Genomic DNA, 288,358 nt, shown 5'->3' with positions numbered 1-288,358 from the left:
CTTTTTTTTGTTTGTTTGTTTTTTTTTGGTTTTTTTTTGGTTTTTATTCTACAAACTGCCAGACTGTTTGCCAAACTGGTTGAGAGTTACATTTGCTCCACATTTTTGCCAACATTTGATATGGTCATTCCTTAAAATTTAGATATTCTAATAGGTGTATGATTTTAACTTGAATTTTCCTAATAACTAATGATACTTAGGCTTTGCATTTTCCTAATAACTAATGATAGTTTAGGCTTCATTAATTATCATTAGTGACTAATGATAGTTTGGTTTTCAACTAAAGATAGTTGAACATCTTTTTATGTCCTTATTTGCCATCTGTATATCTTCTTTGCTAAGTGCCTATTAAAATCTTTTGCTCATTTTCTTTTTCATTGTGCTTTTTATTGAGTATTGAAAGATCTTTATTTTGGATACATGTCCTTTATTAGATATATGATTATAAATAAGTTCTCCTCATCTGTAGCTTGACTTTTCATTCCCTTAACAGTATCTTTCAAAGACCAGAAGCTTTTAATTTTGACAAAATCAAACTTATCTTTTTTTTTTTTTTTTAATGGATCATGCTTTTGGTGTCTTATACAAAAAATCTTTGCCAATCCAATATCACAGAGGTTTTTCACCTATGTTTTCTTTTAGGAATTTTATTGATAGGTTCCACATTTAGTTGTACAATCTATTTTGAGTTAATTTTTTTAATATGATGTGAGGTATGGATTGAAGTTCAATTTTTTTCTCTATAAATATTCCAGCACCATTTGTTGAATAGTCTATATTCTCTCTATTGAATTGCATTTAAACCATTTTTTAAAAATCAGCTGTGTGTGTGTGGATCTATTTATAGATTCTTTATTCTGTTTCATTGATCTATTTGTCTGTATTGATGCTAATATCACACTGTCTTGATTAATGTAGCCTTATGATGAGTCGTGAAATCAGATAGTGTTAGTCCTCCAACTTCGCTCTTCTGAAAGGCTTTCCTTCCCTCTCATCAGAAAACTTAGCTAGAGGGTGTGCGGAGAGTTCTGGTTCTTGTTCTGTGCCTGGTCAATGATTTAAGAGAATCTCACACTTACCCCTTGTTCTTCCTCATCCTCTAGTCACAGGTTAATATCAGCAAGGCTTCTTCTAGATATATTGGAGTCCCGGCTTTGTACTTTCCCTTTCTAAATGCTCATTGTACTGGTCAATAGTTCATCAATGTTGTCTTACTTTCCAGATGGGAAAGGAACCCTGTCTTTATTGTTCAACTTCTTAATTCCTGGAGCTGAGCACTCGCAACATAGAAGACATTTAGTGAATGTGTGAATGAATGAATCAATGATGTAAGGTATCTAGCATAGCAAATTATACCTAGGAGAAGCTCAGGGTATGCTCAGGGAAGGAAGGAAAAATGAAAGGAAGGAGGGAAGGAAGGAAAGAAGGAAGAAAGGCAGGCTTCTGTACTCTCTGGCTTTGGGAGCTCTAAGACTCAAAATAATGATATGGCCACAGAGATACCACCCACTGCCTTCCATGTCCTTCACTAAACTCTCATCCCAAACATCACTGAGTCGTGAACTTGGCTGTGCATCCCAATCACTTAGCGATTTAAGTACAAATTCCCAGGTCCTACTTCTGGTCTATGATAATCAGAATATATGAGATTGGAGTGACCTTGGAAATTTGGATTTAAAAAAATCCCATCCAAGCCATTCTGATGCAGCCCACCTTTAGAGGGCTTTTGAGAACTTCACATTTATAGTAACCTAGGTGTATATAGTCCTTGGGAAGCAATAGCCGTATGTGGCCAGTGATTTCCATATTGGACAGTATAGACCTTCTCTCTCCAACAGCTATACTGTCTAATACAATAGCCACTAGCTACATGTGAATATCTGCATTAATTTAAATCTACATTAATCAAAATTAAATAAAGTAAAAAAATTGGTTTTCTAATCACACTAGACACATTTCAAGTGCCAAATAGCCACATGTGGTTAATGGCTGCCATACTGGGCAACATAGATAGAAGTATTTTCATCACCCAAGAAATTCCTATTGGACAGTGTCACTCTAGAGGGAATGACTCCTCTTCTCATTCTTAGTTCACATGCTTTGGTGGAATTGACTCTACCCATAGCTCCATGGATGAACATGTGACCAAGAACTGGCCAATCACGGTATTGCATGTGACTCCAGTCATAATCAGAACAAAGGTTGGGACTTTTATTTAAATGACCACCAATGGCATTCTCTTTCCCACTGATGTGAACCTGAGTCTAGAGTAGTTTCGGCTGGAGCTGCTGGCAGCCATTTTGTTCTGCCATAGAACCAGAGACTGAAGCCAACAGAGAGGGAAGCAGAGCTGAAAAATCAGGTCTTGATGATACTTTTTGAATTGTTAGACAGAAGTTGTGCTTGAAGAGAGAGTTTTCAATTCAGTGAACCAAAAAATTCCCTTTTTCTGTTTAAGCCATTTTTTTTTCTACTAGCAGTAAAAGAATTCAATATACAGAATGACCATCGGAAGTCACTTCTCTAGCCCTCAGTTTCCCCATCTGTAATGTTGAAATGATTAGTTCAGTTTAATTCTCCAAACACTCCGAGTGTTTGTGCTTAGTACGGAATGATGATTTAGATCCAGTCCTTCCCCTGCAAGAAATCACAAGTATAAACCTAACTATAATGCACTCTCAGAAGGACTTATTATTGATTTGGACCCAGTGCTCTGGGGCCACAGAGGATGTGCTTGATTTGGCCCCAGAGAAGAGTTCACTGAGGAGGTGACATAGAGACTGGTTCTTGAAAAATGAATAGGGTTTTCCTATCAGAACAATCATAAGAGAACATTTTTCTTAAAAAGAAAAGAACGAGGAGGAGGAGGACGAAGAGGAGGAGGAGGAGGAGGAGGAGGAGAGGAAGGAGAATATGAGCAAAACTCACAGTTAAGAAAGCTCATGACGCCCAGAGCTTCAAATATAGGAGAAGGGAGGGGTTACGGATTGGGAAAGGCGGCGGGGACTGCCCTGGCCGTGAACACCACACTAGGGATTTGGGCTTTCTCTTACAGGAGAAATAAAAGCAGGAGGCTAGCTCACACCTGTGAGCAAGGAAGACAGATTGCTGAGGGGAAGGTACCAGAGGCAGAGGGAGCAGTTGGGAAGTTATTGCAATTGTGGAGGTGAAAAATGATGAGGCTAAACCATACACTCAAGAGTAATTTGCAAAGTGTTGTGTGCTGGATATACTGAATTGGTATATGGTAGGTGCTCAAAAGTTGTTTGTGGAATGAACTTTGCTGAGTGATGGGGGCATATTGGAGAGGATGGACTGACTGATCATCTAAAAGTTATGAGTCAAGTGATGGTGAAAGAGGGTAAAGAAGAGAGTTGGTGGAAGTATCAAAAACTACAGAGAGGCCAAATTATGACACCAGAGGCCTTTGCAAGAGCAATCTCAGTAGAGTGGCAGGTTGAAAACCGAATTACAGTGTTTGCGTAGTGAAGACAGCAAATACATAATTACTTCTCAAAGGAGACGAGGAGCTGAGAAAAGGAGAGACAGCAGAAGCTGGCAGAGGGGAAAGTGGAATAATGGAACTATTTGCTGTCTTGCAAGCTTCTGTTGCCCCACTTCTTGCTCCCTAACAGAACCCAATTTTGTTAAGGTTTCCACCGCACCCTGATAAAACCCCTTGACTCAGAGTCCCCCGGACGAGCACTGATTCATCTAAACCAATCATGGTTATCCCATTCCTTTTTGCCGTTGATTGGCTCCAGAACATAAACTGAAGTCCAACAGTGCAGGGCATTCCCTTGGCAATGGTTATTTATCGTCCAGAGATGGGCACTTGACTGTATGGCCCAATCAGTCTGTTTAAGGTATAGCCATGGCTGCTACTGGCAATCATATACCCACCCTGAGAGAAGTCATTCTAAAGGCAGAGAGCTGAACCCTGATTGTAATGGCACCTGGGCTATACATCCAGCTTCTCATAAACGTGAGCTAATACATTTAATGGTTGTTTAAACCATTTTAGTTAGGTTTTCTGTTACATGCAGCTAAAAGCATCATTGATGGAACTCAGTGGATTTTATCTTATTTTAGAGATGGAGGATATGCAAGCTTAAGAGGGAAAGTGTAGAGAAGAGAAAGAAATTAAAGACACAAGACAAAGAGAGTTGATGGATCAAATTCCCAGGTGAAGTAGGAATAATTGTGTTCAAAACCATTGGTGGAAGAGTTGGCTTGGAAAGAAATAAGTAAACTTCTTCATGTGCAGAAGGGCAAGAGGTATGAGAAAACAAGTAAATTTGGAGGTGAAGGCAAACTGACAGAGTGACCTGTAAGGATGCTTAGAACTCGCCTGCCTGCAACTGCTTCTTCTGTAGTCAAGGAAGTGAGTGGCATCAACTGTTAAAATCAAATGCGCTGGGTGGTAGGTGCAGAGAGGGACCACTTCCTCCTGGAGTAATCAGAGTGGAGGAGAAATCTGAGTCAGCCTGGATTTAGTTGGGATAGAGGGTAGAGAAGTATAGTGTAGGCACCATACTTCTATTTCTACCATCTCATTTAAATGCCACCTCCCTGAGAAATGTACTGAAAAGGACAGGGAGAGAGACCAGTTGGGCTGTAATAGTGAGTTGAAGACAGGGAAAATCAGGTTGGGATTAGATCCTAGAGTACCCCTGTGCCAGGCTGGGATTATTAACTTTCAGGAGTCTTGGATCGGTATTTTATTTACTCACACTTGAGTAAATAAAAATTCTTGCTAGCACCCAGTTTTAACTTAAAATTATTATTGATAGAATAACACCTAAATATAAACAGACATAAAACTAAGTGTACACTCCTTATGCTTATATCTCTTACGTGAACCACAAAACCAAACCCAATTAAACACAAAAAGTCATAAACCTAATAAAATTCCACATTAAGTTTGTGGACTAGACGATGATGTTTGCTGAAACGGAATTGCCACTCACAAGGCAAATACAGCATTGACTGTTACTGAGAGTGATCGACTGATAAATTGGCTCTCCAGGAAAAAAGAAAGCCTGTTCCACCGTGTTTGTGGATTTCCATGGTGTAAATATTCTTATCATGGCTCCCATCATAATTGTGTTTAACAACTGGCTCTCAAAATACCTGAAAATTTAACAATCGGTGCTCACAAGCCAGAACAGGTTGGCTCCAGCACACTGTAGCTTTGAAGGTTCTTTTGAACTCATTGTTCCTATTTTTCTATGTGTGCCGTAATAACTCAGTTGTCCCATCCCTTTCCTATCCCAGTTTCTATGAAGTTTATGTTTATTTGGGAATAGTGCAGAACCATGATTTGATCTTTACTTAGATGAACGCATTATTTACATATTAAATTAGTTACTGTTCTTTCTTCATCCACCCAAGACAAAATGCAGCATTCCCAAATCTACACAGTTTCCAAATCCAGGTAGTGAAGTTTTATAGAGTAAGGGGTACTGACTTATCCAAAGCTAGTTGGTTCCTGTGTTTTTGGATAAGAAAGAGTTCATATAGCAAGGGATATTAGCCCTATTGAAAAGTTTTTTTTGGATTTTCAATTCCTGAGTTCAAGATAACAAGTATTTGGATAGCAAAGAATATCTGTAGTACTGTTTGACACCAAAACAATTGTTTTACTGGAATAAGAAATTCCAATGATGAGCCCAAGTCAGATGTCCTGCATTGGAGAACCACTGTTCTTTTTTGAATGGATTTCCCGCTGTGCAGCTCAGCAGCTAGAGGCCACAGAGCCGTAGGCTTGTGGTGGACTCTGCCACAGCATGTGATGGCCTGAGAAAAAGGAGCTCCTGGGGACACTGTGGGTGTACCTGGTTACTTGGAATTAGGGGCAGCGGAAATCTCATTGGCTCAAGGAGTTAGGAAACCTGGTTCTAGAAGAAGTCCTAGATAAGTCACTTTACCTTGTCGGAGCTAAGTGACCTTGCATAGGGGCTGATACCCAAAAGATGCTCAGTAATTCTGGCAAAAGCTCACTGATCTGTAAATTCATGCCTATCCTGATTATCGCCTCAATTTTCCCCACAACAATATATGTGGAAATATGGTTAGCATTAAAACACACTTTAGACTCTCAAGGTATTATCATAGTCATAGCAGAGGCAGACGGAAGGACTTTTCCTGGGGTCTGCTGTGAGCCTGGCACCACACCAGGCATCTGCACACAGCCTCTCTCTGAATTCTTACAGCAGCTAGAATTCCAACTCAGGAATATTATTCCAACTCAGGAATCTTATTCCCATTCTTGTAGATGGGTTCACAGCGTCTCAGAGAGGTAAAATAACTCTCCCCAAATCTTATATCCTGTGAGGGGCTGAGCTGGGGTGTCAGTCATTCTGCCTTAGGAAAAGCAGTTGTTTCTAAGAGCCTGGCCTCAGGAGGGAGAGGATGTGTAATGTACATCAGGGAGAGCTAACACCAGAATAGGGCTGCCAAGAATTCTGAAGCTGGGGAGGCTAAGAAGGAGCTGGTTAGGCCCTGGAAAAGTATGGGGACGGGTTCTGATTAAATGAGCTGGACACAAACACTGAACATGTCCCCCAAAGCAATTTCTCCAAGCCACCTTCCCCTCCCCCAGCCGACGGCTGGACCAGCCCGGCCTGAGCCAGCGGCTGGCTCCCTGACCTCTTCATCTCGGGACTGACCACCTTTTCTTGGTGCTTTTGATGCCTCCTCTTGCTTTTACTTCTCCTGCCCGAATTCTGTCATTTAAACATCCCTAATTTAATAGGTTTGTCTCATTATTTTGATTAATCATATTAACTCATGTTAATTAAGAGAGAGATTTAAGCAATGACAGAGGTTAATGGAATCAGCCTGTGTTCTTGTCTGGCTTTTGTTGGGGGCCCTGACAGACATGGGGGAAGAAGAGGGAAAAATGGGAAATGGAACATCAGCCGGGCCAAGCCTGGGACAAGCCAGGGAGCCTGCAAAGAGAGAGGGGAGAGAAAGGTATCGAGGAAACCATCAGTTACCAATCAGAGTTTCCTGCTAATTGAATGTCTGATTTTATTAATGATGGAATTTATAAAGGTCCTTAAGAAAAGAAAAGAATTTAGTCAGTTCAGCAGTTAACTGAAAATTAATGCAGAGGATATAAGTTCAAATGACCATTTTATTTGTCTTCCTTTTTCCCCCCTAGTGGTGGGGATGCAATAGGGCACATCGCCTCAATGGTCTTTTCCATTTCTGGGCTCTTTATTTGGCGCAGACCAATGGGCCCAGTGCCTTCCCCTGACTCTCTCAGGAACAGTACATGTACCTACTTTATTCCAGACTCTGTGCTAAGCAATGAAAATGCACCTTTCGCCGGCCCTGTGGCTCAGGCAGTTGGAGCTCCATGTTCTTAACTCCGAAGGCTGCCGGTTCGATTCCCACATGGGCCAGTGGGCTCTCAACCACAAGGTTGCTGGTTCAACTCCTTGAGTACCGCAAGGGATCGTGGGCTCTGCCCCCTGCAACTAAGATTGAACACAGCACCTTGAGCTGAGCTGCCGCTGAGCTCCCGGATGGCTCAGTTGGTTGGAGTGCGTCCTCTCAACCACAAGGTTGCAGGTTGGACTCCCGCAAGAGATGGTGGGCTCCACCCCCTGCAACTAGCAACGGTAACTGGACCTGGAGCTGAGCTGCACCGTCCACAACTAAGACTGAGAGGCCAACAACTTGAAGCTGAACGACACCCTCCACAACTAAGATTGAAAGGACAACAACTTGACTTGGAAAAAAGTCCTGGAAGTACACACTGTTCCTCAGTAAAGTCCTGTTTCCCTTCCCCAATAAAATCTTTAAAAAAAAAAGAAAATGCCTCTTTCCATTTATTACTTGTAACAACACTGTGAAGTCCCCTTTTATAGAGGAGAAAACTGAGGCTCAGAGATGTTCAGTACTTTGTCCAAAGTTTCACAGCTTGAGAGCCGTGGATCTAGGATTCTGACCAGGCCACTGACCCCCATGCCAGTGATGTTCGGAGGGAGCATGCGCTGGTTTCCTCACAATCTAATTGTACAGCTGCAGGGAGACAGCTTTGAGAGCAGGAGTCGCCTCTGTCTCATCATGGTGCCTTCAGTTCTAGGGAAGAGCGGTGACCTCCTGGCACAGGCCCCAGGGGAAAGGATCTTCATGTGGAGAAAACAGAAGGGGGGAGAGGCAGGTGGAGGGAGCACGGTTCTGGGCAGGTTGAGGTTTCCCCAGATGTCTTCACCTCAGCTGAAAAGCACTTCTCTCCTTGTCTTCCAAGATGTTGCAGGGCCGAGGAGGCCTGATGTTATGGCTTGAAGTGTGTCCACCAGAAAGTTAAGTTGAAGTCCCAACCCCTGGAAGCTGTGACTACAACCTCATTTGGAGAGAAGGTCTTTGTGGATGTAATCAAGTTGTGGTCGTGCTGAATTAGGGTGATCCTAATCCAATATGCCCGGTGTCCTTATCAGAAGAGAAGGGGCACAGACACAGATGGACAGGGAACAAGGTCATGTGAAGCTGGAGGCAGATGGGAGTGATGCTGCCACAGGCCAGGAAATGCCTGGGGCTACAAAAAGCTGGAGGGGACAAGGTGGGACCCTCCCCTAGAGGTTTCAGAGGGAGCACGGTCCTGCTGACATCTTGATTTTGAACTTCTGGACTTCAGAACCGTGAGAGAATCAACTGTTAATATTTTAAGCCACTCAATTTATGGTGATTTGGTATGGCAGCCCTAGGAAACTAATATGCCTGCAAAAGCTTCACTGGCTCTGGACTTCTCTTACTTGCTGGCTGATGCTCCCTCAGCTTAAGATTTTGATCCGTGTTAAAATGCAGAAAATATTTTGTAGGCTGCTATCTGTCCTTTACAGATCACTGGAAGGAGAATGTGATGCGTGGCACTTCTTGGGGTCACACAGGGCAAATGTAGCTGATGTTGAATGTAACCTTGATTCAAGCCTGCCAAGGGCAGCCCTCATCACCACTGCCAGAGCAGCTGGCTCCCAAACCCAAGTCTCTTCCTGGAAGGAAGTCCAGGGTACCTGTCCTGTGGGCTTTCTCTGAGACTCTTGGGATATACTACACAAGCTCTTCATGGTTTGTAAACTAATTCTTACTAGGGTGTCTGCGGCACCCTGAGTTTCCCATTATGTGTAAGAAGCTGCAGATTCTGCTGTAGGCATTTCAGTTCTTGCCCCTCAACATAACGCCCTTATCTAACCTCCTGACTTCCCAAAGCTGCTCAAAGTGAGCCCTGCATCTTCTCCAGCTCCACCTCTTGAAGGAGTAGAAGTGAGAGAGAACAATATGGCAGACGTCCCTGTAATTTTCGTGAGGATCTGAGAAAGCCTAGCTTGAGGATATGCTGCAGGAATGTCTCTCCAACTTCCCCAGGGCCCACACAGCTTTAGTTGACAAGAGATTACACAGCCCGTCTGAATACTTTATCCGTATTTCCAGTTCCTGCTAAAGGAGCTTAAAAGGAGAGATGAAAAGGGCACTGTTTGCCATGAAGTGTCACGTTATCATCCAGTCTAGAAGCAGAACTATAGGTGCTGCACTTTGTCCTTGCTACTCTAGGGGACCAGCTTATTGGAAAGGCCCTCCTGGGTCACCCACAAGACAGTCTTGGAGAATTATCGCTCTGTATGGTGTGTTCTGGGGCCCAGATCCAGTGTCTTCCTTCCACCATAGTGCCTGACCCCAAGTAAAGGCTTGGAAAATAAATGCATATTGAATTGCTTTCTACATCTCTCCTAAAGGTCTCACTCTTGTGTAATTCTTGACTGTGTTCTAAAATTTTCCCCCAAATCATAGCCTTTAATGGAGTGTATGGGGCGGCTGGTTGGCTCAGGGGTTGGAGCGCAGTGCTTGTAACACCAAGGTCGCCGGTTCGATTCCCACATGGGCCAGTGAACTACACCCCCTCCCTCCCCACAACTAGATTGAAAACAACGACTTGACATGGAGTTGATGGGTCCTGGAAACACACACGGTTCCCAAATATTCCCCCACACACACAAAAAATTGACTGTACGGGAACTTTTCCATAGTTTGGGAAGGGGGAGTGGGGAACCAGCATCAATGCACCGTGACAAGCACGTGAACAGATGAGGCTGAGGAAAGGGGCTGACGACATTTTCAGTGACGTCAGCAGTGCCCACTAAGCTAAGATTGTGGCCAGGTGTTGCAGCCTGGTTTAATGGGTAGAAATATGAACCAGGAGGAGCGCTGAAGGCCTTTCGGCCCCAAGAGGTCTTATTGTCATTGCTCAAGATGCTCTCCATTTTCCCTTCACAGCACTTCTCAGTTGGTGATGGTAGCAGGATGGTGTTCTCTGCCTCTTTTACTCTCTTCATCCCTGCCCATCCTCATCTGCCAGGATTAGCCAGGAAAAGGCTTTTCCCTCTGACAGCTGCTTCACCCTGAGGACTCTAAAAGGTGAATTGATGTCCTTCTGGGAGGATCCACTTTAGTCTCCCAGGATGGAGCCAGGAAGTTAGGGTAGGTAAGAGAAGGGAGCCAAGACACAAGCCAGGAATCAGAAACTCCCAGGGGCCTTTCTAGGGCAGACTTTGTGTGGGAGGAAAGGAAAGCTAATGGAGAAAATGAAGAAATGTTGGGCAGTAGTAGCCTCTGGGTCCGTATGTGTTTGGGGTTGGCGGAATCAGTACTTCTCTGCCCTGATTATACATTAAATTCACCTGTATAGCTTTTATGAAATACCGATGCCCCCATCTATTCTGATTTATGGCCTGAGATGGCGCCTGTGCATCAATAGTTTATAAAGCACCCCAGGTGATTCTAAGTGTAGCCACCGCCGAGAACCACTACACTAAAGAGTAATGTGGTTTTCTTTTTGTCACTGTGCATTCTGAAAATCAGCCACAACTGAACCCTACTGACAAAATGTGGGTTCTTGAGTGGAGCAGAGTGACTTACAAATCAAGAATGAGTGGAGAGAAGGCATCTTTATGGCTGGTCCTCCGAGAAGAACTCCATCCTCCTGGGTTTGCATTCTTGCCAACAGCTGAGCACGAGGGGACTTGGGTTGAAGTCTCAGCTTTTTCACTTGTCAGCTGTGTAGCCTGGTCAAGTCACTTAATCTCTCTAAGGCTTCTTTTCAGCATCAAACAAAGGATCATTGCAATTGGCTAGCCCAATAGGTGAGAGGATGTGTGGATCCTGGAGCCAGGTTGTTTTGCCACTTACAAGTCATGTAACCCTTTGCCACTCTGAGACCTGGTTTTCACATCTGTAAACTGGGGATGATAAAACCCAAAGGGTTGTTGCGAGAATTAAGTAGATTCTAAACGTAAAACAGAATAATAACTGAGTGTTAGACAGTCAGTCATAATTCCCCTCATTCCTGTTAAAATTGCCTGGATACATCTCCCTCCCTCCACATCCCAACATGCTTGGATAAAAAGCATTTCCTTTCTCTGGGCTCCAATCTTTTATGTGCCCAAATAGGCAATAAATATATATTTACAAACAAAAATTTATGGGTAAGGAAATGCTTGCTCAGTTGGCCTTGGAAGATGACATGGGCTCAGAATATTGGTCTTTTTGCCTTGACAGTGAAGTGGTAAATGAACAGCCTGCAAGCTGAGGCATGGGCGCTGCCAGTCCTGGAGGTGTTTCAGAGGTGTTCCCCTTGGCTTCCCAATCAACACACCTTTTCATTTCTTCTTTTATGTACGTGATGTTGGAGAAGGCTCCAATGGGGAACAAAAGCAGGAATTACCTAAAAGAGAATGCCAGGGAGGTTGCTCAGGTTGGGGTTTAGGGGCTCTCATGAGCTCCGTGTTATAAAGGATGAGTCCACGAGGGACCCAGGAGGGCATGGTCACAGGATCAGTTGCCTTTGTCTCCCCTGCAAACTTGCTCTGTTCTTCCTCCAGTAACAGCATCTGATTTTCCTCTGGGAAACCACCCCTCCCCATTCCAGCTCCAGTGGAGGAGAGCTGAATGAATCACAATTGGCTCACAGATGGGCATGTGAGCCAAGAGACTCGTTTTGGTTTGGTTTGGTTTGTAGGAACCTCTTAAAAAAAAAAAAAAAAAGCACTTGTCTTGTGTTCTGAATGTTATCTCCTTTAGTTAGTCTTCATAGCAATTTTGTCGTGTATGATTATTTCCGTTATATAGATTATTGAGGTGAGGTTTGTATGCCTTGGAAGGTGGCTTCTGTATGAAGGAAGTAGTTATTTAGGGTTTTAAACATTAATGTGCAACAAACTAAAATTATACATTAAAAGCCCCAATTCCTTCATAGGCTTCCCCCCACCATTGTTTTTTATTGTGATAAAAATAACACACAACGTAAGATCTACTCTCTTAACCATTTTAAAGTACACAGTTCATTAATGTGAAGTACATTGACATTGTTGTAAAACACATCGCCAGACGTTTTCACCGTGCAAATCTCAAACTCCATACCCATTAAATAACTCCCCTTTCCCACCCCCTACCCCCTGGCCCCTGGCAACTGCCGTTCTTCTTCTTGCTTCTATGAATTTGACTGCTCTAGGTATGTTATACTATAAGAGGAATCATACAATTTTTGCCTTTTTGGGATTGGTTTCTTTTACTTAACATAATGCCCTCATGCTTCATCCATGTGGTAGCATGTGTCAGGGTTTCTCCCTAGGCTTGTAAGGTCAGCGTACACATCTTATTATCCTATTTATAAGTCAGTTTACAAATCTCATTATTCTTATTTTAGCAATCATTTTAAGGAGCCCTTGACTTCTATTTTGCCCCATTTTAAAACCTAGTTCATTAAACACTTTTGAGTATTTCATACTGTATTTGTAAATGTTGATATATTTCTTTCTTAAATGACTTCCATTTCTTGACTTCACAATAAAACTTTCCCAAGTACTCAAATAATTCTCAAAAACCTATGAAATTAAACTGTTAATGTGAGTATGAGTTTCTCTTAAATGTTCCAACACCGTACAATGTGAAATCCCAGGTCTTAAATCAATTATGTAATTATACATTTTAAATTGGACTAGAAAGTTGTTATTCTAAAGGCCAAAATCCCTTCAAATTTGCAAGTGTATATAGGATGTCAAATTATTACAGATTCCCTAATTCAAAAATATTAAAATATAGTTTTGATTTCCTGAAATGTTTCTCAATTATCAATTTTCTCAGAGTTGAACAATGAATGTCCCTTGGGAAGTAATGATATCCAGTTAGCCGAGGTTACTGATGATTGAGATTTCTCCAGGATTTACCTGGATTCCAGTCCATGCCCCTTTGGGGACAGACTAAATCTTATTTATGGCTGCTATACTGTTGATGGCTCCACAGATCTGGCACCCATGTATTCACGGTACATGCATTCCAGAAGCCAGCAACACCCAATTAGGTGTTACAGGATTATGTCTTTCTTTTTTTGCCCTTCTCTCAAATTTTCTATATGTCTTCTTTTCTAGGCAAAAACTTAATGAAATTCTGCATTCCTTTTTTATCCTTCCTATCTCTTGAATGAACATACAGCTGTTATGGGTTTTAATATAATATTGGATTGAATGTTGGGTATTTGGGGTATCTCCCTTGGTTTTGTTTGCCTTGCAGTTACATTATGTGAGGTCATTGTATTGACACAGATGAGGAAACCGAGGCACACAAAGCTTAAATGAGCGCTTCTAGATCTCACTATGAATCAGGGACATGGCCAGGGCTGGGTCTGTGGACTAAGACGCTAGTGGTCTCTCTCCTGCCAGGTTGCAAATGACTTTCAGTTAGACATTCACAAGTTAGGCTAGAGAGTTTATATGACTCCTTGTAAAATAATTACACTATCAGTCAATCAACAAATATTTACTAAGCCTGTGCTATGAGCCAGGCTCTTGCCGTGGCGGTGCTTATAGCCTGGAGGAAACCCATGTCAGCTGTTGGCAAAACGTAAGGAAGGGCGCTCTGGGAAGTCATAGCAAGGTGACTTCACCTAGTCCAAGGGGTTAAGAGGGTTTCTCAGAGTGGACCTGAACGAAGGTGAAAATTCACTCGGGCAAAGTGTGGGGGTTAAAGCATCCCTGGAATAGAGGGGAAGTCTGTGGAAGCTTTGTTCTCAACGACACTTTTCTACTTTTTAGGTAATGTGTTGGTATGACAATCAAGATCATGAAAGAGAAATGTTAGAAGAAAGGGTGTGAACACCAAAGACACAGAGAGAAGCTAGTCAAATGGGGAGTCCTTGTTACTGTGTCCATTCCACAGCCAAAGACTGACCGGGTCCTGCCCCCCACCCCTCTTCACTCCATCTGCAGGTTAACCTTCCTAGATGTTAAAATACTAAACTCCATTTCCTGCCTCTGGTTGGCAGGTGCAGGCACACTTCTCTACAGAGGAAAAGCAAAATATCATTCCTGCCTCCCTTTTCTCCCTCTGTCTTCTCTCTTGGGCATCTCCTTTCTTGAGCTTCTGCTAAGTGCCAGGAACTAGGCTAGAGGCTGGATGACAATGGTGAGCAAAACCACAATTGGTCTTTGTTCGCCAGGAGCCCATGGCCAGACCTCGATGAGGTGATTGTTCAAATGTCCCTACAAAAGGTTTCAGTGCCAGGGTTTCTTGCTTGTTTTGTTGTGTATTCTCCTAGTGAACTTCAATATGTATAAAACTTGTACCTCTTTCCTGCATCAAATATGAATCTTTGACCTAAAAAGACTCCTTAAGAAGTTTCTTCTTATAAAGTTCCCATGTGTTATACCTTCAGATTTTAAGGCCTCATTCGTCAGATAGATAAACACACGCCCGGGAGCATGCATGTGTATTAAAAAGGCCTCTGCATGGAAAATAAATGAGGAAGAAATGTCAAGAGAGCCTTATCAATCGGGGTATCTGAGTATCTATAGAGAGAATCCCAACCACTGACTGCAGCGAGATAAGGGAAGAGAGAAGCAATGATAAAATAGGAAACCTTGTAATATTTTACTCTGTGGAAAGCCGGGCGGTGAGTATGCGTCTACACTACTTTCTGGGGTGGAATTCCTTTTTCCCACTTAACAAGCCCTCCCCGCCGTGACACGTGTGTACCCACGTGTACCCAGCATTGTGTGTGGCTGTCCTTGGTCCCTGGCAAGCGCATGGCCAGGCCTGTGGGCATGCAGCCTACTGTCGATGTGGCAGCATCCGCGGTCTGCAGCCGCGGTCTTCCGAGCCCATCTATATGCATGGGTGTCTGTATCCCAGCAGCGGTCGGCATCATTCATTTCCAAAACCAGCATGCATTCATTTTCATAACTTTTTGTTCCATTACAATATTAATGGGACTATCAATGGGAAAGGACAAGAGAAGCATTTTTAATGTTTATCTGACAGTTGCAAATTTCACTTGAGGTTGTTTACTGGGATCTGATTGTTGGCAGAGAGGAGCAGGAGAGGCGGCAAGATTAATGGGATCACAGGAAGAGGAGATGTATTTATGGGCCTTCCGAACACCATCTAAGAGTAATAAAAAGTCCGGCTGCACCCTTCCCCAAGTGAGACTTGAGAAGTTCTAAACGCTGAGAAATGAGGGATTGTTTTAATTAACTTCCATCTAATCCAGGTGGCCTGTTCAAAGTGAATCATGTTGCATTTATGTCTCAGTCTATTAAAAATTAGATGGCCCTCTCCCATCCCCCACCTCTCATTTCTCTCCTCTCTCTCTCTGCCCCCATCCCCCCGCCCCCACCCTCTGGCCCTGGCTTGCTGTCACTCTGGCTTGCCATATTTATTTCCTTTCTCAAACTCCTGTGCAGTCTCAAGGACAGAGACGACCTGATGGGGTCGTTAGCCAGGAGGATGGGAGAAAGAAGGAGAAGATACCAGAGGTTGCTAAGGGAAGGGAGGTGGATACTTGGCTGTGGACTGGACAGAAGGGCTCCCTGCTTTCCCCTGAGCTTTTGTCTTTGCTTCTTGGGGCCTATAGCAGTGGGCCCCAAGGTCCCCTGAGAACCTTGTGAAAATCACCTTTCACGAATGGACTGAGATGCATAGAAGAATCCACTCCTGAGCCTTTCAGGAAGAGATCTGGCTGTGGGAAGAGCCCTTCCCAGGAACAGGCCCCAGGGACACTGGCCTCTTCCAGGGCCTGCCGTGACCTCTGCCTGGCTGAGCTCTCCTTCTTCCTACAGTCCTCAGTGGGATTGCCAGTTGAAATAGAGAACGCCCAGTTAAATTAGAATTTCAGGTAAACAATGGGTAGTTTTGTACCTGAAGTTCAAATTTAACTAGTGCCCTGTATTTCTATTTGCTAAGTTTGGTGACTGTCAGGGAGAGAATCCCAACCCAGTGGAGCTGGGATGATCCCAGATTCTGCATCGCCTACATTCAGAATTGAATTGCTACTCACTTTGTCGCTCTAACCTCAGTTTTTTCATCTATTAAACGAGGACAGCAATATTACCTGTTTCTAGGAATATATAAGGGTTATATTAAATTAAGTGTGCCAAGTACTTAGAACAGTGGTCAGCACACTTTTTCTGAGAAGGGCCAGATCATAAATATTTTAGGCTCTGTGGGCCAGACAGTCTATCACAGCTACTCAACTCTGCCAATGTGGAGGGAAGGCAGTTCATACACAAATGAGAGTGGCTGGGTTCCAGTAAAACTGGAGTTACAAAAACAGGTGGCGGGCTCCATTTGCCGGTGAGCTGCAGCTGACTGAGCCTTGCTTCGCACAGTGACTGGCAGATAGGAAATGCTTCTTTAAGTGCTAACCATTGTTATACGGGTCTCCTGGTCAGGGCTGTTCAGTAGTGTGAATTAAGCATCGCCAAAAAGCTCTCCTTGCCTCTTTTAAAAGATTTTTGATTTTTCAATTAGTTTACATTTTATATTATTTTAAATTAGTTTTGGGTATACAGCATAGTGGTTGGACATTTATATAATTTGCAAAGTGATTCCCCCTGACTAGTCTAGTACCCAACTGGCACCCCACATAGTTATTACAATATTATTGACTATATTTCCTATGCCGTACTTTCCAACCCTGTGACCATTTTGTAACTACTGATTTGTACTTCCTACTCCCTTTACTTTTTTTACCCGACCCCCCAAACTCCCTCCCATCTGGCAACCATCAGTTTGTTCTCTGTATCTTTGAGTCTGTTTCTGTTTTGTTTGTTCATTTGTTTTGTTCTTTACAGTCCACATGTAAGTGAGATCATGTTATCTGTTTTTCACTGTCTGACTTATTTCCCTTAGCACAATACCCTTTAGATCCATCCATACTCTCACAAATATAAAATTTCATTCTTTTTATGGCCAAGTAATATTCCATTGTATATAGGTACCACATCTTCTTGTATATAGGTCCAATCATCTATTGAGGAACATTTCAGTTATTTCCATATCTTGGCTGTTGAAAATAACACTGCAGTGAACATAGGGGTGCATATACCTTTTTGGGTTAGGCTTTTGGAGTTCTTCAGATCAATACCCAGAAGTGGAATTGCTGGATCATAAAATAGTTCTATTTTTCATTTTTTGAGGAAACTCCGTAATGTGTGACATAGTGGCTGCATCGATTTGCAATCCCACCAATAGCGCATGAGGGCTCCCCTTTCTCCACATCCTCGCCAACAATTGTTTGTTGATTATTGATGATGGCCATTCTGACAGGTGTGAGTCGATACCACATTATAGTTTTAATTTGCATTTCTCTGATGATTAGTGATGTTGAGCATCTTTTCGTTTGTCTGTTGGCCATCTGTATGTCCTCTTTGGAGCAATGTCTATTCAGGTCCTCTGCCCATTTTTTAATTGGGTTGTTGATTTCTTTGGTGTTACTCTCCTTGCCTCTTACTTGCCGGCCTACTGATGCCTGAAATGCCACAGTGGAGTACCTACCGCTTTTTGGTCTAAAGGACTCTGGAAGGAGTCACTCCTTAGGGTTCTCCCCTCAGTGTGAGGGCTCTTCCTCGCCCTGAGCAGCATTTAGAGGCACTGAGCCTCTGCCAGCCCTGGGCAAGCCGGTGACGACGTCTATGTCATTCACTCTCACACGCACAGAGCAAAGCGTGTTATCTGCGTTTCATACCTAGCTAGTTACAGCTTGAGAGTGTGTGTAACTCATCCCGGGTCACACAGCCAGTGTCCTTATAAAAGGGACCCCAGAGAGGGATGTCAGCTGTGGCTCCTGCCCACAGTTCCTGCGCTGGGGCATAGCCCCAGGCAGGACCCAAACCCCATCATTGTACCAATGTGGAGATTAATGCTCATTATTTCCCAGGCCAGGGCTGAGATGGCTAGAGTAAGACAAACCTGAGGTTGGCAGAAAGGGATGAGAGAGATAGGGCCAGAGAAAGAAAATGGGCCTAGAGATGGGGATAGAGAAATTGGAGGAAAATATTCAGAAAACTCAGTTTTACCCGGAGCTATGCTATTTGCCAGCCTGTTTCTTGAGTTGAGTGGCACCCAGAGCAATTGTCTCATCACTTACCTTCCACCCTCCAAGCACTGTCTGGAGGGCGCAGGCCAGCAGAGGGTACGCTGCCAGGTTTTCCTCAAGTCCACACCACTGGATGGGGGCACGTGCACCCAGGTATTCCGCTTCCTCCTGCTCACCCCTCCCCACATCACACTGGTCTCAAACAGAGTGCTCCATGTGAAACAGGGAGAACACACTGAGGTTGCAGGTGTACAAAAGAGCTCTGCCAGCTTACCACCCACGCAGCCCTCACTGTGGAACCTGCAGAAGGAGCCCTGGTGCCACGGAGGACACAGGCTGCAAAGTCAGACCCAGCTGCCAGTGCCCAAACCAGCTGTGAGCCTCCCCCCGCCTCGGGGTCTTCCCTTGTCATTGGGAGTGAACGTATATAATTCTGGAGCTATTAAGTGAGCAGTAAGCGCCTAACCCACTGAGCGCAGAGCAAGAGCTATGGGGCTGGTTCCACGCCCTTCCCTGTCTCACGTTAGATGCCGTCAGGGCAGTGACCTTGTAGGAGGCATCTCCAAGCTTTCCTGCCAGATGCCTGATCACACTGGGCATAACCCCCACCCAGCAACGCAATGGAACGGGAAAAGAGGAGTCAAAAATCTTGTAGGTGGTTCTCTTCTCTGTCACTGACTAGCTGTGTGGGAGTAAGTCAGTCACTCAGCTTGGGTCTCAGCTTCTTTATCTATCAAATGGAAATTTGAATATGTTCTCATTTTACAATGATCCTCCAGAGCCATGGGGGTTCCAACAAGCACAGAGCAGGTTCTACAGGCAGATCCCCAAGTCACAGGCAGCACCACCTCCAACCACCCTGTGTGCTCCAATAGCCTCTGCTGCAAAGTGGTTGTAAGAAAAACCCTGAACTGTCAGGCTGTGGCAAGGGTGACGGGTTTAGACTGGTGTCCTAGAACAAGCTGGTGTCCTATGTTAGCTGTTATCGTTATTGCATTCGTCCAATAACTATTTGTGGGGGACTGACCACGTGCCAGGCTGTGGGCTGTGTGCATGGTAGTGAGCAAAACCAGTTGTGTCCTGGAGAGGCCCCGTTGTGATGGTGCTCAGATCAGCCGTCTTCTCTCCATTGCCACCACACCAGCTGCCCCTGCTGGCCCTTGTTACAGCTTCCATGCTTCTGTCCTTTCCTATTCAGCTCTCTCCTGTACGCGACAGCAGGAATCACCTTCTTTAAGACCCAGCCCCTTTTCTCAAAATACCCTTTTGGTGGCTAGTGGATCAAGACCCCTGGAATTGAAAGCCTGTTCAGGAGTGTGAGGGACCCTTAGCTAGGGATTTTCCTAAACATTGCATGCCTCCACCTTGGCAAACCGTCTTCATTCCTAATGTCGGTGAGGAGATCTGCATGCTACTTTTCCTGCAGACTGCCTCCATCTGCAGTACTTCCCAGACCCCCTCTTGAAATCTTCATCCCTCTAGTCTTGGCCAAGATCCAGCTCAGATATTGGGATGTTGGGGGCACATTGACTCTTCCCTTACATTTCTGTGCATTCAATGTCACGCAATAGGCATGCAATTAGGTTTACAATCAAACTTTCAGCTTACATGTAAACAAACATTTGATCAATATGTTTTGGGGGATATTTAGCTCCAAATATGCATAGGACCCAAAAAGCCTAGAGTTGGAAAGGACATTTAGGGTAGATTTTGTGTATTCTGTGCACTAGACAAATGAAGAAATTGAGGCCCAGGAAATTAGTCTCATAGTGCCCAGTCTTCATTCCAGGACTTCTTCCAACTTCTAGACCATTAGTCCATGTACACCCCTCCACTCCCCACCCCACCCCACTCCCACACACAAGCAGAGTACAACGTATGTGTTACTCACCGGTGTTTACTTCAATGGCTATTTTGACTGGTCACTTGTCCTGACTCATCATTAGATGGTAATATGCGCTGGGGCAAGGCCTGGCCATTGACTCTCCCGAGGCACCTAGTCCGGGGATTTTCAGAGACTAGGTGCTTATTGACCCTCTGACTGGTGTCTAGATGGTCTAAAGGGGCCTTTTCCAAACCCCAGAGCCCTGCCTCTCAGCTGGCAATTGGCCACAATGTCCACTCAATGTTTGATATTGGTCCGCTAAGCTCTTTCAATAAGCTAAGAAAGTATGGATGTTTCCTATGGAAGAAAAATAGGTCAAGCTGGGCCACTTTCTTGGATAACCTTTGGAATCAGGAATAACATTTATAATATGAGCTTTTGCATGTGATACTCCCTTTGTTTTCATCAGAAATTTTTTCCTATGAAATGTGTCATACCTATAAAAGTGTTTAAAGAATGATACTAAAATGAATACCCGTTGCACTCATCTTAAGAAATAAAATCACTATTATCTTTGTAACTCCCACGTGTGTATGAAATTCCCAATGCCATCTGAGCACCCCCATTCTCTTAGCCCATTCTGGCTGCTGTAACAAAACACCATAGACTGGGTGGCTGATAAACGACAAAAATTTATTTCTCACCGTTCTGGAGTCCAAGATCAAGGTGTTGGCAAATTCAGTGTTGTGTGACATCTCATTTCTTGGTTCTCTGTGTCTTCACCTGGCAGAGGAACTAGGTCGGGCTCTCTCTGGGGTCCCTTTTATAAGGACATGAATTGCCTTCAGCAGGGCTCCACCCTCATGACGCAATCACCTCCCATATGCCCCGCCTCCTAACACCTTCATCTTGGGAGTTAGGATTTCAACATACGATTTGAGGGGAGATGTAAACATTCAGTCCACAGCACCCACCCTATGGAAGTTTGCGTTACTCATTGCTTGCCTTTATTTACAGTGTTACCACATATGTATGGATCCCTGAGCAATGTATTTAGTTGTGCATGTTTTTGAACTTTATATGAAGAGAGCTATCGTCAATGTATTCTTCCGCAATTGGTTGTTTTCACTCAACATTAAGCTTTTGAATTTTATCCACGTAGAGGTGTGTGGCTATTGTTTGTCTGGTTTCACAGTTGTGTGGTTTTCCATTGTGTGATTATACCAACATGTATGTATCCATGTTGCTATCGATGAACATTTGGGTTGTTTCCAGTTTTCGCTATTGCGGTCCATGGAAGATGCTTATTACACAACTCTCTGGGGCAAAGGCCAGGTTTCTCTACAGTATTGACCTCGCGTGGAGTGTTGGGTGGTAGAGTGTGTATGTGTTCAGCCTTAGTGGTTATCACTGCGTGGCTTTTCCAAAGTGGTTGTACTGATCCCATACCCACCAACTTCAATCTCCTCATAACACTTAATTTCAGACTTAAGTTTTTGCCAGTTTAGTGGATGCGAAATGGTGTCCATTCTGTTTATAATTTTCATTTTGCTGATTAAAGTGACTTACATTTTTTCTCTTATGCTTATGGACTATTTCTTCTTTCCTTTAGTGTGGATTTCCTTTTCACATTCTTTGCCCAATTGTTTATTGCGTTGTTTTTTCCTATTGACTTATACACCTTCTTTATGTTTTCTAGATATGAATCCTCTATTAGTTACCTGTGTTACAAATACCTCCTGGTTTGTTGCTTGTCTTTTCTTTCTCATGATGGTATCTTTTGGTGAACAAAAGATCCCGATTGTAATGTAGGCAAATATAACAATAATTTCCTTTATCGTTTATGCTCCTGTGTTTTCAGAAATCCCTACATTGGGGGCATATAGACACTCTCTTATTTCCTCCACTTTCTTCACTCAGGATGCCATCTTCTTGTGGGAAGACGTCCCCGAGGCCTCTGCCAGGGGTTCTCTCCCATCTCAAGCTGAACATCCCCCCTTCACAGCTTTTATCATTCTCTATTGGATGATCCGTTACTTGCATCCACCCTACTGGGCTATGACCAGAGATGTTATATCACTGAGTCCTAACTGCGACTCTTGCAATGCCTGGAACACTAGTCTCTCTTCTCTATGGCGTCTTCATTTCTTGCCTTCGTACCTCTTTTTTCCTTTGACTGCAACAATGGGTTCTCAACCATACCTGCACCTTGCCAGGTTCCTGCCCAATCTTTCTGATTTAATCGTTCTGGCATTAATGTTTTCTAAAAAGCTCTTCAGATGATCTCATGTGCTATCAGGGTTTGAGACCATTGCTCTGTAGTTTTATGAAAAAGGCAGGCCCCAGCATCTGCCCACTGTGAAGCAGACCCACTTTTCACCCTCTTCTGGCCTCGTACCTCAGCCCCAGGCCCAAATAACAATCCAGAAGGGAACATGGAATACTGAACTGCAGGTGTTCAAAGTCCCCAGAAGGTGGCCTGCCAAGAGCCCACCCGGTCTCTACCTATCAAGGCCACCATATTTGTGGTTTCAGTTGTCATTGATGGGAAAGGGATGAATGGGAGGGTATGAGGAGATTTGGAAGCCGGGAGAGGCTAGAAGTACCATCTGCGAGAAAGGCAGAGGGACAGAGAGAGAAGCAAAAGAAACACATTTTTGAAAGCACCAAAGTTTTGACAGGAATCTGCCTCCTTTCCCCCTCCCTTTCCCATCTGTTTTGGAGAAATGTAAATGTGCCCGTGTTCCCAGGTGACTGGCCGGCGGGTAGCCTCTTTGGAATTCTATGAACTGGCCATCTGTCGTCCTGTAATAAATGATAGCTATAAAAGAAAGTGATTATGGTGCCGATAGGGGGAGAGGCATTTGTTTATATTCTTATAATATGTATCAGATTGAATAGAAATTATCACTTAAAATTGACAAATGGAGAGCAGGGTTCCTTGGAGAGGGAGTCAGGGACATAGCAGCAGTGATGGGACCACGGGCAAACTTTATTTGACCAAATATCAGGGAGCAGCTCAGCCCGAGAGGTTCCCAGAATTCATGAACCCTCCGAGGGTAAGGATCCAGCTTCCAACCCGCTCTGGAGGTTCTGGGTGTGCGTTTGGTGAAGGTGAGTCGGCTGGCACATACGAGGATCAGCGGTCCCCTGCTGCTAGTGAAAGAGGAGCAGTGTCTCTTTGAGACAGGCACCAAGCTAGATTTGGCTCCTCTGTGCCTGTGAGGCTGCTTGTGCTTCCTATGTGTGCCCCCCAACAAATGACTACCCTCCTGTTTGCTTTTCCCTTCCATCCAAGCTTTTCCAGCCTCTGGCCTGAACCTGCCAGCTGGGTCTCCATCTTTCCGACTTTGCCTTGCTCGCGTCCTCCTTGGCCCCCTGCTTGCCTTGATTCCTGTCCTGCCAGAGCAGCTCGTTTCCTTGGAGGTTCCTGGGGGGCTGACTTCCCTAACATGTCACCCCACATTTCTGGTGCGCCCCCTTTCCCTCCTCCTCCAGCCCAGCCCAAGGAGCATCCAGGCCTCACCTCTTCCAGAGAGAATCAAAGGCTTGAGTAGCTGCTGCATCCCCACCTCCTCCTGCTCGCACACCTTGGTTAAACCCTCCAGCCCCCTCAGCTCTAAAACGGGCTGTTCTTTCCAAATCCCAGAATAATAACATTTGATGTTTATAGATTGCCAACCGCATTTTCATACCCTATAGGATAGGCAAGGAACGTTCTATACCTTCCACCCCCATCTTCCAGTTGGGAGAACTGAGTCACGTGGCCAAGGGCACGTGTTAGGGAAGGCAGGGCCATTCTTTGCAACAGCCTTTTACTCCTGACCAAGACCTGTAAGGCAATCAGAAAGCTTATTTCAGTTTTCAAATACTCTTCCTGCCCCCTTTTTATGATAATCTAACTGTATTTATATATTTACATAAACATAAAAATACATTGATATATTAAGCATATGTTTGTAGATACTAAATATGTTTATATATTTAACACTCACCTCCAGCATTAGTCAGTGTTACTCTAATCATGTTGATTCTTAGTTCAGTTTTAGTAGATTCCTTAGGAGGAGTTCATGGGGCTTTCTTGGCTGTTCAGAAGTTTGTCTGCAGCCTTTATACCTGACTCTCAGTTTGTATGCACATAACATCCTGCACTCTTACTTTCCTGAAATAGCTTTAAAATATTGATCTATTTAACTTTTTTTTCCTTTGGCACAAAGCATTGCTGTTGAAAAATCTGGTGACAATTTGATTTTCTTTCCCTTATATCAGACTTGGCCTTTGTGGGGGAGGAGGGGGACAGGAGCTGGCATGTGACTGTAGTCCTTTACCCTTGCTCTTACTTAAGGGAAATATGAGTTTCCGGACTGTTAGGAAGGAAATGTGGGCAAGACAGCTTTCTTAGCTCCCTGCTCCAGACCTTACTCTTTTATTGTTTTGTTGAAGTGAGAAACACATGACGCTTTCTTTCTGAGACCTCTGCTTCCCTCCCCCACTGTTATTTGTATGACGATGGAAATGTTCTATGTCTGTACCGTCCAATACAGTAGCCATAGAGTGGAAACCACTAACCACATGTGACCGTAAAGAATCTGGAATGCGGTGAATGCAGCAAAAGAACTAAAGGATGAAATTTAATTTTCATTCGCTTCAATGTCAAAAGCCGCATGTGGTTAGAAGCTTCCGTAGTGGACGGTGCAGAATTCTACGTCTTCTCTCTCCCAGTCATCCTCAGTTTGAAGTCACCAACCAGGAGTCCCTCCTCTGTGTGGGGTTCTGCTCTGAAAGGGAGCACTCATTGGTTGGTTTCAGCAGTTATCGGGTCTAGACTACTACAGCCTGCCGTCACTTGCAATTCAGGGCCTGCTGAGAGACCGTCCAGCTTCGCTGCTCTTTTCACATGGGCCTGTTGCGCCTTTAGGCCAGCACCGACTGGTGGCTCGGAGGGTCTCTGGTTCTTGCAGCCATCAGAAGCAACTTGGCCTGGTCTCTGCTTCCTCTGGCACAGTTGCCGATATGCAAGCATTACTGCTGTTGGGTACTTGTCCTCACCCACTCATATTGGGGGTTCATGGGATTTCTCCTCACCCATTTTGTTGTAGATGTCGCCTACAGACTTTTTGTATTTCTATGCTTCTTCCTTCATCTACTTCCTGGGAGAGTTCAGGGAGCTTTGAACCTATGCTGACACAGGTGCCATCATTCTGTTTTTATTTGGAAGAACTTGCCTGTGTATGTATCTCAGAAGTATAGCCATTTTTAGGAATTTTCTGGTGCTTACCTCCCAGCAAGAAAAGCCACATTATAGGGAAGTGCTTGGTATGTGGGAAGCACTTTTTAAAAATGTATTCAATGAATGCAGGCTCTTGACAACGTCAGATCAACTTTAGACACTCGAGCAGTTCCTAAGAATGTAGCAGAAATTCTGGGACCCTGAGTAAAACAGACAGAAATAGACCTCTTGTGTGATGACCACTTAGAGGCCAGGCTTGGGTCACATCTGTGACTTTGAAGCCAGGCAAGAGGGCTGACCCTAGCCGGCTCTGTGCTGCCTCTGGGCTCCCTGCCTGCAGATCAACAAGCACGAGAGCAGTATTCCCCAGCAAGCTGATTAAGGGACCCCCAGCAATGAGAGGGAGGCAGTGAATTTAGAATTGAGCACTGGAGGAACGTGAACGAGGTGACTTAGACTGAAAGGTTTATTATGTGCAAGGCACAGCCAATATGTCGCGAACAGCATACGTGAATGACTACATGAGTGAACGGAAGACTCAGTCCAGGAGGCAAACCTCAGTGTGCTGGCGTGGCTCTAGCCACCTGGTCCTGTAGTTCTCAGGTTGCTCTTCTGTGCAGAGATAGCCTCACAGGGGCTCTTCTGGGCACTGCCCACTCCCCACCCCCACCCCCCAAACCTATGCTTCTGAGGACAGTTGGTCTGTAACTTTGTCCTGAGCCTGCTTGGTTTTGGTCCCTCCTCGGTGCTCTCTGCAGAGATTATACCATCTTTGTTTCGCCATTATATGAGAGGCTCCAGGTTCTGGGAGCTGGGGTTCGCCCTCTTCCCTTAGCTCTGGGGTTCCACCCTGCTCCTGGTCAAAGGTCCCACTAGTGAATCAGATACTTATTCTGCATTTGCACACACCCTTGACACAATGTCATCCATGAAATTCACTTAAGAGAAAGTATGCTCATGGAGCAGACACCTGCAGAAGGCCGCAGCCCCACAAGTTCTCCATGGACATTCCCAGGAGCCCAGAACTCCACTGTCCTGGTGTGTGGGGGCCTTCCTGCTGTGTCCACCCTTGCCTCTCGGCCTCAGGCCCCAGTTTGTCACCTCAGTGCTACCTTCTTTCCAATCTGCTGTCCTTCCTTCAAACCCACGGCCACACACAGGCGGAAAAGGATGAGCTTGCCAGAAGTCAGTCTCTTTGAAATAGATGTCCTGAGTGCCCCGCACAAAGAGTCCTCTAACAGCTCCTGTCTGTCCCAACTACGAGGGAAGCTGGGGAATGTGGCTTCTTAGCTGGGCACCTCGCCATCCTCAACACACAAGGAGTTTGTTAGTAAAGGACTACGTGACAACCCCTAGCCCTTACTGAGCACTTATTTGATGCTGGTTCTAAGTACTTTACATACATTGCCTCGTTGAATACTCTTAACTCCATAAGACGGTAACTATTATTATTATTGTTTTCCATAAGAGGAAACGGAGGCATGACGATTTGAGTAACTTTTTCAAATGGCAGAGCCAGGATTTGGACCCAGACAGGAAGGCTCTGGAGTCAGAGCCCCTCCCCTCTAGGCAACGCTGTACCTCAGGGAAGCAGGGAGGCAGCCCCGTTCCATGAAGAGTGGCAGGTGCCACCACACGATCAAAGAGAACCTTCTGAGGATGTTTGATCAGGGACAATCGTAGTGACACTAGGCACGAGTTCTCCCCCACTGGGCCCCTTGGCCCCCAGTGGGTGAGTTTGACCCTGCTTTATTTCAGGTCCCCAGGAGCCCCCCAACCCCCACCTCCATAATCTCCTAGTCACAGCCTGTGGCCCAGCTGGAAGAGCTTGGCCTTTGCAGTCAGAGAGGAAATGCAAAGCCGTTTCTGAGACCTGAGTGAGTCCTCCCACTTCTGATGCTCACCGCCCCTCCTTATCCGTCCGGCCTTGTTCACTCCCGGTTCCCTATCCTGTCCCCTCCTGCCCTTCCCGGTCCCTCTTTCTATTGTTTTGTTATCCTCTCTTTTTCGGCTCTCCCTCTGTTTTGCTCAAACAGCTCCCCTTAGTCTTTTTTTTTTTTTTAAATAAAAGAAACACTTTTTCATCCAGGACCTAGTTTTCATATACTCTCCCTGTCCTCCTCCCTTCCCCACCTTTCTCCTCCCTGCTGCTCTCCCCTGATTCCTCCCTTGGATGCTGCCTCCCCCGACCCCCTACCTGGCACCCAGCCACTCCCTGAGTTCACCACAGGGAGCAGGCCCAGAGCCCGGCCAAGCCAGGGCCATAAACATAATGGAGCTGGCACGGCCCCCTCCCCAGGGCTCCCACGTAGTCAGTCACTGCCAATAACAGGCCCCAGTCCCCAGCTCCCTTTACGGGGCTTGGGAGGAGAGAGCCCGGAGTGAAGGGGACTTTGATTTTCCTCCAGGGAGCTTTGCCTTCCTCGTTCCTGCTGCAATCCCTCCTGCCTTGTTCCAGGCCCACTGGCAGCTTGAAAGAGTTTTTGGCCCAGATGGGTCTCTCTCCATCACTCGGCAAACACTAATCAATTAACAAGAATAATCAATAGCACCAATGAAGAGTTTGCGAGGCTGGTCTGGGGAGTGGAGATGCATTTTGGGAATGGAAGGCGGCATATTCTAGAATGGGTGGGCTGGAGCCCCAGGGTGGGTCTCCTGTCCCCCCCCCCCCCCCCCCCCCCCCCCGCATCTCCTTCAACTCCAAGGCTGTGATTTCTGGGTAAAAGTAACCTGCTCTGATACCAAACAGATTTACACGGTTTAATTAATCCTAAAAGGAACCCCGCATCAGAGGAGGAAGTGCCTGCGTTCAAACAGCAGTGAGAGCCACGCTCCTAACACCAGGCTGCTCTGATTTATGCAGACGTCTGCTTGTTTCAACAGAACCAGGGAGGACAGCAGAGGCCACAGCCACACACAGGACCGTGCTAAGCCCAGTTCTTGCATACAAAGCTGTGTGACCTGGTGTGGCAGATGCTACTGCCGGGCTACCCAAAGCCCCCTCTCTCTCCTGTCTCTCTCGATACAGGATAGAAAGCTGCATACTCACTTTCTCAGTGTCTTTTGCAGCTAGAGGTGGCCATGTAATTCAGGACCCACCAGTACAAGTGAAGAGAAGTTTGTAGAAAGCGCCAGGGAAGGTTTGTTGTCCTGAACAAAAAGGGAGGGCTTTTCTGCCTAGTCTCTTCTTTCCTGCTTTGCATGGTGGTATAAGGATATAACGTTGGGAGCGGAGGCAGCCATTTTGTGGGCATGAGGTGGCAAGTTTAAGAACCAAAGTCAACATACTGAAAGATGTAAAGAGCCTGAGTCATAGAGCACTATCCCCAAACCCCAGCTCCCACCGCCAGACTGCTTATTACGGGAGAAAAATGGACTTCTGTTTGCTTACGTTGTTACCACAGAATATTGTCCCTCACACCCAAAGACATTCATGTCTTAATCCTCAGAACCTGTGAATACGTTAGGTTATAGGCAACAGGAAATAAAGGTAGCAAATGGAATTAAGGTTGCTCACCAGCTGACTGTAAAATAGAGAGGTTGTCCTGGATTCTCTGGGTGGATGCAGTGTAACTGTATTAGTCAGGATTCTTCAGAGAAACAGAACCATGGAGGATATATTTAAGAAATTGGCTCACGGGATTGTGGGGGCTGGCAAGTTTGGAATGTATAGAGCAGGCCAGCAGCCTGGAAATTCAGGGAAGAGTAGACATTGCAGTCTTAAGCCTGAAATCTGCAGGTTGGGGATGCAGGAAGGGTTCCCTGTTGCAGCCTTGAGGCAGAATTGCTTTTTTAAGAAACCTCAGTCTTTGTTCTTAAGGCCTTCAACTGATTGGATGAGGCCCACCGACGTAACTGAGAGTAATCTGCTTTATTTGGTCTGCTGATTTAAATGTTAATCACATCTAAAAAGTACCTTTGCAGCAACATCTACACTGGTGTTTGAACCAAAACTAGGCATCATAGTCTGGCCAAGTTGACACATCAAATTCCTCATTACAGTAATCATGAGTTTCCTGACATTGCAGGTAAGAGAAGCAGAAGAGCGAGTGTCAGAGTGATTCCTTGTGATAAAGAGTCGACTGACCATTGTTGGCTTTGAAAGTGGAAGGGGGCCTTGAGCCCTTCCAAAGAATGTGCTAAAAAACGAGGACACCTTCTAGAAGCTGAAAAATGCAATAAGATGGACTCTTTTCTAGGACCCCTTGGAAGCAACACAGCCTTGCTGACACCATGATTTTAGCCTGATAAGACCCATTTGGGACTTCTGACCTCCAAAACTGTAAAAGGATAAATCTGAGTTGTTTTCAGCCACTAAACTCGTGGCGGTTTGTTGGGTCAGTAATAGGAAATGAGCACAGTCACTGTTAGTTCAGGTGTTTTTCAGGTACTTGCAGCCAAAAGCACACGTAAGTTTCGCTTGGGAAGGTTGCTTTACTCCTCCGGACTTTTGTTCCTCTCTGGTAATGGGGGGGACGGAGGGAGTGCTGCAGACCTGAGCACCCCAGGCCTGTTCTAGTCCCGCCCATCTTGGGTTCTAGGCCTACGCCACTCACGGGTGGTCCATCACTCCCTTGAGAAGTTCTTCCTCTACAGGACTGTGCACCTGCCACTCTAGGGGGTTGGTCCTGTTCACTGACTGCTGCCTTTGAGTCTCCCCAGCCACATGCTCAGCTCTTCAAGGAAAGGTGCCATGTCTTCTCTTTTCCTTACATCTTCCCCTAGCACCCCCTGCATGAATCAGCTTTGCTAGCATTCTCCTGTTCCCAGCTGTGTGGCCTTAAACAACTTACATAACTTCTCTGAGCCTCGGGTTATTTGTTCATTTTTTTTGCTCTTTCTCTGTGACTAAATTGTTAGTTTGTTTGAATTTCTCAGCACCTGGCCTAGTGCCTTGATCACGTGTGTCTAGTAAGACTGCTTTTAGATGCAAGTAACAGGAAGAACAACTATCAGTGTTTTAGACAAATAAAGGGTTATTTCCCCCCAAAACAAGGAGTCTGGGATGGATAGATAACTCTGGCATGGTTTATGGCTCACAGTGTCATGAGCAGCATGTCTGCACGTCTCCTGGCTTTTCCCTCATGCTCAAAAAGCAACTGCCACAGCTCCAAACAGAAGAAAAAGAACAGCGTCACCAGCAATATCTGTCCCTTTATTCGTGCTCCCCCCCTTAAATCTATTGGCTACAACAGTGTCACATGACCATTCTTAGCTGCAGAGGAGGTTGGGAATCTAAGTATTTCCTTTTTCAGCCTCTGAGGTGGAGGCAGGCTAGGAGTAAGGGAGCCGTGGATGGGCATTGTATTAGACAGCCAGCCACCAGTGTCTGTGACACCATCCATGAATGAATGAATGAATGAATGAATGAATGAATGAATGAATGAATGAATCTAAGAGAGGGTTCCTACCTGGACAAGTCTGGGAAAGAAAGGAACCCAGGGATCTGGTTTTCAGAGCCCTGTGTGGTCACTGGGTTCGGGCCTGATGAGACTTTACTCCCAACTTTCCCTCAAGCCTATCTCTCCTCCCTCCTTTCCCCAGCCCCCTTGCAGGCTCCCATCAGTTGTGGGACCCCAATACAGCTCTTCACGGTCAGGAGAAACAGGCAGGGGTCTGTCCCTTCTGCTGGTCCCTGCCCCCCATCCTGTCCATACAAGATTGATAATGAAACCAATACCTTTCACCAGCGTAATTTTCATATTTAATGAGCGTGACTCAAAAACTATCACATTAATTAGTCAAATCCCACAAACCGTTAATGGTGCACGCAGTAATTAATATCATATTCAATTAAAAAATGACCTGTTTCGGGGGTTGGGGGCGTGGGGGGCTGGGGGTGTTTGCAGACATGCTGGTGGAAGCCCTGTGCTTGCTTGCGGCTGCTTTTCGTCTCCTCTTTCCCCAGTGCTCCATGGAAGGAGAAGGCGCCAGGAGAGCACGGGCCTCCCTGCCTAGGCCTGGCCAGCAGCTTAGTCCCCCGCTGTTTGGCTGCTCTCGCCCTCGTCCCCTTCCCCCCTGCCAAACCGACAGCCTACTTGCTGTGATTTATGGGAGGGCCTGGCACAAGGCTCACAGACTGGAAAATTTCCAGTTTACACAAGAATTCCCTGAAAAATGAGCTTGGTTAATTTATTTCTTTCATTAACGAGTTTGAACTGTGAGATAATCTTTCTGAGTGCTCCCCCTCTGCCCGCCCGGCATTGTTCACACATCCTGACAAGCTGTGCCCTCGCCTCCCTCCTGCCTAGCCAGGGCCCCTCGTGCCTCTCTGCCCATAGGCCCATCCTCTGGGGCTGGGGGGCCTGTGGCCAACAGGGGATTCCCTTGTCTCCCACACTGTTAATGACCAGGATTGAAGCTCAGGGCTAAATCAGCTGGAACCTTGGCTTCTTGTTGGTTCAATGCACTTGCAGAAAGCACTGCCCCTTGCTTAGACCCTGGGCACCTGCAGCCAAGAGGAGGTTCAGTCAAAGTGCTCCTCAAACAGGAACTCAGACATAAGTGTCGAGATAGGACCTATGGGCAGGACACAGCTGGAGGGCAAGGCCTGAGACCAAGCCTACCCCTCGCTGTGTGGGCTGGAACAAGAGGGTAGCGGGCCCCCAAATTGCGACTCTCCCATTTCTCTTCCCATAGGACACCCCAACCCCCACTCCAAGCTTTGACTCTCTGTGCCACACAGCTATCTCTTGACCATTAATCAGGCCTGGGGTCAACATGTTTGTGGCTTGACCCACCTCCCAAAGGTTGACCCAGGAAGGATGTCCACATAGATGCTGGACGCCACTGGGGACCACGTGGACAGGGAATCCTGAGGATGCTCCAGAGCTCCTTGTCTCATGGGGAGGAGGAGAGTGACAGTGGGGCAGGGCGGGGGCCTTGTTGTCTGTGTGTAAGGGCAATTCTTACAAGATTATGGTCACAACACAATTTGAAACCAGATGAGTATATAGGGTGAATCCAAGGAGGTAGCAGGGTCTGTAGATGGGGTCCCTGAGCTTTGAAGCAGGACCACCTGGTGGGAATCCTTACTCTACCACTTTCTGGCTGTGCAACTATGGGCAAGTTACTTAACTTCTCTGGTCTCGGTGTCTTGGTTTTAGGATGGGGGTAAAATTGTTTTCTCATAGGACTGTTAAGAATGAGATAACCTGTGTAATGCACAGAGCCCACTCTCTGACATATAGTAGGGATTCAATTGGTGAAAGTGGTTATTATTGTATTAGTGGCAGTATTATTAGAAGACCTATTGACTGTGCTTTAGAAACATCCAGCCTCTGGAGGCAGACTCTGGAAGCACCTGCCTCTGCCACTTACTTGCTGTGGGATTGCAAGTTAAACCATATAACCTGCCTATGCCTTGGTTTCCTCATGTGCAAAATAGAGGCTATAAAAACCACCTAAGATGTTACGCAGATTAAGTGGAACCATGCCTGTTAAGGGTTTAGCGCAGGTTGAGCACTTAGACGGAGTCCATTACTATTATCTGCTAAACATCTCTTTATCACCCCATGCCAATATCTGGGATTCAGCGTTATCAGCCTCCTCCTCCTAAGCGCTATGGGATGGGGCTGTCAGTGCCCACAAATCCTCAGGGATCTTGCTGAAAACGAGTTTCTGACTGGGCCGGTCTGAGGAGGACCTGAGATACCTCATCTGTACCCACCTGCCAGGTGATACCCGTGCTGCTGGGCCATGGACCACACTTTGAGGCACAAGGGTTTATGTGACCTACACACCTGATGTGGACGTGGAATTTCAAAAAGGTCTTGCTTCACGTGCCAGTTGACTAAGACTAAACGACAAAACTATGGCTCCACACTAAGGCATTATGACTCTGGAGGACCCCAAAAAAACGTGTTTGGGATCTGAAAGTGTCAATAAATTAAAGCTTGGTAGTGGAGCTCCAAGTCATGCCTGAGGTACTAACCCTGCTTGGCCTTTGTTTCAGCTGCTGTGGCCCAGTGGGGGTTCCAGACCTCAGGTAGCTCCCCGAAACCAGCCCCCATGGACACATGTCAGAGTCCTGGGAACAGTAGGCTAATAAGTAATTAATGCTACATACTTTAAACGCGTTATCTCACTAGCTGCTTAGTCTCTCTTTGCCTCAGTTCTCAGCTCTATAAAATGGGTATAATAACATTTCTTATGGCCTAGGCTTGTGTGAGGATAAAATGAGTCATTTCAAGCAAAGCACAGAACAGGGCTCTGCTCTGTGAAGGACAGCGCGGCACAGAGATGAAGCTCATGCCTCCGGAACTCCAGGGCCTCGTTCAAATGCTGGATCTGCCATTTGTCAGCTGTGTGGCCTCTGGCAAGTGAAGTTAGAAGTGAGTTACTGTGTGCCTTAGTTCCCCAGCTGCCAAAAGGGAGGTATTACGGTTACAGTCATTGTGAGGATGAAATCTCTGAGAATAGTTCTTGTTTCATAGTAAGTGCTATTGAAGTCTTATTATTATCATTCATCTTCACAAGAAACCAATGAGATAGTTACTATTATCTTACCGTGCTACTGATGTGGAAACTGAGGCATGGAGACTTAAGTTTCTCACCCAAGGACACACGTAAATGGCAGATCTGGAATGTGACAGCAGGCATTCTGACTCTAATACCCCCCCCCACACACACACACCCCTTGCCCCATAGCTGTTTTTACTCTGAAGTTCTTTAAACAGTTGGAAGCACAAGCCAGCACTATTGGACGGGAGGGGGGTCAGGGGAGAGGCTAAGAGAGCAATTCTCCCTCCTTTTCTGTGCAGGAGAGGTGGCTCCAGCAAGCGGGAATGTCCAGGGCACAGTGTGTCAGATGCGCTCACGACAGGAGGGCGCTTCTGGTGTAGGATGTTGGCAATAGCAGTGGTAGGGAGGTCCTGGGGTGGGAAGGGTGCTGGGTGCTGTGGAAGGCCTGGATGGTGCCCGCTACCAATGCCAGCCTCTGTAAACGTGGATTCTGCCCAAGGCAGCAATATTGGCATCTGTGCCCATGTGGCACCCTCCCATCAGCCACAGGGGGCAATGGTGGTGAGGGCGAGTGCCCTCAGTACTACCTGGGCTGCACCCAGCCAGGGGAGTGGAAAGGTGTTGCCACCTGCTGGCTTCAGGGCTTATTAAGGAGACCACAGGACCTATCCATGGGGAACTCCCAGAACCCACCAGGATGAACTTTGGCTGATAACAGGTGGAGGGAGATCCAGAGACGTACTGCTCTTTGCTGTTAATACTACTGTATTTTTATCCCCAGATCCTGGGGGCAGGAGGGATCTGAACACCCCGCCTAGGCTGTGAGTTCCTGGAGGAAAGGAACCATATTTTATTAATTTCTGTGCTCTCCACAGGAAGTACCAGGCTGTCTTTAAATTAATGTGGCTCCTCAGTTTGTTGACTTAATCTAAACCGGTGTTATGGACTGAATATTTGTGTCCTCCCCCAAATTCATGTTGAAGCCCCAACCCCCTGGTGTGATGTGTTGGAGGTGGGCCTTTGGGAGGTAATTAAATTTAGAGGAGTTCATGAGGGTGGGGCCCCCATGATGGAATTAGTGTCCTCATAAGAAGAGAAGACCTATGTTCTCTCTCTCTCTATCTGTCTCTCTCTCTCTGTCTCTGTCTCTGTCTCTCTCTCTCTCTGTCTCTGTCTGTCTCTCTCTCTCTGTCTCTCTCTCTCTCTCTGTCTCTCTCACCCTCCCCTCCTGCCGCTCCATGTGAGGATACAGTGAGAAGGTAGCCATCGACAAACCAGGAAACAGACCATCATCAGAACCCAAACTGACATCAGAACCCAAGTCTGAATTTCCAACTGTAGGTGGCATTAACCCTGTCCCTTCTTCAGCCCTACCTCTCTCTTCTGCCAAATGTCTTAGTGTTGCTTTTGCCACTCTAAAGTGAAATACAGAAATAGTATGCATAATTTAAAATAATATTACAGGTCCTAAGTATACCGTGTTTCCCCGAAAATAAGACTGGGTCTTATATTAAGTTTTGCTCCAAAAGATGCATTAGGGCTTATGTTCAGGGGATGTCATCCTAAAAAATCATGCGAGGGCTTATTTTCCAGTTAGGTCTTATTTTCGGGGAAACATGGTACTAGAAGGAAGAAGCAAAACAAAAGTAATTTATTTAAAAATCATGTGACTTTAAGTATACTATAAGAGGCAAGGAATTTCTAACAAGACCCAGTTGTATTTTAATCTACTAGTGGTCAGGCACAATAACACGAGAAGTCATAAAGAGTCCGTTGGTAAGAATCTGAATGAGGTCTGTAGTCTAGCCAATTGTATTGGGCCACTCAATTTTCTGATTTTGATAATGACCTATAGTTATGTAAGATGTTTTCATTGGGGGAAGCTGGGTGATGGGTACATGGCACCTCTGTGTACTGTTTTTGCAGCTTCTTGTGCGTCTATAATTACTTCAAAATAACAGTTAAAACATTTTTAGAGGAGTTGGAAGCTTGACTAATGTAGGCTCATTGTGAATTTGACAGCTACAAATACAGCCTGAGACATACCGCCAAATGAACGAAACACTATGAGGAGTATCCCTATTTTGTGATTTTGTTTTCTGAAATAGTGAGCAATTCCTAAATAAAACCAAGTCCAGTTTCACTTTGATTTACAGAGCTTCCTTGCTGGAAAATTGGGTGATAGTAAAACTTTGCAAAAAGATGCTTCGTGTGTATATGTAAAAACTTGTTAGGTCCAGACTCAGAACGCTCAAATCAGGTTTTCACGTACACGAAGGTACAGTGGAATGTTTGAAATTCCCACGCGACAGGAGATGACGTCTGCGGTGCAGGATTATCCTCTGTGTTTCTGGATGCCAGGCTTCCGGGACACACCGACTAAATGCCAGAGAGGAAACTGAATTGTTGGACTAGCCAACTCCTCTGCCAACACACTGAGGGTGTTATCAGAACTGTGTTCCCAACACTGGCGGGACTCATTTAACACTGATTGTCTTGAATTTGGGCTATCATGCCAGGCTTCCCTGTTCCCTGCCTCTCCAGGGAATGGTTCTCATCTCCTCTCCCTGCACAGCCTTCCTCAGCTCTGCATTTTTCCTTTAGCCTCGTCCACGTCACCATCAGCCTTGCGAGTGAACTTTCTGAAGCCAGGTGCCAGCGTGGAATTCCTGGGTACAACTTCAGTCCTCCTGAGACAGCAATCGTCCTCTCAGCTGGGTGCAGAAAGAGAGAGGAGGCCTAGCCACCATCCAAAGACCTTCCCTCCCTGCAGCCCAGCCCCATGCCTGAACCCAAGTCCTGGGCCACATAGCTGCTCTCCAGCCTGCTCTCTGGAATTTGCAACCTGGGTAGGAGTTCCTGCCATCCTATTCCTCAGATGCTAATACATCCTCAAAGAATGAACTTCCCAATCAGCCTTCACATTTTCCTATGAATAAAAGGAAAATGTAGAGCTGGGAAAGAAATGTGACCCTTAGCAAAATGAATCTCAAACAGAAATAAAAATGCTTATGAGCTATGTGACCCTGAGCAAGTCACTTAACCTCTCTGAGTTTTTATGTCCTCAAATTATGTAAGGATTACATGAAATAGTCTCTATGAAACAGCTCTGTAAACTCTAATAAGTTATATTAATATGATAAATTGCTCTCACTGTCATTTGTCATTTGAGCCAGTCCAATGACCCACTTACATATGCCAGTGAGTAAAAGAGAAGTGTGTGCGAGTTCGGACTTTCAGAACCTACACACACTCTTCATATCCATCATCTAGACCAGGGGTTAACAAACCATAGTCTGTGGGAAAGCCTGGCCCACAGCCTGCTTTCGTAAATAAAGTTTTATTGGAACAGAGCCATGCCCATTTGGGGACATATTGTCTCAGCTGTTTTTGCACTACGATGGTGGAGGTGAGCAGTTGTGACAGAGACCAGGTAGCCAGCAAGGCTAGAAATATTTATTATCTGGTCCTTTACAGAAAACGTTTGCGAACCCCTGGTCTATACACAGTCAACAGAAGGATCTGTCTAAAGGGCATAGCCATGTCCCTACCCGCCCCTCCCATGGTTCCTGTTGGTGACAGATTAAAATCTTTCCCATGGAAGGCAAGGCCCCGATGGCCTGGCTTCTTCAGCCTCTTCAGTCAGCCCCCTCCTTCTGCTCCAAACTGCATGCTGTAGAAAACAAGCCTCTTTCTTGCAGTTCCCTTTCCTCAGTGCTGTTTCTGACCCCATGCTTTTCCCAAGGACACAGGCTGGCTTGGAATGCGTCTCTGGCAGCTTGGGACCTGAACTCCTTTCCCAGCTGACATTTGGACCTCTTAGCCTCATCCCTGGAGGCTTCTTCCTTCTGTCCTTCAAACAGGGGGTGCCCCTCTCAGCCTGGGAAGGCTCCGAAGGAGTGAGCATCACTTAGGAACTTGGCTCTGGGGTCTGTAAAACCCCAGCTCCATGCCTGTTACCCAGGAAGAAGCAACAAATAGCTGCTATGATTACTTTTTACCCCCTGTGGGCTCTGCCAAGGCCCAGAACACTCCAACTTTCATGAGCCATGAGGGTACAAGGGACAGGTACCTACCTGCCGCTGCATCCTTCCTCCCCTCTCTGGGAGATGACAGGGATTTTTCTGTAGCAGGTAAGACTATAATTTCAAGTGCTCTGTAATGATTTCTTAGTTACACAGCCACTTAATGGAATTTTCTGAGAAATAGCCTGAGTCCACAGTCATCTCAGACCTCCTACTGATGCGAGTGCAATTGCTGCTAATAGACAAAGAGGTAATTACTGTGTAACCTGTCTTCTGGTTTCAAAGCAAACAATCACACGTGCTGTGCTTTTGGGGGATCTGCCGAGTGTTACTGTTGTGCCCAAATGTGCCCCAAGTCTCTCCCCTGCTCAAAAAGACCCAATGATCCAATCAATTATAGGACCACAAAATCTCTCGCTGGGAAGGGATGTTGAGGTCCTGTGGTTAGCAGAACAATGGCCCCCAAAGATGTCTACGCCCAAATCCGCTGGAACTGGGGATATGCTACATGACTTGGCAAAAGGGAATTAAAGTTGTAGGTGGAATGAAGGCTACTAATCAGCTGGAGATTGTCCTGGCTTCCCTGAATCAGCCCAATATAATCACAAGTGTCCTTCAGTGTGGAAAGTGGAGGCAGAAGAGGAGGTCAGAGTGATGTGATGGGAGAAGGACTCAGCCCACTGCTGCTGGCTTTGGAGATGTGGAAAGGGACCCACGCTCCACGGAATGTGGGTGGCCTCTAGAAGTGGAAGAGGGCGAGGGAACAGATTCTCCTCCAGCCTCCAGAAAGGAACGCAACCCTGCTGACGTCTGGATGTGAGTCCAGTGAAATTTATGTTGGGCTTCTAGCCTACAGAGCTATAAAACAATACATCTGCGTTGTTTTAAGGCACTAAGTCTGTGGTCATTTGTTACAGCAGCCACAGTTAACTAACGCAGGTCCCTTGTGTACTCCAGCTTCTCACCCGATGTAGACACCTCCACAGGAAGCCCGCTCCAGGACTTCTGGTGACCAAATGCTCGCTCCTTAGGACGTAGCCTATCTGATACTGGTCAGCTGTCATGGTTGGGAAAAACTTCCTCTGTGGGCTCAAAACCTCATCCCCCATAACTGTCTGCTTCTCCTTGGGAAACACCTTTTCCTGCTCTTCCGTCCTCTGGGCTGACAAAGCATGCTATCCCTACTTCCACCTCTGGCCACAGTGATTGGTTCAGGCTGGCATGTGAGTCAAGCCAGGAAAACAGGACCACTGAGACCCAATTCTTGAACTTTGGTAGGAGGACAACCGTTGGGAAAGAGGCGCTCTGCTCATGGGAGACCCAGGGATCTGAATTTCAAAGCAGCCCCCCAGCTTATTGTACTATATGTTCCACTGGTCACACTTTGAGAAACACTGCACAGGTGTTGTTTGTCTAGAATCTCAATCTGAACCCCACAAACGTGAACTCAAATACCAATCCCCAAGGTGGCTTTCAACTCAGAATCTTGTGAAGACAAGAAAAAGATCATTTGAGACTTGAATCTACGTGACAATAAACGGTGGTTAGTTTTGTTAAAATTGGAAATATATGGTTAATTAAAAATATTATGGAGTCATCCCAACTTTTTCCAATTTGCTTTCTCAGTTGAGGTCAGCTCGCTTAATAGTCAAGTCAGACGTTCTCTCTGTCTCTTTGTCTCTGTCTCTGACACACTCTCTCTCTCCATATCTGTCTCTCAGCTTCTCATGCAGACAGATACCCAAGTTACGGAGAACAAAGAGGGGAGCCCAGTTCAAGAACCCCTCCATTGCTCCCCTTAACACCCCAGCTTCAAAATAATGGAAGGTGTCATTATTCCCATGGATGATCAGGGCCAAGGAGCTCTTGGGAGCCCCTGTAGGGACACCTATCCTGTCCTCAGTGGGAACCTGTGTGTGAGCGTAGGCCTTTGGAATTCCCCAGGCTTCTCTGCCTTTTGAAGTGGCCCCGCTCCTCCCTGTGGATCTAGGCCCAATCCAGGTGCCAGCCATTCTCTCCTGTTCTGAAGGGCAAATGGGAAGCTGTCACCAGAGGTCTGAGCAGCATTTGTGGCGTGGGGCCACTCAGTGGTCATCTGGAACCTATAGCTGGGAGTTACCAGTGCTGCCCAGGACCCCACACAGTTGGTCCTCAGAAATATTTGTTGAATAAATGAATGGATGAGAGGAGAGAGAGAGAGAGAGAGAGAGAGAGAGAGAGAGAGAGAGAGAGAGAATGAAAAGGGGACGGGGAAGACTGAGAGAGAGAAATGTCTTTTCATTTACTCCTTTCTTACCTTTGGAAGTGAGGATGTGAGAGAAGTCTTCTATTTCGTGTATTCCACACAATAGCTGTTGCAAATGTCCACTTGGAATACAAAGAACCATAGTAATGGTTCTTTCAATTTCCACTTGGCTAGAATAAATAGCTACTTTAACAAACTTCCTATCAAAATTACATTTCATGCACAATAACTGAAAGGTGGAAACAACTCAAATGTCCATCAAAGAATATTGGACAAACAAAATGTGGTATATCCATATAGTGGAATATTATTTAGCCATAAAAAGAAATGACGTACTGATGCATGTTACAACGTGGATGAACCTCAAAATGCTAAGGGAAAGAAGCCAAACACAAAATGTTACCTATTTTATAATTCCATTTATATGCCATATCCAGAATAGGCAAATCCATACAGATAGAAAGCAGATTAGTGGTTGCCGGAGGAGGAGGGTGGAAGCAATGACGTGTGACTTCTTAATGGGTGTGGAGTCTCCTTTGGGAGTAATAAAAATATTTGGAACAAGAAAGAGGGGATGGTTGCACAAATACTAAAAGCAACTGAATTTTATACTTTCAAATGGATAGTTTTATGTTATGTGACTTTCAATTCAATTTTTAAAAAGATCACATTGTATGATATATGAATCTTGTCAAAGTGCCATGTGGCAGCCTCTCTGCACCCCATCTTCCATCTGTGAGGACTATTACATTCTCAAGGGCTTGCTTCACAATTTGGGGATAACCCGATCTTCACCCTCACTTAACTTTCCCCTCGACTTCTCACCTGGCCGTAGGTATTGCTATAATAGAATTCTGCCTCTTGGGCTTTCTCTCATGAGGGCTTTCTCCATCAGTCTCTCTAATTCCCTGTTCCCTGGTACCCACTCCTACCTTTCCAGTGGCCAAGCCTCAGCGACCCCCCTTTCCTTCCCCTGGAGCCAGTCTCCATCCAGTGCAGCTGAGTATGAAGCCAGAAGGTTCAGGGGTTAACAACCTGTCCTGCTAGGGTTTTGGTGACACCTGTAGCCAGGAGAGGCTAGAATCATATTTGTTTTTCATTTCCTCCTATGCCTCTGCCATCCAGTTCTACTTCAAGTTGGGCCATGGCCGCTGCAGTTCCCTGAGTTCTGGTACGGTGGGTCATTTGCTCTAAAGACTGGTAGCTATTCTCAGAGTGCCTTCAGCCCCTGCCTCTGCAGCTCCCATCACGGTCTCTCAGACGCAGCCTCTGCCTTTGCCTCTGGACTCTGTGGATGCCTCAGGTTGCCATTCAGGCTCCTCCTTTTGCAATGCTGCAGATGTGAGCGAGATGGGCAGGCTGGTGGGAGCTCCTGAGCATGCGCGTGAGCTCTTCTGTGCAGCCTTCCAGCAGCAGCTGCGCACCAGGCTGTGGTGGACCTCGCTGCCTCAGGTAGCGGAGTGTGGTCCCAAGGGCTCTACTCCTTGACTCCAAAAGATGTCTCTGCATGTCAAACACAAGCTTGTCTGATAACAAAACACATGCTTTTCCAACACTCTACCTCTATTTATGGGTTGAATTGTGTCCCCTAAAAAGATACAGTGAGGTCCTAAACCGCACACCTGGGAATGTGGCTTTTTACTGCAGATGTAATCAAATTAAGATGAGGTCGTTAGGGTGGGCCCTAACTCCAATATGACTGGTGTCCTTATAAAAGAGGGACATTTGGACACAGATGCAGAGAGCCGGCCATGTGAAGAGGGAGAGAATTTGGATTTCGTTTGACACAAGTCAAGAAATGCCTGGGGCTCCTGGAAGCTGGGAGAAGCAAGGAAGGATCCTCCCCTAGGGCCATCGGTGGGAGGAAGGCCCTGCCCACATCTTGATTGCAGACTTCTGGCCTCCAAAGCTATGAGGGAAGAAATTTCTGTTGTTTCTACCACCTAGTTTGTGGTACGTTGTTACAGCAGCCCTAGCACACTAATACACTCTTCCGCTCTACATCTCATAAAGAGAGAGATCATAGACATATTTTGAAAATGGAAACTCTCTCCACACATGGGAGAGTGTGTTTCACAGAACTGGTGAGGATCAGGAAGGTTCCCCGTGAATGAAAGAGGTTTGGAAAGTGCTAAGCACCAATCACATATATGATTATGAAATACCTCTTCCATTATTGTGAAAGCAGGTCCACTTCTGATCATGGGCCCCCTTTCTCCCTGGCACACACCTCTGATAACTTCTTAACCATTTGCATTCCTCTTTCTGTCAGTTCCCCTCTCCCTTCTTCCCCTTTAATGCCCTGCAAACTAGAAGAAGCAATCATCCCTGACAGCCCAGTTAGGAATACAGGCTGGGTTAGCCCAGCTCGCAGGCTTGCCTCACACAGTTAACTTTCCCCGCAGGGGCTGGGAACCCCTGTCTCCCTCCAGGCTGCGCGTGTGCACTCATGTGTGCCCCCGGAACACAGGGGGAGAATCCAGTGATATTTCACACAAATGAGAAATGTTATTCTGCAGATGAAAGCCTCGCCGAGCCTGGTTTTGTCTTTATTTATGCTTTTCCATTTCCCTCTGCGCTGACATGGGTGCCCACGCTGGGGAGCACCGGAGGACGTAATTGGCGTGGTGAAGGATTGTTGAGCGCCCCAGACGCTCCCTCGCTGGGCTACCCCCCTTCTCTCTCCCATCTGTCACCATCTAATGTGACAAAGTTTTTATCGGGCATTGAGGCACAGGAGATTAAAAGTAAATACTGCAATCAGGAGGCAGCTGGGGAGAAAATGCAACGCATTTCACAGTAAGCTGCACAGCTCATCAGGGCAGCCTTGTGGCTCCAGGAGGCAAGGGTGATGGGGGCTGGAGAACTCCAGGTTGGGTGGTGGGGGGGTGTTAGTGGGGGTGGGGGGGAGACACAGGCCCAGGCAGCCACGCTTTCACACTTTTGTCAGCAGTCCATATAGCAAGTGCCTCCTATGTGCCAGGCATTTTGACCAGGGGGTTTTGTGACTTTTTCCAATTTCATCCTCAGGATAAGCAGGTAAAGTCAGAATAGGCTTCTCCTTTAAAAGAACCGGAAAGCCAGAGAGGTTACAAAGTTGCCTGAGGTCACAGTGCTGAGGGCTCAGGATTCCCTCCCTCCTCCCATCCCTTCCCGTCCTCTTCTTCAATGAATAAATATTGGAGTTTGTCTTTGCAAGATGAAGAGGCACGGGAGAAATTTGGTTTTGTTGCATCTTCATTATCATGTTGCCTTAAACCATAAGCTTCCACCATTAATTTAATCATGTATTTTTTTTTCTCTTAGAATGTAAGCTCTATGTTGTATTTTTTGTTTGTTGTTGGTTTTTTAATTTGGTATCGCCAGCATTTAGAACATGGTCTGGTATAATGTAGGTGCTCAATAAGCATTTGTTGCATGGTTGAATGAATGAACAAATATTAGTCCAGTGCAATATGGTAGAATATTGGCTACTAAAGTGTGGTTCCAAGGCCAGCAGCAGCGGCGTCATCTGGGAGCTCGTTAGGAAGGCAGATTCTCAGGCACCACCCCAGACCTTCAGAATCAGAAACTGCATTTCAGCGAGCTCCACAGCGGATTCACGTGCAGGCTGAAGTTTGAGAGACATTGCGTGTATCTATAAGACCCGTTGTCTTGACGGCCCAGGTTTTCCTGCTTTGTCATCGTGGGTGAAGGTGACTGCGCTTCACACCTACTCCTGTGAGAGAACTTTCTGCCGGCATCGTTAAATCCCATTGTTAAATCACCACCATCAGATGGTCTTTTGGGGTGGTCCAAATCAGCCACGGATGGGCACTCGCAAACCCTCTCTCCCTTTGTCTCACTGCCCCTTTCCTTTTTCTCCCTCTGTCCTCCCTACTGGCCCCAGCCATACAGTCCTTGCCAATAGTGAATCCTTGAGACCTTCAGATGAGGCCCTGTCCTTAGCCACCACTCTCTCTGTTAAAAAGTTGATCCCCTGTCATGGGGAGGAACAGAGGGGGTGCAGAAGAAAAAGAACTCCATTCTACCAAACTTTGAGCCAAATAAGCCTTTACTTGTTGTGGTCCTTTGGAAAATAGAGTCCTATTCCTTCATTTCCATTTTACAGCTAGGGAAACTGAGGCCCAGGAGGGAGGAGAAGCCCCCTGTAGGCCGATGACAGCAACCCTGAGGCATATTGGGTTCTTGACAGGAAGATGCAGCGCTGGGCCAGATAACGCCTACACGCGACGGAAGCAACGTCCTTTATTGAGGCTTCGTGTTGTTCTTCTCTTTCCGCTTCTGTCTCGCGGGCTCCAAGGCCTTGGGGGAAACATGCGTGGCTGTGACACTAGTCTCATGCTCCAGCCTCTAACATGACCAGTCTCTAGCTGTCAGCCTTCAGGTGATCTAGGATTTAGAGTCATAAACATCAAGGCAGCTACTCAGCAACACCCATTATCACATTACCACAAATAACTTTATCAGGTACTATCAGTTTAATGTGGTTTTCTCATTTTAATATTTCCCAAATCAGAGTGCAACTTACAATAGATAAGTACATTTGATAGATTGCTTTATTTAAAAATTTTTTTTTCATTGAATTGATGGTGTGTGTTACAATGGATGGCATCTTAGAATTGAGAGAATACGTTATTAAGCCTCTATTAGAGTGGAGCACAGCACAGGTACATTTTGATAGATGATAAGGAGCTTAGGAATTGTGGAAATGAGGATAAATTAATAATCATTGAATAATCGTAATTAATACTACTTATGGAGTGTTTATTTTATGCCAATTAGACATTTTTCTAATTCTTAAATGATCCCACAGGAACATGATGTGACTTTAATGATTTTCAACATACATGCTCATGTATTATGGTCCCCATCCTGTGGTCTTTTTCTTCAATAACAACTTTATTGACATATAATTCACATGCCATAAAATCCATCCTGTTAAATACAATTCAGTGAATTTTAGTTATTCACAGAACCTTTTTCCTGAATTTCTTGAGAATCTTATCTTCTATCTCTCATATCTGCCTACTTTCACTTGTAGTGGATTACTTCCTCATATGTAGTTTTGGATTGTGAGCTCATCTTCAGTGAGGCTTTTTGTGTGGAAATCCTACATTGATTAGATAGAGGATGTGTCCCTCCGGAGGGGAACCTGACCTACAGGGTCCAGTGAGAGAACTGGTGACTTCCCTGCCTGGGCCTCAGCGCCCCCCCACCCCACGGAGTTATTGGTTATCAATAACCACATCTGCTACATGTGGTTATTGAAGGACCCCAAAGACCGTAAAGCCCTGAGCAGATGTACATATGAGTATGTTTGTATTGTAGCAGGACCAACACCACCCCCACATAGGGTACAATCTCCCCAAGGCTTTATCTTACTTTCTTCACTACCACTCCCCTTGTGTCTACGTCGGAGCCAGCCATGGTGGGTGCCCAGTAAATAGCTGTTAGAGGAATTAGTCATCCCCTGGGGATGAGGACATGGACATCTTTGGGGTGCTATTATTCAGCCTACCACAGAAGGAATCTTATAAATAATCTTTTCAGTTCTCTTAACATTATAGAAAAAGAAACAGATCCAAAGGGGTCTGGCATGCATCCTCATGCTCTTTCCATCCTACCTGCCACCCCCACTTGCTTAAGTGCTCAAGGTATGCTAGCAAATGAGTAACTCGGGTTCACCCGAGGAGCCATCCTGAAAAAGGTGAGATGTGAGTGGAGCCTGGAAGGAGAAGAAGGGCAGTGCTTGGCGGCAGCAGAGTTCGAGCAAGAGGAGCAGTTGGGAAATGTCAATTCAGTGAGGAGTTTTTAATCGTCTAGATCTGGATACCTAAGCCAAGGATGGAAGGAGTGACAGTTCTGTTCAATTTACAAGCATTTATTGAGTGTTTATTGTGTTGTGCTGAGCTCAGCTACAAAAGGAATAAGACCCCCCACTCACCCAGAGGAGAGACTCTTGGAAGGGGCTCATCATATGATGGAAAAGAGGCACAAGCTTTGGAATAGGACCGGCCTGAGTTTGAATCCATTTCTTCTACTTACTGACTATACGACCCTGGGAAAATAATCTCTGTCATAATGTCTTCATTCATAAAATAGTCATTGCTGTTAATTCTCTATATTCCATGGTGAACATAAAAAAAAGTGTGCTTTAATTTTTCTCTAGTCCTGGAACTAGGACCTTATTGTGTACCTGGAACTGACAGGCTTCCTGAGTCTCAGTTGACTTACCTTTGTAATAGGGATAATATTGTCCACCTTGGAGACTAATGGAATGCTTGCTAAGCACTTTTATGCTTAGCTCTGGTCACTTTTGCAAGAGCTCAGGAAGAAGCTGTAAGTAGCCAGAGGCCAGTGGGCCCTGGGGCGCTCCCAGGCCGTATCTGGCTACCTCACGTGTGAAAAGAATCCACTGTGTGTAATCCATTTGTGCCCCTGACACACAAATTGGAAACTTTTGCCTTGGAAGTTTGTCAGGAGGACTAAATTACATGACCCATAGCAGTGTTTCTCCAACCCTCCACTACTGACATTTTAAGCTAGATAATTCTTTGTTGTGGGTATTGTTCTGTACTTTGTAGAATGTAGCAGCAGCTCTGGCCTCTACCCACTAGATACCAGTAGCAATGCCGAGTTGTGACAACCCAAAAAAGTTTCCAGACATTGCCAAATGTCCTTCAGGGGACAAAATTGCCCTGGTGGAGATCTATGGGAAAGCACTCTGTTAGCCTAAGTGTGTAAGATATCATTCTTGTCATGAATTATTATTATTAGATTGCCAAATGCTGACGGTATGTTACCTCTGAGGCAGCTTATGTCCATTTTAATCAGAGCCCTACAGAGACAATCTGAGATCAAGTTTAAATGGAGATTTTGAGAAAGCCTGAGCAAACAGGTGAGGAAAGAGCTTTTGAGTAGACAGACAATACGCAGTCCTGGCTCACAGCTGCAGACTGGGCGGGAAGAGGCCAAAGACCCGGCTGTGGTCTCAGCGGCTTCAGGACCTGCTGGACGACCCCAGGCAGGTCCCCCTCTTCTTTGAGCCTCTGCTTCCTCACTAGATGGACGCTGAAGTCCTTCGATATGTCTGTCAGCTCTAAGTATCAAAGCAGCCTTGGAAGGGGATCCTGGGCTTGGGGCCATACGGCCCATCAACCACTCTCTACAGCACCAGGAGCTGGACAGATGGCCCCCCTCTCTGTGGCAGTTGGGAACTGGCAGGATTTTGAGCCAAGGCAGTGGGTCCATCTAAATAGTCACTAAAGCTAATTAAAGGTCAGTCATGGCCCCATACACCATGGGCAGAAGCACGGCCTTTCCAGGCGTGGTGATTTTAAAAAATGCTACTTAAAAACCCAAAGAAAATGTAACTGTTTCTGCTTTCTCAGGAGGAAAGAATAACTCAAACCGGTAGGAAATCTATTGGTTTCTTCCCCTAGCTAAGACTTGTGAGAGAGGGAAAGGGGAAAGACAGAAAGGTCCAAATGTCTCCCACAATTTCTGTTTCTAAAGGATGAGTCCTGTAGTAACTGGTCTTGCAGAGCTTTGGAAGGTCAGGTGAGCCCAGAGGGGAGGACGACATAGGGCCTCGACTGTGGTGCATAACAAGGTGAGGAAGTTTTATGTCTGGGAGAAGGTGGAGGAAAGACAGATTGGAGAAAAGCGCAGCAGAGTGTTATAAGGTCGCAGGTTGCTGATGTGACCAAATAAAACTCCTCCAAACTTAATAATGTGTGTCACACACACAAATGCCTGTGTCTGTTTCTTGCAAGGGTGGGTACTAAGGAAATGGAGTTGTATGGAACAAGGGCAGCCCAAGTGTCAGATTCCTAGGGCTGCTAGAGGTCCGAGATCTAGATGTCAGCAGGGCCATGCTCCCTCTGCAGGCTCTAGGGCAGAATCTTTCCTTGCTTCTTCCTGGAAGAGGTGGTCTAGGTTGAGAAGTTGAGGCCCCCGCATTGGAGCACCAGCAGGGGAGGAGTGTGTAGCCAGAGCCCCCTCTACCCTGCTCCGCTGGACACCAGAGGCTGGCTCTGAGCCACTGCTGTCCTGGCTCTTGAACGTGAGTCCCTGGTCTCGTTCATCTGAAATAAGCTGTTTAGAGAAAGGGACTGGGTCTGCCTTGTGCACCACTGAGGAAAAGGCTGCTGGAATAGCTCCCCCCCTCTGTACAGACCTCTCCTCTGCACTCACATCCTCTCTGCACTTCACCCCTCCCTCTGCATTTACCCCTCTGCTCTGCACCTCCCATGCATTTACCCTGCAAGTACCCCTGACTCTGAACTTGACTGGCTGGGGAAGCTGCTTGATGAGCACAGGGGTAGGCTGGAAGTAGCAAGAAGCTGAGGCCCCTGGGAGCAACCTTCTGCCCTCGCTGAGGACCAGTGGGAGCTGAGGGTAAATACCCCAGCTCTGCCTCCACATGGGTAGGACAACTCTGAGACTGGCTATAGACACTCTCGCCAAGCCCCCAATATGATGGAACCCCAGTCGCCCACAGTGGCGACTCCCTCATTCACCTCCTGCATTACCTTTCTTTCCTTCCCAGTTTCACTCTCCCACTCCCCTCTAGGGGCTTCCTGGGGCCATGGCCTAACAAACTGCCTCATTCACATCCAACCTCAGGCTCTGCTTCGGGAAGATTCAAGCTTAGGACAACCACTGAGGGCCCAGAATCATACCTGGCTCATAGCCAAAAAAGGACTTGTTGAAGGAATTACCGTGTTTCCCGGAAAATAAGACCTAACCGGAAAATAAGCCCTAGCATGATTTTTCAGGATGACATCCCCTGAACATAAGCCCTAATGTGTCTTTTGGAGCAAAAATTAATATAATACCGGTCTTATTTGCGGGGAAACACGGTAATGGATTCATGCATCTGCTCTCCCTGGCACAAAGAGGCAGCATAATGAACTTTGGTTGGAAGGAGAACCTGGATCTATACACACACTCAGAGTCTCTGCCACGGTCACCACCCAATTCCCCCCCACCCCTCAGGTCAAAGGGAGCCAACTGCGGACCCCAGGTCCCCACAGCCCACCTTTGCGCTGGGCCCAGCAGCAGGAGCTGGCACTGGGAAGCAGAACTTTTGTGTTCTTGGTAGTGGCCTGCGGGCCCATCCCATGTCCCATGTCCACAGGGGCTTCATCGTCTTACGGGGGCTCCCAAAATATGGGCAGCCCTAGCAGCATGACCTCCCTGCTGTCTCTGTGCTAGTGAACTAGGGCTAATCAACTGAGTGTGTGTGTATTTGTGTGCCTGGGCATGTGTGTGAGTGTTTAGCTTCCGTGTGTGTGTGTGTGTGTGTGTGTGTGAGAGAGAGAGAGAGAAAGAGAGAGAGAGAGAGAGAGAGAGAGAGAGAGAGAGAGAGAGAGAGAGAGAACCTGTGTTTTTTTGCTTCCATGTGTATTTGTGTGTGCACAGTGGCTGCTGTCATTATACCGCTAATGGAAATACTGCCACGGATCGCAACTCTCAATTAGCTCCCGGGGCGATCGCTGTGACAGCCAGTTACCAAACAGCAAGGCCTAAAGGAATGAATTAATTTGTAGTACACGGCAGTTAGAGTCACCGTGTTAGCAACGGATCTGCCAGCCAGAGACCCTGATTAAAGGAGCTGGGACCACTGGGCATCAGTGGGCACCTGTGAGGGGTCTCCCCCGGGGGCCTGGCCTGGGAAGGGGATCAGAGGAACACTGGGGACCTTTGCTGAACCCAGGACCATGCAGCCTGTCAACCACTGTCTAGGGCTGCACCACTTACCCCAGGGGAGGATGGCCCTGGCTGGAACACAGCCAGACCAGAGGCCTAGGGTGCCAGGGGCTGGGAGAGAATGGTGAGGCCTTGTTTTCTCTCTCTGCAAACAGGACCTTCTATTGGCTCATTTTGGCTGGAGTGGGGCCGAGGCTCCTCAAGGATGTGGTCTTCCCAGGTCAGTCGGGGAATCCTAGGACAGCAAGGGAGGCGAGAAGCCCCCTCCTCCCTCCATGCATTAGTAAGGATTCTTTTTTTCTTTTTAATTGGGGTGAAATTCATATACCGTACAATTGACCATTTTAAAGTGTGCACACTAGTGACAAGTAGTGCCTTCACAGTGTTGTGCCACCACCACCTCTCTCCAGTTTCAAAACTTTTCATCACTCCAGAAGCACATCCCGAATCGTTTAGGTAACCATTCCCCATTCTACTCCAGCCCCAACAAGCCCCGATTCATGGCCGCCCAGAGCCCACCACTGTTAGGGTGGGTAATTCCTGGGAAAGAGAGATTGTTGGCTGGTCAAATACACAAAGGCGGTCCCTTGAACTGCCCCATGATGGAAAAGAGCAGAAAGGAGAAGCCATCAAGGAAATGACTGCTTGTGTCCTGGGAAGCCCAGCCTCTACCAGGCTTATTGTCCAGAGTAAGCCAACATGTCAGAGGCTCTGGGGCTGGGCCATGGCTGGGGAAGACACGGAGATGGAGATGTCCCCATACCAGGACACAGGGAGACCCTGTGGGGAGCAGCAAGATGCACTAGGGGATGGTGAGAGAGCAGAAGCCTCAAACAGCCTATCTTGGGCTCATTCTTTCTTGGGGTGCAGTTGATGGCTGGCTATTCTCTGTGCTACCTACCTTTCCTGTGCCTTAGTTTGTTTATCTGAAAATGGGGCAAATAGAAGCTGCTCTCTTCTGACCTTGCTTGGAGCTCTGCAAACCAACAAGATCACCTATTGTGCAATACAGGCCTTGCCTCACTTTCCCTCACTTTCCCTCCTCATCAGCCCTTAAAGTCACACGGGAACTGAGAGTACAGGAGACAAGATAAGATTCCAGCAGACAATATATTCCCGCCAGTCCTCTGCACCCTTCCCCTCTTCAGCACTTTTCTCTCAACTCTGCTTCCCATCGAACTGCCCCAAACCTCTACCTCCCCAAACTTTTACCTCCCTCCCCCAAATCCTTCCAACCCTCTACTATCCCTACCATGCCCCACATTTTGGCAAAAGGTGTTAGCACCTCCAGAGCTAAAGAAAATCTGCAGAGGGCTATGGGCAGTGCCACACACACACACACACACACACACACACACACACACACACACACAATGCACTCTGCCATTTTCTATTCTATTCCCTTTCATTAAAAAGGTGTGGGTCAGCCACCCCCTGAATTGATTTCGTGGTCCACACATGGGCTGTGACCACCCTCCACCCCCCGCATCTCTTCCTGACCCTTTTTATTTCTTCCCCCTAACAAGTGTGTCTTAGTCTGCAGGGGCTATTAGAGCAAAGCCGCATAGGCTGGGGGCTTAAACAACAAACACCTACTTCTCACAGCTCTGGAAGCTGGAAGTCCACAATCAAGGTGTCAGCAGGTTCAGCACCTGGTGAGAACCCTCTTCCTGGTTTGCAAACGGCTACCTTGCTGTGTCCTCACATGATGGAGAGAGAGCACTCTGGACTCTTCCTCTTCTTATAAGGGCATTAATCCCATGATGAGGGCTCTACCCTCATGACCTCATCTAAACCTAATTACCTCCCAAAGGTCCCACCTCCAAATACCATTGCACTAGAGATTAGGGCTTCAGCATAGGAGTTTTGGGGGGGATACAAACATTCAGTCCACAGCACAAGTCCACTTGCTCCCACAGCCTCAAAGAGCTCCTCGAGGCAGATGCCTCTATCTGTGTCCATCTATCCCTAGTTCCAGACTTACAAAACTATGTGTTGCACTATGAGTAGAACACTCGTTACCTCCCACCCTGTTCTTGCAAAAATCTCTCCAACTCTGGGTTCTGCTCCTTCTAATCCAACCTAAACAGGCAGCCAGAAGGTCAGCTCTACGTCAGTTTCCTGCTCACCAGCTCTCAGTCGCTTCCCTTTTCCCCCTGAACAAAAATGAATGCTCCTTACTATGGCTTTTAAGGTCTCTTGTAATCTGACCATAAATACCTTTTCAGTCTTGTTTTTATCACTACTGATTTGCTACAACTTTGACATATTTTAAACTGCAAAGCACTTGGATATTTTAACTCTGTAAGTTTGCTCATTTTTTTTCTTCTACCTGCAATATCTTCCCAAACTTAAAAAAAATGTCTTTTTTTTCTCATTATAAAACATATAAAAAATTATAATAAGTGGACAACAAGATCTATGGGGGTCTATTAATCCAAGACATGATATTAGCTAGAAAATGCTCCCACGTCCACAGATAACATTATTTTAGACTTAAACCTTATGAGGAGTTTGATTTTTAAAGCCCAAGTTTGGCTTATGAGTTATCTCTTCATATTCTTGTAATAATCCTAAATACTTTTGTGTTTTTTCTTAGTACAAAGACATTCTCTTGCATAAGCTTAGTAAAATTATCAAAATCAGATAACGTAATAATTATCAAATCATTTAACATTGATATGATAACCATTCTTGTTTTTCTTTTTTTAAAGATTTTATGGGGAAGGGGAACAGGACTTTATTGGGGAACAGTGTGTACTTTCAGGACTTTTCTCCAAGTCAAGTTGTCCTTTCAATCTTAGTTGTGGAGGGTGCCGTTCATCTTCAAGTTGTTGTCCTTTCAGTCTTAGTTGTGGAGGGCGCAGCTCAGCTCCAGGTCCAGTTGATGTTTTTCTAGTTGCAGGGGGCACAGCCCACCATCGCTTGCAGGAGTCGAACCGGCAACCTTGTGGTTGAGAGGACGCGCTCCAACCAACTGAGCCATCTGGGAGTTCAGTGGCAGCTCAGCTCAAGGTGCCATGTTCAATCTTAGTTGCAGGGGCGGAGCCCACCATCCCTTGCAGGACTCGAGGAATTGAACTGGCAACCTTGTGGTTGAGAGCCCACTGGCCCATGTGGGAATCGAACCTGCACCCTTTGGAGTTAGGAGCATGGAGCTCTAACCGCCTGAGCCACCAGGCCGTCCCCGATAACCATTCTTTAATCCACAGTTTATATTAAAGTTTCATCAATGATCCCTTTAGTATTTTTCATAGCTATTTTTCCTCCTCAATCCAGGACCCAACCCTGATTACACAGTTCATTCAGTTGTCATGTTCCTTTTGATCTCCTTTGATCGGGGATACTTCTTCAGCCTTTTTTTGCATTTCTTGATCTTCACATTCCTTTTTCAAGAGAGCAGGCCAGTTATTTTGTAGTACATCCATCAATTTGGGTTGGTCTGATTTTTCTCATGATTAGATTCGTTGATGAATTTGGACCAGTATTTCACAGAAGTGATGTGTTCTTCTCAGTGCATCGTATCAGGAGGCTCACGGTGCTGAGCTGCCCAATATTCGTGACACTAACTTGAATCCCTTGGTGAAGTGATGCCCATGAGGCTTCTCCATTGTAAAGAGACTTTGATTCCCTGCGTAATGAGTAAGGAACTAGTGGGAAGCTGCTTTGAGGCTATGAAAACATCCCATTAAATTTCCTCACTAAACTCTCACCCACTGTTTTTAACATACGTTGATGACTTTCTCACTCCCTATCCCTGCTGTCTGGAAGAATTATTCCTTCTTCATCATTTACTTGTTCATATGTTTATTTAAATAGGTATGGATTTGGGAATTCTTATTTTATTATATTGAGCTATAATGTGTTACTATTATTATTTATTTTGATGCTCCAATTGTCCCAGATTCGGCCAGAGGGATGCCCTCAAGTTGGTTCCTGTGTCCCCATTACTCTTGGGGCACAGCTTACTATCTGGCACAACCAGATATTTGGGGCTCCTCCTGTACTTTCCTTATTCCACACCTGGAATCAGCTTTTTCTGCAAGGAGCTTTCCTGGCCCAATCTGACCTCACTTATCTGGAGAGCAGCGGAGGGCGTCAAAAGGAGAGCTGCCATGTATATGTTCTTGTCATAGGGGTCCAGTCAGCATCTGTTTTATTAAGTTCTCTCAGAGCATTTTTGCTTTCATGATTTATAGTAATAATAATCTTACTTATTATCCACATTATTTTCATTTTCAACTCTTGTATTTACTTCTTTTTCACTGAAGTTTTAACAACATGCACGCATGCAGTTATATGAAATATAAACTACAGACCATACTAAAAGAATAGACATTAAAGGATGAACAAAGGCTTTCTCCAGAGAACCAGATGAAGACGTGAGCTAGACCAGGGGTCAGCAAACCACAGCCTTCCCCTGTTATTGTAAATAAAGTTTTATTGGAACACAGCCACACACATCAGTTTACCTATCACCTGTGGCTGCTTTTGCCCTGCTCCACAGAGCAGTCACAGCACATGCCACGTGGCCTCAAAGCCTAAAATATTTACTATCTGGACTTTTACAGAAAAGTTTGCCATCCCGTAGTCTAGTTGAAAAGATGCTGAGAACCCAAACTAATAAGGGGAGCTCTACATTACTAAAAGAAATGAGAAACTCGATGCCTATTAATTTAGGTTTCTATAAGTGATTGCTCAGAATGGCCTTGCATCTTACATGGGAAGTCAACATGGAAAGCAAAAATCCACACAATCAATTTTATCCTGGAATGTCTCCTGAAAATTGCCATGTTGGAGACTAATAATTCTATTTCTCACTGAGTCCAGCCAGTTTGACCAGCCTCTACAAATCTATGTTGAGCACTTTGTGAACGGACGCGTGCAAGGTGCATGGAGCAGGCCCACGGGCCCTGAGACCAGCACGCTCAAATCTGCAGTGTAATCTGTGCAATTCTCAAACCAGATCACATATGGGCTGGCAATGTTTACAGGGAATAAATGATTAAAATCCCTAGAACAGCACTCCGTAGAAGCTCTCTCATTTGGAAAATTGCAAAAGGAAATTGAAGAGAAGTGGGAAAGGTTGGACCAAAATGAAAGCAAGAAAAAAATCCCTCTTAAACATACGTGTATGTTGAAAGAGACTTTATATTTTATATCTATATCCTTGTAAATTACCAATGCAAAAATACCATCTAACTATGAGTGATTAAAAAGCTGATTTGAAAGACCATTCTAAATATGTTTGCAGTGCTATATTGTAATTAATACAGCAGTGGGACACTATTTCACACCCACTGGATTGGCAAAATGTAAGTTGGATTACACCAAGCGATGACCAGAATGTGGGGAGTGGAGAATGCTTAAACATTGCTGGTGGGAGTAAAATTAATAAACCCACTTTGAGGAGAGATGGGAGTGACTAGTAAGGTAAGATGCATACACTCAACCACTCTACAATTTGGCTTCTGGTTAGATATCCTAGTGCAGTAGTTCTCGAAGTGTGGTCCCATATCCTTCGGGATCCTTGAGGTGCTTCCAGGGCACCTGCAAGGCCAAAACTATTTTCAGAATAATAGTAAGATGTCATGTGTCTTTTCTGCTGTGTTGACATTCGCACGGATAGTGCAAAAGCGACAGTGGATACGACCGCTGGTACATAAGCGCGAATCAAGGTGGTGATCTCAGACTGTACCTGTCATCATTGTATTCTGCACTGCCATGCACTTTGGAGGGAGGAAAAAAGGTTCCTGAAGAATATTCTTGATAGGGGAGTATAATTTTAAATTTTTGCAAATCTCGACCCCAGAGCCCTTCTCTTTTTAGTACTCTGTGTGATGAAATGGGGGCTGTACACACAGCCCTTCTGCTGAATACTCAGGACAATTGTCTCCAGGGAAAGCACACATGTGACTGTTGGAGGTGAAAGGTGAACTAGCCACTTTTTCATGGGACATTATTTTTCCTGGAAAGAACAACTATACAATCTATGGTTATTTGGGTTTGGGTATATAGCAGATATTTTCCCCAAGAAAGAAGTGAGCCTGTCACATCAAGGAAAACAAAATTTGAACTTTCAAATTTTAGGAAACCTGTAGCTGCCACCATGAGCGTGACAGCCTCCCAATACTTAAAGACTTTTCTGATAAGATCAGAGGTGATATTAACAAGCGCAGATTTCTGATATTGTATAACAAAGCGTGCTAACATCTGGAAGACTACAGGACTTGGTGAACCAATGTTTTCAAATGATCAGAGTATGATATTACAAAAGTCATAAGTAAAAGGTCCATTCAAAGTACAAGATAAACTGACGCATTTTAATGCAAGAGTATAGAAGGTTTCACTGATAGGGTTTCAGATTTCACATTGCAGTTGATCTTTAAGAAACTAGGATTTACTGAGTTTTGGTGTATTATCAGAGAATAGCTACAGTTATCTGAAAATTACTCCTCCCTTTCCAACTATGTATCTATCTAGGTGAGGCAATGTTGTTCCCCAGGGGACATTCAGCAATGTTCGGAGACGTTTTTGAGGGTTACAACCGGAGGAGGTAGAGGTTGCTGAGGCATTTAGTGGCTAGGACTAGGGATGCTGTGACCCATGCCACCGTACACAGGACAACCCCTGCAGCAGAGAATTTGCTCAAAACATCAATAGTAATGAAGTTGAGAAACGCTGGAATAGAATGATCCTTAATGTCTCTTCCTGCCCTGAAAATTACTGGGGACTTCTGGAGGGACTCATTGTCTGGAGGGCTGGAGGAAAGGACCTCACCCCCCACGGGGAGCCCTTGTGGAGGACGGGCCACAGCACAGGGGGTCAACTGCTCTGACTCCTCCAATCACGGGAGATGTTTGTTAAATGTTTGCCTCCAGTAGGTTCAAGGTGGGGCCCAGGAATCTGTGCCCGTAAACAGTGCTGCAGGTGAGTCTAATGCAAACCCAGGTTAGCGCCCTCATTCCCACCTGCCCGAACTTCAGAATTCCCTGGTGGCTTTCTAAGCAAGCTTTGGGGTGGGGTCCCAGAATCTGGGTGGTGTGGTTGTTTGTTGTGAGTTCCAGAAGTAATGCTGATCAGCTTTGAGGGATCTCTGTGGGAGTTACCTGGGCACTCATTCATTCTTTAATTCATTCATTCATATTCATAGTGTTAGGATTAAAGAGATGCCTTCACACAGCGTCTTCAAGGGCTTAAGTCCTACGTAGTAAGGAAATCGGAGCTCTTAGCATCTCCTTAACAATTTAACTGCCTGTGACAAAGGTAGAACAAAATTCTTTGAGAGAACAGAGGAGGGAGGCACTCAGGTGCCTGAGGGCTTCTTGGGGGAGGCTCACTTTTGAAGTGGGTCTTAAAGGATGAGAATGAAACTGTAGGGAGGAAACCTTGCATTCTTGACTGCAGAAACTAGAAGGAGGCACCTTGGCAGAGAAAAGAGGCAGTAAGCCCCAAAAGAAAATAGGAGGGACCCTGCTCTCTTTTGACTCAATATTCAACACAGCTTCATAGCGCAGCTCTATTTTCAAGCAAATCTGAAACTGAAACAATACAAACAATATGAACAAGTCTCACTTGTCCAAAATGTGAAATAATGTGGATCCTGCTTTATAGCTATTTCGATGGGAAAATTAGTCTTGAATTCTATCAGTTTGAAATTAGGAGCGGTTTCCAGGAATACAGTTCTCACATAAAAACTGGCTTGCCTGGAACCGAGCACCTACAGCAGGCACTTACCTGTGCTCTGGGTTCAGAGAGGCCTCAACCTGGAGGAGCTCACAGCCAGGTGCACACCCCTTCCCCACTCCCCACCCTGTGGCCACCTTTGACCTGAGTCAGGCTGGTGGAGGGGGCAGCTAGAGGAAGGGGCCATGAGACTAGCAAAGAGAGACAGGGCAGTGGGTTTCCTGGAGACCCACACTGGCATTTTAAAGAGGCTCCTCAGGGCCAAGAAGAGACAACGGGCAGAAGAGTGGAGTAGCTGGTTGCTGGAGGCCATTGTTTCTCCCCTTCCCACTGCACAGCAATACCACTGCCTCTGAGCAGGACCTTTGGTCCCTAATTCATCCATAAATATTTACTGAGCACCCCCTGTGTGTGCACCAGGGCCATAGTGGTGAACATACAGACCCAAATTCCTGCCCTCAGGGAGCTTACATTACTAGGAAGAGACAGGTCATCAGCAAAATAAACAGGCAATTTGCATAGTGTAGCAGAAGGTGATTAGTACACTGGGGGAAAATACTGCATAGAAAGGGGCGATAAACGTTGCCTAACCTCCTGTAACTGTCTCAAGCCACATTCACATGTACATGTCTGCAGGAGTAAGTACTTTGCCAGCAAAGTTATAACTCCTCCAGGCCAGATACCATCATGCTTCTCTCTAACACTATCCACAGAGCCTAGCACAGAGCTGGGCCTCTTAGAGAGATTCAAAAATATTGTTTGGATGAATGAATAAAAAGGATATGAATAAATCGACACAAATGGAATGAATAAGTGAAAAAGAGTTCTGCTTTCCCACCATCTTTAGTTTGGGCAGCTACTTCAGGTGTTATGGAATCCCTGCGGCCTTGGCCCAGCCGGCCAGAGACCCTCCCTCTTATGGCAGGAAGAGTAGGATGTGACTTGGGGAGGGGAAAGCCCAGGGTGGGGTGGGGAAGGGTGGGCTGGGACGGGAGGGTGAGGTGGGATGGGGTAGAGTGAGGCGAAGGGGGTGGAGAGGAGACAGAAGAGCAAGAAGAACAGGAGGGGAGAAAACAAAAGATCAATGACAGTCAGGAGGTGACAGCAGCGAGACGGGGAGCGGGCCTCCCTTGATTAGAATTCATGAACTCCCCTCTTACATTAAGTCTTTATATGACACCTGGCCTTTAATGCAAAGCTGGCTGCGAACATTAAAAATTAAAAGCCGAAGGTAGGCTACATCCATCTCTGATAGCGCAGCTCCCCTCCTATCTGAGGTCTGCACAAAGCTATTACACATTGATAAATTATTTTGGGTAATAGCCGAGATATTACATTGTTTCTGAGTGAAGGTAAAATCTCTCCCTGACACGGGCATTTATCAGGAGTGCCTTTCATCCTATTTATTATGGGCCAGGTGAGCATGGGGCTGTGGCCGCTGGGGTGTTGGGCTGAGCCTCCTTCCCCTCCCCCTCCCCTGGTCCCTTGCCCTCTGTCACTCCCTTGGTGGGCTTGTGACAAGTTAATTACTAACTAAAGATATGCAATTCCCCTTAAAAGCGGCAGGGGCTCCAGGGAAAGAGGGAAGTTTGGTTATTGAACAATCACAGCCAGGACCCCTGACCCCACCTGGTAAACCTGAACCCAACTCTACACCCATTCCCATCAGGCTTGACCTAGGAAGAAGTCCCCTGAACTAGTGCCCCCCCTCCTTCTTGCCACACCCCCACACCCTCGCCACCCATTTGCGAACCGGCAGCCAATCAGAGTTGCTGAATGTTTGTTCTGCAAAGGAATGAGGGTTTGGAGGTGGTTACCTTGCTGCCCCTCCCAACACACACACACACACACACACACACACACACACACACACACACTCACACACTCTGAAGGCACATTGCCTCCTGCTGTGGAGTTCCAAAACGGGAAGTATCTGCGCCTCCTGCTGCCCTTCCCTCTCCCTTTCCAACCTCCACCTCCAAACTCCTTGATAGTGTAATGTCCCCTGTGCTGACAGTTCAAGGAAAAGGCACAGGCTTTGGAACCTGGGTTTCATTGCAGCAAGTCGTGTAAACTTTGTCTTGATTTCCTCAACCATATTAGGAATGTAATAATAATAATGCCAGCCTCTTGGGGTCGCTGTAATAAAAGGTCCCCTTGGGCTGACGGGGCATTGGTAGAGAGACTCGTGGGTGGTGTGTGAGCGTGTGGACTGACGTGTGCGTGTGTGCGTGGGTGCAATGCCATGGAGAGGAACAGCTGCCCATATGGGCTGTTTGGTTTGGGGCACTCGGGGGTCACCTACGCACAAGCCCTTTCGGAAGAACCATCCCTTATAGAAATGTTTCCTGAGTGCTTTCTATTTTCCAGGCACTGTGCTGAGTAGACAATAACGAACATAACAGACTCGGTTCTGCTCTCCAGCTGCTCATATCTAACAGAATTGGCTGACCGTCTCCAGAGGGGAGAAGCAAGTGCTCTGGATGATTTTCATCCCTGAGGGTAGGTTAGCTCACTGGCCTTGGATCTGAGTCAGCTCCAACTCCCATCACGGGCTTGGCACAGAATCTGTGCTCAGTAACTCTCCTTGGAATGGATGAATGGACGGCTGAAGTGGCTTTTGTTGAGTGTTGCAGGTGGACAGGTGTAAGCCTGCTGAGTCTCACGGGCCTCGGGTACAGTCAGTCCTGGTTTCTAGCAAAGAGAAGCTTCCAGCTCAGCTCAGGGGAAACTACCCATCTCTGGGCCCCAGGCAGGTAAGATGACCCCCAGCAAAAAGGAAAGTGCCCATTTTTGCTGGGTTTTTGCCCATTTTTGTCACTGAAGTCCTCACTGCTGCCAGCAGAGCCAGAGTGACTGTCCTCTTTCTGGAATTTCTGCCTAATGACCAGACATCTGTGGAACTCACCAACTAGCTGTAGGAGAAGGGGAAGGTTGCCCAAGCACACACACTCCCTTGGGGCCCAGCTTCCCACTCAGCATGCAGGACAGGTGGGTGCTGGAGGAGGCCTGGGGTGAGGTGTATCATTGTAGCTACGCTCTGCAAGTCTGGCTGGCCCCTGTCCAGCCTCCACCTCTAAGGCCAGCCCTCATGAACTTCGGTGCGACCATCTGACGGCCTCTCAGGTCTGGCTTCAGCCTGCCTGCTGTGTTTCCAGTCTCCTGATTCCACTCTCTGCCAACCAGGAGCAGCCCTACCCCACCCTGCACCCAACTGTGCTTCCCAAAGCCCTGGAAGGATGCCTGGACCCTGGTGATAGATGAACTCGGGCATCTCCAAAAAAACCAACACTTGTTCAGCCACGTTGAGAATTCAGTTGTGCAGCTGAACCAGCTCGTTCTTGATGGGCATTTTCTCATTAGGGGAAGCACAAATCTAAAATCTCAGCCACTATTGTGGCTGTTTCTCTTCTTCCCCACGCAATTCTGATGTACCCTGCCGGCTGAACTGAGTGTCATTACTGTTTACTGTGGAGAGTATGTCTTATTCATCAAGTGTGATGAGGCAGAATAAAAGCTGAGACTCTGCTCTAAAAAAGTGATGTGTAAACCGAAACCAAAGGAAAAGCCTGAGATTAGCTCAATGATCAAGTGATAAATAATAATAAAAACAACAACATTGTCAGTAACACTGAGTGTTCACTACGTCCCAGGCACCATGATACGCATTTTATGTTTAGTGTCTCATTTAATCCTCATAACCCCACCGAGAGCTGGTATTACAGAGGCTCAGAGGCATCGACGGTGAGAAGCAGACATGGGATTTGACCCTGAGTCTGATTCTAGACCACACGCTTTTAACCATCACATTGGAAAGGATCTTCTTGACTAGCCACTCCTTCTCTTTATTTCTAGACCAGAAAACTAAGGCCCAGAGAGGGAAACCCATTGCCTAGAATCAGTGGCGGAGCTGGAACAGGACTCGAAGTATCCTAAATCCAAACCCAAAGCTTTTCTCTACTGGGCCTGCGGTTATGAGGAACACAGCTCTCCTGTCCTCTCCTTTGTCCCTCCACGGCCGAGGGACATCATAAAGGCAGAGAGGGAATCAAGAGCTAGGAGAGCTGGGGTCTGGATCCGGGGAAAAACATTGCCAAACAAATCACTAGGCATAGGCTTGAGCCCCGGGAGTTCCAGGAAGCTGGTTTTAAAGACAGAAGCGGGAGTCAGAAGCCAAAAGGTCAGCTGGAGGTATGGAGTATGCAACGACCTGAGGGTCCAAGTGGATCAGGGTTCAAGAAATCGGTGATTTCTTGGGGCCACTGACACAGAAGCTGGTAGAACCAGGTCTGCCGAGGCAGGAAAGGTCCCAACAGACTTGAGATAGAGCCACCAAAGGAATGCAAAAAAGTGCCAGCAACAGGCAAAGGCAGAGAGACCCAGTGGTGAAAAGAAGGTGAGTGTCCTAATTACTAACAGGAGAAAAAGGGGCAGCCAGGTTCAAGGGATGGGAGGCAGTAACAAGAAGTGAAGAGCTGTGTTACACCTGCTCGGGCATATATAGCAACCTGACCCAGAGCCACGCCATGCGGCTGGGGCTGGGAGGGCTTCTTGGTTTGGAGTTGATGCTTAGAGGAGGAAAAAGATGCCAAGAGCGTCTTAGAAGTTTTTTCTGTGCATCAGATAAATGTTTTCCCTTTGTTATTTTCCCAAGTAACTGCTCTAGATACTTAACTTGTATTAGTCATTTTTTTGGTAAGATTTTTTTTATTGTAATGGTAATTTAGGTTGAGACGGGGACTACGTGGGAGCTTGAATTTTTGACGGTTATACTTTTAGTCAAGAAAACATTTTTTCTAAAATACTAAAAGAATGTGATACTTGTACACCTGTGCCCAGACCCGTTCCCTTTCTGCACAGTATACATTTAGAACATTTTTTTCAATGTTGTAAGGACGGACGGACGGCACGGGACATCCTTTATCTTGAATTTACCTCTCATTAGGGCTGGCTAGGGTCTGCAAAGCCTTTTCCATCTCCAAAAGGAGTGCTACAGGCAGGTAGGAAGTGTGTTTTCTACTTCCTACCTTTAAGGATGCACAGACGGGCCTACAGAGAGCCTTCCCACATCAGATCGGCAAAGAATTTCAATCATTCAGGATGCATAAGCTGGCCAGTCTTGCATCTCAAGTCAAAGCTAGTTCTGCACATTCCTAATCTCTGCAATATTTCAAGCAGCCAGGTTTTTAGACTCGGCTATTTAGAGTTAATGTTGCTGCGGGGGTGGGGAGGGCAGGTAAGGAGGAGGGGTGAGGAGTTTCTACAAACCCAGTGCCTCTGCACCCAGAACCTGGTAAGGGGGCAGTGGTCAGAGGGAAACAGAGGGAGAAAAAGATATCAAGTGTAGTAATCAGAATGAAAAATGGAGCCGCGGTTACTTTAAACAAGAGCTAATTCATCACAAGAACGCGTGGATAAGTAGCTGAGTTTCAGGCGTTCAGTAAGTTCCCCGTTCTGCTCCAAAAATTATTCCACCCCTGTCTGCATGCTCCCATAAATCATCCCTTCCTCACATCAGCTCCGATTACCAATTACTCCTGCCTGTAACACGGTTTCCTTGCCCAGCGCCATCTGATGGGCCCTGCCTTTTAATTTTACAAATGCCTTTTTTTCCTCCACTTTTCTTTTTGCTCCCCCAGTCTCTCCCCTCCCCCAGCCTTTCATTCTCTCACTCTCTCCCCTTTCTCCCTCTCTGTCATCTCTTACTTGAACAAAGCCCCTCCCCTCCCCTAGGCCCCTGCCAACCTGGCCATCTGTAGTGGTCCCTTGGGAAGGGGAGGGAAATCTACCTTGGGTAGTGGTGGCACCCAGAAGGCCTGGGGAAGACGAGAGACAGGGGCATGTCTCATGTCTCTCAAACTTGCCCCCACAGGCATCCATCCCCAGCCTGCTTCTTGGCCTGCAGACCTGGGTAGAATTTCTGAGTCTAGGGTTCTAGCAACCTGTTGGAAAGAGCTATTGGTTGTCCCTAAGAGGAGAGCTTTGCACTCCCTCTCACCTGGCATGATGACAGTGGTCACTGTAAATATATGAGAATGTTGGCTCAATGACAGACCTCACAAATGGTGGTTTTATGCCACCAGCCTACGTAAGTAGTGGGCTGTACCATCTAGGTTTGTGTAAGTGCACTCCATAATGCTTGCACAACAACGAATTGCCTAACAACACATTTCTCAGGATGTATCCCCATCAGGAAGCTGCACGTGACTGCAGTTGTCATACTTACTGGCTGCTGGCATTGTTGGATGCACGGAGGTGGTGAGTCTCTTCCTGGTTCTAACAACCCCTTTAGAAGAAGCCCTGCCTTCCAGCCCAGCTTCTCCTCCTGACGTTGATCACCCTAACTGTGTCCCAAACTTCAGTCATTACAGCATTGTTATTACAGTAGCCGTCACATTTCAGCACGAAGGTATTAGGTTGGTGCAAAAGTAATTGCACTTTTTGCATTTTTTTAACCTTTTAAACCACAATTACCTTTGCACCAACTTTTGCGTCAATCTTTTCTTTAAATCAACTTTAAATTGGTTTGCCTTTCAAAACTCAACTCTGCAAGAAATTCATGAATTCATGTGTTTGAAGTGATAGTTATATTTTTACCAATACCTGTGAGAATAAATGCTTAGCTGCTATGCCAGTGAACTTGACTTTATACCAACCATCACTCACTACGCGCGTACCACCCTTTGGTTGGAGCATCACTCCCTCCTGGCCACTCAGAGATGTGGTGTGATGACTGACATGGGACCAGGACACACAAGTCAGAGAAGTTTGGACCTCTGAGAATCTCACTGCCCATCCCAGCACCCCCTCCAGAGACTGATTCAGGAGGTCTGGGGCACGGCCCAAGCCCAGAAATCGGGAGCTGAGCAAGTACCCCTGGTGGTCTCCAAGCCTGCTTTGAGAAAGACTGGGATAGCCTGTGCGTCCAACCTAATTTGCTTTATGACCTTAGGAAAATCACTCATTTCTCCATCTCTTAATTGCTTGAACTGGGAGAATCCTAACTGCTCCTGCTACCTTGTGGAGATCAGAGAAGATTTGAACTTGACAAGCTCAGCATGGGATGGATTTTGAAAGGTGTTCAGCTCTGTGCAGGTGGGAGGGGGAGGCCTGGCTTTCTTCAGAGTCTGTGTTTCTGTGTGGGGACAGGGACCCAGCCCAGCATGCCCAGTGGCTTTTGCATGCTGGCCTTGCATCCCCGCAGGCCATCTGTTTTGATTGGATTTGAAAACTGCAGATTTCCTATAGGTTTGAGAATCCCAGGAAGTGGGTTCCAAATCAGCTTCATGATGGTTATTTAAATACAATTGTATACAGGGTATAGAGATATAAAAAGTCATCCAGAAGCTCCTGGTGCAGACTAGGGTGCTCGTTTCTCTGGCCAACATTTAAGGAGACACTTCCTCTCAGTCACAGACCCTTCACCTGCACAATCCTGAGCGGGAGGGCCTCCTTAAATGCTGTCCTGTTTGCCTTTTCCAAGGCCTAGCTCTGTAGGGTTGCTGGGTCTAAATCCTTGCAAGGCAGGGTGAAGTCACGAGAAAGAACCAAGAGTTAACTGAGCATCCAAGGGAAAAGGCACTATGCCAGGGGTGTCCACACATGTCATATCCTCTAGTCTCTCAGGAAACCACAGTGGAGACATCATTCATTTCACATGACACCTGAGGACGTCAGGGCTTAGCGAGGTTAAGGAAACTGCCCAATAAAAAGAAAGAAAGGAAGGACCTGGTAGATCCGGAAAATGAACTCAGGACCGCCTGTATTCTTTTCACTTCAATATTGACATTTTCTTTCTCACTGAGTGTCAGTTAAAATAGAATTGATTCCACCTCACAGATGAGGCCAGTGAGACCCAGAGTCCTCGTGTTTTTTATGCATTTAAAAATCACTCATTGCCAAAGGAATTTTAGATCACTTGTATTCATTTAGAGCTCTCAGATCCATTCACTTATCAAACATGGCTGGGTCGGCATCCAGTCTGACACAGCAGCGCATGCAAACCTCCTTTGGGTGGATCTTAGAAGTCAGTGGGGAGACAAAATTAGCTAGTGGTCATGAATGATACCAAAGTAAGTAAAGAAAGGAGTGTCTCATGTACAATCGGGGGGAGAGAGACTTACACCAGAAAACTTAGGCTAAAGATGATTGTCAAAAATTCACCGAATGTAGCTCTGAGCTTCCCTGGTAAATATAGCAGCTGCTATTCACCAATAAAAACACCCCTGCTAATGGGAAGAGAGAAGCTTTCTCTACACCCAACTGGAAGCATAATTTGTTGCTGAGAATCTTTACATGAGGGGCGCCGGCAGGAGCAGAGCCAAGAAAAAAACATAGTAGTAACAATAAAAACAATCGCCACCATTGATTGAGTAGGCACTTGCAAATGTTACTGCATCGTCCTCACAGCCAGACAACAAGTCAAGTATTAATATAACCCTCCCTTTGCGGAGGGGGAGACATCCAGCAAGTGGGTCTTAATCCCAGTCGCAAGTGTCACATCTGATTGAGAGCAGGGTTTTCCTAAGTGGCTGTATCCCTTGGCTGCTCCATCTGTAAGACCAAAGCTGCTGGCCACGGGGTGAAAATCACCTCTCACCATGAGGGGACATGTATTAAATAAGTGACACAGGCGTCCAAGTTAATTAACTATCTTGCCCCCTGCCTTTTCATTTCATAATCAACCCTGTTGAGCTGAGGCCAAATTTCCTAATGTGTCCTATTTTATGAAAGCCCTGTCTTCCTGCAGGTACAAGGGAGGGGTGACACCGTAGGTGAGACAGAGTATCCAGGTGCCGCGGAACGTCTACACGATTGGGTGAGACTTGAGTAAGGCTTTCTAGAGAAGCGGTTCTCAAAGTGTGATCCAGCAGCAGCACCCGGGAGCTTATTATATAGTAACTAATTATCTAATAATTATCTAATGTAATTCTTGGGCCCCATCTCAGACCTACTGAATTGGAAACCCAGGGTAGGCCCAGCAGTTAGAGGTTTAACAAGCCCTCCCAGTGAGTCTGATATTATGCCAAGGCTTGGGGACCACTGGTTTAAGCTAGTAGCTTTTGATTGGCTGCACATTGGTGTCACCTGGGAAGCTGTAAGAACTATCAGTGCCTGTGTCCTACCTCAGAGATTCTGATTTAATGGGTCAGGAGGCTGAGCCCTTCACGGGGGAACTGCTTGTACTGGAGAAAAGAGTCAGATCTTTGACGTCTTCCAAGTGCTTAGAGGGAGGAGAGAAATATCAGGTAACACTTGTCACACGTTCTTGCCCCCTTCTTTCCATTCCCATTTCTGATGACCAAGTTCATCACTTCCTGAATGATCTGTTCAATAGCCTTCACAAGTATCATCTTCTTGTTATATATTTATGACGTCACTGCAAATCTGGTTCTGTTCTATTGGCTTTCATGTATTAACTTGCCTAAGCCTTATAATTCCCTTATGAGGTGGATACTGTTATTATGTCCATTTTATAGATGAGGAAACTGAGGCACAGAATGATTAAGTAACTTGCCCAGGTTTTCATAGTTAAGCAAAGCAGAGATTCAAATTCAGACTGCCAAGCTTTACAGCTTAATTTTTAAGCACTAAAGCTCTTTCAACCAGCTTTCATTTCCATTAGAAGCACCTTTCTGTAGCATGCTTGGAAGGGGGTGTTGCAGACACTAATAGCTGTCCATCTGGCATCTAGTCTTCATTTCTTCCTAACTAATAGAAGCTTGATTTTATTTAGGACCACGACTTATCCCATTAAAAACACACATTTCCCCAGACTCCTTTGCAGCTAGAGTCATCATGTGACCTGGTTCTAAGTAATGAGAAATAAGCTACAGCATAGGTCTCCAGGAAGACTATTTCTATCCAGGAAGATTTCCAGAGAGAGTCAGCCGGTACAAGCCTTTCTCGCTTGTTTTTCTCTCATTCTTTATGCCTGGCGCGTGGTAGAGACATCAGGAGGTGCAGCAGCCATCTTACAACCGTGCGATGAAAGTCACATGCTCAGGGAGTGAGAAAGAGCCTGGGGTTTGATGACTTCCTTGAGTAGTTGTGCTAGTCATGGACCACCCTCCTCTGCACGTCTTGTTACAAGAGGGAAATAAAACTGTAGTTGGTTAAGTGACTGCATTTGGGCTTCTATTACATGCAGACAAACATCATACCTAATACACAAAGGGGAGATGCGTCCTTAAAGACTTACCTTAATGGTCAGTTGTAACAGTTCACCATCACCAACAGCAGTGTCCTCAAACGGGGCAAGTGTGCGTCACAATCAGCGTGCACGCTTGTCCAAACATGGTTGTTGGTTCCCACCCTGAGAGTTTCTGATGCTGTAGGACTGGTACGTGGCCTGATAACTTGTATTTGCCTGTCAATACGCTCCCAGGTGACGCTGATACTGCAGGTGTAGCCACCGCACCGTGAGAACCACTACCTGCAGAATGGGGCTCCAACTACTACTTTCGGGCCCCAGACAGTCTGACCCCAACTGGTCTTCCAGCCCTGTCCCTGCTCCCCATCCCCCAGTCCCCCAACCACCCAATTCTCCAGTCACACGAAACTAGAGAATTCTCCAAACACCCCACACATGCTGACACCTCCAAGTCTTTTCCCAGGCTGGTCCCTCATCTTGCAATGCCCTTTCTTTTTGTTCTTCTGCAACCAAACTTCCCCTTGTCTTTAAAAGCTCAGCCTTGGGGCAGCCATATGGCTCAGTTAGTTAGAGTGTGAGCTCTGAACGACAGGGTTGCCTGTTCGATTCCCACATGGAACAGTGAGCTGCACCCTCCACAACTAGATTGAAAACAACAAGCTGCCGCTGAGCTTCTGGAGGGGCAGCCAGATGGCTCAGTTGGTTAGAGCGCGAGCTCTCAACAAAGTTGCTGGTTCAATTCCCACATGGGATGGTGGCTGCACCCCCTGCAACTAAAGATTGAAAACAGCAACTGGACTTGGAGCTGAGCTGCGCCCTCCACAACTAGATTGACGGAAAATGACTTAGAGCTGATGGGCCCTGGAGAAACACACTGTTCCCCAACAAAATGAAAAAATAATAATAATTAAAAAAAAAAAAAAGCTCAGCATTTTTCTCCCTGACCTGTGCTCCATCTCCTCCTGAGAGTGAAAGATTCTTTCCTCTGAGTTCCCCAGAACTTTGCTTTTTATCTGTTCGGGCATTTCTTTCATTCTGCCTGAAATCATAGGCAGCTGCTTGCCTGGTTGTCTCTCATTAGGACAGAGTGCCATGGGGCAAGTACCACATAATAATATTCAGCTCTATAACCATCTCCTCTTCAAACTGGCTCAAAGTTGTAAACATAGAAGGTGTTCAGAGAAGAATGAATTACATGAGGACACTTGGGTGGAGAAGTCTCTCCCCAAAAGCACACTTAGTGTTTCCGAAGCACTTGTTATGTGCCGGGCCTAGTCTGCTTGCACTGTCTCGCTGAGTCCCACCATGGGGTTTTAGAGCAGGTTCTATTATCACCCTTCTGTAGATGAGGGAACTAAGGCACAGGGAGATGAAGTAACATCATGCAACTGAAAAGTGGTGGAGGCAGGACTTGAACCGGAGCCCGTGCATTTCCCTAGGCATTTACCTGCCTCTTGAGTACAAACTCCAGACCTGTCAGGTCAGGGACAAAGAAATATTAGCAAGAAGGGTGATCCATTCCTGAATGACTAGGAGGTGAATGAAATTAATCAGGGTCCTTAAGTGGCTGAGAAATGAACTACCTATTAAAACCTGTCTTTAATAAGAAAAATAAAGTTAGGAAATGGGTGCAATTAGTAAGTCATAATAAAAAACAGGTAAAGGGTCACTTAGAAAATTAAATGCTATGGAGCTACATAAATCAGGGGGTCCCATGGCATGCAAACTGAAAGAGTCTGGCCAGAATTAGCTAATGAACTTAAGGAACTCTTGACATCTACTTTCAAAAAGTGAGGGTGAACCATGGGAGATGGCGTAGAGGGAAAAAAACGTGGGACTGGACTTGAAAAACAGGAAGAAACCGATTCCAGCAATTTTTCCCCAGGGAAGCCATAAGTTCCGTTTGCAGGCAAGCCATAGAACAAATTTTATGATTAAAAATTTACGATAAATTTTATGAGTAGAAAATCCAGTAAGCAGCTGGAGGGTAACAGAGGCCTGAGCCATAAACTGAACTGGCAGGTTTACGCAGAAGTCATGCCGGGAAACCATAACGCTTTTTTATTCTAACTAATTTGTAATATTAGTGGGAAGAGGGTCCACTGAAGATTGAGTGCTTTTTGATTTTTAGAAAAGCCTTTGATTCAGTGTGTCATGAAATCTGACTGGCAAAATTAATTTAAATTGGCATGGACAGGGACTGGCTCAGGGATGGAGCTCAGCTGAAAAGCTATAAACAAAGGTATGATGGATGGGAGTCGCCAACTAGAGGGGTGAAGGGGGCGGGTCCGGGCTGCTGCGCTCAGAGGTGAGTTGAGCAGAAGCAGGTACCTGATCACATCAACTGTCTCCATGGAGGTGAGGTTAACGACTGGTCAATTAAATCTACATGTGTAATTTAGCCAGAGTGACACAAGCGGGGGTTTGGGGAAGTAGAAAACCTGAGAGACATAAAAAGGACAGAATTATTCCCAGGAAACAGTGTGTGCTGTGTAGCAGGTACCTGAGACCGGAAGAACCAAGGTCCACCTGTCAGGAAAAATCTGAGTCCAGTTAAGTGTCTAGCAAGATCCCCAAGGGATGGGGACATATACAGGTGGTCAGAGTGGGAAGGGGATGCAAGTAACAGAAAAGCTGCCTTAAACACCAAAGAAATATCCCACGTGAGGGAATTACAGAGGTAGGGCTAACTCCAGACATGCACTGATCAGCGCTCTGGCTTAGTTCCTTTGCCATGTGTTGGCTCTGCCCTCTCCCACATGTCAGTGTTGTCTTCAGGCTGGCTTGTCTCAAGATTGCTAGATGGCTGTAGTGGAGTGAATGGTGGCTCCAAAAACAGATATCCATGCCCTGGAACCTATGAACACGACCTTATTTGCACAAAGGGTCTTTTCAGATGTCATTAAGTTAAGGTTCTTGAGATGAGATTATCCTGGATTGGCTGGGTGGTCCTTAACCCTAATGACAAGTGTTCTTATAAGAGACAGAAGAAAAGACATAGGCATAGAGGAGGAGCCCATGTGAAGACAGAGGCAGAGGCCAGAGTGATGCAGCCACAAGCCCACAAGTACCCCGAACCACCAGAAGATGGAAGAGGCAAGGAAGGCTTCTCCCCTGGAGCCTTCGGAGAGAAGGCCTTGATTTCAGACGGTTGGCCTTCAGACTGTAAGAGAATATATTTCTGTTCTTTTAAACCACCAGTTGGTGGTAACTTGTTACAGAAGCCTCAGGAAACGAACACAATGCCTGTTGGGAAGCGGTGTGCGTCCTTGCTGTGGAGCAGACTAGCTTTGTGTGGCTCTCTGGTGAGAATGAAGAAGCTGCTGTCCCATAAGCCCCCAGAGAGCCTCTCTTCACATCCCGTTGGCTAACATTAGCCCAGGCTTCCTGTCCCTGAGCCAGTCATGGAGAGGGGGCTGGGACCATATTGCATGGCTTCCACTCATCACCTGGGTGGAACGGGTGACAACCATGGCTACCTTCCTGATAGTGGAGCCTTGCAGCCTGTGTCTCCTCTCAGGGGGAGGTAGAGCAGAGACCTCCACGACGGACATGCAGTGTGAGTGAGAAAGGACCCTTTCCTTTGCACCTGAGTGCTACTCGTTACTGAGGCCTACCCGACTAATACAAAGGACACGATCCTGGAAGCCACCTGGAAGAACTGGCAGGATTTTGACAGGAAGACAGGTGAGAGAGTCCAGACAGGCAGAACTGCATGAGCAAGAGACACGGGGACGTTATATTCAGGGAAAGGCGGTGGCTGCTAATAAGGAAACCAATGCTAGAAAGAAAGAATGGGGCTCAGCAATGAAGGGACAAAGGCTCCCCTGTACAGAGTTTGGATGTAAGGAGAAGAATACAGGTGACAAGATCGATGTAGGAAGCTATTGCTGAAATCCAAGTACGAGTGATGAGGACCTGAGCCAAGGAGGAACGGTGGAAATAACGATAGTCGTAGCAGCAATAGTAAGTAGTACTATAGCTACCACTTATTAAAGCCTCATATGTGCCAGGAACTGTGCTGAGAGCTCTATCTTCAAATCCTAGTGGAAAGGAGGGTGACGGCTAAGGTAGAGGGGACCACGGCAGATGTCCTGAAAAGCCAGGCCCAGAGCCATGGTTGGAGTACCTCTGCTTTGCCTCTGTAGAGCTCCCATGGCAAGCCGAGGCCTGCAGAGAGTTGCCATGAACTCTGGGAGCATGTTCTCTAGGCTGGTGACCCACTGCCAGGGAGGTGGTTCTGGGGGCAGCAAGCCCATGGCCACAGGATCACAACCCAGGGAGGTCAGACCCCTGTGTCCTGATAGGAGCTGGACAGCTCAGAGGGGAGGAGGACGAGAGTGCTTCTGGCTCACAGGGCCTGGTGAGCCGCTTGCGGGTTTTGTGTACTAAGCCACCTTGGAAGCAGCAGACCTGGTGAGATAGTACAAGAAGAGCCTGGGTATCCTCCACAGGACTTCCATTGGGGTGGGAGTGTATGGTTCCGATGAGAGACACAAAGTTGTAAGCAAACTAAGGGCTTTATCGGTTCATGTTATTAAAAGGTCCATTGGTAGGTGTGGCTTCAGACTTAGCTAGAATCTGGGTGCTTTCGAGATGTTAGGAATCCAGCCCTCCTGCCCTCTCGTGGCCTTCTTGGCTTTGGTCTCTCTTTATTTGGTGGCCAGCTGACCTTGGTAGTTCCAGGCTTTCATGGTCTTTGTGGCCAGTGATCCCAGTGAAAAGGACGGCCTCTTTCCCGGTGGTTGCAGCGGCAATCCCAGGGAGACCCTCATTGGCACAGCTTGAGTCAGGTGCCCACCTCAGGGCTGGAGGTAAGATCAGCTTCACCTACAGTACGTGATCTAAGAATGGTGAGAGGGTGGTATCTTGGCTGAGTTCTCCCAAAGACAGACCCCGAGACAAAGACTTGAGTGCAAATAGTTTTGGGGAAGGTGATCCCAGAAATCATCATTGGAGACATAGGGAAGTGAGATAGGGAAGGGAAGAAATAACGAAGCATGTCTTCATGAGCAGGTTACATTGTTGGCAACTGGGGCTCAAGTCCACCCAGGCCCTCTGGGAGACTGTGGGAGCAGACTGTAGGAGCAGCCTGGGGTGTCCCGCCCGAGACCATGGAAGGGAGACATTACTCCACCAACGCACAATTTATTTTTGGTGGAGGGCTGCTCCTGGGGCCATTGACTCCCCAGCATGTCTTACCTGCTCCACGCATGTGGGCTGAGCATGCTTCTGTGGCCAGAGAGCCCTCCGGCAGGGGATCATAGCGAGAAATCACCAGCGTGTTCAGAAAGTGTGAGTGCTGAGGGAAAATGGGCAGGCCATTGACACTCTGCTATAGACGGTCCCCAAGGGAAAATAAAAAGCTATTAGCAAAAGCAGGAGACGGGAATATAGGGCAGGCATAAATTGCACTTGTCTACTGTAGCCAAGCTCCTGACAGAATGCACCCTGGATAAGACTGGGAAGCTGATTTTTGACACTCACCCCCTCCCTCCCCGCATGTGTGCATGTTTCTGAAAAGAACATCTAGAGATTTCATCAGACTCTCAAACAAGGTCTGATGTTAATTCCAGCGGTATTAAGAATCATTTATCTAAGGGATGAGCTGATAAAACTGAAGGTGTCATCCCTCCCGACGGATTCATACTAATAAAGGACGATGACAGACCCAAACAAGTAGATCACTAATGGTTGAGTTTCAGGTTCCACAAGAGTTGTTGGCAGGGGAGGGATTCTCGGGAAGAGGGACCATCACTAGCATTGATAGCCCACAGGGAGTCATCCTCTATGACTGATATACGATGATAAGACTACAGCTAGTAATAATCATTACTCATCTTATTTTATCTTCTCGTAATCTGTGAGGCAGGAAGAGTAAGCATTATCCCACTTTAGAGAAGAGAAAACTGAGGCTCAAAGAGGTCACACAGCAGAGCAAGACTCTATCTAACCTGACTTATCTAACTCCAGTCAGATTCCCCTGCTGCTGTCCCACAGGTGACAAAAGGCACTGGCAGGAAAGTTCTTGCTTGTGGGACTTTATCCCTCCAACGAGGAGCACATTCCTTGAAGACATTCCCTATGGTCCTAAGCCTTCCCCCATATCGAGACCCTACACGTAGGGGGCTGCTGTCAGAACAGCAAGGGGCAGAGTGGGAGGAAAGCCTGAGGCCTCCAGGAGCCGAGTGCAGAAGACTCAAAGAACCCTATATAATAATCATGGCAGCCCAGTCACTAGGGAGGCAGGAGAGCAAATGCCTCACAGAGTCTCTAAACGCGTCCAATTATTGATTTTGTAGTCATTTGCTTGAGCATTTCTGCCCTCCATGCCCTCTTCTATATGCACAAGATAAAGTTCCCACATGCCCCAGAAAACAGGATCTTTCTTGGTAACAGCTGCACCTCTGGGCACTCATGCCAGCACACCCGATCCCGTACCACCTAAATAGTTCAGTCAATTCTCCAACGTTGGTACTCAGACTATAGAGGCACCTCAGTTAGAGAAAAAAAGAAAACAAACCCTACCATACTTGTATATGCTCGTAAGGGATTGCCATCGTCTTGTGTGTGTTTGAGTGCTGTAGTGGAGAGCCGGTAAACGTGGTTCTGCAGCCGGACTATCTGAGTATGAATTATGACCCTGGCTCTTCCAAGTTATAGAATCTGGGGCACGATTCTTAACCTCCCTATGACGTTGTCTCCTTTTCTGTAAAAAGCAAATAATAACAGTATCTACCTCTTTGATCGTTTTGAGGATTAAATGAATGAGTACATATAAAGTGCTTAAAAGTACACATAGGACATATTCGATAAATGTTAGCCATTTGGATTTGTAATAAGTGAATGAGTATGTGAAAGGTGCCTGTCTCTACAAGAGAGCTGCTCTTTGCAGGAAGCGTGTCTCAGGAGGGTCCCTTAAGACTTCTCAGTTGTTTTCATTCCTGCACCATCTACATGGTGAGCTGGCTGCCATGAAGCATCATTTCGCTGCAGTTTTCCTGCCTGGTTGTGGCTCAGAGACGACAGACTGTGGAGTGTCTTGGGTAGAGTTTAGATCTGTTTAAATTTCACTCCTAAAAGGAAAGAGGGTGGGCAGCCGCCTTTACGCCTTTAGCCTTTAGTAGTGCAGCTGGGATCATTACAAGACAATGGCCAGCTGCTCCTCGTTAAGAGGAAACTGCCCTGGGCTGAGGTCAGGACTTAGGTCAGGAATGTGTTGAGGTCTCCTTCCTGGAGAGTCTTGAAGAGGAGCCTGGAGGCCACGGCTCTGCGCAGGGACATAGGCCGGTATTGCTGGGATCACCGCCCTTCCTAACTCTACACATCCTGTTTTCTTTCAGGGCAGAAGAATCTCACTATTTTATTTGATCTTCACACTGGACCTCAGGAGGTAGGGACAATTTTGTCTCTTTTCTAGAGTTAAAGAAACAGAAGCACAGAGAAGTTAAGTAACTTGCCCAAGGTCACACAGCTATTAAGTAGAAAAGTCAGGCTGCAAACCCGGCTCTGTGCATGTGACTCCACGACCACTGCTCTGAACTACTGCTAACCAGTAGCCAAAGAGCAGAATGTCGACAACTACCTTGGCGGCCTACGGTGACCTGCCCACCAGCAATCAGACCACGAGCAGCCTCATTTAGATACCTAACTCTTGGCTGCTCTGATTCTGCCCTCGCGTGGATTGCTATGCGGTACAACGTCCTGGGAGAGCGGGAGCTCCAAGGTTCCTGAGTTCTGTTAATGAGAGAAGAGATCAAAGAGGTTCCCCAAAGCATTCCCAGTTGGGTGACCCAGAGATGGTGGTGATGCCATGGAGGAGGGAATCAAATGCAGAAAGGCGAAGCCAGGGCAAGAAAAGCAAACTTCCCACAAACTCTCCGCTTGCCAAAGACTGGCTGCGCCTGGCACCGTCCTTCCTTCCCAGACCCCCTTCCCCAGCCACTCCAGCCCCCAGCCTTGATCAGGATGCAGCATCACAATGGGCTGTTTTTAATCCTTGCTGGATCTCTTTTATTTTTTTTCCCCTTTTGCTGGGCTTCCTGGGCTGTAATTTTTCCCTATGTGTCATCCATCACAGACACAACGTCGCTTGTGCAAATTAAAATGCACCTCAGAATAATAAAAAAGAGGCCTTCTTTCCTCCCCTCCCTTTCCTTCCCAGCAGCAACTCCTCAACACAAAACATTTGTCTCTGGGTAGGAACATTAACCCTGCGTGTGCCATCACCAGGCCCATGTGGTCCCTGCAGCCACGTGCAACCAGTGGGCAGGGCTGAGGGCCGCTGGAGTCCAACAGAGAAATGAGCCTGGAAGGAGCCTGGATCTCTCTGTGTGCTGATTGTGTGCCAAACACTTCCTAGTACGTTGCCTCTTCAGTCATCCCTGCACCCTGACGGGGCAGGAGCTGTTGTCTTCATTTTATAATTGCAGAGCCCGGGAGGGGTTAGATGACGTGCCCAGTTAGTCGGAGCTGGGATTTGAATGCTGTCTCACTCCAGCATCCGTACCTGATCCTTGCTACTCAAAATGTGGTCCGTGGACCAGGGGCATCACAAGTATCACCTGTGAGCTTGGGAGCTTGTTGGAAATGCAGAGTCTTGGGCTCTACCTCAGAGCTACTGAGTCAGAATCTGCATTAAAAAAAAATTTTTTTTATTGGGTAACAGTGTTTTTTTTCAGGACCCATCAGCTCCAAGTCAAGTCATCGTCCTTCAATCTAGTTGTGGAGGGCGCAGCTCCCTGGCCCATGTGGGAATCGAACCGGCGACCTTGTTGTTAAGAGCACATGCGCTAACCAGTTGAGCTGACCGGCCACCCCCAGAATCTGCGTTTTAACAAGATTCCTAGGGGACTCGTGTGCACATTACAGTTTAAGTATTGTTGCTCTAAACCACCAGTGAGAGCCACTCTCTTCTACTCCTCACTCCTGCCATCTTGATGTCCCTTTCTTGACCTGCCAGAAAAGGGCATTTTCTGGGGGTGGGTTAGGAACTCCAGCAGGCCCAGCTCAAGCATCTCCTGCTCTGTGAAGCCGCACCCCAGTAGGACCTGACCAAGCCTTTTTACCTGGGCCTGTTTCCATCGCAACAAGCATAACACATAAAATAAGTATAATTGCACTTATTTGCCGGTGTGTCGGCTTCACTTCTGCCTGCTGCGCTCCTTAAGGCTGCAGCTGTGCCTTATTTTATTGTGTCCCTGAAGTGCCCGGACAGTGCTTGGCATCGTCCCAAAGACGACAATGAGCCACCATGTGCCCGGATCTTAATGTTCCCAAACACACACACACACACACACACACACACACACACACACACTCACACTCACAATTTTTTCTTATTATAAAAGTTATACAGTAGGACTTCTGCTTCTGGGAAAATGGAACAGACATACATTTCCCTGTTCCACTAAGTGTAACTAAGTATAACCACGGTCATCACATATGAAACATAAAAAGACTGGAAAGTGGGAAGAAGGCAGGCCAGCTGGTGATGTCAAGAGCCATAGAATGACATAGTGGTGACTTCAGCATGTTTTCTTTCTGCCTCATATCCCCCAGTCTTGACGCTGAAGCAGCTGGTAACATGGAAACACAAATAAGCACAGATTTTTAAAAGCCCAAACATACACCTAAAATTTATGTAACGTTCTTAACCAATGTTATCTCAATAAATTTATTACAAAATAAAAGTCTGAAAAACTCGCTCTCTCCAGTCAAAGGATCAGGAAAGGGGTAGCAAGGTAGAAAGCTTTTAGACTGGAGTACTCAACTCCTGCCAAATACCACAGAAAACACTGAGCCTACACCCCCAAGCAGCAGAGACCAAGTAGGGAGCCTAGACTTCTATTCTTGCCAGGCTGTGATGAGGCACCCTAACCCCTCTACCAGGGTGTCAGAGGAGACTCATCCTCATCAGTCGGTAATGAGACCCCCTGACTCCGTAGGGTGGGTGGAGGATAGTGGAGAGCTGTAATGAGGCCCTCATCCCCCTCCCAATCAGGCAGTGTCAGTGGAGGCCAAATGGGATGCCACGCTTCCATTCCCAGTCGGAAGTAGAACAGAGCACGGTCTTCCTCCCACACCTGGCAGTGTAAGGCAGCATCCCCTGCTCCCCTGACAGAGAGGCGTCAGAAAAAACTAGCTGAAAGAGAAGGTTAAATAAGATCCAGAGTCTCATAATATAACACCAACAAGGTCCAGGTTTCAGTAAAAAGTTATCATTCCAAAATCCAGGAAGATTTCAAACTGAATGGAAAAAGACAAAAAATAGATGCCAATACCAAAATGACAGAGCTGTTCGAATTAGCTGACACAGATTTTAAAGGAGCCATCATAAAAAAACGCTTCATCAAGCAACTAACACGCTTGGAACAAATGAAAAGGAAAGGGAAGAAGGAAGGAAGGGGAGGAAGGGAGGGAATGAAGGAGGGAGGGAAAAAGGAAAGGTCGGAGAAAAGGAAAAGAAAAGAAAGTCTAGCAAAGTAATAAGGCTCTGACATATGACTTTGGGGGTGGTGGGACACAAATACTCAGTCCATAGCACCAACTATATGCCATCTACAAGAAATTCACTTTATATATAACAATATAGCTAAGTTAAAAGTAAAAAGATGGAAAAATATGTCTTGCAAATACTAATATGGAGAAAACTTATGTGTCTGTATTAATATCAGATAAAGTAATTTCAGAGCAAAGAAAATTACCAGACACAGAGGTACATTATATCATGATACAAGGGTCAGTCCACCAAGAAGACATAGCAATCCTAAACGTATATGTACCAAACAATAAAACTGTAAAATAAAGCAAAAGCTGATAAAACTGAAAGGAGGAATAGGGAAATCCATAATTATGGTTGGAGACTTCAATACCTCTCTCTCAATAATTAATAGAACTCAACAGAAAACCAACAAGGATATAAAAGAACTCAACACCATAAACGAACAGAATCTAATCAGCTTTTATAGAACACTCCAGAAAGCAGAATACACATTCTTTTCAAGTGCCCATGGAATATATACTCAGACAGACCATATTCTGGGCCATAAAATAAATTTCAACAAATTGAAAAGAGTTGGAATCATTCAGAGTGTGTTATCTGACAAAAAAATTGAATCAAACTAGAAATCAATACTAGAAATATAACAGGAAAATCTTCAACTATTTGGAAGCTAAATGACTACTTAATCCATGAGTCAAAGAAGAAAGTCTCAAGGGAAACAAAAAAAGAAATAAATCAAACTGAATGAAAATGAAAGTACAGCATATTAAAATCTTTGGTTTTGTAGCTAAAGCCATTCTGAGAGGGAAATTTGTAGCATTAAATGCTTTATCAGAAAAGAGGAAAAGTCTTAAATCAATAATATATAAGCTGCCACCTCAAGGATCTTAGAAAAATAAGAATGAATGCAAAACAAGCAGAAAGAAGGAAATAAGAAAGATAAGAACAGAAATCAGTGAAATTAAAAACGAAAAAAATGTTAAATCAATGGGGAAAGCACTGGTTCTTTGAATATATCAATAAAATACACAAGCCTCTAGCAAGACTGACAAAGTAAAAAAGAGAAAATGCAAATTACCAATATCAGGAATGAAACAAGAGATATCACTATAGATGCTGCAAATATCATAAGAATAATAAGAGATGCTACAAACAATTCTGCACACATAAATTTGACAGCTTAGATGAAATGAACCCATTCCTCAAAAAACATCAACTAGCACAACTCATCCAATAAAAAAATGATAATTTGAATAGCCTGTAACTTTTGAAGAAATTACATTTATTAACTTAAAAACTCCCCAAATAGAAATCTCCATGTCCAGATAGTTTCACTAGGGAATTCTACCAAATGTTTAAAGAAGAATTACCACCAATTCTACTAATCAAAACTGTGTGAAATTAGCAGATGAATAGACACACAGATCAATAAAACAGAATTAAAAACAAACAAACAAACAAACAAAAAACAGAAACAGACCTCCCATAAACATGCCCAACCTAAATTCCCCATTGTTACGCAACCCAAAACTTTCCAGGCTCCAAGAATTAAGACATGGACTATTATTCTGCCTACCACAAATATACGTAAAGAAATAAGATTTTAAAATAAGAACAAGAGGCCGGCCTGGTGGCTCAGGCAGTTAGAGCTCCATGCTCCTAACTCCGAAGGCTGCTGGTTCGATTCCCACATGGGCCAGTGGGCTCTCAACCATAAGGTTGCCAGTTCAATTCCTCGACTCCCGCAAGGGATGGTGGGCTCTGCCCCCTGCAACTAAGATTGAACACGGCACCTTGAGCTGAGCTGCCGCTGAGCTCCCAGATGGTTCAGTTGGTTGGAGCGCATCCTCTCAACCACAAGGTTGCCAGTTCAATTCCTCAAGTCCCGCAAGGGATGGTGGGCAGCACCCCCTGCAACTAAAATTGAACAGGGTACCTTGAGCTGAGCTGCCGCTGAGCTCCCAGATGGTTCAGTTGGTTGGAACACGTCCTCTCAACCACAAGGTCACCGGTTTGATTCCCGCAAGGGCTGGTGGGCTGCACCCCCTGCAACTAGAAACGGCAACTAGTAACGGCAACTAGTAATGGCAACTGGACCTGGAGCTGAGCTGCACCCTCCACAACTAAGACTGAAAGGACAACAACTTGAAGCTGAATGGCACCCTCCACAACTAAGATTGAAAGGACAACAACTTGACTTGGAAAAAAGTCCTGGGAGTACACATTGTTCCCCAATAAAGTTCTGTTCCCTTCCATCTCCCCCCAAAAAAAATTAGAACAAGGAACATGAGTATAAATAACATAAAAGATGGAAATAAAACAAATAGAACTTACAGAAATGGGGAACATAATAATTAAAGTTTAAGTCTCAATGGAAGGATTAAATAGAAGATTAGACACAAGTGAAGAGAAAGATACTAATGTTATATGAAAAATAGAGTTAAACATTTTCCAGAATTTAGCTCAAAGAGACAAAGACATAGAAAATATAAAAGAGATGTTAAAGAGGCATGTAGGATAGAGTGAGAAAGTCTACGAGAAGCCTAATTGGAGTCCCAAAAGGAGGACAGAGAATGGAGGCGAGCCAATATTTGAAGCGATCATGCCTAAGGATTTCCCAGACATCAGCCTTTACATCCTGAGTGTCCAACTAATTTTAAGTATAATAAACTAAAGGAAGTTCATTTCAAACACATCCATTAAAATTACAAACCATCAAAGAAAAAGAGATTTTTAAAACAGCCCAAGAGAAAAGACAGATCGCTTAAACAAACAAACAAACAAACAAACAAACAAAAACAAAAAAGGAAAACAAAAAATCAGCATTGGGTGATGGCTCACTTATCAGTAGTGATAAGGGAAACTAGAAGACAGTGATGGTATTATCTTCAATATGTCAACCTAAAATCTATACCCAAAGAAAGTATCTTTTAAGATCTAAAGTTAAGTAAAATACAATTTCATATGACTAAAGAATGAGTTTATTTCCCACTGATATTTTATTAAGTGGCTACTACCGTGTTTCCCCCAAAAATAAGACCTAGCTGGACAATCAACTCTAATGCGTCTTTTGGAGCAAAAATTAATATAAGACCGGGTCTTATATAATTAATATATAATATAATATAATATAATACCAGGTCTTATGTTAATCTTTGCGCCAAAAGATGCATTAGAGCTGATTGTCTGGCTGGGTCTTATTTTTGGGGAAACAGGGTATGTGCTAGGTACTCTATATGAACCATTGCAGTCTGATGAGGTCAGCATGATAATTCCCATTTTATATGTGGAAACTGAGACTCAAAGAGGCTGTGAGACTTGTACAGATCCTTCTGATCCACAGTCCTTGCTCTTAACCTGCACCTAGCAGGTGCATCTTAGATTGACAGTGGACTTTGCAGGATCCTTCTATTTCAAAACTGGAGTCAGGAAGGGTGTTTTGAAGACAGGAAACTACCTATTTGAGGAGAGGGAGCTTCAAACTCCCAGATCTTAAGCATTTATCACTTCTACCCAGCAATTCTGGGCAAGTCTGTGCAAACAAGTGATCAGGGCTTGGGAGGAAGAACTTTCAACACATGGCGATATCCTGTGTGAAGCCATGATGAGAGGGTTCTGGGAAGAACAGTCCAGTTTCGTTCTTCTTCTCCCTTTTTTCTCCTTTGCTTTGCCCTCTCAAACCCACCTTGCACATCCGATATTGTCTAGCTCGGACAGTCCTTCCGTGATTGTTATAGTATTATTTACCTTGCATGGTTGTCATGAAAACGGAGTGAGCAAACATCCAGGAGCGCTCCCTACAATGTGTACAAGGGTTATTCTCCTCCTCTTGGTCCTATCCCCATTCCTGTCAGCAACATTTGATACTATGTTCTGTAATTGGCACCGAGAAGCCACAGACAAAAATGTCAGAATGGGACGACCATTGCGGTCATTCCTAACCAACATCCTCCCAGTGCCCGGTGGAAGGAATCAAATAAAAAAGAAGCAAACATGTAGCTATTCTGCAGGAGTAGAGAAAAAGGAGTGGGGGGAGAGAGGGTAAGAGAAGTGGAAATCAGCATTAGTCTTAATCATTACATGGCGCATTAGAATAATATGATTATTCAGTGGCATTCTAATTAGGCTTAATGAAGAGTAATGGGTGTGAGAAGGCCTGGAACATATATCGTTTCCTATAGGGTCTGTAGCCCCTGGCAGGGAAGCGCAGGACCCCACATCAGGACCCTAGGACTTGGAGGCTAGAACAAGATCCGACGTAGGCCCGATGGTGTCCAACCACAACTCCTGCATGGGTGGTTGATACGATTGGTATCTGGGGAACCATGTTTACTCAACGTGTTAAAAACCAGACAGCCCTTGGTGGTGAGGGGTGAGGACAAGCAGAGGGACATTTTTTGAGCTGTGAGTGGTACGGACTCTTGTTGTGGAAAGAAAGCTGGTAAGTGGCACAGGTGTGACGTTGTGTGACTTGTGAGCGCCTCCCACCATGTATACCTGCCTGTGAAAGGTATCCCAGGAAGGATACATAGGAATTAGGAATGGGACAAAGGTCAGATTCATGGGAAATGCTCTGTGAGTTTTAAGGAACCCCCAACAACTAGCTACACAGAAGATGGAGAGGAAAACTACCCAGCTCTCCGTTTGCTCTCTGACAGAGGGCTTGTCTGTCTTCATGGTGGTGAACTCACCATGGACATCACAGTTCTTGAGGCCTTGTCTCCCTAGTGGCTGTTCAGCTGTATTCGGGGTTACTAGTATGATGGCCTTCCTTCCTTCCTTCCTTCCTTCCTTCCTTCCTTCCTTCCTTCCTTCCTTCCTTCCTTCCTTCTCTCCTTCCTTCCTTCTCTTCTTACCTGCTTCCCTCCTTCCTTCCTTCTTATTTCTGGGTGAGAGAAGCGGGCTGGTCAGACTGGGGTCGGCATGGGCAGTAAACAGGACCAGAATGAGGCTAGAATATAGTTTAGATTAAGTTCTTTAAGCTCTGTGGGTTATGTGGGGGTGTCAATTGGGACAGCTAGGTTATGCTGGATAAAAAAAAGAAAATCAGAAGCTTACTATAATAAAGGCTTATTCTCATTTATCCTCCATGTTATTCGCAGGTCAGCTGGGGGCCCTACTTAGTGTTGTCATCACTCCAGGACCCAGACTGCTGGAGAAGCTGCTGTCTGGATTACTGCAGGTTTTAAAGCAGAGGGAACGAGAGCTCTGGCAATGAAATGCTTTAGCTTAAACACGACAGTTGTTAATTCCGCGTATAACTCATGGACCGGACTGATCATATGGTCCCCACCCAAGCACAAGGGGACCCAGGAGTGCAATCCTCCTGTGTGCCAAGAAGGTGAGAAGTTAGAAATACTTGGTGAATAGCACTAATGAGTTTAAGAGGCACCATGGTCCCCAGCCCCTGTGTCATGAACTTTCCCAGGCCTGTGGCCATCAGCTACTCAAATGTCAAAGATGTGCCGAGGGCCTGCTTTCCATCCATCATTGGGCTGGATTCTGGGGATACAAAGATGAATAAGCCATGGCCCCTACCTTCAGAGACCTTAAGGACTTATGTGGCAGGCAGACAAGTAAACAAACAGCTGGTACTCATCATTGGAAGTGCTATGATAAATAAATACGGGTACTGTGGGAACATAAGAGCCAGACTGAGAGGTCCAGGTTGGCTTCCTGGAGGAGGCGATGCTTCACTGGATCCTGAGGATTAAAGAGTGAGGCAGAAGGAAAAAGGGAAGGGCATTTCAAGGAGAGGAAATGGTATGTGCAGCTGCTCTCAGGGAAAAATAAAACATGGTGGCATGTCTGGCATGGAGTACAGTTGGTAAGAGATGCTATCGGAGAGGTAGGCAGAGGCCATGTCACAAAAGGCTTACCTTGTTTGCCATTCTAAAGTCTGTGGACCTCATCCTATGAGCAGCAAGTCAAGATGCCATCAGGGGCTTGGGCTACATTTTGGGAACAATCCATTGGCTGTTGTGTGAAAAAAATCGCTTAGATGGGACAAGACCGAAGACAGAGACAGCAGTGAAGAGATGGTGGCAGACAGGATTTCAGGTGAGAGACATTGGTGATCTGGCCCAGGCAGTAGCAATGGGGCTGGATGACAACAGACAGAAGGGGGTGGTTTTAAGCTACTTATCCAGAGGACAGAAGAGGTTGACCAGTTGGACAGGGTAAGCACATTGCAGGAGGAGGACAGAACTTGTGCCATGCTTTGTTTCTGGGCAAGGCTGCTCTGTTGTCTGCTTTAATTATTTTCTAGAACAGGGCAGGGCGTAAAACCATCCTTCAGTCTGTCACTACTTCCTATGTGCTGCCTATACACTAGACACAGAGGATTCAACCTGAATGAAGCCCAGCCCACGCCTGGAGGAGCTCACAGTCTCAAGATAGGTTCTTAAAGGCACAGCTGGGGGGACCGGGCTGGCTGGCGGCGGAGGACACGGGCTCCCGACTTCTCTTACACAACTTCATTTCTTCCGGCTTCACCTTCACAAATGTACCAAGTCCGTATCCTGCTTACATTATTATCTACTCAATACCTTTCTTGAAACCCGCTCACTTGTTCAGCTTTATGTACCTACTCTATCTTCTTCCTAAGCAAAATATCTGTATACCATATATTTGGATATGTTAGTAAGATTTTCTCTAATATACATTAAAATGAACTAAAGCAACACAAAATTTAAAAATAAAATGGAAAAAATGACCAAATGCCATCAGAAAACATCTTGCCACTACACCTTGAGAAACACATTCTACAAGGAGGGATTAGGTAAGTCCAAAATTGTGTTCCTCTTCAGGTCTGCTCCCTAGTTGGCCAGATGACCTGCCTTCGTCATTTTTATACTCAAATCCATTTACCAAAGATGTAGCCCCTGACCTCCGCTTTTGCTCAAGTTCTTTTCTTTCCAGGTACCCAAAGTTTGAGACATTCAACAATACACTTGTTAAGGATTTATTAGGGGCAAGTCTTGCACTATAAGCCCATGGAAGGCATTTCCTTGCCGATTTGTTAAATGCCATTGGACAGTGTCGGGTGAAGGGCATTTGCTGAGGTTACGTGAACTGCTAATTACCTAGGCTCACCTGCTTGGCTGGGAAGCGTCATTCAGGTCATAGGTGTACCCATGACCTGGAGGAATTCACTTGGTGTGAAGTGCTAAGAATCACTGACATATATGGCGTGCTCTCAGGGGGCCTCGGAGTTCTCTCAGAATTCTCTAAGGGAGCCCCCGTTGCTGGGCAGGTGCCTTTTTCTCTCAGGAAGCAGGCATGGAAGCTCAGCCAAGTCACTCCCTGTTCCTCTATTAAAAGTCCCCCTAGCCAAGAGAGAGCTTCATGGACAAGCTGACCTGTGTCATCTACAATTGCTTTCTGATCCTGGATTCAGGATTCTAACAGGCTACCATCAAGGTCATTGATTGCAAGCACCAGACATCCCCTGGAGAAAAGAGGATTTTATTAGAACAACACTGGAGAGTTTGCAGACCTAAGTAGGAGGTGGACAATCCGACCTCAGAAAGGGCAGGAAACTGGCTGCCGGGTACCTGGAACCACAGCAGGTCCCTTAGGGAGCTGCCCTCATGTGGCCCTGTCCTACAGCCTGATTAACTAAGCTTAGCCCTCGGCCCTACCACTTGTTGGGGAGGGCAGTATAGTTGAAGCTTCTCTAGGACCATGTGGAAAGGGAACAGAGAAGAGGGGTGCTGTTATCATAAAGAGAGAAAGGGACGGTAGACTTGAGAAAACCAGATGTCCACTGCTGAGTTGCACGAGGAATAGCAGGGCAAGAGAAGTAAAAGATAACTTAGAGTTTATTTACTCAACCCAGCAAGTTAGGGATTAGGAAATCAAGACCTAGGGAGTTTAAGTAACTTACTTGGGGGTCCCTGGCTCTTCTGTGGCGAAGCTGGGCCCCCAATTCAGGTAGGGTCCCTGACGCTCAGAATAGGTCTTCTACTTCACACCTATCCATGGACAAAGGAAGAAAATATGTGATAGTTAAATCTGTGGGAGCTTCTCATCACTCCCAGCAGGTTTGTTTCCATTGTCTTATTCTTACAGCACTTTAATATTTTATGGAGCAGGATGAAACTCCATAAAAGAGGGTGGGACAAATGTCCTGCTACACAAATGGAAGCCAACACCATGTAGTTGACCCCAGGCATGGAAGGGACTGTAGGTCACAGGAGACCACGACTGCCCCAGGAAGGGGACAGCGAGGAACACAGCTGGCTCAAGTTGACTTTCCTCCCTCTCACCAACCCCAGGACACGTGTCTCCCCAGTTTCAGAAGACACCCCAAGGAAGACGAATTGGGCTGTTGACTGAGCAGAAGGGGACCGAGAGCCTATGCTTCTTCTGGAAGCAAGGTCCTGCCTGGTGCCCCCCCCCCCCCCTCTTGGAATGTGCTGGCTTCACAGGTCTGACAGCATGAAGGATGTTTGGTTTTGTTCCCAGCGCTGTTATCATTTATCATCCTCTTGTAGAAGCTGGCACCCTCCGCCTGTTCCCTCTCCCTTCTCACTCTCTCCCAACCCCCACCTCCAATCCAACTTCCTTCTTCTACCTGTCCCCCCACCCCCACCACTGAGGGGAGCACTTCATCTTTGCCCCAGAGGGAACTCTCCCACATTGGTTTCCCAAAGTGTAAGAGACACCCCAATAGAACCCAACTCATAAACATTTGCTGAACACACCCGCTGGACAAAGTTCTGTGCTTGGGCCTTTGGGTGGTAAACATTAAGGAAGACGAGCCCCTGACTTTAAGGACCTATAAAGTCCCCGGCAGCAAAACAAGCTCACAGACCGAGGGAGAAGAACCACACTTCGGAAAGTGGGACAGGCAGCACCGATGGCCTTTGGAAGAGAGAGCAGAGGCAGTTGGGAGGCGGATGGTGAAAGACAGAAGCCACGGGTAAAGAGAGCGTGGGAAGGTGACAATGAGAGCATGAAATAGCTTCAGAAAAAAAATGGCCAAGTGCACAAAGAGATGAAGTCATGGCTGGAAGAAGAGCTATCATTTTTGAGCTGGTTTAAAGGTGAAAGAACAGCCAGAGGGAGGCGAAGGCTGAAGGTACAAGAAAGAGGAAGTAATTGCTGGAGCAAAGGCCCAAAAGGGGCTGGTGAGGCAGTCAAGGCGGGACAGGGCTGGCTGTGGGAGAAATTCAGAACTCATCTTATTTCAAGAACAAAGGAAAGGAAGAAATGGGTGGGTGACCGTGGGGAGAAACTTGGTGATAAAAAGCTGTGTTGGTTCCATTTTCTTAGTGACTCAGGAGGTGAAGTCACCTGCTAAAGATGGAATTAGCTTGGGACCTTAAGAATACTGGAAGTTGGAATATCCACTGAGGAGAAAATAAAGATATGAATTAAAATATAAAATAAAAATTCTGAGAAATAAAACAGCTGTCTAACCTTAAGACCCCTGCTGAGATTCAACCTCAACCCAGGACCTTTGCACATGCTGTTTCCTCTATCTAGAACATACTGCCACCCGATATTTGCACAGTTAGTATTTTCTCATCCTTCAGATTTGGCTTAAATGTTACTGGCTCTCTCCAGTAATCCGATCTAAAGCAGGTTCTCTTCCCATCACATGATTCTTGTTCTAACCCAGCTAGTAAGCCCCAGGAGACCAGGGACCACACATGTCTTGCTTACAACTGTATCCTATGTCTAGCTATGTGTCAGCCACATAGCAGGAACTCAACAAATACTTGTGAAGTACCGGAATGAATATTAAAGAACATGTATTTATAGTGGAGCCAACAGTCGGGCTGAGCAGTTTCCCCAGGGTTGAGGCTAAGATGGCACTGAGAGTACAAGAAGAAATTATTGGTGGTGGGAGGTAGGGGGTAACCTGTGAAAGATAAAGCGAAGGAAGCAAAATTGTTGCATGTGGCCCAGAAGGCAGACCTAGGATGGGGGTGGGGTGCGTAGAACAGAAAGAAAGATAGAGGTGGGCTCAAACCACAACTGAGTGATTACATACGTGTATGTGCAAAAAAAAAAGGAACGAATTGTCCAGGATGTAGGGTTGCCAGATTTAGCAAATAGAAATACAGGACACCGGATTAAGTTCGACTTTCAGATAACCAACAAATAATCTCATGCAATATTTGGGACATGCTTATACTAAAACATTATTCCTTATTTATCTGAAATTCAAATTTAACTGGGCATCTTAGATTTTATCTGGAAATCCTATCCGGACGATAAGTTTTTGTCAGTGAAGCCAAGTCTGGAACACCACGTGGAGAGCTACGGAACAGTGACTAAGGTATCAGGCAACTGGCTGGAGTTTAAGAGCCCCCCCAGTACCCCCAACCAGGCATTCAGTTTCCCCAGTTTCCGTGGAGCAGTGTTCAGGCAAGGGGCATCCTGCCTGCTCCCCAGAAGGGCTTAATTCACTGTCCACGAGCGCAACAGTGGCAGCTCCTTGTTTAGAGCTGTCCTTAATGGCCTGCAGCAGCAGCCCACACCCTGCAGCCCACATCCAAGACCAACTAGCCTGGAAAGGGTAGGGAGTGCAGGGGGCTGAGCCCATCCCCACTTCTGGCACAGATGTGGACCCACCAACCCCCTCCCCCCACTGCCCCAGGGCTGGCTCCCTCCCCCACCGCCCCTGATCAAGCCCCTCTTCTGGGTAGCAAGCTGTCACCACCCCTGCACTGCTCCCTGCCCTGCCATCACCACACACACAGTCGATTAGGGGATCTGAGTGACTTTCAGGGGCTGCTCTTCCCCAGAGTCGGCATTTGCATAGGGTGATGGATGCAGAGATGTCATCTAAACACATCTGCACTTTGCATTTTAAACAAAGCAATTTCCAGAGGAAGCTGGGGGAGCTTTGTCTCCTTCCTGGAACATTTCCTCCGAGTCAAATCCTCTTTCTTTCTGGCCAGCACTTGCTGGGTCATCTGTCCCAGGTCTCTCTTCTCTACCAGCCTCCTGCTACCCCCACCCCTGACCCCACCCTAGTGAGGAGCAGGGCATTCCATGAAGAGAAAGGACACAGGTCCCTGGCCAGGGCTACATAGCCTCTCTTCTGTGCCTGACACGGGTACCCCTCCCTCTCCACCCTGCAGGAGACCTGTGACTAAGACAGGAACCTTATCCAGGACATGGTTTGAGGGACACAAAATACCTGCTGCAGACTTCCTCGTCCCCCTCCCCCTCCCAAGACCAGAGCCAAGGGCTGCCGGAAAGGTCCTCCATGTTTCGTCCGGACATAGGATTCCTTCTGTCTAAGCTAAACCTCTGATATCGTACAGCTGAGACTTTTGCTCTTAATGAGTCTAAGTCTTCCACCCCAGGGACCTTTTGGATGATGATAAAAAGTCACCATAATATTGGTCCATAATGATAAGGTGATTTTTTTTTTTTCCTCCAGAGGCAATTGGGAAGGAATAACGTAGGAAGTCCCCGGAATGTTGTCCCCAGTATGTGATCGAAGGCCAGCAGCATCATCCCAGCTCAGTTACTTACAAGAGGCAGGACTTGGGGTAAAATCACTTACCCACCAAACTGAAATAGCAGTTCTCCCTCCAGAGGCCCACTGATGTAACCTGTTAGCATCTCTACAGGGTATGATTAGCTTCACTGCACAAACGGGGAGGGATGTGCCTGGCCTGTGGCCGCATCATAGGTAAGGGCAGAGCAGGGATCCTGAGCTCAGGCCAGTGGGAACCCAAGCTCATGCCTCGCTCTGGTGGTCAGCCCATGGAGAGCAGAAAGCTTGACCCACCGTCTCTAGGTGGGAGAGGCGGGTCCAACCAGGTCCCTCTCCTGCTTAAAACTCGGTAAGCGTCCTCAACAAGGCTGACCAAGCCCTGTGCCATCTGGCCCCTCTGACTTCCGGGCTCTTCTCTTCTTCCCCTCTGCCACCAACCAACCAATCGTGATCTTCCAGTTTCTTTCGCAAGCCTGGAGCTCATCAGCCTACCTCTCTGTCTCTTCTCTCTTCCTGAAACGCCCTCCCCCAGCCTCACCTGGCTTCCTCCACTCCTACAAGTCTCAGCCTCCGTCTGCTTCAGGGTGGTTTCCTTGCATAACCCTTTCCTATGTAAAGGCCAGATTGGTTCCCCTGTTACACACTCCCATTTGTTGCTGAAAGTTTCCTGTTTAAGGTACCCCCATAAACCACTAGTTTGCTATCTATCTTCTCTGCTAAATCAGGAGCCCCCAGCACACCCCCAAATCTCGCCTCATGCTGGATCAGAAAAGATTTGCTTTTCCGGGTGTTTTCTGAAATAAGACTTGAAACAACTGCCAGCCTTTGACCTGGAGGTAGGTCCCCAGAAAGGCACGTCCTGGCTCTGTGAAACTACAGTCCCTTGGCATGGCAAAGTCTCAGGCCAGGTAAGGGGCAGCTCTCTGGGATTCCAGGTGGTATCTGTTCTTTGGGGGCAAAGAGAATTTACAACACAAGCAAAATAAAACATATATGTTGGTGAGGTTTCTTCCACTGCCCCGCCCCACTCCCTCTGCTAAAGAAGAGATTTTGCTTACGGGTTCAGCTTCTGGCTCTTTAGCTTGTGCAGAAAAGTAGAAAGAAGCTGAGAGGCTGAGTTGATCGAGATAATGAAGGGCTGAATCCAGGAGAATAAGACTGGGAAAGGGCGCCCAAGGAGGCTACATTAGGGAGAGCTGGGGGTGATACGAGATGCCCAGGGAAAGTTTTCAGGAGCAGCTGCTGTGTGGAAAAAAGGGATGATGGAGAAAGAGGTTTCTGATGAAGTGTTGCTGTGCATTCATGATTTAACATGCCCCTGGCGATACTGACAATGCTAAGGGTAAAGACTTGGGTCACTTTTAGTTCTTTGTGGTTTGCGGGACTCTGTTGTTTCTTTGGAAGTGACTGGCTGGGCATTGAATGTGGCATTGGGGCTTCATCCAGGACGTGTATGTAATGAGGGGCCTTGAGAATGGGCCCAGGTGGAAGTAGTCATGTAGCCCGTGGGTCATTCTTGAGTCTTCCTGGGCCAGCTGAGGAGCCTGGCTGGCCCCCCTTGTTTCTTTGAGCCCCTGTCTTCGCCTTGAGGCAAGCTTGCTCGTGGGGGGTTGTCATGACAGGAGGGGCGACAGGAGGCTCTGGTTGTCCCTCTTCTCCACAAGGGAAGTGAGAGAGACTCTTCAGGACCCAAGTGAGAGCCCCAGTGTCCTAGCTCTGCCTTGTGACAGCTGCCAAAGGGACCTTTGCACAGATGGGCTGCGCGTTTGGGCTGGCAAGAGCAGACTGTCTGCAGAAGTGAGACCAATTTTCTGGAAAAGTAAGTAAGAAAAACAGTCTCTAAAGACTCAACCTGCCACCCCCTCCGCCATGTCCTACACAGAAGAAGGCAGGTTTCTAACCATCAGACACTGGGGTTTGAAGGGCTAAGCCCAGGTTCCCTTGCTTATCCCAGGCTAGGGAGGGAAGTAATGAGGGAAAACCCACAGAGCAGAAATCATGTGAGTTACCTTTGCTCTTAGCTCCCTTAAACAAGGAGCACATAGGTCTGCTGAGGTGTCCCTAATTCCTCCAGACAGGAAGCCACCGGTGCTGTCTTCCTTCTTCAAACCAAAAGTTTACATGTGAAAGACCAGGTTTTGGCCTGACCGCAGGGGGCCGCAGGCCTGAGCACTTTCTTCTCAATGGCAAGGTTGAGTCTGAACAGGAACCAACCGTGCAGAGAATGGGGTGTTTGCCCTGGATGATTGGTCAGGGTCACAGCTAGACCAGGGGAGGTAGAGGTAGCACCTAGTAGTGGGAAGGGCTTGGTAATATGAGTTTCACACCCCTAAGTGTGGTTCCCTGGAACTCTGAGTGTTTTTTTCGTGCTAACGCCCAGAGTATGTGTAAATCAGGGTTTCTCACCTTCAGCACTGTTGACATTTTTGGTCTTTTGTTGTAGGGACTGTCCTATGAACTGTCTTATATGCTAGTAGCACTCCCAGTATGACAAAACATATGCCAGACAGTACCAAATGCGCCCTTGGGGCCACACCACCCCCATTGGAGAACTACTAGTTTAAATCAGGTCAGGCAGCTGTGCACTTCCCAGACCAACATCCCACACTGTTTCTGAGATTCAAGGGTGAGCTTATAGATTAGGCTCATTTCTCTATTCAATAATGACATAAAAAGGTGATTGCTAAGCCCCTTCTGCTCCCAAAACTGTGTTTCTAAGATGCATTTTACTTCACTGCCTTCGAGGCCAGCTAGAGAGCAATGGAAGGTGTTGGCTGTGTGGGAGCCGGAATGGGAGAGCTCACAGCTGGTGAGGATGGTCGCTGCCGACATCTATTGTGGAGGGAAGCTCATTCCCGTTCCTTATTTAGCTGACCCTCTGGCCTGCTGCCTTCTGGGCGTCCCCCGCCTGGACATTCAATGCCATCCCTATGCTTCTATTTGCTGGGGCCAAAACCAGGCTTCAGGAAACGTACAAACAGCTCATGAAAAGTTGACCTGGCCTTGAGCCCTCCAGGTGTGTTGATTTTGTGGGCATTGTGGTTGGCCGGTTGTCTCCCAGCCTTCCAACCTAACCCTTTTTGTGTAGCAGCTCGACTGTTGAGTGGCGCTGGTCCCTTCTCCAAGCTGGTCACAGTGATTCGTGAAGGGATAGACACAAAACCACTGGGGTTCAGAATGAAGCACAGATGTTTTCCATGCTTGTAGGAAGAGATTTCCACTCTCTCCCCGTGAGGTGAAACAAAAAGGTGGCAGCCTGCTTGCTACCGTGAAAGAATCTAGCTTGAGGACAAAGCAAACAGGCAGAAGAGGGCACAACTGAGAGAATCAGAGTAGAGCCTTAGCCCTGTTGCCTTTGTGAGCTTCTGGATCAAACCCTGCCTGATGTCTGTACCACATCTGGATTTCACATCTATCCCAGGCAATAAATCCAGTAAGGCAGTATAAGCTGGGGTGTTGTTTACTTGCAACAAAAGACAACCTGCATTTCAGTGTCCTATGGCAAGGAAGTTCTTAGTTCACATACATCCGATTCCATTTCTCTCACATCAATGAAAATAAGCGTGTCTCACCATTAATATCAGAAGCATAAAAAGCAGTAGAAGGGTTCCTCAGAACTGTATCATACTTCTCAAGCTGCATTTCTGTGTTGCTGCTGAACGCACTTTAATGCCCATTTGAATGCCCAGAGAACTCTGAGGCTGAGTTGGTTCTCCTGACGGCCTCTCCAAGCATCAGCCTGAGACCTAAGGGCAGTGCTGTCCAGCAGACAGCCAGCCTGAAAGCAGCTCGTCATGTGTGAAGAAACTCTCCAATAGGCTGTTCCTTATTTATTAGATTCCAGATACATGGGACCAGGACGGGAGAATCCTAGGGTGTTTAATTTACATGGGGGGGGGGGGGGTTGTCTTTGGGAGAACACATACAGAGGTGGAAATATGTACAGGTGGGTGATGCGATGAGGACTGCCATTTTAAAAAATATATACATCTTAAGAAGCCGTTCCAGCCACATTATTATTAGAAAATAAAACAATCTTTCCATAGTGCTTTTCTTTGGTGCTCTTCCGTGGGTAAGGGCCCTTCTGTCTTGTTACAAGTTTGTCACTTCCCTAGGCATCTTCCTCCAGCCCCCCGCCCCCATCTGCGGGGGGGGTGGGGAGGGGAGCCTGGTGGGAAGGGTGGCTGCTGACAAGGGAGCACGCAGATTCTGGCTCCTCTAAAGCCTTCTCATGCCTCCCAACCCACACCCCACTCTGGTTTTGAGAGCTTCCTATTTGGTTCTTAAATTGTGCCCTAGGAAATAACTGGTTTCCTGTATGTAAGAACCAGGGGCCACTATCAAGGTTCATATGTGACAAAACCAAGATGGAAGCTTCAGAAAGTGGGAACACAGGGACCAAACAAAACCCAGCCAATACCACCTTCTCCATGGTTGGATTTTTACATTTTATTTCTTGGTTCATTTCAATGACCTGTACCATGAGAATACAACTGAGAAGGGCTATTTCCTCTTTACAGATTTTCCAGGAACAGCAGATTTGGGGGTAAACTTGAGTTGTGTCCCGTTTGGGGGGCAGGGTGTCCTAAATTCTCCTCACTTCACCATCCCCCACTAAGCCAGGGCCACCCTCTTCCCAGGAAGGTCCCCAAGCTGGCGAGACTTCCAGCTAAGAAGTTGGCCCCTAAATTTGTCCTGTGAAGGTCAACGGACCCGACAAGTACACACCAGGGTCTCTCCCATTGAAAGGAGTTCCCACTGTGACTGATACATTTCCTGTCACTCTAAGAGTTAAGTGTAAAAGCAGCAGCGGTGCCTACCACACTGTCACCAAGCCATCAGCACCACTGCCCCCTCCCTCTCTGCTAGACAGGGGCTCTAATGCCAAGACATTGCAGAAGCACTCAGCCCAGCGAGGCAAGGCTGCCTTGTGTACAGAACACCCACCCGTCCCAAACCAGTTGTTGCCCGGTTAGCCACAGATGCTTTTCCTAGAAAAGATGGGCTGCCGGCACCCGTTGTGCACAACCATGCCGGATAGCCCGGGTCCTCATGCTTGAGCAGGAGGTGGCACTACATAGAACGGGGCGCCCATGTGACAAGATGCCACCCTCTGACCCACCTCCCAAGCACACAGCACAGTGAGAGGCTAGAGGAGGCCCCCACGGAGCAGACCCCAAGTTCTCTTGCTGGGAGGTCTCTCCAGTTCAGACCTCAGGACACAGCCCCTGGTGGTTAAGCTAGACTTGGGCTTTGGCCCTGGTTCCTTGATGAGGCGCCTACGCATACCCCAGTCAGGGACATCGGGGATGGAGCATCTTGAATTGTAATTCCAATGCTATCTGTCAAGTGACTGTGGCCTTGGATTCCCCACAGCCAGAGAGGTGGGGAGGGGAGCACATGTCACTGGTCTGTGACGTCTCTTAGAACCCTGGGCATTTCCTACGTGAGGACATCAGCCACTCTACAGCCGCTGGGTTTTAGGAGCCCTCGTGCCTGGAGGAGTGATGTCTGGGAGTGGAGAGACAGGAAAGTGGAACCAGCAATAGCTGCTTCCTTTAGAAAAACCATGAGGCTGTGGAAAAGGATATCTGGCCTCCTCGTGTCCTAATGAGGAGCAGGTGGGATCCGCCTGCCTCTCCAGGTGATGGGAGATTGGGTTAGAATGAGTGTGGATTCTCCAGAAAAAAGTCCCAGGTGAAATTGGCTCTGATGCCTGCTTTAGAAGGCAGCTGCTTGGGAGGACATCTCCCATCAAGCCTCGTACCCTTCCTTCCTTGGAGACCCACTCAGTGGCCCTCAGCAACCTGTGTGCACCAGACAGGGTGTTCAGGGCTGCACCCCAACCCTCAGATGGGCTATAACGGGCTTTCACAGCCACTCACAGAAATCAGGGGACCAACTCCCCATTCGCCCAGACTGAGGGGTTTCCTGGAACACAGGACTTTCAGTGCTAAAACCAGGAACATCCTGGGCAAACTGGGGTAGTTGGTCACCCCACACAGCAGCGAGGAGGACTGAGGTGGTTCCACCAGAAAGCTGGGGCCCCTCAGTGTACCCAAGGAGTATGCCACGCCTCCTTAGTCAAAGGGTGGCAGGAACACCCCTCCTGTGGCACTGATTCACCCAGCCCTTGACATTGCAGGGAGGGGGTGTGCTGGTGTCCCCTGCTTTGGTAACCAGGAAGGATCAGGGAGGCTGGTGACCTCCCCTGAGCTCCCTGTCTTCAGGGTTCCCCCACCTGTTTATCTCTACTTCTGGGCCTTTCTGTGCTCAGCGAAGGTTGGTTTGGGCCTCTCCCCATTCTGCCTCCATCCTCCAGTTTAGAATTGGAGTGCCCAGGGTGCCCTCAGGGGGGCTAGGCCACAGTACATCACCCACTTCCCAAAGACCACCTGCTCTGGACCTACCTTGAAGGTTGACAGAGATAGGGGGCAAAGCAAGGAGGAAGTGGGGTCTGAGGAGCTCGCTATGAGCCAGCACTTTTCCAGCTATGGGCCCTGAAGTCACGTTGGCCGGCTGAAGCATTTCTGAGCGAGCTCTGAGGTAGGGGCAGAAAGAAGCAGGGAGGACTCCTGGGGGAGGAGAGGAGGGTGGGAACAGGGAGGCGGGAGGGCACCTAGGGCTGGGGTGCCCCGGAACACGTGTGACGTCTCACAGCTACTCCCCTGATGCTGAGTCCCCGCTGGGAGCTGGGTGTGTGCCCCGCTGACAGGCAGGACGGAGGGAGGGAGCCCTCTGGCCTGTGGAAGGGGTGGGGCCTCTTGAGGGGCCCCAGAGAACCTCAGAGTAGGCAGGGCCTCTGGAAGAAAGTGCCGGCCCTCTGGGAAAGGAACACCTCTGGGTGGTACACAGCCTGTGTGTCCTGAGGCCTAGCACTGCCAACCCGAGCCAGGGGTTGGGGAGCACGGTGTGGGGGTGGGGCCAGGAAATGTCCGAGCTGCCTCTTGGTGGTTTGGTGGGGAGAGGGGGCCCTTCCTCGGTGGTCTCCAGTCTCAGGGGAGTCAGCCCTGGCCCAGGCCTCAGCACTGCCCATGGAGAAGGAAAAACATACCAAAGAAAAAGCCAGTTACAGATGAGCCCCACACCCTGCCCTCCCATCCCTGTTCCCCCGCCCCACGGCACCCAGGACTCTGCACACAGCCGGGAGGCAAGAAGCCTCTTCCTCTGGGACTGCTCATGGCCATGACACAGGGCTTGAAGGTCGAGGCTAGTGGCTGTGGAGGTCTCTGCATCGGGCCGTCCGTTTGTCTATCCACAGGCGGGAGTCAGTGTGTGCCGGGCCATCAGACCTTGGCCTCCAGCATCTCCAGGAAGAGTTTGTGCATGGGCACCTTGCCCTGCAGTTTGACGCTGTAGAAGTGCTGCACCGCCTTGGCGGCCGTCTGCCGCAGCAGGGGCAGCGTGAGCAGCAGCTTGCCCGTCCTCCGAGGCTCTTCGTGGCGCTGGCTCAGCTCGTAGTCCTGCAGCGCCTCATGCAGCAGGTCCTGCAGCTTCTGGACGGCCTCCAGATCCTCGATGTACATGGAATCTGTGGGCACAAAGGTGAACGTCAGGGGGCCTCAGTGGAGAGCGCCGCCCTGAGGGGTGGGGGCCACCACAGGGCCCTCATTGCAGAGAGAGGGAAAGCAAGGCTCAGAGAGGTTAAGCTGCCAGTCTGAGGTCTCAGAGACCAATGGCAGAGCTGGGGCTTGGACCCAGGGAGAGATCTCTGTCTATGGAGGATGTTTCTTGAGAAACCACCAAGTGATGGAAGCAGAGGCCCTGAGGGGCTTGAACGTGAGCATATCTGTCATTGCACTGCAGGTGTCAGTGGCCTCTGGAGCCAGACTGATGGAAGTGGAATCCTGCATCCCTCAATTGCTAGCTGTGTGGCTTTGGGCCAGTTATTTCACTTCTCTGTGACTCATTTTCCTCATTTGTGAAATGAGATAATAGTCATACTTACCTCAAGAGGTTAATACAGGTCAAGGGCTTAAAACAGTACAAACTACCCAGCTGGTGGTATCATGACCATCACCATCATTGTTGTCATCACCACCACCATCACCACCATCACCACCATCACCACCATCACCACCTCACCACCATCGTCATCATCACCACTATCACCATCATTGTTATCATCACCACCATCACCACCGTCACCATCGTCACCACCGTCACCACCATCATCATCATTACTACTAATATTGTGGCTGCAGCTGCCAGGTACCAGCTCAAGTCTTCAGTGCAATCAACACCTTACAAAATGCTGGTTACAGAATACAGACACAGATAAAGGGCTGAGCTCTGTGTCTGGGTGCCCTGTGGTGGGGGGGGAAGAGGGGGAACTGAGATAGCATGGCTGGACGCATGGGGAACGGTGATGGAGGAAGCTGGTGGGAGGGGCCCTTGCAATCTAAAATTCTGGGGAGGGTTTTGGATTCATGCCATGAATTGGGGGTTCAAATGAAATTTCCCTAAATCCTAGCAAGGCAGGGAGGTGTCCGCTGACAGCTGGGTTACAGTTGGGTCTGAGCTGAAGCAATAAGAATTTCCTGGAACCCATTCCCTGGCCTCGGGGAAAATAACCAGTCTTCTTCTGCCATTCCTTAAAGATCCTGGACCATTACCCTGAACTGCAGTGCCCAATGCCTGCCAAACGTGGGAGGGCGAAGCTCTGGGTAGGTCTCCAAGGAAGACTGGGCAAGCTATTGGAGTTCCTCAAAAGAGCCGGATGACTCTTGCATGTTGTGTTGGTTTAGATACCAGACTGCCAAGGGCAGCTGCACCAACAGGCTGACAGCAGTGACCACCCCCTGACCCTCTGGGTCCACAATCAGCCGTGTCTTCAAGGGTCCTGCCTCTTTCTCTTGGGAAGACAGCAGTAGAATGAGGTGGATAAGACTCCGGAGTCTTAAATGCTGTGTGACTTTGGCGAAGTTCCTTAGGCTCTCTGAGATCATTTCCTTGTCTGTCAAATGGAGCAAAGAAGAGTCCATACCTCACAGGGTGGTGGTGAGGGGTTAAATGAAATAGCACATTACCAGGCACTTAGTAAGCACCTAAGTGTTATTATTAATATTATTGTGAGGACTCAGGCCGGGGAGAGTGCCCTTGCAGGGCTGGGGCGTTACTGGCCCCATACCCAAGATGCCTCCACATTTTTCTGCTCCTTGTTACCAAGGCAATGAGGACTCCTTCTCTGCCAGTTGGTGAGGAGGATTGCTTCATTCCCAGTCTCCCAGCTGTTTACAGAGCATGCACTTAAGATATGCTAGTCCCTGCAAGGCTGGGACCTGGCCATCCAGACTCCCTGCCTCCTGCCAGCTTCTTCTCCCCATCCCCCACCCTCCCCAAGGAGGCCAAAATTGGCAGCTGCCTTCGACCAAAAATGAAATAAAATAACATTGCAAGATTAATTTCTTTGCAATCCATCAGCGCGTCTATATCGATGGCATTGATAAACTGTTAATTACAAAATCAATGTCTATGATTTTTTCTGCTGTCAGGGAGCCTTGGAGAGGGCCAGGAAGCAGGGAGAAAGACGGCCAGCAAGCTCCTGAGGGGCCATGGTTTGGGGCCACAGCCTGTCCCTGATGTGCTTCACTATTCTGCCCAGCATCAGGCCCCTGTCTGGTCCACACAACCTCAGCAGTGGCACAGACAGTGGCCCTTGGGGCTGCCACCAGGACCACTGCAGTGATCTCCTGGCCTCTGTCTCTCCTCTAGCTAACACACTCTGGCTGCCTGGGTTACTTTCCTGCCTTGCAGCTGGGGACAGGCCACTCCCTGCTAACTTGCCGGGCTCCCTATACTGACTGACCGATTGCAACCCAATCCCTTCATAGCCTGAGGTCTGACCTCAGACTGCTTTTCTAGTCGAATCCCCAAATCGGCCATTCTTTCCTTCCTGCCTGCTCTATTTTTTGATTGCTCTATTATGCAGGCAGGGTTCTGAGTGTCAGAATCCTTCTCTCCACCCTGAGTTTCTTGTAACTGCACATAAGCTACAGGATGGCGTGGTAGATGCCACTGGGGCAAGGAGTCCAGATTCCTGGAACTTCATTCCACACGACAAACTGTGTATTTAGGCAAAGTTTGATGCTAGCTGAAGCTCCTATGGGATCACAAGTGTGTGTGTATTTGTGTGTATGCATGTGTGAATATCGGTATGTGTGCATGCTGTCTGCATGTGTCTGTATGTGTTGAGCTCAAGGCAAGAGCAGTGAGCTGGGCTGAAGAGCCTTCTGGGAGCCCTTGCAGCATGGTATTGAGGCGCGGGATGGAGGCGACCGTTGAGTGGCCTCCCACCTCTTCACTCTCCCCTCCCGGCCTGGGTAAGCTTGAGCTCTAAGTCTGGTGTGACATGATCAGTAGGGTCCAAAATTGAGGACGTGCTTTCCAAGGCCTGCCAGCCTTCCTATGTCTTGCTGTGGTCATCCTATGTCCTTTGCTTTCACTGTGTCCCCTCTCCTCCCGTGCCCATCCAAACTCCCAGCCTCTCTGCAAGGCTGCTAAAGATGCTGCCCTCGGAAAAGGCGAGCACAGGGGACTGTGAGGGTGGTGAAACTACTCTGTCTGATGTGTATTGATGGAGATCTGTCAGAACCTATGGAACCATATAACACCAAGAGTAAACCCTGATGGCAACTATGGTTAATAAAAATGTATCAATATTGGCTCATTAACTATAACAAGTTACCACATTAATGCAAGATGTTAATAATAGGGAAACTGTATACAGGGGGTGGGATGGTAGATGGAAATCTGTATACCATCCACTTCATTATTCTGTCAATCTCAGGCTGTACTAAAAAACCCCAACAGCATTAGCATTCTCCAACAAAATATACATTACAGTTCTGGAATGTTAAGGTATAAATCGTCTCTATAGAAGCATGGAAAATTTTAATTCTTAATTTATTAATAAAAGGAATTTGAACTAAAAAACAAACAAACATGCTTTCCTCTCTGTATTAGGTCAGGTTCCCCAGAAGCAGAGCCTGAGATGGGTTTGGGTGCAAGGGGTGTATGGAGGGCGTGCTTTTAGGACAAAGGGAGGGGGACAGGACAGGGTGGAGCCTACAAGGTAAGGCTCCCGCTTGATCCCACCTTGCCAGGAGTCCAGCCCTTTGTTCCCTGTATGGGTTCTCCCATTGGCTGAGGGTGCCAGGGGGTGGGTGGTGGGTGGTATAGATAACCATCCTGGCAAAGCAGGTGAAGGTAAGTCTCTGTGAGGGGGCGGCTGTGAGCTGTTAGCAGTCAAACTCAGCAGACCCAGGAAAGGAGGTCTGACGGGCCATCAGCAGCGTCCCCTGTCTTCTCTATGAAGCCATTCGTTAGGGGGACCATCTGACCAGTTAGCCAAGCACTGAGGTTTCCTGGGATGTGGGACTTTCAGGAAAAGTGCGACAGTATCAAGCAAACCAGTTGGTTGCCCTATTTGTACTCTCTCCGTCTGGGACCCAGCTCTCCCTTTTCTGCATGCTGATACTTTGTTTCCTCTAATATAAATAATAATGGTGATTAATATTTATCGAACATGTCCTCCAGGCCAGGCACTGGGCTAAGTACTTTATCTTCAGTTGATCATTTCCTACAAAAGTACTTAGAGGAGGTGCAGGGATAGCCCCATTTTACATACAAGGACAGAGCTAAGGAAGGCTGCCAACTTGTCCAAGGTCACACTGCCACCAAGCATCAGAGCTAGAATTTGAACTTGGGTCCACCTGACACAGACTTGAGCAGTTAACTCTACCACACACCACCCTGCAGCAGAATTACATGTGTGTGGGCTGACACACTCTCTTTAGGACACGGGCCATGCCTTCTCTTCCTTCTGCCCCCCAGCACCTGGCATGGTACCCTGTGTAGGGTGGACACCAAGTGTGGACACAGATTACATGTGAGCTCCCTCACAGGCACTCCCCTAACCCAGCCCCGAAGGTCCAGCAGAAGCTGGTAGGAGCTAAAGAGATGGAGTGAGGCCTCTTTTTTAATACCAGACTAAACACCGCAGTTGGGAAGTCTTTCTGTCTTGTGCCTGAGCATTTGATGGCGAGATTCAAAGAACGGGCGTAAGCTCAGGTTGATTGTGGACTCAGAGGACCTGGGTTTGACTCCCAGCTCTGTGTGAGCCTGGGCAATTTCCTTCACCTTTCTAAGCTCCAGTTTCCACATCTGTTGTAAAATGGGGTTAAAATAAAGCTCATAGGGTTTGTAAGAACGAAGTAAGTCCATAGCTAATTTATTTAACAGGTGGGGCACCTATGAGCCAGATATATTGTAAGCGTAACATAATTATGTACAAACAAATCCCTTCCACAATCTTCTGGGGTAGGGACTAGTTATTGTTCCCATTTTACTGATGGAGAAACTGAAACACAGAGTGAAGCGACCTACCCAAGTGGCAGAAGCAGGATTTGATTTACTAATCTGGCTCCAGAATCTGTGTCCTTAACCAGGGTGCTGGCTTGGAGCTCAAGGACCCAGCACAGTGCCCTGCAAACCAAGGGCTGAGGAAATCCTCGACCAATGCCTTCATCACCATCCTTTGAACCCCAGGCCACCCCTTGCACCATCTTTTGGAACAAAGAGCTCCGGCATCTTCATGCCATCCCTGCCGCTTGCAGCAGAGCGGTGCTTCCCAGGCCTGAGAAGACCTCTGCCAGCTGCCCCGTGGGCCCCACCACTGCCCTTACCTGAGTTGGCCAGGGCCAGGGCTTTGAGCGTTACAAACTCCTCCTTTTCCACCTTGAGCTTCTTGTACCTGCGCACCAGCTGCAGGATGGCCCGGTACAGCTCCAGCAGCCCCGCGAGGCGGGACTGCTCCTCGTCCATGATGTAGTCCTCCGCGTACACGAGCTTGTCGTCGTAGGGCAGCGAGCGGTACACGATGCCCAGGATGAGGATCTCCATCCAGGCGCTCTGCAGCAGGCTCATCTGGTCCCCCAGGGAGAGGTTCGAGAAGCCTGTGGGAAGAGGGGGCAAGGAGGGTAGCACGTGGTCACGTGGGCGGCTGGGGCCTCCCGGGGGATGGCTGGACGGAGGGAAGGCGCAGGGGTCCAGGCACCCCCAGATCCTGCCCCTCCCTCTGTACCAGTGGGACTCACTGTCCCTCCCTTGGTGAATGAGTCAGACATGGAATTCCTGGAAAAGACTTACATAACAAGAGCTCAGTCAATGTTGACACTTGTTATTACCATTATTATTGGTATTCTTGGGTATTTTTCATACATCTGGAGAGGCTCTTTGATTCACTGAATGCATTTGTAATTTAAGGAGATAGCGAATTCATGGTGGAATCGGGACGTGGCAGCGCAGGGTCCCCTCCAGTCTGGGGAGTTTTCAGGCCCTCCTCTCTGCTCAAACCCGGTAGGTTTGCGTGTTTTAAAGTGACATCTTTGGTGCAGTCTCAGCTGTGCAGAGACCCAGGCGCCTAACCAGGAAAGGACTCAGCTGTTCCCGGCCAGTGACCTCCAGTGACCGCAGCCTAGGGCTGCAAAGAGCTCAGGAGCCTTCAGGGTCAGGGAGCATTTTGTCACAAGGCAGCCTGTCCTGCTAGGGGTCAGACCCCTGCTGCCCCGGCCATCACGCTCCACCTAAGGATGGCCCAGCAGTTCTATATCCTCTTTCTGAGCCTGGAATCATAGGAGTTCCCCCTCCCTCGTAGCACCGAGGCTGACTGCAGAGTAAAAGAAGGCTGGGGGTGGGGATGGCTCCAGAATTGTGACACTGTCTTGTCCTGTCCCATGTGTTCTGGAGATTGCCTGGGCTTGAGTCCTGACTCCCCATTACTAGCTGTAGGCTGACTTTGGGAAAGCCATGCAACTTCTCCAAACCTCAGCTTTCTCATCTGTGAAATGGATACAATAAGTGCCTGCTTCAGAGAGTCACTGTGAGGTCTAAATGAGACAACAGTTATAGAATATACAACATAGTTACAGAGCTCTTACCATTATTATTAATGAGGAGATAAAAGTCTTTGCAAAATGGGAATAATATACTGGAATTGCATTATATGTGCTGAACTTGTGCAAAGTCAATTAACATCTTGATTTATAAGAAAGAGAGAGAGAGGGAGGGAAGGAAGGAGGGAAGAAATTCATTTTCAAACAGCTGGCCACTAAACACAGGCAGTAACTTCAACTAGAAATTCAGTGATTGGTTCCAACACTGACCAAGCCAGATTTATTGAAAGAAGGAAAAGTATCCATAAAGCCATTTGTACCATTTGTCATGGTAACTGAAATTCAGGGATTTCCAGGGGTAATTTTGCTTATGTAGAACTTGTCACTTCATTTGCTGACCTAGAAGCTAACCCCGCCTGGATGCATCGGGTGCTGTGAGGATGAAAAAGACGGTGCATGGAAAGCACCGAGCATCACTCCCCACACCCAGTCAGTGCTCGGCAAACCTGAGCACGATGGTGATGGTTGTAGCTGTTGCTACTATTACTGTTGTTCTTGCTGTTGTTAACATTCTATTGGCACGAGTCTCTTCTCCCCTTTGGACTGGAGGCCTGGGGTGGTCCCGAGCTTTGCACTGGCCCATTGCTGTTGGTTTCCATGGAGTCTATTTCACCCTCATCTGCTGTCCTCTGTCTCTAAATACTATCCCTCCCGTTTTCCAACCAGTGCATGAGTGTACATCTGTAGGTGGCACTCCTGGGGCAGGGGCCCCCTTCGCGTGGCAGGCCACCCTCTTAGTCCAATCACTGAGGCTCCCTAGCCAGATGTGCACAGCCCGGGCACTGGATCACCACCTGGCTGCTGGCATCCGTGAGTGGCCGACAAAAGAGCCGGAGCAATTACACTGACGACGCGGGGCGAGCCTGGATTGATGGGCCTTCTCAGGGGAGAGGCTGTGGCATAGAGGGGTCAGGACCGTGTGTGTTGTTGGGATCCCAGCGTGGGAGATGGTGTGTGGCTGCCTGTGTTGGCAGGGAGAGCCAGGAGGTAATAAAAGATAGATAGAAATGGACATCCAATTTCTCTTATCAGACTTCTGAGCAAAAGAGGCCTTGGGCGACATTAATTAACAGATACCAATCAGCCAACCCATGAGGGTGTGTGCATGCAGGGAAGTGTGGGACTGCACTGCGGGGGAGGGGGGTCTGAAAGCAGACAGAAGGGGAGGAAAGATGTAGAAAGTAAATGGGGTGAAATTAACAGACAATTGAATTGGAAGGTGGCAGAGAGGGAGGGTGAGGTAAGAGCTAGGCTTCTGGAAAGGAAGGAGGAAAGACCCCTGTGAGGCTAATCACATAGGTACAATCACTAGAAGAATGCTTCTGCCCCTTCATTCATTCAACAAATATTTATTGAGCACCTACTAAGTGCCAGGCCCTGTGCAAGGCACTGGGGACAGAATGGAGAGCTCAAACCAAAATTGGTCCCTGCCTTCAGGAGCTCGCAGTCAAGAGGGAAAGATACACCTCAAGTACCACATGTCACCACAAAGTTATGACTTCAGAAGAGCTATGGCAAGATGGAGGGTTCTGAGAACACACAACTCAGGAATTTGGCCCAAATGAGAGATTCCGGGGAGGCTCTGCAGAAGAGGAGACTTGGGGGCTGAGCTCTGAAGGGTGAGGTAGAGCTCTGAAGGGGTGGCGAGGTCACCTCTGACACGCCTGCTGTAGTGTCTGCATGAGCTGCTGCCATGCTGTGTGCCAAGCTCCCGGGGGCACCAGTGCCAGGCTGCTCATCTTCCCACTTTCACTTCAGGCTCCTGTCCTGGTACAAAGAAGTTGCCTGACAAACGTTCAAGGTACGGAGGAGAGAATGGGCAAATGCCACTGGGCCTTGACTCCTAGGTGGCAATGTGCAAAAGAACTTGGTTAGCCCTTAGTCCTTCAGACAGAGCGTGGATTTCACTGCCTTTTAAGTCAAAGACAGGCCTGCCCTCTGGGAAGAGGGGCAGGGCAGGTGGCGGGAGGGAGGCAGGGAGACAGAGCCTTGGAGAGTTTTGTGCCCCCCTTGGAGGTTATATCTGTGAGGCCTGTGTCCAAATCTCCCTGCTAGGCTGTTCTCAGCACCCTGTTTCCCCGAAAATAAGACCTAGCCAGACAATCAGCTCTAATGAGTCTTTTGGAGCAAAAAATATAAGACCTGGTCTTTTATATTACGTTACATTACATTATATTATAAAGACCTGGTCTTATATTATAGTAAAATAAGACCAGGTCTTATATTAATTTTTGCTCCAAAAGATGCATGAGAGCTGATGGTCCAGCTTGGTCTTATTTTTGGGGAAACAGTAGTTGACTTGGCCCCTAATTGCTCTCTTCTCCTTGAGCATCTTCAAAAGGAGCTGGAAATAGCTTTGGAAATCCAAAGTGCTGGAGAGCATATATTGTGCAAGGAAGTGGGGAAACATTTAATCTTTTCTAATATTTGAGAAAGTTCAAATATCTTCTAATATTTGAAAAAAAGAAACACTAAAAGGAAAAAATGAGAAATAAAAACCTCTGGGAGGAAGGAGGGGGAGGGGACAGAGATGGCGATGAGATTTCCATGCATCCATTTTTTTGTCTTGTTTTGGCTTTTGAATCTGTCCATGTTTAAGATGTCCAAAAATAAACTTAAAATTAAATCACAAAATAAAAGGCATGCTCCCTTTAACCCAGTAATTTCACAGCTAGGAATTTCTCCTAAAAAGAAAACTATGCTTAAATATACAAAGATAAATGTGAAAAGAGAGTTTGTTAGATCAGTTTGAAATGACCCAAAGTAGGAAACAACTTAAATGTAACTAATGTAATACATACAATTATTATATAAATGTAATTAGTAGTTAAATGAATGACACATTAGAAGCCACTAGAACGAGGTAGAATGTGTGTGTGGATGTGGAAAGATACCCAAGAGCGTAAGGAGGGCGTAAGTGTAAAGTGTGCAGACACCAGAGCCAGACTGTCTGTTAGAATATTAGAATATAGGTTTACTGACCATGGCTGTGACCCTGGGCAAGTCCACTCCTTTGTGTCTCAGTTTCCTCTTTTGTGAAGTGGGAATAACAATAGTATTAACCTTATGGAGTTGTTTGAATTAAATGAGCTAACATGTGAAACACTTAGAACTCTGCTTAGCACATGGCAATTGCTACTATTGTATACAATTAAATGAAAGACGCATTGTCATAGTATGATCCATGGAGTGGAGGGACACACACACACACACACACACACACACACACATACACACACACAGAGCTCTCTGTACAGGAAATTCCCAGAGGGATACATAAGAAAGATGAGGGATTTAGAGCTCATAATTTCTACCCCTCTGTCACATCCAACAACTTTACTAGAAGCGCATATTCTTTCTTTTATTTAAACTCAAACAAAGGGGCTGAGCCATTCTTCCCTGCCCTTCAGCAAAGCACCTTTCACTTCTGCTTTTCTGGGCTGGGCTGGGTCTCCTCCTCCATCAGCCATCCTGGGCTGGGGCTGCTGGGAGAAGCTGGGTGTGGCCCGTGCCCCGGGGAGTGCAGCGCTCTCTGCCGGGCTGATGCCCACAGCACCGGCCCCTTGACCCTTGAGGTTCGGCCCTGCCCAAGCTGGCTGCCCACTGGCCCTCTCTCCCCAGGTTTGCATGCTTCAGCTCTGCTGCCCCTAGAAAGTTGCTTTATCTGCACCAACTGATCTAATGACATTCGGGCTCTTCCCAAGCCCCCCATCCCCCAGTGATTTGACAGCACGAGCTCCTAGAATTTAAAAAAAAAAAAAAAGAGCACATAATTTGTGGCAAGTGGAGTTCATAATCTGTTAATTTATTATCGTTTCTGTCGACCTGGAGGGCCATTAGTAGAGGTAATAAAGGGAGATGTAATTATAGGATCTGAGGCCACTCCAGACACAGCTGCTGTCACTCGGCGGCCCATATTTCATCGGCCGCTGGCATTCTTCTCTCCCCAGCGTGAGCCAGACTGTGGAGAGCTGGGAACAGGGCTGCTGAGGGACCCTCCATGAGGAGGCCTCTGGGGTCCCCTGCAGAGGCCATGCACATGTCAGCTGGGGCTGGGCAGGGCTGGTGGGGACTTCCACGGCTGGCAGAAGGTTCTCCTGGCTCTGCCTGGGCTGGGAGGAAAACCAGCTAATAACATGTGGAGGCTGCAATTCATCAAGTGATACCCCTGCCTATGCACGGCTGCTGGCTCTTCTAATGTCTCACTCACGGGGAACGAGAGGTGGGCACTGTCAAGACTTGGGCTTGTCCTCTGGCCAACCCAGTACTTGGGGGAGGGCAACTTCAGACTGACTCAAGCAAAAGAGTGGCTGCTATTCTAAGCAAATCCCAATTGGCCCAAGTTCCCCACAGGACTCACCCTGTGCAAGGGTCCTTCTGGACTTTTCCTCCACCGGCTCTGTCCATCCACCCTGAAGGCCTAACTTAGGTTCTGCTCTCTCCCCTCACAGGCTATGGTGTCCCTTCTGCCTTCAAACTCCATCCTGGCATTCCTCTAACTACCTGCCTTCTCAGGTATGAGGTGGGAAGTGGGTGAGTAGAGATGAGACGAGGCTGGCGGGGGTGATAACTGTTGAAGCAGGGTAATGACACATAAAAATTCATTATATTTGACCTACCATTGTTTGAAAATTTCCATGAAAACGATTTATTTGAATTATCCATCTTATTCCCAACTGGGATCCTCGGGACAGAAATTAGTCTCATCCTTTGTATCAGCCACAACTCCTATCAAGTGACCTTACATATAGTTAATGCTCAATAAATGCATGCAAATGCAACTGTGAAGCACCGTCTGTTTGCCAGGCTCTGGACTAGAGGCTAGAGACACCTGAGGCATGAGTTGTGGTTTCCTATGCTGACGAACAGAGCTATTCCTGAGCAGTCTTAAGGAGCCAGTCCTTCTGTCTGTCCAGGAACCAAGAGGGACAGGAGCAGACACATGTCCTAGGGTGGAAGCCAGGCTTGCATCCTCCCTACTCAACCTGCTCTCTCTCTCTCTCTCTCTCTCTTTCTCTCTTTCTCTAGTGAGCAGGTCTTCCAATGAGTATTCCATCTAATCTGAGATAGGATTAAGTAGATTAGTTTAAATATATCAGGCAATCTATGTGTCATCCCCCTTAATATGAGGTTTACATGCAGTGGCAGGAGACTCTATTAATTAATTTTACCTTAAACACTAGAAGGTCAGGCCCAAATAATTCAGCATGCAGATGTATGCAAAGTAGGCAAATTAGCGTTTGAGACAGACGAAGGAGCCCCTATGTTTATTTTATTTTGAATCAAAAAGCATTCAGTTTGGGACAAGGAGAAATGATGAAAGGAAAGGAGGCTTTTAACAGTCTCAGCAACAATGATGTCACAGCCTCTGCCGTTTATCCAGCACAGCACCCACTGCGTGCTGGGGCTGGGCTAAGTGCCATATCCTCCCAGCAACCCACTGAGGGGCTCTAGTATGAGTCCCATTTCACAGGTGAGGACGCGGAAGCTCAGGGAAATGAAATACCTTGCACAAGGCCACTAAGGACAGAGCTGGGATCAGAGCTCAGGTCTACCCGAAACCAGGATCTGTGCCCTTAGGAACCATTCTGCCTTGCCCACTGCCCTCTTCGTTGGGCAGACAGGAGATGGAGCTGGGAGGTGCGAAGACACGGGGCGGGGGGGAATGGGTACTACAGGGGAGACAGTGCCTCCTCGTTCTATTCTACCTGCTGGGAGGTGTTACAAGGGTGGGGTAGTAAGAGAGGTAAGCAGTGACCTGGGGATACCACCAGGAGCCACACCTGAGCCATTGCCAGGATGCAGTATCCGCTCAACTGGGAAGAGAGAGTGTGTGGGTGGGGAGGGGGGTGCCAGGGAGCTGTGCCCGATTTGGCCCTGGGTTAGTGGAGCAATCCAGGCTGAGGTGTCGTAAGCAGTGGCCTGACCCCACACCTGTGCTGAACCAGCACGGGGCAGATTCAGAAACTACTGAGTGTGTAATCCCAGAGGCTGAGCTCCTTAGGAAGGGCCCACATCCCCAAGGAGCCCACCCCTGAGTAAAAATGCCCAGAGGCCACCGAGGAGCCCCCGAAGACGGAACTCTAAGCTTCCCTCCAGCTAAGTGACACCAGTACCACCTCTGAGCCATGTGGGCTCTCTGCAAGCCCCGTCTGCAGGAAGGCTTCTCCCTGTAAGCTGCACAGGGACTTTCTCACGCATCCCAATCAACTGTGGGCCTTTCTCACGCATCCCAATCAACTGTGGGCCTGGCATCCAAAGCCTAGGACCCCTTTGCTACATAACCATGTATGCTGCATTCATCTTTCAGGGCCTGCAACAAACAAACAAACAAAAGGGATCTACAGACAAGAAGATAAAGTGTCCCATGTCACACAGCTAGTAAGAATCTGGGTCCATGGTGAGTTACTGCCAGAGGATAACTGGCTGTTGCCACCGAACTATGGAGCCAAGTTTGCTAGAACCTCAAAGGAATAAACTGTACAGACTTTAGAAATTCCCCCAAATATGTGTAATGTTACAATATGTGGGTACCGATTCCTACAAAAATGAAATAAAAAATCAACTCACACTGTTTAAGAAGAAAAACTGAAAGAGCGCTTTAGGGCCACACGCAAAGAAGAAGAGTCTGTATTGTCTGAGACACATTCATTATACCTACTTTCCATGCCAGAAATGATCATAAAATCACAGAATCCACAGAAGGAGACAGGCCTCCCTTAGAGATCAGGCAAGTGGAAATAGTGAGCTCGCAACTAATGTCAGCACATGACAAATGCCCACATTTCATCCTTACAGAGCAGCCCATGAAGGAGGTTATTCCCACAGAGAGGTGGATGGACCTGGACAGGGTGACACAGTGAGTAAGTGGCAGGCCCAGAATTTGAATCCCAGTCTGATTCCCAAGACGTGTTCTTCACTGTTTACTCCCCGCCACCCGCCTCTAATCATTGGAAGCAAAGGAGCCAATCCCTCTTCTGCCATGTTTCCCAGCAGACTTCCAATCAGGTCTACAAGAAAACCCTACTTTTGGGCCTGTAAGGATTCAAGTAACTTGCTCTTTGAATACCACCTATTATAGATGCAAGCACAGCCCCATTAGAATAACTGGGTCAGCCCCCAGCAGTTCAGGACCATGATGGGAGCTGCCAATCATCCCCTCCCCTCCAATCCCACAAGGAGAGAAAAGGAAAGCAGAGAAAAACGGACTTCCAAGATGCCCCAGGTTCCTGAGTGCCAGGCTCCCAGGCGTCCAAAGCACAGCCCTGGGGAGAGTGGCTGAGAGCCTCTGGCGACATGCTCTCCTTGGCCCTGTGGGACTCACCTGGGATGTGCTTGGCCCAGCCAATGATGACCACGAGCTCCCTGTCTGCCAGGTCACAGAGAGTGGTCAGGGCCTTGATGTCGCCCTCAGGCATGCCAGGGGGAGGCATGGCGTACAGCTTGTCCGGCTCCGCCACCAGCAGGTAAGAGACAATCTTGGTCACTGCAATGACCAAAGGGGAAAATAAGTGCCCGGGAAAGACAAAAGGGGCGGGGAGCCTGGGATGGGGCCCAGGAAGGTCTAATGTGGCTGTAACCTCCCCTCTCTTTCTGTCCACAAAGTAGCAGGCAGTGGTGACTCAGGCTGCTGAGAAAGATCCCTCCAAGGGAAGCTGCCTGGTGAATTCTCCCAAGAGGAACCTGCTTCGGGTGGATGGTGAGAGAGGGGCATGTTCTGTGAGGGGGGCCCAGGCCTTCTCAGGACCGTGCTTCATTTGGAACCACATTCTGTGACACCCCATGTGGAAAGGTCTTCTGGATGAAGTGTCATTCTGAAGTACCCAACACCACCAGGCCCTGATGCCACCTCCCCAAGATCCACATGGTCCTATAACCCAGCGGTGGGAAGATGGCATTGTCCCCAAGGGATGCCAGATGTCCCAGTACAGATGCTGGCAAAGGGGGCCTACACTGCCCTGGCACTCACATGGCTTTTTAGCAGGTGGGGAAATCTGCAAGCTCAGGTAGGGGCTGCTCTCCGAGTCCAGCCGCCGCTTGTATTTCTGGCGGCCTCCACGCACTCGATCAAGGCGCACACCTGTGGGGAGGAAAGGGAGAAAGTCTCAGGAGTCATTCAGCGTCACCAGGGTGTTAGCACGACTTGGGATTTCAACGCTGGCTAAGGTCTTCAGGGCCACGCTCAGATGGCCTCTTACAGCTGGCCCACGGCCAGCCTCAGGCCAGATGGTTGCACAATCCTAAAACAACTGTCGAACAGTAATGGCCCATCCCAGTTGGCCAGGGCCTGGTCCTGCCTCTCCAAATTCAGCATCCTCCTGAAACCCATCCCAAGCAACCTTCAGCTCTTGAGTCTTTCTGAAAAAGAAAGAGCAATGAAAGCACTGCTCTGAGTGTTAGGGAAAGAAGACATGTTACTTCAGACGTGCTACGGAAGTGGGCAGGGTTGAGTCAGCTTGCCAAGAGGGGAGAGGGATCCTTGCTATTGGCAGGCACCCCGAAAGAGTCACAACAAAGGTTTTCAAACTTTTCACTTAAGAAGCATCTGGGTAGGCGCTCATGGTAAATGACAGTGTCGGGATCCCACCCTCAGAGATTCTAGGGTAGGGTCCTAGACAAAGTCATCTGTACAAAGTCCCCACAGCATGGGGATGCAGGTAGCCCTGGTCACATCTGTAAAATCAGTGCCTGGAAGTATCTCAACAGCAGGTGCCACGCCACACTGACACCCATTTCCAAAAGCGAGGCCCAATCCTAGAGATCTGTATTGTCACTGGGTCCCTACTGACTTCAAGAGACTGCCCCACCCCCAACACCTGCTGTCTAGACAGACATGTGGCCACCATTTGACACCCCCACCAGCAGAGTGGACAAGACCCGGAGTGTGCTCCTCATCTAAGGGCACACAGCTCAGTCAGACTGGCCACCAACCTATCAAATTAGGTCCAAAGTATGAACTGACACAGGAAACACAACAGCTTTCCTTGTCTTGCCATGAAATGGGCTTTGACCAAAAGATGTAAGTCTGGAGACAGAGCCAGAGTCCGGAGAGGAAGAGAGGTCAGTGGTCTCCTCGGCATGGCGAGCTAAGGGCAACGTCTCTTCCTTTCCCCAAAGGGAGACACAGAGCCCCGGTCAGTTGATCTTCAGGGCCGTCTCTGCCCCCTACCCCACTTCTTCCTTCCAGCCCTGTGCTTCTTCCATCCTAGAGACAGGAGTAGTGGAAGCCAGTCCTATCAGTTGACGTCTTTCTTGGGGAGAGGGGAGAGGAAGGCAGGAATAATTGTAACTTAACAGAATGAGAATTTAGATCCTATTCAGGTCAGGGGTGATTTTCTGGCTGTTTTTAAGGATGTACAGCTACTAAATTCCCCAGGGATAGTAGAGGAAGTTTCCTAGAGTGATGAGAACAAACAGAAGTAAAATTATGGTTTACTGACTGGGCAGGGACCACCCGTTGGAATGCTCATGGCCCTAAAGGAACTTCTAATGCCAGTTCCCTGACACCATCCCCACATACTTCCAGGCAAGGGCTCAGACAACATCCTCAGCCTGGACGGCAAGCAGGATGCTGAGCGTACCAAGCCCAGAAGACTGCCCTAGGGGACTGTCTTCTGGGGGCCAGTCACTGCTTAGCTTTTTTACCTCACAACAGGAAACAGCACAACAGCAGGACCCTTTTTACCTCACAACCTGGAAACTCCGCATCACAGCCTGCTTCCTACTCAAAGGTAAATCCCCCCATGTGGTCATCTTGTTGGGGCCAGTGCCCATCTCCCACTATGGATACCTAAGGGATCCAGGACCTCTTTTCTCCACCCTCCTGAGGTCAAAGATGGACTGGTGACATAGGCAGCGCCAAATGACTTTGAATCAGGATCAAATGGCACAAAGATGGAGGGTGAGGATTGGTGAGGGCAGCAGTGCCCTTTGCAGCAGGGGTTTGGGCAGCCCTGGGCTAGACTCCCCTGGTCACTGCATCTCCTGCACTTGAGCTCTCCCCGGCTTCCCCTGGTCCTTGTCTGGCTTCTGAATGGGTTTCTTAGGCCTCCTGAGAGGCTTCCAGTGAATTCCCCTTCTGCTTTAAGGGTCAGAGTAGGTTGCAACTGACCACACCTATAGTTAGGTTATCCGGAAGCAGACCCTGAGACCAGGAAGTGCATGCAGGCGGATTATCTGGAAGGTGATCTCAGAATGAGTGTGTTCCCGAGTAGACTACTGCTGTGGGCAATGGAGGATCCTGGGAGACAGTGTAGAACATGCTTCAGCTAACCCCCTGCAGATGAGGGCCTGGGGCATTTAACAACCTCTCCCACGGTCACTGGCACTTCATAGGTCCAGGCTGAGCAGGTTCTAGTGGCCAGAGAAAGCCCTGGGCAGAGTTGCAGTCACAAGGTGGCAGGTCAGCGCAGCGGCACATGACCGAGTGCTGAAGAGATGTGGGCGGGACGCCAAAGGCTGCCTTTCTTCTCAAAGTGTGGTCCAGGGCCAGCAGCATCAGCATCATCTGGGCGCTTGTTACAAATGCAGAAGTCTCAGGCCTGGCCCCCAAGGCATCAGAGTCAGCAGTTTAACAAGGTGATTCCTGCGCACACGAGAGTTTGAGAAGTGCATCCAGCATCCTAGCAGATGCGGCTGTCTAATCAACTTCATCAGTCCCTGGGGCCTTGAGGGGACAGCTGAATCCCATCTGGCACCAAACCTAAGTGCATGTGCTGGTAGGACTTTGGCCCCCTCCCAGCCCCTTTAGTGAGGGCAGAAGAAGCAGGCATACAAATGCAGGGAGGACAGTTCCTCCCTCGAAGGTTTCTTGGGAGAAAGTTCCTTGTTTGGCAGAGTTTTCCTGACCCCCTCCTGTGACACAACCACAAAACACCTCCCCCTGCCCCTTACACCAGAGGGGAGCCAACCCTCCACCAAGCTCTGCTACCCTTTGGAGAGCTGGCAAGACCAAGAATGAAAATGCCAAGCTTCCTTCATGAAGGACGGTGAGGACTCCCATTTCCTGAGCACCTACTATGCACCAGGGTCTAATGTGGAGTCCAGGATAAGCTCCTTCACTGACTGTCTCTCCCAGAAGCCAATCTGCCTGAGCCCAGGCAGTTGTCAACAGGAATGGGAACCGCTCAACAAAAAATAAAAAGAGGTGCCCATCCCTTAGCAAGGCAAGAAGATGGGCCATGCCACCTGTTTCTGCCTCATCCGTTATGTTCTCTGTCCTCCAGAGAACAGCATCTAGCCCTCAGAGGATGTTCAAAAGAGTCTTGATGAATACAGCAATGGATGTGCCTCCTTCCTCCCCGCCCGCATCCAGGCTGGGTACCTCCTCCAGGGCTCCAATAACACACTGGCCTTGCCCACCTGACTAAGCGCCTATCATGCTCAGGGCTGCTCAGTCCTACTCCAGGTTCTGTCATGGCACCCGACGCGCAGATGGATGCTTAGGAAACATTTCTCTTCCCCAGCCAGCACTGTGTACAACTATCTGGGAAAATCCCATTAATAATGATAATGTGAACAGCCTAATTTACAAAGGACTTTCTGTATATATTGCCCTATTTAATCCATAGCATATAAAGCAGGTGCTATTATCCCTATTTTTTTTCAGGGAGATTTAGTCATTTTCCCAATAAAAGAACCAGCATCCGAACGCTGCCATTCCAGGGTATGACCTCCTAGGGTACAGCAACTAGAAACTCTCCTCTAAATTTCGTCCTCCAGATCTTTACAGCACAGTGGTCAATGGCTGCAATCAATAAATGTATCAATTATCAGGGTATTCTGTTTTTTAAAAACGTAGCCTGTTGGGTTTGATTATGCACAAATGGATGCCTGGTGTGAGATGTCTGCTTCCTTGCTTCCTGTCGGCTGTTCCAAGTCCTACCCTACGCGCAAGCCCATAATCACTCCAGCCCGTGGGATCCAATGATCAAGGCCCCCGGCCCATCTTGGCCCCTGTGGGTTATGCGGCCTTGGTTTCTTCAGCAGGTACAGGGGCGGAGGCAATGGTAATACAAGTCTCCTCACCGCATATGGCTTTTGTGACATTCGAACGCCATCATAATGGGAACATGCTCGGTAAACTGGCAAATGGTTCCAGTAGGCTGGCTGTCACTCCCATGGCTCTGTGCTTTGGCATTCACCTGGCTCCTCCCACTTGTGACACTTCAGGTCACCTCCCTCATGTGACACTTCCTGCTTATTTCCCTCTATTCCCATCAGCTCTTCAATTCAGTGGGCCCTTACAGGACAGAGCCCAGGTATGTCCCATTGGCGGCGCTCCCCCCACCCCCACACTAGGCCACAGGCAGGGTTTGCTTGTGGTCAGTTAGGGTGGAAAGGGCCTGTGGCAAACATATGCTTCCCCACCCAGCGACCCGCTTTCCATGGGCTGCGGTTGGGGCAGATGGGTCCTGACCTAAGGGACGTGGCCTTATCCTTCCTTCTCACACCACTTCCAAAGGCAATTTATGTCCTGGGTGTATATTTGAAGGCCCAGTAGAAGTCTTACTGTATCTCTACTGAGAAGGCTTTCCAGGCTCCTGGCAGAGCTGGCCATACCTTTCCTGGGCTCCCTTTGCTCATCCTGCTCCAGTAACTGCAGTCAAAGCAGCAGCTCTTCACAATACACCATATACCTATCTCACTGGTGGACTATAGGCACCTCCTGGGCAAGGGCTTTCATCCATCTTTGTAGCCCAATCAAGTGTCTGAGTAAAATGATGTGCCCGGATAAAATGAAGCCCTTTGGACTTAGGAAACAGAGGAACGTCCAGGTCTGGTCCTTTCCCCAGCTCCTACTTATCCCTCTAGACTCCAGAAATTACTCCTTCAAGGCAGCCCATTCCCCATGGAAGTTTCCCCTTGGATTGAGCGGAATTCTGTCTCCACATCACTTCCTCTTCACCCCATCCAACAAGACCACACCCTTCCAGAAGACAACCCTTTATGGGCTTGAACGTCCTTTGGCACCCTCCTTCCATGGCCACGCACCCTTTCTTTTCTATATTTGTATAGTGGTTTCAGGCCAATCACCTCCCTATCTAGAAGGCATTGGACTTTATTGATATGATCTTCTCTGAACTGAGAAGGGTCAGCTCCTCAACGGCAGAGACAGCAAACAGAGGTCTGAATTCCTCTGCATTCTGCCTAAACAGACATTGGTGAACTATGTTTATACGTATTATCAGCCAACGTGTCTTTATACTTTCTTGAGTATGTTGCTCACAATGTTAGTAAACAGGAAGCCCCTTCCCAAGAGGTAATGGTACAGACTAGGTTCTCATCCTGAGATCTACAGCAAGATGTTGGATAATGAATCCTTTAGAAGTGGATCCCCAAATTCTAACAGTTGGGTCAGGCAGGCATTATTAGTTGTCTACTCAATTGTCATTCCACTCTCCCTCTTCCATGCTAACAGAACATGGCCTTTGTGGAGACAACGTGAGGTAGCCAGTCTCAGAAATCCTGTTCCCTACTTTCCCAGTTTCCCTGGTAACTAGGGCTGGTCATATGATCTGGTTTTGGCCAATGAGATATAAGGGGAACTCCATGGTGGGGGCTTCTGGAAATGGTTTTGCTTCTCTGATAAGAGACAAACATGTTGATGGAGTTATTTTTTGCTTTTCTCCTGCCCTGACCTGGAAGGTGAGGCCTAGAGCTGTGGCAACCACCTTGCAACCATGAGGCAGCCATGTGAGGACACCAAGGGACACCCAAGAAGAAAAAGCCTGAGCCCTTGATGCTATGGCTGAGGCCTGTGCAATGCTAGCAATTGCCCATCGCCAGACTTCTCGTTAGTGGGGAAATCAATCTCACTCACCAGTGCTTTGGCCACTACCGTGTTTCCCCGAAAATAAGACCTAACTGGAAGAGAAGCCATAGCATGATTTTTCAGGAGAACATCCTCTGAACATAAGCCCTAATGTGTCTTTTGGAGCAAAAATTAATGTAAGACCTGGTCTTATTTTGGGGGAAACACGGTAGCAGTCAAGGTCTCTGCAACTTGCAGCAGAGAGCAAAGTTCACTGGTGCAATGGGCAATTACTTTTACATTAGCATGCTTAAGTCTTACAAACACCAAAATGAAAAAAAAAAGAAAGAGGAGATGAACTGAAAATGAGAGTTGCCTTATTATTTGTGTTCTTATATTAGCAAAATATCTAAAAACTTGACTCAGGGATCATATCAAAATACTAATTAACTTACAATTGCTGTCAAGGAGTATTAGATTGTGTCATCTTATTGATACTTCCTGAATTTAAACAAGCATTAATAAGACTCATGTATGACGTGTACCCGATCTCCAAATATTGTAATAAATACATATTCTTTGTGTTAACCACTGTTCAACACTGTTTAATCTCTTAATGTGTGCAGGCCAAAATTTAAGTTTGTATAATAAATGTGCCATGAATACAAAGAAGATTGATAATCACTGGATACACGTACCTCTGTAGACGGAGTCCTTTAGTTGAGCCCAGGACTGCATAAGGGGCTGTCCCCTTCTTGGCCAACATGATAACCCCCGAAATCTTGTAGATACAAGTATAAGCAGGACTTCACGTCTACTGACCAGCTGTTACCTGATCCTGGCTTGTGCCCTGAGCATTACATGGATATTATTTCACTGAAGGATGACAATAACCCTATGAGGGAGCTCCTATTATTATCCTATTTTACAGATGGAGAAAGTGAGGCTAAGAGAGGCTGAGTAACTTGCCAAGGCCACACAGGCAGAAATGGAGTCTGACTCCAGAGCCCAGGCTCTCCAGCACTCCGGCAGCCTCCATTTGTCAAAGTGTGCAGAGTATCCATGGTAGAAGAAAGGCCACGGAGAGACCCTGGGCCAGGGCTGCAAAGCACACCTCCCAGAGCGCCACTCACCTGGAGTTCAGTCTGAATGGTGCTCCGGGAGATGTACCTACAGTACACAGCAGCCTGTGTGGCCTCAGCTGAGAACAGCGTCCCTCACGGCTGGTGGGAAGATCCTGCTCAGCGGCCATTTGAGAACCACATGTGTCTAATGCGCAGAAGACCCCCTCCCGTGGGGTCCACGCTGTCAGAGCTGGTGCCAGCTCCTGGTGGCGGCCTGCCTGTGCTTCTTGGTCCCTTCAGTCCCACTCGGCTCTGGTCTGTCCTGCTCTGTCCTCCGAGATCCCTTCTCCTCCAGCCTCCTACTAGGTGTACGCAGCAGAAGATGAGGGGGCAGGGAACTTGGGGTATTTACTCCTGACTCCCATCACTTCCATCCCTTCCTGCTGGGTGGCACTGTGGCCGAGACTTTGCCACAGTTCTCCCTGGCTTCCTGGAGCAATCCCCACCCCAATCTCTTCAGGTTGGGGGTGTTAAAGGCTCCCCACTGTTGCTAGTCCCAGGGCATGGGGTACAGGGTATGTCACCACCTCTGTCTGGCATTGCCTTGACTCCACCCCTCCCCTCTGTAAATAGTTCCTCCATTAAATCCTCTTCGGTGACTCCATGAGGGGACATGCGTACCTGCTCAGCCCTGACCAAGACAGCGGGGACGTCGGATGGGTATAGGAACCCTCCTAAGCAACAGGGAAAGACAAGTGAACAGGGGTGGAACCATGTCCCTGCTGAGATGCTCCATCGTAATGTCTGGATGCAAACGCCCAGGGAACCTCTTGGCTATGGCTTCCCAGCTTGCCTGGTGACTCTCTTTATTTTAAGAGCAGAAACTGTGTAGAGGCCCAGAGAGGTCTGTGCTTCTAAAACAGAACAAAAAAGCACTAGGCTCAGGGTCAGACCTGGCTACCTTTTACTACCTGGGTGACCTGGAGCAAGTTTCTTCACTTCTCTCTGCCTCGATTTCTGCTCCTGTAAATGGGGATAATAACAGTACTTACCTTGTAGGATTGTTGTGAGGATGAAATGAGTAAGCACTTAAAATTATGTAGACGGCATGAAGTAAGTGCTCAATACATGTTAGCTAATATCATTAAGACAGCTTCAGCCTTTGTACTGTCCCATATCTTGACTGATATTCTGGCTGTGATATTGTACTATAGTTTGCAAGATGTCACCATTGGGAGAAACTGGCTAAAGGCCACATGGGATCTCTCTGTCTTATTTCTTACAACTACGTGTGACTCTACAATTATCTCAAAATAGAAAGGCTAATTAAAAAAAAAATGTTTTAACTACTTGTGGAATAAAGTTCTGACCCATGGCTACCACATCGATGAACCTTGAAACCATTATACTAAGTGAAATAAGCTGGACACAAAAGGAAAGATATTGTATGATTTCACTTGTAAGAAACATCTAGAATAGACAAAAAGTAGATTGAAGGTTACCAAGAAGTGCGGGAAAGGGAGAATGGGGAGTTATTATTTAATGAGTCAAGAGTTTCTGTTTGGAATGATAAAAAAAAAGTTTTGGAAATAGATAGTAGTGATGGTCGCAAAACATTGTGAATGTACTTAATGTCACTGAATTACACACTTAAAAATGGTTTTTAAAATGGGAATTTTGTTATATACCAGGGGTGCCCCCAAAATATATACAATGACTTGTAGTCATCTTGTTATCGGTATATACTGAGTACTACAATTTTAATACAGTTTTTTCCTGTCTTAAAATGTGTATGTATTTTTTTGGCACCCTCTGTTTATTCTGCCACAATTAAAAACATTAATAATGTAATACAGTTAAACCATTGAATTGTACACTTTAAATGGGTGAATTTTATTTCAATAAAGCCATTAAAAGATTTAAAAAAATACTTCACCTTTCTCAGGTTAGTAGAATAACATAAAATGGTGTGAACCAGCAAAACGCTTGGTACACAGTCGGCATTTAGCAGTGATTTCTTTCCTTTCATCTGCCTATTGAAGATAGTAGGATATGACTTGAACTGCCAGCTTCCTTTTGGGGAAGAGAAACACACCCTCTTAGTTATAACTACTATGGAATTGGATGTGTTGAACAAAAATCCCCAAGAAACTAAGGTTCAGGGAGTTAAATATTGTGCCCAGGGGCACACAGCTCCAACACTCGCACTGTCCTGAACATGCCCACAGGGCCGAGTGGTCGCCTGTCTCCAACACTATGACAGAGACTCTGCCCTTGGCTGTAGTCACACGGCCTCCAACCCCCACCAGTCTTATCACTGGGCTGTTGTCCCCATGTCTGTAGTGTCCAATCCTACTTCCAGTTTAGGGCACAGGAAATAGCAAAGAAGCTGCAGGACCCCTCTGGGGCAGAAACTCCTTGAGAGGAGGGGAGTGGAGCTCCCCAAACCTTTTGGGAACTCATGCCCCATCTGCTGACCTCTCCAACCTACTGCAGGCACATCAGAGCACCCAGAGCTGGCTGCTGCCCCGTCTTGGATCAAATGTCCGCTTGCTGACTTGATAAGATTGGGCTTCTGACTTTTTTCTTAATGGAAGTAAAATAATTCCCACTTCCCTCCACCCCACTCCTTTCTTCTTGGTTTCCTTCCTTAAGCTGGATGAGAGCCCAGTCTTTCGGAAGTAAAAATAGCCGAGTGTGCAGGGACAGCAGCAGCGGGGGGCAGCTTAAATTTCTCTCATTTATACCCAGGCACTAAAAATAACCAGTGAGAGCTCTGAAAAGCGCGGCCCTGCACCTGGCCCAGAGCCTGTCCCAGGCACTGCCCCTGTCACATTTCTCTTCCCACAGGAAAGGCTCAGCCGAGGCCGGAGAGGGAAAGGCCTCTGAGCCGTGTCCTTTTCCTGCCTCCTCTGCAGAGCTGCTGTCCACGTGTAAGGGCAGGGGCTCTCCTGACATTGCCAAGTTTTCATAGTCAAGAAGGCCCTTCTCTTCCCCTTACCGGGAAATCCCTCTCCCCTCCCTCAAATTCAATGTCCTTGGTTTATTAATGATGGAAGCACGTTCACATGTGTGCAAAGCTTCACAGTTTACAAAGCTATTTCCATACCTCCTCTGATCTGCATAACAATGCTGAGGGAGGCAGAATACATGATGATTATTTTCCATGTGAAAACTGACGCTCAGAAAGGCCGGGGATGTGCTCATGGAAACACAGCCAGGAAACGTCAGAGGGAGGCTTGCAATCTTGACCTCCCAGCCCTATCTCCACTGCGCTGGACTTGAGAGCACCTGTCCTGTATGATCATAGAATATTCTGGAAAGACTTTGAACTACACAGACGTTGAGGACTTGCCCTGTGTCAGTAGCTCTGGGGTGATGTCCAGGAATGGATGATTTTTCAAAGGTCCTCTAATGATTCTGATTCTCAGTCAGGTCTGTGCAGCACTGCACCAAACCTACTTTGTTTATTCAATACTTTCATCTGACCTGTGTTCTTCCCAAGGGCCTGAGGGGTTGACTCTTTGCCTCTAAGTTCTACCAAACTATAGTGGACCCATCTCCAGGAAGAAGAGGAAAACACCCAGGGGTGGTGTGGGTACCCAGTGTTCCCGAGGGCCACGAGGCTGTGGGTCCCGTGGGCAATCTGATGGGTGGCACAGCCCAGCAGAATGCCCACACAACTTGTCCACATCCTCGGCATATGTGGGACTGTCTTCAGCCACCTGTCCTGTGGGGATTTCTGGGGGGCAGGCGAGCTCACCTTGCTGCCTCAGAAAGGATGGTTATTTCGGTCTGCTTCTTACCCGGGTGCCATATCATCACGGTAGAGTGCTTCATGCTGGACTCAATGAAAGCCAAGAGAGAGAGTCCTGTGGGACGTGCCACCCAATATTCTGGGGCTTGTGGCAACTGGTGCAGGGTAGGTAAGATGGTACTGAGGGGTGAGCCCCCAGCCTCCTGCCTATTAGAGAAGCACCCATCTCATGCTGCTCTCTCCTGGGATCCTTCTCACTCAGCGTACCATATCCCCAAGAACATTTCCACAAGCCTGTGCTATGGCTGCATTCCCAGCTACCAAGAAGTCCCCAAAACTGTACACCCAGAGAGGAAAAATTTTCAGCCCAGCCTCCCTTCCTTTCCCTCCCTCTTTTTTCACCATGGAGGAAGGGCTATGGCCTTTGCTACTGGCCAAGCCATCTACATTGAGTTGAAACAGTCTTCTTAGCAGGAATTTTTGCATAACCAAGGAGACTAGATTCCACCCAGCTTTGTTATTTACTAACTCTGTGGCCTTAGGCAAATTATTTAAACTCAAATGCACCAACCAGATCAGGCATGGCAAATAACTATTGGCAGTGCTACAGCCCTCACTTCCTAGTCTGTGGCAGACATTGCTAATCACTCATGACACTCTGGCCTACTGATCCTAGGCACCGCCTAAAAAGCCTTCAATCATGCATTCTAGGCAGCCACTTCCCACCCTAGAGCTGACAGTTCAACTAAAGGCAATTTGCCGTCCTGGAACCTGGATGGTTCCTCAGGTTTTTCTACCTCTAAACGTCTGATTCTGCAACAACAGGCCTTACTCTGGCTTCAGGAACCTCTTAGGTGGGCTTCACAGGTTCTGTGAAACTCCTAAGTAGTCTGCAAAATTTTATGTGTCGGTACTTGTGCATATTTTATGGTAGAGTTTAACTGGATTTTCAAAAGGATTTGTGAATCCCTAAATCAAGAATAATTGTGTTATAGGCTGTCAGAGTGAACAAGTGCGCAAATAAACAAATGAATAAATAAGATAAGACTGGGAGAAACTCGAAGAGAAAGTAAACAAGGGGCTACGGGAGAAAGTAATGAAGTGAGAAGAGAGGCCTTTCTGAGATGACACTGAAGTTGAATCTGGAGGCTATGGAGCCAGTCATGGGAGGGCATCCCAGGCAGAGGAAACAGCCTGAGGAGCTTAAGGTGGGAAAGAGCCTGTCGTGCTTCAAAATCCAAAATAAACGGTGAGGCTGGAACAGAGTGAATAGGAGTGAGGGGGTAGGAGAGGAATGGTGTGAGATGGCAGTGAATAGGCTGGGAGGGGCTACACCATGCAGGGTCTTGAAAACCAGAGCAACGTGTTTAGATTTTATTCTACGTGCAATGGAAAGTAAGAAATGCCCCACGTGACTGTTTCTTTTTTTTTTTTTTTCAAGAAAATGTGAAGCGAGGTCATCAGCCAAGGAGTGGGGAGAGAGGCTATGGGAGATTCAAAACTGCCTTCTAGATCACAGAAGACAACCAATTTTATAATATGATGAAGAGTATGGATCCCAAATCAATGACCAACATTCTGCTTTGTGGTACAGCTCTAGGGCTTTTCCCTGTAAAGTGGGAGCCAGATGAAAATGGCCAATATTATTATTCCCATTTTACAGAGGAGGAAAGGGAGGCTTAAAGAGACTTAAGTAAATTGCCCAAGGAGCTGGTAAGTGGTGACGCTGGGGTCTTACTGGGTCTGTATGACCACTGAACCCGTTATCCAATGCTTGAATCACCAGAAGCCCTGAATGAACAGTAATAAGGACTCAGCACAGATAAGATCATCTCCCATGACTTCATTCAAGCAACACTTGCCCAGTCAGAGGTCATCATGCCTCAGTGGCCCAGACGCTTCAGGCCACATGGAATGATCTTGTGAGCCATCAGATATATGTGTGTGTGTGTCTCTGTGTGCATGTAGGATAGAAAGTGGTTCAGGGGATACAAACATACATCAGAGTTCTTGGGCTCTAGTTCAAAGCTGTTCACTGAAGTGCAGGAGAGGTGGTCTGTTTCAGAACACTAATGTATTTTGGAAAAGAAAAAGAATTTTTAAAGGTAAGCCATCTCTCATCTTCTTTCTTCATTCACAGGGCCAGAAAAGTGGTATTCCTGGCATTGGATAGAGGCAGAATACTCTATAAATACAAAGCCATTAAACCCCATGCAGCGGGAACCTGATCAGGGCCTCCTTTTAATTTCCTGACATGAGCTGGCCACTAACCCAATTACCCAGAATCCCTGGAGGAGCTCTCCGCCTTCCCAACAAGCACAAAGAGAGTGAGAGCATATTGCATGGATGTCAGCCCAGCTTTCACTGAAATCAAATATCTTTCAGAAAACACTTGGGGAAAGACAGGCAGGGGCTAAGGGGAGGAGGAAATGGAGTGGGATCAGGAGACTGGTGGCTTGAGAGAGGTGAAGTGAGGTGAGGAGAAGGTGAAGTTTGCAGGGACAAGCTGTCTAGGGAGAGTTGTAGAAACCCTAGAGCTGTACTAAAGACTTGGGGCAGGGGGGGCCTCTGTGAAATGCAGCAAATGGTTTTCCACATTCTTCTGGCCTAGAGGCTGTCAGGCCACACCCTAGCCAGGCTGCGATTTCGAAGCTGGCCTATTAGGGGAAAGCTTCCTCCTGTCTTCCTAGGAGAACCTCTCATCCTGATTTTAAACCCCAGACCGGGGGCCAACCCAGGACTTTTGTCACCTCTAAGATCCCTACCAGCAAATCTACACAATGGGCAGGCTGCTGAAAAGTTGAGTGCAAAGGAGACTGTCTTTGAATCAAATACCATTATAACACGCCCAGAAAGCTGACATCTTAAAGCAGTCCCACAGTGGATTCCACCAGAGTTGACCCATCTGGTCCCTTCCTTGACCTGCTGATGGAGAGTTGGTTTCAACACCCCTGCTCTACAAGTGAAGAAATGGAGGTCAGAAGCGTGAGAATAATATAGACAGCAAAAATACCTCAGTGCCAGGAGGTGGACATGGGCACCAACTCCTAACCCAGTGCAGAGTTTGTATTCAATTCTTTATAAAAAGAATAATCACTTTTTCCCCCTTGAAAATACAGATGTTCATATACTGGGTTTGCTTAAAGCGAGACAGACCTTTGGACATCCCTACATTCCACAGCTGATTCCAGAACCAGCAGCAGCTTCAAGGTAGAGGCTGAGCCAAAGGAAGCCAAAGGTCTGACCTCTTCCCCAGCCGTTGCTGGGCCCGTCAAATCACACAGCAGTCTCTCGGGTTATTTTACTTAAGAAAGGAAAAACTGTAAAAGACGTCCCACGCTGCTGGATAGGACAGGGGAAACAGCGTTCTGATCAGTAGGTGACATGCGGAGGAGGGGCAGGCTGGTATCCACATTCTCCCCTCCTCCAGCCTCCTGTCCCCACCAAGATCCAGGACACCAGCCCCGGGCTCCCCCATGCCTGAGGCCCACTGTGGAAACTTAAAGAGGGGAGCAGCCCTGGGAAAGCTGGAGTTTGCCTTTCAGAGTCAGGTCAGAGCCAGAGGAAAGACAGAGGGAGGCAGGGAGCCCACGCTGGTCCCGGGGGCCCAGCTCCTGCACATGAGGGGGGTGAACACCCAAACAAAAGCAGGAGTCAGGGCAGCTGCCAAGAGCCCCTGCCTGGCAGGGACCCAGGCTCCTCAATGAGGCGCACACCTCCTAAGGGGGCTGGTCCCCATGGAGCTTCAGATCCCAGGATCTCGCCAAGGCTCCGTACTGCAGGGACGGAAACTAAATGGAGGCACTCTGCTTTGTCCACACTCGGAGCCTTTGTGTCATCCTTCCCCTTTGGATTTAGAACTGCCAGTGCTGGGATGGGGGTCGGGGCGGGGAGTGTTATGGTGGCTGCCTCTTCCTCCTTCAGGCAGAGCTCCGGCAAGGGCCTCTCCAGGCTGGACCCCAGGAAGATAACCTCAGCACATCTGCCCACTCCTGTGGGCAGCCTCAGATGCCCCAGGCTGCTACCCTAGTTAGTGGCCTGTCCTGCATCCTACCTCCTGGGCCAACCACAGGGCTATTTACAAGAGGGGTTGGTCAAAGCTGGCGACCACCCTGCACTGCCTCTCCACCTGAGGCCCCGTTTCTGTCTGGCCTGCATGCCCGCGTCCCCACACCATCATCCTGGGACACACATCATCCATCTCACTTCTCTTAACTGGTTGGCCGGGTACCTGGCTGCTGCTGCCAATCAATTGTGCACTTGGCCACCTGCTTCTCTGCCATCGGTGGCTCCCCGTCTCATTCCCTTTCTGGGGGGCCACTAGGAAGTACCCCCACTGGGCAGGGCAGTACCTAAAGAGACTCTTCAATGTTGCAAGATCCAGGAATTTCAAGTGGTGGTCCCCACTTTTTTCTCATCTCTCCTTCTACCTCCTCCTGCTCGTTAGCTCACAATCCTGGGGGGTGGGGCCAGGTGGCCTGGGGTTGGAAGCCTCCTTCATCCCTGATCTATGGCACAGGGAGCAGGCACAGCATGGACCATGGGGAAGCTCCTGGTTCTGGCTCCAGCTCCCCTCAAACTGGTGCATGACTGAGGGGAGAGTCATTTCACCCCAACCTCTGCAGGACTCAATTCTGTCACCCTTAAAATTCAGGGGTAGGAATCTAGTCAAGATGGTGGAGTAGGTAGATGCTGTGCTTACCTCTTCTCATGACCATTTCAAAATTACAATGTAACTACATAACAACCACTGATGGGAATCCCCTGAAGTCTACCTACAACTAAAGACAAACAGAAGAAGCCACCTCGAGACTGGTAGGAGGGGTGAAGACACAAAACAGCATGTGACCATTAAAAATCAAAAGGGATATCTCGGCTGAAGAGGTCCCCCCTGGAGGAGAGAGGGGTCCCAGCCCTAAACCAGGCTCCCCAACCCAGGGCTTCAGTGCTGGGGAGAGAAGTCCTCGTAACTTCTGGCTGTGAAAACCAGCAGAGATTGTGGCTGGGCAAGACAAGAGCGGCTGCAGTCCCAGGCGATCCCCTTAAAGGGCCCCCGCACAAACTTACTCACTGACAGACTCACTTGCCCTGAGCTCCAGTGCTGGGGCAGCAGCTTGAAAGTCACGAGAGACATATGGGGAGGGACTGAATTGTCTGGCTTCAGCACAAGGGCTAGAGAGGAAGCTTTTCCTTGACCAAGGAGCTGGCAGAAGCCGTTGTTTCTTTGTTGAGCTTTCCCCTTCTCTGCATGGAGACACAGGTGGCCACTATATCTCCACCAACCTGGCTAACACCGTTCATTAACCCTGATTCCCTGAGACCCCGCCCCACCTAAATTTTGGGCCCAACCAAGCTGCTTCCAGTGGCTTTTCCGTATAAACAGCCTGTCTTGGCTTTGCTACGGACTTTCCTAAAATCTCTCAAAAGTTCACAAGACCCAAACAAGCAGCATCTGGCTTTGGTGAGTCCTTTACCTCTGGGTGAGCAGCCCTAAGCCCAGCACTAAGAACAGCCAGCCTTGGCTCCCTGCTTGGCCTCTCAAGGCACCTCTAAGCCCAGCATGGGTAGCGGCCATCTGCAGATTGCTTTGTAGTTCATTCTAGGTGGCCCCAGGCAGTGTGTATGCTGCAGTTGAACTTGGTCAGCTGGGAGGCTCCTCCTAGGAGACCCCAGGGCTGCTATAGAGAGTGGGCAGTTTCGGACCCAGCTGGAGCATCCTCTGGCTGCCTCCAAGGATGACACACTCACAGGGCCAACTGGGCAGGCACCAGAGCCCCACCAAAGTGAATCCTGCTCTGTAGGGTCAGCCCCTGTACAACAGCTCCTCCACTATAGTTACAGGTAGTCCTCACAGCCAGTGAGCCCATGGGGCAGTCACATTGATATACAATTGATGTGCACATCGATGAGCAATTATCAGCCAAGGCTCAACTACAAGAGGAGGGCACACACAACCTACGCAAGGGACACACTGGAGCAGCTAGGTCAGGTGACCAGGGAGACAGTGCCACTGACCCCACAGCACATCTACTACATAAGGCCACCCTACTAAGACAGGGAGACATAGCAGCCCTACCTAATACATAGAAAAAACACAGGGAGGCAGCCAAAATTGGGAGACAAAGAAACATGATCCAAATAAAGGAACAGAACAAAGCTGCAGAAAAAGAATTAAACAAAATGGAGATAAACAATCTACCAGACGCAGAGCTCAAAACACTGGTTTTAAGGATGCTCAGTGAACTCAGGGAGAACTTCAACAAAGAGAAAACATGAAAATGAAGGTAGAAAACATAAAAAAGAACCAGTCAGAAATAAAGAAGATAATAACTGAAATGAAGAATACATCAGAGGAAATCAACAATACATGAGATGAAGCAGAGGATTGAATGAGTGATTTAGAAGATAAGGTAACAGAAAACACCCAAACAGAACAGCAAAAAGAAAAAGGAATCCAAAGAAATGAGGACAGTTTAAGGGACCTGGCACAACATCAAGCATAACAACATTTACGTCATAGGACTAGAAGGAACTAGAAACCTATTTGAAGAAATAATGATCAAAATTTTTCCTAACCTGATGAAGAAAATAAATATACAAGCCCAGGAAGCGCAGAGTGCCAAATAACATGAACCCAAAGAGGTCCACACCAAGACACATCATAATTAAAATGCCAAAGGTTAAAGACAAAAAAAAAAAAAAGAATCTTAAAAGCAGAAGACAAAAGCAGTTAGTTACCCACAAGGGAGGTCCCATAAAACTATCAGCTGATTTCTCAACAGAAATTTTGCAGGCCAGAAGGGACTGGCAAGAAATATTCAAAGTGATGAAAAGTGAGGACCTACAACCAAGATTACTCTACCCAGCAAAGATATCATTTAGAATTGAAGGACAGATAAAAAGCTTCCTAGACAAGAAAGAGCTAAAGAAGTTCATCACCACCAAACCAGAATTACAAGGAATCTTAGAGGGACTTCTTTAAGACAACAACAACAACAGCAGCAGCAGCAATAATAATAATAACAATAAATATCAATAATAAAATGGCAATAACTACATATCTATCAACAATGACTTTCAATGTAAATGGATTAAGTGCTCCCATCAAAAGATAGAGTGGCTGAATGGATAAGAAAACAAGACCCTTACATATGATGCCTATAAGAGACTCACTTCAGATTGAAAGACACACACAGACTGAAAGTAAACGGATGGGAAAAGATATTTCATGAAAATGGGGAAAAAAAAAAAAAAAAGCTGGGGTAGCAATACTTATACCAGACAAAATAGACTTTAAAGCAAAGTCTTTATAACAAGAAACAGAAAAGGACCCAGTAATCCCACTACAAGTTATTTATCCAAAGAAACCCAAAATGCTACTTTGAGGGGACATATGTATCCATATGTTTGTTGCAGCATTTTTACAATGACCAAGATGTGGAGGCAGCCTGGGTGTCCATCGATGGAAGAATGGATAAAAAGTAGTGTTATATACAAGTACATACAATGGAATATTGCTCGGCCAGGGAAGGGAACGTGTTCTTACCATCTGTGGCAGCATAGATGGACCTGGAGGATATTGTGCTGAGTGGAATGTCAGACAGAGAAAGACAAATGCAGTAAGATTTTTTTTATATGTGGAATCTAAAGAACAAAATAAACAAACTAACAAAACAGAAACAAACAAAACAGGAACAAACTCATAGATACAGAGAATATTTGATGGTTACCAGATGGGAAGGGGGTTGGGGATGGGTGCAAAGAGCAAAGGGATTAAGAAGCACAATTTGGTTGTTAGAAACTAGTCATGGGGATGTAGGGTATAGCATGAGGAATATAGTCAATAATACTGTGGTAACGATATATGGTGTCAGATGGGTACTAGATTTATCAAGGTGATAGATAGGACGGGGTTGGAGGACAGGGTGAAAAAGGTGAAGGGATTAAGAAATACAAATTGGTAGTTACAAATAGGGGATGTAAAGTAAAATAGGGAATATACTCAATAATATGGTAATAACTACGTATAGTGCCAGGTGTGTACTATACTAGTCAGGGGAAATCATTCTTAAATTGTAATGTCTAAGCACTATTGCTATACACCTGAAGTTAATATAAAAAAATATTGAATGCCAACTGTAATTGAAAATTTAAAAAGGGGAGGGGGAGGTGAAGGGGAATAAGAGGTTCAAATTTCCAGGCATAAAACAAGTCATGGGAATGTAATATACAGCATGGGGAATAGTGTACGGTGTCAGATGGTTGCTGGACTTATCATGGTGATCACTTCTTTAGGTACATAAATGGTAAATAAATAACTATTGTGTACACCTGAAACTAATATAATATTATATGTTGATTACATTTTAATAAAAATCTTTTTCTAAAATTCAGGAGTACATTAATAGCAACTCAGCTTCCTTCTGCTGCTCTGAGTTCCTCAGATGCTGTAAAGTAAGCAGAGAGGCCACGAGCTTCAAACAGGAAAGGCTGTTGTACAGGTGGCCCCAGCTTGACCCAGTGTCCTCACAGCCAGCTTCCCAGAACAAGGTGGCAGCCTCCATCCTCACAGGCTCAAGAGCAAATAACCTCGCTGAGGCTTAGACACCCTCAGGTTGGTTCCCAATGGCACGCAGAGGGGAAAGTCAAGAGACCAGCACTGAAGCATACTAATGAGGGCCTGTGTGCCTCAGTTTCCTCATCTGTGAGCCCCATGAAGCTCCGGAGGAGCAGACAGAGCCTGGTGTGGGAGCCAGGGGACCCAGTTCAGACACTAGCTTGGGTCACACCCTACACAGGGGTAAGACCAAAATTGCAGAGAGTCAAAACAAACCAACACATAGTCTTTCAGCAGGTCCAAGACAGCCCATTTTTAATCTAGAAAGAAGGCTGTTTCTTCATTTGATCCCCCAAGGAAGCAGCCGGCTGGCCTTCTCCATCTCAAAAGGGTTAAAAGAAGTGACTGAGAAATACAGTGAAAGGCCAATGTGCTAGACACTAGGGTAGTTGAGGAACTGCTTGAAGAGCTTCTGTTTTACAGCTGTAGACACTGGGCTGAGCTGAGGTGAACGGGGGGGGGGGGGGGGGGGGACCTGGAATGGAAAATGGAGGGAGGGAGCCTCCAATTTCCAGGACACAAGAAGGTCCAAGTCACCTACTGACAAGGCATCTTAAATTTGGATCCACTTCCCCAGAGGGTGCCAGGAGAGGAGGATGGGAGGGGTCCCCCCCCCCTCTGCTCTTTAAGGCTGGGCTAGGCTTCCAGAAATCCCCTCCCAGAGAGGGACTGCATTCCAGTCCTGCCACTTCCTTTTCTCTCCCAGCCCCTCCCATGATCCCATCATCAGCACACACCTCTCTTCCCACCTCTGGAAGGATCCCAGGTCCCAGAATCACAAAAGCTGACCTGTAAGAATTTCCACCGGCTCCCCTTGAAAGTTGGAGAAGGGGAGGAACACACAAGAACACACACACAATACCCATCCCCCAAAATGGTACTCATGACGCTCATCACCCTGAGAGGATCAATAGGGAAGGGGATGAGGAGGGAGATCCAGAACTGTGCTGCTCAGCTACTGAGAACCACATGCCATGTTCAATTTCCTAGCAGCCACACTAAAGAAGGTAAAGGAAGCATGAGATATGTCATATGTTTAACCCAATACATCCGGAATATTATTATCTCAACATGCAATCATTGTTTAAATATTATTACTACACTATTTTATACTCCTTTTAGCATCCTAGTAAGTCTTCCAAATCTGGCGTGTTTTTTACACTCAGAACCTGTGGCTTGTGCTGCCATGTTGGACGGCACAGCTCTAGAGGAGAGAGAAAGGCAAAGGGAAGAGAAAGGAAAATGAAGTGAGAGGATGGGGAGGCGGGGAACAGGGAAGGGGGAAAACATCCTCAAGGTGACAGTGATATCCTGTCGGGAAGCAGAGGCTGGCTCTCGCAGGTGAGGAGTGCATTACGTGTCATCGGGGCCTGTCTCCGATGTTTGCACCCCCAAACTCCATGGGCTCCTGAGAGGTAAAAGAGCATTTCAAGCCTGCCCCTCCCAGGGTGGAGGGGGTTTGCCTCCAAAGGAGGGCCTTTGGCGGAGTGCAAAGCCAGCTTTCTAGGGTTCACGTGGGGTCCTTAATGGAGAACTTCCAACTCCTGCCTTCCTGACACCCCCCCATCTCCTTTAGGAGTGGAGAGCTAGGCAGGAGCTGAAGGCTTCAAACCTGCTTTCAGGGTATGTGAGAGAGGAAAGATGGACACCCCAGGGGGAAGGGTCCTCATCTGGGATGCGTGGAGGGACGTCTAGGGTCTGCGGACCACATGGAACCACGTGCATGTGCGCTGGTCTGTATTCTGCCCGGGGTCTGAGACTCCCAGCGAGAAGGGCCTCATCCAGGGCCCCGGCCTGGATGAAGCCAGGGCGTGGGTTGCAGGGCCTCTTACCTTCCTTCAGCATCCCCACTTTGAGGCATTTCATGAAGCGGCAGGCCTGGCAGGACTTGCGCCTCCGTTTCGTGATCTCACACTCGTTAGTGGCCGGGCAGCTGTACTCAATGTTCCCTGTAACCAGACACAGACAGTGTTGCCAAGCGCTGTCCAGGCCCCCCCCCCCCCGCCCCCATACAATCCAAAGGCTGGATGGAGATTCACTGGCCACCCCCAAGGTTCCCAGAGGGCAGTGATTCTCAAAGTCGGTGCTCCAAGGTACTTGTCCAAATGTTTCCATCCCTTTTAACACTTTGTAAGCGGGCATTTTCCCGCCAAATCGCATCGTAACACGGGGCTTTTTTGACATTTTCTCGCCAAAATTAGACTTTCCGTAAAATATTCATCTTTCGATCTATTTGATATTTTTCTATGAAACTTTCAGTGTTTTAGTTTAAAAAGAGGTCTCTATTTATTTACTTTGCAAAATTTTTGCCGGTTCCAACTAGAGGCGATATGACGAGTTTACTCGTTTCCCACAAAAAATGTGTTAAATACAGACATCTCAGTTCTGGAGGTCTCGGGGGGCCAGGCAGCCACAGCTTTGAAGAGTGGTCACCCACTGGGCTGGAACACCAAAACTCACTGAGGGGCAGTCCTCCGGCTTCAGTGTATCTCAGTCTCCCCATGTGGCATATGGAAACCATTTACCCTGGGATGTTCTAAGAACAAGCATGGACCAGGTTCCACCACTGACAAAGTGCTTCGAAGTAATGAAAGGATTGAGTCCCAGTGACAAGGTGCCTAGTTGTATAGTGAGTACTCACAATGGCTCAGTGAGTACCCACAATGGCTCAGTGAGTACTCGGTGAGTACTCACAATGGCTCAGTGAGTACCCACAATGGCTCAGTGAGTACTCTTCTCCCCATTTTGTCCTGGTGAGGAAATTGAGGCTCAGAGGTTGATTTGCCCAAGGTTCCTCAGAGATGTCTCCCCCCCTTCTCTCTTTCTCTGAAGTCCAGCCAGCCTGCACATTTTCCCATCCCATTTCCTGTCAACCTCTCTGCTGAAGAATTGGAGGGGACAGGAAGGAAGAGATAAAGATTCTGTGCGCCTCTATTACCTAACCCTAACCAGTTCTTGGGTCGCACTGGCTTATGTGGCTTCTTGGGAAAGAATGTCAATATTCACATAAGCACGGTAAGATGAAAAAGACAAACAGAAAGGAGGTACACTCACACACAAACTGATTCACCCAGGTCCACGCTGGCTTAGAAGGCCCTATAGGACCTGCCTCCTGCCCGCCCCCTCCCGCCCCTCCGTCTCCAGCATCAACATCCCTGTTGCTCTGCATAATTATCAGTTCCTGGACCCCCATGATCTAGGCTTCCAGGCCTTTGCTCCAGCTGCTTAGAACAAGCCCACTCTGCTCGCTGCACTTCCTCGCCTGGCCTGCCTGCATCTCCAGGTCCCCTGAGGTAGGTGTTCCTTCCCCTCCCCATCGCCTGTGGTGCCTCCTAGGCCAGCTCCTCTCTGTAGTTCAAGAGCCAGGCACACAGTAGGTTCTCAATGCACACTGAGTGCTGACACTGACCAGTGCTTATTATGAAGCAGCTTTAGTGCTGCTTTTCATATATTGAAGCTTTCATTTTCCCAACAACCCTGGAGGTAAACATCTTTCTCTCCACTGTACATATGAGAAAGGTGAGCAGAGTCCAGGATGAGGCAGAGCAAGAACTTGAGCCCAGGTGGTCCGGCTCCCGTCTCCGCTCTGAACCCCTGCAGTGAGCTCGCAGGGTCCGCCGTGGCCCTGCATCAGCCAGCATGGTAACTCGTGCTGCCATCTGCACACTACTAACTTGTCACATGCCCTGGGCTCAGCACGGCTAGACTGTCATCCCTTGAAGGAAGATGGGTCCCAGGTTTGTCAGGGTTGTTGCTCCAGCAGGGGGTCAATAAGTGTCTGCTGGTTGGGCACTGGGGCTTCATCAGGACAAGAGGACTGAGCGGTAATAACTCAAGCCATGATCTTGACTGTGTGTGCGCGCGCGCGTGTGTATGTGTTTGTGTGTATGTTTGTGTGTGTGTGTGTATGTGTGTTTGTGTGTGTCTGTGTGTGTTTGTGTGTGTGTGTGTGTGTCTGTGTGTATGCATGTGCATGCATGGGTGTGGGGGTTGGGGGAAGAAAGAGAGAGTTTTCTAATGTTATTTATTTATTTTTGTTCCTTTCAATTTGTTTTATGGCCCCAGCGGCTGGCTGCCAGCAAAGCCAGGCTGGTGGCCTTGTAATTTCTGTAAGTGCCTCCTTGATAAAGTGATGAGATTAATTCATCAGAATTCCTGTGGTCTCTTAAGGACAGTCTAGAGCTCGGGAGCAGGGAGAGGCATCTGTCTCACACACACACACACACACACACACACACACACACCCCACTACTACCACCACCACCACCACCACCACCACCACCACCAGCAGAGGTGTAGCAGGTTTGAGGGTGGGCTCTCATAGGAGGGGGACATGGTCAGTGAATGGCTAGCGTAAATTCAGGGCTCTAACCTGGAAGTACCCAGTATAGACATATGCAGACTCCACTTCAGGCAAGTCACCTAACCTCTCTGGGCCCCAGTTTCCTCATCTGTTTAATGGGCATAGTATGTTCCCATCTCATAAAGTTGTGCATATTCGGTGACAGATGCACTGGCAAGCATGCAATCAAGGTTACTATGCTTATTTTGACATCCAGGCAGAGCTGCCAGGGTAGATGCAGCCGGAAGACTCCTGGGTAAGTCTTTCCTAGGTGTCAGACCTGAAGCTAGTCACTCATTCTGACACTCCACTTAAGAACATGAAAATGGGCCTTCCAAAACTAGACCTTAGAGTTGATTCCCTGTGCACCCGTGGGAGGGAGGCAGGAATGCCAGGACTTGACATGGATTTCTGTGTAACCTTGAGGCAGAGGGGAAATCCCCATCACCAACTCTCTTTGATCCTGTGCCCCAGGAGAAGAAAACCCCAGGGGCATCCCCATCAGCTGTCTTTGAACAGTTGCAGGGACCGGGAGTCCTCTCTGGGGACTTGGGCATGAGAGCTGCTGAGCTGAGAGAAATGGCTCCCGGGGACCCAGAGGCTGCTGGCTAACATCAGAGTCTGCACGGCTGCCATTTTAAGTTGTAGGTGTGAAAGGGCTGGGCTGGTAGTCACTGGTTCCACTCCCTTATTTATCTCACTCCTGGAGGACACAGACTACCCTTTTCATCTCTGTGTGGTCCACTGCCCTCAGCTCCCCTCCCTCCTCTCCTCCTTACCCCCCAGCTGGATGACCTCATTCCTGCCACGGGCTTCAGCAGCTATCACGGAACTGGCCAGGATGGGCGCCAGACGCATTGCCTGTGCTTCACACCCTTGAATCCACCTACCAACTGGATACTCCCTTCTTGAAGTCCCCAGGGTTCCTCACACTTCCTCAGACTGCACCCGTCCTCACCCAACCTGCTTCTCTCACTGTGTCCCTGGTCTCAGCAAAGGGCCACTAAGCGACCTGCTGCCTAGATCAAAAACGGAGGTGGCATCCTGGATTCTTCCTTCTCTTTTACTCCTAAGATCCTTTTCATCGTACTTCTCTGATATTTCCTCCCTCTGTCACAGCTTGTTCTGACACCCATCATCTCTTGCCTCACCTGAGGGACTAGCCTCCTCCATCTCCATTTCCCCTTCAAGTCAATCTACCCTCCACCCTGTCGGCAGGCCTTCCCAAAAGCCCTCTAAAGGGCAGCATAGGAGTAAGAAGTGTCACAGAAGAATGGAGCAAGTAGAAACCAAAGGAGCTAAAGCGAGGGATCCAATAAGAACTAGCCCTTTGTCCTTCAGAACCTTGGAAAGCCTCAGACATTGAAGATTCCAGACTCAGCAGAAAATGGAGTTACGGAACTGGAAATGAGAATTGGCTGATAGTCTGTATTTAAGAGCATTTAGCGGCCACTCCATGTGGCCACCAAGTATCCTCCCGCAACGTGCATAAGAGAAGCCAACTTAATCTCTGGAGAATATAGGCAAATGAAGTCTGGACTCAGGAACCCCGGCTGAGGGCAAAAGGGAAGTTAAAGTTAAAAAGAGGATGACTGAATATTGCATATTGAACAGTGCGACTGCCCATCCCAGCCCCCAAGCCCACGCCCAGAATTCTAGCAGCGAGATGTGCACTCCACACCTCCCCCCATCTGAAGATAGAAATCTGTAGGCTTCTTCTCTGAAAGAACAAACCGCATCAGAGAAAAGACCAGCAGGTAAAGATAAGCGAAGGGAAAGCTCCTTCTATGCTTTTTACCCCTGTTTGCATTTAAGATGGCCAAGGATTATCAATACATTTATGAAAAGCCTTCAATAAGAAAGACTAACCAAAACAAATGGGGGAAAACATCTGGAAGGAAACCAGGACAAAGCAGGAAGCAGAAATAAGCCTCCAAAAGCAATAATCAGTATACTGTTAACCTGAGAAGAAAAAAAAAGATTGCATTCATGAAACAAGAACAGCATGCAATAAAAAGAAAGTATAGAATGGAGCTCATAAAAAATTTAAAATATAAAAGCCACAAAAGTGTCAAAAGAATTGCCTACGGAGCTACTCTAGAATAGAACAAAAATCAAAGAGATGGACAACAGGCTAGAAATGACATGAGACTTAGAAGATTGATCCTGGAAGCTCCATATCCAACCATTAGGAATTTTTGAAAGAGAAAACAGTGCAGAGGAAGTTATCACAAAGGGAGAAAGGAAGGGACAGAAGGAGGAGGGATGAAAATTTCTGAGACCTCAAGAATATGAATTTCCAGACCAAAAGGCTGCAAGTGCTGAGAGGCCAGAAGAATGAATGAAAGACCTGGACAAAATTACAGAGGTGGAGAACAAATTAGTGAATGCCAGAGGTTGGGGAGGGGGAAGAGAGGAAGGTGGTATTGTTATAAAACGGTAGTGCCCGGAGTCCTATGTGATGGAACTGTTCTGTATCTTGACTGTAGTGGTGGGCAGGGGAATCTACAGAGTGATAAAACTGCACAGAACTAAACATACACACACGTGTGCACAACTGGTGAAATCTGAATTAGGTGGGTGGAGTCTATCTGCCAATTTCCTGGTTGTGATATTGTGCTGTGGTTATATAAGATGGGGAGACCGGGTGAAAAGCACCTCCGTACATGGGACCTCTCTGTATTATTTCTCGTAACTACATGGGAATCTTCAATCATATCAAAACAAAAACATAAAATAATAATAAAATATAAAGACTTGCAACACACAACACATTTTTTATCATAAAAAGTCAATCAAGGGGAACGAAAAACAAAAAAGATCCTAACAACTTTCAGGGAGAGAGTAAAAAACGAGTCAAATACAAAGGACCAAGAATAAGATTGGCCACCATATCTCAAACCATAAGGGAAAACCCTTTCTGTGAACACACACACACACTCATGGACATACTCCCCTCTCTTTTTTTCTACTTAGCACTCATCAGTTGACTTCCTTTGCTTATTTTCTTTATTGTCTGCTTTGTTCAATGCAGTTTCCCAGCCCCTAGAACCAAGTGTGGAAAGGAGAGGCTTCAATGTATGTTTTCTAAGTGAATTAATCAAACTTCTTGATAGCAGCACGGGAAGCTAGAAGACAAAGCAGCAACAGTGTCCAAATTGTGGGGGGAAATTATTTTCAACTAGAATTTTATACCAAGCCAAAGTATGACTCTAATGTGTGAGTTGAAGGATTGAGTAAAGACCTTTCCACTCATCCAAGGTGTCAACAACTGTTACCTCTCCTGCGCCTTTCCAACATATGCCTCCCCTAAAAAGGAATGGACCAAAAAGAGGAAGAGGCAGGATCCAGAGAACAGAGGCTCCAGCCCAGGAGGAAAGTCAAGGACACATCAAGGAGGAAATGGCAGCAGGCAAATAGATTTAACCAAAAATTATGAAACAACCAAATGTGGACAATGGGAAGATGAGAAATGTGTGTGTGTGTTGGGATGGGTTGTGCAATTGGCGCTAACCCTTCATCTTCCATTACAGGAAGTCAAAAACTAACTTCAAAATTGCTAAGTCAGTAAATATAGCTATAAAATAATATTAAGAATAAAGAAGATAAATGTTAGAAGATTTTTTTAAAAAATGGCTACCTCTGGATCATGGGAAAAGGGGACAGAAAGGGTAGGGCTAGGGTTATTTTTCATTATAAGATTTACATTTCCATTTACTTTTTAAAACCTCTGTGCACACAATTATTTCAATAAAAGTTAAAAATTAATTTCAAAGTTTAAGAAATTGTCCAACTGCTCCTCATTGTGTAAAGGCTGAAATCTAACCTCCAGAGCAAAGCCTACCAGACCCTTTGTGATCTGGCCACCTCTCACCAATCCGTCCTGATCTCCCCCCACCTGGGACCCCACATGTGAAGCTCCAGCTATCTCATCCCTCCCTCTACCTGAAACTCCTCCTGGCAAACTGTCACATCCTCGGAGCCTCAGCTCTCACATGACCTTGGTGACCCCTCTTCCCGTCTGTCCCAGGTGGGCTTACTTGCTCCTTCCTGTTTTTCCCTACAGGCCTCATCCACCCCACCCACACAACCCCCCACCCCATTCCCGGCACTTAAAACAACTGGTTTTGTGCTTTATAATCAGGATTTTCTTGTTGTCCTCCCTTCTGAACTGGGTGCTTAGTGGGGATACAGGTCTTTCCTTTTTTTTTTTTTTTTTTTTTATCTTGAGTGCCTGGCTCCTAAAACTACCTGTTGATCAAAGCAAATGAACTGGAAACCAGAAACCTCACCCAGAGAATCCTAGAATTCAACAGCGACCTCCCAGTTGACCAGTGCAATCCCCTCCCAGTCCTGGTCCTTCCTGAAGCCACAGACACCCCCTCACACTGCTTCATACCCCTCCTCTGTTAGATTTCATCTTCCTTCTCTCTGCAGGGACTCTTGCAACAGCTCTGACCACCTCTATATTTACTGCATCGATTCCAAGGTGCTTTCAATGGTAAGACTGCACCATTATTTTACATACCACCAAGAAAGAAAGGAGAAAAAGCTGCCAATCAAACTAGGACTGCTTCCTTGCCACTGCATTTTCATTTTTTTCTTATTAAAAGAACTCTTTGAGATTTATTGAGATACACATTTTATCATATAGCATTCTTGTACATACACAAAAGAGAAAGTGTACGCAAAACAAATCAAAGAGATTGCTAACTCTTTTCTGAATGTGACTCTTCTGAATTATTTTTCATCAAAGTCATTGTTTTCATGCTTTTCTGCAGAATCGTCCTCTCTGCTAACAAGGGAGCTATGCTTCTTAAGAGTATCCATTGTTGTCTCAGGGGGTTCCTTCCAGATCACGGGCCCCTTTCTGCGAGCTTTACCGTGGGTGAGGGCACCCGCGTACTGCGGTCACCTAGCAGACAGTAACTAGCACACAGCCTGATGCGGAGCTGTTAACATGGGGAAAATGAGCATCTTAGAATTGATGAACATGGTACTTTTCAGTCTCCTTCAGGGCTCTCCCTCCCCTTCCTTTCACCAGGGTCCCTCCTCCTGCCCTAGCCCCACTCCTCCCCCCTGTTCTTCTGAAGAGCTTTGCCTGAAACAAGCTCTCCTAGAGGACATATTAAATCAGATCGCTGGGCCCTACCCCCCAGAGTGTCAGATTCAGCAGGTCTGGGGTGAGGCTGGAAATCTGCATTTCTAACAAGGTCCCAAGGGAAGCCTGTACGGTGGGTCTGGGGACCCCTGGCCTGGAAGGTTTCATTAGACCCCCAAACCCCACTCAGAGTCCACTTGGGCTCTAGGCCCAGATCTCCAACTCTCCTGTGACCTGATCATGCTCAACATGCGCCAGACTGTATCCATTATCCCAACCCCTTCCTCCCTGCCCACCCGCCTTCCACCAGCAAAATTCTTCTTGCCAGGTTTCTCCCCTGACCCATGGCCTCACCATCTCCCTAGAAGCCTAAGTCAGAAATCCAAGAGTCAGTCCCACACCCAGTCACTATTCTCTTTATACTGAATCCTCTTTCCCAAGTTTCTCGAGCTTAGGCTCCCCCTTCTGTCCTTCTGCCACTGTCCTGGTTTGGATGCCTCTAAATTAACTGGATCTTGCCTTCTAACTGGTTTGCCTGGCCCTCAGCTCCCCCAAGGCGAGACCATCTTCCCCACCTCTGCCAGAATTATCTTGCTAAAAGGCGATTTGATTCATTCTCTACTCAAAAACCTTCCATGGTTTCCGTTGCCACAGAGAATGACTATTTATTTCATGGTTATCATATATGCCAGGCACTAAGTTAAACATGCATGTCTCATTTAATTTCTGTAATCACATTCTAGGAGCAGCAACTGTTTATGAGTCCCATTTTATAGACAAGGACATTAAGGCCCAGAGAAACTAAGTAACTTGCTCAAGTTGACACAGCGACGACATTGTAAAGTTGGGATTCTAAAGCAGGGGAAGCAGCCCTCAAACGGAAACATTGCTCCGGACTCTTCCCTGCCGCAGCCTAGGGAGCCCTTTGACATCCAGTCCCACGCTGCCGTGCCAGTTCATCACATACCACCGTGTCCCCACTGTCCTTAGCACAGCACATCCATCTCCTCTGGACCCTGCTCTTGCCATTCTTTCTGCCACACATGATCACCTTTCACTCCGGCTTAAATGGCCCTTCCTCTAGGAAGCCCTCCCTGCCCCGTCTGACCTTGGTATCTCATCTGCCTTGCACCCTGGCTGTATCTCTGAAAAGAGGAACTGTGATTTGTTCATCTTCTCATACCCCCAGTGCCCTACAGACAGCAAATGGCTTGTAGGTTTGATTGACTCTGATAGATGAGGAAACTGAGGCCAGAGGACCCAAATCCCTGCCCAAGGTCAATGGGCTGGTGGGTGGCAGGTCTGGGACAGCACCCCACTCCTGACTTTCACCTATTCCTGGCTTTGTCTCTGCACCCCGCTGTCTTGTGTCCCCTGGGCTCCGCCAGTCTCATTCTCCGGGACATAAGGCATGGAGGTGGTCCAAGGCAGGATAACCCATCAATCATCCCCCTGCCCCTCTCCTCGGGGAGTTTCCTTCCAAGCCTGCATCTGGGCCCCAGTTGGACAGAGAAAGCACTGTGCCAGGGCCTTTCTCACTTGCTCTTATTCATCTTAAGACACAGACCCAGGAGCTGCTCGAGGAGCCTCCCAGTAACCTGCAAATTTGGTCACATGCCCTGGGAAGTTAAGGAGGAGTACAGGGCAGCTTTACCCTCTGCAGAGCCCCTTGTGGCCACGCATCGTGTGTTCACTTATTCAACAGCTTCCATTCCACCTAGAAGAAAATCCGTGTGGCACCCACCATGGTTCCACAACTTCACCAGTCTCTCTGGCCCCATCTCCTTCCACTTTGCCCTCATTCGCTCATGCCAGCCACACTGGCTTCCCTTCTGGTCCTGAAACACACCTGCTGTTTCCTCTGCCTGAAACGCTGGTCCCACGATTCTTTCATGGGCTTCACTTACCTCGAAAGTCGCCTTCTTAGCATGTAAATTAGGCCCCCTCTCTCAGTCACCTTTGGTCTCTGGTTTTTCTCCTTTATGGCACTTCCTTCAGTTTGTCATTTTGCGTTCCTTGTTATCATATCTACTGTCTGCCACCCCCTCCCCCTCCCGGAAGGCAAACCCACAAAGGGAGGGGCCAGCGCGCCATCCTCAGTTCCCAGCACAATGATTGGGACTCCATAATCGGCAAAGAACTAACAACTGCTTCCTAAGCTCTAATGTATGGCAGGAGTTTTCCCTAAACATTGTCCTCTAGAAAAAGAAGTTGCTTCACATTTGAGTCTTTATGAGATCTCGCATTAGAGGCGCTAGTCAATCACTTTATATTGACAACTACCGTTTGCGAAGACCTCAATTAATGCCAACCACCCAACTGAATCAGTAACAAAGGGCGTAAAGAAATTTTACACAAATGTCGTTATTCCTGAGAAAACGACCTCACAATTACAAATGTTGAGTGTCAAAAGCAGTATAGTACCTGACATGTTATGGAAATCATGATTGTAAACCAACACAAATAAAAACAAAACTGTTCTGATGGTCTAGAAACTGTATTTGCGGTTCAAAATAAAATTTTTAGGGATAGCATCACAAATATGCTCAGAAAATCTCAAGTAACTGAAATGGAAATGATGAGACTGCTCTGAAATACTGTGTTCAATGACTCAAAAAGTGGCCCTAGGGAGGGCAAAGATTCAAGTGAAAAGTTCGATAAACCTGGCTTCACAAAACAGGAGTAGAAAAAGTTTTTCAAAAAATAATATATTGTTTTATAATACATAATGTGACTTACAATATGCAATATAACAAAAATTAACATATTGTTGTAAGTAGACATTTGACTTTTTTATCTAGATCCCTAAATACACAAACTCGCCAAACTTCTTAGATTTGTCTTCACTGGGAAAATGGGGGACCACTTTGGGGATCACCTTCTGTTCAGGAACATTGAGAAGTTCCTACATGTCAGGTACTGTGGGAGGATGTGGGGCTCAGTGAAAAATCAAGGTATATGTAACGCTGTTCCTTAGGAGCTGACAATCTTCTTGGGGAACCAGACAAGTCATGGCAATCACGAGACGGTGTGCTGTGCTGTTGGTGTGCTGGGAGATTTACAGGAGCATCGAGGAAGCGCGCTACGTATGCCAAACGAGAGCAGGAGATTAGAGAAGGCTTCCTGGAGGACGGGCCAGCCAACTTGAGACCTAATGGACAAAAGTAGGGACTGCCAGTTGGGAGGGGGCGCAGAGAGAAGACGATGTGCAGACTCTAGAAATTGAAAGTATGGTTGACAAGTTCTGGGGACTAGAAAATAGAGCAGTCAGGCTGACCTACAGCGTGCAATGGAGAATGGCACAAGATGAAGCCCCAGGGTCAGCGTGCACCAATCCCAAAGGGCACCCTCAGTCGTGTTCTGGAGCTTTGATTTTGCCCACAAGCAAAATGGGAGAGTGACTGGCCGGCCCAGTGGCTCAGGTGGTTAGAGCTCCATGCTCCTAACTCCAAAGGCTGCAGGTTCGATTCCCACATGGGCCAGTGGGCTCTCAACCACAAGGTTGCCAGTTCAATTCCTCGAGTCCCGCAAGGGATGGTGGGCTCTGCCCCCTGCAACTAGCAACAGCAACTGGACCTGGAGCTGAGCTGTGCCCTCCACAACTAAGACTGAAAGGACAACAACTTGAAGCTGAACGGTACCCTCCACAACTAAGATTGAAAGGACAATAACTTGACTTGGAAAAAAAGTCCTGGAAGTACACACTGTTCCCCAATAAAGTCCTGTTCCCCTCCCCCAATAAAATCTTTAAAAAAATAAAATGGGAGAGTGACATGTTCAGTGTGGGTTCGGAAGTGTCTCTCTGGCAAGCACTGAAGTAAACAGACTGGGAAGGGGTGAGCGTGGCAGCTGGGAGACCAGTTCGGAAACTACTGCAGTCAGTGGTGGCCTGCATGAAAGCGGGGGGAACGGAGAGAAGATGTTGGGTTGGAATGGGGCGGGGAGGGGGGTACAGGAAGCAAAGTAAAGGCAAAGGCCCATTTCTGGCCTAAACACTAGGGGAGTGATACAGACACTGAACCGGAAATACAAGGAGAAACATTTGATGGCAGAGACATAGCTTATGCTTAGGACTTGTTGCATTTGGGGTGCTTCTGGGACATCCACGTGGCAATGCTCGTTAGATGTTACAGAGTTGGAACTCGGCGAGAAGTTGAGGGCAAGAGCTGTGGAACTGGGATTCATCCCGATTCCAGAGGCAACTGAAGCCAGGGGCAGGAGATGTTAGGTACAAAAGGTGGGTCAAGAACAGAGGAGAAAGAGAGGGGACATACTGGTAGCTGAAGTTCGAAGGAAAACTGGAGATACTAGAGGTATTTAAATGCTGATGGAAAGGACACTGTAGAGAGTGAGAAGATATAAAGACCTGAGATAATGGGTAGGAAGGTCTCTGGGAAGTAGGGAGGAGATAAATTCAAAGCCTGAGAGGGGTGAGCCTGGTGGAGGAGACATCGTCCTGCAGTGAATGGGCAGCTATCAATGACTGAAAGATACGCAGGTAACGGGAGAGAGTGAGAAGGTCTGGTGGCAACCAGCTGATGGAGTTCCCGTCTGAAGCTTCTAGTTTCTCAATGGAATAGGAGGCAGGGTCATTGCTGAGATAAGAGTGACTGGTCAAGGAGTAGGGCTTGGAAAAGGCCCCAGTGTGGCTCCCCCAAAAACCCCTCATTACTTCAGTTCACACTGCAAAGGGTTTCACCACGTGAGGTCAGTATCACAGTCCAGAACCTGGCATCATCCCTGTGACCAGGACGCCCGACTCCAGCCACAGAAAGTGCCTCCATGTCTCAGCGGCAGACTCACATCGCTCACATTCAGGAACCTGATGTATAAGCCCAGAGATGCCAGCGCATTCAAGTACACGGAGAACCTGGTCAGCCTAACCAACAAGTTCACTCCAAGCAGAAGACGTACAGGGGAACTCGCTCGTACTCAGAAAGAGGCTAATCAGATCAACCGAAGGTTTAATCCTGTCAGGCTGACTCCTAGAAGTGCCTCTGCTACAAAAGTCGGCCTTTCATTCTGTGCCTCCGGGGCTGATCAATCCTTTTGATGGGTACATTTTTTTCTTTAGATATGCTAGGAAATTCAATCAGGTTGAGGATTATCTCCGTTGGCTGATAGCCATTTAGACCCTCTTTATCTATCTCTGAGCTCATCTACTCTGGGTGTCACAACAACCCCTGACAGCAAATTCCCTTTTATAGCATAGAATCGGGAAGGCAAAGTTGTAATAAACATTTAACACTCACTACTAGGGGTTGATTTTAAGCCCCTTGAGGGCAGGGAGACCCGCATCTACCTAGTTCTGTGCTATAGTGCAGGGTAGGGCACATTTTTTTCTGTAAAGGGCCAGATAGTAAATGTTTTCGGCTTTGTGGCTGGATAGCCACCACTCAATGCTGCTATAGGTGTGGCTGTGTCCCAATACAGCTTGATTTACCTAAGCAGGTGGCCAGCCTGCAGGCCATACTTTGCCCGCCTCTCCCATCTCCTCCCCATTCTCCACAGGCGCTAGCACCTGGCCCAGCCAAGCACACAGTCAGTGCTCAATAAACATTTGAAGAGACCGAGGCCTATCTCCCCCAATCTATCGTGACATCCTTGTTTCTGCTATATTTCTTCCCATATTGTCAGTAGTCTTCAGTGTCACCACTGAACGGAGCAGACTGAAGCAACCCACTATCATGCGAGGTGTCATGCGAGGTCTTTAGTCCCACTCCCCGCACAAGAACGCAGGACATTGTGTGGCCAAAAAGGAACACCCACGGAGCCATAGATAGGGGAGTCAGAGCACTATAGTCTCGCTGGAGGCTGGGTTGGAGACACAGGAAGCGGGGGCCACATAATCTGCAACCTGCCATCCGCTTCTCTGCCAACCAACCTCACCTTGCTAGCTGCAATCCGCCTTCCTAACAGCAATCCGTGCTTGCTAGCTCAGCCACCATCTTCTTGCTAGCCCCCTTTTTGCTGCTAGCATAGCCACAGCAGTTATATTAGTGGCCAATGGCTCACTGGTTATAACTGACAGTCAATTAGCCACAGCTGATGGCCATTTACTACCTGAGCCAGCACCTTTCCACATGAGGCTGAGAGCCTGGAAACTGCACTCCTGGCTCTGTCCCCACACCCACAGTAAGGAGGGAGGTGGGTGTGAGCTAGTATGATTTTTCAGAGCCTTCCAAGTGGTAACATACATTTGTGAATGGGTCATTCTATGACTAAAGGCTCTATGTCCAAGCTATCGGACTTTTAAAAATGGCCTGACTAGCCTTTGCTGTTCAATCGATGCTTAGGAAACTGCCCTGGTTTGGAGCCTAGGGCTGTGCCTGCAGATTCCCACGCTCTCCGTGTCTTCACTGCAGGCCCCACTCCTCATGCTCCCCCTGCAGCTCGTTGCTCATCTCTATGGTTATCCAATTAGAGGTCATTTTTTTCTCCCTCTTTATACTTTTCGGTTTTTTTCCCCCCAAGTTTTCTACAACTATTATGTTCAGAAACAACATTAAAATCTTTGTTAAAGTAAAACCAAAGTGTTAATAAAATAACCAGAGCAATCCATCCACCAGCCTAGAATTTACTCTTCCCTGTTTTAGATAGAAACTTGTGTCTGGTTATAAACGTGAAACTTGTCTTGTGAGAAAGAGACAGAGCAACTGATTTCACTAAAATGCTTTTGTTTGTCTTTTGACTTCTAGGAAGAGATAATTATCCTATTCGTGGTAGCAAATAATTAAAGACTATTTACAAATTCTTCATGTGGAATCCTGAGTGGCTAAGGACATTCTCAGCACCTGGACCTCTGTTGCGAGTAAAGTAGGGTTTCTGAGTTACACCAGCCTCTGCCTTCAGAACATTTGATCCAGAACCCTCCAGCTCATGTAAGGATATGGAGAGAAGAAAATGTAATTGTCTCCTAAAGAGCCATTTTTCAAAAACTGACCTCAAAGAGTCAATCTTACCAAGACCGCTTCCTAATTTGGAAAGAAAAATGCTACTTCAGTAACTTAAATTAGCTTAAACATCTCACGTTTGTTAAATAGCCTATGATATTAATTAGATATCGGACTAGAGGTTCCCAACCCTGTCTGAGGTAGGAGACTTGGAACCACCATGCAGTGCTTTTGAAATCTGGAGATCCCAAGGCCCTCTCCCTGATCCAGCAGTTCAAAGCAGGCAGGGACCAGGCTGCATTCATTCACTGCTGGAGGCTAGCACACGGCCTGATAGGAAAGTGCTCAATAAATATTTGCTGTAAGAAGATGGTATCGTGGCTCCTTCTGGGGAAGGTTCAGAGAACCCGAGTCTGGAGTTTTCAGAAAACTTCCTTTTTACTGTTTTACTCTTTTGCACTGTTTGAATTTTTGCCAGGTTTATTCTTTTCGAAGAGTTCCTTTAAAAAATAAATATTATCTCTAAAGTAGCTAAAATAATTTAAATCCTGTTAAGTCACAAGAATTACTGTTTTATTTGTATGTAAGTCTCAAAGCTTGCTCTGTAAGGTAAAATTCCATGGTCTTAGTTAATAATATGTCTTAAGTGATACTGCAAAAGTGAAAATAATACTTGTAAACATTTATTTTGCACTCACTAGGTGCCAGTGAATAGTCTAAGTGTTTGATACATACGAACTCACTTAATCTTCTTTTATCAGCTCTATGTGACGTGAGGTAGGAATGATATCCTCCCTGAAGGTGAGAGAGAAACAGGCCCAGGGCACTCCGCTGTAAGGTAATGGGATGGAGCTGTCTGCTCCAGGAATCTGGGTCTAGTCACCACACCACATCGTCTCAACTACTATGCAGAATTAGAAACATGGCCAATCCTAACGCCCTCCATTGGTTTCATAAATAAACTGTCATCTGAAGAGACGTCAACAAATAAATATGTGTTGAATGAATACACTGAGAATCATCCCAGGGAATTTCAGGCTGCTTCTTTCCAAAGGGAAAGAGACCCTTGGGAGAGCCAGGCAGGCCCCGGCCGAGGGATCTGGGTCAGAGACAGGACAAGTGCCCGAGGTTTTTTCCAGTCTGGTTTGCAGCGTCTGCTCCCGTGGCATCACCTCGCCTCAGTTACCTGCATGAGCAGGACTTTGGGTCTCTCCTGTTGCCAGCACCTAGAACAGTGGCCGGCACTTCAGAAGGGCTCCGCGGATACTTGGCTGAATGCATGACGCAAGTGCTCTAGCCCTGGCTGCTGCAGTAAGAATCTCAGCTACCGGATGCCCAGCCATCTCTCCGTGGAGGTGGCTGCCTCTTTCAATGGGTACTCGAGTGAATCCTTCTGAGGAAGGTATGCAAAGCCCTGGTAGTTACCCTCTGTAAAGTCACCTCTAGATAAATTGGGGATAATGATGGGCTGTTTTCAAGTTCAAGGCACAGGCCCAGCTGATACGCAGATGTATTGGAAAAGCCCTAGAACACAGGCCACACTGGGATCCAAAAGGGGGTGAGGGCTCAGGGAAACAGTCCTTTGCTCTGTCAACCTGAGTCTTTCACAGTGAGGAAAACAGTGTGTTTCACTTGTGTAATTAAAACAGATAAAAACAAAGTGAGACACCCTTCGTATTTTACAAGGTTTGGAATTACGGGACCAACAATGCTATTTCCCCCCCAAAATCATCTTTTTGAGGAGCACACCTCCGACAGTGTTCCCCATCCCAGTGAGAGGCACACCCGTGGTGAGGCACTTGTGTGGATTTTCTTCGGGTTTTCTGGGGCGCCATATGGGGGTACGTGCCATTTCAACAACAGTCCTTCCTGGAGTTAGAGTCCTTGGCCAGACTCCCAGCGTGAGAAACCCTGAGAGACAGACAAGGGGGCCTACAGAAGCGCCACTGCAGGGATCACGTGGTTTCCTGTTGGCCCGCCGGCCGCGCGCCCCCACCCGCACCCCGTCCCGGGCCCTGAATGACCGCCACGCACCTTGGATGGTCCTCTTGAAGAAGGCCTTGCAGGCCTCGCAGGAAGCCACACCGTAGTGGTAGCCAGAGGCAATGTCCCCACACACGAGGCACAGGCGCTTGGGGATGGCGTTGAGCATGTACTCGCACTTAATGGCCGCGTCCTCCATGATGCCCCCGGCACAGTCCTCATAGCTCTTGCGACACGGGGTGCCTCCCAGCCCAGCGCCGGCAAACATGGGCGGCGAGTCCAGACCATTGGCGTGGGCACCCAGGGCCAGGCCAAAGCCGCCGCTGGCGTCGGACGAGCCACTGGGGCTGTGGTGGCTGAGGGCATCGATGCCCGAGGACGGGCTGGACGGCTCCGTCTTGATGAAGGAGCCACAGCTGGAGCTCAGGTGCCGATCGTCTGCGGACATTCTGTTCAGTAGCCTGTGAACACAGAGTGTGGGAGGTCAGATCTGCGGAGGCTGAGGTGTGACACCGTCCCCAGGAATTAGCTCTGGGCTCTGGGCACCAGTGGGCGGGGTGGCTGGGAGGGGCTGTATGCTAAGGCCTGGGTGAGATAAAATACTGGTCCCGAAGGTCAATTGGTCATGAAACGCAAGTTTCCGGCATTAAACCCCTCCACCTCCCAGAACCTTCTGAGTCCTCAAAGAAAAAAACTCTGAGCAATAAGCTTCAGATTAGGGACCCAGCCTTTTGCAAATTGCCGGCTTGAGGGTGACAAAAAGTGGTAACAATTCAGCCAAAATACTTGGCTGAACTTCCCACACAAGAATAAAACATGGTGGCTCTGACGTCAAGTCCAGATGTGCCAGGCCCTGGAACAGACACCCTTAGGGCAATGATCTGATAACCCGTTTCGTTCGGTTCCATTGGGGCTTCGGGGAAGTCCAAGCTCAGACCTTCCCCCATGTGCCACCATCACTGAGATGGGGAGCAGAAATGCCAAGGCACTTGGCCAGGGCAAGAGGCCGGGCTTGGGGCAAAGGCCTCAGCCAAATTCGCTGCTTCTGGGCTTTGCCTCTGGCCCAGGGCACATCCGGAGGGTGGTTCCAGGCCCCCTCTCTCATTTCCCTCCACTGAGCAGGCTGGCTTCCACCCAGCCCCTCATCCCCAAGAGTCTGTGCCTCCATTAGGCAGCAGGAGGGAGCCTCCCAATCCCAACTCTGTACATCCCCCAGCTGTTTCTTAAACTTAAGTTTCAACCTTTAAGCGCCCCAGCCTCACTGATAGTGTCAGAGAGGATTATTCAGGAGGCAGAATCACTAGGAAGGGTCCAGTTCCTGTAAGGAAAGCCCCTCCTCCCAGAACCTGGGCAGTGAGAAGGCAGCTGGCTGTGACCCTCCTACATCACAGCTCCCAGGTGAGGGGAGGGGCCTCTCTCCACAGGGAACAAGAAATGCAGGGAGATGAAGGTCTGTGTTTAGGGAAACCCAGCTGCAGCCCATGCTCCAGACTTCTGGAGGCCCTGTCCTGGCCCAGCCACGTGCAGTAAAGAGGAGGCCAAGGCTTATGCCTGAGGAGCAGGTCAAAGAAAAGAGGGGAAGATCCTGGAGATCTTCTGTCTCCAGAAAAGGGCTGGAGAGGTTGGCTGTACAGCCCCCTGGGTGGAAAGATGGCTCTGGGCTGGAGGGTCCACTGGGGGAGCAGCCACAGCCCTACCTCCAAGAAAGAGAGGGGCGGGAGGGGAAACCAAGGCTCAGGGGACTGCTCACCTTGGGTGCATGAGCTGTGAGGCTGGGGGAAGAGAGTTGGGACAATTGTGGCCTGCTGTCCACTGGGAATGTTGCCCAGAGGGACCCCCTGTTTTCTGAGCAGCACACTGGGCAAAGGATTGATCACCACCTGGGGAAGGGGTTGCCTTCTGGGCGCTGGAGGTTCCAAGATAAGAGATACATATAAGGCTCCTGCTCTCAAGAAGTTTATTATTTATGGGAACGTAGTGTTTGAAGATAGAGGCTCCCCGGTCTCTTCTGTTCCAAATTGAATGTTCTGAGTCCTCCAGTCCGTGGAAGCACCTCTCCTGCAAGCCCCAAGTTCCCCTTACATTGATAGTAGGCGCCCCAGTTGAGGGTTTCCTCTGGGTCCTTTTATATCCCAAGGGCTGGTGCCCTGTCATTTCCCTGGGCCACCTGCCTCCCCTCCACCCACCAATGGGTCCCGGTGTGTCCTCAGGAAAAGCCATTAGCGGGTAGGGCATAATCCAGGTAGAGAATCTGCCTGAGCAGGCACACACGCGCCTTTGGAAGGGTTCCTTCCCACAACCCCTTGCACATGGCAGGCAGGGAGAGCTGACCAGGTGCTCTTTCATTTCTAATCCCCTCCTGCCCGCTGCTGTAGGCTCTGCAGTTCACAGGGCCATCCCAGGCCCACTGTGACAAACACTGCTGGGCAAGGCAGCCCCCAGACCCAGCCCTCCATCCTCCCCCCGCCCCTTCAGCTTCAGAGATTACGGGAGATATACTTGACATAAACAGTCATTGTAGCAACTACTATTTAGGGAGCATGTATTATGTGCCGCCGGCTTCAGATCTGTCCCTTGGATGTACAAGGAGCATGTGCCCTGAGGGAAGAAGATGGAGAGCCCTGGAGCCATTCCCAGTGCACAGCAGGCCACAGTTTTCCCAACTCTCTTACCCCAGCCTCACGGCTCAGACACCCAGGGCGAGCCATCCCCTGAGCCTTGGTTTCCCCTCCTGCCCCTCTCTTTCTTGGTACAGAAGGAAACAAAGCGTCCTGCAGTGGGCTGTGCAGCCAAGACCTGCCCTACCGAGACCCTGCCCGCAGGCCCAGGTCAAGGACGCTAGGGCTGAGAAGGAAGCAAACTTGACCAGCCAGAGTTGCCACAGAAAGCCCTGCCAATTTGGTGCATCAGTCCCAGCTGAGGTGGGAGGGGGGTAGAGGTGTGGGGTGGGGGTGGGATGTCTAATGATTTCATTCCTACAGCTTTCTCATTTCCGTGATCATTATTTTGGCCCCACTTGCACATCTTTTCCAGGGACAACCAACCTGTATTTTGGGCACCACTATGTGCTAAGTGCTGGCCAGATAACAGGAACATGACAGGCACAGCCCACGATCTCAGCAGCTCTCACAGGAAAAACAGACACTAAACAAGCACAAGTGTGCAGAGCTCCAGAAAGGGTCAGGTGAATACAACACGGTGGGGGGGCGGGCGGAGGGCTCCCTGCTGTGCCTAGCTGGTCTTGCTTCATTCATTCAGCTATGATAACCAACACCTTCTCCAGACCTTGTCAAGTGTTCCGCAGTGGGGTGGGGGTGGGGCCAGAGAAAGAGAGAGAGAGAGAGAGAGAGAGAGAGAGAGAGAGAGAGAGAGAGAGAGGATGTATGAGGGAAGAGGGTGGGCCAGGGGCACAAGAGCTGAGGTTTGGGCAACTGAATGATGCAGTTTTGGCACAGAGGAGAGTGATGTCAGAAGAGGTGGAATTGGGAGAAAATAGAGGGGTCAAGAATATGGTGATTTCCAGGGGTTGGAGGCTGAGGTATAGGCAGGAGGAAGGAGCGAGAAAACGGGAAGGATGGGAGATGGGGTCAGAGGTGGAGCCTTGATACCAGGTCCAGGAGAGTGTGGCCACAGAATGAGGGGGAGGCGGCTGACACTTGTGCACTGGGGAGGAGGGAGTCACATCGAGTCCATCATCTGTGGTGGCTGAGACCCAGGTCCCAACTGGGTCGATGACTATTGACTTTATGGGGAGGGGACAGATGCCACATCTAAGCAGCCTTTGAAAGAGCCGTAGTCAGGGGTCGAAGCCCCTCGAGGCATCATTTTCCCTATGATTCTTCTGGGAACGAGAGTGTAGGCAGAGCTGCCCTGGCCGCAATTTCACCACTGTCTGATGAGGCATGGCCTCCCTCCTGCCCCCACTCAGCCCTGCCCCTGGCCCTCCTGGTGTCCAGTGTGAGGCGCTGCACCCCAGAGTGGCCTGAGCCCAGGGGAGCCTAGGCTGACCGGAGGGCTCTCTGCTGACATCGCTCTGCCGGACAACGGAGTGCGTTGAAGATTTTCCTGATGCAGAGACCAACAGAATCTTGGAAGTTCTGAATGAAACCCAAACTGTTGGGTTTCACGGACCTCTAGAGAAAGAGAGATTCCAGGCTGTCACCATCAATTTTTAAACTGGAATCCCAGGATCTCTGTCCCTCAAGGTGACCTGCTGGTGGGAGGCAGCAGGAGAGAAGCTTCTGGAGGAACAGAAGCTCCTGGAGGTAAGAGGGATGGACTGGCCTGATTAGCTGGGACCTGGCTGGTTTTCCTCTACAGGGTGGAGCCCACCCCACCCCATGCAGAAATCTGGGTCACACGCAGAGGGGCTGTGCTCAGAGCGCTCTTTTGGCTGTGTGCTGGAGTCACCCCTGTAAGAGCAGAAACCAGCAGCTGAGTCGCTTACTGGTTACGAGCCTGCACTCTGGCCTCAGACGAGCCAGTTCTACCACATGGTAGCTGGTGACTGTGAGTAAACAAGTTACCCTCTCTGGGCCTCAGGGTCCTCATCTGTAAAATGGGCTCAATCACAGCATCCCCTTCAAAGGATTGTTCTGGGTGAGCATGAGCTAATGCAGGCAAAACATTTAGAGCATCCTGGTGCCCAGCAAACATTCAGAGGACGTTGGCTGCTGGTGTGATTCTCCCAGAAAATCCAGCAGCTGGCAGCTTGTGGTTAAACCCAGCAAAACTCTTCCCTCAACCAAGTCCGCAGATCTAGAATTAAGGATAATTCCATAGGAACTTGTCATTTACCAGGAGGGAAAGTGGATGGTTAGGCAAATTAAGAGGATAAGCCTGAAACGGGAATCTACTCTACAGAAGAAAAAATGGTTTCTGAACACTTGAGTACACTCTTATGTACATTTCTGTAATTAATTTGCTAAGCACGGGCCACCTGAGCTATTCATTGAAGCCGACTCTCAGACCCTCCAGCAAGGCTTTATTTGTCAGGAACCAGCCCTCAGTCACCTGAAAGTAACACAGTTAAACCTCCTTTAAAAATTATTATTAAAGAACGCAGGCGGAGACTTTAATATGGGGGGGAGGACGGGGAGGACCACGTGGCTAAATGTGAATCATTGTCAAGGTCCCAGTATTTCTGTCAGGTGATGGATACAGGGGTTCTTATTACATGGAAGGGAGGGAGGGAGGGAAAGGGGAGGGAGAAAGGAAAGGAGGGTAAGGAGGCCAATGATGAGAAGTATTGTGAACCAAGGATTACAATTAATCAAATCTGTGCATCTGAGGTCCGGTATTTACATATTTTTTTTCTTAAACTGATGTTTCTTTAAATCAAATTGGCCTTCCGCCTGAGTAGCCTGAATCACCTATTTTAACAAATGGTGTTTTATCGTTACTATGTGATTGAAATCTTGCATAGTGTAGCTTTCAACAGTAGATCCGTTTTTCTGGACAAACACAACCTACACAGCTGGGGTCAGTGAATCGTAAGTTCTCAGAGATTATCCTGCCTCCCCTGGTGACTTTCAGATGAGGAACTGACGCCCCAAGTTGTGAGTGGCTCAAATTACTAACTAGAAAGCCAGGCTGGTTGGGGTCTGGTTGGGGGTTTAGAGACACAGTGAGCTGGTGACCTACGTGGGAGAATGAGCTGACTCAAGCAGTGGCCCACCTGCCACTCTCCATGGCCACATCGTTACCACAGCACCATTCTTTCAGTGGTTCGGCATTACCTGGTCTCCTCAGTAATACCTTCCTAATACTCTCTTGTTCTTTCTCCCCTTGGGGGCCCCTTTGGGAGCCAGGACTGCAAAATGACCCAATAGCGAGCTGGCTTCAGTGAGAACCTGCCTCCCGCTGTGCAGTGGAGCTCAGGCAAAAATCTGTAATTAAGCATCTTGTCGTTAGAAGGATTAGTCAAAACCAGGCTGATCCCGGACAACTGATTGAAATCTCGTTCCACACAAATTACTGCATGGAAAATAATGATGAGTAATTAGTGCCTTTCAATCGGGGCTTTTTATCCATGATTTTCCAGGCTGCATCCATCATAATGAGAAGAGAGAGGCTGTGTCAAGGGAGAGGGAGTGGCTGGACAGAGAGTGGCTGCCCGAGGACAGCTGGGCTGGCCCACAGTGGACGGCCACTGCTGGCTCACACCATGGCTTGTGCAAATTAACAAAAGGGGCACCCTTCTGGGGAGACCAATTCGAAACTTCAGCCCTCACCTTGGTCCTGACAGTGGAATGCCCTTATGCGGGACCCAAAGGTACCTGGTGGGTCTTCCTTTAGCCCAATGGGCCAGCTCTGGGCTCTGGCGCCCACAAAGGGGGGTTTGGAGGAAGAACAACAGCGCACATTCAGAATATGCCCCAAACACACCTCTAGTGTTCTTCCTTTCAATAGCCAGTGGAAAGCTGACATCTGTGAATTCATCTTAACTCTTCTTGACTCTGTTTTTATTTTCACCCCATACCAAGTACTGATATGGCATAAACATCCCACCTATTGTCATTGAACATAGTCAGCAGTTTCCAGATGGCATTCAATCCTCACAGTAACCTTAAAGCTTAGTGGTTGGAGCTGGACTGCCTGAGTTTGAATTCCAGGTCTTTCCCTTACAAATTAACTTTTCTGTGCCTCAGTTTCCTCACCTGAAAACGGGGATGATAATCATCATATTCATGTCAAAGGGTGGTCTTCAGAATTACTGAATTAATACAGAAAAGAGCTTGGAACAGTGCCTGATATACAATAAGTGCTCAATAAATAAATGTTAGCAGATGTTCCTAGCACCCCTTTTTGGTAATGAAGAGATGGCTTCCATTCTCAGCCTCTAAAAAGTTCAATCCCACAGCACGCAAGACTGTCTTATTCTCTCTCTCCTTCCATCATTCATCCATCCACGCGTCTACCTCTCCACCTATTTAATCATGCATCTGCGTGCATCTCCGTGTGCTGGGACTTCCACGGAGAAAGTCCCTTTTCAGGCAAAGAGGCTCCTCATGCAGAGGAGTGCATAGAACCAATTATTAGAACGAACCTCTCTCCTGGGAGCTGACATCTAATTGCAACATTTTCTCTCTCTCTCTCTCACACACACACACACACACACACACACACACACACACACGTCTCTGCAGCATTTGCCACATTCTTACAGACCTCCACCCCACTGGTCCAGCTGATTGACCCAGGGGTGTACACCGGATCCAAGCTGAGCTAAAGAGTGTCTCCCATGAGATCTGTGGTGTCAGGGCTGCCTCTCCAGGGACAGAAGCAGTAAGACAGACAGCTCAAGTGTGGGCAAGGTCAGACTTCACACCAGTGTGCAGCGAGGGAGAGGATGTGAAAGCTGGCAGCAGAGAAGGGTGCCTGCTGGGGGCAGACGCCTGGGAGTAAGCCTCAGCAGCTGTTGACAGCTGCCCACAGGCCAGCAGCACCTCTGCTCAGGTGACTGAGCAGAGCCTGATTCCCTGACTCCATGTCGCACACAACGGGGGTTCTGACACTTAACCAAAAGGACAACTCACACACCATCTCCCTCATTCATTCCCAGTTCTCAAGTATCTACTCTGTGGCACTCGCTATTCCAGCCCTGACGATGGACTGGTGCACAAAGTGGACAGGTTCCTGCCCTCAAGCATATTTCATTGACTCTAAGCTACACAATTTTTTCACATATTAACATCTTGGCTATCAGAATGCATCTTGAATCAATGGCATGCCATGGTTTAATTTAGTTAGTGGTTCCAAAAATAATCGTGTCTTTAACAATAGATGATATCATAGATTCAATGAAATATGATAAATAAGTATAGCTGAGACTGCTATGAGTTCACCAAAAGCAATTTCATTTTCTTCCTAGGCATCAGAAATACTACATCTCTCAGTCTCCCTTTCAGTTAGTTGTGGCCATTGACCAGGTCCTGGCCAATGGAATGTGAGCAAAGTGATGTAAGCCACACCCCCTCTCTGGCTCATAAAATATCTCCCATGGCACTCCCGCCTCCCATTCTCTCTCTCTCTCTCTCTCTCTCTCTCTCTCTCTCTCTCTCTCTCTCTCTCTCTCTCTCTCTCTCTCTCTCTCTTCCTTCCTCTGTCTGCAGGCCACACAGGATCTGAGCAAAAGCTCCAGAGGGTCCAGGCAGAGGACCCAGGAGATGGCCCCAAGGCCCCGGGCGATGGCAGAGCCACAAATTGGAAGGAACCTGGGCCCCTGAAAAATCTCTTGAAAGGCTGCCTGTTGAACACCCTCACCATAATGTTATGTGGGCAAGATATAAATTTCTGTTGTTAAGTCACTGAAACACTGGGGTTGTACATAATAATAGCTAGTGTAGCCCACCCTAACAACAGTAAGTAAACAACCAAATATATAAATTCGGTTGGAGATGAGTGCTATGAAGAAAGAGCAAGGAAGGGGACAGATGGCAGATGGATCAGTGTCCAGATACAATGGCCAGAGAAGGCTTCTCTGAGAGGTGGACATTTAAGCTGAGGCCTAAAGAAAGTGAGGGAGGGAGGCATGCAGGGAAAGTGCTGGAGGAAAAGCCAAGAGGCAGGCAGGGCCCTCTTCCAGCTAGTGGCACTCAAACCAGGCCAGGACCTCAAAAGGCCTCTGGTTTATCCCTGTTGCCAAGTGGCCTCCTGTCTTTGTTGAAGACCCCAAAGATAGGGAGGTCATCAGTTCAGAAAGCAGTTGTTTCCATCTTTAGACCACTCCGATTATTTTTAAAAAAAAAATCTTGTCAAGAGCCAAAATATTTTTTCCCTCTGGAGCTTCTAATATAGTTTATACAACTCTCTCCCTCGGGACCTACAGAACAAGTCTAAGCCTTCCATAGACAGCAATCTAGATTGCTGAAGGCAGCTTCCTCTTCTCTAGTGAGGCCTCTACTCACTGGGATCAACATTTGCCCTCCTTTGAGAATAATCCATCTGCTCTGTCTATTCCTCCTAAAGAAGAACACGGGAACTGAGCACAGCCCTTCAGGTAAGTCCTGACCAATTCAGAGCAGGACAATACTGACACCTCCTTCATCCTAGACACTATACTCCTGTTGATGCAACCCAAGATGGAATCAGCATTTAAGGCACTTGGCTTATACTACCAACTTTCACTCTGCTCCTTATGTGATCACACAGCTGAGTCTCTTTTGTGCTGTTGGTGGGCCTCACTGCCACTTCCCCATGTGTGTCCCCGCAGGGCAGTGAGGGGGACAACACTTTCATCCACTGCCTGATAGTGGCAGTGGCCCTTTCTATGTGGCCTTCTGCACACCAGGAATGACAAAGGGAGGTTGGGGATCCCAGCATCCATTTCTCTGCCTGACTCAGTTTTTCAGTCTTTATGCTAATGGACAGCCTGGGCAGATGACAAAAAGACATCTTAACTCAGGTGGATAGGTGGGACCTGGCAATGCAGCCAACTGGGAACCCACTTCTGACCTCTATTAGGATGATGGTAGAAGGCTTACTCTATGCTGGGCATGGAACTATATGTATTAAGTCATTGATTCCTTGAGACAACCTATTGAGGTAGGTACTATCATTTTCCCCATTTTGCAGATGACAAAACTGAGGCTCAGTGGGGCTAAATATCTTGGCAGGGGTCACACGGCCAGAAAGTGCTGGAGTGAGTGACAAAGCAAAGGGGAGTAAGTCACAACACTCCTCCAAACGGCTCAAAACAGCTAGGAGCTTCCCATCGCACTCCCGGAAAGCAGGAGTCCTTATTGCAGCTGGGAAGGCCCGCGAGGCCTGGCCCCACCACCTGCCTGCTCTCCCCTGTGGTCCCTTCATGCCAGTCACACAGGCCTCCGGGCTATTTCTGGACTACACCGTCATGCTCCCACCTCGGGGCCTCCGTACATGAGGGCAGGGCTGTGTCTGCGTTCTTTCTCTGGAACCGTCTAGAACACTTCCAGGCACATGATAAGTACTCAACAAATACCTGCACATGTGAACGAGGCGGTCTGAGAGTTGGGTGGGTTATGAGTCCCCAAAGCCGGCACCCCCTCAGGATGTGACATTCATGGGCCTGAGCCACAGGACAAGGCCAGAGTCAGAGCAAAGGGGACAGCCACTGCTGCTGGAGCAGAGCCCAGGGGCCCGAGGCCAACAGTCCCCAGGAAGGACCCGAAGGATCAACCTCACCACCAGTTCCCACTGAATGCCACTAATCCTGGTTTAAAGACTTTACAAATGGTGCATGGATTTTTCTCTCTGTTTTGCTTTTTGTTTTTTAAGCACCCAAAACCACGTGATATGTTTGGAAGCAACTGAGAGAGGCTCGAGTCTGAGACCCACTTATCAACGAATCTGGTTTCAAAATGTTCAAACACGTACTTTAACACAAGGATCAATGCAATGTATGAAAATCTGTGGGAAGTGGGGCTGGAAATAGCTGGCCTTGACTTCGAGCCAGAATGTTGTCTCTGTGTAAGTGAAAAGGGTCCACCACTTCTCCCTGCCCTCTAGAGAGAGGGCAGAACAGGGCCCAGGCACAAGGGTTCTAGAGCCAGGTCACCTGGGTTCGAATCCTGGCTTTGTCACTTACTGGCTGTGCAACCAGTTGCTTTACCTCCCCACAACTCAGTTTCTTCATCTGCAAAATTCATAATATCAAGTCACCAAACCTCGTAGAATTTTTCTGAGGATTAAACAACACAATAAATATAAAGCACCCACAGCACCACCTGTACATAGTGAGTGCTCCAAAAACAGGAGCTGTTAACTATTATTCCTCAGCTCTTTCGGGTATAGGGCCTTCCAGCCACAGCCAAGGAGGGTCTGAAATTTGGGGTCTCAGTCGTCTCCTCTACAAAGTGGCTATCAGAAGAAAGTAAGAAAAGGTGGGGAAGCAGAGGTGGGGTTCACTTCCAGGCTCCTTGGTCCTTCCCTGGGCTGTTGGGGGTGGGCTGCTGGATTCACCAAGCTTGTCCTTGGAAATGCTGTCACTTATCACGCTGACTTCTCCAGATGGGGCATTTTGACTATTGATCTGATAAATAAACAGCCTGCTGGCTCGATCAAAATGTTATTTTGCATTTCAATTACTGCTCACTAATGCAACCTTCATCTGGCCAAGATGCTGCTGGCAATGACACCAGCCCTGCCACTGGCTTGAGAGCTGGATCTACCCCCCTGCCAGCACCAAACAGGATTAGGGCCCTCCCAGCCTGGGAATTCGGAGCAGGGCTTGGGGAGATAGCTGTTCTGGGGAGGTGAGAGGATGAGTTCAGAACTGGAGGGGCAGGGGCTGCTGTCATGCCTGCCAGGAAGGGCCCTGGTGGCTGCAGGTATGTCAGATTGGACACACCCAACCCAGCCAAGCGACCCCTGGGACTTCAGAGTCTGGCCTCAGCATCCAACCTGCTTTGTTGGGTGCCCTTGGGCATACCGCTACACTTCCCTGCGTCTCAGTTGCTGCATCGGCAAACTGGATCCGAGAGCTATGCTACTTCTCTGGGTTGTTGTAAGAATACAATGAGAAAGCAGACGTGAGAGCCCTTTGGAGGAAAAACATATTGATGCTGTTATATTATTTAATGGAATAACAATAACACAAAATTTCCTTTCTTGTTAAGTACTTACCATGTGCAAAGTGCTGTACACATATCAGCTTTCTAAGCCTCACAATGCCTCTGGAATTTTAGTCCTATTTTACAGATGGGAAAATCAACTGAGGCACAAAGCCGTAGCATGGACCACACAGCATCTCATCTCCAGTATGTTGAAGGGTTAAGTCTTGAACGCTAATCCATCCTGACACCCACAGGCCTGGGAGCTCTGGGGGTTTAGCCAATCGGGGGTGTTTCCCTCCACCCCAAAGAACAAGGACCATCTCTGGAGAAGCATGGTGATGCCAAACATGGTTACTTCTTCCCTCTCCAGGCCCGACTCGCCTTTCAAGGTGACAGAAGAGAAAAATAGCTTCTGTTCTCCTCCTGGGGGGTCCAGGCTGGGAGGAGGGGCAGAGGCTGCCGACAGCCAGAAAGAGGATGGCAGGTGTCTTAGACCAAATGTGTGTCCCCCCAGAATTCATATGCTGAAACCTAGGCCCCACTGTGATGGTATTAGGAGGTGGGGCCTTTGGGAGGTGCTTATGTCATGAGGGTGAAGCCCTCATGAATGGGACCTATATATAAGGACCTAGATAAGGTCCTTATATATAGGGCCTTATAAGGAGAGCCCCCAGAGCTCCCTGAGCCTTCCTGCCATCTGAGGACACAGCTAGCTATGAATCTGCTTGAGCCTTAATATTGAAATTGCCCGCCTCCTGAACTGCGAGGAATAAATTGCTGTTGCTTGTAAGCCACCCAGGCTGTGGTATTTGGTGCTGGCATCCTGAAAGGACTAAGACAGCAGGCCTGAGCAGAAACTCTTCTCTGGACCACCTGGGACTGGGACCAGTGTCCCAAGGCCAGCCACCAGGACCGAAAAGACAAGGGGCGAGCGAGACTCATCCTGCTCCGTGAGACACTAGGCTCTTCAGAGATCTGAAAACATGGGTACATCTCGGTGACAGGTACAGGCAGAAGAGATGTCACCTAGCACCAGAATTGCCAGGGCCACGTCATCTGTGTGCAGGCATATGAGGGGCAGAGGTAGTCTGTGAGCCCTGAATTGTAGAAAATTCAAAGTGGAGAAATTGGAACTCCCAATATCGAGGGCCCCTTTTGGAAAGGACTGCCCACCCCTCTAACTTCTGTGTGCCTTGGTGGGATTGAGGGTAAATTTTGGCCGTTTGCCCAAATCGCTTTGTCCTTTGTCCTCATTAGGTGCACTCACCTAATGTGCTTCTCTCTGTCTCTCTCTCTTACACTTACACACACACACACACACACACACACACACACGTGCACTCCCAGCTCCCCTTTCAAGGGTGGAATTGAAATTTTGTAGTTTACATTGCAGGTTTAAAAAATAATAATAAACAGCACAAGGGTCTTCTGAGCTCTTATTATGCCTGGTATTATAGAAAGAGCCCAGTGACATGGCTTCTGTCCCAGCTCCAAGGCTATGTGTCTTTGAGACAGTCACTTGCCCTGTCTGGTCTCATTCTACTTCCCTTTCTGGAAAATGTAGACAGCCCACAGCCATCTGCCAGAGAGGCCTAAAGACACATGACACAGGAGGTAAAACAGTAGGCCTTCTGGAACGAAGCAGGACCATTTATCCAGAGATTTACCTGGGAAACTGGACACCAGTCATAAGCTTTTTGCTCATGCAGCTTTCACAGGTAACTCAAGGGTTAAAAATGAAATCACCGAAAGAAAAAATTCCACGTTACAAAATGAAAACACTCGCTGTAATACAATGACCTGAGATCAATACGACATGTAAAGCCTGGGAATCCATACCTTCCCAGTCTCCCACCCTGATGCATCTGCCTAGCCAAACGCCAGTCGCCTGCCCCACGCGACAGACTCCCCAGGGGAGCAGGGCTTCTCCACACACATCCACCCCAGGCTGCCGGCCCCATCCACCAGCCAGCTCAGGCGGAGCTACTCTGGGGGGAGGAACCACCCAAATCTCTCCCAGTCCAGATTCAAGCCTTGGCTTCTGCCCCTTCCTTCCCCCATGACCTTCAGCAGGTTCTCGACCTTCTCTGAGCCTGTTTCTTTATCTCTAAAACAGTGATAACCCATCTTGCTACCTCATTACTGGAGTTAATGTGAGGATCAAATTAGGATATTATTTTTCAAAAGCTTTGTAAAGTGTCAGCCTCCTGCCATGTTGTCACACGCGCCCTGCCACGCTCACTTTGACATTTCACAACCCTGACTCCTGGAGAGAAAGGGAACACAGTCTTCAGGGCAATCAGTCCTACGAGGTGCCTACCCAGAAATGGAACTGAACATGAACCCCAAGTTCATCAGCACTTACACGTCTGTCTAGTTAACCCTCGCTAGGCCCCGAGATAAGTGGTCTCACCCACACTGTGAAGGTGGAGCAACTGAGGGTAGAGTTTCCTTGTTCAATGTCCCTTTGCGGGTCGAAGGCAGAGTCAGGATTTGAACCCAGCCCCCTCCCCGCCACTCCTGAGTTCTGAGCTTGACCTCAATATTTCACAACCTTTCAATATCACAATTGTAAATGGAAATAGTTTAAACTGTAAAAGCAAACTACCTGGCCGGCATGCCTCAGAGCTGTCAAGGTCATGAACTAAGGAAAGTCTGAGAAACTGTCACAGACCAGAGATGAAAGAGACAGGACAACAAAATGCAGTCTGGAATTGAGCATCCTGAAAGAGAAAAAGGACATCAGTGGAACATGAATGAAATCTGAATAAAGTGCAGGGCTTAGCTAACAGAGAGACGTACCGACATGCGTTTCTGCATTGTGCCCCGGTATCGCGCTAATGTAAGAAGTTGGAGAGAGGAAAACATGGGCAGGCGTATACGGAACTGCCTGCACCATCCTGGCAACTTTTCTGTAAATCCAAAACTCTTCTAATTAAAAAATGTTTTTAAACTGGAAAAAATGAAAAAGCTCCAACTTTGCCTCATGAAGAGAATGTGAGGAGCCACGTGAGCCACATGCCGACCTGTCCTCAGGAGGCTCTGCTTTCTGACCAGCGGCTCCTCCTTCTCCTCCGGACAAGCCTTGCTCTGCCTCAGCTCTGCCTCAGCTCTGCCTCAGCTCTGCTCATTTGCACACAAGGTGTGCTGCCTAGAATGCCCTTTCCTCTCTCCACCGGCAGTCACCGTGTGGCATGGCTGGCTAGAGCCTTACAGATGACCCAGCACTTTGAACCAGATATACTAGCAGTTTAGCCTGAGAAAGTTCATCAGAAGCAAAAAGCCATATGCTTGAAACGCGACCTGTAGAATTTACTTCAAACACACATGCATCCACACACACATGCACAAAAACTGCTCAAAACCACCGCAGTGTTGATGGATTATGCCATATCCACTGGGTCGGACTGTGGAATTGCTGAAACAGTGGGAATTAGAAAATGGAGAAACATGTTGGAAATAAAATCCAGTCCCTATCGTGGTCTGCAAAGCCCTCTCTGTAAACAGCCCTGGCTACCTTTCCAACTTCACCTTCCTCCCTTCGCCCTATGTTCCAGCCACAACAGCCTCCCTCCTTGCTCTGTCCCAAATATGCCAAGGGCATTACTACCTCAGGGTTTTTGCAGTGGCTACATACATGTGCAATACAAAAAGAGATGTGTAGAAGATAGTGTGCAAGCCTGGAAAGAGAAGTGATATTTGGGGAATTAGCTGAACTTTCAAAAAAATCTTTCTCAAAATATTTAACATTGTAACATGGTTGGAAACTGTACAAAGAGGACATCCTTTGCTATCGTTCAGACCTCATTTTAATGTTGCTCTCTCTCCCACTCACTGGCTGTGTCACCTTAGGCAAGCCGCTTAGCCTCTCCTGAGCCGCAAGTGTTTCATCTGTAAAATTGGTATCACATTCCCTTATTCAGAGAGTTGCTGTGAGAATTAGAAGATGAAAAGAAAATGCTTAGCACAGTACTTGGCATGTAGGGATGACCTCTGTAAAGGTCATTTCCCCACCCAGTCTGTTCAGTTTTGTTTGTATTGTTTGTTTTTATTTTGGACGAAACCCAAATGTCACTCCTTCTACAATTTTCCAAAGTCAAGGACGCCCCTTTGAAACCCTGTGGAACTTAGAACACACGTAAGTTAGAAACACCAGACTTTGCTGCTTGTCAGCCTCCTCTTGCTTGCTTCTAGAAGGCAGGGCCCTTGTCTCCCTCACATCTGGAGCCTACAAAACCTGGCTCAGTGCTGGGTGAACACAGAGTGGGCTCTGAGTGATGCTGAAAGAATGAATGATGCACAGACCAGGGCAGGGCAAGGGGAGCTTAGATAGAGAATTTGCAAAGAAGTTTGGGCGGAAAGGGATCAGAAAGCTCATTTGGTTCAATCCCCTTTTTACAGATGAAGAACCTTAGGCTCAGGGAGGATAAGACTTGCCTCAGGTCGCCAGCCAGTCAGAGCCGGACACCTGGCTCACGCACTGCACCTCTGGGGCAGAGCCCTGAGGAGGGCTGAGCCCTGGACTGGCAGTCAGCCCCAGGTGTCTCTGGGGAAGTTATGTGCTGGGGGAGGAGAGGGTTACAGAATGTCTCCTTCCAATCAGCGATTGTGCTAATCAATCAACTCAATTAAATCTAGAATGCTTAAAAAAGTAATAAACAAAAACAGCAGCAGAAAATAATGACTAATAATCAAGTAAAATTGGATTATTTCTGTGCTGACTGGTTGGGGGGGTAGGGAAGTGAGAAAGTTCACTGGAGCGAGGAACGAGAGAAAAATAGCTGGCTCAGCAACCTGGGGACACTGGGGGCCTGGGAGGACCCACAGGGGCAGAATTCCAGGGCCCTTGAAAACAAAAATCCACCAACCAACACGGGACTATGTCCAGGCACTATTCTAAGTGCAGGATGCATATGAACTCACTTTGTCTTCACAGCAACCCTAAGAGGGCAGAACTATTATGATCCCATTTTACAGATGGGGAAACTGAGGGGCAAAGACATTTGGTCCCATAGCTGGGGTACAGCCAGTATTTATTGGATGCCTATGGTCTAACACCAGGGTTTTGCCCTAAGGAACTGCTGGATGCAGCTGGAGAGCTCTATGTGCCTGGGGAGGAAGCACATGCACCACATAGAAAAAGTGGTTACTACTTACCGTGTTTCCCCAAAAAGAAGACCTACCCCAAAAATAAACCCCAGTTAAGATCGTCAGCCAGATGGACACATGTAGTACGTTATGACGATGTTCCAGAAGAAGATGACATGACTGTATTTGAATACATGTAGATTGTTGTACATGAAAAAAATAAGACATCCCCTGAAAATACGCCCTAATGTGTCTTTTGGAGCAAACATTAATATAAGACCTGGTCTTATTTTCAGGGAAATATGGTATTTATTTATCTAACTTCATCAACCATACATTTACTGAGTCCAACACAACAGGGACCTTGCCCCTAAGCCCAGCAGCTCATGACAGATGCAAATAACTGAACAACGACAATGAAATGTCCAAACGTGTGGTGATAGAGCCACACATGCATATTGACCCAACTCCTGAAGCAGACAGAAGAGGGGGTCAGGAAAGGCTTTCTGGAGAAGGAGTCATGTGAACTGCCTTGAAGGACAAGTAAGGTGCTAGCCAGGCCACTAAGGCGAGGGGATGTGGAATGGCTTTCTAGGCAACAGGACCAGCACCACCAATCACAGAGGTGGGACCAGAGTACACATCTGGGGAAGTGGCGGTACCTTGGGACTTCTGGGACAGGGGTGTGCATCAGGGGGCGGGGCCAGGCAGGCCGCCGTGAAGGGATGGCTGGAGACAGGGATGGAGAGGTGAGCAGACGCCAGTTCCGGGAAATCCCTGGGTGCTAAATTTAGGGATTTGGAACTCGAATCTCTGCGAGGCTGTCTGCGGAGATCCTGGAGCTGTGCTGGGCTGGATGCATCACACCGCACAGCCCACCTGATGCGTAAGGGCCCAGGAGTTAGAGCCACCGCCACCTTAGATCTGCGGGGCAGTGGGTCACACCCTACATTCGCAGTGCAGTGCAGTGCAGTGCAGTGCAGTGCGGGGGAACGCTGGGGGCTGGGCAAGGCAGCCACTGCTCACTGTCATCATTAAGGAAACTGAGCCTCCAAGAGGTGAAATGACCCTCACACAGCTGGCTTATAACTTGGGCCGTCAGTTTCACAATTCTGTCCCCCAATTTTTTCCCATCCACCTTTTCTCTACAATACAAATGCATTAGCAAAGCCAGCTATTTAAAGAAACCCCGCAGCTAATCCTTGTGTAAATGGAAAATCTTTAAGCAAAGCTAATAACCTTCCTGTAATCCAGCTGTTACGTAATTCTGGGTTTTACAGTAGAGCACTGGGGCTGAGGGATTCTGGTCCCTACAAAACCTACCTTGTGGGGAGACGATGGGATTGGGATAAAGAACTGGTGAAAAAGGTGTAGCTTGTACCCGGAGGGGCAGTAGGACAGGCTACAGTCCTGGGTAGGAGGACGGAGAGGAGAAGGAAGGATGGAGGTCCCCAGATCCACAGCCTGTGTGGTCCAGCAGCCCTGTGAATGAGCCAAGCCCCAGGCCTCCAGCAGTGGTGGCAATGGGGTACAGGGTACTTGCGGGTAGGGAGAGGCCCATGGGAAGAAGAAAGGCGCTGGGCCCTTCTGGCCTCCACCAGACTTAAACCACATTAGCTAGGTTGCTCCACATCTTTCAAATACCAAGCAACAAGAAAGGGAGGTAGCCCCACTCAGAAGGGGAAACTGAGGTACTGGAGTGCATGAAGTCAGTAAGTCTGTCACTACCCCACAGGCACTCCCCAATCCCCCCAAACAGCTTGGACTTCAAGTGATTCCCCTGTTCTAAAACAACAGGGTCCATGGTCTATATTAGCCTTTGTGCCCCCAGCACGCGGCACATTGCCAAGTAAACAGCAAGTGCTCAGTAAATGTTCTGAGTGGGAATTAAAATTGGTTCACTTTACAGAAATTAAATTCAGAATGGGGATGAAAGAGAACCAAGATTTAAAGCTGGTAAAAGGAAGGGAACCAAAATGGGAATCACATTTATTGAGTGTGATTGTATGCGGCATTGCACTAATTCTATTTAAAACAGTACTATTTTATTAGGTAACTAGAATTCTATTTTAAATAATATTAGATATTAAACAATAGTATAATAATATAAGAACAATATTATGCTTATATTCTGGTTGACGTCATTTGCACAGAGTGGATGAGTAATGTATTAATGTTTGTCTAGCTAATTATGCTAATAATTGCTAATATTAGTTGAGAATGTATGAGCCGGGTACCATAACATCATGTCATTTAGACCCCTGAAGAACCTTGTGAGGGTGGTTCTATTATTATCTGTAATGAAGAGGGGCACTAACCCTACGTTCTGATGCCACCCTTATTTTGCAGTACGCACAGCCACTGGCACCTCCCCAACCCTCCACCCCCCACAAGTGCCTGGTCGGGAAGTGGGCAGCAGGAAGTCACCTGCAAGATCCTGATAAAGCAGACAAGGGCTTAACTCACTCTGAAGAAGGGCTGTGTAACTGAAGGAGGCTCTAAACAAAGATGCCCTTGGAAGTTTCCATTCTGTTTTGACGATGCGTGGGTATAAGTGGACAAAATGATAGCACCTGAATGGACCCAAGAAAAGAGCTACAGAAGTAAACATTCCAAGTGCCTCTTGTTTAGCTTTGAGCGGCCCCCTCTCTTTTCAGGAAGGGCACATGATTCTGTGGAAAGACCCCAGGATTTAAAGCCAGACCATTGACAATTCGGGTCCTGGCCCTGCTATCCACCAACTGGCACTTAACCAAGCTAAGCCTCAATTTCTCCATCTATAAAATGGGACACTCAGGCTTCCCTTGCAGGTTTCTTGGAGAGATTAAGAAAGCTGTGTATGAACACACATGGAAAATCTGTGCAAAAACACAAGTCACAGAAAACTTGGGAACAGTGGTTACTTTGGGTGTCTGCCTAGGGGACTAAGGATTAGAAGAGAAAGAAACGATAATGTACCATCATTTCCTATACTTTGGTACTGTTTGACTTTTTTATTATACATGTGAATATTACTTATCTTAAAACACAAAAATGAAAAAATATATATAGGCACTCAATAAATGGCAGGCAATACAGTAATAAATCCCCTTAAAAGTCTGCTTCATTCTCATGGACTGGGTAAAACCATCAGAAGTGTGCACCGGTGGTGATCTCAGACACAGCTTACACCCAGGACCTGCACAGAAAGCACCCCCTTCTTCACTTCCTCAGCCTTCCCACCATCTCTGGGCCCCATCCCCTGAAAACTCTCTCCTCAGAGGAGCCCCCTCAGCTTGTTTGGCTAATGTATTCGCAAACCAAATTAGGGGCCCTGGTTCCCAGGGAGGTCCCCAAGCCAGTTTCTAGATGCAGGAGATGAGATACCATCTAGTGCTCAAATCCGATTAGGTCCCACCCCCACCCCTCACCCCACATGCAAAAGCCCACTTTCTAATCAATTTTACAAAGGGCCCTCTGCAGATATACACTAATGGTATTGAGCTGAGATCTTTAAACTAAGTCTGCAAGAAGTCTGCAAAGATAAAATGCACGTACTGTATTAGGAGGACGCTTGTCGCCAGTGTCCTTCCCCTCAAAGGGAGAGGGGTGGGGGTGGAGACAAAGTGTCCGCCACAGACAAATGCCGTCTCCACCCCAGGAACACCAGCTTCCACTTCTCCTTTCAAACGGACCCCCCACCCAACTCCTTCCCCTTCAGTTTCCTTGTACTTTAACTTTTTCTGCACTAGACGCCCAACAAGTTATCCAGTGACTGGTACAGTCTTCTTTCTCCTCTAATCCTTGGTCCCCTAATCCTTGCCTCCCCAAAGGCAACCGCTGTTACCAAGTTTCCTGGGTATCGTGTAATCTTTTCACCGATTTTCCATGTGCATTCATGCATAGCTCTCTTAGAAAGCTGCCAGGGAAGCCTGAGTGTCCCATTTTACAGATGGAGCGATTGAGGCTCAGATTGGTTAACTGCCAATTGGGGTTTGAACACCTGGCTCTGCCACCTACGACCTCCATGGCCTGGAACATGAACAGAACCTCTCTGGGCCTCAGGCAAAGCAACTGTAAGACCCGGAGTGATGACAATGAGGACCCATCTGAAAGGGGTAAAGAGATGCTGTGTGGACTGTGTTCACAGCATTGCCTGGTTAGAACCAAGTGCTCTTGCCTCTCTCCAGTGCCACTCGCACCAATTATTTGTCATTCTCCAAATATTTGCTGACTTCACACCTTTTATCTGGAATGCCTTTTCCCCTTGCTTGCACTAAGAAGCCCTCCCTGGCCAGGTTTCACTCTCTCCTCCATGCTCCCCCAGCACCATGCTCACTCGACAGAGATTAACTGAGTGTCTGCTATGTGCCAGCACCGTGCGTGGGGGGTGCTCATTGCTCACATTCCTCCTAGTGCTTTGGGGCATCATTAATCTGTTAGGTCCCTGGAGGACAGGGACCGTCTTATTCATCTTTGTGTCCTCAGAGAAGGTGCCTAATACATTTTTGTGGAATGAACAAAAGAATGAACCCATGAGTGCGGACAGTTGACCTGTAGCAACTGCAAGCCTGGTTTTTTGTACTTTTGGGACCAAGGCCTCATGGCCCCTCAAAACTGCCCGGTGCCTCAGAGTCCCGAGTCTGCTCTGAGATGTAAGACACTGCAGCCGGATCCCCTGTCCTTGCAGACTGCTGGTGCACATGTGCCCTGTACACTGGGTGCTGCTTGGTCTCTGGCAGAGGGCTGGGCAGCCAGGACCCACATTACGGCATCAACAGTCACCTCCTCAGGGGCCACACCTGAGGAATTCAGAGGTCGCTTGACATAAGTAGAGCAGGCTTGGAGGATCTGTCCCAGTTTGGGGAAATAGCAAACTAGCTGCCTCCATCCACTCGGGGCTCACTGGCTTCGGGCTGCTCAGCCTCCAATGCCAGCATCTCTGTGCCCCGTTCCAAGGTCATCAGGCAGCAATGTGGTTCCTCTGTCCTCTTGGAGGCACCCAGACCTATTCCTGCCCCCATCAATGCTCAGAAGAGGGCTTCAGGCTGAGTGTGAATCGGGCTGCATCCCTACAGGACCCGACCTGTGCACTGAGCAGACCGTGTGGCCCAAAGCTCCTAAATCCTCTGGTCTAAAAGGAAGAAATGGGAAAACTAGAACTCCAGCACCGAGGGCTGCCAAAACCAGAGTCACAATGGTGGCTCTGCTCAGTGCAGGCTCCTGGGCCCTCAAACACGGAGAGGGGCAGCCCTGGGCCCCCACCCCTCCACCAACCTTAGAAACATGGGCTCCTGGGTCACACTGCATTCCAGCTTGAGACAGCCCGTGAGCTCTAGATTGATGTCCTATCTGTAAAAGGAAGGGAAAGTTACTGGTCCTCAGTGAGGGTTTGTCCCAGCACAGTCTGAGGACTCGTGGCATCCGTACCACCCAGAGGGTTCATTAAATTCAGATGCCCGGGCTCTGGCCCAGGCCCAGTGAATCGGAATCTCTGGGCTTCCACCTGCACTTTAATATGCTCTCCAAGTGACTATTGCTTGGATGGAAGTGTGAGAACCACAGTTCTGTGAGCCGTGTAATAAACATCTAGAAAGCCTTCTGCACGTCGATGTGTGCTGACTCCTGGGCTACTGACACCTTACCACTTGAAGAGTGCATCTGTTCTCACCGGATTCTCCCAATAGCCACTGGAGGCAGGAGGGCAAAGATGCATTCATTCGCTCATTCATGGAGCACCAATGCTTTCCTGTGTGGAGTTCCTCGCTGCCAGGCACTGCTGCAGGGGCTGGAGACTTTGCAATGAACAAAACCCAATCCCGGCCCTCAGGGAGCGGGTCCAGACAGAGCACATGCAAGTAAACTAACTAATATATGACAGGACACTCCCTATGCCCTTACCCAGCTTTATGTGTCTTCGTAACATGAGTGGCTTCTTGACACTACATCACATATTAGAGCAGGATGGGGCACTATTTTAACAGAGGGGACAGTTGAGTCTTGAATGAAGAGAGGGAGGGAGCTAAATGGGTACCTGGAGAGTTAGGGGAGAACAAGGTTCAAAAGCCCTTGGACAGATTAAGTTAACTAAACATCACAGAAGAGTCCAGAACCTAGCCCAGACTGCTAGCCCCAGCCCTACCTACCACTCCAGCTGGCTTCTCTCCACCTCTCCGTCTTGCTTCTCCCCCACCCTGTAACTCCCAAGGCTGGCACAAGGTTGGTTTGTCTGCTCAGCTCTCAATACACGGAGCCTCTGGCCTATGAATTTTTCCAAAGACCTTTACACGTTTGAAATATGAAAAAAAAAAAAATTAATTCCCAAACATGGAAAGGAAAAATGCAAAATCAAAAAAATTTAATGTTTAATTAAATGTCCACAAAGTATAACATGAATTCAACGTGTTCTTTTATAGTGTGTTCATAAACATTTCATCCCATCTGAAAACAATGGGTAGGTTCGATTTTCTTAGTAAGAATTTCTGAGTTGGCTTGATGATTTCCAAGAAATCAGAGCCCATTTTCAATTCAGAAAGTTAACACAGCCAAAAAAATTCCAAATAATGTTAATCCTTCCAAATAATTTTTACAATAAAAGTTATATTAATGAGGCATATACTATGTATGTTATAACACGGATTTGTGAAGCTCTTAAAACAGCCTTGGCCGGGAGCATGCATGCCTCTACGCTAAGCTAAGAGAGCAGAAGCCCTGGCAGCAGGGCCCAGTGCCCCAGGATCAGGGCTCCTGGAGCTTGAGCTGGAAGTGGCACTGCAGCCCAAGGGTCCACGCTGTGGACGGAATGAGGAGCCTGCCCAGCAAGAGGTAATCTGTGCGGCAGGGTCCAGCCATTCTGTCCCACTCCACCTATATGCCCAGGAGCAAGGCCAGTCCCTGAAGAGGCCAGTCCATCAACCAAAGGGAAGGGCCCTGCTTGCTGCTCCCCCAGGCAGGTAAGGAGCACAGGATGGATGGAATATGATGCCAACCAAAGGGCAGGGCTGAGCTTGAGCACAGGAGAGAAGAAACCAGAGTGGGGTTCCCTGCCCAGGTCCCCCAGTGACACAGTGACGTGTAGGGAAGGCTTGGCAGATGAGAATCCTAAAGGTGGTTCAGCAACCCGACCACAGCAAGCATTTGAAGATTCTAGGCTTTGTTCGTTTCCCTCTCTGATCTGTTTGCAGACATTCACCGAAGCCTCGCCCCCAGGTTCACTAGGAAAAATTGCCAGGCACACTCTACCCTCTTCTGATCGTGCCATGAACTCAGAGTCCAAGAAGAAGCTCCAAAACTACCTCACAAGGAAACCGAGAAGGCGGTTCATCCCCCCTCTGGACACTGGGCCCTCTTAAAAAGATATTAACATTATTAATATTCAAAGAAATTTGTGTGATTACTACACCTCATTTATCATCTCTGGGTTAGTGACCAACTTGGCCAACCAATCAGCTCACATGTTTGGTTCCAAACGACTTTTGTCTCTTAGGGGAAAAAAAGTCAAAATCATCATTAAGGATATTCAAGAGGCTGGGCTGGAGCCAGAGATAACTCCGAGCACCAGGGGTGTGGAGGGACTAGGAGTGAGCAAGGAGGGAGAGGAGGGGAGGAGGCGGAGAGGTGGGAGGGAGACGGGAAAGAGAGCAGTGAAAGCGGGAGGGGTGGGGGGAGAGAGAGGGGAAAGGAAGAGGGCTGGAAGGAGGAGGACATGGGAGAGGGGTGGGGGGGGAGGCTGGGACAGCTAGCAGCAGTCTCCTGAGGGCTCTGCTGAAGGGGTGCAGGTCACACGAAAGTGTACATTTCAGGACATTTACTAAAAGATTATACCTAGCAGTCTGCCCATTCGTTCCTTCATTCATAATATTCGTTAAGTTCTTCCATGTGCTGGACCCTGTCTGGCAGCGAAAATAATGTCCTTGACCTCAGGCGACTTTTATTCCAGTGGGAGAGACCGATGACTAACAAGGACATCCTATCACATCCTATCGAATTATATTGTAAGATAAATAGTTTAAAAGTACTCTGTGATGTAGGAATACACTTGCTAGTGTGGTATGCTTGTACACAAACACATACGCAGACACCTTGCTCAAGGGCGTCCCCATCTCCCTGTGCACTGGCTGCACACACACACACACACACACACACACACACACACACTCCTCTTCTCTATGGAACACCTCATGCAAAATAGGATGCAGCAACCTCGCTCACTTACAGGTAGGCAGACAGCACAGCAGCTATTTGAGAGCACCCAGACTTGTTCAAGTAACGCCGATTATTGGATCAGAAGTCCTGCTCCCAATTAGCAGGGTCTTGCTGCCTGTGACCACATCTGTCGGTCTGGTGCTTTCAGGGATCACCTTTGAGGGCACTGGTCCATTCGGGCACCAAGCGAAACACAGAGCTGGACAGGGTCTCTCTGTCACCGGCAAAGATGATGGCCCAGGACATGCTAAACCAGTGTTCTTCTGCCTTCCTCTCTGGAAGATGAGCAGATTTTATAAACATACAGTCTCCCTTCCCTAACTGGCATTATGCGTCCTTCCTCCATTTCCTACTCTCTCCAATTTTCCCTTTGCCATCTAAAGGCATCTTGTCAGTTAAGGACTTTCAGATAAAACTGTTCAATTTCAAACTACACTCCTGGTGAGGCCTCTGCTTCCTTTGCTCCTACGGGTTTCCCGGCCACACAGTGGGAATTAGTGCAGTAAAGGGCATGGTTTCGGAGCACATAGGCCTGGGTTCAAATCCTGACTTCCCACTTGCTAGAGAGTCATGGAAACTCCTTGTTCTTATTTCTGTAGAATGAGGTACCCGTTCCTAACTCAACAGATTGCTGGAAAGATGAAACGAGATCATACATATAAAATGCTTAGTACTGAGCCAGCACTGAGTAAGCACCTGATAAATGCAGCCTAATCAAGAGCTCTCAGAAAGTTCCTCTCAAGTCCTTTTACTTGTGGATGCATTTTGACCATGACCGTGCATGGAAGCTTCCACGTGCACAGTAGCCCCCATCAGGGACAGGCCACCTTCTTGCAGCTGGCAGGGCACAGCAGCGAGCAGGGAGGAGAGGCCCAGGAAGCCAAAATCAAGTATTTTCAGGGATGGAGGTGATGGCAGAGGAAGTTCTGAGGACCAGTGAGGTCTTACTTGCTGTCTCCAGGGCAGTGTTTTCCAATGTGTGCTCCACAGAACCCAGATCCACGGGATTTTAATAGGTAACTTGCCCTTTCCTAATACCCCCTCTGCAGAAAGGAAGGAAGGAAGGAAGGAAGGAAGGAAGGAAGGAAGGAAGGAAGGAAGGAAGGAAGGAAGGAAGGAAGGAAGAAAAACTGTAATTGTCAAAAACTAAGGAAAACACTTGAGTGAACAAGTCAAATAGGTTTCTTTACTGCAAAACTTTGCGGAACCTTTAATACGCTAACATGTACCTGAAAGGTTAAAGACGGGGCTATAGTATACAGAGTCCCCAAATTCATTTGACTACTGGTTAATTTTATGTGTCACTAGACTGGGCCACCAGGTGCCCAAATATTTGGTCAAACATTGTTCTGGTTGTTTCTGTGAGGGTGTTTTTGGATGAGATTAACATTTAAATTAAAAGACCTAATAAAGCCGATTGCTCTCCCTAATGTGCGTGGGCCTCGTCCAATCAGTTAAAGGTCTACATAAAACCAAAAGCTTGACCCTCTCCCAAGTAACAGAGGAGTCCTTCTGTCTGACTGCTTTCCAATTGAGACATACGTTTTTCCCCGGCCTTTGGAATCACGGAAACATCAGCTCTACCTGGGTCTCAAGCCTGCCGGCCTCTGGAGCAGAATTACACTACAGGACTGGCCTTTCTGGTTCTCAGGCCTTTGGACTTGGGAACTTCCCCACGTAGATCTTAGGACTTGTCCACACTCATAATTACATGAGCCAATTCCTTAAAATCTCTTTGTGTATGTTTGTGTGTACACGTACACACTCACACACCCTTTATCCACTCTGTTTCTGTGGAGAACTCCAACTAATACAACCACAGAAACAGTCCCCCTCCCCCAAGAGCATCTTGCAGCCCTGAAATTCCACGAAGGCTTCAAGGAATGCTACCGATGAGGGTCAGTGTAAGGGGACCATGGGCTCTGGGGATACCTGCCTCCTAAACCCAGGGGTGCTCTAGGAAGGAATGTCTCACTATGGTTCCCATTCATCATGGTATCTTCAATCTGAAGTCTTCCAGGCTGAAAAGATGTGGGGTGGGAATTAAGAAGCCATGCACTTTCAGGAATGACAGCTCCCATTCTGTTTCCAATTTCCCTTTTTTGTTCCCTTCTTTGACACAAGGAGTTCAGTGCTTTTCTCCTGACAATCCTCCCACGTGACTATGTGGGGCTGTGCTGGTCTCCAAGGTGGCCTGGCCCTGAACTGCATTCACACAAAGGGTGACAGGAACCTTTCTTCTCAGACCCCGCAACTCCCTACAGGAGGCCAGACCTCAGAGCAGACTCCAGGGAGGGTGAGGGTGAAGGCTCTCTGAGGTTCTCACCAAAACGGACAAGAAATCTACTGTCTCTGGGACTTGGAACCAGCTGCCCTCTGAAGAGCACGGAAGAACAGAGCTGCACGGAGGAGGAGACAGAGCCCCTCTCACAGGAGTCTCCCCTTGAAGGACAGCATGTGGAAACACTTATTTCCCGCGGCTGCACTTTCTGGCCTCAGGTTGCCCACAGAGCCCCTGGTTGAGCTTGAAGGATACCTGGTTTCTGGGTTCTAGGCCGGGGGTTCCCCATCCTTCAATCTCCCAAGATAAACCCCACTCTACTACCACCAAGTCTGGGAACCAATACAAGGTTCACCATTTTGTCAAGCGAGGACACTAAAGAAAAAAAAAAAAACTAGTATAGCCATTATTTCATAAAAGAAAAGCCATTTTCACACCCCAAATGAGGAAGGTCACACTCAGAAAAAAGGGCAACCTTCCGCTTGAAGCGTTTCTAGAAGGCTCACGGTACTGCTCTTACTTTTCTTGTTCTAATCTCCAACAGTCTTCAGACTGCCATGTGAGGTCCATTTGCCCCAATTCACAGTTCTCCCCAAGTGCTCTGGCTTTCTCCCCAAATTATGTTCCTGACTTGCTATTTTCTTATTCAAAACTTATTCTAAATCTCTACCATTTCCCAGAACGATTTCTCCAGAAGTGTTCCCAGAAGCAAAGTGCCAGGGGATGGCAGTGCAAGAAAGGGGGCTTATATGCTCACTTTTAGGGCTCCCACTGCCAGGTTAATTCTTAAGAGCAATTGCTGTATCAGGGATCAGGAGGGTGGGGTCATCCGTCTTCCCTTTTGCTTCCAGCGAGACTCGGGGAAGCTCCAGCTCCTTGTGCCCTCCTGGCCAAAGCAGCGTGGGTTCTGCTGGGTAATTTGCAGCTTTGGCTGGTCCAGATGAGAAAGTTATAGGCATCTTGCTGGGCCATTACTTATTCTGCACGGAGCAGGAACTGAGCCTGACCCACGGCTGCCACAGTTACCCCATCCCCCTGGATACCTGCATGAGCCCCTACTGAGTTTGCTCCACGAAGTGGTGGCAGCTGGTCAGGAGCAGCGGGGTGTGACTGTGAAGTCAGGAGACCAACTGTGACCAAATGATATTTATACACCCCGGTGAGTTCTGTCCCCTTCAGCGTGGTCACCTTGGCCATTGCTTCCCAGTTCCCGGCGATGCTGTCTTCGGTCAAAGCATTTTTTGGAGCTCCTTTTGGGAACTGCCTTTGCAGCCAGATTATCTGAGAAACAGAGTTACATCCTCACTTTTCTTTGTAATCAAAAATCGTTTGCTCAGCTTTGTCACCCAGCTAATTCCCTACATTTGCCTCCAAACGACCTTGACTGCATTAAAAATTAAATCGACCCCAAAGGAAGAAGATTTGCCACCGGTGAGCATGTGCAGAGAATGGATACGGGCTCTGACGGCCTCCCCAGGAGGAGTGATGGCACTGCTAAAACACGCCTCGCAGGAGGCCAGGTGTTACGGCTGCTGGAGACGACCGTCACATGCACCAATGAGCTGGGTGCTCTCATCCCCATTATGCAGATGAGGAAATGGAGGCTCAGAGGCTAAGTGACTCGTCTAAGATCACAGATCTACTCACGGGGCCACTGTAGGGCCTGCCTCAGACTCCTCCCCATGGAGCTTCCTATAGGATCGGTCAAAGTACTCCATCTGTTTAAATAAAAAGGTGGGCTCTGATTTAGAAAAAACATCAGCCGGCGGATGAATCATCCAGTGTCCTCCCCTCCTCCCCTTGCACCACTTCCTCCCAAATGATCAACATCTCCTCTTTGCACCCATCTGCATGTAAAGAAGGCAGACGAGCCCGGGGATACAGAGGGTCTGGTGGTGGTAACTTCCGTCTCCAACTTCTGACTTCACTCTGGGGCCTCAGGTCTCCATTGGGAAAATGAGATTAAAATAATCTCTAACCCACCTAAGCAACTGCATCCTGTCTGTTCCCCCTATGTGCCCTCAATAAAAGAGCAGAGGTCGAACTGTACACAATGCCGGATGGCGGTGCTGAGATTGAGTTTCGGAGTCAGGTGGACCCTGGTTTGAATCGGACCCCACTGTCCACTAGCTGAACGACCATGCAGCCTCGCGGGGCCTCGGTTTTAGCATTTGTACCACGAGGCACAGGAGAGCTTCTGCCTCAGAGGGCCACTGTGAGGATTCCCTATGTGCCTCTGGTGCCTGGAAAGGCTGACTATGAATGACATGGCGGACACTCGCAGTCCCTTCCCCAGATGAATGCCCGCTACTGCCCCGGGTGGTGCCTCTGGTCCCTCCCCCGCAGCCCTGCCCTCCTCCCACCCACTGGACCTGCCAAGGCAGGAAGCAGCCAAGCAGAGACCACCCAGTTTCTTGACTGCCTTTGAACCCAGGTGACATAAACAGGGACAAAAAGGAGAACCAAACAATTTCCAATGAAGAGAGGACAGAATACAGGGGGAGCCATTTGTCATCCACAGGGGTGTCCAGCCTAGTGGACTCTGGAGGAGGATCTAAGTTCAAATCTCAGCTTGGTCTTTTATTAGCTCTGTGGCTTTGGCGATGCTGCTCAACCTCTCTGAGCCCCCATCTTCTCATCTGTAAAAATGAGGAAAATGTATGTGCCTACTTTGTAGTACAGTTGAGAATCAAAGAAAAAAAATAAACAAAAGCCTGCAGTGCTGTGTCTGGCACAGAGTAAACACATAGGTATGTGTTAGCTGTTAGGGTTATTGAACCAATTTTCCAACAAGGACAAGCTGACTCAGGAGTTACTGCTCCACGTTGGAAAGATCAGAAGTAAAAAAGTGAGATGTCCAGTGTGGCCCCACACAGGCCCACCAGCTGCTCCCCACTGATGTGAGAAGAGGGGATTTATTTTAAAGGGCAACATGTACAATAGAGAGCTCAGTCTCCCGCCAGATGATACATCCTCTATAACATTCCACACAGGGGCCCTGTCCACTTCCAGCCCGCTAGCGATGCGGGACTCACTGCTAAGAAGGAAGTCAGTCCACCTGAGTACCACATGTCCAGGTTAGTCAAAGACCCTCTACTTTGCACAAAATGACTTTACCCCAAAAAATTCTATCTTGGAATTACTCTAAAACCAGGACCTCACCTTCTTAAAGAAAATATGAATCTGTGACTAAAACGGAGATTCCCAGGGCCAGCTCAAACCGTGCACATTTGCTGACACCCCAGATCAGGTACCTGGCACGTTGGTGATTTTGCGTGGGAAGAGTCAGACTGCAGGGAAGGAAACACAGAGCTGTACCACCAGGATGTTCTGCTGCCTGGCCTGGCCCTGCAGGTGGAGGGAAGAGGGTCTTGCCCTCTCCATGGTCCTGGGTTACTCTCTGCAAGCCCCGTCCCAAGGCATCTGTAGGACAGGAGGCCTCAGGCCCCACAGCAGCCTCTGGAGGCGTGAGTCTACCTGTGACCTTGAATCCAAAGGCCCTGCCAGAGAAGTAACAATGAGAAATGTCACCAGACACAGCTCTCTTTGATGTGTCCCGACCTGGGGAATGGGTGTCAGAAGACACACAAAAAAGCCAGATGGTATTTTCCAGGGTCACGGTCCACCCTGGAGAAAAGCCCAAGGCCCCTTTTCATGTCCTTCTCTGAGTCAGTCCGTGCCAGGGCGTGTGGGGTGGGAGGACAAGAAGCCGCAAGACACAAGATTAATGGCTTCCCAGGCAGGGGGGCAGCCACCCACTCGTCCAGTCACGATCCTCCAGTGACTCCCTCAGCCTGGCTCTGTGAGGCGTGAAGTGTAAAAAGAAGCTGGTGAGAGGCCAACCCTTGCCCAGCTGGGCTGCCTCATCCACTGTCAGCACTGCCACTGGAGCCCAGCCTTTGGGCTCAGCCCCGTCCAGGGCTGACTTTGTCACTGCTGCTAGCAGAGGTATGGCTGAGCTTGTTGAGAACCGCACTGCAGGGAACTGGAGGGGGGGGGGGGAGCCGGGGCAAGGACAGAACCCCGTTTCCAGAAGTGTGTCTGAAAAACTGGCTTCCAAGTTTGTAGGAGGACCCTCCTTTATTTTGATGCTTTTTTAAAGGAGAGTTTGTTAGTTCGCTTGCATGCTTTGGCTTCCTTAACTTTTAAATTAAAATTGTTTTGATGATAGAATACATACTCATACAATCAAAAGGGTAAAGTCAAAAGTAACCATCTCTCCCAATTCCTAGATTCTCAAGCAGATGCCCTAGAGGTGACTCAAATGACAGCTTTTTGTGTCTCCTTCCAGGAGTTTCCAAAGCTTTTTGCCCAGCATTTGAAACTTAAAAACCATCAGTGTGATTTTACTATATATTCTGTTCAGCCACCTGCGTTTTTCCACTTAACTCTATGTTGCTTATATTTCGGTATCGGTCCAGAGAGACCGACGAAAACCTCTTTTTAATGCCAAAATATTCTTGATTCCCCGTATCATAATCTTGGTACCTTTATTCTCCATCAGTTGAGAAAAACAAAACAAAACATAATAAACTTACCCTACAGTAATACTTAAAAATGAATTTGCAAATGACCCCAGCAATGCTTACAGAGAATGCGTGGGCACAGCTGACTCTGGAGTCCTGACAACACCCCGTGTGAGCATTTTACAAGCATTATTTTATTGAAACTTCCTATAACCTTATAAAGGAAGGACTATTATTCCCATTTTTCAGATGAGGCCAGCGTGGCACAGGGAGGTTAGGTGACTTGCCCGAGGCTACACAGCAAGGGTTGCCAGGTGAATTCGGACCTGACTGACATCAGAGATCCCACCCTCTCCACACACCACACAGGGGTTGCCTGTTCCTCCACGTCCATCTAAGTGTGAGTTATGAGTCAGGAAAGGACCCCTCTCCTTCCTCCAAGGAACCCTCCTCTAGCCTCACCAGCTGGGCCAGCTGTGTTTATATACACAGGATCATTGCCAGACCCCGCCACTGACCTCAGATCAGTTAGGTACTGACCTTGGACATGGGCTGCGATAACCAGGATGTTGCCTGGAAATACCCACAGGGCTGGCAGCAGGGCAATGCGTTCCTATTTTCGTGCCAGCCATGGGGCGAGGCAGCAGGAAGGCCAACGTGAGTCAGCGCACGTGGTCTTGGTTGTCACGCAGCTCATATCTCCCATCGTCCCCTCCACACACTCACTGGGAGAGGAGCTCCTTACTGTGTCTTCACTTTAGGCACCAGGAGCAGAGAGCAAGCTAAAGAGATGGCCCAGGGAGAGCAGCGTGAAGAGAGTCACAGGCCTGCGTCGGAGGACGATGGCAGAGGAACCATGCCGAGGAGGAGGCCACCTTGCCAAGAAGATCAGCTCATCTTTCAGCCTACCAGTTTCCATCTATTGAAACTCTTTCAATTCTTTGATTTTTTTTTTTTTTTTTTAATTGGAATTGTTTGCGTCAGTCTGTCCCGCCCTCCTCTGGTTCTGTCTGGCTCCCGCAGTCTTGCCGCCTGGCTTGGCCTGGGGCCAATGCGACAGTGGAACATGGGGTTGGGGATCTGCACTACTGAGCCCCGAGGCTCACAGTTCAAGCCCTCACAACCACAAGGCCATGTGGCCCTCACTGAAGCTGAGGGGAAACAGAATTTACATCCAGTAAGACAGGCAGTGTGCGACAAAGAGGCTGGGGCCTGGGTTTCAGTTTGCACTTGAGCTGCAGGACTGTGCAGACCAGGTCCTCAGCCACTCAGGGCCTCAGTTTTTCCATCTGTAGAATGGGGGCTCAGACGCTCATAAGCCTCGGGTCTTCCCCAGGCCCCCACATCCTGCCTTTTCCCTCTGGGAAGTAGGAACTCCACCATACCAGCCATGGAGAGTGCTTGGGGTCCCCAGGCGTGCATCTTTAGAACAGAAGGTGCAGAGAGAGAGGAGGCAAAAGGTGTGAGTAGCCACAAGAAGCACTTTGCACAGTTCCTGGCTCATAGGCATTCAGCAGATGTTAGCAAAGATTACTGTCAGCAGGAAGAGAAAAATACAGTGACGTAGGCCTCGGGTGACAGAGGCAGAAATACAGGGCTAGGAAACAAGTATGATGGAGAAAAAGCAAAGCGCTACAGAATCAGAGAGAAACTGATTCAGCTGGCAGTGGCCAGGTTGACCTGTCATGGCTACAATCTCTGGCCTCACCTGTGTTACCGGGAGCTGAGGCATAAACTGGCATCTCAGTGTTTCCCCTGAGAAGATGGTAGCTATGGAGACCCTGACCTGAGCCCTTTGGACACCCCAGGTCCCCCTGCTGTCTGTGGAGAGGCCCCTGATTCAGATCCTCCTGGTATCTGCTGGACGCGGACACCTGCTGCTGGCCCAGCCCTGCAGACTCACCCAGGGTAACTGCCCACACCCAGCCACACCCTTGGCATGGGCAGGGCCCAGGAGACCCACCCCCTGGCCTGACCTCCACTCTCTCTGTGGGTATGGTTTGGCTGCCAAGGGTCCCCGTTTTCCTGGACTGCCCTGATCTCATGTAACCTTTTTCTTTGCAATAAAGATACTTCATGCAACGTCGAGATGTCATAAAATGTAAAATTTTCTAGAAAAGTACATTTACAGACCTCGAAAATGATCCATTGCCAGACCACGTGTAACTGTTTTCTTATTACTATTACCATAGGAAAGTGCCTGGCAGTAAAGACTGGGGAGGTTGTGAGGGGTGGAGGGGGTGAGTAAGGCTGATGGCCATGACACATGGGGGCGTCTAGTGGAGCCACATTGGGAACACTTCCCAGGGCAAAGAGAGCCTTTTGTGCTGAGGGGTGCCTGCCCCTAGTGAGGGGAGGTCAGATCCCCTACTGTCGCCCCAAGTCAAGCCTACAGGGTCTCCTCCTGGGACTGCTCTGCTGGTCATGGGTGGAGCTGGGGGTCTCTGGGGACACAAGCGAGAGAAAACCTCAAACCCCACCCAGGTGTGCTCGATATGGGCCCAGCGGTACACAGACCAGAGCAGGCCTCTGTCGCTACTGCCTCCCGAAGGCCATGAGCACAAAGTTGACCTCCAGCACTTCCCTGCCCCACAGACCGGCACAGCGGCCCTCTGAGGAGGTGACCACAGGCACGGAGCTCCAGCTCAAACATGCCGACATCTCTCAAGCAGCTCCTGTCCACAAAGGCCAGCGCCATCCAGGGCAGCTGACCCAGGGAGCTGGGGGTCAGGGAGGGCTGTACTTCACTCCTCTTTCCTGTTTGGCAAGGGGAGGCACACCCCTCAGCCCAGCGCCGACAGGCGCTGACACCCACATTTCCAGATGCCCTGACCTTCTGCACAGCTGTCCTGGGATGAGGACCTGGTGGCAGCCTCATGAGCCACATGCCCTTCTCAGGGGCTCTGTTCCTCCTTCCTGAGCCCAGGGTCGGCTCCGGACCACATTAATGTGCTGGGAAAAGTGTCAGGAGGGTTGGTCTGGAACCACAGGATCCGTGAGAGAAATGAGGGGTTCTCCGGGCCCCTTGGTGTTCTGAGCTATTTCAGGCAGGCTTGGATTTGCATCCTGGCTCTTTAAGTGGATCCACTGTGTCATCTCAGGCAAGTCACTCAAGGCCTCTGGACCTCAGGTTCCTCGGCTGTAAAGTGGGGACAGGACCTTCTGCTTAGAAGTGTTACTGTAAAGATGAAGAGACCACGCCTGCGAACACCCAAACTCGCAGAGCTTCCCTTTCCGTCCAGCTCCCCCACTAGTTGCTAAGCTCCAGCACTCCCCAAAATCTACTCACAGAGGCCCTTAGAGCCCAGGGACCATGTGAAACTCTCCCTCCAACGTACCCCTGCCAGCCAGGGCCCCCAGCTTGCCCACCCCCCAACCCCCCCAGGACCTTGAGTCTGGGCATGCAGGATCCAAGCATGGCTCTCTTCCACAGGCATCCTCAATTAGCAGCAGCAGGACCGGGTGCCCCTGCTGCTGTGCCTACTAAGAGCTCTGGGGGACCCGCTAAGAACTGCAGCAAGACAGAAGAGCAAGTCTGAAGAGTCATCAAGCTCTTCAGGCTGTAGGGATGGGGCTGGGTAGACAGAAACCCAGCAGCCTTTAGAGAACCAGGGCACATGTTAGTCGGGGGGCTGCTCCCAGTGTATGAGTCAGGGCCTCGGACCCCTCAGATCCCTCTAGGCCCTCAGCCCCTTGGATACTCACCCTCTCTCCCCACTGCCAGGTGTGCCTTAGTGTGAATTAGAAAAACTAAGTTCAGATCTCACCCACCCCATCCACCGTGCACTCTTGGTTAGTGAACAACATGGACAACGGTATAGGTGGCCCACCAGCAGTTTAGCCCAATGCACACATTTTCTCAAAATGCATCCAAGCTTTCACCTCCTATTTGCTGAAGGCTCCTCCATGGCCAGCCAGCCCTGTGCTGTATAGACTCACCATGATTCAGACCCAAGCCCTTCAGGGTAAAGGGGCGACTCTCATGGAGAGGTGGGAGGGACGGTTTAATTCTCAAGGCTGCCTCCTCCTTGGCAAGGCCATTTCCAAGAACATTTCTCTACAAGCAGGGATTCAAAGAATGAAATAAGACCCCAGCACTGAGCTGCACCTTCTGACCTGTAAAACTGGGCAGACCTAGCCATGACCCGGTGTATCTGCAAGCTTGCAGTTCGCTTACCACAGAAAGTGGGCTGGGCTGGCCAGGAGCTGAGAGTCACTGGGCTGGGACTCCTGATGCCAAAGGTCTGAGCCTGAAGCAATTTCCAGGTCGCTGCCAGTGCAAAGACCTCCTCCAGGAGCCAGAGTTAGCTGGCGCCAGAGGGACCCACGAGGAGCAGTCTAGGAGACCTCTAGCCCACTCAGGTCCTCTGTTGTCCTAGGAGCCACAGACCAGATGCTGTCAACTTCCCACTTCCCTGTGGCATCCACAGCAACTGCAGCTCAGCTTATGCAATTCCAACTCAAGCTATGTACAGCGTGTGCGCTAACTTGGGAACTGTCTGGAATATTCCCTCACCTCCCAAAGCCAGAGGGGCCCTTGCCTTCATGGACATGGCTGCACCTCACCCCGCTCCCCACCCAGTATTTTCAGGGAGAGGAGCTGCCCCCTCCCATGGTCTTAGGGACCCGCCACAGCCACCTGCAGAGCCTCCCTTCACCCTGAAGCTTGGCTGTTCTCAGCATCTGCTGTGACCTCCCCTGTGCCGGTCTCACCGGTTCTGCCCTGGAGGCAGCTGCTGTGGTCCCAGTTCCTCTCCTGGCCTGGAGGCTTGAGCATACCTCCCCACCAGGGCCTTTCCCTTTGGAAAACTAGTGCTTTCTGCTTTCTGCTTTTAGCTACTACGGTTAAACACCCCAGGCAAGAATCCAGCAGGGAAAAGTAGTAAGTTTACACTCTAGGCATAAAACTCACATTCCACTCTGGGAAGGTCATCTGTTTCGATAGAATTTGGATAGGGAGCTGCCCGGAGCCCTGAGGGAGAAATACTAAAAAGAGCCAACATTTATTGAGCACTTACTGTGTAGCAGTCTCTGCGTTAAGTGCTTTATGGTGATCAGTTTTTTAATCTTTACAGTAATGCGGGGATCACTGCTGATGAGGAATCTGAGGCACAGAGAGATGAAGTCACTTATCCAGGACCGCAGAGCTGGGCAATGGTGTGGTGCAGCCAGGCAGTACTTATTTAACAACTGACTGGAAGAGGGGTGCTGATTGGAAGAATCTGCCAATTTCCGTGGTGTAAAGACTTCTGTCTTTACACGGCCGGTTTCAAGCTACCAATGTGACATCACTGACATTGTGCTATTGAGAAGAGATGGGCAGTAATAAACCGTCATATCGTGTTTCCACCACACAGGGGTATAAGATGCAAATTGACTTCAAGAAGATAAAGCTAAAGGCAGTAAAATGTTAAGAGGTAATGAGATTTGAGTACTTACTACCTTTGTTTTTAATGCAATGTATTTAACTGTAGGTATATACCATTTCATTTTTAATAATGTTTCTGTTTAATCATCAGCTGCCCAAATTCTTGAAAACAACAATTGGCTCTCCCCAGCAAGTTTGAGCTGGTTCCAGCACACCACTGGGGCCAGGATTTAGACACAGTCAGTCTGGAGCCAGAGGTTTTGTCCTAACCACTACACTACACTGCCCTGGAGAAGGACACGGATACTCTCTAGCCAACCAGCTCTGCCCCTGTTGATCAACAAAGCAACAGACACTGCAGAAGCAGGCCCCGCCTGAGCACTTTTTCCATGGCCTGCTACCTCCCTCTATGCGCCTGGCATTCCCCCGGACCCACTGCCCACTCCCTAGGTTAGCTCCACTAACCTACAGCAAGGACCTACTCTGTGCCAGGTAGTATGCTAGGCCTTGGAGACACAGAAATGAGCTGACACTCTCGGAGCTCATGATCTAGTGGGAAGAGATAAACATATATTCAAATCTAACAGATTACAACCCAGTCAAGGCCAGATTGCGGCTGTAAAGAGAGAGATTAATTCCCCCTGGGATGGATCAGGGAGGGCTTCATCCAGAGGCGCACACGTGAGCAAGGTTTGAAAGGATCGATAGAAGCTCGCCAGGCTAACTGGGGACTAGGGGTTAAGCAATAGTACGAATAGGAAAGAGTAGATCTGAGGTATATACTTAGAAAAAAGTTGTCCAGACTGAGAAGGGGATTAGACAACAAAGAGAGAGAGGGAAGAACTGAAGATACGCTCCATGTCTTGGCTGGGGGCCCTGCATCAGGGGAGGAAGAGATAAGGAAGACACGGGGAGAAGCAGGCTTGGAGTCCCAGGCTCCAACTCTGTTTTGTATATGCCGGTGTGAGGTACCCTGGGGAATCTGAACCAGTCACCAGGAGGGCACTGAGATTCAGACAGAGGGGTCACTGGGGAGTGGGCAGTGAGAGAACAAAGGGAGGGCATAAGATGGGAAAAAATACAGGCTGAGAAGAGAGCGACTCGGCTTCAAAATACATTTAGGACAGACTCAGAGGGAGGCACGAAGGGCTTGGACCATCAGGAGAATTCTGGAGTTTGGAGAATGATGTCAGGAAGACCAAAAGTTTCTTTCTCCACCTTCCTCTGTGCCAATGACACAGGCTGAGGGAAGAGGAGAGGCCTAACTCACTGTGGCAATTCTTCCATCTGCCATTTCAGAAACAAGACGTAGGACCCAATTTTCCCCTCCCGCCTCCACCCCAAACTTTACCTATGTGTCTGACTCACACAGCTATAAAGGGGTGCTCTTTATACGAGAAAGCTGAAATCCCAGACACAATGAGTGACATATACCACGGTGGTTAGGAGAGCAGACTCACAGCCAGACTTCCCCTGAGCATATCCCAGCTTTACCAGCTATGTGACCTTGGACAAGTGACTTAATGTCTCTGTACTTCAATTTCCTTACCTGCCAAATAGGTATGGTAATAGGACCTACTTTGTGGGGTTGTTGTGAGGAAGAAATGAGTTAATAGATAGAATGTTCTTAGGACAAAGTCTGGTACATAGTAAGTGTTCAATAAATGTCAATGATTGCTACTATTATTATTGTTACAATTGCCCACCTCTGACACTACAGTTTATTTTTAGTTCTCTCATCTCCCCCAAAGTTTTTTTCCAGCAAACCCTAAAAATATCCCCAGGGACGTAGGTGTCTTGGAGAAGAGAATCTAAACATAAGTACTGGACTCTGAAAATGGTGCTGGCTGTGTTGCTTCTGCATATCCAGCAGCTGGAGGGCCTTCCTCAGATGGAACGAGGCCTAAGTACTTTCCAGACTGTCTGAAGGTCAGGCAAGCCACGAAGGCAGTGAGTGTGTGGTGTGCTGTGTGTGTGCGCGTGTGCGCCAAAGTGAATGGAGCCTGGCTCCGAAAGCCAGTTCCCAAACCAGACCGGCTTTCTGAAGCAGGAGTCGTGTACTCATTCCTCCAGGATCCTGCATTTGTGCAGGCTCACTCACTGGGATCCTCCACACTGCTTCCCACCCACGGAAAGGCTCCGTAGTGGCCCATGGGGTGCAGTGCCATCGAGGGCCTGTAGGGGGCTCTAGAGCTCTTCCATTTCCCATACTCTGGACTGGGAAGGTACCAGCTTAAAACAGTGGTGTTGTTTACCTCTGCTGTGCGACTTGACTGCATATAGTGGTGAGTGAAGTGAAGCTGGGGTTCTCTAGTTCCCCTTTAGTGAGCCCCAGTTCATCCATGCTCCGAACTGGCTGTTTCAGGTTTAGCCCCTTGTCCGCCTTACTCCACCACCTAACACTGATTGAGGTGGTTTCCCCACAGCCACCTAAGGGACGCCTTCCAAGGTCAGCCAGCCTCCCGTCCTTGTGCGGGAAGGCAGGGAGAGGCCACTGCTTTGGCTTCCAACGTGCAGCAAGGGCAGCTTCCAATTGCCAGAGTCTCAGGTTCTAGCAGTCCAGCCCTCAGCCAGCTTGTCAGGGAAACATCTGGCAGAGACAGCTTCCTGAAAAGACTCAGCTTACCCTGTTCCTCCCTAAGGCAAAATTCAATAGCTCTGGGTGCTATTTAGCAGACATCCTTCCACAGATTTACTTACCTAATTGCAACCCTATCAATATTCCTGGAGGACGGAAATCACTTGTACCCACTAACTTCTAAAGACATGGCCAACCTTAAAAGTTAATATTGGCAAAAAGTTAAAGATAGTCATTTAAAAAATAATTTGAAAACACTAAACACATAATCGTTCTTTTGGGCTTTGTCAAAAGCAGAAAAAATACGGGAAATATGTTTCTTAATCAGAACAACTTAAGAAAAACAACCATGGGTAGGGTTGCCAGATTTAGCAAATATCGCATGGGACATACTTATACTAAAAAAATGATTTGTTGTTTATCTAAAATTCAAATTTAACTGGGTGGCCTATATTTTATTGGGTAACTCTACTCACGGGCCTGAGGATATAGGGATTCATTCGGAGGAAAGTTCCTATTCATCAGCCCCACCCCAAATCATAATTCCTTCTCTAATCCCTTTATGTCACGTACGGAAACCCAAGTTACACTGATCGCATGAAACAATCAGTTCAAGCACCCCAATCTCACTTTTGAGGACTCTCATTGTGAGGTTATGTCAGGAAATGGAAAGTAACTTCCAAAAGATAACATCAAGAAATTAATAACATCGAACATTTAATGTACACCCACTGTGTGCCTGGCATTTGTGAATCACCTCTGTTTAATCTTCATTACAACCATGGGATATAGATACTATTAGCAGAAACTAAAAAGAATATCTACAAGTCTAATTTCTGTAGTTCTTGCAAAGGCATGTAAATTTCTAGTCAATTACTTCCGAGAGAAGGAAAGGGGAGGGAAATCAAGGGCTCCATCCCATCCACAGACTTATTCCTAGCACAAGGCCAGGTCTGTTGCTACTTCATTATGTGCCACTTACACAGGAAACTGTCTTAATTTCAATGAATCTTCACTGGTTTGGGATATGGGATTGTGGAAGAGAAGTGTGTGGGAAACCCATAACAATCTTCAGTAAGTTGTCCGAACAACTGAGGGAGATGTGTTACACCTCAGGATAATAAACAGCTCATTTGCTGGGAATAAAGGCACACTCAAACCATCCCAACACTCGGTGACAATGACACACAGATTCCAAATGTTCTCTGTAAGAAAAAACACCCTTTCTCCTAATCCTTCTTAAACTCAACAAGACTGATTGGTTTTTATTATTCATGAATTAATTTTTTACTCAGGGTCCAACAAGGGAATTGAAGCTATAACGTTTTTCACCGATTAAGGGGGGGAAAGCAGATCTCGGCCTGAGCAGGGCGGCTAGACTCTTGCTGAGATCCTTGGGGGCTGGATGTTTTGTTTGTTAAATCAGTTAGTAATCAATTAATAACCTAAAGCTTTGGGGGTTTTTTAGAGAAAAAATGAGTAAGAATACAAGTAAGAATATTAAAGTAGAAAAAAATACAGACAGTTGAGGGACCCTGGTATATTAGGTGCTTCCTATTACATTAGGCTGGTGTATTAGGCTGCCTCCTATTTCCAAGGCATGAGTATGTGTGTGTGTGTGTGTATATATATATATATATATATATATATATATATATATATACATACCTTGGAAATAGGAGGCAGCATAATATATATATATACATATATACACACATATATATACATATATATACACATATATATATATTTGGCACAGAGGGTGCCAAAAAAATGTATACACATTTTAAGAAAGGAAAAAACTGTAGTAAAATTGTAATAGTCAATATATACTGATAACAAAAAATGAATACAAGTTATGTGTATACATTTTTTGGCACCCCCACTATATATATATATATATATATATATATATATATATATATATATATATATATACACACACACATATAATATCTATATATCTAAAAGAGGAATGAGAAAGGAAATAACAAAGGCAGCACCGATTTCAAAAGTAACGCGCAGATGAGCAGTCTGCAGATGAGCAGGTCCGGTCGGGGAGTCAGCATAAAGAGTCACAAGAGGGGTCACAGGGATCCAGAGGGTCAGCTCCCTGGTGCCCTCCCTCTAATGTCTGCGTCCAGAGGGCAGGTTGATGTACCCAGGAGCAGGGGACCACAGCCTCAGAGAAGCTGAATGGCCAAGAAGGCGATCAAGGGTGGCGAGGTGACTTTGCTTCTCCACACAGCTCTTTTCCCAGCTATTCACATGCGCCAAGTCATAACCACCCCCTCCCCCCTTGTCCTCTGTGTGCCTTTGGTCTGCAAATCGCTCCTGAGATCGCGGCCAGAGAAACCAAGGAACTTGAGGGGATCGAGAGGCAGAGCATGCATGGGCCTCAGAAGCTAGTGTCAGTAGGGTGAGACCTGACATAGCATCCTTTAAAAGACATATTTCTCCCTTCCTAGTTCAAAGGCAGCACACCCAGCATTTCTCAGAGGTGGGGGCATAGGGCTAACACCATATTCTCCTCTACCCTTCAGAGACCAGGCAATTCTAGCTCTCGGATTAATTTAGACATGCAAACCTGAAACCTTTGCATGTGTATGTTTGCAGAAAAACATTTATGTTCGGGGTCAAGACACAACAACCCTCATCCAGTTACTATGAGAAAACTGGTTATGAGAATTCCTTTGCGCTTGTGGGGAAGAAAAATCTGCAAGCTGTTATTAGCGTTATCGTAATGATTATAACCATCGCATGATTGCTATTATTTCTGTAAAACCGGTGTTCTTTCTGACAAAGCTTGTTAGCTTGACTGCTTAGGTAGACAATGTCAACACACCCAAGAGACAAATGACAAAGAGTGAGGTTAAAAGGAAAAGGAGAAATACTGCATTCTGCTTGTGTACTGAAGAGAGGCTTCACCATCAAAAGGGAATGTTTTCTGCTGATCGATTAGGAAGGCAAAAACAAAAGGATACATCAGCTCATTTACTTTGCATCACTAAGAGCCCAAACTAGAACTCAAAGTGCCAGGAAGTGAGATGAGAGGAGAGATTTAAAAATTGGTTTTTAATAAAGTTTAGTCCTTTCTGATACCCTCACCCACACCTCCAGTCCCTATTGCCTTCCTCCTCAGGACACAGGCATAACCCACCTGGAATTTGCCTGTAAACAGGAAGCCTTTACCTTCCTTGTTCGCACCAACACATGTGAGCAGGCCACTGACAATGGATCAAGGTACCGATGGCTGAATCAGGACAGGGTGGCCAATAACAGGCATTCTGCTTGGGGACTTCCCCCGACTAATTGTGCTCAGTGCCTCACAACAGCTCGAACAAACCCACACACTCATACACGGACATGCAGACTCATACACGCTCAGGTAGACCCGTGCACAGACCCACTTCCTCCAAAAACATGTAAAATCAAAGAGGGCTAACAGGACAAGGGCAAACTAGAGCAAGTTGGAATGAAAATAGAGGGAAAAAATAAGTGAAGACAAAGGAAAATGTTCAATTGTGAGACGAGAGAAATCGCATCTAAAACACCACCCTCCACATTCCCCCTCCCCATAGCATTTCCTTACGAATGGATTTCCTTGTTCTTTGCCCTTCGGAAATCAAGAACACACAAAAGGCCAGTGATGCTCAAAAACCATTTTCCAGGGATCTTTAAAAAAATACAAACCAGGTGAAAATACCAAAACCATAAATCCAAGTAAATATAATAAAAATTTTAAAATTCACAAGAAGAATAAAACAAAAAAAAAAAGCTCATTTTTTAGCTTTTTATAAAATTAAGTGAATTCAAGCATTTTCTTGTACAGAGCCAAGTTAAAATAATATTTAGTATTTGGGGTTTTGAAACTGACGGTTTCCTAGATGGAAAAGCTTGACTCTAATTGACACCTCACATTCCTACAGTTTTAAATGTAGTCTTTCAGTAAACACCGATGGTCCGGTGTGAGGCTGACTGCTGCTATAATTGGCAGGAGAGGATCTTGATACAGTTTTAAATGAAAATTGATCACATTTGAAATCAGAAGATAAAAACAAAACCTTGTCGGAGTTTGCTTAACTGCCTTTTGACCTCTGGATGAAATGACATTGAGAAATAAAATAACATTATCCAGAAAACCATTCCCAGAAAGGGCTCAATCCCGGAGACGCTGAATGACAATATTAAATAGAATATTTTAGAGAGACGGTAAAACAAACTTCCTTGGGATTAAAATGTGTATAGGTTTAAAAGCACAGCAACATGAAGATGGGAAAAAAATGATGTCTCTAATCCCCAGGAAAACTTTGGTTTTCAGTTCATTTTAACCCACATTCAGCCAATAGTTTTGTGTTTTTTCCCCCCACTTTGTCCAATTCCGTACTGACAGTCCATCCCATGGTTAGATTAACCAGTGTGATTTTCCTTGATTTAAGAAAACGTTTGACCCTTTCAGCTATAGACAGTCGGTGGCTCTATCCAGGGAGAGAAGGGGAATACCCCCCCCCCCCCCCAGTTGGGAACCTAGAACAGAACTAGCCCAATGCTCCTTTGAGCGTGGCCATCTGTTATCCCAGAGAAGGGCAGGACTGTCTTCTCACCCTCTCGGGTCTGCCCAGCCCCACCCAGGCTAGAAAACTAGGGAGACTACGAAGAAAAACTGAACTCCTGTGGCTGCACGGACAGGCTGCCCTCCAGTCCCTCTGTGTTCCTTTCACACCATGGAAAAACCCCAAGTCTCCGCAGCCCCCACTGGAATGTGGCTACAGTCTGACCTCAGCCAGGCAAGGGTGCACAGGCAGCCGGGGCTGTTTAAATCGCAGAGCCGCTTGTCCTCTCCTCCCATCCTAAAGGGACTAGTCCCGTAACACACGCTCACACATGGGCCCACACGCGCACACAGACCCTCCAGGGGGAAACTCTCCTAGGAACGGAAGCGGCTTTTGATGTTTTCGGGTTCAGAGATATCCTCTGCAACAGGGGTGTTAACAGCAACAAGAAAGGGCCTGACGCTCCATGAAGCCACTGCTTACAAATAAAGGTGCTGTAAGATCCTTCCAATTCTAATCCTGATCCGTATGGAAAGGTGTTCTAGATAGCCGGATACAGGTGCACTCACAGGAGGGGGGGAAAGACTCCATGGCTCCACGGTTTCCCACTTGTCTCGGTTTTCGGGCTCATTTGTTAGATGGCTGGTTGGGGGTCTCTGCTCCCAGAGACAAATTGAACCCATGCTCACCTGTGGCCGACCTCTCCACACATCCCGAGTGGGACCCCCGTGGCTGTCCAGCTCCGTGGAACCTGGAGCAGGCAGTCTCTTGCCCCTGCCCAATGAGCCCCAGGAGTACTCTCTGGAAGTCATGTGTCCCCTTCAGAGCCCACCTTTCCCCAACAAGGCCCCTGGAGCCACAGGCCAGCATGTATCTGTCACATCTATCCAGTGTGACGGGGAAGTAAGGGAGGAAATGCCCCAGAGCAGCCTGCCACCCAGGGTCACACTGTCACAAGAGACAAGAGTCACTTGTCCAGTGGCCTTGGGAAGAAATAACCCCCTAACTACTTACCTCTCCCAGACACTACCCTGATATCCCCTCCGAGAAAGAAGTCTGGCCCCACCACCCGTTACCCAGGGCAGCTCTGCCATTATCCGTGAAAGGTCAATGGCCTCACCACTGAAGGCCAGGGAGGGGGCAGACTGGCCCAGTGAGAGTTAATCTGCCTGGCCAGCTATCACGGGGTCACTGTGATGTGCAGAGAAGTTGAACACCCCAGTCCCTCTGTGCTGGTCTGCTAATTACATTTGCAATTACAAACACCACCACCTCCCTGCGCAGGGACCAGACCACACCAGCTGATGGGGCGACCAGGATGTAATCCCTCCCCAGGCCACTGCAGCCACGCCAGGGGACACAGGGACCAAAGAAACCTATGGGCCCCATCTCCGAGGAATGACCAAGTACATATGATGGTTCCCGAAGTGCGAGGCTGCCAGGACTGGGAAAGGGAAAACTCACCAGAGATGAAGCCCGGTCAGGGGTCAGCAGTACTTACAAAGATCTGTGATTTATCCCTAGAAATCCGTGACTGGCCTCAAGGGCAAATTGGCAGGATGTGGGCTCAGATTTGTCTGGTTCCAGCCCATCCCCAAGTTATGCCCTACATGGCTGCCTGGCATGGTCTGTGGGCCCTCTACTCCAAGCCCCCTTGTGTGCCCACATGCCCATAGCAGGAACTGCAGCACCGGCAGAGGTCATTGGAAGTTAAACACTAAGCTGTACTGGGGTCCTCATGGGAATATTCAGTCAAGGGCCGCCGGACTCCAAGACAGAAGCTCCCAGCAGAGCTGTGGGGAGTGTTGGCTAATTCCGGATAGACATCCTGGTCCAGCTGGATGAACTTGGAGAGCCACACCTTCCGGGAGGGACAGACAGAGCCCCACTACGGCCGGTAGGTGTGGGAATGTGTCACCATGGGCTGTTCAGGGTATTGGTTGGACTTCACTTTGGAGGAGTAGATTGTGGTCTAAATATCTGCTATTCCTCCCCCTTAAATTAGAACCACAAATAACTAATCATGTTGAGGAAGCCACTAAAGCATTTGGGAAGACAAGTTCTAGAGCAGGGTTCTGCAGAACTGTGGCAAAAGCATCCTGTCTCTTGTCTGTCTTCCAAACTCTCTCTCCTTCTGAGTCCTGCTCATGCACACAGCCAACTCCATGGCCCATCCCCAATGCACACACTTCTCAATATCTCTCTCTCTCTCTCTCTCTCTCTCTCTCTCTCTCTCTCTCTCTCTCTCTCTCTGTCTCTCACTCGCTCGCTCGCTCGCTCTCCCTTGCACACACACACACCCTTCCTTTGGTCTGCTAGACTTATATGGATCTTTCCAGTTCTAAGCACTCAAAAGAAACAAGGCATTTGCAGAGGACCGAGACAAACTTTTTTAGTGAGTTTAGATTATCTTTAAAAACCATTTGGCAAAATGTCCAAAAATCAGGAACACAAATCAAGCAAGCAGGACAAAGTTACAAGGGCTGGGGGCATTCTGAGAAGGCAGGGTTGTGACATGAAATCTCTATCACAGCCACTTCTTTCACAGCGCTTTCCCCGAAAGTCCCCTCCGTCCCACCTTCTTGGACTAAATGGACTATTTATTGATTACTCCAAATCAATAGAATGAAAAGGTTCCTGTTTGATGGGCCAGGTTGTTTCTTCATATATATATATATATATATATATATATATATATATATATACACACACACATATATATGTGTGTGTGTGTGTGTATGCATATATATATATATATATATATGTATATATATATATATATATATATATATAATTTTTTTAAAGAAATATCTTCTCATATGTCCCAATTACTGGTAAAATAGAAGACTGTTTCTAAAATGAAGCGAGTTGTGGGAAATAATAAGCGCTGAGAGGAAATTTCCAGTTGCTTTCAGGATGTCACTGAGCTGGAAAGGCCCTTGCCAGGGACTGGGGCCCTCCTCATTGACTTACTGTTTCCTCCTAGTTTATCGCCCTCGTGCCTGAACAAGTCCAGCCTCCTCTTCCACAGCAGCCCACATCTCCAGAAAGGTGGCAGGCACATAAAGGTTTATTTCCTAGAGCCCCTCCCTCGGAAAACCAAGACTAATTCCTCACTCTGATTTATTTTTAAATGTACCATTAAAAATTAATTTCCCCCTTTGTTTTTCTCTGGGTCACTGATTCTGAATTACCATGTGGCATTTTTCCTACGTGTGAACCCACATATTTTACCTTCGGGACAATTTGTTCTTTGTTTCTTTAACAGCGGCAAAGTGGTCACTAGCAGCCCCCCTCACCCCCTGGGTTTTATGCGGAGGGTCTCCAGCTGGTCCGGTCACGGACGCATTTGTACACAGGCAAATGCAGGCCAGCACACACACTCCCACTCCAGCTGATTATATATGTACATAAAATATTGATTAGAAATGGTAATGGAGTCACCTACAGGATTGGATACAGGAAAATGAAAATGAAGGAGAGAAAGGTTTGAAGGTGTGTGAGAGAGAGAGAGAAAGAGAGAATTTCTCACCTGGGAAAATGAGAATAACCCTAACGCATTAAAATATGCTCTCTGTATGTTAGCAGGTGAGGAGGCTGAACTGACGTCCCTGTGCCCTTGGGTTTTCTCAAGTCCGGGAATGTTGACTAAGCCACATGGGTAAAAACTATGTACGGAGCACACGAACCCACTCATGTATGTGTTCCCCAAGAAACATCAGCACTGAAATGAATGGATTAATCCATTCATTTGGTTGTTCTTCCAACAAACCAAAAACTGCAGTCCTGTTTTGCTACTTTGCTACCCGTGGCTCTAAAGTCACTTGTGATGAAACACTGGGGTTGAGGTCAGAAAGATGCGTCCCCCGATACCAGCCTTTGACCTCCACAAGTTCGTCCTTGGAGATTTTGTACCCCTGCACCACAGCAGATATTAAAGCTCACCAGAAGGCACACATCTGTGTATGGGGCCAGCTCACCAATGCCCAGGGCTGCTGCCCAGCGCGTCCTGGGCTTTGAGCAATGGCATGTCACAGGGATGCTTAGTTCCTCAGTGGAAACAGTGGGTATATTTCTGGCTTTCCCTGTGCCCATAGAGTGAGAAGTTAATTCTTTGCAAAGAAACCAGGAAGGGTAGGGAATCCAAACCTCAGGTTTACTTTATAAGTGATTTCCACTTGAAACCCTTCCCAGACACTCTCAGGACCTCCTCTTCCACATTCCCTTCTGCTGCTTCCCTGACATTCCCTCTTTGCCCATATTTCTCCTCAAACTCAAGCCAGGGTTGCCATCAACTCAATGAATTACCCAGCTGCTAAATCCTCCATCCCTCCTTGCTTTCCTGGTTAACATAATCAAAAGACGTACTTCCCCCATTTGAATTTTCATATTTATTGTCTCTGACTTGAACGAGGGACAAACACATAGATATCTCAACCTCAACTAAAGAAGTCACCTCTGGAGAGAGGAAGCCTAAATAATTTAAATATCCAATATTTGCCACACTTGGTAGTTTTATGTGAGGAACTGCCCCACAAACATCAAACACTGTTCACAGCCTCGCTTACCCACGCTGAGGTTTCTGTGGCGGTTCCCACTCGCGGGTTAGGAGGGAGCGTCTTATGGCACTACCCCCCCCCCCACCAGCCGTGCAAGCTGGGATCAGTGTAACCTTTAAAGAGAATGAAAAGCCACTTTTCAAGCTGATGGGAATCTGACTCCATTATAATTAAGGATGGCCTTCATCTCCCAACCCATTTGCTGCCACTGACACGGTCTAAATTCTGCACCTGAAAGACCCAGGGAACTCCTAAAACTAGAACCAAAACGGTCGGCGTGGAGGCTGGGACAGTCCCGGCACTGACGCGAGATGCTTCTGTGAGGTTGCCTCCCCTCTCCTGCGTGGTCCACCCGGGGTGGACGTAGTCTGTGCAGCGAGAGGGGGACGGTTATGAACACTTCCTGGAACCCCATATTACCCACAATATTTTAGGGGTGCTGGTGGTTCTTTGTGGGGGATAAAAAAAATGAAAGGATGGCGGAGCGAGTACTGACTTTGGTAGTTTAGTTTGCTTCAGAAAAAAGGGAAAAAAAGGTGGGGGGTGGAGGAAGACGAGCACGAAGTTGAGCCTGTCCTCCAGAACCTAGAGTTTTCATTTTATTATTATTTTTTAAGCCTTCCGAGGGACCACTCCGCGCATACACCCAGACGCGGTTCCACCTGCCCGGAACGGCGGGACTAGAATCCCCAGAGGGGAGACCCCAGCAGGTACCTAGGCAGGTGGGGAGTGGACAGCGGAGGGCCCTGGGAGGGAAACCGCGGGTGGCAAAAGCAGGACCCTGGAGAGCCCGGGCTGGACGTGCAAGGCAGCCCCCGCCGTTCGAGGGGATCGGTTCTCCACTTTCCCACTCTGCGCGCCCGGAGCTCTGTCCAAGCCCGGGAACCCGCGCTTCCTGCGAGTCCACTTCCGCAGCCCCGGCCGCCGCCCACGCCCACGCTTCTCGGACCACCCCAGGTTCCAGATAGCCGAGCGAAAAGCCGTCTGGAGCATGGAAATCGCGCTGGTCTGTTCCGCTGGGCGCAGCATCCCACAAAGCAACGGACCAACTTTTCCTGCTCTGCAGCGCCGGGCGGGTGTCCCCACTCACGGCGGGATGCGGGCTCCCTTCGCAGGGCATGCGGGACGCAGTGCGCCCTGGGCCACGCCGCCCGCACCCCTGGGGTGCCTTGGCCTCACTGTGCCGCGCGCGCCCTCGGGGCTCCCCACCGGGACCTCCGGGTTAGGCAGCGCGGGCCGCCTGCAGTTTCCAAAACCCTGCGCGGCACCTAAGATTTCACCCCCTTGCCGATCATTTTTGGTCCCCAGTATGGAAATAAATATTAAAGTCAAAGGGCTCCGTGGGGAGGCTTTATCGGACAGGACATCCTTGCGACTTTGCCGCACCTGTTCTGGGCTCGTTCCTCCTCATTCCACAGAAAGTCAAATATTTTCTCAACGCGAGAGGAAGAAAGAGTGAATGAGAAAGCACTGCTCTTACCCAAAAGTCTGGGTTTGTAAAGGGGGGCTGAGGGGAAAAGTTAAAGGCGGGTTACCCCCAGAAGGAAACCCAAGAAGTGTGTGGCTTTTCCCCTCCGACATCCCCCAAGTGCCCCGGGGTCCGGTCCGGGCCACTTGAATGCCTAGAAGAACTGCGACATCCAGGACAGAGACAGCTGGACAGGCAGAAGGACAGACCGAGAAGCAGAGCACCTACTGGTTGTGGTAGCCGAGGGGGTCCGGGATGCAGAGTTCTGACACGTCCATCAGGCCCGTTTTAGCATTCCCAGTTGGTAGAGAGAGACGACGGGAAAATCACGCGGACGAGCAAGTGAAGGGCACAGGCGAGGTGTGAGTCCCGGCCGGGGCACAGTGAGCGGGAGAAGGCAGACTGGGAGGAAGCGCCGTGACGGGGCGAGAGGGAGGCAGAGTCGTGCGCGCACAGCGCGGGGTTCCCACTCCTGCACACACTCTGAGCGGGCAGAGGGGATGGGAAGCCGTAGAGGAGGCTTGGGCACCAGAGACTTGGAGCCTACTAACCCTACTGTAGCTTTAAGACTGGGAGACTGATGTATGGTTTGGCTCCTATTGGCTATCTCTCAGGGGCTGGACTTAAAGTGACAGAATCGAGCAGGGGTGGGGGGAGGCGGGTGAGCCAGAGAGACTTCAATGGAAATCAGACGCTCAGGCGAGGTCCCCATCTCCTGAGGAGCAGGACGGCTGGGCTGTACAGCCACCAGGGCTGCCCTCTGGCCATTAAAGAAAAAAAAAGAAAAAGTCCAACTGGCTGACACGACTGGGGGGTGGAAAGATTTGCTGCTTAACCTATACCCCCTGTGCCCCATCCTATCGGTTTAACTGGCAGGCCTAGCAAACTCACCTCTCAGCCTTTTGGAATGGGTCTGTTTTCCATATTAAAAATGACTCACATTTGTCCACTCACATACCAAGGAGAAGAGGCCAGCGCCTCAGAAATCCATAGCCTCAAACCCTGTGTTCAGTACACAAAAGTGCAAAGGGTCAGGCCAGCAGGTGAGGCACAGCGAGCGAGAGAGCAGGAGAGAAACAGATTCCCTGCTCTCCTCACCTGGGCCAGTTGGTTCTGAACCGCTTTCATATGGCTAGACGCACGCAGGGTGTGCATCTATAAAATGCTCTCTAGGTGTCTGAAATGACGCTCTCTTCATTGGCAACTCTCAGAAATGCACCCAGGACACAGACACGGGCAAATAAATTCCTGTCTGCTTAGGAAAACACAATGGTGGTTAAAACAACCAACGTACCGTACTGCCACATCCACTTGGAGGCACACAAGTAGACACTTCAACATACACACCTGAATCCCCAGCTATGAACACACCTGTAGGCCTGTCTGCTGTTCCCTCCATGAACCCGAATATTATGGGCTGCCACTGTACCAAAACAAACTATAAGTCATGCCCCAATTCTTCTTCTGGGGCTTGTCATCTTTTGAGATGTGCCAGCCACAAGGATAATAATCAATTTGATGATTCAGATGAGTGTGGGGACAGAGGCAGGTGTATAATTATTTAAAGGGGGGGAACCCTCAGGAGAGACCACCACCCTATTTTCCTATACTCTACAGAAGACAATGAGCAGTAGGGGGGAAGACATAATTTTACCATAAAAATAATGTCTAAATGGAGTGTCACTGCAGGTGGTGTTCAAGTACTTCAGGAGTAAAAAGCAGAGAGGGTTGTGAGAAACCCCAAGAGAGACCAGCCGCTCAGGAGGGGCTGGGGACTGGGCAGCAAGACCGCAGGTGATGCTTGACTTGGATAAATGGAAGCGCGTGCAGTCTGGGAAGCAGCTGAGATTTTTCATAAGTGCTGAAGTGGAGGAAGGCGGGATTCTCTGCGTGGGGCTCAGGCAGGTATCTCGCAGAGAGATGGATGAAGATGTCTGCTCTGTCAGCAGAACCCCCAGCAGCCCGGGTTGTTTTTAATCACATAGGTACTTGGTCACATTAGAAACAGAAAGAGGGTGTAGAGACACTTTCCTTGAGCTTCTACGCAATCACCGTCTCTTGCCAAGACCTTAGTACTAGAGTCTCTGCGTCCTTTCAGGCACCAGAAATCCCTTCTCCAAGCACACAGCAACCGGGGAGCGCTTTATAAAATGCACACTCAATATACCCTTATTGCAGTTCAGAAGGAGGCCCCAGTCCTCCCGTGGCCCCATAAAGAAGGCCCCACATAACAGGCTCCTTTGTGTCTCTCTCTGCCCCCCTCTTCAGCCCTTGTCACGCTCCCCTCAGTCTCTGCACCTGCCAGCTAGGATACCCCACCTTCCAGACCACACCAGAACCTTTTGCTGTTCAGTTTGCTTCAGGTAATTTCTCAATTATGTACACATGTACTGGTATGAATAATACCCCCCCACCCATCCCTCCACACACACACACACACACACACACACACACACACACACACACACACACGATTGTAAGCTCCGCGAAGGCAGGGAGCATGTCTGTTCTGTTTACTGGAGAATCCCTAGTGCTTAATGGTGCCTGGAACATAGCAGTTGCTTGATAAAGATTTTGCTGAATGAATTGGTAAACTGTAGCAGTTTGGGGTGGGGTGACAGAGCTTGCTGAGGAACAGGCCAACTGCCCCGGAAGGGGGTTAGGCCCTGGTAGGCTGTACGGGATCAACTGGCTCCTTGCGTTGTGTGCGTGCACCATTTTTAACTGGAGACAGCACACACTCAGTGGACCATGAAAAGAAAGACAACTTCACAGCCGGGAGCAGTGGATGCAAAGCCACTGGGGGCAAATGAGGGGAGCTAGGAGGTCTGTGTTGGTTAAAAATCTAGGCTAATGCCTGCATACAATCACTGTCTGCATCCAAGGCACAGAGATGATGGGAGCTGAGGGCCTCGCTTCTGGACACTAGCTGATTGTCCCCCAGGGCCAGAGTGAGGTCCTAGGGACCCTGTCCTCCTCAGACCGTTCTCCTCTGCTGTGTCTGTTCAGCCTCCTCACACATAGTCCTGGAACAGAGTTCTTCTCCCCACTCCTGCACCCCCAGCAAGCATGAGCCTGCAGACTCTGCTACAGGGGAGACGAGGCCCCCCCCCAGCAGGAACCCCTGGGGGTCCAGATCCAGCCTGGCAGGCCCAGGCAAACACAGCCAGATCACATACTCTTCATGGGACCCGGCTTTCTCCTGCTCTGACCTTAGCCAGCTCACAGGAGAAAGGATTCCTTCCCAAAGCCAGGGTCAGGTTCCACGTCTCTAGCTGGAGAGACGGCAGTGTGGGAGAGGGCAGAGGACTCCTGGTTCCGGTCCTGACTACTCCGTGTGACCTTGCCAAAGTCATCTCTGTGAAAAGCAAGGTGGTGGGGAGTAGAGTGGGATGGGCAGGATGCTTGAGTTCCTTCAAACGTGAATTTCATTCAACCGGTCATCACTTCATCCCTGCATTGCTCGCCTAGAGCAGGTGCTATCTGTGATCCACCTCTAGCGAGAAGCTCTAAGCCACCCTTTCACCGACTATGTCCCAATGCTGGCACACCCAAGCGGACAAGCCAGCCAAAAGGGAATGGGACAAAAGGCACTAGACACAGTAATTGTGGAGAGTATCAGGGGACAACAGCTCACTTTGTTTTTGTGACAATCTCCCTTAAATAGACATTTATTCCAGTCACAGAACCTTATGGGTAAGAGGGCTCAGGGAATCAGTTAGAATCATCATCAGACTTTACAATTAAGGAAATCTGTAAATTGCACTGTGTGGTGAAGTGACCTATCCAAGGTCACACAGCGAGTAACTAGCAAAGCACACCATCTGTGGATTTCTACTTATCCAGCTCTGAGGTTTTTGTACACAAGTCTCTTTACTTTCCCTCCTTGCCCAAGTTCAAGCTCTTTCCTAAGGAAGTCAGACCAGAACAGTGCCACTGGCAATGCCCTCCACAAAAGTCACCTGGGACATGGGGGGCACCCAGGCTTCTGTGTCCACTCCCTCCTCCGGATGGTTTCCTGGGTGGTGGTTTTCAGGAGGCAGATAAGTAGGTAAACATACCCAGACACATTCCTGCCCATTCTGTTCCCCAAACCTGTATTTCTCTGGGTACAAAAAGCTCTGTGTGGTGGACAGCCAGACACAGGCCCACACTAACCACCCCTCTTCCCCATCCCAGCCTGGCTAAGTCCTTAGGATGGGCTGTACTACCCCCTGCACCTGGATCTCAAGGGTTACCTGAGCGGTCCTGATCTCCGCAGCTGACCCCAGCACAGCACCCCTTGCCACAGGGCTGCTGAAAATCTCCTTAACAGCACCTCGTCTTGGTGTGTAGCTTTCCTGACTTGAGGCAGCCCCTGCCCCCCGACATCAGTCATCTCCGCACACATGAGGCAGCAGCAAGCAGAGTCTGGGGTTCTTGAATCCCCTCCCTGTGGTGTGCTGCTCACAGCCCAACCAGTGAGAGGCGGCTTTGCTCATCATTCAAGCCAGGCAGCTTAGTAAGCGCTGCTGGAGTCCGTGTGGGCCCCAGGAGGGCCGAGGACTTCATGGCTTCATCACAAAAAGACCCAACAGGAATATTTGGAGCCTGCCACATGCTCCCGAAGTCCAGTGAATGGGGGACACTAATCGTTGGGTTATGCCATCCCTGTCCCTCACCCTCACCCACGTTCCCCGAACCCAAATTTCCAGATGAGAATGATGCCTTGGGAAACACACAAGGTGAGCGGCCACTTCTTACCACCAGCCCAGGAAGGAGGAGATGCGTCTGTGACACTGTCTGAATCACACTCCAGGCTCATTTCTCTTCCACCCCAGGGCCAGCGCTGGGGGAGGCGAGTCTGGGAAGGGCATCCATTGACAATCCACGATGACTAAGGAGGGCCTGGCCTAGACGGTGAGCCTAACCTGTGCCTCTCTGGGGACACTGCCAATCCGGCTGGGGCTCCATGGCCTCCAGGCCAGGGGAAATGTCCCTGACCACACACCTCTGTGGGCCCACTCCCTTCTCACATGCTTGAATTTGGGGTGTGGAGTTATATCCCTGAGTGGTGGTCAGCAGACTGGCAGCCCATTGGCTGGCACATATCCCAAGGATCATAATTAACTGATAACACTAATACAATGTGAGTTTGTACTCCCATAATAGTCTCCTGCTGACAGATAAATGCTGCGGAAACATGATGGCTTTTCCTGAAGCTGTAATGGGCCATTATTGGGGCAAGGAGGCTCATGTCCTATTAGCGCTGCCACCATGACACCAAAGATAAAATATGAAGGGGACATCTTGAGTGGATAAATGCTTAGGTTCCCTCCCACCACCACCATCATCCATTTCATTCTCTGAAATCCCTACCAGTAGTCTTGGAAGAACTTCCGAATATTTCAAAGATCCATTATTTTTTTTTTTTTCTGAGCCTCAAGATGCTATGCTCACCAACACAGCTGAATAGTATATTAAAGTTCTCTGTTTGCCAAAAAGACTCCTTCTTTCTCCTGCAGGTGCTATGCAAGATGGCAGCTGCCGTGAGCGGCAGGCGTGGGGGGCAGTAAGGTGAGATACGTCTCTCCATAGAAACAAAGGTCTCTCTTCCCTCTAATCACCAGGAGAACAGGGACACGTTATGACAGTGATAACTTTGTCTCCTGCCAAATTTCAGAGTGAGAGGGTGCGGGAGTGCAGGGGGAAGGAAGAGGAGACGGAAGTTGGAGCAGGAGCGGGAGAGGACGACTGACTATGCCCTGATAGTACCTGGTACCGCAGAGGCTTTGCACAACTGGCTATTGACTGAATGAGTGATCTGTCTAATTAAATATTTTCCATTACAGTGGATTGTGGGGTTTTCTTTCCTTACAACAAAAACTATTTGACCTTATTTTTATCTATGTCACATAGTAATGTAGCATCCAATTTCTTGTGACGTCTGCATCAATTTAAGCATAAAACATAGATGGCACATAAAACATAGTTTCAAGTAGCAGTACAATTTGTCTCTAGGACTTCACGGTTGGTAAAAAAGAAAACTTCTCTTTGTTTGAGGATGAGACAACTGTAGACGTCTCATGGTCAACATGGACCACAAAGAGAAGGAAGCATTTGCTTTGCAAACTCACAGATTATACTTCCATGCACATTGCTGTTCTCCAGGATAATTATCTTAGAGACACCATGAGGTACGTGAAACTTTTGGAAAATTAATTCTGAAGTACCCCATTCAGGTAAAGTGGTGTTAAGAGGGAACAAAGAAACATGTCGGCCTAGCCTGTCTCCCTGGCATTAATGACATAAAATTTAAAACGTGGGAACATTTGAACGTGTTTTCATTTCTTAATGGCTCAAGTAAGGTAGAACTTATTTCAACGTATTTCATTATTTTTCTTTCAGAATAAAATGCATTTTATTTTTGCTCTAATACAACATTTTAGGAAAACATTAGGAGAAGAAAAAAACCAGCAAATGCTTTTAGGTTTTAGACAAAAATCAGATGTGTTTCATAAACTGTAAAGTGCTGTGCCTATATAAAACATGATTAAGACGATAGTTTTGGACGATGTTCTTACACGAGCAATTTGCTGGCCAACTGCTACCTTCACAAATGTATATCGTAATGAAACCCATCCCAGTGGTGAACTCTGCCCTACTCAGAACGATGTGATTAGGAATGGGTCGGTACCAGTTCCAGATGAAGTCTCGAGCTTTGTAGCAGGGCTATCTCTAACTTCTTTATTCTTCACTAACAATGGGGAACATGAAGCTTCAGAAGGATTCCTGACTTAAAAGGGTTTGCCTTTCCTGGAAAAACAAGACAAGGCACAAAGGGAAACGGCAGAACCAAAGACAGTTTAGAAAAATGGGTAAAAGGCAGCCAATGATACAAGATTTAATATGGATAAACACTGGTAATACACTTGTCAGCAATGGCCCTAGAAGGAGCTGGATGGTCAGAGAGCCGGTGGGAAAGCGGCGATGCAGGGAGACATCGGGGGTCAGAACAGACAGCACATTAAGCGTGGGCCTCCAGCTCAATGGCATGATAAACACTGCTTTGGGGTAATTCTACAAAACCCAGCCGAGCAAGGAGCAGCAATAATTCCTCTTTGCTCTCCCTTACTAAAGGCACAGATGGAATTTTATGCTCAGCCCTGAGGAACTTGCTTGGAAAGCAAGCTGGAAGGGTGACGGAGAAAGGATTTGAAGAGAGGTGGAGGTCTCAAAGGCTTCCTGCAGGGTGTCTGAGCCCCTTTGGAGAGGGACAGAAGTGGGACAAAATGGGATGGGTCGTCCCTGTGCACAGAGGGACAAATACTTGCATCCCGACACCACGTCACACACACACTGCAGGTATCGTCTCAGGGGGCTTGACTGCCGCCTTTTTCCTCCCTTTTGGTCAGCTCCCCACTCAGGCCAAGTCTCGCCTCTACTTCTAGGGCATGAGATCGGGCTTATTGAGAGGCCTGGTGGTGCGCCAGGAGGTGCAGGAAGGTAGCTCCCCAAATTCCTCCTTTTTTTCTGCCATCTATGCACGGTTTCATGGTGATTTTTAAAAATAAATGTGCAGAAAAGACATGCATGAAGCAACCTGCTAAGTCTCTTTGGGGCTGGATAGGACATGGTGACCAGCACAGGGGGACATGGCAGATTGCTTGGCATCTGTCCTCAGCTCAATTCCCCTCTTTTAGCACCCTGAATTCCCTCGCCTTACACCTCCCAAATGAAGCATCAGCATTCTAATGCTTGCCTCAGGCTCTGTTTTCTAGAGGACCAGGGCTCATATCCAGACTGAATCAGCAAATGGCTGAGGGCCAGTGACTTACTCTCAATTTAAATGATTTTATTACTTACTAGCCCCATTCGTGGGTATGGGAGGGGAGCACAATGAGGAGGAGGATGGATGGGTCACTGTGAGTCACTACCTGAGCTACAGACTCACTGGGTCACAAAGCCCCAGGGACCCTGTCCCACTCACCCCCTCACCCATCCACTTAGACGCTCTGCTTCTGTTGCAGTTGCCAAGAAGCTCAGGCCAATGGTGTCACCTGAGGTCAACTGACAGGACCACCTGGCCCAACATCCCTTCTCCACTCTCCTTCCTTCCGTCTCCCTCCATACCTGGGAGCTCAAGTGCATGCAGTTGACTCTTGAACAAGGGTTTGAACTTCATGGATCCACTTATACACAGCATTTTTTTCCCAATAAATACTGTAAATATATTTTCTCTTTCTTATGATTTTCTTAATATTTTCTTTTCTCCAACTCACTTTACTGTAAGAATATAATATATAATACACGTAACATACAAAATATATGCTAATGTTTTCTTTATGTTATATCTAAGGCTTCTGGTCAACAATAGACTATTAATAGCTAAATTTGGGGGGAGTCAAAAGTTCTACATGGATTTTTGCCTGTGGAGGGGGACTGGCACCCCTAACCCCTGTGTTGTTCAAGGGTCAACTGTACGCCCTCTCCCTTTTCCCTGGTGTTTTCCCCACATGCACACCCACCCAACATTGCTGTTGGCTTCAAGCTCCAGGAAAGCCCAGCAGCTTTGGAAGTAGGCGCCTATGATCTCACACAGCAGACATTCCAGTGGCAGGTAGTTCCATCTTTCTGGTCTGCCTCCTAGCATATTGGCTGTCACCTTCAACTTGTCCCCCTGCGACTGAAGGATGAGGCATCACTGCCTCACCCAGCTGTGCCCAGTCCAGGAAGGGGGTGTATGTAGATATGTGTTTATATTGGGAGACATGTCATTTCTTAGGTCTCTAGTTTGTTTTTCATTTGTTCATTTTGATTTGATTTTAGTCCAGAGGAAAATCTTTCCCAGAAGTTCCCCATCCCCACCCCAGCAGGCTTATCCTCCTATCTTCTTGGCCAGAATCCAGTCTCATACTCACCCCAAACCAATCACTGCCAGAGGAGAAATGGATCGCCACGATTGGTTGGAAACATGTTTACTCTCTGAAGCTAGGGGAGAGGCCCACTGTTCCTGAGTATATTAATGTTCAATGACAAACAAATCCACTTCTGTTAGAGGAAGAAGTGGAAATAACTGTTGGGTTAGCAACCAACAGTGTCTGCCACACCTGGTGGGGGACCACTGGCAGGGCGGTGACACCAAGGGTGCAAGCAATAAGAAGGATGTCGTCTGTGTAGCCAAAAACCAATAACAAAACTAAAATGTCACCTTGCTCCAGCAAGTCAAAACAATGTCAATGATAAAATATCTTCCCTAAGAAAATCTCTTGTTGCTGTAAGTTCTACACAATTGTTGCAGTTTGCTGTTGAATAATATATGGAAGCTTCAAAGTGGCATGTTCTTATTACCTATTCTTTAATACAAATTGCATTCCACGTGGAAGTTATAAAGTTAGACACACACACACACAAACTTAGCTACACGGTGTTTCAAGAGTAAATTCACAGCGGCGCAGAAGCATTCAAGTTCATTTAAGGCAGCTTGTGTCTCCGTAGCATGTATATTTCTGTGCTCAAATGGTAGGTTCAAAATAAACAATGAGTGCACAGTGATTCTAAAGACAGAGAGAATTTGAGGTGCTTCAATTTTGTTCTTCTCTGTGACCACTGGGAGTTTTTATATGCATTTAAAATTTAAAACCGTGAAACAGAGCAGAACTGTGAGATGTGATATTTGTTAAGTTCAAATATTAGTTCCTACATGACAAGTTTTACTGAATTTGAATAATGTTTTAGCATAGAAATTGGCAACTCATTTTGAATTGTTTATGGTTTGGTTTTAAATTAATCAACAAATCAGGAAAATAATTTTAATAATGATTTAATTTTAATAATAATTTAAAAATGATTATTAGTAATTACGACACGACTATTACTAAGTACAATTTTATATAGAGGAGGGCAGGTCCAGGTATCAAAAATCCAAAGCCTGCCCACCCCCCTTCCTGTTGCCCAGGTGTTTTCTCTTCCCACCCTGAGCTGAGCTAGTGGTCCTGAGAAACACAGAAAGGGACTGTCCACATTTCCCTAAGATATTTTCAAGGGAACTCATCTCCAAACAGGTCAATAGTAACCATCTTGAGCCCCAAAAATTTCCAGAAATGCCCGCATCATGTCTCCATCTATTCCATCTTCCTCTAACTGAGTAAGACTGCCTTTTATCAAATGCCAGCAAATACAGACAGAAACTCTGTATCTTATAACGATATGGTTCTCTGTTTTGGTCCATCACTAATATTGTAGCATTTTCATTTTCTCCTTTTTTTCATTGTTCATTGGAGAACGCCAACGCTAATATGCCTCTTCAGACTCAATGGCAGGGGATGGAGAGGGGTGGGGGGGAAGTACCCTGTGCTGAGCACCCACTCTGTGCTGGGTACCCACACTGTTCTGCCAGGTCGTCCTAACACAGGCTCATCAAGCCCACTTTCCACCTGAGGTGGCTGTCATCCTTCTCATGTTATCTATTGAGGAAAATATTGAAGCTCTGAGGGTAAGTGGCTCAAAGCCAGAAGACAATTTGAGATTTGAACCCAGTTCTAGCTCACCCCCAACCCTGTGCTCTCTGTCCATCCCACCATGACATTTTAACAGAGCCCACACCAGTGCTGTATCCTATGACTAAGGGGCTTTTGTGGACCAGCCTGGGGGCCTGTGCATAACGGAGAACTGGGAAAGCGTGTGTTGGGTCCAGTCAACTGCTCTGTAAGAGGACACTGGGAAGTCAGTGTGGACCAGACCTAGCTTCACTCTACACGTATTTAACGAGACATGTTCATTCCTAATAGAGAAGTTCTTTCATATCAGAATGAAGTGTGCTCTTACCACTGAAGGGAGAAAAGGAGTGTAACACTGGGGAAGAAACCAACTGATTTTATGAAATAATGCCAAAGGGTAAAATTTAACTTTCTGTGACTCGGAGAAGGTGAAGGGCAACCGGAAGGAGGAGGAGGTGATGAAAAGGAAGATGATCTACTGCCAAGCAAAATTTCCCCATTAGGGCCAATTGGCTTGGTTGGAGCACATCCAAATGGGCAGCAATTATGAAAGCAGCTGGATGCGCTTGAATGATTTCTGCAAACACACCCAAGAAACGAGGAGGTCCCCTCTGGAGGTAGAATAAATTCCCTAATAAAATAAGGAGGGCTTGTTACTTCAGATTCCTTCCCCTTCCAGTTTGAAAGGCCACCAAGGGACCAAATAGGTGATTTCATTTTCCTCCTCCTTCCAGCATCAACCAATGCACAATTTCTTTTGTTCTTTGGATCCTAGCTTACCTACCCCTTCAACTAAGGAGATCCACTTCCTACCCCAGCATCAGAGGAAGGGCTAGACAATGGGTCTACAGAGACTTAGTTCCTTAACAACTTCAATGACAGCCAATCAGTGGATCCACAGGAAAGAGACTCTCCCACAAGCAGGAATTATTTTATTTATTTATTTTTTTGCCTGTGGGATTGCAAAAGCATTACTTTAAAGCAATGGTTTTAAAATGAAAAACAAACAAACAAACAAACAAAACACCCAGAAGCGCCTTTGTTCATACATAGAATTTGTTATAGGAACAAGTAGCTATTGTGGTTTAGGCAAGTGGGTTCCACATTCATTTGTTTACCTCCATCCTTAGGCAATAACCCTAGGCCTCCCTGGAGCATGCTTTGAAAATCAAAACGGCATCTCTAAAACCACTGTTCTCTAAACAGATCAAATCAATCCATCAATCAATAAAAAGCATCGCTACTACCATGTTTCCCCAAAAATAAGACCTAGCCAGACAATCAGCTCTAATACGTCTTTTGGAGAAAAAATTAATATAATGCCTGGTCTTATATTATGTTACATTTTATTATATCATACTATATAAGACCGGGTCTTATAGTAAAATAAGGCCGGGTATATATTATATTATATTATATTATATTATATTATATTATATTATATTATATTATATTATATTACATTATATTATAAGACCCAGTCTTATATTACAGTAAAATAAGATCGGGTCTTACATTAATTTTTGTTCCAAAAGATGCATTAGAGCTGATTGTCCAGCTAGGTCTTATTTTCGGGGAAACACGTACAAACCAGACCCATGCCTAGAACGACATCCCCTTTGGAGGCCCCCAGGCCACGTTAGAAGAGTCCACAGTTTAAAGGTCACAACCTTCCCAGACACCTTTGCTTTTTGTATCAATGCCCTTTGCCGTCCAGAATGAGGCCAACCCCATTTAGGTGGCTGGACTTGCAGCGCACTTGTAAGCAAGGACCAAAGCCATCATCATGTGTAGTCATTGGTGATTCTCAACGAGTGGCGCTAGGTACAGGTGGATTTCAAGTCAGGTATGAAGTCAGTTACTAGGAATGTTAATATTGGTCAAGTACCAAAATTTGTGAGCACAATACTCTTTTCTCCTATGTAATTTTACTAACAATTGTCACCCCAATAAATTAAAAAAAAAAAAAAAAAAAAAAGAGCACAGCATACACTCTCAGAAAAAACACACATTTTTTCTTTTCTCATTTAGTACTTACTTTATGTCACTTTCATTCACTTGCATGGGATGTGCTTTTTAAATGAGAGCATAAGAGGTGAATCAAGATACAACTAATGCTTCGTGAATTACAAGGAACACTCCGTGCACTGATGGGACAGTGTCTCCAGGTAAATGTCTCCTGTCGTATATATCTGGGGAAAGCAGTTGAGAAGTACCAGCAGAGTCAAGAAATGCATTGGTTTTGGAGTCTGGCAAACTTGAGCTCAAATCCTCACTCTGCCCTTCATTAGCTATATGACTCTGGGATGGTATGTAACCTCCCTGTCCATGTTTCTTCAATCTTTAAAATGGTCTGTTACAGGGTAGTGTGCATAAAGCACTTTGCATAGTGCCTGGCACATAGTAGGTGGTCAACAGACACTGGTTCTATTCCATCCTTCCCTAAATGGAGGTCCTGACCTCAACTCTGAGAAGGAGAGCTTGCCCCTCTCTCACAGTGATCTTCTTTCCTATAACATATCCATCGTCCATGTTACACTCAGCCCCCCCAGAGTAGAATACAACGGAAACATTAGCCAGCGGCTGACTTTATTCACTGTGACACCCATATAAGTCCCAGTCACATGCTCCCCTCTCTGATCCATCTCATCTCCAGACCCCTGAGAATCTGGAGCAGCAGCTCCTCAGCTCTAACTGGAGCCTGGTTCCTCAGAGCCCAGCCACCCTCTGCCCACCTCACCATGAGTTCCCCAACCACAAAACCCAAGTAAGTGTTGAATGGCTGGCCCATCATGGTGAGCTACAGACTCTCAATCAATGTCAGGGTCAAGGCCACACAGTCTGGACCACTCATTAGAGATGAACTTGGTCCTGCTTTGAGTATTTGCTGTGATTCAAACATGGAAACTCATGCCGACCTAACACCTCACTGGGATCTGAGTCCTTCAACAGGGGTTAAAGGAACTGCCGTTTCTGCAGCCTCTGAGGCTTATTCCACCCTTGGAAAACCACCTGTTAATAATACCAGGTGTTGCCCAGACAACCCTCAGAAGTGTGTATATTACTCCCATCTCTTAATCTTAGAGGAAGCAATCAATATGTAAAAGCCCAAACACTGGCCATTTCTTTTCCAAAGGATGTTTTGGAGGTGCCGTGTTTCCCTACAAATAAGACCTAGCCGGACCATCAGCTCTAATGCATCTTTTGGAGCAAAAATTAATATAAGCCCCTATATTATATTATATTATATTATATTATATTATATTATATTATATTATATTATATTATATTATATTATATTATACCCAGTCTTATATTAAAATAAGACCGGGTCTTATATTAATTTTTGCTCCAAAAGACGCATTACAGCTGATGGTCTGGCTAGGTCTTATTTTCGGGGAAACACGGTAATAGAGAGACAGGGTTATTTGATTTCCCACAGCTGAACTCACCTCACTGCTGAGGCAGAGAAGGAGCTGACTACCTTGAGGTCCCCCTCACACCTCAGACTCCCATTTGCATGGCATCAGCCCACCTTGCATGGCATCAGCCCACCTTGAATGGCATCAGCCCACCTTGAATGGCATCAGCCCACCTTGAGTGGCATCAGCCCACCTTGAATGGTATCAGACACAGCCCAGTCAGAGAGGCATGCCCCTGACCCCACCTGTCTGGCAGCCAAGTCATGTGGGATGTGTTGGGACCATCTCTAATGAAGGATGGTCTTGGCGTAATGAAAACACAGGATGGCTTCTCCAATGTGTCCTTTCATGAGTCTACGACCAACAGTGTAAGAGCCCCCTGTCCAATGTCTGCAGGAGGAGCCAGCGGCAGCGCCTCCAAGCAGGGTCCCATGTCAGAGCCCTTCCTGGGTGTTGTCTCCTGGGTCTTGTTAGCTCACAATCAGAGGCAGAGGAGTACCTCCCATCGGGCAAGGGAGAAATACAGTCAGTCCACCCCATGTGTGACGCTCCTGGGTCCCTTCTTGGTGGTGGTCGGGGGGTGGGGGATGGGTGGGAAGCTTGTGCAAAGAAAATATATTGAAGGTTAATAGCACGTCCTTAGAGTTCAAGATGGAACAACCCAGAAAGGTAGGCAGGTGGTTACAGATCTGAGACCAGGAGGACAGAGCAATAGTGCATCTTTATCACCTGTTCAGTCTTGTTATGCTCCACGCTGCGACTGCAACAGAGCTACGTGATAAGGCAGCTGACTTGGTGAGGCGCCCTCACGATGTGTGCTAAAGAGAAAGGGAGACTTTCAGCCCCCTCCCCACATTGCCACCTCTGCTCACAGGAAAGGAAGGAAGAGTTGTTCATCTGATTGATTAGTGCCCAGGACATTTTCTGGGCCATGTTCTCCTAGTGGCAGCACCACTTCATGTTCAAGGTTTGCACACCTGCCCAGGACTCTCTCTTGCCCACTTGACCTTCAGGGCTTGCAGCCTCTTACAGGCAAGGTGAGCTTGTCCCTCCTCTACCTCTCTCTGCTTCCAGTTCCTCTGTGCAACTGAGCAGGTGAGGGTCTGCTCCAGAGACACATGTGTCCTGGAGCCGTGAGGAGGGAGGAGGGAGCAGGAGCGGAAAGCAAGCACCTACAGGAGGAAATCTGAGGGGACTAGAAGGAGTCCTACCAATATACATGACCGTCGGGATGTACCACACAGGATGGGACTGCTACTCTCACACACCAGGCTGGACACAGAACAGAGCAAAAAGAGGTGCACCCGGGCTGCAGGCTGTGAGCAGGGCACTCGCGGGCTGCCATGCCTGCCCAGGGAAGGGGGCAAGAGCAGTCCCACCGGAGGTCTCATAGCACTTCAGCAGCACCCTCAGGTGACTAAAACTAGGCCCCTGGCCACCTGACGCTAGCCACTTTTTCTTCTTTTTCTATTATGCCCCTTGTAGAAAAGTCAGACAAAGCAATGGAGTCCTGATGGTCTGGATCCAGCCACACCTGAGGACGGGATCTGCAGGTAAGTGAGGCTCGGGGGCTTCAGCTTCTGTGAGCTGCATTTCTTTCCCTCCTAAGGGTCCTTGCAAACACAGCCCGGTTCCTTGCTTCCTGGAGCTTTCTCACACACTGTTTCCCTCCTTTCTTCTCACACCTCCCTTGCCTAAGCCTATCTCCCCACCATCGCTCCCCATGAAACCCAGCCTTTCTCTGGTCTGTCCAAGCCTTAGCGTCCCTCCTCCCCTGGCCGCTTCTGCAGGTGGTTCCAAGAGGGGGTAAATGTGTGCCCATCGTCACTGCCTGGGCAGGGCCACAGGCTCTGGACCTGGTCTCCATCCTGACTCCTCTCTGTGTAAGCCGTGGGGGCTGGGCGGGCTACTCAATTCTCTGGGCCGTGGGGACGATCGTCCTGACCTCAGAAGGTGATTCCGAACTGTGACTGACAAGGGTATAAAGCTCTAGGCATAGCGCCTGGCGCAGAGCAATTGCTCAATAAATGTTTGCTGGCTTTCCCCCCCAAAAAAGGCATTCCCTTACGTTTTCACCCCTAAAAAGGCATTCCCTTCACTTGTATATTCCCCATCCGTGAATGATTGTGTCTCTGTGTCCCTCTCATACCCGGCAATGCCAGTACCCACTTTGGCTAGAGTATTGTAAAGGCATCAATAGGGCCAGTGAAAATCAATTCATTCCGCACAGAGTGTAGATCAGTAAAGGCACTTAACAACTTGAATGACAGAATTATCATCATCCAGACCTAACACCTCTTTTGGGTTTGCAGCAGGAAGACTATGCCTCAATATTCACTAGCAAGGGTCCTCCTCTACGATCATGCTTGGGATCCCAGAGGGTTATTTTAGGGCAGTGGTTCTCAAAGTGGGTTCCACAGGCTAACAGCATGGGCGTCACCTGGGAACTTGTTAGGAACGCTAGGTCTCGTCCCACCCCACCCCCACCCCCAGGCCAGGGTGGGGACCAGCAATCTGTATTCTAACAAGTGGTCAAGTCATCCAGAAGATGTGGGTACATGCTCAGGTTTGGAGGCCACTAAGTTATAGGTTTCACAAATATGATGTAAGTTCTTAAATGTATCTTCTCACAACCTATGTCTTCAGCTTCAAACAGTCCCAGAGAGAAGGACTTTTAAAAACAGCCATTATTGATTTTTAATAAGAGGACACTGTAGGGGAAAATAAACCTTACTGGTTGTGCTGTCTGTAGTTCACTGTGTGGCTCATTCAACACGAGGTGATCACCCTTTCTGTTTTCAACATCTCAGTTTTTTCTTTTCTTTTTCAACTTCTCATGGAAGTAACATAGCATGTTTCCCAGAAAACAAGACCTAGCCGGACAATCAGCTCTAATGTGTCTTTTGGAGGAAAAATTAATATAGGACTTGGTCTTATTTTACTATAAGACCAAGTCTTTCATATGATATGATATGATATGATAATATAATATAATATAATATAATATAATATAATATAATATAATATAATATAATAATATAATATAATATAATATAATATAATATAATATAAAATATAATATAATACTAGGTCTTATATTATGTTATATAAGAGCAGGTCTTATATTAATTTTTGCTCAAAAGGTGCATTAGAGTTGATTGCCCAGCTAGGTCTTATTTTCGGGGAAACACGGTACATACAGATAAGTTCACATAGCTAAGTGGATGGTTCACTGAATTTTCACAAACTGAACACATTTGTGTTCCCAGCACCAGATCCAGACATCGCACACTGCCAGCACCTAAAGTCCCCCTTTCAATCACTTTCCCTGTCCCCATTCATTTTTTTAAATCGTGGGACTATTTTAAATAAGGAAAATTATTTTAAAGAAGGAAAGATATCACCCTAGTCACCTCACACTCGAATTATTTCCATTTTGCTCGTTACCCTCTGCACATCTCTTTTGTGTGGTTTTGTACCTTCTGTAGTTATAATGTCTGCATGTCCCGTTATTATATCCTCCTCATAAGTATCATTTAAAAGGATCCCACATTATATCATCACATCAGAGTCTGTTTATTTCACTACGCCCCTTACTTAAGCTGTTTCTAACTTTTCGTTTCTGCAGTGAACCTCTTCGCATCTCATGCTTCCTTCTCTGGGATGATTTCCTTAGAATCAGCTCTCAGAAGTGAAATGACTTAGTGAAAGGCCCTGACATTTTATTAGGGCTCTCTTATTATTTGCACTGTTTTTTAAAATGTAAACCCTATCTCATTTTGGTAATCCTTTGTGCATTTCTGAGCTCCTCCCAGCATCTTAAAATTCTGGATATACACTTTTCTCTCCCATCCTCCTGTGAACTAGGAAAACACTTTTGGGGGCCGGCCCGGTGGCTCAGGCAGTTGGAGCTCCGTGCTCCTAACTCCGAAGGCTGCTGGTTCGATTCCCACATGGGCCAGTGGGCTCTCAACCACAAGGTTGCCAGTTCAACTTCTTGAGTCCTACAAAGGATGGTGGGCTCCGCACCCTGCAACTAAGATTGAACATGGCACCTTGAGCTGAGCTGCCTCCCAGATGGCTCAGTTGGTTGGAGTGCATCCTCTCAACCACAAGGTTGCCGGTTCGACTCCCGCAAGGGATGGTGGGCTGTGCCCCCTGCAACTAGAAAAACGGCAACTGGACCTGGAACTGAGCTGCACCCTCCACAACTAAGACAGAAAAGACAACAACTTGACTTGGCAAAAAGGCCTGGAAGTGCACACTGTTCCCCAATAAAGTCCTGTTCCCCTTCTCCAATAAAATCTTAAAAAAAAAAAAAAAACACTTTTGGTAGCACTGGGTGGGAGTGGAGAATGCTAGTGAATCACTCCCCACACAGTGCATTAGATGGGCTGCAGTTTGGCTGGACAGGCCTCTCCATGGGGTTGGGGGTGGTTCAAGGAAAGCATAAACCTTCCTGGAGTTCCCCACAGGAAACTCCTAGTGGCCACTCAAGGCCCAGCAAAGCCCTTTTGTCTCTTTAAGGGAGAGGAAAATCATGACGGAGGTGTTGCAGTGAGAGCATAAAGTTGGACAAGAGAGTAAGATTGGGTTAAAACCCACAGAAAGAGTCCAGCCACCCAGAGCAATCACAGCGCCATGCGCTGATGGGGCTGGACAGGAGTGGGTATTGATTCACGTGCCGCTTGTTCCCCATTCCTAGGGGACTTTGCTCTTCCCCTTGAAAGGTGGGTAGCGCTAAGAGGGTCAGATGAGTCTGGAGGGAGCTCAGAGCTGGGAGGGCTGAGGAGAGAGCTCTCCCGTGGACCATGTGAGATGGGTAGGCCTGCGTGGCCATGGGCTGGAAACGCAGGCTGGGACTAGAAGAAATGAGGCTGCGGGTATTGAATTAACATGTCCGCTCTGTCGTCCTGGAGACAACATAACAGTGGTAGACAGCACAGGTTCCAGAGCTAGATTCTCTTTGTGTCCTTAATGTGTATACTGTGGGAAATATAGTATTTAGCTCATAGGGTTATTTGTGAGGATTAAATGAGTGAATATGACAAAACACTTAGGCACATCCAATTGACTTAGCCCTGCACACACGGGGTGTGGGTGGGGAGCCAATGCCTTGACTGGAAGACACAACCAGGGGAGGAATGGTAAGAAGTCTTGCTCATGACCTTCACACCATCACTCATGAACACAAGTGCCCAGCAAGAAATCCTAGTGCTGTCCGCGACCTCTCCACCCATTCATTCATCCATCCACTTACGGTGCAGGTGGGAAGGGGCTCTGGAGCAGGTGAAGTCAAGGACACCCACGCCTGCAACTTCTACCTCGAGCTCCTCAGGGCTCCAGCTGGAGCCCTGAGGAAACAGCCAAGACCCAGCCTCTGCTTTGGAACCCAGTGGGTCCCCTGCTCTTCCCCCCTAGGCCCCTGAGGTGGCTGCAGGGGGAGAGACTGCAGAGGAGAGGGGATCTGAACCTCTGAACACATCACCTGGGCCCATGGTGGAGGGAGAGAGAACTTGTGCTACTCGCCAGGGGTCATTCCGGAGCAGAGCAGGACTCAGGCAGAGTGGCCTGCGTCGACAAGGAAGATGCAGAGCGAACACTGAGTGATTGCGTCCGGCTGCTGAGCCCCGTGCTAGGCAAGTGCTCTGACGTCCGGTCTCCCATGTGTGGATCTATTACCCCCGTTTCCCAAAGGCTCAGGTAAGTTCAGCAACTTGCCTCCTCTTGAGCATCTGGTAGTGCCCAGTATCATGCTGGCCACTGAGGGGGAGGCCAACAGGAGAGAAGACCAGAACCTTCTCCCTAAGAAGTGGCCACGACATAAAATGGAATATTATGCAGCCTTAAGAAAGAAGGAAATCCCATCACATCTACGATATGGATGAACCTCAAGGACATTATCCAAATGAAATAAGCAGTCAAGGACTTCTATGAGAGGACAAATACTTATGGTTCCACTCATATGAAGTGTCTAACTTAGTCAAAATCAGAGAAACAGAAAAACATTTTTCTTTTTTTTTCTATCTGTATCTGGTGATAGATGTTCACTAAACTTACTGTGGAAATCATTTCACAACATCTGTAAGTCAAATCATCAGGCTGTACACCCTAAACTTACACAGTGCTGTACGTCAATTACAACTCAATAAAACTATAAAGAAAAAGTACATAGAGAGAAGCGTCCACTACCACAGGAGAAACAGGACTGGCCAGGGAAATCCCTGCTTTGATTCACACTGACACAAACTCGAACACTCAGTGACGAGGTTCAATGGGGTGCAGTTGGGGTGCAGTGAGGGTGAGCATAGGAAACAAGTCACGAGGGCCACAGGAGGAGCGGCCAGGCTTACACTGGGCTCGGAAGGTGGAAACAACCTGGGTGAGGAGTGGGAGCGAGGCAAGCACTGCGGTCACTACAGGGAGAAGGGGGTTAGTGAGAGCGCGCCAGGACCTTAACAGGCACACACTCTGATGTACAGGCGCCCAGCTGCCCCTGGAGAGCAGTTCTCAACTCCTCCAGCTCCTACGAGGGTCTCCACTGCCTCTGGCCACCTAGCCCCTGCTTCAGACTGCAAAGAAGGCTGCCTGGTAAGAAGACACATTCAGGGAGGAAGATGTACCCAAAGGATCTTTCAAGGGGACACCATGGAAAATGAACCTTTATTTCAAATTCTCCCCTCCCTGGCCTATGCAGATAAAACCCAGGACCTCCCTGCACAAACACCCCTACTCTTCGACCCCCAAGACCCCCCCACAGGTTCTTGTGGGTCAGGCCCTCACCTTATTCTTGCTCCTCGCAGGTCTCGCAGGCCCACGGAGCAAGAGTAGCTGAGCACAGACCAAAGGAACGTGGTGAGAATATCTGTTTGGTGCATTCTATGGAGTTGGCTGGATCTCTTATCCCTGTGACCTCAGCATTTCCATCTCTAAAATGGGACCAATGTACTTTTCCTCCCCCTTTCAGAGATGCATCATTGCGCAAAGGCTGCTGTTATTTGAGCCAGCTTCATCCAGTGAGTACCTGCTGTGTGCCTGGCGCTGTGCTAGGCAGTGGGAGAGCAAGACTCTACAGCTCAGCAGCAGAAGCAAACAAGTAACTCAGGTGACAGGCACATGGAGAGATGGCAGTGGGGGTGGGGGTCGGTGCCCCAGGGGCCACAGGGAGGCAGAGAAGGACTCACAGAAGAGTTTGCCAAGCGGATGCCCTGGGGGTGAGGAATGGCATTCTAGATGGAGAGATGGGCACACATATACAAGGGCAGGGAAGCAGGACCAACTACACAGAATTCAATAGGGGGCAGTCACACACAGTGGCCGTGACATTAGCTTGAGGCCAGATACCAGGATCTAAATCCCCGCTCTGTGTGATCTTCCATAGGTCACTAACCTTTCTGAGCCTCAATTTCCTCATAGGTGCTACTGTACCGCTAGGTCCTCCTGTTGTGTGGATAAAATGAGTTATACCCACAAAGCCTTTCGAACCCCGCCTGGCACAGGCTTGGTGCTACATAAAAGTTAGAGATGCTGCTGCTGAAATCCTGAGGTCGCAGTGCCAAAATAGACTGGGTAGGAACTCAAGTGCCTTAGTCCTGGGGGTTGGAAATGGCTGGTGAGTCCAAGATATACAGGGGGAACCTTCAAACAAGCAAATTTGCAGCTATTAGACCCTTTTAGCTTGTCAGTAGGGTTCAACCTCGTACTAAGGAAAAAACGTCATGGGGTTGGGGGCTGTAAAAGAGCTGCTCCTCTGCTCTGCTACCTCCGTTTGTCCAGAACCTGGAGGCCAGACCTGACGCATCCCGGATACGGAGGATGCCCTCCACCTTCCCTCTCCCCGTTCTCTCCAGGTTGGTGGGGCTCCGGGACTCTCCAGAATAGCAGCACGCGCTCGAGGGAAACCTCAGAGCAAAACAGCTTTTCCTAGAGACCCCACGCAGGGTGGAAAGCCACAGTCAAGGGTACCTTGGAATGGGAAGTGTCAGAGCCCAGAGATGTGCCCAGTAGGTGACCCTCTCCGCAGCCGGCAGGCGGAGAGCCGTAGGGGCCTCGCGCAGCCGATTTCAGGCCGAGCACCACCAGAGGGCGCGCTAGATCTCAGAGTGCGCGGAGCTGGCCCGCCGTGGGTGGGCGCGGGCACGGGTGGGCTGGTGCACACTGGTGTGTGCACTGGGAACCACGGAAAGGAGGGAGAGCCTGCGTTCCCGGAAGTCAGCCTAGAACTCAAGGGTTTGGTTTTCCAGTGATCTAGCTCGGAGCAATCAGGGCAGAGGACTTACAAAAATGAGACTAATAATATTAAATTTACGTATTTCTCACTATGTGCCAGACACTGTAATACGATCCTCACTATGACCCCACAAATTAGATGCTATTATTGCCTCACCTTACAGTTGGAGAAACTGAGCCTCAGTGTGCCAGAGGCCGCACAGCTGGCGAGGGCCACAGCTGGATCTGAGCCTCCAGGGACCAGCCCCACTGCCTGTGCTCTTAGATCACTGGTTACAGCAGCCCAACCCCTCCCTGCAGAAAAGAAGGTGTGTAGCTCCATTTCCACTCAGCAGCTTAGCATCACTCCAGCTGCCAAACTCAAAGGCCACACCAAGGCCTCCAACAGATGCCGATTTAATTAACGTTTACTGAACACTTACTATGTCCAGGAACTGAGTTAATGCATTTACAAAGGTTCTCACGCAATACTCCTGATAATGTGTGAATGACGTGTGCTCATTCTTATTTCTATTTTACATATGAGTTAATAGAGTCAGAGAGGTAAGTGATTCTAAGTCACACAGTTAAAACCTGACAGCCTCTGGAACTCCCATCGCCACATTCATTCATTCATTCATTCATTCAGCAAACTGTTATTGAGCACCTCCTCTGTGCTAGGCACTCCTGAGATGCTGGGGACCCAACACTCACCACGACAAATAAACCCCCTTGCTTTCCCAGAACTTGCATTCTTCATCAGCTATCGGGAGTCCTCCAGTGACGTTAACTGTTCTTGTTTCTAGATGGCTTATGAAGAAGAGGCTGTGTGTACTGAACAGAAAGGAAAACAAGTTTTTGCACATGGTGCCATATGAGATAATATTCCTGACCTTCACCCGGAAGGTTGGGTATTGATGGTTGTCATGGGTAGAGCTGTGCCAAACGATAAGTGAAATCCTAGTCTTGGTCCCTATGAATATGACCTCATTTGGAAATATGGTCTTTGCAGATGTAATCAAGTTAAGATGAGGTCATATTGAAGTAGAGTGGGCCCTAATCCAATGTGACTGGTGTCCTTATAAGAAGAAGAGACACACTCACACACAAGGGAGAACGCCATCTGACAACAGCGCAGAGATTGAAGTGCTGCACCGGGAAGCCAAGCAACTCCAAGGGCTGCCAGCCAGCACCAGACGGCAGGAAGAGGCAAGCGAGGGCTCCGCTACAGGTTTCAGAGAGAGCACAGTCCGCTGACACCTTGATTTCAGACTGGCAGGCTCCAGAACTGTGTGACATTTCTGTTGTTTTAAGCCAGTGTGTGGTACTTTGTTATGGCTGCCCTAGGAAACTACCCTACTGGTATGAAGTTTAGCTTTGTTCTCATGAGTGGAGATGAACCTGGCTTATCCATCCAGTGTTTTTCTCATCCCACCCCCATGGTCAGGGGCATTTCCATGGCCTTGTACTGGTACAAAGCTCCCAAACCATGGTCTCAGCCTCGCTGTCCGCCACCTGTCCCAGCCAGCGCATGGCTCCCAGTCAGGATGACAAAGGTGTATCCAGTTGGCAGAGGCAGGGCATACAGCAGGCAGCTGTGCCTCGGCCCCCACACCTGACCTGCCAGCCTCCCTGGCGTTGCCAAAGCCCATGTCGCTGATGTACTGCTTGTTGATTCCTGGCAAGGGGAGGGGCAAAGGGAGAGGCCAAGTCATACTCGTCCAACCAGCTGTGTCCAGGTGGCCCAGAACAGTGGCAGACAGAGGCCATCAAGGTCGTGGAGAGTCATGCATGACTCCGTCCCTCTGACTCAACAGTCACCCCACAAAGTGAATTGATACAGCTGTCATCATGCCTGTTTCATCTGAGGGCTCCAGGTTCCAGGAGGCAGAATATTGATTCACTTGACTAACTATATTCTTGGTTTGGAAATAGTCATAGTACCAAATCTGAAAACTGTGGACTGTGGACTTCCGTTACTATGAAGCTGCAGATACCTAGGGACCTGGTGGCTTCTACTCTCCTGGAAGGTTGGGGCCCCTGCAATGCTCACTTAGAATCTCCTGGGCAGCCTCAAAGCCTCCCTTTAACCCCTTCAGCTCGCTGAATTCTGGGCATGTGGGCTTTCCTGCGCAGATGCCCTGTCTTTCTAGAAGACAGCAACGTTGGTGAGGGCAGGGGCTGTGCTGAATTGTCTGTGTCCAGCATAGTACCTGCCATGATTGAAGGAAGCTGGGCACATGGCCCACCCTGCCCACAGCCTCGGCTAGCGCAATGGGAGACATGCTTTAGAAGATGTTCCTTCTGGCTTGTCCGGTCCAGCTTAGGAGGGAGGGAAAGGAGCAGAGATTCCGTTTAGATGTCCTGCCTCGGACTGGAGACAGCTCTCATCTGGAGCTCCCTTGGGGTGGATATTTCAGAAGTCCTAGCAGGGGGGTGGGCGGCAGCAAGGATGGGGAGGAGAAAAGAAACCTCTGATTCATTCACTAAGAGAATGTTTGTCTTCCCCGTGAACAAGTGCCTGAGAAACGGGGTGAGAGGGAAAGAATGGTATAGAGACTAGTACTGCTCTCACCAAGCTGGCCTGGCTTTCATTAGACCCACCCCAGGTACATGGGTCCTCCCTCCTTCCCTCTTTTCCTTCTGTCCCTCCGTCTCTACGCACGTACCATTTAACATGCCTTTAACACCTTTAATGAACGTTTCTTTGAGCCAGGTATTGTTCTGGGTGCTGGGGATGGACCCAGCAGTGAGACAACAGACAAAACGTCCTACCCGTGTGGAATTTACACTCTAGTGGATGCGTCTCTCTCTTTCCCTTGGAACAACTCATTTCTTTCCTTACCACCAAGCCATTCTCGGTAGCTAAGATAACCTCCAGTCCAACTGAAGAGTCTAAATCTCATGCATTCATTCAGCACTGCCAGTGCAGTGCCCACAGGGGGCTGGACATCATGCTAGGCTCTGGACAGTCTGGGCATCTGTCATGAGGCTACACTTCCTGGGTGAACAGTAATCTAAGAGCATTAACCCCCACTCTCCACCCCGCCAGACCAGCCCATCCCCCTCAGCACAGAGAAGTCACAGGAAACGCTTGAGTATTTGGATATTGTGTACCGAGTCCAAAGGAAAGTGCAACAACCAATATCAAGCCAAGGTGTTTTGCTAGTTGGAGACTCACGGAGGCTTACACCTTCCCTCTTGTGTCCACCTCCCTGCCCAGACCCAGACCACCCTTTTGTGCCCATGGCCCCCTTTGCACCTTTTGGAGCCCAGCAGACCACAGCAGGAAGCCACGGCCCACGCTGGGCCCCTTTCTGAGGGGTGTCATCTCCCCTGCAGCCGCCACACGCTCCAGATTCCAGCTGTCCCTGCAGCCCTCACCGCTTTGACTCAGCCCAGATGCACTGACTCACTCGTGGGCTCTGTGACCGGCCTGGTCGCAGAGGACACCTCCTCAGACACAATTACATTTGAGGATGAAGCATTTTCTCTGAGCAGGAACAAGCCAGTGAAAGCTTTTCGCGGGGAGGGGTGAGTGGGAGGGGGGCCTGTTTGGAGATGACTCATGGAACAGGCCTTGAGGTTAGTGGTTCCCCCCAAAGGGCGGTGTGTCACGCTCAAGCATTATCTGCCTGGCGGGCCTTATTCCTCTGTGGAAGTTCCTCTTCTTGGGGGAAGAACATGTCTACCTTCCCAGACAAAAGGGGCCTAATACACACATCCATATGGGGCATTGTCATGTCCCGGCAAAAGCACCTACGTTTAGATTTCTTGAAGCTCCAGCTGGCAACCAAAAGGGCTGCAATCCATTACCCGTATTTATTTAACACACTCTATGTGCCTGTCAAAACACAGAGGAAATGAAATATGATCCCTCATCCTAGACTTGGAGGAAGAATCAAAGCCTCCAAGCTCCATTACATTCCCGTGAGACAGGCTTTCTTGGTCCCATTTTATGGATGAGCAAATCAAGGCTCAGAGAGTAAGTGACCTGCTTTCGCGGGAACTACACTCCCTTCAAAAATAAAATTAGTCAAAAATGATTCTGAGTTCTAGCACAGGTGACTGGGGAAAACCCAGAAAACAACTGAAGCCACAGTCTCCTGTCCTGACTTGCATCTTGAAGACTCAAGGAGAGAAAAGAAATCAGCCTGCTGTGGCTGTGATGAAACAGTATTCAGATGGGAAAAGTCCTGTCATCTTCTAAGTCCAGCCCCTTGCAAGCCTCTGGGGCCAGCAGCATCAAGCCCCAGACACCTACCTGCTCCTGGGGGACAAGGTCATTGGTGGGAGCCAGCATCTCTGCTTACATTGAAGCAGAAGAATTTGCATTTTAATGATTTCCCCAGGTGTGTGCCACCTTGAAGGGGCTGTTATTGAGGTTAATGGACAAGAGAGATTCCATGGGAAATATGGCCCATATTTAGTTTAAAATGCACTCAGACACTTTTATGAAGCGGGTAGGGACACATCTGTCCATCCATCTGTCTGTCCATCCATCCATCCATTCAACCATTCAGATACGTCCTGTCCATTATCAGGTGTCGGGAGAACAGTGAACTAGATACACGTGGAACATACCTTCAGAGGCTCACAGTCTGACGTACATCCATATGTAATAAAGACACTCTATGCCACAAGGCAGAAACCTAACAAGCTCCCCCTACCCACACCACCAGCCCTGCGCAACAGGATCAGGGTTTCAGCTCCACAAAGAGGATAAACGTCCATCCTCACTGTCCCTGCATGGGCAGGAAAAACAAATGAAGAGGCTGCCGCCTTGGCAATGGGTGGCTCAGAGGGGTGAAGAGGCTCCTTCCTAACTGTTTGTTTGGAGTCCTTGACCTCAAAGTGGGCCTAAAGGAGATACCCTCGAACGTAGGGCTAGACAGAGCTGGATTTGAGTCCTGGCTCCATCACTTGATAGCTGTGCAAATGCAGACACACATAAACCTAAGAGCTGGGAGTACATTAACCCCTCTGACCTTTGGGTTTTTTATATGCAAAATGGAGCCATAGCCACCTGGAAGAGTTGCTGGGCAGATTAGTGAGTTGTCTCAGTATCTATGATACACCCTGCCCAGGCAGTGGCATTTCGCATCCGTTATAATAGCTAATGGTATCTAGGCTTCCATACTGTGCCCAGTGCTTTACGTGAATTCTCATTCTCCTCCCTCTTCTCTCTCTCTCTCTCTCTCTCTCTCTCTCTCTCTCTCTCTCTCTCTCTCTCACACACACACACACACACACACACACACACACACACGAATGAATGCTGTTATTACTTCATTTTACAGTCGAGGAAACTAGGACTCAGGGGCCCTGGAACCAGCCCAGGGTTACATGGCTGACAAGAGGCCTTGCTGGGATTTGAGCTGCATCTCTGGTTGCAGAGCCCATGCACGATGTCACCTTTTCTCCCAGCCTACATGCATAGGCACAGACTGATGGCCGGCTAGACTGAGGTCTGTCTCCTCCTTAAGCCCACAGACTGTAACCCCAAGTTGGATGAGGAAAAATAAAGTCTGAATGAAGCAACCTCCCCACAGAGAGAAGCGGCTGCCAGGCAACCAGACCCCTTGCTGATTCCCAAGAGGCCCCGGACAGGAGGAGACAGGGGCCGGCCTCACTCTCTGCCAGCTCCCAGCGGTGGTACCGGGAGATCCAGCACAGGCCCCGCTCTGCGGCCTGGTTTGCACAAGCACGTGCCTGGGAGCGTGTGTGTCGGGGGCGATTTATTCACAGCCACTGGCCAACAGTAAATAAGACAGTGGGGCTTGATTCATGAGGTCTGACAGGAAATCTATAGCATGTGGTGTCTATAACCTGCACACTACGATGTGGCAAAATGAAAGAACAACAGAACAATTACGGAATCCTGGTTGATTCTGGGCACACTCCTCAGACCAGGCAGGCCCTGGCTGAGCCTGGCAACCTGTTGGGAGCAGTCAGGCAGACCCCCCCAGGGCCTGGCCGCGCAGACATCAGGCCCCGGTGGAGGTGCATGTACAGAGCCGGGCTGCCTAGAGCTAGGAGGGAGTGGAGTGGTGTCTGGCCTTCCCAGCCAGCTCTGCCAGGCTCAGGCCAGCTCACCCAGCACCTAGTGCCTGGGGATCTTGAGGCCTAGCCCAGAAGGGTTCCCCCTGCACACAAAAGCAGCTTATACACTCCCAGCCTGTGCCTCCTGGTCTAGAACTCAGGGAACCAAGTGTGTTGCCCAGGCTGGGTGGGGTCATTTCAGGTCCTGGCCTTTGAGGCATTTAGAGAAAGTCCCGATCCAGGCAGCTAGGTGGGTTAGGGGTGTTAACATCCCCGCTGGGGCACAGAGCGGTTCCCTAGCAGGTATTACGGGAATCAGCGTAGCAGCTTTCCTTCACCTAAAGGGCAGGTCTGTTACCTCTTAGCCCTGGTGACAGCCCTGACGGTGTATAGGATTGAACACTGTACCGCCCAAATTCATGTCCACCTATAAATGTGACCTTATTCACAAACATGTTCTTTGCAGGCGTAATCAATTTAAGATGAGTTCATACTGGGTTAGGGTGGGCCCTAATGTCCTTATAAGAAGTGGAAACTTTGGACACAGAGACACAGACACATAGAGAAGACCAAACGAAGACAGAGGCAGAGACTGGAATGATGCATCTGTAAGCTAAAGAATTCTGGAAACCCCCAGAAGCTAGGAGAGGGGCATGGGACAGAGTCTTCCTTAGAGATTTCAAGGGAGAACAGCCCTGCCAGACATCTTGGTTTTGGGCTTCTAGCCTCCAGAATTGTGAGAGAATAAATTTCTATTGTTTTAAGCATCTAGTTTGTGGCGATTTGTTACAGCAGCCCTAGGAAACTAGCACAGACAGTATCTTGCACACAGTAAATACCTAATAATTGTGTGCAGAGTACCTGAAAGGTCCGAATTCAAGTCATGATTCTATCACTTACTTGGGTCTCCCTGATCCTACTCAAGTTGCCCTACAATGCTTTCTCTACATGGCAGCCGGAGCAAGTGTTTTAAAAGCACAAATCTAAGAGCTGGGAGTACATAATATGTGCCAGGCACTGTTCTATTCCTTTATAAAAATTAAATTGATTTAATTCTAACAACCCTCTGAGATAGATACTGTTATTAATCCCATTTTACAGATGAGGAAACTGAGCCCAGAGAAGTTAGGAAACCCACCTGAAGTCACATAGCTAATAAGTACACAGGCACCATTGAAATCCAGGCAGTCTAATTCCAGGATCCATGCTATCACCCACTATATTTGCCATCATCCCCTATTTAAAATCACCAAATGACTTCACATTGCACTGAGAAAAACAAACAAAACAAAAAAATAAAACAAAAACTCCTTACGATGACCACTGAATTTTTGCCTGATCTGCCTCTGACCTAACCTACCTGTCCAAACTCCTTAGAACACGGCTGTGAATTCTTTACTCTTCCTCTTATTATGAAATGGAATCTAATTCCTGTCCCCTTGAATTTGGGCTGGCCCTGGGTTAATCCATAGAATGAGGCAGAAGTGATGAGGCATGATTTCCAAGGCTAGATCAGAAGAAGCCATGCAGCTTGGAACACCGGCTCTTAGAACACACCCTCTGTGCTGTGGGGAAGCCCGTGCAGCCGTGTGCGGCGGGCGGAGGCCCCTGGCTGACAGTCCCCTCCCAGCCAACAGCCAGCAGCACCCTGCCAGGTATGTGAGTGAGCCACGCACTCCAGCTCCACCTCAGCTTGATGCTACGCAGAGCAGCGACAAACCATCCTCCCCAAGCCCTGTCCACATTTCAGATTTATGAGCAAAATTAATGATTTTTGTTTTTAAGACATTAAGCTTTGGGAGGGGTTGGTTACACAGGACTGCAATCCAGGCAGCCTGGCTTCAGATTCCATGCCTTTGAGCCCTGCATCACGTCATCGCTCCACTACTTAAAACCACTCAGTGACTTTGCGCTGCGCTTAGAATAAACCACTAACTACTTACTATGACTTACAAGGCCTGGTCTGCCTGACCCACTGCTTCTTGGACCAGCCTCCCCCTCACTGGGCTCCAGCCATTTCTGTTCCTCTGACGTCTAAAGACTCCAGGCCTTTGCACTTGCTGGTCCCTTCACTGGGGCTGCTGTTGGCATGACCGAGTCGTTCTCACGCTTTAGGCCTGAGGTCAAAATGTTCTGAGAGCGCTTCCCTGAACACCGGCTAAAAAAATCCTTCCATCTCCCCCAGCCACTATCTCTCCAGCACCCTGTTTATCGCCTTCATCGCAGCATATTCCACTTTGGAACAAGAGCGTTCTTTGTTTACTGCCCATCTCCCCACTAGGACATGAGTGCCTCCACAGGAGGAACTTGGCTGCCTAGTTCACTTCTGTGATCCTGGGACCGGGCAGCATGCCTGGCACAAGTGTTTTCTTGATGGATGGATGGATGGATGGATGGATGGATGGATGGATGGATGGATGGATGGATGAATGAATGAATGAATGAATGAATGAATGATCGATCGATCCAGGAAGTTACTATTGATTGAGTTCTTACTCTGTGCCAGGCAATATGCTAAGTGATGGCCATCCAACAACTCCGTGGCATGAACATTACTGTTCCCATTCTACAGGTGAGAAAAATCAAAGCTCAACGGACCAAATCCAAACCAGAACTTGGGCTCCATAGCCCATGTTCTTAAACACCCATTGGCCCTGCACGAGTCTCTTCACTTGTCTTAGTTTCCTCATTAGATTAATGGGGATGATGTATTCACCTGGCTGTCGGGGGGCCGGTGACTAGGGAAGGATGCAAGTGGAAGTGTTTGGAAAGTGTCACGTGTCAGGTGAAGGAATACCTTGACTGGTCAGCAGTATTTCCCAGGCCTAGGAAAGGTCCGGGAGCTCGGTGGGCTTCACCTGCACGCTTGCTTAGGGCTCTCACCAAGTTCCCTGCTGACACCCGCTCCTTTGCTCATGATGTTCCTTGCTCCCTGCTAGAATGTCACCTCTTCTGAAAGGTGTGTGATCGAGAGAGGCAGAGGGGAGAAGACAGCTCCCAGCAGGGGAGGGAGGCCTCCTGGACACCCCGGCCCATGGTGCCGCCTCTTCCTGTGAGCCCCTCCTTATTCTCCAGCGGGGTCTTGTGTGTTAGCTCCATTTCCTCACGTACATCCTGATGTCTCGAAGGTTGAACCGTGCCTCATCTGTCTGCACGCTGCCACTGTCACCTCTACCACCTGTCCTCCCATGCCCCCCAGCCTGGCATTCTGAAACTCTCCCCTGGGGTGCCCATCAGCCCAAGTCCAGGTTCAAACAGGCCGAGGGCCTCATGGCGTGCTCTCAGTAACATATTGACCCCACTCCCAGAGCATCACCCTCCCACACCATCTCTGAAAGACTGTTTGCTGTCAGTTTGAAGGCGAGGTTGGATTAGTCAAAGCGCCTCACAGAATTCTCATCCAAGGACATTCACAGATATCCCCACGTCTGTGGTATCCTGTCTCATTCAGTTTTAAATGTTCGCACTTGCCTGAGTAAAGAATATCAATTTGAACTGGGTTCAAATTCTGGCTCCAGGAGACTGTGGGTGGGTTTATTTACCTGTCTGAGCAGAAATTAAGATCTCTGTCTAGCAAGGCTATTTTAATAAATTAAATGATTCATAAAGTACAAACACTTAGCCCTTTTCCCCCCACTCTACCTCCGGGAACCCCAGGGCCCATTCCTTCCTGGGACGTGGCCTGATGCTGGAGGCCAGAAGCATTTAAAGCTTCCAAGCCAGCTTTCTCTTAAGAGAAATGCTGGCCCCTTGGGCCTGCAAACAAGGGCTCTGATGGTGTCAGGAGATCCAGATGGGACCAGATAGGTCTTGGGGGACAGCAGGCCACAGGGAGTGATCACAGGAACAGGTATCCGAGGCCTGGCCAAAGGGGTGTGAATTTAGAGGTATTTCTGAAAGAGGTCAGCATGTGCTGGCTGGGGAGGAGCCAGCAGGACACAAGGTGCCCAGGCAGAGAACCAGTCAACACAGAGTTGGGATGGTGTCTGACGAGTGAACGCCGTGTAGGCTTTTCCTCTGAGAAGCACCAGGTCTCAGGATGGGGAAGAGCAGGCGCCAGAGGCAGGATGCCCTGAATGGACAGAGGAGATGGGGAATCGCACGGGCAGAGGTGGGCCACTGGGCTTATAGTGGATCCGGGGCTACCCTGTCTCAATGAACTCACTGAGCAGCCACCGGGGTGCAGGCTGGGCCAAGTCAGGGTATGGCACGTGCCCCCGCTCCAGCCCCGACAGGGAGGGATGATAGCACCCATCCTGCTGGTGGCACCCTCTGAGGCTCAGAGAGAATGAACGATGAAACTCAGTTCACAGCAGAGCACAAACATTCTAACTCAGGTCCGGTGCCCCCACGCGCATGTTACTTCCATCACCTCCAGCCAGTAGACCTCACCCAAGACAGTTTGCCAGCCTGCTGCTCTGTGCCTCATTCGCCACCCCCTCCCCAACCCCACCCCTCTTCCTGGTCCCTGAGGATCTGTCAACACTGCTGAGCGGAAAATTCACCCCAGAAAGACAGGAACCTTTTTGTCTTTAGCCTCTGATTAGCTAAACCGTCCCCACTCCCTAAATAAAGCTGTTCACCAGATGGACAGGCAGGGCGGAAAGGCAGGGAAGGAGGACAACACACACATGCCTGCTCACACCTTGTTTCAATTCATGGCCACAGCAATTTTACCAGGAGGTGTGACTCTCTCCATTGAGCAGTGACGGCAACTGATGCCAGAAAGGTTAAGCCACACGTCCAAGCTCTCATAAACTTGTTGACATGGAGCCAAGGACCTGAGCCATAAGATTCAAACCTAGAACTTGCTGGCTCTTTCTACTATGTCATTGAAGCAATGAGCAAAAGTGAAATTCAGAGCTAAAGAGAAGAAAGACGTGTGTGTCAGGAGCACAGGCTGTGGCGGGGACGGGGAATCCTTCCATCTGTCTATCTACTCACCCAGCCATTCCCCAGCCCTCCTGCCAGCAATCCCTCTGAGGGCTGTTTTCTGAGGCCACGTCCCCTGCCCCTGGGTAGCACAGCCAGAGCGATTTCTTCCAGGTTGTCCAGGAAGGACGCTCTCTTTGGGTGAATGGCTACTCTCTGGGCCCTGCTGTCCTTTCTCTGCCTCCTGGGCTCCCCACCCTGCCCCCCAATTGTTATCTGTCAGTACACAGTAATTAGAGATGTGGCATGCTTGATAAAGATTGCCGCCTGCCCCAAGATGGAACTGCCCTCTCGGACGTGTCTAATTAAAGTCCTGATTGATAAGATGAAGAAATCCCACCCAGATGGATGTGTGCCGGCCTCTCCCCTCCTCTGAGCACTCAGCCTCTTCATTATGGTTGAGAGGGAGAGAGATATAAAGAACCCCAGGAAATACTCCTACAAACCAATCAATATGTCCTTTTGTGCGACGTGATGAGGCACACAGCACAGCCTTTGAACTGTTGCTGGGGCCATGGGGGCCGCTGTGCAGCTAGAAGAGCCCCTTGCCTCAGGCTGGCCAGGCTGGGGAGCTGCTCCTCTGCTCCCGCCGGGATTTTCTGGGGATGCTGGGCCCAGGAGCCAGACAGGCCAGATTTCCCACCCAGTCTGCGTTCTCCATACAGTAAATTGCAGGATTCTAAGACTCCTTGCAGAATACACACATGTCCACACACCTGGGCCTGTCTGGACACTGTGTACAAGCACACATCCTTACGCAGCCTGAAGTGGGGTGGGCATGAGCGCGTACCTTTGAGGTGGAGCCCGGAGGCCACATGGGCCCCCCACGAGGTGCAGGAGGAAGGGGGAGGGAGGATAGCAATCATGATATCCAGCATTAGTGAGCACTTATCATGTACCAGGTGCTTCACTAAGTACTCTCTCTAGTTATCTCATTTCATCCTCAGAAGTCCTGTAAGGGAGGTGCTGTAGTTACCCCTCTTTTAGAGGTGGGGTCAGTGAGGCGTAGGGATGTCAGGTTACTTGCACAAGGTCATGGGGCTGCAACTTGATGCCAAAGGCCACGCTGACCGAGACCCGTGAAGCTACAGAGGGCAGGTGAGCACCTGTACCCAACAGACTGTACCATCCTTGGCGACACATATGTTAATTTAAAGAATTTTTAAGGGCCTAGAAAGATACATAATAAATTCATGACACTTGTCCCTGAAGAGTGGGGGGTATACAACTGGGGTGTGGGTACAAAGAAGCCTTAACTTACCTGAAATGTTCATTCTGTTATTAAGACATGAAACACACATCAGAACATATTATAAATTATCAATTTGGGGTGGTAGATACATATTATTTTCTGTACTATTTCCTTTAAAAACACAATTTTCTTTAAAAAACAAAAACAAAAAAAACTATTCCTCAAAGGAAAGTGAAATAGCCTATATTTTTCTGTTCCAAAGTAGGGAGAATATGTGTTCTTATAAATACACTGCAATACCCTGCCCAGCTCTGCTAAGGACAGCAGTCTAGGGCTGAGATGCGCCCTCTGGCTATGGGAACACAGTACCTGTAAGGAGTAACACGTGACTACGGCTGAGGTGTACCAATGCCTCATGCTGGCTCACCTGGTACAGAGGTGCCAGCTGGGGACAGAGAGGCTGGGCTGTGGGCCAGCCGGCCAGCACTGCCCTCCTCCAGCAGCCAGGGTGCCACGGTGTTCTGCCCATGTCCACCCCAGGCTGCAGCCAGGACCAGGGCTTGATGGAATGACACACTGCTGTACTAGCTCATAAATAGAAGTAATTTGATTAGCTTTCTCTAACTGGTGATAAGATCCTGACAAATGCTTTTTAATGCGTTTCTGGAGCAGGATGAAATTGTTTCATTCGGAGAGTAGGGCCCCCCGGGAGTCGCCTTGAAGCTCCTTTAGTGAGAGGTAAAAATATGCCAATCATTAATGAGGGGAGACTTTAATACAATCAGAAAGAGGAGCCCTGAGGCAACTCGGGAATAAAACCTGCCCTTAAATCAGAGAGGGGCAGCTTGAGGCAGGAAGGAGGAGACAACATAAGCACAGAAAGCAGAAGCCTCGGGCTCCACGGGGCAAAATAGCCTTAGCCCTGTGGCTCATGTCCCCACGGAGACCCTATGTCACATCGGGGACTCCTACTCAAGGCGGCACAGGAGATGCAGGGATGGGGTCAAAATGAGGCTGTGTTCATGGACGTGTCCTCTTGGTATGGTCCCCCTCAGAACAATGACCAGGATCTCACAAGTTCCTAGAAAAGTCAGTGATCGACTGAGGCCTCCTTCCTAGGGCAGCTGTGGGAACAAGAGCTTTGACAAGTCCTTTTCTGAAGCAAAGAGAAAGACCGTTTCCACTGGAAAGAATTCCACGTGACAGAGCTTCAGCCAGATGAAAGATCAGGTAAGTACCTGTCCCCACTCCATCCCAACACACACCTCCATCACCCAGCAATAGAAAGTTCTATAGATTCCTTCCACTGTACACGGAAGGTGAGAGGAGGACAGGGGGTATAAGTGAACCAGTCTTTTTTCTGGAACTCCCTTGGTCAAGATGCAGGGGTTGAAAAGAACAGAACCATCTACTACTGTGTGTTCTCTCTACCTGCCAGGGCTTTCCACAAACCCTCTCGTATTCTTGAGAAAACCAAGACCGCTCAGGGAGCCTGACTCCACGGTGAAAGTCCTCTGCCCCCACGTAGTTAGATGCCAGACCAGCCTTCCTCTCACTGGGACAGGCAGCCTGAGCCCCAGTGGCGTGTGTGCCACCGGAAGTCATTTCTGTCTCACACTGACACACCCGGTCAGCGGCCTCAGAGGGCGACCATCTTTAGAAGTTCACTCTCTCGCCACACCTCTGTCACACTTGTCCTCGTTCACTCCACACCAGCTGCTGGCCTTCTTGCTGTGCCTTGAACACACCAGGCCCATTTCTACCTCAGGACCTTGGCTGTGTGCTCCCTACGCCTCAAATGCTTTACCCCAGGCGTTTGCAGGGCTCTCTCCCTCACCTCCTTTACAGATAGTGAAGTGTCGTGAGGGTCTCTGTGGCTCCCTTGCTTTACTATTTCTCCATGGCACTTACCTGGTTAATATACTCAATGCGCTTATTATCCTGGGTTGTTGTTTGTTTGTTTTTGTCTGCCTCCCTTACTCCCCATTGCCCCCCCCCCCACACACACACACACACAAATGTAAGATCCATGAGGGCAGGAAGCTTGGCTGCCTTGGTCACGACTGCATCCCTTGTACCCAGAGCAGGCCAGCACATAAGTTGGAATGAATGAAGAGTGACGAGAGCCCCTGGGACAGGCTGGTCCTGCTGACGAGCTGAGCTAAGGCAGCTGCAGTTACAGCCAAGCCATCAGGCTATCCTCTCCCCACTCCCACTCTTGTCCTGGGCAACCTGGACTGAAACACAGGCCGCTGGTGTCTGTCCCCCAGGGGAAAGACAGTGGAAAGGAGGAGAGGGGTGCCAACTCTGGAGAGGGTGGCATAGCTGGAGGAGGGCAGGGAGCAGGGGGCCCAAGAGCCCAGGAATAATGGTAGGCAGAGTTTCAAGGACTGCGGAGAGGCAGGCACAGCCTCAAGGGGTCAGGAGGTGCTCATCGGCCCTTCTACCCCTTTCATTAAAGACCAGCTAAGCTGTCTGCTGCCCAGTCTCTACTAACCCATGTACAACAAGGCTCAAGAAGTCAGCCCGGGGCTGTGGATAGCCTGGGCCAGGAGAGCTGCTCAGCCAAGGCTTGGTCTCCAGTCCTTGGGCCAGGCCCTTCCCATCCCTGGGCCTCCGTTCCTTCAGCTGAAACATGAGAGGAGTGCAGGAGACGACCTGTGAGGGCCCCCCAGCACTGCCATCCCATGATTCCTGGAGGGTGTGATGCACAGCCTAGATATCCCCAGCTCCCTGTCAACTAAAAGGCAACACGTTTCCACAAAATTCGACATGCTAGGAGGCAGCCACAGGATGACACAGTGTGGTATACAGCACAGACTCGGGGGCCAGACTGCCTGGGTTTACATCCCAGCTCTGCACATTACTTGCTGTTCAACCCCAGACGAGTGGGTTAACCTCTCTGTGCCTGATTTGCCTCTTTGGTAAAATGGGTTGAGTAACAGTACCTATTCCACGGGATTGTTGTGAAGATTAAATAAGATTGCATTTCCTGTATCAGCAAAGTGTTTAGCACCTGACACATAACGAGCACCTAATAAATGTTGGTAGTTGCTATTATTAATTTATTACACCGAAGATCTGAGCTAGCAGAATCAGGACAAGGAATTCCTGGTGGGCAGTATGTAAAGGCCCTACCTAGGAACCAGCCATGCAAACATAAAGCAAGGGGGAAGACAGTGGCCCAGTCAGAGAATTAGCTAACTCTGAACCAACTAGGCAGCAAGCATGTATTGAGTACCTGCTGTGTACAAGACCAAGGGGGGACATAAAAAGAAGTCATGGGCACCTGTTGGTGTGTTTAATCTTCTCCACCTAACTGGAAACTCGGTGAAGACGGAGACTGTGTCTTCTTCACCACTGTAGCTGCAGTACCCAGCACAGTGCTTGGCACATAGTAGGTCCTTCAGAAATGTTGATAGAATCAATGAAAAGCTGTGCCCCTACAGCGTTTTTTATACCCCCTAGTATAGCACTTTCCATACCGCCATATGACCGTGGCCTCCCCCACTAGACCGAGCGAGCAGGCAGAACACCTGGTACTGCTGGGTGCCCAGAGCTTTGGTGGATGGACAGAAAGATGGTCAGGGGGCAGCAGGATTGCCAAGGGAGTGGTGTAGACAATAGGGAGTGGGGGCAGAAAGGACACAGGGAGATTGGTTGACAGGGATCATCGTTGTGGCTGGGTCATCAGGAAAGGCTCAGAGGAGATGGGATTCAAGCTGGGCCCTCAAGGATATCAGAACGAGTGAAGAAAAGCCATCCAGATGGACTCAGTGCAAAGCTATTGCCGAACAGAATGTGCCAGGACCCAGCAGCCTGCAGAAAATGATGTAATAGGGAACTAAGGTGCCACCACCATCAGAGTGGGGCCTGCCAATCACTAGGTCCCACCAAGGGGAGACCAGCCCAGAAGGCCTTGGTCGGCTCCAACCCCAAGCCTGAGAACGGTTCGGAGAAGGAAGAATGACTGCAGGCCTTTGAGGATGGGCAGGGAGATTCTTCTGCAGCCTCCATACCCACATGGTCCCTCGTCCCCCGTGGTTCTTTGTCCCAGCTGTGGATCAGCTGGAACCCTTATGGAGGTCAAGTACCTGCTACCCCAGCTTCTCCCAGACCTAGCCTACGGGTGCCCAAGTGTTTCTGGTTCCCCCAACCCAGCAGCCCCCTTCTGTAAGGGAGTCACAGCCCAGAGAGAATGATTTGCCTGGCATGGCACGGCCAGAGTCTGGGCCCATAACTAGACCCTCTCTGAAGTTGGGGAGCAATGGTGGCACCAGAATGGGGAATGTACTGTGAGCTGGGAAGCTGCCTGCCCTCCCCCTCAAGCAGATCCTGGGGGGGGGGGGGGGGAGAGGAATGGGGGCAGCCAGCAGGGGCTGCCTTGCTGCAAATGACTCCCTTTGTCATTCTGTTTTGTTATGATTAAAAATGCATGTCGCAGGCGAGGCCCTGGAGTGGAACCCGGTTGAAAATTGAATCATTAATATTCCCCCTCCAGCCGATGCCAGGGCGCTTCCCAGGTGGCTGCGAGGGGGAGGAACCCAACAGTTTTGGAGTCAGAGCAAGATAGGGAAGACGGAGGGGTACACCAGGCACCCCACTCGGAGCTCATATCCCGTCCCTTGAGGTGGGAACAGGTGCCAGGCAAAGTCTCAGGCTCTAGAATTTTCTCTGGCTTCTGAGGCTGTTTATGGAACTGAAACCAAGCTCTCTAAGGCAGGACGTGATGGTCGTTGTCCCGCAGGCCTCCTCTGCTCCCTCTCATCACCCCTGCCCCAGCCCTGGCCTCCCCACTCTTCCTTCTGCTCTGTTTTCTGCCTTAACTATTGTTCCTTCAGAGATTTATTATTCTCATTTTTTTAGTTCTTTTTATTAATAGCTAATATTTAGATAGCACTTTCTGCCTCAGGCACTATTTTATTTAGCTTTTTATGTTTATGAGCTTATTTAATGCTCGTAATAACTCCAGGGGGTAAGTTCTACTACTACCCCATTTTACAGATAAAGAAACCAAGGCACAGAGTGGTTCAGCAACTTGCCCAAGGTCACACAGCTAGTAAGTGGCTCCAGCGTTTGCGCGCTTAACCTTGACACTTGTACTGTCGGCCCAATACTAGCCACATGTAGCTACAGAGCACTTGAATTGCAGCTGGTCTGAACTGAGAAGTGCCAGAAGTACAGAATGGACACCAGTGGTCAAAGGTTTAGGACAAGAAACAGAATGTAAAATATCTCACTATTACTTTTTATATTGACTACATGGTGAGATGATATTTTGATATATACTGGGTTAAATAAAATATATTATTAAAATTGGTTTTACCTGTTTCTTTTGACTTTTATAAAAAAAATGTGGCTACAAGAAAATTTAAAATTACCAAAGTGGCTCCCATTTGTGGCTTGCATTATATTTCCACTGGATAGCACTGCTGGATAGCACTGCTCTAGCCCCCACAGACCCTTACTGAGCTCTCTCCCAGTCCCTCAGGCTAAAGCTTAAATGTCACCTCCTCTGAGAGGCCTTCTTATCCCCACAGAGAGGCCACCCCAATCATCCTCTCATTACTTGTGTGCCATCAGATTCTCCTACTGGGCACATAATAGGTGCTTCATAAATATTTATTGAAAGCCTGTTGTAGAATGATCTGTAGATTGGCGGGGTGGGGTGGGAGAAGGCTGGGTTTTTGGTTTTCCAGACTCTTAACCTGAGGTGCGAGGCAGAGACCAAAGCCACAATGCCCCAAAGAAATGACCTTTGAGAGGGCTGGGGACTGGGGACCGGGCTTCTCAAACTCTGTTCTATGGGACAGACCCAGTCCGGGGGACCCTCAGTTGGCACAGCCAGGGATGTGTCCCCTCCATGGGTGCAGGGGTCCAGGAACCTGAACCACACACACAGGAGCAGCGCTGAGAGGGAACAGGGCTGGGCCTCGGCCTCCAGGTCAATGGAGACCCCCGGGGGGGAGGACAGGCTGCCACAGAGCACAATGCACCCCCACTAATGGCACCCCCGCCCAGATCCTTCAACGAGACAAACTTAGAGGGTCCAAGTTCAGCCTCCATATGCACTTCACAGATGAGGAAAATGCAGGTGACAGGACAGTGAAGCTCCTTTACCCCTCCCGGCCCCTCACACAGACCCCTCCCCATGTCTCGAAGAGCAGGGCCCTCACTACCAGTCAGCACCGCGCTATGCGCCTCATGAGTGTGAGCTCAGGTGAGGTAGCGACTCGTCATCCCCACTTAACAGATAAAGAAACCAAGGCACAAAGAAGTAAACTAACCGATGGGGCCAGAATTTGATCCCAGGTCTTCTGATTCGAGAGCTCATGATCCTCACCACTGGTGGTCCCTACCATGCACTCAGGCCCAGGGGAAATGTCCAGAGCTCAGAGACAGACTGTGAGGAGTCAGGCAAGGGCTGGTCAGGAACCCATTTCTAAAGTCCCGCGGCAAGTACTCCATGGTGGGGATTTGACTGTAGCTGTGGGGACAGGGAGGAGTCTAGGGAAACGTCCCTTTCCCTTTGGCCCCCTGGAAGGTTCCTATTCTGGTCCAGGCCATTTCCCTTGAGGTCCAGTCTGGGCAAGGGCTGCTGACATGGGAAGCCACGTTTACCTTCATGCCTTCCCTCCAGGGCAGGGCAAGGCCATCCACAGGCTATCTAGCAGGGCTACTGCTATTGATTTAGGGGCTCAAGAGGTGAAGACTGAGCCCGTTAATCAGGCCAGCCACGGGCCGCCTCACCCCCATTCCCAGAATCTCCCATGAGTCCTCAGTGCATCTTCCTACCCTTCCCCCATCCCACAAGACCCTTTCATCCCCAATCCCAGGATTCATCCTGTGCCTTTATCCATGCTGTTTCCCTGCTGGGGACACCCTCCCTTCCTGCTTTTATACCTGTATTTTACTTTAGACGGCAGCTCAGCTGCAGTAGCAAACCCTTCACAAAGCCACCTGATGACCCAGCCCACAGCTGCCAGGACGGGGTTCTCTAACCTCTTACTCACAAGGCCTTGCTCACTGTGGGAGAAATGGTTCAGGGCAAAGCAAGGGGGCAACCCTGGCCAGCAACCAACTCAGCCTCATTTTAGGGACACGCTCAGCCACCTCTGCAGTCCCTGCAGACTTGGAGGGGTCTTGGAGTTGTCACCGGTAATCGTTCTGCCAACAACAATGTAAGGTAACTCTTTGGGTGATTCTACCGCATCCAGGAGGGATGACAGTCAAGGTCCAGGAGTTCATGGATGGAGCCCTTGGGAAGACAGGCCTGGCTCCAGAGACCCCCACCACATGGCTCTGACCTTAAGACTTCTTTTGGGCATCAGCCCCTCAGGCCCTGGAGGGTAACACAGGGAGCTCCCAGAGCCCAGGGCCTCCTTTAGAACCCAGGGATCCTCCTTGTACCATGGAAAGTCTGGACTTGCAACTCAGGTGACAGCTGCAGAACACTGGCTAGCATGCGTGTCACTCACCCAAGGTGGGAAGTGGGTGCAGAGCCAGTCGGTGTAAGGGGAGCCAGCATTGTGTCATTCATTGGCTCTTCTGTTTTCCCACCCCTTTGCCCCAGACCCTCACCCGGCCGGGGCCCCCCCCTTAGCCCCCCCCTCAGATCCCTCCTCACTTCCCCTCCTCCCCTCCCCCACCCCACCTCCCCAAGGACAAGCAAAGTTATTACAATAATGAATTAGCCAGCCCGCTTACTGCCGCCACTGGCGAAGACAATTATCCCCCTGCACCTCCCTAGCCGCTGCTGGCTCCCTCATAAAGACAGGCTTTTGGGGCCGCTTTGTGCTTTGATTGGAAATGAAGAGATTGCTAATTAGGGAACACCTGCTGGGACCCGGGCTGGCAGGAACAACGGCAGGACAGACTAAGCGGCCATTTCAGGCGGGGCTGTGTGTGCAAGGCAGTGGCCCGTCCGTGTGACCACAAGGGAGGGGGGAGGTGAGAGAAAGGAAAGAGCGCCAGCGCCACGTGGCCACCCCAGTGATTTAATCCAACTCCCTGTCACCCCCATCTCCAGGCCATAAACAAAACCCAGACATTTTATGGAGCTTTTCACCTTTTAAAGGATGCTAATTTGTTTATGGGTGGCTGTAATTCTGCTTGTGTTTGCCTAGGTCAGTGCCTGGCTTGTGATGTGCAGTGTCTGTGCTGTGCACAGCTGTCTCCAGCTGGGCCAGCGGTGCTAGGGTGCACAAAGCCTCCAGCTCCCCACAGAGGGACAGGGATGGGGATTGGCACACACAGGTGACCTGCTGGCACCGGGACTGCCTAGTGGCAGTGACAGTCAGGGACATGAGTGCAAAGGGGAATTAAACCTGAGATTGACTTGATGATTTATTCTTGGGCCCAGAACCACCCCCTTTTCCTCCCTCCTTCCTGGATCCTGGGAAAACAAGCTCATGGGTGGCCCATTTGCCAGAATAAAAATCCAATTTTACACTGGAATTGGTGGGGTGTGGTGGATAAACAGATACCCAATTGCTTTTTCCTAAATACTGTCAAAAAAAATACAGGCCAAGGAGCCCCCTTCCTCACTTTCCCCTCCACAGCCTATGCTGGGTGTTCAGCTCCTCTTAAGGTTGATGTTTTCATCATTGCTCCTCTCTGAACTGGATTCACAAAAGTGTATTGAGCAACCCTTGTGTGCACACAAGATTATACATACACACACACATGCACGCACGCAGGCACGCACACATTCTTGAACATCTGCAACGCAGTTCCTAGCCCAAGAGATCTCAGCCCTGGTGGGAAGACAGATATGTAATTGTAACTCTGGGGCGGCTATAGAAGGGGGAACAGAGGACATGTATGGACGAAGGCTGGAGAGATGACTTCTATAAGAGGTATGAAAGAGGGCTTTCTGAGAAGGGGACAATCTAGAGTTGTAAGGGTGTCTGTGTGAGCCAGGACACAGGAGTGCGACCCAGCCTGGCCCTTGTTCAGGAAAATAGAGTGTCTCAGTACAGCTAGAGCAGGGGACTCAAGGGCAGGGAAGGGCAGGAGAGAGGTGGCGGTAGGTATGGTGTGTAGGAGATGTGCTAAGAGCCAAGTGGGGCCCTGGCCATGGAGGAAGGGTAGCATTTGCACGTGCATGCACGCGCGCACGCACACACACGCACACACACTTTTTAAGGCCCCTGCTGCACTTGGGCACGAATTCAGGGGTACTGCACAGAGTTGGCCAGAAGACAGTGGTCCTGGATCCTGACTCAGGGAGTTTGAGTGGCCTCCCATCTAGCACACCTTACTCCTGGAGCAACTCTAGATGCTTCCCATCTCCCTCCATCATCTACACATTAGGTTTCTAGAACGAATGACTGCATTTGCCCACAAAATGGCATATTTGCTAAAATGCACAAAAAGTATCCCAGCAACCCCTTAGTTCACTCCAGGAAGTGAAGACCCTCACAGAGTTCTATACCTGCATGAGCACTGGACTGAGAGTGCTCTGACCACTGGCCTCAGTGTTCCCACCTGTAGAATGGGGAAGTACTCCTTCCTTGTTTGGGGTCTCCTGCCACTTTGATATTCTGTAATTCCACTAAGCATTGCATAGTGTCGAGGTACAGTGTAAGAAGCGGTTAAAAGTACAGGTGTTTCCAGCAATAATCCCTCACATATATATGGTCAAATGATTTTCAACAAGAGTGCCAAGACCATTCAATAGGGAAAGAATAGTCTTTTATTGTATATATCGACATGAAAAGAATGAAGTTGGACCCTTACCTAACATTATATACAAATATTGACTCAAAATGGGTCAAAGAGCTGAATGTAAGACTTAAAACTATAAAACTCTTAGAAGAAAACATAGGGCAAAGCTTCATGACATTAGATTTGGCAATGATGTCTTGAGTGTGACACGAAAGGCACACACAAGAGAAAAAAGACAAATTGGACTTCACATAAACTAAAACCTTCTGTGCATCGTAGGATACATCAACAGAGGGAAAAGACAACCCATGGAACGGGAGAAACTATTGGCAAATTATATATCTGATAAGGGGTTAATATCAAAAATATCTGGAGAACTCCTACAGCTCAACAAAACAATCCGATTTAAAAATGGGCAAAACAGGGCCGGCCCGGTGGCTCAGGTGGTTAGAGCTCCGTGCTCCTAACTCCGAAGGCTGCCGGTTCGATTCCCACATGGGCCAGTGGGCTCTCAACCACAAGGTTGCCAGTTCAACTCCTCGAATCCCGCAAGGGATGGTGGGCAGCGCCCCCTGCAACTAAGATTGAACACGGCACCTTGAGCTGAGCTGCCGCTGAGCTCCCAGATGGTTCAGTTGGTTGGAGCGCGTCCTCTCAACCACAAGGTTGCCGGTTCGACTCCCGCAAGGGATGGTGGGCTGTGTCCCCTGCAACTAGCAACGGCAACTGGACCTGGAGCTGAGCTGCGCCCTCCACAACTAAGACTGAAAGAACAACAACTTGAAGCTGAACAGAACCCCCCACAACTAAGATTGAAAGGACAACAATTTGACCATTGTTCCCCAATAAAGTCCTGTTCCCCTTCCCCAATAAAATCTTAAAAAAAAAAAAAAAAAAAATGGGCAAAACAGTTGAATAGATATTTCTCCAAAGAAGATATTTGAATGGCCAATAAGCATGTGAGAAAGATGCTCAACATCACTAAGCATTAGGGGAACGCAAATCAAAACCACAATGAGATACCACCTCACATCCTTTAGGATGGCTACTATATAAAAAAAAAACAACACCAGAAAATAAATGTTGGTAAGGAGGTGAAAAATTGGCACCTTTGTGCTGTTTGGTGGGAATGTACAATGGCATAGCCACTGTGGAAAACATTAGGTTCCTCAAAATATTAATAATAGAATTACCATATGATCCAGCAATTTCACTGCTGGGTATACACCCGAAATAATCGAAAGCTGATCTCAAAGAGACATTTGTACACCCTTGTTGATAGCAGTATTATTCATAATAGCTAAAATGTAGAAGTAACCCAAGTGTCCATTGGCAGATTAATAGATAAGTAAAATGTGGCATATACATGCAATGCAATATTATTCAGCCTTAAAAAGAAGGAAATTTTCCCCCCCGTTTTCTGCCTCCCCTCCCCACTCCGGTTCAAACCGTTGTTTCTCAGTCTAGTTGTGTAGGACACAGCTCCCTGGCCCATGCTAGTATTATGGGCCTTGTGCTCCCCCCTGGCTGAGGCAGTTGGTCGCCGGTCATTGGTCAGCCACTCACAGCAGCTCACAGCAGCTCTCGCCGGCTGCCGGCCACTCATGGCAGCGCACAGCTCACTGGCCCATGTGGGAATTGAACCGGCAACCTCAGCATTAGGAGCACAGCGCTCCAATCACCTGAGCTACCGGGCCTGCCCAAGAAGGAAATTTTGACACATGCAACAACATGGATAAAACTTGGGGATATTACGCTAAGTGAAATAAGCCAATAATAAAAAGACAAACACTATATGATTCTACTTATATGAGGTACTTAGAGCAGCCATATTCAAAGAGATAGAAAGAAGAACCATTACTGCCAGGGGCTGAGGGGAAGGGGGAAAAGGGGAGAGGGATTTATTGTTTAATGGCTACAAAGTTTCAGTTTTACATGATAAGAAGAGTTCTGGAAATAGATGGAGGTGACGGTTATGCAACAATATGAATGAACTTAATATCACTGAACTGTACACTTAAAAATGGTGAAGACGGTACATTTTATGTTATGTGTATTTTACCACAATAAAAAAAAACCTGAGAAACAAAACAAAAAACTGCCACACAAATTGTCAATCAGTTAATTTTTAAAAATTCTTTAAGTTTTTGAATATATAATATATACTTGTGATTCAAATGCTAAAATATATATAAAAGTATACTGAGAAAAGCACAAATGGTAGAGAGAGACCTGGGTCAAATCCTAGTCAGCAGCTGTGTGGCCTAGGGAAAATCACTGAATTCCTCTGGGCCTCAACTTTTTCATCTGTAAAATGGGGGAAATAATCTCCCCCAACCTACATCCTAGGGTTGCTGAGGGTGTTTGTATGGTGTGCTCAGTACTGGGGCTGCCTCCTCCCCTTCCTCCTCCTTTTCCTCCTGCCACCATCACCATCACCATCACCATCACCATCACCATCACCATCACCATCACCATCACCATCACCACCACCACCACCCGCTATACACTTTTCCATGGAGCCAGGTGAGAAAGCTCATACCTTGCTTAGTATCAGTCTCCCTTCACTACAATATAATAAGTGTCTCTGTTTCCAGAGCCACCTGTACGATTTCCTCCTTTGACTCATGTGAGAATAGAACTCTTCCAAGGAGTTTCCAGACCTGTCAGAGAGATGGAAAAGCTGGCAAAGCTTCACCCCCGCTCAGAGCCCATGCCCCTGATGGGACAAGCGGGCAGCCACAGATGCCAGAGACACAGGGCCTCTTGATTGAGAAGCCTTTGCCAAGTGCTGGCACAGACCAGGCAACGTGAGCCTCTGGTTCTAAAGGACAGTGGGCCCTCTGCCCGGCAGCCGGGATGGGCCCCTGAGAGAGACAGAAACACAGGCCCCCAAGCGGCTGAAGGCACAGCTGCAAGGTCATCCTGTCCCCGCCTGGGCCAGCCCAGCCCAGGCAGCTGCCAAAAGCTGGGGATGGGGTCCTGGAACCTGGTGCTGGGCCCTGGTGTGGAGGCTCCGGCAGATGGTAGCCTGTGCACCCCAGAGCCCTTCCCACACCGAGGGAAACAAATGTGCCAGGCACTGGAAAAGTTGCTGGCAGGAAGGTGCTTTCTTCCCTACTTTGTGCATGGCACAGCCAGAGAATAAAGCAGCATGGCCTTTTAAAAGTGTCATGGGCTGTGCTTGCTTCGGCAGCACATATACTAAAAAAAGTGTCATGGGGTCCCAAAGATAAAGGAGGAGCAGGACATTGTGTGGCACCAAATGTCTTCCAAAGCAAACCTCATCCCAACCTTCTTACCAGGTCAATAATCAAATGCTTGAGTCAGCTAAGTTTTAGATTAGACTACTATTGCTACCGTCGGAACACCCCCACCCCCAACCCAGGCTGTCTATGTCCATGAAAACCCTACGGCCCTTGTTGTCCTTCAGCTTTGGCCATCGAGGCACAGGCACGCGGAGAGAGAGCAGAGCTCCTGAGCGTGGCTTCCTCCTGCCTCATCTCTTTTAATCCTCACAACAACCCCAGGAGACTGCATTGGATCATTCCCTTTGCACTTGTGAGCAAACTGAGCACAAAGAGGCAGATGAACTTGCCTGAGACCATAAAGTGAAGAAGCCGCAGAGCCGGAAGTAGAGCCCAGGTTTGCCCTCGTCCAAAGCTAGGACTTTGGCCATTCCCTACGCTGGCACTGGGCCACAGTAAGCATGTGTAGGTTCCTGTGGCAAGGGCACATCTCTGGGGCTTGAAGTTTCCTTTTAGTTTTGACGGGCAGAGCACAGAGTGGGTGCTGAGCACAGACCTGCGAGGGGCATTCAGCGTGGGTACGTAAGGAAGTGCTGAGCCAGTGGCACTCAGAGTATGAACACGGGTATCCGCGAGCACAGACATGAATAGGTGTGTGCTCTGCGTACGTAAAGACCTCATGGGAACCTGTGATGGAGGCCAGACATGCAGAGTGGGGTACTTCACATCACTAGGGCAACTTCGGTGGGGGGCATCTTAAAATAACATAGAGAAGATGTGGTTGGGTATAGGGCTGGGGGCGGCATGATGGATGTGCATTCCACATGGATGGAAGAGAAGGCATTGAATACGACAGAGGAGCTCATGCAGGGAGAAGCATCAAGGCCTCTGGGACTGGGATGAGCTGGGAAAGCTGGACTCACTGGGCCAGCATGGCTTCAGGGACCTGACCCCAGTGTTCCCAGAATTGGGTACCCAAACCCTATTCCTTTAGTTTTGAGACAGCATGGGCTATAGAGGCAACCAGGCTTGAGTTCGAATGGCATCTTTACCATCTCATAGGTCTACAAGGCCCTCAGGGAGGCTGATGTGGGAGCCTGTGCTCCTTCAGCTGTAAATTGGAGATACCACGTCCTGCAGGGTTCGCTGTGGCTGTCAGATGCAGTAATACACAGCCTGGCTCTGTGCTCTAAGCACGGCCCTTCAGCACACGTTTCCATCTGCTAGGTGCTTGCTATTGTTACACATATCCCCTGTCCCTTTCCTCAAGGCACTTCCCCCAGACAGGCTACAACCAAGTACAAGCACGCAGGGACCACCCCCGCCCCCCCTCACTTCCCTCCAACTAAGTTCAAACTCCGAAAAACAAATCAGAACTGATCTTCCTGTAGATTCTCCACGCAGAGCCAGGCACCTGGCCATTTATAATACATGCTGCTTGATAACAGGTAATGCCTCAATACCCTACCCTGGCTTTTGGCAGGAAGCAAATCAAAGGTCAAAAGTCTCTCCCCATAAGGAGGCTCTTAATGCCATCAAAGGGACCTAGAAGGAAGCCACTCTCTGCAAAAAAGGAAGAGGCTATTTCTTATTCTGTTTCCAGCTCCTGCAGAGTGAAGCATAAGGTGGGGAGTGATTCTGCCTTTGGTGAGCCTAAACCAGCAGAGAGGGGTGTATCGCAAGCTCTGGGCATTGGCATCTTCAGGGTCCGTGTTTTTGTAACCTGCCACTTTCAACACTCAGGGTCCTGGTGCTTTGTATCGGCTCTTTCCTGGGCTCATCGTAAAGCATGATGGAAACTCACTGCCACATTGCAGAGTGACCCACATGGAGATGGACAGGCAGAGGCTCACACCAGGACCCCGCCGCGTTACCTCTGTAGATGCTGTTGATGCTCGGCTCAGATCCCTTTGCCCACTATGCACCCCCACATACCCTCACCCCAGCTGCTACAGGCTGCAGCCTTCTCCTGAGAATCACTCCTGACTGTGGGAGCCCCCGTGGTCCAGAAGGGCCTGGAAGTTTACTCCGTCACCTCAGGGCCGTTCTCAGCAAATGGCTGATTGATACGGGGGTACAAATGGCCAGTATTCTTGCCTCGAGGTGGGACAATTCTGGGGTATCATTTATGCTTCAGAGCACCCATGGGATCAGGCTGAAGCTAGACCTCAGCCGACTCCACATCTTTACTTAGCTCCGCATTATTTCTCCCTCCTCACTCCCCTACAGGCTTCTCCAGACAGCACTCCCTCAATACATCTCTTGCCCTGAATCCCACTTCAGGTTCTGCTTCTAGGGACACTGACCGAAGACACCCTCATCCTCCACATATCAGGAGTCTCCCCAAACAGCCAGGATGACAGTGGAACACACGGACAATGGAAACACCAAAACCACTTAGCAGAGACACTTGCACGCCCATCAGATGAAGAGGCAGCAACGAAGCACCAGAGCTATACAATCTGGGGGAAGTGCCAGCGTCTGACCTGCAAAGGCCGCACGAAGAAGGAGGGCACTACGGTTCTCCTCCCAGTCACTCCAATCTGGACAACTAGAGTCTGGGTCAAGGCCACGACTCGGGACATCAGCAGATCCTGCAGTTCACCCTAACACCCTGTCCCATGCAACTGGGGACCCCGTGGCCTCCCCCAAGCACAACCATAGTTACATGGAACAAGCTCCTCTCCCCCAACAGGAGAACTTCCATGTTCTCCCTACAAAAAAGCCACAGAGGACTGCATACTGCAAGAACCTCAGAGCAGGCCGGAGACAAAGTCCCCAAGGAAAACGAGCACTTAAGAGACAGAAAAGTTCCCCACTGAATCGTCAAAGTAACTTCAATGCTCTAACAGATTTTAGGGAAAAGGGAAACTGCTCAACATTGGGAATCCTATCCGTGACTATCAAACAGCCACCAGAATGTCACTGCCCACCCACTGTATTCAGGAGGGAGACTGCAGGCTGTGCGGGCCCCTTAGGAGAGAGGGAAGCCTGACGAACCTGTACCCACAGAAGGTCACGGACGGGAAAGGACAAACTCTTTGTCCCAAACAGTGAGCACATGCTGGACTCCATCCCAGGTGGGGAGATGTGCTCACGCTCCTCAGGAATGTGATTAGCACCCCGAGAGCCAAAGTGGGTGGGTCAAGACAAGATAAGGCCACGGGAGGTGGGGCAAGGAGTCCAGCCACTCAAGGCTGTGGCGTTGGTGAGAGGTTCCTCCTCCCACACCTCACTCCTCCAATAGGAGAGCTTGGCGCCACCCACAGAGGATGGAAGGACACGCAACATCCCACAGGAAGCTGGGATGCCATTGGTGGCGGGTCGGGTGATGGGGCACCAGTGTCAAGTTTATAAAGTAGATGCAGCTCCCAGAAGACAACGTCAAGAAAGATGACATGTGGCAAGAGGACGGTGGGGAAAATGGGAAACATAAAGGGAATGAAAGCATTGTCTGTGGGTTGACTGGAGGGAGGACGTAAAGCCAGAAATGGGGAAGGTGATGGGGGAGCAGGGAGGAGGCAGTCATAACAAAGCAGGAGAACACAGGAATGTGCTTCCTGAAAGAGGACCCCGCCTCACCGGCGCTTTTAAAGCCTACCCATTTTAGTCACAGATTAGGGCTACGTTTGACCAGCAAGGTTTCCAGCGCCTCTGGAAAGATTTAAAAAATTAATTTAGGGAAAACCAAGACTGTTAGTAGTTGCAAACAAGAGCTAAGGGTGGTTAACAGAGGACTCACGTGAAGGAAGCATCTGTGTTGTAATATTTACAAGGATGCAGGGGCTTGGGGAATAAAAGCTAGAGTTATAGGATCTCTCTGTTAAAGGGGACACCCAACCCTTTTCAAAGATTAATAAAGACACTAAAATTTTGAAAATGTTGGACTAAGTTCAATGTTTATAAAATTATACAAAGGAGTATGGGTGTGTTTTTATCGGTTGCCTGCTTGCAGTTAGTCCTGCAGTACACTGCAGGAGGTGATGGGAGATCACCATGCTTGCTGCCTGGGCAGCCTCAGGCAAGACCCTTATCCTCGGCACCTCTGTCTCCTCTTCTATAACATGGGAATAATAATAATACTTACATGTTCCAGTCATTACAAGGACCAGTGAAGATAAACTGCAAAGTTTCCAAACATAACAGGCCTTTGATAAATGCCTCTTTCCTTCCCCCACCCTCAGAAGAATAGTTGCAGAGGTGGGACACACGAAAAAGTCAAGAAACCAGACAACCACTAAACAACAATGTAAGGAAACAATAAAGACATGGTTTGAGGAAGTGTCACGATTATGTACCATAATACCAGGTACAGTTATCATGTGGTGAGATGATCGTCAGGGGAAAAAAAGTGGAATCCTTCACAATATGGCGTGAAAGAGAGATACTGAAGAATTTTTAGGGCTTTAAAATCGTAATGTAGTTTTGTCTGCAATGTGAAAACTGCTGGTTAAAGGAAATGTGAGGTTTTAGGGGAGACAGAACAAAGCATGTCCCCAGGCCCAATATGGAAATGACAGAGACCCAAGACTCCCTGAACTGTGAACGTCCAATTGAAAGAACTGTTCTTCTGGGAGATTTTGGTGGAGACTAGGAAAGGCCCGGGATCAAGGGTCCAACATATAAAGGAATCACTTTATAAGTTTTATGCAATGGCAAAGACAGAAGTGAAAGGGGGCACGGGGGATCAGTAGAAGCAGAGTTAAGGACTTGTGGGAGAATAATTTAGAAATAAGTCGGGCATGGTAAAAAGAATTGCCACATAGCGATTAATGATAAAATCAGGACATTTTGGTAAAAAATAAGAAAAAAATCTTTATAAGGAAGCACATAGGGACCCAGAAAATGGGTAAGGGATACTTTGTGCTCTGAGGTCTCTTTATTTAGCAAGTCTCCAAATGTAATATTTTTAAATTAATAGAGCATGATGGAGAGAGGAGGAAAGAGAACAGAAACAGACAGTAGAACAGTCATGTAGAGAAGTAGGCATGGCAACTGGGAAATGATACCATTCCTAAGAGGTGTTTTCAGTGAGTTTGGCTTAGGCAGCTGCATTTGCATATTATTGCCAAAAGGTTTTCCACATCACACCACAGAGGCATGAACCACCATCCCTGATCAATGAGGGAGGACAGAGAGCATTAAAACTCAAGCCCTAAAAACACTCAGCCAGGCCCGTGGCATTTCTGGAAACAGCAAAGCCGATTCTGAGTTGGGGAGGTTGGCATTTACCTGTGTCATTTCTTTCATGAGTACATTCCACTGTTGGCATGTTGGGTGCCTGTCATGTCCAGCTGCTGTGCTGGCTAAAGGAGCCCCCAGCGCCAGTTCACGGAGCCTTAATTCTGGAGGGGAAACCATCGTACAAACAGTTGTGATACAGGTTGATCACTGCCTGGGTGGGGCCCAAAGGAAGTTCTGGGCTGGACCCACAAGAGCACTTGGGGTCACCTAGCCCACCATTTCTTTCACAGGTAAAGAAACAGAGGCAGGGAGAAATGAAGTGGCTTAGATAAAGCCATTGGGTAGTGCAGAGCTAGGACTAGAACTGCGGGCTGCAGGAAGCTAACTAAGAGGTTTGCTCAATGTACTGCTATAAAAATCAGTTTTATTTTTGTAAGCAGTTTGGTAGCCTCCACAACGGTATCCAACTATATCAGTAGAGGGTCCTACTTCAAAGTAACATTTCTGGTATTTTGTAGCAAATAGAGTCCACAGATTTCATTATAGTGCGTCCACTTGCGTTCCCTCTCCCCCGATTCCCCACCTTCAATAATAAGGCAAATTCATCCCCAAAAATAAATGGGGAAAGAAAGCCAGGCAGGAGCCTGAGGAGGTCAAAGCAAACATGTGTACTTGGCAGATGGGTACACGGGTGCTTTAATAAGTACATATCCCTCCTCTCCTGAAGTGGTAATTCTCATTCCCATCCCTGGGTGATGAATGGCACCTTTTGCATGTTTTAGGTCCTGTCTCTAGAATGTTTCTAAATGCCCTTCCCTTATCAATGCTGCTGACAGTCCAAATCCACCAAGACTGCTCATTACATTACGTGAGCTTTGCTTCAAAAGTTCTGTCACTAAGGGCAGAGATCTGGGTGAAGATTCTGTATGAGAAAGATGCCACCATTATATTTCTATGAACTTGTAGGGATGAATATCCATCGTGTGATCTTTTCCCTTGGGCTACAAGTCATGCTTGGTTCCCACTGGTTTCCAAGGAAGCAACAGCAGATAAATGGGCATCTGAAGGCAGAATTAACTCAAGAGTCATTACATGAGGGTGTTCTCAACTGAGTGCCCTAGAGTAAATAGTAATTACACGTTCCTTCAAGATTCCTCTCAGCCCGAGACAGGGAAAGAGGAGAGTCATGGATGGCTGACCGTATTACCCTTAGCGTGTGCTTGTGAGAACACACACACACAGTCTGGTCACAGGTCTGGATTCGGAATTTTCCCTGAAGAGCCTGATGTCTGCGCTACAAGTCCCTTGAAATACAAATCGCCCGCAGGCATCAGAAATTGCCCTTACCTATTCCCATTCTTCTTTCCTTGCCTAGCACTCCCTTAAGATGTACCATCCAGTATGTGAAAACAAGCAATCCCCACTTAGTTCTGCTGCACCGGAGGAATTGGCCCTTTGCAGAAAACACACTCCAGTAACGCCACAACTCAAGGACACACAAGACCCATTTAAACCATTTCCAATCTTCCCACCTGGACTCCTGGACTTTAGCAGCCATCCATGCTAGGCTGTGGAGAGCAGATTTCCATGAGCGGTGAAAGGCTTGGCCAGATCACTCCACACCCCAGAGAGGTACTGGGAAGAAGCTCACGTGGCTGTGGAATATGGAAATGCAAGGAAGGAACTGTGGAGGACCAGGGTGTGTCTTTAAACCACCTCTAGAGTAGCTAGCACCTTCTGCTGTATTTGTAAACTGCCCCGGGGGCCTTTGAGCAGAATGTAGGGACTTTGAAAGTCTCCTCCCTCTTGGCCTTTTTGGCATGGGGCCCTAGAAAATTATTACAACAGCTAATCTGATGACATCATCATCATCATCATCATTGTCGTCGTTGTCATCATCAGCAGCAACGGGTTGAGAGTTTATTTCCTAGCAGGGATTGATCAACGGCCTGCACATGCGTCTCCTTTAATCTTCGCCACAACTGCACATGAGGAAGGTGCTCTTGAAACACCCATTATACAGATGGGGAAACTGAGTGTGGAATGGAGAGGCTGGGAAGCTAACAGAAGGTCACAGCTAGTAGAAGGTGGATGTGGCCTCGGCAGCATGTCCCTAACGCCTGCTTAGTCACCACCTGGGCCACTTCATGGAGATGATTGAGCAGGGGAATAAGTTAGTCTAAAATTGGTAAGCACTTCCATTTTTAAAGGCATGTTTACGCTCTGGTTCTTATTTTAGCTTCACGCCCATCTTGTGCGATACAGCCGGTTGCAGCCCCCTTGTGTGGGTGAAGAGAAGGCACGGGGAGGTTAAGGACTTGCTGAGGTTGAGCTGTTTGGCAATTCTCTTCCCAAATCCCAACTGTGCTACTCTCTTTAGCAGTGGGCAGCGGACTTTGTGCAAACCCTGAGGAGCGGGTGCCCTGGCACTGGGGCTTCTCCAGACACGTGGAGCCCACTGTGACTTCCGGGACGGCAGATTGTGAGGGGAGGAGTATTAGGACCACAGAGGTATGAAACAAAGTTAAAAATGCAGAGTTTATAGATTTGTTTTTGAACCAGTAGTTCTGATCAGTTTTCCACCAACCACCCAGTTGTATTTATCGACGATGGGGGGTGGGGGAGGAAAAACACAAGCTGAGGAGAAGGATGGATAATAGGGGCTGAGTGAGGTAAGGGCATGAAGCCCAAGAAAAGCCACGTCTGGGCCCAGCGTCTTGGATGAAAGGGACACAGGCTGGCTGACCTGTGGTCACTGATTATATTAAGAAGACAAAGTACCAGGCCCATCTTGAACAAGTTCTAAAATGTAAACTTTTAGCTAAAATGTAAACTTTTAGAACTGGAGGGCCTACGCGAGAGCTCGTACAAGCTCTCAGGTTATGATCAAAGGAACTGAGACACTGAGAGCACCTGTGTCTTAACTGCCACTGACCTGGAGGTGGAGCTGGGCTGGGCCCACCTGGTACCTGCCTCTGCCTGTGGCACCCACGGCCCTTCCGTCCACCAGATCTGCCAAGGAGGAGAGCAGCCCTCAACATTGAGCCTCCCTTCAGTGGACGTTGTCTTTTAACTTTTTATTTCAAAATAATTCTGGATTCACAGGGAGTCGCAAAGAAAATGTACAAGGAGGCCCTGTGCACCCTTCATCCTGTCCCCCCACCCCCACCCCGCTGACTTGTCCACACGCAGAGTTCCAATAAAACTGCAGATACATGTGGGGTGATAGGTCTCTTCCTGAGACTGACTTAGGCTCAAACAATCCATGACATTTCTTTCTCAGATCTTATCCTGTCCACCTCACTGCCATGAACACACACACACACACACACACAGCCTAATCAGCAATAATTTCACTCCTGAATATTGCTAGAAAGATCACTAAGCCCAGCTAATCAATTGTCTCAGCCAGCCAGCAGTCCCCAAGAGATGCCTAGACTTTTCATTGCTATCATTTAACCCTTCGCAGCCTGAGTTTTTAGCCCATCTTCCAAAAGAGAGCAGAAATACTGTTCTGGGAAGAATCCAGAGCCTAAGATGACGGTTCTATCCTGCCACCGTTCAAAAGCCTCGTCTGTGCTAAGGGACGCAGACGCCACGGAACACTTCAGAAGGAAGGTCTCTCTCTTATGTGCTCCACCCGGGATCAGCATGGGTAAAACAAGAGGACACGGGCCCTACAGAGTGAACAGCCTGAGGAGGCAGATACAGCCAGACAGGGCAGAGGAGAGAGCGTGACAAATGAGGGAAATAGTCACCGGAGAAATACCTGTTTAGCAATTAAATTTGACATCAACGTAGACAAAGCTTATTACTGAATGGAATACAATTCCTGGGAAGGTTGGTGCACACCTCATCTTTTTTTTTTTTCCTGGACAGAGGAACATGAAAGTAGGAGGGGCGGAGAGGGGGGAAGGGCTAGGGTAAGAACCCCCATCCTGGGTCAGGAGCTGATGTAGTTGAGGCAGCCAGACATTCATAACTTCAAATCACTCCTCCTAGGAGGAAGAGATTGGAGGTGCCCCCTGGAGAGAAGAGACTGGGCAATTCCCTTTGCACACATTTCTGGCGCACATACTACATGCCAGACACCGGAATTCAAAGGGGAATACTAAGGAGGCAATGACAGTTCGAGGGTTTAGTCGTGGTACCGCCAACTCCATGAGGGAGAGCAGAGAGGAGGGAGGGAGAAGAGCATGGGGCACTTTGTAAGTGTGGGGGCACTGGGATCACACTGCAATCCCTGGCTTCAGTCAGGAAGTAAGTGGCTTATCAGTGGGGAAAGAAAAGGAGGAGGGTTCATTGCCTTGTAGCACGGTGTCCCCACACAGAGACACACAAGGAGTGTCGCGGACCCTGGGACGGAGGGCAGCCCACGAGAAGAGACACCGTTTCAGGAGCTTCTGGGAGGCCCACTTGGTTCTTGGATTAATTCGCCAAGCGATTGTGTTGAGAGAGGAGAGGACAGCGCTGTTCCCTGCTGCCCTGAACACACAGCCTGCTGGCTTCACAGCCAGGACTGGCTGGCCTGCTCTGTGGGTAGAGCCCAAACTGCCCCCTGAGAATGCAGGGTGGAGAGGGGTACGGGAGAGAGTTGGAGACCCAAGAACAACACTGCTCATTGGAACGTGTGGGAGCGGGGGCCAGGAAATTTGGCAAAACTGTCTACAGAGCAGAAACAAGTCATATCGGGCCAGCTGGTGGCTCAGGCGGTTGGAGCTCTGTGCTCCTAACTCCGAAGGCTGCCGGTTCGATTCCCATATGGGCCAGTAGGCTCTCAACCACAAGGCTGCCGGTTCGATTCCCATATGGGCCAGTAGGCTCTCAACCACAAGGCTGCCGGTTCGACTCCCGCAAGGGATGGTGGGCTGCACCCCCTGCAACTAGCAATGGCAACTGGACCCGGAGCTGAGCTGCGCCCTCCACAACTAAGATTGAAGGGACAGCAGCTTGACTTGGAAAGACGTCCTGGAAGTACACACTGTTCCCCAACAAAGTCCTGCTCCCCTTCCCCAATAAAATCTTGAAAGAAAGAAAGAAAGAAAGAAAGAAAGAAAGAAAGAAAGAAAGAAAGAAAGAAAGAAAGAAAGAAAGAAAGAAAGAAGTCAGGTCTTCAAGGACTGCTGTCCAAAGCCTGGATCACATCCTCTTTTCAACAGTGGTTTGAAAGCCCCAAGTTCTTTCCAGGTTGGGGGGCTTCCTGATGTGCCCCGGTGTCTGGTTTCTGAACGAAATAGCCCGTGGGAGGATAAAGCTGAAGGCGTACTCACACAGAACTCTGCGCGGCAGCAGTTAGGAAAACCACCCTGTGATGGGCTGTGTCCTCCCCAAATTCATATGCCGAAACCCTAACCCCAGTGTGACGCTGGCGGGGCCTTTGGGACGGGGTTAGGGTTACATGAGGTCATGAGGGTCGAGCCCCCATGATGGGACCAGTGTGCTCCTAAGAGGGAGAAACCAGAGCTCTCCTGTCCTCCGTGTGAGGACACAGTGAGAAGGCGGCCATCCGCATACCAGGACGGGCCACCAGAACCTGGCCATGCTGGACCGGGATCTTGGACTTCCCAGCCTCCAGAACCGGGAGAAAGTCAATTTCTGTGGTTTAAGCCACCCAGTCTATGGTATTTTGTCACAGCCACCTGAGCTGACTAAGATATAGCCCTTAGTGGGAGGCACAGGGACCTGTTTCTAGTGGTGTGACATGATGTGTGCAGAAGTGACTGCTCTGTGCTGAGCATATACAAGTGCCAACGCTTATTGGGTAAAGAGCTAACACTCTGCATGTGTTTCATCTTCCCAATAACCCTATACGAAAGGTTTTAGAATTATCCTTTAGAATTATTGTATTTTTATTAATTCTATTTTTTAGAATTATCCAGTTAGCAGATGGGAAAATCAACACCTTTAGGGGTGAAGGAGCTCAAGTGTCACAGCTGAGCAAAGGTGGTGCTGGGATTTGAACCCCGGCTGTATGACTCAGTACACTTAACCACAGCTCTACGCGGTCCACAAGAGACACTCACTAGGGCAAGAGGGCAGGAAAGAGCAACGATGAGCTGCGCTTACAAAGGGGAGTGAAAGCGCCTTGCTCTTAAGCAGCTCCTGGTGCTATGAGCCTGAGCCACAGAAGCCATCACACCCAGGGGTTGATGCGATGATGGAGACCAGCCAGGGCCTCCATGAAGAGGGAGATGCCAACCACGGGAGGAAGACTTCACAGAAAAGCTGAGAGACGGCTTATAAATGCCACCTAGACCCGAGAAAGGGCAAATGTAAGAGGACGCAGGCCACTGAGCACGAAGCGCTAAGACGAAGAACAGTGCCTGGAAACAGAGAAAGCCAAAAGCCAGAGGACCCACAGATAAAATGCCAGCTGTCTAGTGCCTCTGCTGACCTCATGGAGTAGGAAAAAAGGCCCAAGTGAAAGGGCTAGAAACTGCTCGTTTGGTTGGTGGCTGAGAAAAGGGCACGTGTCCACAGAGCATTCAGAATCCTCCTGTATCAGGGATTCCTGCCTTTCCTTTCCAAGCTGGAGACGGAAACCGCACTCCGGGAGAGCCAGGGCACGTTTTGGGCGGCCATCTGGCTCTGACTTTCCCCTCTCCTCTACTGTACCCCAGAGAATGAGGGGAGAGAGCGGCCAGAGCACGTGGACAGAACTTAGAATCCTGACCTCAGCTTTGCCTTGACTTTGCTCCACCTTGGGCAGGTCGCTCCTTGCCTTCTCTGGCAGGAGACCAGGGCGTGCTCGACCTGCTTTCTCCTGGGGACAGTGAACCAGATGGGCTTTGAGGTCTTCCTGTGCACGGAGCTGAACAGAGGGACCCAGGGACCAGGATGGATCACAGAGCGAAGGGGAAGAGAGAGGCTTGTGGAGATGTGAATTTGAAGGGAAAGACAGCCCTCAGCATTTCACAGGCAGAAGAGAAGTGGGGGGAATCCTCCCCACCATCCCCACCAGGCAGCAGGGGGATCTCTCCAACTGCTGGTAAATTGAGCCATACTCCTGCCTCCATGTTCTCACCTCCAGACTGAGGAGAAGAACTGATTTGGGGAGTAGAAGGCACACAGCCCCTCCAGGCCCTTGGTGACCGAGGACCTGAGGCTGCTACAGGGGACTTTTATCTGAACACATCAGCTGACTCTGGCTTCACAGTTTCTGCCACAGTTTCCATTTTCGCTTTGTGAAATGATTCCCCTCTCACCCCACCTTCCACTTTGCCCAAGTTGTACAGCAGCCTGAAAATGCTGATGGCTTAACTGGTTTAATTTTTTTCCCCAGCAGCCCTGAGGGGTTTTAACTCTTTCCTCCTGCAGAAACCCTGCTTTTGGAGTTGAATGTTTAAACTCTCACTGGGAGACTCATAAATATTCGGAGTCACTCTCTCCCTCTCTGTTTGATTAGGAAATGAGGCTTTAACTCAATGTAATCCCCAAGCCATTAACAAAAAAGCCCTCAACAGCTCCACTATTAGAATTTCACTCTTAACCCGCTGAGGATTGAATTAGATTAACATAACTACTCACAATCTGAGTTTATTTTCTGTGCCAGATAGAAATGTGTTTTTCAGGGAAGGCGAGAAGGGGGAGGGTGGGAGGAGGAAGAGAGGGGGGGAAGAGGGAAGGAGGGAGGGGGGGAGGGAGGAGGGGGAGGGAGGGGGAGAGGGAGGGAGAGAGAGAGAGAGAATAATGAAATGTAAAAATAGAGATAAGAAGAAGATGGACAGAGACACCGCACAAGTGAAGTGATGGGGAGCACGAGCTGTGCATGGTCTTTGGTTTAAACACCCTGCCAGCTGCCATTTTATATTTATGGGGTATTTGGAGAGACGTCAGCTATGTAAAATCGTTTGAATGAGGGGACTGCTTTCCAGGTATTTGTGACTCCTTCCTCCTGGAGATTGATGGTCCTGCACCTGAGCCTGCTGTATTCCAGAGCACCTGCTCATTGGCCCCCCACCCCCAATTTGGGAGGAGGTGGGGCTGGATTTCCACGTGCTCAAGGGAGGGGGTCACAGAAAACAGTGCATGCCCACAGGTAACTGAGCTTACATTCAGAGAAATAAACAACAACAAGGATGGGAATGGGTTAGATTTTGCGGACATGAAGTCACAGACAATCCCATGACCAATTGCATTTAAGAAATCAGTTTGGGGGAAAAAAATGAGTTTGACGGGAGCTAGTCCACATGAAATTAATCGTTATTGAAGCAGAAACTAAATAATCAGAGGCTGCCTTATGCAAATGTATTGAAGTTTCCCCGCCCCCCCCCCCCCATTGCCTCTCTATCACTAAGCCCAAGTGGGAAAATCCCCATCCTGAGCTTGAGGATGAAAGCTAGGCCCTGCACCCCACTGTCAAACAAGCCCCCATCCCACCGATAGCATCCACAGGTAGCCAACGGAAGAAGCAGTTCTTGCCTAAATGTTCCAACAACTACTCCTCTCTCAACTGCTGATGCTCATGAGAAACAGGACTTGTTCAGAAATGCAGGCGTCTCTCCTGCTACATTTCATTCAGGGCCAGGTGGCTCCAGTTTACATGTTGGGAAGGGGAGGGAATGGTTTGCTCTTGTATTGAAAGGTTAAAACGTGTCACTCTTTTTCTAAAACACCATTGAAACCTGAAAGTCCTAGAAGTTCAATTTTGCAAATAGCTGACTGCTGTGATTTCTGAATGCAACGTCTCAATCACTTGATTCACTTGAGCTTTAATTAACAATCACCCTCCAAATCCCACTTCAGTGTTATTGTGGGGGAACCGTAGCAGGATGTTTAGCAAAACAGAGTCCTTGCAATAGAGAAAATAAGAATGCTGCCTGTATAATATGCTCAACTCTGGTTTATTTTTTCTTCATTTCTTGGATTTTACTTTCCATATTAGGTTTTAAATAGTGACATTACCCCCACCCCCACTTTACAACAAATTCCTTATTCTGACTTTCTCCACCAAGGAATGTGAAATTACTACCTGAACATGCAAAGGTTACCTTCTAATCTCTTATTCTTTCCTGATCCCTATTCTCCCTTCCAAGATAATAAATGAAGGGATTAAAGACATTAGTAGCCCTAAATAAAATACAAGTGGAAATAAAGAACCAGGAGAAAGAAAGTGAAAGTTTCATACAGGTCAAAATGAAATCAAATTGCTTTTCTAAACTGGTGTGTGTCCATGATTTAACTTTCTTCAAGTTAGATTTACTGCTAAAACTATTTTGTTTCCAATCAAAAATAGTCCAGACATATCTGTTTTGTTTAATGCTTCTAAATTGTTGGAAACATTCCTCTGTTAGAATATTGTTTTCCCATAGTCCTTAGCAATACAGTATATGGTAAGCCTGTGTTAGTATACAGAAACCCAGGCATTGTTAGGCTTGCAAAAAGAGATATATTTTTAAAGTTGTATATAATATACATGAAGCATCATCACATTTTTTTTCAAAATTTAAGGCTACGATTCCTTTGTAAATAATATATAGCAAATCTCCCCAAATGTAGGATTTAGTTAATACCATGCATTTTCCAGAAACTAAAGTCCCAAATGTTCCACCGGACGCTTGTAGCGTGTTAGCTGTGTGGACCACCGGACAATGTCTGGGGACTGCCATCTCTGGGAGCCACCAATGTATTCGCAAAGTCTGCCCTCTGTCTGAAACCACCATGGCTGTGACAAGAATTGTGATATTAAGTTTCTTCCTTTGGGAAGGATACAGAGCAATACATCAACAACACTCCACACCTGACTTCAACCTTTCAGAGACCCCAGCCCCCACCCAAGTTCCCCTTTCAGGGTGAAGAAAATACACCAAATGAATGAGCCAATGAAAGCCTGTAAGGCAAGACAAATCGTCAGCTCTCACCTCGACTTCTCAAAGCAAACTCGCTCCGTGGAGGAAAAAGAAAAAAAAAAAGCCATTTCCCTTTGAGGCATTACAGAAAAGCTGGTCAAGGGGATTGTCATGACTCCTCCTGAACCTAGAAGCTCCCAGGTTGAGCCCCCATCTGCCAGGAGCCCTCCATCATCACCTGTCCTGTGTGCACTAAGTCTTCCCTGGTAACCTTCCCAGCTCACCCAAAGCCTGAGCTGCCAGCAGATAAAAGTTTTCACGCTGGGAGACATAACCACCCCACTGAGCCGCATGTAAACTTTCCCTTGCCCTTTTGATTTACTTACTTTTTTCTCAGCGAAAACAAATGCAAATAAAAGGGAACCTACTGATTCCAAATGAGTTTGTGTAACCGTCCCGGCTAGCCATTCCTGGTCCCTCTGACCTTCCCATGACAGTCCACAAAAGGCAACGTTTCCTCTCGGCCACCCAGAGATGCTTCACAGTGCCGAAAAGCAGGATGAAAGAGCAGGCATGGGGAGATATTTTTATCCATTTCAAAAAAAAAAGAGAGCGAAAGAGAGAAGGGGGGGTGTGTGTAGGAAAAAGGCCAGGAAGGTACAGGGCAGATTCTGGGCGGAGAAGGGAGAAGTTGCGGTACTTACATGCTTGAGGCCGGAGAGGACTGGCTGGCGTGGAATGTCTGCCCCTCAGGTGTTGCCAGTTGCTGATGACTCGTTGCTCAGCTCCTCCGGCACCAGCTGACAGTCCCCTGTCTGTGTCTCTTTGTGACTAAGGACACAGTACTCCCAACCTATAAATAGATCCGGACTCCGTGATTGATATAACAGGCAGCTGACAAAAAAAAAAAAAAAAAATTTCCCACAACCATAACCAGGTCTTAAACAAACCAGCAAAAAGCTGTAGACTTTCAACTCCACTGAGCCCCAAGCAGACTCCACAGTCACTGCTGATGGCCCTGGAAAGAGGGGAAGAAAAATATACAATAAAAGGGAGGAGGAACTGATGGGAGGATAAAACAAGGGGGAAAGTGTGAAAGACAGTTACTTCTCTGGGGGTGGAGCAGTCACTTGGGGTCACAGGAGAGCCAGTGACTGATGGCCTGCAGACAGAGCAAGGGGAGGAGCCAGGCCAGGAGGTCCTGACCCCCGTGAAGAAGAGGCCCCAGATCCTGAGCCCCGTGGCTCTGTCAGGACTGGAGTCCAAGTCCTGACTTGGGAGCATTCGTCAGTGCAAGTGCTTTCCACGAAAGTTTCCATTCCTCCTGCCAGATCAGGGGAATGGAGGGAACAGACAGAGCTTCTCTAACTCAGGGGCCAGGCAGGCTTTTCAGGGGACCCGCAGAAGGCTCCTGGAGGGTCAGGGCTTGGGATGGAGTCAGCAGTCACAGTGCCTGGTGAGGCAGGGTCCAGTGGGCACGGGAGCAGGGGATGGCATTCCCAACGAAAGAATTGCCCAAGGTTGAAAGGCTTTGGGGGTCTCTACTTTCTCCAGAAATATTTCCTAGGAGACTAAATTGTCTGGAAAAGTTTCTTCTTGGGGAAAGTAGCCCCAGTCTTTGGGCTACTGAAGGGTCTCTAAGAAACACTGCCTGCCCCAGTTTCTGCAAAGGTGGGACAGCCTCCTTGGGGCAGGCCAGCCCAACTCTGAAAGCTGAGCCATGAAGCAGTTTCCAGAAGATGAAAGAGTCGTGGAGAAATGACAGAAGTACGGGCTGTCCAACAACTAACGAGATGAGCTCCTGAACACCTGGGGAAACCTAGCCTGCCACCTGGAGACACACCTGCTTTGGTCATACGGGGCCATCTGCCTGGATGATCTGGTTACTTGGGCACACTGCTAGGGTGGAATTTCAGGTCACATTCCCCCTTCTACAAGGGTCATGGGACCAGACCCCTGCTGGCGTGGTGAGGGATAGGTACTTTATAATCCTTAAAACTTTCTGATCCCCAATTTTGAAAACTAAAGTTGCATTTCCTCTTCATGTTAGACCTAATCCTAACTGTCCAGGTTAACAGAAACTGTGAGGATGGGGCGGTACCCAAGCTGTTGAAGTGAAAGCCTAATTAATACGCAGAAGCTCAAACATTCCATGAGTAGCCTGCCACTGGAATATAAACTCCGAGAGAGACCACGTGACTGTCTTATCCACCATTGAGTCCCTTGTGTTACTGTGATACCTGACACATAGTAAGACTTTCTTGAGTATGGATTGACTGACTGATTGAATGAATGAATGAATGAATGAGTGAGTGAATGAATGAGTGATGCCTAAGATACCTACCATTTGAGTCACTCCTTTAGACTAACACATTCTCTCTAGAATTGTCTGTATTATGAGCATGCCCCATAGAAAGGGAAAGAATTGGGAATGGGACTTCAGGCAGCTATAGACTGAGTAACCCATCATTTATCCATAGTTTCACCTGAGAACCACTGTGCTCTCAGTACCAGGCCAGTGTGGCCAGCAATCAGGCTTGAGCTCACACTGGTTGTCTGTGAGTTTGGTTGCTAGGAAGGCGGATAACACTGCCAAGAGGGCTCGATTTCCCATACCGATGACAGGGGTGCGATCACTTTCGTACTGGTTCCCCGTTCGCCACCAGGCTCCTTTTTAGGGGAATATCTTTCTCTGCTGCTGCACACTGAGGATTCCCCTTCATTATTTGCTTTCTCGTAAAATTCTCCAGGGGCGCCCATTCGGATTCTCCCTGACCCCTCCCTGGTTCCTGCCAGAGATTATGCAAGAGTCTTTCTGTGGCTGCAGCCTCTCCTCGAGCTTCCCCAGCCACTAACACGGTGTCTGGTCTATAGGAAGAGTTCTTGGTGAACAGGTTGAAACAAGCCACCCCTCCTAGAAGGCACCGCCCTTAGAAAGCCCTTGTGGAACCTTGATTTGGGCATTTTACCTCTGGGCCGATCTGCCCGCCCTAAGTATCCTGGTATCCCGGAAGACTTGAGTATCCCACCTTGAGCCTACCATTCAGCAGCTGCCCAGAACATGGCTTTTAAAAAGTGACTAAAGTTAGTCACAAAACAGTCACCGGGGTGTGAAATACCATATGGGGACTATAATCAATGATGTTGAAAAGACTATGCAGGGTGTCAGATGGGTACTAGACTTATCGGGGGGATCACTTCATAGATTATATAAATGCCTAACCAGTGCGCTGTACACCTGAAACTAGTATAAAGTAATATTGAATGTCAACTATAATTATATGATTATATATAGAGAGAATATATATATGTATATATGTGTGTATATATATATTCACAGATTGTAAAGTACAGCATAGGGAATAGAGTCGATGGTATTGCAACAGCTTTATACAATGTCAGATGGGTAGTAGACTTGGGGGGTTATCACTTTGCGAGGGGTGTAAATGTCTCATCATTATGTTGTTTTGTCCACCTGAAACTAATAATAAAATAAAATATTTTAAGAAGTGACCCAAGTATCACTGCATCCTCAATTATTTAACCTATTATTCTCTGAAATTAGGAGCACTACCTCCTCCTTCAGGGGTGACTTCAACTCTCGGACTTCTTGAGTTTTCTGTGCTAACGTTGTTTTTTAAGCATGCAACGTATACTTTTCTAAATCATTGTAAAATACACATACCACATAGGTCCTCATTTTAACCATTTTACAGTGTGCAATTCGGTGGCATTTAATACACTCACAATGATATGCAACCATCCCCACTATCTAGTTCTAGAACATGTTCATCGGCTCAAAAGGAGAAACTGGACCCGTGAAGCAGCCACTTCCTATTTCCCCTTCTCCCCAGCGCCTAGCAATCACTAATCTGCTTTCTGTCTCTATGGATTTGCCTAGCCTGGACATTTCATATCAATGGACTCAGACAATACGTGTCCTCCTCCTGACCTTTTAACCCCAGGTGTCTGCGCTGTAGAAACAAGGAGCCTGACCATTTTGCGGCACTTCTTGTTTTCTGTGGTCCACTGGCCCTCATCTGTGTGCCTCCACCCCCATTCTCGCCCACGTGTCTTGGGGTGAGCCCCTGACCTAAAGATTTGATGACTATTTGTGAGCACCCCCTCCATGCCAGCTGCTTTGCATGGGTTTCCTTGTGACGCCCTCACTGCCAACTCATGGGGAGTATTATTACTCCTCTGTAGTAGTTTGCTAGGGCAGCCATAACAAACCACCACAACTGGGGGGCTTATCACGACAGACATGTATTGTCTCACAGTTCTGGAAGCTAGAAGTCCAAGATCAAGCTGTCGGCAGGGTCGGTTTCCCTGAGGGCTTTGAGGGAGAATCCTTTCCAGGCCTTTCTCGTTGCTTCTGGTGCTTTGCAGGCAATCTTTGGCATGCCGTGGATTGCAGAAGCATCATCCCAACCTCTGTCTTCATGCTCCGCTGGCGTTCTCCCTGTGTGTGTGTCTACCTCTGTGCCCCCAATTCCCCCTTTTGTAAGGCCGCAGTCATCCTGGATTAGGACCCACCTTAATGACCTCTTCTTAAGTTGATCATCTGAAAAGACCCTCTTTCCAAATAAGGTCACATTCACAGGTGCTGGGAATTAGCACTTCAACCTCATTTTGGGGGGATACAATTCAACCACAACATCCCCTTTTTATAGAAGCAGCAGCGAAAAGTTCAGGAAGTTTTACACTCCGTATGAGACAGAGCTGAGTGAGTGTCACCATGAAAAAGACACAGGCAGAGGAAGGTGAGGTCCTGGCAGCCTCTCTGTGCTGTGGGGACACTGGCTCCTGCACTGGCTCGGTGCCACTGGACTCCATTTGGCTTATTCCAGTGTCATTAGTGCCGGCACATCAAGGTGACTTTCTACTGTTTACAAGGGCCACTGAAGGAACAGTCATTCCTGCCCCCACCGGCTTATCAACTCACTTACCTTTCTGAGTTCCCTAACAGACTGCAGCTGGGAGGGGTGGGCAGGGACCCGCAGCCCAGGGAGGGCCTGCATTCATTTTATCTGGAAAGAAAAATCTATCTGCTTGGGAATAGACCTAAATACAACACATCGGTGCAGCTAGGCCATTAATCATCTTCCACAGGGACACCGGGAGCAGCCATTGTGGGCACTGGCTTTACACACAGGGCCAGGTGGAGCCAGGGACACTGCTGGCTCTTACCTCCGGAGGGCATTCCACAGGGATTGGGGTGGGGGTAAAGTAACACAGTTGGAGACCGGAGACATCTTGCATGGGAGGAGGAAGAGGGAGGGGCAGGGAGTCCCACCCATCCTAAGTGGTTGGGCCTAAAAGGAAGGTGCTCCCACTGAAGCAAATACCACCCCACTCCCACTCGATGCAAAACATCTCTTGACCAGGAACCCACTTAGCCAGGAAACTGCCAGGCCCAGCAGTCTGACACATGCCCGCCGCCCCCTCAGGGGGATCCTACACTCTTCTTGCAGGAAGGGGAGGTGCTGGGGTAGAGGAATAGCAGGAGACCTAAGGCAGAGCCAAGTCAACAACTCAAAGGCTCTCAGACCCCCAGGTCCAATTTCATACACATTCTTTTACCCCTAGACTGACTCTATCCTGCTGCCCTACCAGCCTATATGGCGTCCCATAAGCAAGCTGTCCCTGCGGGGTGCATCCCTAGCTCTCCTGTCTTCCCTCTCTCTTACCTAATTTCTGCTCATTCTTCGCAGTCCAGCTCACGTATGACGTCTTACCTGTCCGTTCCCTGCCCGCCAGGGGCCGACTGCAGCTCTCCCCACCATCAAGACAGCTCACATGTACTGTGACCCTACCATCTCCCACTTTGCCTTGAGTTGTGTGCTGTCTTCTCAGGTGTATTTGCCTCATGCTACAACAAAGCAGTCATAATGGAAATAAGTCCCCGCGTACTGAGCACCTACTGTGTGCCAGCGTCTTGGTAAAGCAGCTGATCTCCATTGCCTTATTTAATCCTTACAACTGCCCTAATGGGCAGCGATTATTTTTCCCCATTCGTCATCCAGGAAACACAGTCAGAGGGGAAGCAACTTGCCCGAGGTTACAGTGGGTAAGTGGTAGAGTCGCGATTTGGACCCACATCTGTCGGACATGAAAGCTGTGATCCCAGCTACCGTTTAACCATCTCTCTATGGCCCCCACCTGCGTGGCTCTCTATGGTCCAGGGGATAAAATCCAAGTCCTTGGCCTCGCTCTCACCTATATTTAATCAGTCTAGTCAGCAATCCTGGTCAGCTCATCGGGCCCTGTGTGGTGGAGCTGCTTCTCTACAACACTGCATTCTCTTTCACACCTCCCCCCAGAACACACCATTTGGCCTTCAAAACCCAGCTCCAACGTCGCCTCCTTTGGAAGCCTTTCCCTAGGTCAGCCCCACCTTTCTCTGTACTCCTATAGGATTGTGTGACACGCTCTGACATAGCCCTTATCATATAGTATTCTATATATTTGTTCCCATATTGGACTCCATCCCTGGGGTGTAGCTCCTGGAGGATGAGGACTTGCTTTTGTCGTGTTTATACCAGCCTCTGCCCACTGTACACCAGTGCCTACCCCAGGTCCTGACATTGACACCGTTACCAATAAATGTGTATTGAATGGACAAATGAAAGCTAACCAATTAGGGAACATACAGTAAGTGGGTGAAGAGGGAAGTAAGAAGTCAATATAGGATGAGTGGGAAATGGTCCCCAGGGCTGCTGGTTGAGCAGACTGTGCACTGCACAATTCCAGGAGGCACCATTCATGTGTTGGTCCTAGGACCACACAGGTCACCACCTGGGTGGCAGCCCCATAAAAACAACAGACCTAGGAAGGCTTAGACCCTTTTCCAGGAAAAGAAAGAAAGAAAGAAAGAGAGAGAGAGAGAGAGAGAGAGAGAGAGAGAGAGAGAGAGAGAGAGAGAGAAAGAAAGAGGGAGGGAGGGAGGGAGGGAGGGAGGGAGGGAGGGAGGGAGGGAGGGAGAGAGGGAGAGAGGGAGAAAGAAAGAAAGAAAGAAAGAAAGAAAGAAAGAAAGGAAGGAAGGAAGGAAGGAAGGAAGGAAGGAAGGAAGGAAGGAAGGAAGGGCGAGCCACTTAACATGAGTTGGAAGGGACTGTGGGAAAAGGGAGCACAGAAGAGAGTTACAGACGAGGAGCCTGAGCAGGGTTGGCAGACAGGATTGGTTGCCTTCCCTACAGTCTTCTCTCACTGCTGAGCCTGCCACCTACTGCAGAGGCTGAAAATGCCACTGGTTTTCCCAGCCTCCCTTACAGTTAGAGGTTGTCATGTGTCCCAGTTAGATGAGACTTAAGGGGGAATGGGGGAGAATGGACATTTGGGTGCTATTTTTCTCCCATGATCAAGAGAGAGGGAGACCGGGGAGAAATGCTGCAGAAGTCACCTTGGAACCATGAAGAAAGAAGCTTGGAGAAGAAAAGCCAGAATGCAGAGGGTGGCAGAGCACAAGGAGGGAAAAGGCATGAGGGCCTTGATGGTATCGGTGACCCGCTGAACCAAAGCCAACCCTGGAGTACGCAGTCCTTCTTGTCATAGAAAATGCAGTCTTAATGGCTTCAATCACTATGCGTTATTTTTCTGTTACTTATATCCCAAAGCATTCTAACTGATGTACTGGGGTGGGGGGGATACTGGGGGCGGGGAATGCAAGTTGGGAGCCAGCCAATTAATGTCAACTGGATGTGAACGAGTCGAAAAGCCTTGAGACCTCACCAGTTAAGAAGCCCTAAATGAAAACACCGGCAGAATAATGTTAACGGTGTGAATTCGATTTCATATTTTTGGTTATTTCATTTCTCTCTGACTTAAGTATGCTAAATTGGCACTATCCCCCCGTAACTTTAATCCAAACCCTTCCCCACCCAAATGATTAGTCTTTAGACCAGAAAAACAAACGAACAAACAAAAAAAACCCCTCTGTATCTTGGTAGCACTTTACAGAATGATTTTCCATTAGTTAAGTCACACTAGCCCTCAGGTAGATGGGACCAGGGGGAGGAAAGTGACGGGCCAAGGGCCAAGTGACGACAATGAGGGTGACCCCGGTTCTCTAAATCAGTCGAGCCATGTGAGTGAGTTTCTCGGAGAGCAACTTTAGCAGCTGAGCACTTAGTACGCACCGGGCACTGTGCTAAGCACGTGGCATATGTATGTTAATTCATCTGATCTTCTCAGCAACCCTATGAAGTGGAGATGCCGTTCTCATCCCCATTTTACAGATGAGGAAACCAAGGAAGAGGGCGGTCCCGTAACAGTTCTGCCTTCAAAGAGGCAGAGCTGGAAGATGAACCACGTCAGCCCCGCTCCAGACCTACACCTCCTCCACAGCCTGCTCAAGGGCAGTGGCAAAGCCTTCCTGAAAAGAAAAGAAAGCGCCTCTGTGTGTATGAATCCGAGTCCCTCCAGAGAAAACCCTACAGCCTGGGAAGGAGCTAAGCAGCCATCCATCTCGGTGGTTTTTTAATAAGGGTTCTGCCGCCCGTCCTTCTGCTGGCTAACCCCAAGACCCAAACTTTCCTAATTGGGCTTCCCTCCCAGCGCGGACACCAGGGGTGGGGGGAGGGGTGGAATCACCATCACCTCCACAAGAACTACATGAGGCTTACTTAATAAATAACCTGGAACTCCACAATCTTTCCCCGTAGATTGCTTGGTATTTGCCTTCAGTAAATTCAGAAGTAATTAAATTACCGTGCAACCAGCCTGCAAATCTCAGGAAAAGACCTGAACTAAAGTAAGGCCTTACTAATTCAGACAAATGAGTGGAGGTATGGGGGAAAACCAAAAGGAACTGTGGCTTTCCTTTGAAAAGAAACACATTTTTCACATTTCGAGTATGTACACTAAATCACACTAAACATTAATAGCGGCGGAATGGAGTTCTTGCTGAGCTTGTGTGAATGAATAAATAAAACTAATTTTAATTAGCATATTCCTTGTATACAAATATCTTCTATTAATACTCTTTTGAGAGCTTGTTGTTTGAAGGTTAAACATTTATTCATTCATCTAACGGGCATCATGGAGAATCATTATTGAGAATCTATAATGTGTTACTATGTGCTCTGTGCCAGAAGCTGAGGATAAAGAGATGAACAAACTTCAGAGGATGCCTTGAAAACATCTCTATATGCAAGCCCATGAACTGTGATATAATATGCTAAGATTTATTAGAAATATATAAGCAATGTACTGAGTGACCATCATCTATGGAACTGAATCTCCCTAAGAGGATGTAGAAGAAGAAGGCTTCACAGGGAAGGTGATATTTGAGCTGGGTTTTGAAGGATGAATAAGAGTCTGCCAGGAGAGAAAAGGTGAGAGACAAGGGTGGACCAGGGGCCCAGAGATGACGCTCCCAGGGGCTACTCATCATTCATTCAGATGAGTGATGGCTCATGTGTCACACATTGTGAATTCTTGGAGTAGAAGTTTTCAAATAGATGATTTGAAGCAGAACACATTTTAAATACAGAAATGCTTTTAACACAGAAAAATGCAAAAGGTAATAAATACCCATGTACTTGCCACGAAAATGAACAAATGTTAACCTTATGTCATTAGCTACAAGTGTGATTTTTTTTTTTTTTTTTTTAAGAAACACAATTTTACATCAAGACATTGACACCACTTGTCAGAGGTTCTGTCCCCTCCTCTGATGGCCCCTTTCACAACCACCCTCTCTAGAGCAGGCCCCTCTCCTTTCCTCTCTGTTGGCGGCCTCTGCTGATTTCCCTTCTAGCATCTCCCACAACTTGAGGTCACCTTATTGATTTGTTGATCTGGCCCCCACTGTAAGGTCATCTCTGTAAAAGAGATATTGGGAATGTCTTATTTACCATGGGACCTCCGTGCCTGACATATATTAGGTGCTCAACAAACATTTGTAGAAGATAGGAAAGGGGGAAGGGAAGAAAAGAAGTAAGGAGAGAAAGCTTAGAGGTTGGTATGAACTTCTCTAGGAGACAGAAACATTGTCTCCAACTGAAGGGAATATAGCAGAAGAAGGAGCAGCGATTCCATTTAATTCTACAAATATTTCTGGAGCACCTCCGATCTACAAGGCTTAGTGGGAGGCCCAGGACAGGCCTTGCCCCCAAGGAATACCAAATGCTCCTAGAAGCCGGCCCAAGGGTGGGGTGGGTTTGGGATGCGTCTGGTGGATTTGTTAAGTCTAGTAGAGGTCAGGCCCCTAAGTCTGGAGAAAGGGTGTCAAAGCCTTTGTCAGTCAGCTCGGAGCAGAGGTGGCTGGGCTTGTGGCAGGTCTGCCGCGGGACTAGAACTGCACCTTGTAACCAAGGAGACTGAGCAAGGTGAAAGGGTTACAGGCAAATAAAAGAAATTGACATTCAGGCAAGGTGACAAGTTACACATTAAACCATGGAATGGGAGAGGGCCAGACCTCCCCCACGGCAGATCCCCAGAGACTTGACTTTGTGTTCACAAAGAAGAAAGTCTCTCCCTTTCAGACATTATTAACATTTCCCTTCCTGGTACTTCTGAGGATGAGGCTTTGGGCGGGGTGTGTGAGGACTTGGTAGAGAAGAGAGGCCAACCCTGGCCCGTTATCCTGCTAACTGCCCTTCTCTGCCCAGCCACTGATACCATTCATTAAATGGGTATTTATTGAGCACCGACCAGAGCTAAGGACCAGGGTTACAGAGATGAACAAGTTTTCTTAAGAAGGTAAACATAAAAAGACAAGATATAAAACAACAGAAAAAACACTAAGGCAGAAATAGAACCAAGTCTTTGGAGGCTCAGAGGATTTGAGTCAAGTTGTTGAAAGAGAGTTTATCAGGAGGTGGATTATTTGAGCTGGGTTTTGAAGCCTGAAGAGGAGCTTGCCAGGAATTAAAGGCAGGCAAGAGTAGTTTTCCAGGCAGACAAACAAAAAGCATAAAAGACCCCTGTATCCCTGGAGAAGAAGGAGGCGGGAGGCGGAGGTCCCTGTGCCTAAAACGCTTAGCCTTGTCTGACAGGCCCTTTCTTGTCATTCAGATCTCAGCTTCATGGTCACCTCCTCCTGGCCACCCACCTGTTAGAGTGTCTGTAATTTAACTTAAAAGACCCCAGCATGTAAGTGTAATATTATGTATGTACAACCTAGGTTAAGCTATAACCCATGGGCTGCAAGCATTTTAATCAAGAATGCACAGTGTAGGGTGAGGGTTGGTAAGTAGCCAGGAGGCCCATGGTCAGAACGTCTGGTATTTGTGTCTAGATCAACAGGCAACACTTGGCTAAGTAGCACCGTGAACGTCAGAAATGGATTTTTATTGGTAAATTAGAAATGAGTTTTCCGGTAAAATCTTCAAGATCTGTGTGAGAGGTCACTATGGGTGCCCCCCCCACCCACCCATATCCCCTCTGATCATCTGGGTTCACTTGCATCTGGGGTGGCCAGTGTCCTGGCTGCCTCCCTCAAGCATCTGTGTCTTTTCTCTTTTCTGCCTCACTGTTTTCTCCACTACCGTTGAAGCTTGCTCTGCTAAAAGCAGGTTCAACCAGGAGAGTTAATGCCTCCAGGGGCAATGCTCAACCAATAGGAGACGAGAGTCATCAGATAAATACCCCACTCTCCCAGGCCTTTGGTGCAAAGATTCTGACATTTATTCTACATGGTCCCTTAGGTGGTCCTCAGGGGGCTTAAGGTCCGACTATTCACAGCAGTCACTCTCTCCTTAGCAATCCCTTTGCTAACTTTTCTCTCTTCCGTTTCACTTTTCCAACTTTCTCACTTGTGCTTCCTGAAATCATCTTCCAAATAAAATAGCTGTATCCAAGGTTTTGTCTCAGACTATGCTTCTGGAGAACCCACACTAAGATAATAGCTGGGCTAGCTAAAATGTTCTGGAAACATTCTCTCTCCCTTGTATGCATGGAGTGTAAGAAGTCAGTGGAATCTACAGGTTTTACCCATTGGGGTGATGCTCTCAGTCAAATCCCAAGTGGTTCTATCATCAACCAGCTGTGGGTTCTGGAAGATTCTGGTTGCTCATGAGCTTTCAGGATAGTAAGAATCCTGCCTCTTGGTGTTTGTTGGAGCACTTAAAAGAGAGCTGGGATTTCCTTGAGCCTATATAACAGGTGTAAGAGCTGGTTTGGTGCTTACCTTCTGGTAGAAGTTTAGGTCGTGAGTGTCTCGATGAGGGTGAAATTTGGTCTACAATTTCTTCTCTTACGACATGGCTGTGAAATTGCTAATAGTCATCCTCTTCAAACTACTTTAGCTACTCCTATTAACACCGAGAAGAACCTAGGAGTTGTCATTGAGCAAACTGGCTAGTTCAGTTTACAATACCACTTGGTAGTCACCCACTAGCATTCACATAATTAAAGTAAAACTTTAATTCCCCTAATGACACTTACTGTGTTTTTACATATTATTCTTTTTATTTATCTGTTGTTTGTTTTCTGTCTCCAAATCCTCTCCATTCCCAGCCTTGATGAAAGGTAAGCTCAGTGTCTTCTTTGTCTGTCTCCCCAGCACACACAACAATGCCTGGCACTTAAGAGATGCTCAACAAATGTTCTGTTAAATGTTGAAGAGGGACAGTAGCTACAGCGGAGGCCAAATTGGAGGGCCTTGTATTCTAAAAAAGGCAGATGGAGTATTAACTTTCAAGCTTGTGATTCTTAGGCTGTGGGGGTCATGGACACCTCTGAGAATCTGAAAAAAGCTTTGAGCCACTGCCTTTCCCATAAAAAAGCACACATAATGATACAGCTAAAATTGTACCTGTGATTTCAGGAAACATATAGACCCCCAGGTTCAAAATTCCTGCTTCTAGCCATGTACAAGCTAGAAAGGCTTTAAAGGAGACACATGAAAAATCCAGCTTTGTTTTTTAAGATGTGGACTCTAGTGGTCACATAATGGTGGGAAAAAAGAGAGAGTAGGAGGCAGCGAGACCAGCAGAAAACCCTAAGATAGTCCAAGAGGAAGAGGATGTGGGTATAGATTTAGGCAGCACTAAGGAATGGGAAGGAATGGGGACTTGGAGGACACATTTCTGAACTAGAATGTATAAGATTTGATCATTGACTACTTGATGGAGATGAGGGGAAAGAGGTGAGGCAGTTGTGAGAGTCTGGCCTGGGACCCTGCTGGCCGATGATAACCTGAACCAAGGCAGAGATGTGTGTGTCCCTCCCTGCAGTGAGGGGAAGTGAAAGCGGGACCTTCAGGGCTGAGTCATAACTGCAGACTTTGGTCTCCCCTCAGGCTGCCCTGCAATTCCTGAGAAATAGCCTAAACCAAAGGTTCAGAGAGGCAGGGAGAAGGAACCCGCTTCCTCTGTTTCTTAAGGGGCCACCTTCCCTTGCACTAGTTCCTCCCACCCCTTTCTCTGAAACTTTGTTGGAGGAGATAACTCTTTGGTATTGAAATGCAAGTAAAATATAGAAGTCAGGATAACTAGATCAGAAGCCTTAGCTCTTCCTGGACACCTGTGGCCTCAGGCAGTCTGGCTCACACCACATAGTTATCGTTGAACTGTCTGTGCTCTTTACGGAGGCAGCAAACCCCACGTGTGCACTGGACCCCAGTCTGTTTCACCCATTCAGGGACATTATTCCTGCAATCCTCCCCTCTTTCTTTTGCATCATCAATTTTCGACCTCCATTGGGCTATTTCCACCATCACAGCAAAGGTGTTATTGTTTCTCCAATTTCAAACAACTCTCTCTGACCCCTCTTCCCAATGCAGCTTCTGCCCCCTTCTTTGTCAGTTTCATTGCAAAGTTTCTTGAAAGAGTTGTCCATAATTACTGTCTATATAATTTCCCTTCTGCTAGTCTCTCTTGAATCCATATATAACAGGCTCTCCTTCCTACCACGACACCAAAAGGCCCTTATCAGAATCACCGATTGCCTCCACATCATGAAATCCAGCGACCAGTTACCCATCGTTACCTAAGGGCTTCTCTGCAACACGCTTGACACAGCTGGTCACTCCTGGACATCCCACTCTTCTCATTTTCCTGATCTGTCTCTGGACGTTCCCCCTAGTCTCCTTTGCTGGGTTTTCCTCATCTGCTGGACCTTTAAATGTTGGAGGAGACTGGGTATCAGTCTTGATCCTCACCTCTTCTCTACCTCCATCTCTCTCTTGGGGATATCTTCAGGTCTCATAGCTTTAAATATTAGCTGTACGCTGATGCCTCCTAAATTTATATGTGCAGCCCAGGCCTCTCCCTTGAATTTCATAGTTTTTGTCCAACCATCCAATTCCGCTTGAATGTTGGTAGACATTTCTAGCTATCATGTCAAAAGTAGAGCTTCTGCAATCCCCCTTCCTGCCTCTACAAAGCCATTGTTCTCATCTTAATAAATGAGTTTTCCATTCTTCCAATTGCTCAGACCAAAATCCTTGGAGTATCTTGACCCTGTTTCTCACCCTGTATCTGATCCTTTTGGCACCATCTTGTACTTTCTCTTACACCCCAGTCCAAGACCTTTCCTATCTAGATTATTGCCTTCTAACAAGTCCTCTTGCTTCTTCCATTGCTCTTCTTCTATTTATTCACACTATAGCAACCAGAGTGAACCTGTTAAATTATAAGCCAGTCATGTCACTCTTATGCTTAAAACCGTCCTATGGCTTCCCATCTTACAGTAAAAGCTAAAGTCCTTATGATGATCTTCAAGGTCCTTCATAAATGCTCCCCCCCCCCTTTCTTTCGGACCTCATCTTCTACTTCTCTCCCATCACTCATCGGCTACAGCCACACTAGCCTCCTGCTCTTTCTTAAACATAATGGGTGTGCCCCTGCCTCATGGTTTTGCATGTGCTGTTCCATCCACCTGGAATGCTCTTCCCCCAGATACAGCCTGACTTGTTTTCTCACCTCCTTCAGGTCTTCATGTCACCTTCCCAGTGAGACTTTTAGCTGGCTATCCACTGTGAAATTATAACTTGCTCCCATAAACATTTTTTATTCCCCTTTCTTCATATATTTTCCCTAACACTTTTCATTATTTAACACGCTACATATTTTACTTAGTTTGCCAATTATCTATCTTCCCCACTAAAATACAAGTACCACATGTACAGTGACTTTTGCTCTTTGTTTATTGCTGTATCTCCAGCACGGAAACAATGCCTGAAATTACAAGTAGAAACTCAATAAATGTTGTTCAGAAAATACATGAATTCTAGTCCTGGATCAGAGCCTAAATGGCAGTTCTAGAGACTGTAAAAAGAAAAGTTCCTACATTCTACTTCTCACTATGATGGAGTAGCTTGTGTGATACCAATTCTCCCACCAATAACAAATAGAAAAGCTGGATAAAATACAAAATTCTGTTTGAGGACATAAAAGAGTTTCCAAAGAGCTGGACATTGAAGAGAGGCCTTGAAAACATCTTGAGCTCCCAGCTAGAACATTTGGAGAGCTATATACTAAGAGTAAGGGACATCAGGGGTAGAGTAAGACTTAAAATGTCTAAACCCAGCTTTGGGTCATCAGTCCCTGTTTGGATTGAGGTGAACTTGCTGGAAGCCAACTAGCTGCACTGCCCTAGCTGCCTTCCAGAAGATGGAGTACAATCTTTCTGTAGGACATTATTTGTCCAGAGCCTCGGCTATTATTCTTATATAAATCTGGTATGGAATAAAATTTCCTGGCACACAAAGAAGAAGACAAAGACAATAGAAACAGAGCTTCTGATGAGCCAGATGTTAGCATTGTTAGATATGGACTTTAAAATAAATGTGATGAGAATGTTCAAAACATAATTGACAAGGTGGAGAATTTCATCTAAGAATTGGAATGTATTAAAAACATTGGAGATTCTACCACTGAAAAACACAACATCAAATTAGGAACTCAATATACAAATAATAGCATAATGGACAAAGATGAAGAAAGGATTATTTTACTGGAAGATGGGTCAGTAGAAAAAAATCAGAATGAAACACAAGGAAAAAATGTGTGTGGGGGGAGGGAAATAAAAGGGAAAACAGGCATGAGATAGGGTGAAAAGTTCTAATTCCCAGAAGTTGTAAAGAGAGAATTAGTGAAAGCAATATCTGCAGAAATGAAAGCCTAACATTTTCAGAATTGATTAATGATATCAAGCCAAATATTCAGTAAGTACTACAAATCTCAAGCAGAATAAATACAAAGGAAATCACACCCAAAGCATCCTAGTCAAATTTCTGAAATTTAAAGACAAAGAGAAAAGTCATAAAAGCAACCATAGTAAAAAGATATATCACACTCAAAGAGGCAACAGTCACTCTGACAGCTGACTTAACATAAATAATGGAAGCCAGAAGACAAGGGGTGACATAAAGTGCTTAGAGAATGAAACAGCCAACCTAGGATACTCAGTGAAAATGCTTCAAAAGTGAAGACAAAATAAAGACATTTATTTTCAGGCAAATAAAAATAAGTATTTTGTTGCAATCAGACCCATAGTCAAATACTAAAGGCAGCTCTTCTCAGGAAGAAAGCAAATGATCCCATATGTAAACATGGAAATGAAAGAACTGTGAAAAATGGAAAGGGTATATATGAGTATGTAGATAATTCTTAAAACATTATTAAATACAAAAACAACAGTTGAAATAGAACAAGCAGACCAAAAAAATCAGTAAGAATACAGGAGCTTTGCCAGTATAATTAACAAACTTGAATTAATCGATACATATTGGACGCTTCATCCAACAACTTCAGAATAAACATTTTTTAAACGTGTACAAGAAATGTCTAACAAAATTGACCTTATGCTAAGCTATAAAAGCAACTCTCAGCAAATTCTAAAAGACTAAAATAAATCAGAATAGTTCTGATCACAGTGTAATTAAGCCAGAAATCATTAACACAAAGATAACTAGATAATCCCCACATGTTTAGGAATTAAGTAAAACACTATTAAACAACCAATAAGTAAAGAAGAAATTGCATGACAAAGAAAATGGGGTATATCAAAAATTATGAGGTGAATTTAAAACTGTGTTTAGAGGACAATTTATATCTATAATTATACATATTATAAAACAAGAAAGGCTGAAAGCTAATGACCTAAGAATTCATCTCAAGAATTTAAAAATCAACAGTGAATTAAGTCCTAAGAAAGCAGAAGGAAGAAAATAATAGGGATTAGAGCAGAAATTATTTCAATAGAAAATAAATGTAAGAGAAAAATCAACAAAGCCAAAAATTGGTTCTTAGAAAAGACTAATAGACTATTAAACTTTTAGCAAGATTCACACACACACAAAAAGGAATAAAAAGGGGAACACCATTACAGATACCAGACTTTTAAAAGATAAGAGAATATTATAACGACTTTGTACTGATATAGTAGAAATTTAAATGAAATGGACAAATTCCTTTAAAAATAAAACTTAATAAGATAAAATAAAATACTAAAATACTAAAATAAAACTGATAAGAAAAAATTGAGAATCTGAACAGTTTTCTTTATATATTAAAGAATTTAAATCTGTAATTTCTATAGGCCCAAATGGCTTCCTTGGTAAAGAATGACCAGAAAATACCCAAATGGCCAGTAAGCATTTACAAAGGTGCTCAATCTCAGTTATTATCAGGAAATACAAATTAACCACAATCAGATACTATTCCACACTTACCAGAATGGCTGAAATTGAAATTCATCAAGCTCTATACATACAATTTGTGCATTTTCTGTACGTAGATTTAAAAACAACTTCAAAAACAGCTACACATTATTCTTGATCTGTTATTTTTAGCAAGGATATTGAGATAAAATTTATATATAATAAGATGCAACGATCCTAAGATTATAGTTTAATGAGTCCTGATGAGGGGTCAGCAGATAGAGCCCTTGAGCCAAATGCAGCCACACCCATTGTTTTACATATTATTTCTGTCTGGTTTCATGCTACAGTGACAAAGCTGAGTAGTTGTAACAGAGACCATATGCTCCTCACAGCTTAAAATTATTATCTGGCTCTCTATAGAAAAAAGTCTGCTGACCTCTAGCCACCACCACCATCAAGACATAAAATATTTCCATCATCCCCAAAAGGTTCTCCTTATCTCTTTGCCTACCCCGTCCCTGGCCCGACAACTACTGATCTGCATTCTGATACTTTTGATTCATTTTGCCTTTCCTGGAAGTTCATATAAATGGAATCACAGAGTACGTACTTTCCTGTATCTGACTTGATTCCTTTATACCATGTTTTTGAGATTCATCCACGTTCTTGTGTTTATCTGTCATCTTTTTTATTGCCAAGTGGTATTCCACTATGTGAGTAATATTATACCATAATTTACACCTGGTTGGTGGGTATTTGGGGTTGTTTCTAGTTTTTAGCTATTACAAATAAAGATGCTGTGAACATTTATGGTGAAGTCTTTGCATGAGTATATGTTTTCATTTATCTTGGGTAAACAACAAAAAGTTGAATCCTGGGTTGAACAGGAAATGTCTACCTTTATAAGAAATCAGCAAACGGTGTTCCAAGGTGATTGACCATTTTGCATCCCCACTAGCAGTGTACGAGAGGCCACATCTTCACCTGTCTTCAGCTTGAGCTATTCTCGTGGGCAGGACATAGTATCTTGTTGTGGTTTTCATTTGCGTTTTCCTGATCATTAATGACATGCATCTTTTCATGTACTTATTGGCCATTTGTGTATCTTCTTTTATCTGTTCAAATCTTTCTCAAGTTTTTAAACTGGGTGGTTTATCTTATTATTGAGCTATAAGACTTCTTTATGTATTTTTGGTGTAAGTCGGTGTGTGTGTGTGTGTGTGTTTGCTTAACAATGTCTGCATTAGTTTCCTGTTGATGCCCTAACTAATGATCACAAACTTAGTGGCTCAAAACAATACACATTTATTATTTTATATTTCTGGAGTTCAGAAGTCAATTTCACTGGGCTAAAATCAAGGTGTTGGCAGGGCAGCATTTTTTCTGTAGACTGTAGAGGACAATTTATTTCCTTTTCTTTTCTAGTTTCTAGAGGCAGCCTGCATTTTTTGGCCACTGGCCCTGCATATCATTTCAACTTCTGCTTCCATCATCATATCTCCTCTTACTCTGACCCTCCTGCCTCTCTCATAAAAGGACGCTTGTGATTACATTAGGCCCACTGGATAATCCAAGAAATTATCCCGAGCTCAAGATCCTTCAACTAATTACATCTGCACAGCCTCTGTTACTATGTAAGGTAACATATGCACAGGTCCCAGGATTAGGACATGGAAATCTCAGGGAAGCCATCATTCAATCTACCACAGTGAGCAAAAATTTATGTTTGCGTTTGTCAAGAAAGAGAACCAATAGAAAGTAGATAGACAGGTAGATAGGTAGGTAGGTAGATAGATAGATAGATAGATAGATAGATAGATAGATAGATCTAGATCTGGATAGAAAGAGATTTATTATAAGGAATTGGCTGACATGATTATGGAAGCTGACAAGTCCCAAGATATGCAGGGTGAGTTGGCAAGCTGAACATCCAGAAGAGTCAATGGCATAGTTCCTGCCTGGAAGCTGGCAGGTTTGAGACGCAGGAAGAGCTGATGTTTCAGTTCAAGTCCAAAGGCAAGAAAAAGCTCAAAGCAGTCAGGCAGGAGGAATCCTCTCGTATTCAATGGAAGGTCAGCCTTTCTGTTCTAGTCAGGCCTTCAACTGCTCAGATGCGGCCCACCCACATTAGGGAGGGCACTGTGCTTTACTCAGTCTACTGATGTAAATGTTAATCTCATCCAAACACATCCTCATAGAAACAGGCAGAATCGTATTTGACCAAATATCTGGGGATCCAAATGTTTGGGTCCACATTTGAACTCTCTATTCTGTTCCATTCCTCAATATGCCTCTCCTTGTGCTAATACTTCATTGCTGTAGCTTTAGAGCAAGTCTTGAAATCTGGTAGCATAAATTTTCCAACTTTGTTCTTTTTCAAAGTTGTTTTTGGTTTATTATGAGGCTGTTGCATTTCCATGTAAATTTTACAATATGTTTTTGGTCAATTTCTATTTTTAAAAAGCCTGCTGCTATTTTGACTGGAATTGCATGAAATCCATGCATCAATTTGGGGAAAGTTGGCATCTTTAATTTGAGTTATTTTTTTAAAGTAATATTCTAACTGTTAATAATATAAGAATCCTCATTGTTGATGATATTCATAACAAAGGATAATAAAAAGAAAAGTATAGTTCATTGAACTCAGCCTTGCACAGGCACTCTCTATCCATTATAACACTCACTAATCCCAGAAATCCTGTGACATACGTATTATTACCCCCATTTCTAAAATTGATAGATGAGGACTCTGAGATTCTGAGAGGTAAAGTAAATTACCTGAAGTTACAGTGTTAAAATGCCTTCCCCAGGGTTAGGATTCGAACCCATGGCTTCCTGACTCCCAAATCCGTCCCTTTTCTTCAAAACACTCTGGCTGTCTTACATTATATTCCTCGCTCCCTGCCTCCTTCTGCCCTGACTTCATATTCCCACCTAACTGCTAGTTACATTTATGAAGCACCAACTATATGCGCCCAGTGCTGGGCTAGATGATTTACACACAGTATCTCATCTCTTCCCTTCGAGAGACACACCTTCATGCGCTGGTACGGGGAGGCATGTGCCTTTTCTGCAGACGTGCCCCATGATGGGTTGGAGTCTGGCCCACATCAACTGCGCCAGGAAGGCAGGTGCCTGCTGAGCCAGTGCTCCGAAGCGTGTCTCCCTCCCCCACAGCCAGCCCTGGCCTCCGGGATTTCAGGAGGTCCTCACTCAGCTCACCTGTCTGGTTGTTCATTGTAGAAGGGGTTGCAGATTTCCACCTTCAGGTGAATGATTGGATCTTTTTCTCTGACTCTCAATAAATAAGCAAACTTGCACAAACCAGCCAAGACACGTCACAGGAGACCCATCTCTAAACGTGGGAAAGCAGCACTGCTATTTTTAGGTAACCCACTTGCTCTGCTGTCTCACCCCTGTGTGGATAGATTCCTTCTGCTCACACAGGACTAGCTCCGAGCAGGCAGGTTTTCCGGACACTCTTTCACTCCCAGCCACCCTGGTGTGTCTCCCCGTGCCATCCCTGGCATGCCCATGCCCAGCCCCTCAGGTCTCTGTCCAGCTTTCAAAGGCCTGAGCTCCACAGCAGCCATATCTGAACTCCAATCTCTGTCTGTAGCAGTAGCAAAGTCTCCACTCATTTAATGTTAAGAGAGAACTTGGATACATGCAGGGTAAAATGGCAATGTGAGGACACTGTCATCTTTCCACCATACTTAGCAGGAAATACTTAGACACCCCAATAACTACACTGGGGTGTCTGGAGCAGCATACAAATCAGAGGCAGGCTGGATGTGAGCCAAACAGAGCCGTTCAGCCATTTGCTCCTTCGTTCAGCAAATGTTCACAGCACACTCATCACTAGGTCTCAGGTACAATGTTAAGTGCACAAAAGTGAAAAAGACATAGTCCTCAGCCACAAGAAACTCGCAAGCTTGTGCACAGGCTACAAATAGCTACTTGAACAGCAGGAGAAATGAGAACAGAAGAGCTTGGAAGGAAGAAAGAAAAGAAACAACAGTGAAGAACAGGACTCACCGGGCAGGAGACTCACCCAGAGAGCAGTGGGGCACCGTGTGATCCAACTCTGCTGACAAGGATGGAAGGAGGAGGGTGGACCAGCCCAGCAGAAGGAATGGACAACGGCCACTTCGCACAGCAGCTGATTCACTGCCTGTGTCCAGTGAAGACAGAATGTAAGGAAGTAGGTGAACTCCACATGGGCACTGAAGATGGCCTGCTGGTGTCACCAGTGGAACGCATGGTCCGACCTTCCCTTGTGGGGCGGCTCTAAAACGGAGCTAGGTGATGGCCCCAAAGTCTCAGAGCTCGGGAAAAATGACGATGCCTCTCCTACATTACAGGAAAGGTCCCGGCATGTGACATTCTGAAGAATATGCCTTGAGAATTTGGGGCATAATTAGGGAACCGAGGCAAAGAACACAAAAGAAAAGAATATACATTGCCAAAGGTGCATTGTCCACTGAGTACTGGTTAAGGGCAGGCAGGGCTGGAGTCAGGTCAACCTTGGGTTCAAACCTCAGCTTCCTCCCTTCTTACTTGCTGTGTGACTGTGGGTAAGATATTAAACCTCTCTGAGCCCCAATTTCCTTAGCTATAAAAACGATTAAAATACCTTCCCACAGTTGTGAAAATCCACGAGGCAAATATGAATCTCCTAGCCCCTCTTCCCCTTCACTTGTTGAGTGAAAGAACCAATGAAGTGACTGCACCTGACAGGCAGTAAATACTCAATAAGCACCCGTCCTGGTTATTACCATCCTAATTCCTACCCCATGGACACCCATCTCACCCAGGACTTGGACTTACCCGTGAATAGCCTTCCTGTGCATGTTCTCAGAGCATTTGTAGAAAGCTGTGCAATACTAGCCTGAGTTCAGGTCTTGGCCCTCAGCTGTCCCTCCTAATCAGCAGGTCGCTTCTCCTGTCATTTCCTCTTTGGGCTTTGGACCCGGTTCTCCTTCCTAATCCCAGCCAATAATTTTCTAAAACGAGCAGAGAGGATTCTGGCCTACACCTCTATCTCTGTCTCTGTGCCTCTCCCCCGCATCCCCTCCCCCCCCCTTTATTTTGGCCCAGGAACGTGTCCCCAGCATGTCAACAGCAGTGGGAAGTAACCTAATTAGTAGTTATTTGATAGACTGCCCACCCTCGTGTCCCACTGGCAATCCAGCAGCCTTTTTCTGCAGACAGGAAAATATTTCCTTGCTAATTAATCTGAGCACAGGGATTTGAGTTTGGACCAAGGCAGGGAAATCCATCTCCATGAGTCTCGTTCAATTGCATCTGTTTCTCCTGCAATCATTTCCTCCCCCCGACTCCCCCTGCTCCAGCCCACCTCTCTCGCATCTCATCTTCTACCTTTATTAAGGCTGGTTACCCTGATGGCTTTCCTGCATGCCCCCAGCGGCCCCACTCCTGAAGACGCTGCTCTCTGAGGACTTGCTCTGGGTTGATTTTCCTCCAGCACCAGGCGCTGCCCAAGGATAGGCGAGTTCACGTCCCTCGGCTTGGGGTAGATAAGACACCAATGCCCCTGTCTGTTCCGCTCCCAGGCCCCATCAGAATAGCACACACCTCACTGTGGTGCCCCCTGCCCCCACAATCCACACTCCCAAATAAATACAGACATCTCTGTCGTTTTTAAATAAGGTTCAGCTTCGGTCCCTGGTCCCTGCCCTGGTCCTCTGTAGAATCGTCTATTTGCATCCAAAGAGGTTCCTAAGAAAGGGGCAACTGTACACATCACTGCACACGCTTTTCGTAGCTTCTACCCGGGCTTGCTTATGTCTCTAACCCACACTCTGGACGTGAGCAGTGGGGAGGAGAACTTGGGTGTTGATGGGAGTCCATGAAGGGAAGCAGGGCTGTCCACAGGAAGGTGGTGATGCTCTCATCTCCGTTGCGTGAGCTTAGGATCGATGGAAAAAAAGCTGTCTTTGCCTGATATTAACTTATTAGACAAACATGAAGATTTCACGTGTGTGTGGTGTGTGTGCGTGTGTGTGATTAATTGTAAAGTAGTAGATGATCTTGTTTTTGTTTTCCCAGCACACAGCTTTTCTGACAACTTCAATCTGATTTTGCTTTGGGGAGCTGTCCCACACCCATTTCTTGCAGCCTACGAGGTGCTGTCAATCACACGACTCAAGCTAGGCCAATCAGACACTGTCTGTGGGTGATGAGTCTTGAACCAGGTACCCCAAAGGCTGAAAGTGGCCAAGCATATCAGCTCTTCAGCTGTCCTGGCCCTTGCCTATCTGAGGCTTGGCCCTATCCGTGAGCTCTTCCATCTTCCCAGCACATTCCAGTTTTTTTAAGTGAGCTTGGTCAGGTTCTATGCTTAGAACTAGAGAACTATGGAGCTGCTGATGAGAGCCCTGGACAGTCTCATCCTTCCCTTGCCAGCCTCCCCCTCTTATCTCCTAGGACCAGGTTTGTAGGAATTTTCTTTACTCAGATGCTGGATGATTTTAGAATGAAATGACAATATAGGAGGCTGAAGGTTAATGTTCTTTCCTTACGTCCCTGAGTCGCTTCCTTCTCAGATTATTTCTCAGAAACTTTCTCCACCTCCCTTGAGAACCAGTGCTAACAGGAGGGGCTGTCTGTGGTTCCATCTTTCCTGTCCCCATGCAGTGCCCCCAGTCTGAGCCTATTGTTCTGGATAGACCCAGGCCTTGACCTGACGGTCAGAATGGACTTGAACCCACCCAAGTGGGATCTACCCAGGCTGGGGGGTAAAAGGAACTTGGGGCCCTGTGGTGGGCATGGGTCCTTCCCGTTGGAGCTGCTCTTCAGTAGCTAAATCGGTATGACCTGAAGGGAGGTCAGTTGCTTCATCTACTGGCCCATTAAACTAGGCACATGTAGAGCTCCCTGTAATTTGGGGAGATAACACAGTCTAAACCCAACTTGAAACGGTAATGTTTTCTCAGTTATCATGGCACCTTTCCCTCAGACGGTACTTTCTTAGATGATTTGTACGTAGCATTTGTTTGCTCCATCTGGGTCCCACCTAGAAAATAAATACACTACACTGTCCTTAGCACTGGTTTCCTTTGTTGCTCAAGGAGAGTTCTGGACTCTGCTCAATTCTAAAGTTTCCATAGTCACCCTCTGAGTGACTTTGCCAATTCTTCCAGAGCTGAAGGAAGTCATTCATTAAAAAAGAGGAAGAATGTCTCGATGACAAGTTTGTGTGGTCCCTACTTCCAGGAGACAAATGGCAGAATTTCACTATTCAAAGAGCATACTAATAAATCCAGACTGGTTCCATTTATTTCCAATGTTAGTGAGGTAAACTCCGATTATTTTCCAGTTGTAGACAAAGCTTTTCCAGCCCTTGAGCAGGTCCTTGTTATAAAGCACACGAGGCTTCTTTGACTTAGAATCGTTTCTTGAGGACACTATCAGGGATTATTCTCACCCATTCCGGGTCCCAAACCCCCCAGATATCACCACCTTTCTTACAAAAGGAGGGCTCTTTCCTTGCTACCAGCTACCTAAAGAATAAAGCTTCTCTAGACTTGAAGAACATATATTTCTCATCTTTCTCTTGGACAGGGCTCAAGTAATCCGAAGGGAGCATCTGAAAATCTCTTTTCACCAGGACACTACTTTAATCTCAGTGTGGATCTATGCCTAAGGTGACAACCTGAGAAAGCCATCTAAGCTCACTTGCCCATCTCAGATATGACTAAAGCATCTGAGTGGCTCAGTCATCGGGTGCCATGTAGCCAAGTGGTCGAGTGCGGGCTCTAGAGTCCAAATGCCTAGGCCCCAATCCTGGCTCACCTATGACCTGTTGTAGGGGTTATCTATGGCTGCATAATAAAGTATCCCCAAACTCAGCAGCTGAAAACACACTTGTTACCTCATAGATCCTGTGGGTCTAGGAACTGCCTAGCTGGGCCCTCTGGCTCACAAGTGCTTGTCGGCAGGTTTCAGTTCCTCACGGACTGTTGACCAGAGGCCGTCCTCAGTTCACAGAGGCTTCTCCTTAGGGCAGCTCACAACATGGCAGCTTGCTTCATCAGAGCAAGTGACCTGAGGAGAGGCAGGAAGAGAGAGTGTGAGCAAGACAAAGGTTGTGACAGTCTTCTGTAATCTAATCTCTTAGCAGGCAGCCCATCAGTTTGGTCATATTCTGTTGGTAAGAAACAGGTCACTAGGTCCAGCCCACACCCCTGGGGCACATGGTGTGAACACCAGAGGTAGAGATCGGTGAGGGCATCTTAGAGGTTGCCTACCACACTGGTCATTTGAGTTTGGCAACGTATCCCGTCTCTCAGTGTCTAAGTTTCCTCATCTGTCAAACGGAGATGTTAATAATTAATGGCACTTAATCTCTGAAGATACTGTGTGAATTAAATATGTGAGTGAAGGCAGCGAAAGAACTTAGAACACTGCCTGCAAAGAGCATGTGTTCAGTGTTGGCAGTTATAAGTATTAGAGAACACAAGAAATAACAGAGGATAGTTTAGAGCTCCGTGCATGCACCCATCAAACTAGGTTCCTGCCTGCTTTGCTGCTGCTGCAGATGACATTCCAGTAGCACAAAATGAGAGGGGAGGAGGAAGCTGTAGGTGAACAGGCCATCGGGATGAGCTCTGCCACGGGTGGGAAAGGAAACTGGCAAGCCAGGCTATTCCTGGAGCCCACGTCTTTGTCTCCTAAAGGGCCCACAGCTCAGGTTTATCTCATCTATGGCATCTACACATACTGAGCCTTTTCTTCTAGGAACTGTGCCAAGTGCCCTACGTGTGTTATCTCATTGCATCTTCACAACATCCCTGTAAAGTACGTACTATTATGACACTTAATTTACAGACTATCCATACTCCTATGGGAAGAATTGTAAATTGGGGATTTAGCAATTGAAAATTGAAGCTCAGAGAGGTTAAGAAATTTGCCTGAGGTCACACAGCTCTAATATGGCAAAGTGAGGAGTAAAATCGAGACAGTGTCTCCATTCTCTCACACGTTGAATCCCACTCGCCAGTGTAACAAGCATGTTCTCTGACCTCTCCAGATCTGCATACACTCTCACCCAGCCTCCTCTCACTCACCCCGCAACCCAAATTCGGCCCTTGATAGGGCCCACCCTGGACCACCTGACTCAGCCTCCTCGGCCCCTCACACCACTCTGTCTTAACAGCAAACTCACATCATAATCAGAACCCTATTCTGATTTCCTGTCGTTGGCACGGTTTCCACCCTCCTATTAAACCTCTTTCTTCTGATTATTTAATAATTAGGGGTCTGGCCTTGCTGACCCCTAATTCTTCTAAAATCACTGAGACCCTCCCTGCTACCAACCACTACATGTAGACCCCGTATCACACCCCCCTGTGCCCCAGCAAAGAGATGCCCACTGCCCTGACCA

General features: G+C 47.9%; 1 protein-coding gene across 6 annotated transcripts; it reads right to left on the bottom strand.

Moving 5' to 3' along the window:
* Window positions 1-94,112: 94,112 nt before the first annotated feature.
* ESRRB (estrogen related receptor beta) lies at window positions 94,113-262,245 on the bottom strand. 6 transcript variants are annotated; one of them, XM_019733676.3, is made up of 7 exons: window positions 262,100-262,245; window positions 149,205-149,614; window positions 132,667-132,783; window positions 111,613-111,723; window positions 110,968-111,129; window positions 102,375-102,644; window positions 94,113-97,219 (listed from the first exon to the last, which is right to left on the bottom strand). In XM_019733676.3, coding segments are annotated over exons 1-7 (1,317 nt in total). In that variant the 5' UTR covers window positions 262,102-262,245; the 3' UTR covers window positions 94,113-96,974. The 6 variants fall into 6 exon arrangements, with proteins under 6 accessions (XP_019589235.1, XP_074183279.1, XP_019589237.1 ...); XM_074327178.2 differs by lacking the exon at window positions 262,100-262,245 and adding an exon at window positions 261,824-261,958 and having other exon boundaries at window positions 96,745-97,219; XM_019733678.3 differs by lacking the exon at window positions 262,100-262,245 and adding an exon at window positions 203,976-204,234 and having other exon boundaries at window positions 96,745-97,219.
* Between the last annotated feature and the right edge of the window lie 26,113 nt (window positions 262,246-288,358).

The sequence above is a fragment of the Rhinolophus sinicus genome, chromosome 3, assembly GCF_057876585.1.
Source record: "Rhinolophus sinicus isolate RSI-liver-muscle chromosome 3, RSI-T2T, whole genome shotgun sequence".
NCBI classification, from domain to species: domain Eukaryota; kingdom Metazoa; phylum Chordata; class Mammalia; order Chiroptera; family Rhinolophidae; genus Rhinolophus; species Rhinolophus sinicus.
This window is presented reverse-complemented; position numbering and strand designations above follow the sequence as displayed.

What these genes read in the sequence shown, in the direction of transcription:
- ESRRB (XM_019733675.3), bottom strand. Translation starts at nt 199,510, where the DNA reads ATGGACGTGTCAGAACTCTGCATCCCGGACCCCCTCGGCTACCACAAC. An exon ending in CCCCTCGGCTACCACAACCA is followed by an intron (nt 149,615 to 199,460) that starts GTAGGTGCTCTG and finishes CTGTGTTCACAG; the next exon opens with GCTACTGAACAGAATGTCCG. An exon ending in AGTGGGGATGCTGAAGGAAG is followed by an intron (nt 111,724 to 132,666) that starts GTAAGAGGCCCT and finishes TCCTCCCCACAG; the next exon opens with GTGTGCGCCTTGATCGAGTG.